Below are 288358 nucleotides of genomic sequence, written 5' to 3' on the forward strand. Positions count from 1 at the left end.
CTTTCTCGTTAAAACAATTTTGAATTTAGTCTACTGAAATAGTTTTTCTATGTGAACACATTTTTAGTGTTTTGCATGTGATAATGGGATTCAATTTGTAGAAACGATGCCCATTTTCAGAAACACAGAAGAGAATATGTGAGATTTAGAGGAGAAATACTTTGATTTCATGGGAAATGTGTGTCATTCTCTGAGGGCATCCTAAGAATCATCAGAATGTACCTAATTTTTCTTATTCACATGTCCGATGTGCTTACCACCCTTATAAATAATCATAAACTTTGCTTTCTGAGTATCTTTCTAGATAAGACATGGCATCTCTCCCAAAGAGAATGATTTTAGCACTCAACAGCTGAGAAAGGAAGTGAATTATCCCTTTGTAACTGCTTGGGCACTTTAGGTAGTCAGGCAGGAATTATCCTGGTGTGGACAGACAGACAAGAGTAAACAAGACTCTGCTTTGCTTTTTCAACAAGGCAGTTTTCTTTTTTATAGCACTAAATGCTGTGTATTAACACAGAGCTCAGAGAACACAGAACACAGAGGTCTGTGTATTTTTATAAATTAAAATAAACAAAAAAACATAACAGTGCTTGTAGAGGACTCTGTGCTTCTCACTCGGGGAAAAAGCACAAAATATCAGTGTGGAGGGATTCCAAGTGCCTCCTAGCTAATCTCTGCAGCACTGCCTTACTCCCACAGTCCTGAAGCAGGCCCAGAGCAGAGAGATACGGCCTGAAAGTGTGTCATGGGAATTTGTGACTGTTTCTCTGGCTACGCGATGAGATTTTTGCTGCCTAGAAACGTCGGAGGTTGGAACCACACAGCTAGTGTTCTGTTAACCTAATATGTAGAAAAGAAAGTCTTTCCTGGAAGTCTGAATTTTTAAAACTTATTTCAAAAAGTGAACAAGAAAGCCCAAACATAATTTCAGCACATTAAAACAACAGCAGCAGAAACTGAGCTATATGAAAGCTATATAAAGAGTGAACCTTGGGAATTCCTTGGCGATCCAGTGGTTAGGGCTCTGTGTGCTCTCAGTGCCGAGGGCCCGGGTTCAGTCCCTGGTCTGGGAACTAGGATCCCACAAGCCGCGGGGTGCAGCCAAAAAACAAACAAACAAACAAATTTTAAAATATAAATAAATAAAGAGTGAACGTTCTTTCTCTCCCAGCATCAGCCAGATTCTAGAGCATGGTTTCATGAGATGGGAAGCAGAGTATTTGGTTGTTGAATACTAGTTCCTGAGGAACTTCCCAGGAAATGAATTTGAAGGGAAATGAGATCAGTGAAGCCAGAGCAACCCCAGGGTCAGAAATTAGGATGCTCCTGTTACTTGGTCCTGGGATATAGGACAACTGATGTTTCCCTGGGCCTCGGCACCAGATGGTGGCTTTCCTAAGGGACTCTACATCATTGGGGCTGGGCTTTGGGTCTGACCCAGCAGTGTGGGCGGGACCTCTCTCTCCTGGTCCCTCTTGTGCCCTATAGAATAGATCAGTGGAATCCAGACAACTAGCGGACCAGGGTCCCAGCCACACTGCAATTTCTTGTTTATGCTTTACCCGCCTACTGCCTGCACTGGGCTGCGAGCTCCCCAGGACACGGACACATCTTGTTCACCATTGCATCCCCAGCACCTAGCACGGCCCAGCCCCGAAGGCAGCCGTCAGTGAAGGTTTTTTGCACGTTACTGTTAAATGAAGTGAAAAGGTCCAAAAAGTTAACGCAAGCCTGCACTAACCCGCTTCGCACGGTGGCACAGACTGCGCGCTTGGGTTTGAGGGAGGGTTTTCTTCCTCTATGTGGTCTTGGATGTTCAGGTAATGGGCACCAGAAGCCCATCTGGTCACCTGAAAACTCAGTTCTTTGGCGGTGCGGGTAGTGAGGACAGGGTCTGAGTCCTTGCTCACCATTGAATCTCGGGGTACAGTGCCTGGCACCCGGAGATGACCCACGAGCACTTGTTAAAACAATAAAGTGATCGCTACTGGCCCGACTCGTGCCTACTCGGCTGCTGTTATTACCGACTAAATGGACCTCTTTCAAAAGAGGCACGTTAGGAAACGGAATCGCCCTGAAGGGCAAAGATGTTGGGGTAGCAGCCCTTTCCCTACCGCTCTCTGGGAAGGTGAGGAGAAACCTGGGACGAGACTTCCCAGGGTCACGGTCCTGCACGGACCGCCGGCCTTGGGTTGCCGAGGCGAGCGGGCGTTCCCGGCCTCGCTCATCACTCCAGAAAAGCCCCAGAACCAGAGCCGGCAGGTTGGGAGGCGAGGAAGGCATTTCCTCCCCCACGTGACAAGGTCACTGCTCCGACTCCTGCCGGATCTGCGCGGCCACCAAGTGTCTCAAAGGTGAGGACTGAAGAGCTGCGGCGGCGGCAGTGGGAGGCGCGGCTCTCCGCCCCGCCGCGCTCCCTCCCCCACGCCTCCATTTGGTGAGTTCCTAGTAGGCTCCGGAGCCAGGACGGAGACCCCTGCCGGCGGGACGCGGCGCTGCGGCTCCGCCCTCCGCCGCGCAGGCTGCGCCCCGGGAGCCAGCGAGCCGGCGAGCCGGGGAGGGTCCGCGCGGCACGGGGCGTTCGTGTCCTTGGCGAGCCAGGTCTTGATTCCACCTCCAAGGGCTCAACGTGATCTCTTCTTTGGACGCCCTCCGAAAGATTTTAAAAGACATGTGTTCCCGTGTAGGGCAGCCCAAATGTCCCCCTGCCTCGGTTCCTCTCGACGTCTCCCACCACCCAGGCCCCTCGCACCGACTGTTCCCAGAGCTCCCGGGCGGAGAGAACCCGAGAGCCGCCGTCCGCAAGCAGCGGTCCTTGAAAGGCAGAGCAAGGCCTCACTCGGTTTCTTTCAAGTTCACGGAGGCTAGCCAGACGGCTCTCGGGCAAGCAGTTGCCCACGCTCTGCTTCAGGCAGAGCCCTAAACCAGTGCCTGTACCTCTGTGTGTGTGTGCGTGCGTGTGCCCGCGCGTGTATGGGAGGGTGTGCAAGGTGAAAACGGGATGTACTAGAAATCGCAATGAGAGAAGCAAACAAACTGCAGTGAGCACAGAGGAAGAACGACTTACTATGAGCTTGGGACCTAGTTGGAGAGGCAGCGATTACCTTGCGATGGTAATCGCCACTTTCCTTGCCACCGAGTCCTAAGAGAAACAACTCCACGAAGGCTGGAGAAGAAAAAAAATCTTGGGGCTGCTGGTCTGGAGCGAATCCCCTCAGAATGAGGGAGATTTGAGTCCTTGCAAGGCAAGGGGATGGATTAGGCCTTCCATGTCGGGAAAACAGTGGCTTAGGGTGAGCTGCTCCTGGCTGGGCAGGGCAGGTGGAATAGTGCGCGCCGCCGCGGGTTCCCTGCAGTCCCGGAAGTGCAAAATGAGTCTGGAATTCCTACTTGGGATGGTTTGAGCGGTGGTTCTCAAAGCGGCATCACCCTCTCCTGGGAACTCGTTAGAAATGCAGATTTGGGGGTCCCACCCTGGACACTGAATTACAGTCTCTGGGGGTGAGCCCCAGCAATCAGTTTTTAACAAGCCCTCTAGGTGATTGTGGTGTTCTCTAAAGTTTGAGAACCCCTGGATTAGGAAATGGAGAATAAAGGAGCCGGCTGGGTGGCAGTCCCGGTGCCAGACAGTGAAAGCCGGGCTTCTTGCCAATAAGTAAGTAGGAATAAGGGTGTAACGCTGACAGGCATAGGCTGGAGGGAAGGATATCCAGTTTGTGAGGGAGAGAGTGCTGAGTAAATGTTATTTTGGTCCCGTTGATGTGAGGGCAGGACACCCACATGGAAATTCCTGGAGGCAGCGGGAAGGCAGAGCCTGGAACACAGGTGGGAGAGCCGGGGTGGGCAAACCTGTGTGGAGCCGCAACGGAAGGAGTGGGTCAGCTCACAGAGGAAATAAGCCTAGTGACATATGTTCAGATAGAACATTCACGATGTTGTACACCCATCGCCACCATCTAGGACACGGGGATGGGGGTGGGACAAAACTTACGGGGAAGAGCTGGTCAGTGAGGAAGAAGGAAAACCCAGTCAGTGCGGTGCCACTGAGGCAGAGAAAGGAAAGAGATTCAAGAAAGAACCAGTGGGAGGAGGAGAAGGTCTCAGACACGAGCTGGCCTAGGGCAGTGTTTTCTGACCCATTAGACGGCTGTGAAGCAATAAGGTTGTGAAACCAGCATTTCAAACAGTAATAGAAAATGTCAGCGTGTATCTTACATAGCAAAGATAGGGTTTCGTGAAACTTCTGTTTGATATGTTTTTTTTTGGGGGGGTTACATCATTTCTGTGTCATTCTTGCCAAAAATGTATAACGTTAGGGCAACTTGAAAAAACATCAGAGAAACCAAAATTGAGAGACTTGACAAAAAAACTGATCAATATTCTGCAAAAGCGTTAAGATCATAAAAGTCAAGAGAAGGCTGAGGCGCTGTCACAGATTCAGGGGACTGAGGAGAAATAACTAAATGCAGTTCGGGATCCTGGATAGGATCCCAGAACAGAAAAGGGACATTAGTTGAAAACTGGGGCCTTTAGTTTGGATAACAGTATTGCACTGATGTTAACTTCCGGGTTTTGTTATTGGCTCTCTCACATCGGTCCCCAACAAGAGTTCTCCTGGCTGGTGTTGTTTGAGCCAATAAAACAAGACCCCGTTCAGTTCAGATGCTGTGGAAAATTTTATTCTGTGATCGAGGAACGTGGAGGTGGGAGCTCAGGCTCTAGAGGATGTGCTCCCGGGACAGGCCGTGGGCGGGGCTGCTTTATAAGGTCTCCGGCAGCAGGGAGGGGGCGGGGTTATTGCAGGACAGGCGCATGCGCAGCTGTGCTGCTCCAGCTCCGGATCCAGTGCTGGGTGCAGCCTCTCTGCGCTCGGCCCGATTCCGCCATCTTGAATCGCGGTGTCTTGTGGGTTGCTTTTGCACACGGCCTGCAGCTGAAGTGTCTGATGGGGCAGTCCTGCGCTGGGAACCCTAATGCGACTCGTTAGGTGCGACGCCTCTGCACGTGGCCCCCTACAGGCAAGTGAAACTACACTAAGCGCAAAAGAAGAGTTTAGACTTTATCACCTAGATGCCATCTTGTTTTCCCCAGGGACCCCAGTAGGCTTTGCGAGCGACGGTTTTGACAATTGCAGTATGGGTCTGTAAGATGTTAACACTCGGGGAAGCTGGATGAGGAGCTCTTAGTCTGTACTGGCTGCTATAACAAAATGCCACAGACGGGGTGGCTTATAAACAACAGACATTTCTTTCTTACCATTTTGGAGGTTGGAAATGCAAAATCATGGTGCCGACAGTCTGTGGTGACAACCCGCTTCCTGGTTCATAAATGCTGCCTTCTTGCTGTGTCTTAGGGGCGATAGGGAGCTCTCGAGCCTCTTTTATAAGGTACTAGTTTCATGCATGAGGGTCCCAGCCTCATGACCTAAGCATCTCCCCAAACCTCACCTCCTAATACCATCACATTGGGCAATAGGGTTTCAACATACGAATTTGGGGGGTCGGGGGGACACCGCATTCAGATCATAAAAAGGGATATAAGGAAATCTCTGTACCATTTTTGCAACTGTTCTGTGAGTCTAAAATTAGTTCAAAATAAAAAGTTTAAAAAGTACAAAATGTATTTTTGTAGATGTGAGCAGGGAAGGGGTTCATGATACAAACTATGATGAGTAAGTTTGAGATCCCCACTGTCTTCTGGGGTGTGGAGGGCATGTGGACCAGGCAGTGAGGGAGCGCTCCTGGAGCTGAGGTCCCAGGAGGTTTTTTGGGTGCCATGGGGGAGGATGAGAAGCTGCAGGGCATGGGTGTGGTCAGAGAGGGGGCTGGGATTATCACAGTGTCTGCAGGCAATTAGATGCAGGCCTCAGTTCTGCAGTTTGACAGAGACTGTAGATTCCAGAAGAGAGAGGAACTCCGACCCGAGGAGGTTTGAGAGCTGGGTGGGAACAGTGGATGTCTGGATGTTGCAGTGCTATCCTGTTATAACCTACAACAGTCCTTTGGGGGAGATTACATGCCAGGAAGAGATCCCCTGTAACCCGGGGGAGGGTGCATTTGATAGTCTAGGGTCGTGTATTTTCTTTAATTTTTTTTGGCAGGGGGTTACTTAATTTTAGGTCTCTGTTTCATAATCGAAGTCCTATTTCATAATTGAAGTTTCTCTGAATCCTAAAAGCAGGTAAGTGTCCCTCTTTCACAAGGAATCCTTTAAGCAATCTGGAGGAATGAAAGGTTCTGGGAATTCAGGAGCTTCTAACCTCCCTTGCTAATGTATTGAGTTAGAGCAGTGTGGTTCCCAATTGAGGGCAATTTTGCCCCCCAGGAGACATCTGGCAATGTCTGGAGACATTTTCAATTGTCACAACTCTGTGTGTGTGTGTATGTGTGTGTGTTACTGGCATTTAGTGGGTAGAGGCCAGGGTTGCTGCTAAACGCCCTACAGCGCACGAGACGCCACTCCACCCCACAACAGAAAATGATCCAGTCTCAAATGTCAACAGTGCCAAGGCTGAGAAACAGTGAGTTACAGGAGATGAAGATCTGAGTTCTGTTTATGGTCAGGAAAAGCTGCCGGGGTGCTTTTCACAAAAGAAGGGTATTAAATTTCATTTCTTGGCTTGATTTCAAGTGGATAATTATAACCTGCCTACCTAAAATTTACACTTTAATTTTCAGTGGTTATCTTTCTTCAGTTCCTGCTTAAACAGGCTTAGTGTGGCTGTATTCTTGACAACAGGGCAATATTCTGTGCCTGACTCGGTTACAGGTCAACAGGGGGTGAAACGAGGGGTCTGTGAAGTGATTTGAAACCTTTGGGAGATGAAAAGCACTAAAACAAGAAACTTGGGACATTATCATTATTAATTATTAGTAATATTACAGTACTCATTCAGCCACTCTCAGGATTCCCATGGGATTCCTGTGAGCACTGAGGTCAAAATCAGATTCCTGACCTTCGGTCTAACCAAACACTGCCCAGAATTAATCTGTTATGGTTAAAAGCAGGGAGCTCTCCCTCTGCAGGGCCCTGCTGCCTGCTCCCAGCATTTGGGAGAGGCTCTGCATTGGCAACATCCAGCTTCAAAGCAAATCTTCAATCTTCTATTTGTACTCGCTGTTCCCATATTTAGAACAGAGCAGCACATACTTGTCTATTGCTTCAAGGCAAGAGCAAATTCTGAAGGTATTAAATCGAGTCTCACTGCAAGCAAACAAGAGAGGCCAGAAAAAAAGGGCAAGGCTTTGCTTCTACTTTTCCTAACGTTTTAAAGATGATAATAATTCAGGGTGGCAAAATTTAAAATCGGAAGTCAGGCTGTCAACTCTTTGACAAACCAAATGATTACCTTTTTATAAACCACACAGATTAGTTCATGAAACCTGATTTGGCTTTTTTTTTTTTTTTTTTTTTTAAAAAACAGTACTTCAATGTTAAGCAAGCCCAGACAGCTACAGACAGGTATGAAAGGAGCTGGGTTTTCCTTTGTAAGGTGTCTTTTTCTTGTTGTTGTTGTTCATTGTCTTTAGGATTTCTGTCTTTAGAAGTATAGTGCCAATCTCATCCTTAGTAATTTGAAGTTTTGGCAAAGTGTGACTTTTGGGATTTTGAATGGTGATGTAGGTTGCTTCTCTGCTTGACATATCTTTAAGTAGGTTTGGAATGGAGACTCCTGGCATGATTCTTCCTTAAAAAATCCATATCATTTCATAGTACAAGTGTTGCTTTTTATATATGGACAAAATGCCACTGACTTTAATTTGATGTTTGGTAGCTGACTCATGCTCACCCTCTTGCCTAGGCCCTTAAAAACATGCATTTAAAGGTGTTAGCTGAGAGGAGAGGCAGAACTTTTAGCTACAGGGCAAAGTCTGTCTTTGCAAAACGAACTGATGTGTCCCAGACAAAACCTCAGACTCTGACTCCTGGTGGGAATGATCTAACCATAATAAGTGTTAATATTTATTGGCTATTTAGTATGTGCCAATCTGAGTCCTGAATTTTCCTGTGCAATGACTCATTTAACCCTTGCCACAGTTTTTTTAAGGTAGGTGCTACTTATTGCCTCTATTATATAGCTGAGGAAACTGAGGCTTAGGGAGGTCAGAAAGACTCCACTAGAATTTGAAACGAGCCATCTGTCTCTAGGGCCCTTGCCCTTTCCCCCCCCCCCCCAAAAAATGATCTAAAAAACATGAAATATATTGGCATGTGATAATTATATAGTTTGCGATAATTATATAAATGTTGCATTACCTCTTTGCTCAGGAGGCATGATGGTAACCAGAATCCTGGAAGTTGTCTGTTTACAAAGAGTAGATTTGGACACGGCTGGACACACTCCAACACAGTGTGAACAGAGGGCCTCTTGGAGCAAATGTGGTGCCCCAAGAGATCAGCTCAGTTTCTTTTCCTTCTTCCCAAGATGAATTTAGGTGGTGGGATGTTTTAGTTTTTCTTTTCAAGGGGCTTTTCTTTTTCTACACTTTTCCTGAACACGATGCAGTCGATACCCTTTTGAAGTTTGATTGCGCCTCTGGCGCTGCATTGCACAAAGCATTTTCATCATGGCCGTGTTTCTGGAAGCTAAGTGCTTGGCAGGAACGACATATTTATCTTGGAGTTGAGACTTGAGAAGCGAGTTCCACCCCTGAACAAGGCCTGAGATATATCACCTCCCCACCTGGGATTCCAACCTCAGGTACATAAGGGAGCCTACAGTAAAATTTAAGAGTAAAGGGAACAAGAAACCATTTTCCATTAATTTAGATGAAAGCTGATGAGGTAAAGTACAACCATCTATCATTTCTGCGGGGTTTTAGTACTAGTATGTCCCCCGCTGCCTCCCTATGCCCTGTAGGGGTTGCAGAAGAGTAGTTGGCAAGTCACCACTTTCAACAATGTGTATTCAGGCTTCAATATGTCCTTCCTGCATCGGGTTGAAAATGGAACACGTTGATAACATAGACAATCCTTTGCTTATAAGACATGTGGCAACTTGCTGGCATGGCCTAGGAGCCCTTTTGAAATTGGTCCCCAGCTCTCCTTTCTAGCTCTAGCACCTGCCACTCCGTCCCCTGCAGCTACACAGATGGCCTGCACCCCTTTACTCCAGATGGGGTAAAAGGCAAGTCTTGGCCACACATCAGGATTCCAAGGATTGGTTTCCTACATCCTCTGGGCTGCAACTTTGAGACTTAGAAACAAGACTAGGGTGGGTGATGTGGTCCCAGGATGACCTGCTTGGCAGACCATACCCACAAGAATTCAGTGTCATAATTTAAGGTATGTTGACTGAAAAAAAAACGCACAACATAAAAGTTGAGAATTATGTGTTGTTTTTTTTAAATTGTAGTTGATTTCCAGCATTGTGTTGAGAATTCTACTTTACTTGGTGGCCTTACTGAGGACTGTAGCCCGGGATGGCAGCCTCTCAGCCCTGAGGGACTGTTCCAGAGAAGTAAGGGAGGGGCCAGGACATTTCATGCCTCCTCCTGGTGCATCCATGTGGATGCCTCATCCTGGGATGCCTTCCTTCACTTCGTCTCTCGAATTGTACTTGTCCTTCATATCCAATCATCTTCCAGTCAGCAGCTGTCCCTGACCCAACCCTCTGATTGAGATGCCCCCTCCATGCCACTATAATACTCTGGGCTTCCCCTGGTGGCCATACACACCATGAGAGGCCTCTTTACTACCATCTACCTTTCCTACTGTATTCTTTCATTCTGGCTTATATAGTGGGGGATCAATATATTTGTTGAAAAAACGAATGACTCTTTCTTTCTGACAGCAGAGCCTGTTTGGGAAACAATTCAAGTCAGAAGGTCACTTAGTGAATATAAAAGGCCTAGGATGGGCTGAGCCAGAAATGCCCCCAATCCGTGTCTGAACACACTACCCCGTCCCATAGCCACTGCTGCTCTGCTGGGTTGTTCTAGATTCTCCGCACTCTCCATTTTTCAATGCTGTGAGCTCTGCTGGTATCAAAAGGGCCCCTGAGTAGGTGCTAATGTCTTTGACTTTAAACTTGGCCATGATTGCAGGAAGAAAGCAGGTCAAGAAGGCTCTCGTCTCTTCTTCTGAAGAAGGGATGCTGTTTCTCAGCTTGGGGTTGTGAGTCGGGCTAGACCAGCTCTGTGGGATGTTCCACCTGCAGGTTCTCCCATGGCTGCCTCTGGGCCCCAGCAGCGCTCTCTGCCTGGTTTCTGAAGGGGTGTAGGAATGCGACTGTGTTAGTGGCTGCATAGGACATGGCCATGAGGAGGAGAATTTTCCCCTTGGAGGCAGCTGTGCATGCAAGCAAAGGAGATGGCCTCCATCACCCGAGAGGAAGGAAATGGAAATGCTCTCTGCTCAAACTGTTCCCTCACTGCTCACCGCACCAAAATTCCACCATCAAACCCAAGTACCCTGCCGAGGGGCGTGTAGAACCACGAATCTATTAACCTCTCCTGACACATTAGCACTAATTAGTTGTTCAAGGATAGGTTTATTTTGACCATGTAGAAAGGCTCCTGAAAGATCTGTAAGCACAGGGAAAGTGGATCTCCCTGGGCAGTGTGAGAATCTCAGCTTGGACCATGGTCATTCTCTTGGCCGCGCTGGAGGCCTCAGCCAGGCTCCAGCTGTGTGGTCTTCTCCTCCGGTTCTGATGGATATTACTCATGACCTTCTGAGCTCTAATCAAGTGTAAATACCTTAAACTGCCATCGAAGGCCTTGGAGGCAACGGTCAGGCGTGATCAGGGACTAGTAGTGGATCAGCTCCCCCAGCTCCCTGTGTCCCCTACTCCCATCCCCCCAGGTCCCTGAGCTTCTGGGGGACACGGCCACTTCCTTTTCACTTCTCTGTTCCTCACAGCATTCAACTCAGTTATTTGGCATTTAGGTGTCCATGTGTGTTTGCAAACTGAATTGAATGCAGCAACGCGGATTGTGTTAGCTGGATAAACCATTACCCTCACCTTCCCCCAGAGATATGGGAACTTGGGTAAGTTTCATATTTAAGTTAGAGTGTCTGTCAGTGGTGGGCCCACAAGAAGGGCTACACGGCCTGGAATTTTCCAGACAGCTTTGGATTGAAATAATCTATCTTGCTCTCTGCCTGAGTAAACTATACAAATCTTATACCAGAAGTTCCTAATTTGGGACTTGGAAAATATGACTGCTGTATCTGTGGGATATCCAGAATAACAATAATAATAATGGCACCCAATATACCAAACGTTTGTTAATGATAAACACAGAGCTAAGTAAGCACTCTTGCTTGACAACCAAACGAGGCCGGTAGGTGAGACAGGTTAAGGTAGTATCTTTACTTATGGCTTCGTCATCCATACGTTTTTTCATAATGACTTTTCTGCCTACATGAGGTCTGACTTGACGAAGGAGGAAGCAGGGGCCAAGCCTGCTGGAGAGTTGCAGCAGAAGGCTTCCGTTCCCGACCCACTGGCAGGTTTATGGATGACTCACGGCGACGGTCAGCCATCAATACAGACAATTCTTGGCTATTCTAACCACCAGCTTAACTTCTTCCAAGGAGGCCTGTGGCTTTTCCACGTGAGGGCTATCCTTCTTTTCAAGCAGCTCAAAAGACCCTGTTTACTTAGAATTATTAAGTACAATCTTTATAGAAGGATAGAATATTGTTTATGGTTTCTGGTAACATGCACTATTCTACTGTATGTTAAGTCATAAAGCCAAGGCAGAGAGCACTTAAAACATGCAGTCTACAATCTCTGCTCTCATGCTTCCTGGGATCTCCTTCTCTCATGTCCTTTGAAGCCCAGCTTCTGTGCTAATACTCCATCAGGTATTTCCCAAAACTTTCCACAAAATCTGTCTATTAATAGGTGAGAGAAAATTAACAGTGTGGGCAAGAAAATTTATCTTAAATCTTTTTTTTTTTTTTTTGGCTGCGTTGGGTCTTCGTTGCTGAGCGCGGGCTTTCTCTAGTTGCGGCGAGCGGGGGCTACTCTTTGTTGCCGTGCGCAGGCTTCTCATTGTGGTGGCTTCTCTTGTTGTGGAGCACGGGCTCTAGGCACGCGGGCTCAGTAGTCGCAACACGCAGGCTCAGTAGTTGCGGCGCACGGGCTTAGTTGCTCTGCGGCATGTGGAATCTTCCTGGACCAGGGATCGAACCTGTGTCCCCTGCATTGGCAGGTGGATTCTTAACCACTGTGCCACCAGGGAAGTTGCTATCTTAAATCTATAACGTTTTCCACTGGAGGGGTTGGGCGGGTGGAGCTTAATCCTTAATCTTCCTTCTTATATGCTACCATTTCTCTTGCTAGCAAATCAGATCAATGGGCTGGAGGGGCTGCGGGAGGTGAGGATGGCCTGATGAAAGGGAGTTCTCAACCTCTAAGGACTGTAGGCAGTGTAGAACCAAGGCTAAAGGACAAGAGAGAGAGCATGACAGCCCATGTGTCCACTTTTTTACTCCATCTCCTTGGACATCAAAAGGGATGGATGTGGGTAATTCTCACAGATTCTGCTGATACGCAGGACACAACTTCCAGGACAAAGATTGTCTGAGATCACCTGAAACTCCAAAAAATGTTTAGGTGATACTCTGATACTATTTTTAAAAATTATTTCTATTGTGGTAAAGTATACATCACAGAAAATTTAACATTTTAACATTTTTAAGTGTACACCTCAGTGGCAGTGAGTACATTCACACTGTTGTAAATCACCACCATCCATCTCCAGGACTTTTTCATCTTCCTAAACTGAAACTCGGCACACATTAAACACTAACTCACCATTTTCCCCCTCCCCCCAACCCCTGGCAACTGCCATTCTACTTTCTGTTTCTATGAATTTGACTCTTAAGTAATCCCTATGAGTGGAATTGTATTTGTCCTTTTGTGACTGGCTTATTTCACTTAGCATAATGTTCTGAAGGTTCATCCATGTTTAGTATGTGACAGGATTTCCTTCTTTTTTAAGGCTGAATAATATTCCATTGTATATGTATACCACATTTTCTTCATCTATGGACATGTGGGTTGCTTCCACCTTTTAACTATTGTGAATAATGCTGCTACAAACATGGGTGTGCAAATAATGTGTTTGAGTCCTTGCTTTCAATTTTTGTGGGTGTATACCCAGAAGTGGGTTTGCTGGATCATATAGTAATTCTAGGGTTAATTTTTTGAGGAACTGCCATATTGTTTTCCACAGTGGCTGCACTGTCGTGACACGATTCGTAGTACAGGGATTTGCAAGAGGTGAGCCTGGAGAGGACATGAATTTTACTCTTTGATTTTCCAAGGACTTGCTGATGCTGGGGGTGTCACCATGTTTCTGCCTTAGGTTCCCCATCTGCAGAAGGAAGATGGCAGCTACTCTTCCTCTCAGGAAAACCAGGGCCTGTGGGAAGTGTTGTTGAGATAGACTGGGAGAAGAAATGTGGTTTAAAATACCCTGAGTTCCCAGGCCCAGAGCCTGTGTCCTCTCTTCTTCTGCTGCACAGGTCAGGGTTGGGTGGCTAAGGTCTGACATCTGTACTGCTTATCAGACATGGATATCAAGGACCTTCTCTGAGGTGATGCAGACAGTTGCACCTGCATTTCTGACTTTTGTTTAAGCTTGCCATCTTCCTTTTCCTTTGATGTGGTATACAGTCGCCCCTTCGTATTCGTGGGGGATTGGTTCCAGGACGCCAAGTATACCAAAATCTTATATAAAATAGTGCAGTATTTTCATATAACCTACACATATCATCCTGTACACTTTACATCATCTCTAGATTACTTATAATACCCAATACAATGTAAACAGTTGTGAATGCTATGTAAATAGCTGCTGGTGTGCAGCAAATTCAACTTTTGCTTTTTGGAACTTTCTGGAAAATTCTGTGTGTGTGAATATTTTGGATACACAGTTGGTTAAATCCAAGGATGCGGAACCCGCAGATATGGAGGGCTGACTGTACAGTTCTAGAGAAGAGTGTTTACTGAGTGTCCATCAGAATGCAGTCAGGATCTCATTAAGAAGGTAATAGCTCATCCTTTCCTTCAGTTTCTCACTCCTATTCTCTGGCCAGTGGTTTTTCTGGATGTCAGAGCACTTTGAGAACACACTTGCGCTCTCTGATCCACGTCCGATCTGACAAGTTGGGAGGCTCATGCCCACCCCTCACGGAGGAGCGCCAGCAGTCCTGGCATCCTGTCCTTTGGAAGCCTGCCCGAAGCCGCACCGTGGCCCCCTGGCACTCCAGACCCGCTGGCCTCTCACGCAGCTCCTGCCAGAGTTGCTCAGGTGCCCTCTGAAGGAGGGCTGTCTCTCCGGGCAATGCTTTGATTACAGCTCATGGAGCGATCACTCCCCAGAAGCTCTGCTGTATTTTTAGTCCCGCTGCCAGCAGCAGTGAGACGTCTACACAGACTCTTGACCGTGTAGGATGAGCAACGGGAGAGAAGGCTCCTCAGTGCCGACTTAGAAGGTGTCTAAGAGACAGGATCCCACCAACCTGTCAGCAAAGATGTAGCTCTTATTTCCAAAGCATCCGTTGGCGAATGAGTTAGTCCTTAACGGCCAGTAGAGAAGGGGCCCTCGTGGTCGGAGCCCCAGGGGTATAGCAGGAGGAGGTCTCACAGGCCGGCCCCCTCCCCCGCCTCCTGGCCAGAGCCGGCCTCCTGGGCTTGGCCTCTTGGAGATAACTCTGCCTTACGGGGGCCCGGCTCCGGGCAGCAGGGAGCTGTCTCCCTTGCTCGCTCCTGCTTCCTCAGCACCTGGAATTGCGCCAGGCGGAGGAGTCACTCCGTCAACATTTGTGGAGTTCGTGGATCCGTAGCTGAAACCCGGCCTGAGCTGGGAAGGGCTCGCTCGCCTCTTGTTCTAGAACAGGCGCTGGTGGGAAAGTGACTGTGGTTCTCCTTTGCAGTTCCATCCAGAGGAGGCCCTGGGCTGTACATAACCAAGGTCATTGTTCCTCCCCTATCTTTCTCCTGTAATTGAGTCATCACTGAAGCCTGTGCTAGAGACAAGAGAAAGCAGAATGAGCACAGTAAGGGCGGCACCTTCCGGGCGGGGGAGGGGGCCATTTGGAGGCAAATCTGCATATGTTTGCATACACACATCTACACCGAACCTGCAGAGGGACGCCCGGCTCTTTCCACCTACAAAAGACTAATCGTTCTGCTCTCTCCTTTGCAGGATGTGCTGAATCAAAATTGAATTGCTAAGGTTCTAGAAATCTTCGGGGGAAAACACGAGATGAACATGTCGTTTAAATTTTAAATTTTCAAATGTCATTTTTAGTTTCCATTTTTTATAAATAGAGAAGAGCACATTTTGAAGACTTTCCAGGGAGGGAGAAAGGCAAATAGTCAATCCTGAATCTTCAGCTGAGAGGGGGATTGGGTCGCCTCTTTGCTGCGTTATCTGTGTGCTATGCAGCCGTCCCATCTTATCCCAGCGAGAGGGCGAACGTGGCTTGGAGAAATTGGGTGTCATCCTTCTCCAGGATCATCATACATTTTCCGAGGGGAAAATGGACTCTCACTTTGGAAAACATAAAACCGCGTTTGTTCTGTGTTCTTTAGGAAACGCCTCCCTGCGCCGCGGCGGAGCGAGGCCGGGCGGCGAGAGCTGCGAGCCCGGCGGGGCCGCGCGTTGGGTAACCCGCCCGGGAATCACGTTGCCCACGTTGACCCGATGAGCTCCCCAGGCTTTTCGTGCAGTAATAAGCTTGATCTTTTTATTCAGCTACAAGGAACAACCACAGTCGGCTCCAAGTCACGTGTCCTGGTCACGTGGTGCCGAGACACGAGAAACCGGCTGGCAATCATTAACTAATGCTTACTTCCGGGGAGAAAAATGAAGGTTTTAATGGCACGAACTCTCTTTTTATAAAAACAACCAGGACTGCAATCGAAGGTAGACAGGGTGGGTGGGGTGACTTTCTGTTGCGAAGTGCTTTCCAAGGAAAGGAAAAGAGCCAACAAATACTCCGTTGGCTTTGCTCTGCTCCCAGGACTTTACAAACTCGCCCAGCGTAGCCCCCTTTTCCAAACAAGGAGGAGCGGCGGCTGCAGCTGCCGGGCCCCGAGCGGCGGGAGGCACAGGCGGATTGGGCGCTGGCCCCGCGCTCGGGAGGTGGAGGACCGCATTCTCCAGGAGCAGAAAGCCCCCTTTTCTCTTCCTTAGGACATTTGTGCTTCTGGGTGGGTGGAGTTCGGGGAGGGGTGAAGGGTGGGGAAAGGCACGGGGAGCCCGTGGGCGCTTCTGGAGTTGTCATTAAAATGAAAGCCAGCATCCAGAGTGTGGCTCCTTTAAATCTTCCTGTGGCGAGAACACAGACTGCAAGCACTCTGCCTACCTGAATGTTTCCTTGTTCAGTCGTTTGAATTTAGAAAGAAGTTCTTTCACTTTCTGGAACTTGTATAGTGTTACTTTGTGCTTTCAAAAACTGTAATTATCAAGCTGAGTTTCTTTGATTTTAGTGTAGAGGCGACAATAGTGGGAGTGAATAAGGAGTTTAGAATCTTGGCTGGAGGGAAAGGATAGCTAAATACAGATAAAAGGCCCGAGCAGAAACTGACAACGCTTTTTTTTTTAAAACCTACATGTGTTTCATTTCACATTATACATAAAGTACTTTCCAAAACACTGTGCAATACAGACTCAGCCGTAGAAGAAAATCTCGTGGTGTAGTCTGGAGCCTTATATTCATATTTTATTTAACTCTCTTCGGAAAGAACAAATACCCAAAGAATGTCCAACTTTCTAGGTTCACTGTATCACTGAAATATAATTATTTCAGGAAATTTAGTTAGGGAGTTTAGTTGTCTCCCTCTTCACCTTTGCCCCACTTTACTCTCTTCGAAAAGATAAAAATGTGTGCCCTAAAGGGGTGGATCCAGGTTTTGTAAGGCCTGAAGCTTTTACAATTTGGGAACCCTTTTGAAGAGAATAGAAAATTACAGAGAAAACTAGGTATCAAAGTATCACAAAATTCAGAAAAATACTTATTACTTGCTTGACACACCTCTAAAATCCTTTTAACCTGCATTTTGGGGTGCATCTTGTTTGACGGTCTCATGTTCTTGAAGGGAGAGAACTTTCTTGAGCAATTAATCAGTTTTACGTGTGCCTACAATTGTACAAGTTTGATGATCGGAATACTTTTCTCCTGACTAGCTTCGGGCTGGTCTCTTCTGGCTCTATTTCTCATCTTGTTTCTCCTCCCCGACCACAATACTGCTGTTGCCAAACCCTGCAGCACACACTCATATTGTGATACGACCTCTGGATCGGAGCCTTCCCATCTCCATGCTGGGGAGTCGGCACAGTGGGCCATAGGAACATTCCTGGAAACCTTCCCTACTCCAGAACAGCCTTCAGTAACTTAACTATAAATATAGTTTGTAAATTTATAAATCTATCTTAAGCCAAAGTAAAGGTATGTTTAGCTCAGGTTCCTCTTTGCCAGACCCAGAATGTCCGTGGCCACTCCAAAGTCACCCAAAAGGAGGAGGAGTATGGCCAAAGAGAAGTCAGAGGAGAAAGAGGCAGCAATCTTAAGAAATTAAGGTCATACTATCTTACCATTGCCAAGTTTACAGAAGCAAGTGACCATGAATGTGTGGCTGCGCCTCCTGCCTGGGCCCCCACCAGGGGCGGGGAAGTGAGAGTCCTGAAGTTTCATTTCATTAGCTTCGGGCTAAATCTGTTTCTAGGTACATAGTAAGTGTATCTCAGGGAGTCATTTTCTGGGTCCTAGATTCAAAAATACTTGTTTGAGGCAAGCTTGCTTATCTGGGTGTCTTGCATGGAATGATTCGTCAAGGTAAATTCCATTTAATAAAAAGCCTTGGGACTTCCCTGGTGGTCCAGTGGTTAAAACGCCATCTTGTAATGCAGGGGTCACCGGTTCGATCCCTGGTTGGGGAACTAAGATCCCACATGCCGTGGGGCAATTAAGCCCACGCACCTCAACGAAGAGCCCACACGCCGCAATGAAAGATCCCACATGTTGCTACTAAGACCCAACGCAGGCAAAAATAAATAAATGAATATTTAAAAAAAAAAAAAAAAGGAAGCCGCTGTTGGGCTCTGACTCAGCCCCTCGCAGGGTCCCTCCTCCCAGCCACACTCAGGGAAAACCAGTGCCCTTCGCATGTGCCAGTGCAGGGAGCAGGTGGGGTGGGCAGGGCATGGCACTTCCTCCGCCTGTGCTCTGCACCCAGCACCACCACATGCTTTGTTCCACACATCACACCTTGCTCCTCCGGGGGACCCTGCAAGGTGGCTGATAATTAGTCCTGCTTGCAGATGAGAGACCCAGGAGGCTCAGAGAGATTGTTTCCTGGCCGCAGTCACATGGCAAGAGCATTTCAATGTTGGAACTCAAAGCCAGGTCTGTCTGACTCCCCAGGCTGGTTCCTTCCTGGCAGAACTCTGACCTTAAACTTCTCAAGAAGTGAGTGTAACACACGTCTTGTTTTAGTTCCTTCAGCGGAGCTGTGTTTGCAGCGGTATCCGGTTATAGCTCCCCCTTCACCTGCCTCCCCTCTTGCAGAACGTGATCTCCTGGCCTGCTCACATAGTTAGGGACCAGGACTCCTGGCCAGGCCTCAGGGCCTCCTCTTCTCCTCTGACGGTCACGTTCTTCTCTGGCGTCGCCTGCCAAGGCCCCTGCAACCTTATCGATGCCACACCTCTCTCTCCCACGGATCCCCCTGAGATACACCGCAGCACAGCGGAGAGTCACCTGGTCGAATCATTTGCTTAGCTTATCCGGACAGTATTTTGAATTTGGAACGGCTTGCCAACATGTTGTTTATGGGGGAGAGGTAGCTGTGGGTTCAGACAGTCTGTAAATGCGCTAATTAGCTGGATGGAAGGAGCCCCAGAGTGAGTGGCACATGCCCCTCCCACCCTCCCAGTGAGCCGTTGTCTGACCCAGCTTCCTGACCGAGGTAGCAGTGACCCTTCGTCCTTGCCCAGCTGGACGACAGCTCAGGAGCATTGCTGCTCCTTTAGCGCGGGCTTCTCAACCTCAAGACCATTGTCATTTAGGGCTGGACGGGGGTGAGGGGGTGAGGGGGTGAGGGGGTGAGGGGGTGGGGACCCGCCCTGTGCTCTGTAGGATGATTACTGTCCTCCTGGCTGCACCCTGTAGTACCCACCCCCCAGCAGACACCCAGTTGTGACAATCAAAACTACCTTCCGACGTTGCCAAATGTCCCCTGGGGGCCACATCGCCCCTGATTGAGGGCCACTTCCTGAGCCCTGTCAGCAGACAGCTGCCATTGGCTTCCAGTTGTGTGGATTCTTAAGGCATGGGGTCAGGCCACGCAGGGAGGCGACCGCAGTGGGAGTGTCCTGAGGTCGGCCTGGGGCTCACAGGCCAGCCCTCCTGGATGAGAGTGTGAGGAGAAGGGTCATACCTCTGATGAGAGCAGCACACTCACTTCTCCACAGTTGTTTTGTTTGTTTTTGTTTTTTTAAATCCTGTCACCATGTCTATGATGCATGATGCATATTAGCGCTATTGGTGCACGGAAGAGACTGTGATTCTTTTTTTTTTTTTTGTGGCTGCACCTTGTGGCTCGTGGGATCTTAGTTTCCCAACCAGGGAGTGAACCTGGGGCCCCTGCAACTGAGGTGGTTACCCAAAAAGTTTAGCTTGGTGGTTAAAAGTTCTGCAGTCGGAGACCCAGGTTTGAGTCCCAGCGTTGCCCCTAATTAGCTGTGTGACTTTGGACAAGTTCCTTTACCTGTCACTGCCTCCGTTTCCTTGTTTGTGATCTGGGAACCATAACATCTATATTGTGGAGCGGCTCTCAGAATTCAGTGAGGCGATGTGTGTGCTTGACACATAGTAAGCGACTCAACAATGTAACCCTTTTTAAAATTTCTGAACCCATCTTTGATTTTTTTTAAATTATGTAGATAAGTAGATTTCTGCCCAAACCTTCCACATAATTGTGTCAACCTCCTGCTGTGTTGATTCTGGAAACAGTGTACCAAGCATCAGCTTTAGAATCTCCTTGTTCTTTGTGGGAGGTGCAGATGCCCTCTCCGTGGTTACAACAAAGCTGTGCTCTCCTGAGAAATCTCTGCTCGCCACCAGTGACCAGGGTCAGGGTCTCGGCCACAAGCACCTTGGCTTGCAATGTGCTTGCTCTGCTCTTGCTGAGCCTGAGGTATTTTACGAACATTTTTAACCCTATGTCATGTCCATGAGGGGTTTACGAATATACATTACAAACAAGAGATAATTAGAAAAAAATGGAAAACAGTGAAAAAAATCCTGAATGTTGGCCTTGTGTATGGACCGAGTCATTCAATGTTAGGAAAGGTTCTAAAAGACAAGGGTAACTGTGTAATGTCTGAAGCTGCCTCCTCTCAACAGTCAACAATAATCAGCAAGACACGGGACAAGTGATAGACAAAACCCAAAGGATCTGAAGCGTCCTGGCTTGGAGGTTCCACATCAACAGGCTCCCTCAGGAGCATGCCAGGAGTTTGTCTGAAGACTTGGAGTGATGAAGCATTGGCCCCAAGCCATGGATATTTCCTCCATACAAGACCCTTCTGAATTTGCCTGACTTCCAACTGCATGGGGTGGTGGCTGTGAAACTGCTGGGGAGATTCTTACAGTATTTGCGGATGGGGTCTCTCTCAGTGCACTTCCAGTGCAGAAAACACTGATTTGCTGGGGAAAATATGCTTGAGAGGACGTACACCAGCTCAGAGCAGGAGCATAGGCTTGGTTTTGAAACACTCCTGTTTAGTGGAAGTAAATCTGAGGGCTGCAAGCATAAACCCCTCCCAGGCAACTGGAAGGACACAGTGCTCTTAAGAAAGGTTTTCAGGACTTAACCTGCTCTCCTACATGGAGGAGCTTCTGAACATGAAGAGTCTTGCTACCGCCTGGCAAGGCTGCTTAGTTATTTCCCCACAAACGTGAAATGGAAACTCAGATCTGTAAACATAGAGACGGTTTTTAAAATTCTGAGGGCATAAACAGACGGCACAGGTCCAGCCTACCCTCTATCATTCCGTAATCTTGTGGGCATGGTGAAAGAGTAGCTTCCTTAGAGATTTGAGCGCCACAGAGCCGGAGCCGAAAGCAGCTGAAAAGAGCACAGAAGGCAGCTTCCATCCCAGAGGCTATTCGCTTCCCCTTCCTCTTCCTTTTTCTGGTCCAGCAAAGTCCAAGGCCTGGGAATTGTAGCCAAGCCTGTGGCTGACGTATAGTAGAGAAATGGGCAAGAGGGCCAGCCAGGCAGCTGGCCCGGACACCAACTCGCACGTCTGTTAGGGTTGAGCTCTGGTGTGATTTGTAAGTCTACATCATTACTGGATAAACCTCAGCAGTTAGCTGGGACAGGTCAGCTTAGGATGTAAAGTGACATTTTAACATAGTATGTACTTTAAAAAAAAAAAAACACCTTTTATTTTGCAATAATTTTAGACTTACAGAAAAGTGAAAATAGTAAGAGGATTTTCATATATCCCTCACCCAGCTTTCCTTAATGTTTACATCTTACATAATCATAGTACAATTATCAAAACTAAGACATTAACTTTGGTTTAATACTATTAACTATAGGTTTATTTGGAGTTCATCCGTTTTTCCACTGATGCCCCTTTTCTGTCCCAGGATCCAATCCAGGATCCCATGTTACATTTAGATGTCACTTCTGCTTAGTTTTTCCCAATCTGTGACAGTTCCTCAGTCTTTACCTGATCGTTTTCATGATTTTGTCACTATTGAAGAATACCAATCCGTTATTTTGTAGAACATCCCTCCGTTTGGGTTGGTTTGTCTGTTGATTTCTCATGATGAATTCTTAGCAAGGATACAACAGAAGGAATGTGCCCTTCTCAGTGTATCATGTCAAGGGATTCGTGATGTTGGTAACTCTTATTACTGGTGATGTTTACCTTCCTCATTTGCCTAAGAGACGGGGTAAAGTTACTATTTTTCCTTTTTTAGTTAATAAATATCTTGGGGGGACATACTGTTAGATTATGCAAATATCCCGTTTCTCTTCAAGCTTCTGTTCACTAATTGTAGCATTCATTGGTGACTCTTGCCTGCATCAGTTATTACTGTGGTGTTCTAATGGTGATTTTGTATTTTCCTCATTTCTTCTACATTTGTTAATTGGAATTCTTCTGTAGGGAAGAGCTGCCTCTTCTCCCCCTATGTATGTATGTATGTATATACATTAGTATGGACTCATGGGTATTTATTTTATCCTATGGGCGCTAATCTAATTATACGGTCGTTTATATTATATTTTGAATTGTTCCAGTTTTGGCCATTGGGAACACTTTCAGGTTGGTTTCTGTGTTATTTCAGTCCTGTCCCTCCATCCTTCTTTGAACACTTTCTTACTTTCTGACCTCACAAGATACCCCAGGCTCATTTATATTTCCGCTTTCCCAGCTGGATCAACCACTTCTCCAGGGACCCCTGGTTCCCTTTAATAAATCATCTTATTTAGAGACCAACATCCAGGCACTAGGTGTGCTCACTGTTACTGTGGTATCATTGCTTCTAGGTCTTCCCGGGAGACAGGGCTAGGAAATGTATGTATATCTAATGACCCATGTATATACACATATTTCTTTCCTTCTTTATCAATCTGTATACATACTTAAATCACAACTTAAATCACATGAGTTCATATGATACCTCTGATTCTAACCCAGCACCACAAAGTTCATTCCAACCTTCCCCCTTTCCCTATTTGTAACTTCTTTCTCTGATAATGAGAAACCTGGCTCTCATGATCTACACGGTATTTACTGTGTTGTTCAACCCTAGTATGCACATAAAGTAATTTGAGAAGTGCTAGCCCATCCCCTCTGAAAAACAAATTTACTGACTGGAGTAGGTATTATATTTGTATAGAGTGCTTTTTGTCTTAAACCTGACAGTATCCTGTTAAATACTGTTTTCAAAGCTCCAAAAGTTCTTTTCTTCACCCCTTTCCGTGTGGTTGTGTTATTCATTGGTGACACTTAAGTTAATTTGTTATGGCTTCAATTATTGTGGGGTCACTCCCACATCCTGGTTTTTTTTTTTTTTTTTTTTTTAAATTTACACGTAGCAAATTTCACTCTTTGTGGTGTACAGGTCTATGGATTTTGACAAATGCATAGAGTTGTGTATCTACCACTACAGTTACGATGCAGAATCATTCTATCACAAAAATGCCCTCATGCTTCCTCTTTATGGTCATTCCCTCCCTGTACCTTGTCTCCTAGTGATCTCTGATCTGTTTTCTGTCCCTGTAGTGTGGCCTTTTCCAGAATGTTAAATAAAGGGAACCATATAATAGTCTTTTGCATCTGGCTTATTTCATTTAGCAAAATGCATCTGAGTCATCCATTCTATTGCATGAGTCAATAATTTGTTCCTTTTTATTGCTGAATAATATTTCATTTTCTGGCACTCCAGGCTATTGGTGCCATGACTGTCACACTGCCTTGAGTCAAAGCTGGATATTCCAGAGGAAAAAATGATGCTCACACTGTTGGTTTAGTGGTACTTTGGATTCTAGTCTTCTTTGTCAATCTGCCTGTTACTGTTTACTTTTCAGATTCCTCTAGCAGCTGCTGTGTCATTCTGCCCAGGTTTTATAAGGGCAATCCACAGGAGAGCCTGGGCGGAGGATCCGTTTGGCATCTTACCAAGAACTGGACCCTCTGTCCATTGTCTTTTTCCTTTTAAAAGTCTGAGGTCAGTGTGTTTCCTGATCCTTGTATTTGACCTATTTTATCTTTATGGAAACCCGTAGGATCTTGTTTGATCCCAGTGGTCTCCAGTGTTTAGAAATTTCCCAGTGATGTTCCTTGGTCTAGTTTCATCCATTGTGTTGGGTACTTGGTAGACACTTTCATTCTGGAATCTCCTGTACTTCTGTTCTGGGAAAACTTCTTGAAGAGTTTTGTTAATCATTTCCTCTTTTCTGTTTCTCTTTTCTCTCTTTCTGAGACTATTCCCTTTTCTATTTTTCTTTTCTCTCTTTCTGAGACTTTTTCTATTATTTAAACATCGCACTTACAGGACTCATCCTCTAGTTTTCTTTTCTCTAGCATTTTCTGTCTTTTTGCTTTAGTTTCTGGGATACTTCCCACCAACTTTTTTTTCCAGCCTCTCTATTTAATCTGTCATCTGTGCACTCATGTTTTTAATTCCCAGAGCTCTTTCTGCTGTTGTTCTCTACATGGTTCTTTTTTAATAGCACACTGTTCCTTTTGCATATCTCCTCTGTCCAGTCTCTGAGGATATTAATTATTTGGGGGAAAGTTTTCTTCTCCCTGCATAAACTCCCAGTGGCTTTTTTTCTCTTGTTTGTTTTGTATCTGTCTTCATGATAGAGTTAGAACCAAAAAACTAACTGGAAGCTCTGAGCTCCAGGCAGGATTTGTTGAGTGTGAGCTTCCCTGTGGGGCAAGCTGGCTGGGTGGACCATTTGTTGAGCATTCCCTAACTTCAGTATCTTGGGCCTGTTTTTCTTGGGCTGGTCAGATTCTCCATAGCAGAATTTTAGCCTCCTGCCTGGAAGCTTAAGACCTGACTGCCCGTGTTCTGGGAGCTAAGCTGGGGGAGGAGGGAGGGAGGTCTCAGCACTCAGCGTTCATTGTGCGTACAGCCATTTACCCTTCTTGGTTTTCACATGATACTTTCAACTTCCCGGCCCACACACTTCTATCTTGCACTCTTAAGAGCGTGAAATCTCTACACTCTGGTCGGATGGGGAAAAGCTGTCTCCCAGTGGTGCAGGGTGGGGAAAGCAATCTAGAGATCTGTGTCTCCGGGGCTTTCACCCAGGCCTTTAGCCACCCTCTTTGTGTTCCCGTCTCCAGAGGTACCTGGTGCTGTTGGTTCCTGGGCTTCGTGAAGGTTCTGGAGTGTGAAATGAGTTCGTCCTTAGCTTTATCTACTGCCAACAGCTCCAGGCCTGTCAATCCTTCCTCACTCAACTCACCCGCCTCCCAGCTTCTGTCATTTCCTTGCTGTTGTCTCCTCGCCTGTCCTGTCTGTCCTTGTGGATATGTCTTTAAAACATCTCTTTACTATAGTTTTAGTGTGTTTTGGGAGGGAGCAAGTTAGATGTATGTATACTCTTGCATCCAAAAGTGGAAGTCTGGAATATTTTTTTTTTTTTTTTTCCTAGCCAAGATTTAAAATTTCTTTTTTTTTTACAGTCAGACGGTCCTGGGAATTCCAAAATGCTACTTTAACAGTTTACTAATTAGCAATTATTAGCAACTAGCCACAATTAATCAGAACAAGTAAAAATCATCTCTGCGGTCACAGAAACTTCTTTTCCAGTGTTTTATAGAAGAAAGAATATAGGTTGGTACCCAGCCATCAGAAGTTCAAATCCCAACCTGGTCACTTAATAACTCTTGTAGAATGTATTTTTTTTAACAACAGAAATTATAACTCAAGGCTTAAATGGGACTTGGACACCATCTGGACTTTGCCAGGCCTCAGGTGGACATAGGACTTATGCAAAGCCACACAGAGCAGTTATTGGAGAGCAGCTTTAGAACCTGGGACCCAGGTTCTGTTTGTTCTATATACCACAGTGCCCTTATTATCATTATCAAGTAACATTTAAAAAATACTTTTATTTTGAACTAGATAAAGACTCATAAAAAGTTGCAAAATAGTACAGAGATGTCCCATGTACACTTCACTCAGCTTCCCCGACAATACAATTTTATATAAGAACAGTCCATTGTCAAAACTAGGAGCCTGATGTTGGTACAATAATCAAGTCAGATACAGACCTTCAAGTCACATTTTAAAGAGACAAATTTGTGTATTCTGTTAAACAAAAGCCAGAAAAAGACCTAGTCTTTTCGTATTAAGGAGCTTACATTCTAAATAGACAAAGATAACTCACCAAATAACGCTCAAACACAATCCAAAATATATTTTAGGGCCTTTTTTCAGAAAAGTGAGAGGTGTTGGAGAAGCAAGAGGTGGGCTTTGAAATCAGACAAATCGAGGTCTGAATTCAGCTTTGCTGCTTAAGATTTGTGTGTCCCTGGGCAAGGAATTTCCTTGAACCTCCTTTTGTTGATGTAAAAATGGTGAATATTATTATCTACTTCTTGCTATGGTGAGAATTAAATTTTATAATTATAGTCTGAAGCAGTGCTTGACACATAGCAGATAATAAATGGTCACCATAATAATTATCAATAAAATCATAATCCTTAATAATCATAATTCTCTAGTTGCCCACTTGACCTTAAGTCCAGCTCAAATACCGTATTAAGGTTTTCCTGCCTCTTAATTTACTCTGTGAGGGTTTAGGTAGAAATCAAAGAATCAGCAGCAGTTCCTTGTGAAGAAAGGAGGCCTGGAGAGGGCAAAATGAATCCCCCAAATTGGCAGCACAGCTGGGTCCTCGGATCCTCCTATTTCCACCTCAGCGTTGGAATAATGTATGGGAGGGTTGTCAAACATGTAACTAAATGAAGTAATTTACCTTTTCTTTTAAAAACGTCTCTGGAAAAGGGATTATGATTCTTTTGGGTGTAGTACAAGGTAGGGGTGCATATCTGACAGCCAAAAGGATGATGCTTATCTGTCACTCACGTTATCAGTTTACAGGTAATTCAACTCCAGCCCAAGGTAAGATATTTGCTCCCCGATTCCACATACAAGTCCAAGGGTCTCACACCAAAGGGGACATTTTCATCACAGGTCCAGTAAAAATGCTTTGAAATCTAGAAACCCATGCAGATTCTAAATCGAACTTTATTAGCTCCTCTGAACAAAAACACAGTTCAGTGTGTGAACTAGTGACCCAGGGCTTTTCAAAGGCCCACGCTTGGGCCTCACTCAGCAGGTGGTTGTCCGCTGGGTATCCTGCTTCACATCACACCTGATCTTCCCACCTGCCTGAATTTCTGGCTTGAATTTCCTGCCCTTGGCATCTACAGAAAGGGGGGCTCACAAATGCAGCAGCTGCCAGTTTGGCCTCACAGCAAGGAAGGAGCTTTGCCTGGAAATGTGGCCGTTTGTTCAAGTCGTAAAGTCACGATTTTCCTTTGGAGGTTGCGGTGTCTCTCCAGTTACCTGGGACTAATAGGCCTCAGACCAGACTAGACAGAAACCTCATGTGGGTCCATCCAGGCAGACTGATGGTAAGCCAGGACCTGAGATAAAGGTGATCAACTTTGTGATCCTGTCTCTTTTCTCATTCCTACTGGATGTCATTGGAAGGAATAACTGCCAGGCCTTCCTTTATGTCTCCAACCCTGTCTCCCCCACCAACCCACCTCCCCAAAGATCACATTTCCTCCTGCCTGTTTATCTCTTGTCTGTCTGGGGTTTTTTAGAGGCTCAGGTACAGCTTTTGGTAGTTTAGTAGAATTGCTAATTCAAGAAAACCTCTCTTCTATGAATCATGCAAATCATGTAACCAGAACATCCTAAAAGAAATTAGGCCACGTCTAAATGAACTGTGCGGTAAGTGCTGTAATATAAATGGAAACACGGTTTATGGTTTATTATGGGCTGAATTGTGTCTTATTCCCCAATTCATATGTTGAAGCCCTAACCCCCAGAACCTCAGAACATGACTGTATTTGGAGACAGGGTCTTTAAAGAGGTGATTAAATTAAAATGAGGCCATTAGGGTGGGCTGTAATCACATATGACTCATGTCCTCATGAGAAGAAGTGACTAAGACACAGACATGCACATGTGCAGAGAGAAGACCATGTGAGGACAAGGAAGAAGGTGGCATCTACAAGCCAAGGGGAGAGGCCTCAGAAAAAACCAACACTGCTGACGCCTTGACCTTGGACTTCTAGCCTCCAGACTGTAAGACAATACATTTCTGCTGTTAAAGCCACCAGGTCTGTGATGCTTTGTTATGGGAGCCCTAGCAGACCAATCCATGGTTTAATCATAGATGCACCGTGATTTTTAATCAATCAGTTCACAAAGGTTATTGTGAATAACCTTTTTTTAAAAAAAAAAGTTACCATGTAAATTGAATGACTTTTTGTTTTATTTTTCCTTTTTAACAGCTTAATCGAGGGATAATTAGCATACAATAATCTATATATACTTTAAATGTACAATATGATAAAATTTGACATCTGTCTTCACTCATGAAAACATCACCATGATCAGGATAATGAATGTATCTGTCATCTTCAAAGTTTCCTCCAGCTCCTTTGTAATCTCTCTGTCCCTCCTCCTTCCCTCACTTCCAGGCTACCACTCAATCTCCTTTCTGTCACTATAGATTAATTTGCCATTTCTAGAGTTTTATAGAAATGGAATCATATAGTATGCACTCTTTTTTGTGTAACTTCTTTCACTTTGTATAGTGATTTGGAGATTCATCCAGGTCATTGTGTGTATCAATAGTTCATTCCTTTTTCATGACTAAGTAGTATTCCTTGGGATGGACACACCACAGTTTATCCATTTACGTGTGAAAGGACATGTTAAAGTTTGTTTACAGTTTCTTTCTAATAAAAAATAAGTTTTCATTTATTAATAGGAATATAAAGTGATGAAGTACCACATTGTCTTTACTTACTGTCATATCCATGTTATTTTATTTTAAAAATATGAAAATAATTGTAACTTTTCTACTGATGATAAATTTCCCTATTGTTTTCCTATAAGGGTTTAATTTCTTAATGTTGGAGTGTCCTAGAACGGGGGTTTCAAGAACATGATCTTGATTTTAGTTGATTCTTGACTATACCAAGTTATTATCTTCAACCATAATGGTTTTGTCTCCTTTTTTCACCTGTTTTAATCAATTTTTTTGTTTATAATTTTTTGAGACTCTAAATAGAGCTGCTGTAAACATTTATGCACAAGTGTTTGTATGAACACATGCTTTTCTTTCTTTTGGGAAGATACTTGGAAGTGGCATGGTTGGATTATATGGAAAGTGCGTTTAACTTTTTAAAAACTGCCAAACTTTTTCCAAAATGGCTATACCATTTTGCATTGTCACCAGCAGCATATGAGAGTTCCAGTTCCTCTCCATCTTTGCCAATACTTAGTATAGCTGGTCTTTTTTATTTTAGCCTTTCTAATAGGTATGTAGTGGTATATCATTATGATATTAATTTGCATTTCCCCAATGATGTTGAGCATCGATCGCTGCCATTCATATATCTCCTTTTTAAAATTATTTATTTACCTATTTATTTTGGCTGCTCCGGGTCTTAGTTGCAGCATGTGGGATCTTCGTTGCGGCATGCGGACTCTTAGTTGTGGCATGCATGCGGGATCTAGTTCCCTGACCAGGGATCGAACCTGGGCCCCCTGCACTGGGAGCACGGAGTCTTACCCACTGGACCACCAGTGAAGTCCCCATCATGTATCTCCTTTTAAATGATGTGTCCACTCAAATCTTTTGCCTATTTTTAAGTTGCGTTGTTTGTTTTCTTCCTATTGAGTTTTGAGAGTTCATTATGTATTCTGGATACAGGTACAGATACGTACTTTGCAAATATTTTCTGCAGTCTGTGATTTTTATTTTCATTCTCTCAGTAGTGTCATTCAAAGAGCAGAATTTAAAATTTTGATGAAATCCAATTTATCAATGTTTTCTTTTATGGATTGTGCTTTTGCTGTCATATCTAAGAAATCTTTGCCTAATCTTGTCACCAAAATTTTCTCCTATGTTTTCTTCAAAACATAGATTTAGGTTTTACGTTTAGGTTTATGCCCATGTCAAGTTAATTTTTATATATGGTATGAGGTATGAATCAAAGTGCTTTTTTTTTTTGCATATGGATGTTCAGTTGTTTCAGCATCTTTGTCATATATTAAGTTGTGTATTGGATAGCTCCAGTGGGATATCTCATGGGTACCTCAAACGTCAAAACAAAACTTATCATCTTCCCTCTGGAATTCTCTGTCCCAGCCAATGGCTCTACCAACCACACAGTAGCCCAAGCCAGAAACTGCCAGTAGAAAGACTCAGATTTTGGTTTTAAAACCCAGCTCTGCCTCTTACTAGACAGGAGACGTTTGAGCCTCAGTTTCCCAACCTGAAAAATGGAGGCAATAATTCTACTTCATAGGGTTGCTTTCAGAGCTAAATGACAATGTTATTTGCTCAATAATATTATTTATTGTCATCATCATCATCATCATCTCTGGTTACTCCCTCCTTCTTTACAGTCACTGTTGTCTACTTACATTTCCACAAATGCATCATTCACCATCTTTTAAATTTCTTTGATTCTGCTATTACTTCTGCTGGAAGGTTTTCCTACATTCTAGACCAGTGATCACTAAAAGTGTCACCCATAGGGGTGCAGGATGAAAACATTAGAATTTTTGTTTCATGTTCATTTAAAAACCTCATCTGCTAAGGTTCTGTTTGTATGTGTTTTATGATATATTAATAGAGTATTTATAAAATTTAGGAATAAGTGTAACTATTGAGGGTAGATGTTCAAAAATTTTGAGAAGGCTATATAATAAAAGAAGTTGGGAGATCACCATTTTTGACTGGGTGAAGTGAGTGTATTTTGTTCTTCTCCAGAACATCCTGCTGTTTTGTCATAATTGATTGTGATCCTTATGGACGGCATGAGAGCAGGAACTGTGGTTCAGTCAGGGTTCAGTTGCAGACAACAGACTCCACTCTAGTTGGTTTCAGCCAAAGTGGATTTATTGTAGGCTGTTGGCTTGTAGCACAGGCTCTTAAACTTTACATGCGTCAGAATCACCAGAAGGGCTTGTTAAAGCCAAGATTACTGGGCCACACTGCCAGAGCTTCTGATTCAGCAGGTCTGGGGTGGGGCCCAAGAATTTGCATTTATAACTAGTTCCCAGTTACTGATGATACCGCTGGCCCAGTACTCTCCCTCTGAGAACCGCTGGGTTACAGAATGGTGGCTGGAGAAGGAGGCTCCAGGCAGGGCATCCAGGTCCAACTCCCAGAGCCATGCTGCAAAACTGGCCTGGGCAGGTCGTTGCTGCCCAAACCACGCTGCCTCTGCTGCAGGCAGGAAAGCTGCTGAACCAGGAAGCTGTGCTGGTGCTGCTCGGTACCCATGAGGTTAGAGATTGACTAGACATTAGTGCCTTTGTCACCCCTGCTGGAGAAGCTCCAAAGCACGCCCACCTCTGTGCTTCCGGAGGGCAGTGTGGTGGCCACGAACAGTCTCACACTACATCCTGCACCTGGAGCAGGGAGTAAGCCTGGAAAAAGATGCTATTGTTCTTATAATTGACCTGGGAGGTTACTTACGGAAACCCCAGGGCAGGGGCGTTGGAAGATCTCTAGCGTAACAGACTTGAGTGCATAGGAAGTCTTGCTAGAAGGAGGTTGGAGTGGTTTTGAGTGAGGCAAGAGCAGCATCTTCCATGGACGGCATTTTTCATCTTGGTTCAGGGCCTAACCCCTAGGACTTGGCACAGTAAATGATAGCTCCCTCCTCTCTCCTCCCACCCTGGTCTGCTAGCCTCAGTCACTCCCCTACAGCGTGCTGCCGGGTCTTGGCTGGGGGTTTGCCTGACTCCTGGCTGGGGACTTCTCTGCCTTTTCCAGCAATGAGGTGGGCTCTTTGAACACGCTAGCTATCCAGGGGAGCAGAATGCTTGCTGCAACAAGCCGGCCTGAAGCTCTTCCCATCTAGGGTTCGGTCCGCTTGGCTCACAGGGGTCTAAGTTACTGCGTCTTTCCCCAGAGTGGTCTCCGCAGCTCCTCCCTCCACACCCCCATCCCCAGACCCTGGAACCCCGGTGTGCTGCCTCTGTCCTGGGAGTCTCCGGGACTGATTCCATCCCTAGAAAGCAGACCAGATATCCTGTCGTGGGTGAGTTGCAAAGGGGTTTGGAGCAAACCCTCTCTCCCAGGGGCTTGCAGATCTTACAGTTATTTCCAGGGTACCCTTTGGGCAATCGATGCCAATAGTCAGGTTGCCTGTTTACTAGGTTCGGTCAGGGTGTCTCTTCGGCAGCTTCTAAGGCTCCTGAGTATGAGCCCGGAGGTGCGGGTAGGGGTAAAGGCAGACGTGATCAGGGTTCGGGTAATACTTCCCCTAAGCATAAGTTCTCGCCTCTTCCTTTAAGGCCACACTGCAGTGTCCGCCACAGCCTTTGCCGCCCATGACAATGACATAAGCAAACTGTTTTAAACTCTTGGCAGCGCTCATCAGGTCAGAAGCCAGGCTTTAAACAGAGAGGCAGCATGACACAGCGGGAGGAGCCCGGGCCTTGGAGAGAAAATGTCCCCGGGACCGAATTTTCTCTCATTATTGATTGTGTGACTCTGGACACATTTCTTAACCTTTCCTTGCCTTAGCTTCTTCACCTGTGAAAGAGGAAACTCTGCTTTAGAGACTTGTGGGGATGTAATATGAAGTGCTTGATACATACATCAAATGGCAGCAATTATTAATATTATTAATATTTACAGCGAAGCCCTCTGAAGGTGGTCACAGACCTCATAGCTTATTTGATGTGTTCACAAACCCATGTGAACACATCAAATAAGCTAGGGGTCAGTATATTTACCGTCTGAGTGGGATGGAGATTGTATTTGTAAACTTTACTCATTTGCTATAGCTCAAATCCTGTCTGGACTAAGGCAGGGCATAAAAATTATTTTTTAGGTTATAGATTCATTTAGCAAGGGAGCCCTTCCCATGTAAGGCGCTGGTGGTCCCTATCTGAAAGAGACAGGGCCTGCCCTCAAGGATCTCGCAGTGAAGGAGGTGAGGCCGACACACGCACATCTAATCCCAGGACAGTGAGGTGTGTGTGGTCACTGGGAAGAAGAGGGGCGGCCGAGGCACAGTCCTGCAGGTCTTTGCACGCCACGCTAAGGCGCTGGGATGCTGTTTTGTGGGTGGCGAGGAGCCCGCTAGGAAGGCGAGTTGGTTGAATTTGCATTTGGAGCCCTCACTGCCGGAGCCGTGCTGGAGGGACGGGGAAGGCAGGCCTGCAGCACAGAGACCGCCAGTTCAGGGGGCAGGGGTGAGGGGACAAAGCCCACGGGTGGATTCCAGGCTGGCGAGAGGTACGCTCAGCAGCACGAGGTGACTGACTGCACGCAGGGACAAAGCCAAGAGTCGAGGACATGGGTGACTTCCGGGTTTCTGGCTCACGTGACGAGGTGGGTGGTCGTGCTTTAGTCCACATTGTCTTCGAACACAACAGCAACAAAAGTCATGGGATATTCTCGGTAACTCTGGTTTCCTGTGGGTTACTTTTTTGTTTTTTTTCCTTTTGGCTGTGCTGCCCGACCAGGGATTGAACCCCGGCCCTCTGCAGTGAAAGCACGGAGTCCTGACCACTGGACCACCAGGGAATTCCCGGACTGTGGGTTACTTTTGGGAAACAGAATTTATTTAATTGTCCCATCTTTTCTGATGAAATTCTATCCCGTAACTAGTAGAGCCTTTGAATAAGAGCAGGTAAGGGCAGGAGTCTTTGCCTTTTTTCTCCCCCCAGGAGGAAACACTTCAAGTTAAGTATCTGCTGTTGACTCACAGAGCTTTCTAGAGAACGGAGGGGCACGAGGGATTGCTTGGGCAAGGGCGGCACCACGTGAAGCTCAGACGGCTCTGGCTGAGCCACTCTGCCAGGTGCAAACCCCATAGGTTATGAAATATTTCATACTTTAACTGTATGGGAGAAATACAGCGAAGAGAAAGAAATGTGTTTTTAAGGGCGTCTGACCAGAAATTGCTCAACTGATCGGCTTAAAGACCAGGGACAATTCTGCCCAATGCATTTAAGGAAAAGAAATGAAAACAAAAACAAATTGTACTTTTCTCAGATTTGGTTAAACTTGGAGGGAAGCTGCTTTCTCAGTTTGAAAGAGAATTTCTTCCAACTAAGATGAATGTTGAGTTTAATTACAAAGAGCCCAGGTAAACTAAATATCTACTGTCTTGAATTTCAAAAGGTAAGGGGATTCATGTTAGGAGAAGTAGGCTCTGGCTGAGTCTGAGACAAATGACGCAGATGTCTTTTGTATTGTTGAGCCTGAGATTTTAAGCTGCAGAGCATATATGCTTGCTGTTTTGTGTGTGTGTGTGTTTGTATTTATCTCACACCAAGGACTGAAATCACAAAGAAGCCCCAGTTAGCAGGTGTAATGATTATGCTACAAATGCATTGGCATACTGTGGATTGTTGCCACATGGTTATTTTCTTCAAACATATCTTTCAGGCATAATGTTCTCTTCCTGAAAGCAAACAACTTCTAATAGTGGATTCTTGAGTGTATCATTAAGCCTCTCCAAACACAAATACATCTACTACATTTTAAAAGTAATGGCCCGCACAGCTCTTTATCTCCGTGACTGGTGATACGTGTAGAAATGGGAGCTCAGAAGTGTTAATGAAGTCACTATCCCTGAACACTGAACAGTCAGAACCAAGCCTTCCAGTCGACACCAAAGCGTGCAGTGAGGTGAAGGAACGTTGCCGGTCGAATCCCAGCTGAATGTCTTGTTAACTGTGCTCACGCAGAGCAGCCTGGGTGCAGGTGTGTCTCCAGGCCCCGGGGTGCCTGGAACTCCGCAGCTGGCGGGTTGAAAGTTGTGTGCTCACTCTGTTCAAAACAAGAGGTGGAACGGGACAACAATTGAAAGATGACTCGTAGTTTGTAACCGAAGGGCTGTGCTCGAGGAGCCCCATGTATTTACAATCTTTCAAGCCAAATGCACAGGCTCCCAAGCCTCATTAATCATCCAGCTGCAACACTCCTGTTTATCATGCTGTTTGTCACCACAAAACCTGAACTCAAGTCAATTTTTCCTTCCCGAGTTTTCCCTTGCACTAGAAGAGCTACTGCTTGAGCCTTTCTAAATTAGAGCAACCAATGTCCGTTTCACATGGCTGGTCCCCGGGGGCTGTAATTGCAGAAGTATAACCTGGCAGTTAGCTCACGTGGCCCCAGAAACCGCCAGGGCACCAACGTGCTTCCTGCCAGACAGCCTTCAGCAGCTGAAGGCACGGGAGCCCCACCTGCAGCCACAGTCTGTGTGCACAGGTCTCTGATGGTCCCGGGGCACCGTGGAGGTGCCTGTTGAAGACATCGAGTCAGAACTCAAAACCCTGAGCCCTTGCTCTGCCACCCCATCATTTTCCTGCTAATGGAGTGGCTTGGTCGGGTTTTAATTGGCAAGGGTTCTTGTTTATTTGCTTTGGTTTTCATAAAAAGAACTGTTTTTTAGTATGAGACATTCCCTACTTCCGAATTAGCTTAGATCATGCTTCGTACTAAAGAGATAAGCAATGTTTGTATGAGGGTGCAGAACGTCTTGCGCAGTTTAATCCTTGGGAACAGAAGCCTGGCTCCCTGGCTGAGGGGATCTGGGCCGTGTGCAGCCTGTGCCGTTGAGGATGTGGAGGCTGGGGGAGCTCGGCTCTGGCCTGGCTCGCGTCTCAGTCCTCCCTTATCTGTAAAATGAGGTCGTTGTGAGGAGTTGCTGAGATACACACATACGGTGTGTGATGGTAGCTGGTACTTGGGTAACGCTCACGACATCCCCGGCACTGTTCTTCGTTAGCTCGTTTATTCCTCAGAGCGATCCTGTGATGGAGACAGTACCGCTATCATTCCCATTTTACAGATGGGAAGCTGAGGCACAGAAAGGCACAGAGTGTAACTTGCCCAAGGTCACACAACCACTAAGTGCCAGACCTGGGATTTGAACCTGGGCCTGTCTATGGAGCCCATATTCTCACCCATGACATTAAATTGCCCTTTGTAAGATGGTTGATTAGTGCCACGCACTTGGTAAATACCCAACTAAATATCAGAAAGGGGGAGCAGAACAGATTTCCACGTCAGAAGCCATGTTTCTCCTCTCTGACACTATGCTAAGAGGCATGGGCAGCCCTTTGAAGGCCCAGCAGTACTCTCTGCTTCTCAGAGGGTCAGGTTGGGCAAGCAGAAGTCTGGCAGGGTGTCAGGCCAGTCGTCAGGTGGCTGCTGAATGGGGCCAAGCCAGTGGTGGGGCACTCAGGCCATGGGGGAAGCCAGTGGGGGGGCGCATGGGAGCAGAGCTGGGCATGGAGGAGACGCCTGACCTGTGTGTGTGTCTAGGGAGGTGACAGAGCACCTCAGATGGCTTCCGGTCCTGGAAAACAGAGCTTGGTGGGGTGTTGGGTCTTGGCTGATGTCTCTTGTACGTCCACATGTGGAGACGGAGAAGGATGATCAGGGCTGAATGAGAGAAGGCACTGTGCGTCCTCCCCTCCCACAGGCCTCTGTTTTAGAGACTAGGGGAGATGTCTTAATAGGCAAGAGACACCCACAGGATGAGACACCATGTACAGGCTTGTGGGTGGTCACGACTTTGATACTTCCTGGTGGAAGGCCGGGGAGGCCCATGCTTCTGTGCTGCAGTTTGCTTTACATTTTCACCCTCTGTGAAATTCTGCTCTATGACTGGCAATTCAGGGACAGTAGAAAACACAGTCCCTGCCCTCAAGGAGCTCACATTCACTGCAAGAGACAAACATAAACAGACAATATAAATCGATAGGGTGACCTGGGGGCAAGCACTGGGGATCATGGGGGCTTTCCCTGGGAGGGGAGAGGTGGGATCAGAGATGGCTGGTGATATCTGTTGAATGTCAGCCTTCAAGGCAAAAGGAGGTGGTAGGATGATCAGGTTTAAGTAACAGGGAGGCAACAGAGAAACAGTTTTGTCTTGATGGGGCTTAAAATACCAGGTAAGGCGAGGTAGGGGATAAAGGTGGGGAACACAGGGCTTGTGTAATATATGAAGGGGCTTGGGCTCTATTGGCTGTCCAGCAATGATGGTGTCATTGGTTATGTGAGTTGCTTTGTAAATATATAGATCCCTCTGACAGCATTACGGAGGATGGAATTCATGGGGGAAAAGGCTGAGCCCAGGAGACCTGTTGCAGTAAATCCAGACGGGATGATGAGGACTTGAGCTAGGATTGTGATCATAGGAAAGCCAGGTAAATAAAATGAGCAGGTCTCGATGTTTGATCAGTTGTGGGTGAAGGGTCGTGGGAGAGAGAATGAGAATTCAGTGGTGGCGCCCAGGTTTCTAGCTTGGGCAGCCCGGTGGATGGTGGTACTGCCCCCTGAGTTTGAAGTTACAGGAGAGGAGCTGGGTTAGAACAGGAGATGACGAGCTCAGTCTTGAGTATGTTGAGTTGGAGGTTCCTGGCGGGTGTCGAGGTAGCAGGTCCAAGGGGCAGTTCCAGAGGCCGAGGCTGCTATCATCAGCGTCTAGCAGCTGGTCGAAACCTCCGAGGAGAGACGGGCTCCGCTGGGAGCAGACGGGAGGCTCTGGCAGTACCAGTGGTGTGAGGCTGGGGTGGCATCAGCTCCAGGCTGAGTAGCCCAAGGCACTGGTGCCAACCAGGCTCCAGTGGGCAGAGATGCTCTGGTCCACACTGGCTTTGCAGGAGGATCGGTCACAGGGGCCTCTTTCAGGGCTTGGGACATCGTATCCCAATGCTGGTTGTCTTGCAGGGCAGGGGAGAAGGGGGGGCTCGGGGAGGAGATGAGAGTCACAGCCCCCTGCTGGCCAAAGGGACTGTTTAAAATGGGAACATTTAGATCATTGGTGAACCATCGTTAAAGGTCCTGATCATTGGCGTCTAGGTGGAGGTTCTCAAAGCAGGTGAAGGGGTGGAGATCTCCTGTGGGGCCCTTTCATATTGTGTGTGGCCTCCTCCTCCCATGGGCATTTGAGACTCTCACAAGCCAGAGGCTTGAGACAGGCTTGGGGGTGAGCTGTCCTCGGGGGAGCTAGTGGTTTGGGTCCGTTTTGAAAAAGCTCCTGGGGTGATTCCGATGCAGCCTCATGGGTGGAGGGTCCGTGCTGCGGGGGAAGCACAGCTAATGGGAGAGAAGGCTTGGCACCTCCTTGTATTGTAGTTGTATCCTTAAATGGAACCATTTTCCACCAACCCTTCAAAATGTCCTCCCCCAGCCTAACCGTATGTCCCACATTTAGAATTTCTACACTTCTATTATTATTATTTTCTTTAAAGAATCAATTTTATTTATTTATTTATTTATTTATTTTTGGCTGCGTTGGGTCTTTGTTGCTGCGTGCGGCTTTCTCTAGTTGCGGCGACCGGGGGCTACTCTTTGTTGTGGTGCGCGGGCTTCTCATTGCGGTGGCTCCTCTTGTTGTGGAGCACGGGCTCTAGGCGCACGGGCTTCAGTAGTTGTGGCTGTCAGGCTCCGTAGTTGTGGCGCACGGGCTTAGTTGCTTCGTGGCATGTGGGATCTTCCCGGACCAGGCATCGAACCCGTGTCCCCTGCATTCTTAACCACTGCGCCACCAGGGAAGTCCCTAGAATTTCTACACTTTTATCCACACTGCAGTAAAATAATTATATAATCATCACTCAGCCACACGGCACATTCAGAAGGCAAAGGAGAGCACCTGAAGCTGCGGTGCTCTTTGTAGAACACCATGAAATACTGATGTGTTTGTTTCTATGAAGTGATCTAAGAACAATCTTATGGGTGGAAAGGATGACTATAATATATGTATGCAATCTAAAAGTACCACCAACTATCCATGAAGAAAAATCAAGCTGTCATACCAAACCTAATTGGTTATTTCTGTGTTTTTCTGTTCATTTTTGTTAGCTCTGCTCATTTATTTGTTTTATTGTGTCACCGTTCACTGGCAGATAAGGGGTAGCAGTTGCCAAAGTTTGAAGAAAAATTTAAGAGACAAATTTCAAATGAATCTATTGAGGTCAAGATGCCTTTGGGACACCCAGATGCTTCTACCGCCCCTGAAAATTTGTAATAACTGCAATTATTTAGTTTTACCTGTAGAACTCCTGAGTCTAGCTTATGGAATAAATTCAGGAGCATAGTTTGAGAATCACTGGCTTAAATGATCACATTTATTGCTTCTTTAACTGTCACACAGCAATTGTGTTTATATATATATATATATTCCTGACCCAGGTAATGCGTGAGCTTTGTGGGGACTCCAGTCAAAATGAGAGGCATGCCTCGTGTGTTCTGACTCTGGAGATTTGGTCCCTGGGTTCTTTCCACCCCAAACACCTTCTCCCCTCAGTCCACACCAAACAAGAAGCCTTCCTTCCAGGCTCAGCTTATAGGCCACTTGCCAAAATCATCATACCAAGAGCTGAAGGACTTGCAGAGGCCTCTTCCAGGTGCTGGCGTGCACCCAGAACGTTACAGATGGCTCCAGCTTCTGCCTGAGTACCCTGGGGCCAGGGAGCCCGGTCCTTCCCAAAGAAAAGATTCTCATCTAGCACTTTTGGTTTTTATCTCATCTTCTAAAACCACCCAGCTCTTAAATTCTGTTTTGGCTTTGCCGTCAGCACTTTCCCTTCTCATATTATTGCTACTTGGTGCTTACCATGTCACACAGTGGTTAGGGCTCAGCTTTTGGAATCATTTGGGCTAGAACTCCCAGGTCATAATTACATTCACTGTTTACCAGCTGTGTGACTTCAGCAAGTTACTTAACCTCTCTGAGCCTTAGTGATCACATATGTAAAGTGAGAATATCATTAGTGTCTATTTCAAGGATTATTATGAGGCTGAAGGTAATGGAAGGAAATGTCCTGACAGAGAGAAAGCTGTCAATTTTGCTTAGGTATTATTATAAGTATCCCCTCTCCTAGATTTCAAAATCGTTGAGGGCAGGGACCTCTTCTTGGATATCTTTGAATCCCTCCATAACAGTCAGCAAAGTGCCCGTACGAGGAATTTAATGACCGTATGACATGAAAGAGGCTGGGCTGAACAGGAGAGACAGGAAGCCGAGACAATTATTTGAAATACGTTAAAGTCATCAGAAGGCTTAAAAATGTAACACAATGCTCCTGTAAAAGAACTGTACGAGCAGAATGCAAAGATCAGGGACAAGTTGGGACAGGAAGTGGAGGGGAGATTGGGAAAGGTCATGCAGAATCAGGTCAAGTTCTGGAGGAAGGCGTGAGCGCTAATTAAAGGGGTGAAGAGGCTGCGTGATTCAGCGAATGCCAGCAAAGTGGGAGCTGGGCTGCTTGGCTGACCTAACGCATGTCGATAAAAAAGGAACACAGTCTTTCCACCACACAGACTGTTTTATGAGCCTGCAAATATCCAAGAATCTTTTCTCCTACTCTCATCGCTTTATAGGTGAGGAGCGTGACGGCACGCTCCCTATGCGAATTAACCTTAGAACCGGCTTCTGGGCGCAGTTTAGGCTGCAGCGCCTTCCTGCAATCCCTTCCTCTCTGCAAGCCTGTAGATGCTCATCCGGGAGCAGGAAATGATTACATGTTTGTGCTTTTCTGCAATTAGTCTTCTAAAGGGAAGAACAAAACAAAACAAGAAGGCTGGATGTTTAGGGAGAGTCTAAAAACATTTAAAGACTAGCTAGTAATTCAGGCAAAGGAATCAAAAGTAGAGGCTGGTCACTCAGGTTCTCTGGATTGAGGATTTGTGGGAATTCATCTCGGGCTGGCTTATGTTTATTCTGCACTTCAGAATGACTTTGAAGGCTTATTTGGAAATTCCAGCCCAGGTGAGGCGTCCCTTGCAGACCCTTGACTGTACAGTATATCTTCTGGAGAGAGAAGACTGCTGTGGGAGAGCCTGGGAGAGCAGGCAGAGGGCACAGGGCCACCCACAGATCACTCACCCTGGAGATGGCTGACGTGCCTGGCGGGGCCGCCCTCCCGCCAACCCTCCTGCCACTCCCAGTTGCCTGTGCTGCCTGTTGGGGAAACGTGTGTTCAGTCAATGGAAGGTGTTATGTGCTTCAGGGGGTGCAGGAGCCTGATTACACAGCCTGTCTCCCAAACCCACCGTCAGGGCCAGGCAGAAACCGGCAAATGCTGCAAATCAGGCCTACATTTTCCCCTCGCAGAGAATCAACTGTTAAACATTGACCAGCGCGCCACTGTGTATAAACAAGATCCAAGAGGAACCAGTTAACCTGCTACGGTGAACAAAGAGTTTGGCATAAAACTGTGGACAAATAAGCAGATAAGGTTAATTGTATTATGTGTCCCTTCATTAATGCAAGCCTGATAGGAATTTGACCTAAAGTGACTCGGCAGTTAGTTCCCTTTACTGTATATCCTTGGAAGTAATCGAATGGACTTTTGTTATTTCTTTTTTCTTTCTTTCTTTTTTTTCCCCCCCTAAAACAGAGGCCTCCAGTTGCAAAACTCCCAGTTGACAGATTACACATGCCTGATGGTCATGAAAAGTCCCCGAGTCCAGTGTAAAAATTCAGAGCATTGCTTGTCACTGGTGGCCCCAGACACCTCGGTGGCAGCTCAGGGGGGTGGGGAGGTCCTGGAAGTGTGGACTGGAGACTGGTGTTTTTGATCTCGAAGCAGAATCTGACCTCTCTCTTTTAAACCTTTTCCTCAGTAACCCTCTGTACGTAGAAGTGCTTTTGAGGCCCGAGAGCAGTGAGTTGAACTTCACGGTGGACTTCGGAGGGAGGGCCTTTCTGTGGTTTTGGGATTGCACTCCCTACGTACCCCGAATTGCAGACCTCAACGTCCACTCCACCAGCTGACCTACTTTTTCAGCTGAAAGACTATGGCCTGGCTTCCTACAGTCCTCTGTCTATAGATTCCAGCCAGGTAGGTGCTGTTGAGTTCATTTCAAAGACGCGGCATGGTATAACAGAAAAAGGACGGAATGTGGAATATGGAGTTTGGTGTCAGAGGACAGGCTCAAGGCAAACTAATCTAGGTTGTAGAAGCCAGAAAGTGGTGGAGGGTTTCCTGGGAAAGGGCACAGGGCTGGGGAGGGTGGGGACGGGTGCTACAGTTCCCTGGGTGAACTCCGGAATAGCCTTCCCGATTTCCCACCCACCCAGAGTTTGTGGGTGATGGAAATGTTCTAGACCCTTTTCAGGTGGTAGGTACACAAGTATATGCATTTGTCAAAACTCGTCAAACAGCCCTGAAGATCTGCGTATTTTACGAATGTAAATTATACAGCAGTTTTTAAGAGGGTCGGTTCAACTCCTGGCCTCTCTTACTCCCTGTATAGACAAGTTCTTCACCACTTTGAGCCTTGCTTTCCTACCTGTAAAATGGAAGGACCACTCATACCTGCGCTGTGGGTGATCGTGGACGTTAAATGAGACCATGTGAGTCCAAAGTACTTGGAAATGATGAAAAGCCTTTACACCAGTGACTACTGTTGTTATTATGCTTCCCTTCTGAGAAGATTATTGAGCTGGTACAAATCCGTGGCCTCTGCTTTGCCACTTCCCTTGGAGAGCAGTGTTTATCTATCTATTTTAAGGAGACTCTGGAGATATCAAAATGCTGCAGAAAAGCAAGTGGAATATGGATTTGCCAGGGAGAGGAGAGAGGGCTGGAAGGGAACAGCTGGGGAGACAGCCATCAATCCAGCTCGGCAGCAGGGCCAGATGGATGCCGAGAGGGAGTCGCTAAATGCCTGTGAGAGAGTCGTGACCAGGAAAAGCAGCGTGAGTTAAAAAAAAAACCACATCTTGCCAAACAAACTGGGTCAAATTCGTGACGGAGTTAGTCACTGAGCAGACATGGGAAAGCACATTCAGGGGAAAAAGCAAAAGGTTCAGGGACCATGGTGACTCGGCTAGAAATGACAAAAGCCACTTTGGCCTCCTGGCCTCGTTTGGTCGTTAAGTGAAGGATTCTTCATGTGGTTCCCTGCAGTGTGTCTTGTTGGTATTTGGGGTTTGAACTCGATCTTCACTCTTAACAGCAGTCACAAACAACCTTCACATTGGAAGCAAGAGCACAGCACACATTTTAAAATGGAAAATCTTAGCAGGCAAGTGAAATGGAGACAGGGAAGCTATTCCGGAGTTCACCCTGGGAATTCAAGTGGGAGGGGACCACTGCCTGAATGCAGCCAGGCTCCTGAGGCAAAGTCTTTCAATTTAGAAACTTTAAAGTCAGAGCAAAGAGCAAATGCCGTTTGGCAACCAAATCCTATACGATGAATGGATAATGCTGAAATCAAATTTTAAATTGTTAGCCACTAAAATAAAGTTAAAATAGGGAAAGATTGAACAGGAAGAAATAGTCTACAAGAGAAATCTGATGTGTGAAATTTTGATTTTATCCTCATTATAAAAATTTTGGTGCTTTCTGCTAGAGATTTCTGCCAAGAAATGTGATATGTTGAAAAAGAAGAGGAAATGTACTGTAGATTCTGTGACTATAAAAGGCTGTTTTTTGTTTTTTGTTTTTTTAGAATTTTAAGTCATTACAACAGTCGCCTCTTTTTTTTTTTTTTAATTAATTAATTAATTAATTAATTTTTGGCTGTGTTGGGTCTTCGCTTCTGTGCGAGGGCTTTCTCTAGCTGCGGCAAGCGGGGGCCACTCTTCATCACGGTGCGCGGGCCTCTCACTATCGCGGCCTCTCTTGTTGCGGAGCACAGGCTCCAGACGCGCAGGCTCAGCAGTTGTGGCTCACGGGCCTCGTTGCTCCGCGGCATGTGGGATCTTCCCAGACCAGGGCTCGAACCCGTGTCCCCTGTATTAGCAGGCAGATTCTCAACCACTGCGCCACGAGGGAAGCCCAAAGGCTGTTTTAAAGTGATAGGAATCAGTCAGGGTTCTCCCAGTGACCAAGGTTATAGAATTAGGATCTAAAACTACCAAATCTGGGTGAGAAACAAAACAAAACAGAACTTCAGTAAAAGCAACATCTGGATCTACCTTAATATAACTTACATTTCCCCACAAAGTTTGTCTTGTCTTTGGACGTGTCGGATCTCTCCTGTTGGTAATTCCCTCGTCTGAGAGCTGTCCCTATTGCAGCAAGGCAGGGAGTAGGGGAGAGGGGATGGGGTGAGCAGGTCCTGTGAGGACGTGGGGGTGTCTTTCTTGTGACCTCCGAATCCAAAAGAGGGCGCCACGAGATGCCGCCACACGCGTGTGGGGTGCATCAGTATGTTGGTCCATTGCTCAGGATGCAGAGCAAGCTAGGTGGGAGGAGCCTTCCCACCCAGGTCTCCGTCTCACAGGAAATCTGATGCCTTAAACCTCCACCTCAACACTCAGTGACTTCAACCTCTAGCTGTACCACTCTGTTAATTAGCACATGGAATCTGAGACAGGCTTTTGCGTCCTGAAGCAGACTCCAAGGACTTCTGCCCTTTTCTTCCAGGTCTTCCGAAATCGTTGGAGATAACAGCTTCTCCCCAGGTCACTTGTGGGCTGTGAACCCTATGAGAATCCCTCATTTCTCCCTGGCTTTGGGGCGTCCAGACTTGGGTTTGAAGCTTAGGTCCATCGCTTATTGGCCAGTTAGGAAACCTCCGTGAACACTGATTTTCTCGCCTTGAAGGGAGGCACAGAGTAAGTTAGCAGACGATACACATGAGCTATAATCAGGTGCTTAACATTTTTGCCAATGACTTGAATGGATCTTGATGGTACGTTAGCAAATCAGCAGGCAGTTATCTTCTATTGGATAGACGGGAACAAACGAGAGAGACTCGTGATCCTCAAAGGCTGTGTTTTTGTCCCAAATCAACTTTCCAAGTACAGAACTGGGGGGACATGTGATTTAATGGCAGCATCTGTGTGATCCTGCAATATAATAAGAAATCTGTATTTGGTCTTTATTCCCCAGTTCCTAGCACAAGAGCTTCTAAAACCCTTGGAATTTCCCGAGTAATAGAGCTGAGAGGAGCATCTTTTGTTACTCATAATAAGCCCCTTTCAACCAAACCTGAGTTTATGCTATTGAAGTGACTTTTTTAGGGGAGGGGGCTTGAGAGCTTCAGGATGGGGGTTGGTTACCAGAGGAACCAGCTAAGTGATTAGAGCGCTGGAACTTTCAGCCCCACCTTCTGACCTCCAGGGAGGGGAGAGGGGCTGGAGACTGAGTTAATCACCAAAAGCCAAAGATTCGATCAATCATACTTATGTAATGAAAGTTCCATCAAAACCCCTAAGTGATGGGGTTTAGAGAGCTTCTGGGTTGGTGAACACACTGAGGTCCTGGGAGGGCGATGTGCCCAGAGAGGGCATGGAAGCTCCACCTACCCCCCTCCCCTATGCACCTCTTCCATTTGACTATTCATTTGTATCCTTTAGAATGTCCTTTATAATAAACTGGTACTAGCAAGTAAAGTGTTCCCCTGGGTTCTGTGAGCTATTCTAGCAAATCATTGAATCTGAAGAGGGAGCTTGGGGAACCTCCGACTTTATAGCTGGCCGGTCAGGAGTGCAGGAGGCCCTGGGACTTGCAATTGGCATCTGAAGTGGGTGCAGTTTTGTAGGACTGAGTCCTTAACCTGTGGGGTCTGTGCTAACTCTGGAGAGTTAGTGTCAGAATTGAATTAAGTCATAGAACACCCAGTTGGTGTCCAGAGAGTTGGAGAATTGGCTGGTGTGGGAAAAAAACCCATAACTCTGGTGTCAGGAGTGTGAATAGAAACAGATCATAACCTGTGAAACAGATTTAGGTGTCTGGTCCACAGTGTGCCCCTGTTGGGAGCGGGGCACGGCAAGGTAATCTGACGGTGTCAGGGTTCTTTAGTTGCAAGCGATGGAAACAGACTTGGATACTCTTAGTGGAAAAGGCCTTTGCTGGAAAGGTACGGAATAGTTGTTGGATGCTGAAGGACCAAGCCTCAGGGAGAAGAGGATCGGGCCATTAGCAGGAATGAATGGACAGACTTTGTGTCTCCTCCTACCCCATCAGAACTTCTCTGCTCTACTGTTTTCTGCTACATCATTCTCCCCAAGGCTCAAAACCCTAGGAACCAGAGTCTGAATGGCTTAAAGTGGGTTCTCTGTGCCCCCTCCCACCCCAGCAGGAGCGGGCAGGGAGAACCCTGATTGGGTTGCCCTCAAAACTTCTCAGAATAAGGGAAGAGTAATTTCCTACTGGGATGTCAGGGTGCTTTTAGCCAAAAAAGTGGAAAGGCATGTTTGACAGGCTGAAGAAGAAAGAAACCTCTGGCATGCCATTTTTAGGCTTCATTGTTTAAAAGAAAAGGACCACAGGAAAACAAGGAAATGATTCCATCTTATCCTTCCCTGGCCAGGATCAGGCCCAGTTCTGGGCAGCACACTTTCAGAGGGCTTTGACTGCTTGGGAGGTGTTCAAAAAGAGTAACCAAGATGGTGAACATCTGGAAAACACGATACCTAAGAAATGGGTAATGACTTGAGGAGACTGAACCCAAAGAAGAGAAGACTGATGGGCACCTGACGGCTGTTCTCAGGTATCTGAAGGTCTGGAATGTAGAAGAAGAAGAATTTTGTATTTAATGGCTCTAAAAGGAAGAAATAAAACCAACAAACAGACTTTAAAGGGGGACAGATTTCAGCTCAATTCAGCATATATAAGAAAGATCTTACCAAAAACAAAATCTACAGCTGGAAATTAAATGAGCTGGTGCAAGGTAGGGAGCTTTCCATCCCTGGGAAGCCTCAGTTCTTTAATTAGCACATGCAACGAGGACATTCGTTGCATCAGGTGACAGCACACCATGTCATGGCCTTGCTGCGGAGGGCCCTGACCAAAGGCTTTCACAGAAACAGCTCTCCCTGTTGGGCCACATCTACTACAGAGCACTTTTCCGTATGTGGAGTTCCAGATGTGCACAATGTGAGTGATGACAGATGGAGAGGACACGAAGGGCCTCCAATATCCTCTCAAACCACCTGCCCAGGGCCACACGGTACAAGCATACCATGTGCGAGTCCTTAATTTAGAGCATTGCTTCACCCAAGGGCCTCTTTTGGGATGGGTGGTATTAATGTGCATCCTTCATGTACTTTTCAGTGTGAATCAAGCCCACGTCTTGCTTTACCACTGAACAACATTCAGCAAAAATACGTGAAGTCTCTTGGGCTATAGCATTTATTAGAAAATTACAATATCAGAGTGGGAAGGGACTTTGTGATCAATGAGTTTACAACGCTTGAATATATCCAATAGCATTCTCGACAAGTTGATTTGTAACCTGGTCTTGATTTCCTTAAAACACACAATCTCCTAAAGTAATCCACACCACTTTGGGCAGTTTTAGTTGCTAAAATTCTTTCTTACTTTGGGGTAAAATCTACCCACTATGTGGCTATATCTATCAAAGTTTAAAATGCACAAAGCCTTTGACCAGCAATTCCACTTTTAACAATTTATCCTACAGAGGGGCTTCCCTGGTGGTGCAGTGGTTGAGAATCTGCCTGCTAATGCAGGGGACACGGGTTCAAGCCCTGGTCTGGGAAGATCCCACATGCCACGGAGCAACTAGGCCCGTGAGCCACAACTACTGAGCCTGCGCGTCTGGAGCCTGTGCTCCGCAACAAGAGAGGCCACGATAGTGAGAGGCCCGCGCACCGCGATGAAGAGTGGCCCCCACTTGCCGCAACTAGAGAAAGCCCTAGCACGGAAACGAAGACCCAACATAGCAATCAATCAATCAATAAATCTTTAAAAAAAAAACAAAAAAAACACAATTTATCCTGCAGATATAATCCCCATGGGCTCAAAGACACGTGTCAAAGATATTCACTGCAGTGAAGGGTTGGAAATCATTTATTTACTTATTTATTTAAAAATCTATCTATCTATCTATCTATCTATTTATTTATTTTTGGCTGTGTTGGGTCTTCGCTGCTGCGCGTGGGCTTTCTCTAGTTGTGGTGAGCGGGGGCTACCCTTCGTTGTGGTGCGCAGGCTACTCATTGCAGTGGCTTCTCTTGTTGTGGAGCACGGGCTCTAGGCACGCGGGCTTCAGTAGTTGTGGCGCACGGGCTTAGTTGCTCCACGGCATGTGGGATCTTCCCGGACCAGGGCTCGAACCCGTGTCCCCTGCATTGGCAGGCGGATTCTTAACCACTGCGCCACCAGGGAAGTCCCTGGAAATCATTTAAATGTTTAACCAGGGGATTGATTAAACAAGTTATGGAATGTCTATTCTGTGGAATATCAGGCAGCTGTTAAACAAACTGTTCTCGTGTACTGACGGAGAAGTCTTTACATCGGTTGCTCTGCTCCTGGTTATGTTGTTTAGTGGGAAAAAGAGATTGGCTCCATAATACAGTTGACATTTATATAATTGAAAAGAAGGATACACACGAATATATGTTTAGGTTTTATCTGGAAAGATACCGGCAACTGTGGTTGCCTCTGAGAAAGGAAACTGTGAGATTGGGTGTCAGGGGTGGAAGGGAGAATTTTATGTGTATATGTTTATGAATATATGTATAGGTAGACATATACATATGTTTATATATATATATCTTTCTTTTTTCTTTTGACATTTTTTTACCCTGCACATGTATCACTTTACTTCTTTAAAAATACGCCTTCAGGCAACAAAAGCAAAGATAGACCAGTGAGACTATATCCAACTTAAAAACTTCAGTGCATCAAAGGAAACAATCAACAGAGTGATAAGGCAACCTACAGAATGGGAGAAAATATTAGCAAGTCATGTATCTGATAATAGATTAATATCCAGAATATGTAAGGAACTTCTAGAAATCAACAAAAACAACCCAATTTTTAAAATAATTAATTAATGTATTTATTTATTTTTGGCTGTGTTGGGTCTTCGTTTCTGTGCAAGGGCTTTCTCTAGTTGCAGCAAGAGGGGGCCACTCTTCATCGTGGTGCGCGGGCCTCTCACTATCGCGGCCTCTCTTGTTGCGGAGCACAGGCTCCAGACGCGCAGGCTCAGTAGTTGTGGCTCATGGGCCTAGTTGCTCCGCAGCATGTGGGATCTTCCCAGACCAGGGCTCGAACCCGTGTCCTCTGCATTGGCAGGCAGATTCTCAACCACTGCGCCACCAGGGAAGCCCCCAACAACCCAATTTTAAAATGGGCAAAGGACTTGAATAGACCATTCTCCAAAGATGATATAAAAATGACCAACAAACGTATGAAAGGATGCTCAACATCACTAATCATCAGATAAATGCAAATCAAAACCACAATGAGGTATCACCTCACACGCCTTAGGATGGGCACTATCAAAAGACCAGAAAATAATAAGTGTTGGCGAGGATGCGGAGAAACTGGAACCCTTGTGCAGCGTTGGTGGGAATGTAAAATGGTGCAGGCATATGGAAAACAGTATGGAATTTCCTTAAAAAAATTAAAAATAGAATTACCATATAATCCAGAAATTCCACTCCTGGGCATATACCCCAAAGAATTCAAAGCAGGATTTCAAAGAGATAGTTGCACATCCATGTTTACTGCACCGTTATTCACAGTAACCAACAGGTGGAAGCAACCCAAATGCCAGTCGACAGACGAAGAGATAAAATGTGGTCTATGCGTACGATGAAATATTATATAGCCTTAAAAAAGAGGGAAAGGGGCTTCCCTGGTGGCGCAGTGGTTGAGAATCTGCCTGCTAATGCAGGGGACATGGGTTCGAGCCCTGGTCTGGGAGGATCCCACATGCTGTGGAGCAACTAGGCCCGTGAGCCACAATTGCTGAGCCTGCGCGTCTGGAGCCTGTGCTCCGCAACGAGAGGCCACGATAGTGAGAGGCCCGTGCGCCGCGATGAATAGTGGCCCCCACTTGCCGCAACTAGAGAAAGCCCTCGCACAGAAACGAAGACCCAACACAGCCAAAAATAAATAAATAAATATATATTAAAAAAAAAAAAAAGGGAAATCCTGTCACATGCTACAATATGGATGAACTTTAAGCACACTATACGAAGTGATATAAATCAGTCACAACAGGACAGATACTGTATGATTCCACTCACATGAAGTATCCAAAATAGTGAAAATCATAGAGACAGAAAGTAGAAAGGTGGTTGCCAAGGGCTTGGGTGAGTGGGAATTAGTGTTTAATGGGTATAGAGTTTCCGTTTTGCAAGATGTTGTACAATGATGTGAATATACTTAACAATACCAAATTGTACACTTTAAAATGGTTAAGATGGTTAGAAAAAAAAAATCTGACCTCTTAAATCCTAGCACTGGGCCCACTTGATTCCACCTCTCAGAGCTGTACAGAACACTTTCATCTTTTTCCTACAACGCATGCATTTGAAGACTTCTAACCATGGCTCCTTGGACCAGCTGCTCTTCTCCAGGTGAAACAAGCCGCATCTTTACATCATCTCTTCCATTCTTGCCACCTGGTTACCTGCTCTGGCTGGCCCAGAACCTGCAGTGCTGTAGCAGGACCAGGGGCATCCTTGACAGGCTGAAGCCCATGCACAGTGGCAGAGGACAGACCCTGTCTGGAGCAGCTAGTGCAAGCAGAGTGGTTACGATTTGCTGGAATAGAAGAGAAAACCAGTATCCTTAAATTGGCAATTCTACTTTACACTTTTTTTTTTTTAACATCTTTATTGGAGTATAATTGCTTTACAATGGTGTGTTAGTTTCTGCTTTATAACAAAGTGAATCAGTTATACATATACATATGTCCCCCTATCTCTTCCCTCTTGCATCTCCCTCCCTCCCACCCTCCCTTTCACACCCCTCTAGGTGGTCACAAAGCACCGAGTTGATCTCCCTGTGCTACGCGGCTGCTTCCCACTAGCTATCTATTTTACGTTTGGTAGTGTATATATGTCCATGCCACTGTCTCACTTTGTCCCAGCTTACCCTTCCCCCTCCCCGTATCCTCAAGTCCATTCTCTAGTAGGTCTGTGTCTTTATTCCCGTCTTGCCCCTAGGTTCTTCTGACCAATTTTTTTTTTTTTTTAGATTCCATATATATGTGTTAGCATACGGTATTTGTTTTCTCTTTCTGACTTCACTCTGTATGACAGTCTCTAGGTCCATCCACCTCACTACAAATCACTCAGTTTCGTTTCTTTTTATGGCTGAGTAATATTCCATTGTATATATGTGCCACATCTTCTTTATCCATTCATCTGTTGATGGACACTTAGGTTGCTTCCATGTCCTGGCTATTGTAAATAGTGCTGCAATGAACATTGGGGTGCATGTGTCTTTTTGAATTATGGTTTTCTCAGGGTATATGCCCAGTAGTGGGGTTGCTGGGTCGTATGGTAGTTCTATTTTTAGTTTTTTAAGGAACCTCCATACTGTTCTCCATAGTGGCTCTATCAATTTACATTCCCACCAACAGTGCAAGAGGGTTCCCTTTTCTCCACACCCTCTCCAGCATTTATTGTTCGTAGATTTTTTACTTTACACTTTTTAAGGCATTTTACAAACTGGATTAAATTTACTACTCACCACGACCCTTTGGGGCAGGCATTTCAGGAAGAGAAGGCCTCGGTCAGAGAGATCAGCATTTACACTGGTCTTCTAAGTCCTTACTGGGTGGGCCCTTTCCACTCTGCAGCCTGCCTTTGATTTCACATTAAAAACAAACCAAAAAACAAATAAGCAAAACAAAAACAAAACCGAAACGATCATTTGCTAAATTGTCCCAAGTCTTATAATTTTGACAGATTGAGGAAGTTTTCTATAGAGGTAAGAAACAGATTGAACTGTTCCCCATATCACAGTGCACATCCGTGAGGGCCAGAGGCCATTTGTGGGGTGTCCTTGGGTACCTAGCCCTCCCTGAGCCAGGAGAGCTGGGGGCCTTGTCTTCGGCTCTGCTGGCAAGACCTGAGCCTGCCTCCACCCAAGGGTAAGACAGCCGTTAAACCTCCACTCTGCGGAAAGAGCAGCCCCCTTCCCATGGCTGCACAAGAGGAGCCCAGAGTATCCTTAGGGAAGTCCTCAGATCTGTGACCTGGGCCCTGCACAGGGCTCAAGGGGATCCCTCTCTTTCAGGGGCTGGAAATGGAAAATGGCGGCTGAGAGAGGGGGGAAGGTGAAGGGAAAGAGGGCCCCTGGCAGCCAGGACGAAAACGTGTGGTACCCAGAGGCCTCCAGCAAGCCCGGCTGGGCTGTGCACACCCCCCGGGCCCTGGCTGTTTTCCTCCCAGTCGGCATGCGCCCCTGAGGCTGCACATAGGCCTCTACTAACTTTATCTTCCCCTTTTAGGACGCTGTCCCTGGCCACTTTAACCTAATTTCATCAGGATAAACAAGTTAGGGAAGCAGAAGGAAGAGGCACATCGGAAAATTTCCTTGCAGTCTGGAGTATCAGGGTCCCCCACGGAATGAGAAGAGGGCGTCTCTTCTTGCACGTAGAAAAAGACATTTTTACTGCAAAAGATACTCCCCGGTGTCCTAAACTGGCAAACGCTGGGCTAGGGAGAAAGGAGGCGGGGAGAGGAAGGTGGAGGGGTTTCTGCAGGAAGTCAGCGTTCTGGCCTCTCACTGATAGATCTAGTTACAGAGGGAGAGATTTAAAATATTTAACACGCCAGCCCGAGCAACCAGAGCCGCCGTCCGCGGGGGGCCTCCGCGCCAGCTCCTGGAGGCCCTCTGCTGGGCCGTGTGTTCCCCGCTGGCTGGGGGGGGTGGGGGGGCGGGAGGTGTTGGGGGAGCGGCGGCGGCTGTTTACCAGCCGGTGTGAAGTGTGTGCACACGAACGCGTGGTGCGGCCGCAGCGTCTCACAGCAGCGGAATGTCGGTCTGGGGGGCCCCGCATCAGAGCCTCTGGCCCCGAGTGCCTGTCCGCCGCCTCGAGCTCCCTGGGTGCTTATTGCAAATCACTCCCAGCATCGGTGGCCTCACCCCGTTCCCTGGCAGAGTCGGGCAGTGCCCGGACGTCCCGGGGAGCAGCTGGCCGCCCCCTGGCCTGTGGGACTCGTGTGCGCGTGGCTGACATTCGAGGAGCCGGCAGCTTTTGCTTTACCAGGAGGCATCTTTCTCCTGTTTCCTCACCCTCTCCTTCCAGGCTGACGTGCAGCTGGCACATGCTGGTGCCTCATCTCAGCAGGAATCCAGGGTTTTGTCTCTGTAAAGAGGAGGGGCCCAGGCTTCCAGAGCCACTGACAGATGTCTGCGGGAAGGGGCCTCCACACCTGCCAAGCCGCCAGCTTCCTTTCTCAGTCTCAAGGGCTCTGGGGAACGGGAGCATTTGGAAAATGTGTCGTATGCCCTGCAGTTTCCACTTTCTTGGAAGACCGGCTATCTCATCTGAGAGTGAAAAATCAGGCAGCCAGAGTTTCCTGAGATGGGAGGCGAGAGGTGGCATGTGAGACAATGTACATGTCACCCAGGAGCCTCCCTTCCTGAGACCAGCCTGGGATGGGGCCTGGGGATGGTTAGGCGCCTTGTCCTGAAAGAGGAGACCATAAAGATCCGTCTTCATTTTCACGATCTGAAAACTTCTGTTCTGGCGAGGCTTGAAATAGAGCGCTGCGTTTTATTATTATTTCTATACATATTACTTTTCCTTCTAATGTATATAGTTTTAAAATTCACATGTTTGTGAGGCTTATAGAAACATCACAGCCCAGTGCCTCCTGTGTCACCCATTCTTACCTCCAGTTAACTGTTCCCCAGAGCCAACGGCTGGCTGTGCTCTTACTGGTACTCCTGGTCTTGGCAGGAATCGTTCTAAACAATATGTTTATAAAGCTGCATCTTTACTTTCATAATTTTAGAAATGTTCTACTGACTTATTGCTGTGGAAGATGAGGGTTTAGCTTTCCTCCCCCTACTAGACACAGGTGTTCATACTTCTGCCTCACTTTCCCATAGAGTTCTCTTCCCATCTTAGATGCCATCCATTATAAGATGTACCATTATTTATGAGTCACTACAAAAGCATGAACGTGCTCCCAGTTAAACTTAGAAACAATACTTTCTTATCACATTGACTAGGAGGTGCAGTCTGACTTCCAAGATGTTAAAATGTGAGAAGTATGTGCATGTTAGAATACTATAAATTATGGGACGGCACAATTTTTGATTAAATCACTCTCAGTATTTGCATTATTTTGACTGTCTACGTCGTGCACTATAATTACATTTCGGTTCTTGTACATCTCCCCGCCCCCCCCCCCCCCGCAGTTAATGATTGCCTTATCTATTTAATTGTGTAGTTTTTTGGGTGTTTATGAGTAATTTATCCCCAGACGCTCCTCAGCGTGATGAACACATTAGTAATCTCTCAGTTGTGTTTCCCTCCCTGTGGGGATGTCTTCCTGGAGCTGTCTTCCTGCTCCAAACTCGGGGCTGCTTCCCCCTTGGCCCACTGCAGTTACCAGCTCAGAGCTTCCCTTTAGCATCATCCTGGGAATCCTCTTTCCTTCTCTCCTATGTTGGATCCTTTGTTTCCTGGGGCTTCTCTCTTCTTCCTTAGGTAATTCTTTGTTTTGTTGAAGCACATCCTTCAGTAGATTCCTGAGAAAGGGTTCATGGCAGTTAAATGTCTGGGGACCTTGTAAGTGTCTTTATTCGACTGTTGCATTTGATAGCTTGTCTGGATATAGAATTTGACTTTGCAAATAATTTTTCTTCATGTTAGAGGCTTCCCGCCAATGTCTGGTGATTTAGTGCTCACAGTAAGGGGATGTGTGCCTGGGCGAAGTTTATGAGCCAGTGGGCTCCGGGTTGGTGGTCCTGCAGCAACCTGGATGTTTCATGGGGGGACCCTGCTAGGCCAGTCTCTGTAGGTCTTTTCTCTTGGACTTGCCAACTTCCCTAGAGATGAATCATCTGATCTGCCTGTGGGGCATAAGCCTCACTGCCAGCATTCTGGGAGCCAAGAGGGGGGAAGAGACTGCAGGGTGTTATAATCCAAAATGCAGACTGTCATTTAATCCTGTTTCAGCAGCAGGTCACATGCCAGCTCCCAGTTGTGCCTGCTGCCCAGATGATCTCCGATTCAACCTCTTCTCCCAGGGCTGGGCAGGGGCATGGCCTGGCTGTGCAGGGCTGTGGGAAGAAATAGGGAGTCTCCTCGTTCCTTGCACAAATTTTCAACACATTTGTTTTCAGCGCACCTGCACCTATATTCTGCACAAAGGGAACCAATTTCTGTTTTTTTCTAAGGTTCTGTGGAAGCTGGCTTGCTTCTTCCAGGCTTCCCTCCCTATGGGCTTGGGTTTTGGCTGTATCTTCTCTGCTAAATTAATTAACTCTCATTCATCTGCTTGTCTAGTTTCCAGAATATTGTTGACATTTTTTGGTCTCCTGTGGTCTCCATTCCTGTTCTCTCTTTGTCCTTATGGGGCTAGACAAGGTGTGTTGGTAAATGTTTGACAAGTGGCTCCTGGGGGGAGGGGGAGCCCTGATTTGTAGCAGTCCAGTTTCTGTGGTGTAAATGCTCCTACTGTGGCTATTTCAGGCAACCAAGAGGGTACCACTGAACAGGCAGATGGGAAGAAATACAGAGAAGCACATCATTATATAATATTTCCACCATACAGATACAATAGACATAAACACTAGCTATAAATAATCTCAAGAGAATATATAATCATAAAATTACTGTGAAGTGATAAGTTTTGAGAAATTATGAGCTTTGTTTTCAATGTAATTTTTTAAATTGTAAGCTTATATAATTTAGCTTCAAAAATAACTGTATTTAACAACTGGTTCAAAAAATTCCTAAAAATTTAACAATCAGTTCTCACAAGTCAGTATCAGCTGGCCCCAGCATACCACTGGGTTAATGCCTTTTTAACAGTTTAATTGTCATTTCAGTACATTATGGAAAAACTGTTTTTCAGATGAAAACACTAATTCAAAAAGATACATGCACCCCAGTGTTCATAGCAGCACTATTTACAATAGCCAAGACATGGAAGCAACCAAAGTCCCATCAACAGATGATTGGATTAAGAAGATGTGGTACGTATACAGAATGGACTATTACTCAACCACAAAAAAGAATGAAATAATACCAACTGCAGCAACATGGATGGACCTAGAGAATATTATGCTTAGTGAAATAAGTCAGAGAGAGACAAATACTATATGATATCACTTGTATGTGGAATCTAAAAAATAATACAAGTGAATGTATATGCAAAACAGAAACAGACTCACAGATACAGAAAACAAACTAGTGGTTACCAAAGGGGAGAGAGAAGGGAGGATGGTCAAATTAGGGGAATGGGATTAACAAACTACTATATATAAACTATGTAAGCAACATGGATATACTGTATAGCACAGGGAGTTACACCTATTGTCTTGTAATAACCTGTAATGGAATATAATCTGCAAAAATACTGAATCACAGTGCTGTACACCTGAAACTAATGCAATATTGTAAATCAACTATACTTTAATTAAATAAACTGTTTTTCAATTTGCTGCTCTATAGCATACAATTATCTTTCCTCATATATTGGGGGTTTCCCCCCAGTTTTATTGAGATATAATTGACATATAATTCATATGATGTTAACACAATGGTAATTCATCCAAAATTCACATTATCTAACTATAAATCTCCAACTGTGGTGAGGGAAGGATGACACCTCAGTGGAATGGATGATGCTTGACTTGAGAGTAAATAGAGGAGTTACAATGAGGAGAGGGTAGGTAATCAGTACAGGTGGTACTCAGGGGAAAGGGCTGTCAACGAGATCGGGCAGGAGGTCCTACTAGGACAAGGCAGTAACTGGGCCAAACTTTCTGTTTTGATTTAATCTCCGTTTTTAAAAAGACCGTTTAGTGTATCTGTGTTTCTTAGCAGATCTCTGAAGTAGTGCTAACCAACTTCTCACTGCAGACACACCTGACCGTGTCATAGCATTGAGTGACTGCACAGAGGGTTTCATTAGCTAAGCTCAAGGTATTTTACCCAAAGTGCCTCATTAAGTCTCATCACACCCCAGTGTGGGAGTTGAAGGGGAATATCATTATCCCCATTTTACAGAAGGAAGAAGCAGAGGCCTTAAAGCAAATCAACAATAGCTGAGGCTGGCTTGTCAGCCTGCAAATCCAGTATGCTATCATTTCATGATAACAGGATCTTAGGCACTAATTTATGTTTTCTGCCTCTATAAGTAAGGGTGCAAGTTTTGTTCTCTGAAATATCAAAAAGTTCTTTTAAGTCTAAATTGTATGATTCTGGTTTTGACCTTTGTTGACCCTCTCACACCTTCCTACATGCATGATTTTATAGTATTTTATGTATATTATTCAACGTAACTCTGGTCTGGCTCTAGGAATAGGGGCGGGTTGGCAAGGGCAGAAGGCTGTGCCATTTGGGTAACAAGTAGAAGAGCAGATACTGTGGTTTGGTCTCCATACTGCGCAGATCACAGAGCATTAACAACTGCCCAAATAGACAGTAGACTGTTTGAGCATTTACTGTGTGCCGCATATGGAACTTAGTACTTTACATGTGTTATCTCATTTAAATTAATTTAATCTTCACAATAACAACTTGTGGTTGGTGTTAATATTATCCCTACTTTACACACGAGGAAAGTGAAGCTTACAGAGTTTAAGGAAACACAGCCAGCTTCTTGGCTACAGTGATTGGTGTAGAGATGGACCTGTCACCCAACAGAGTCCCAACTCAGGGTATACCGAGCTGGACCCAGAAGAAGAACCCTTCCTTCTCTGGTCAAAGGGTCATTTGACTGGGAACCCAGTGAGGTGGGCTCCCATATCCACTGCTGTGTGAAGAAAGGTCTCTGTAGGAGGAGAGAATGAAAGCCACACACAAAAAAGCAGAGACAAAACGGGGAGAAAGAATTCCTACGGAATTAAAATCCTTGCCTCTGAGTCCCTGCCTGCCTTATCTAAGCTAGTGTGAGTTCAGTTTGTCACTTGGCCCCTGCGAGAACCTGACCAACACGAGTGTTTAAGCCCCTGCTATCCCCTTGCTAGACATTACCATATTTACCCCTTTGGACTTACCCCAATCTCTGTCAAATCTGCAAGCAGGTAAACTTTCCTCACAGTACAGCCCTCCTTCTACTTCTAGACACATTCTGCGTCTCATCCATAAGATTCTTCTCTATCTCTTGTTACTTGGCTCAAGACTCCTAATGCAAATACGCTATATTGTGATAATGTGGTCAGCTTAAGAGTCCATATGCATGACTTTGTCTTCTGACCTCAAGAGGCAAGAGAAAAGCCATGGTACTAACAATACAAAGATATGATGGCCCATTGGCCAGAATTTCACAGGCCAGCTTCTTTTTTGATAGGGTGAAGGTTGGGGGAACATAATAGAGTAGTCAACTTTTCATTCTGCCAGATAGATTCAGAAGGCTGAAATTTATCCTTCTCCAACTCTTCATTCATTCATACATTTATTAACAAGTCTGGTAAATACTCTGCTGTAAGCCCTGAGGGTATAAAGCAACCTTACAGTCAAGTCACTAGATGACTATAAAGGTCACACTAACTCTTCTTCCTAAAATTCCATTCTTCACTTCACTTGATACCTCTGGTTACCTTCCAAAATTCAGGGCAGAGTATAAGCAGATTGTCAGTCATTCTTGTTGACAATAATTTAAAAAACGGGTTGGAAGCCAGGAAGGGAAAAGGAGGTGAAGAGGAAGCCCTGGCAGTAGAGACTGATGTAGTGCAGCCTTGGGCCAGGTGTGGGGAGCAGTGCAGACAAAGGGCACAGCCTGCCCTACAGAGGTGCCAGCCCAGGAGCTAAGGGAAGTGGGAGGCCTCTGTGCACTGGCTTTGGCATGAAGTAGGTAAGGGTGATGTTGAGGCTTTATAACCCTGATGTTAAGCCTTGAGGGAATGTAATCATTCTCACCTTCATGTAACTGAATAGTAAACTACATTTGGCCAAAGTTGTGCCTTTAGGATTATAGCCAAAGCAAGGCTCAGAGCAAATCAATGAGAGAGGCACTCACATTGCACAAAGGACCAGACACAGAAAAATCCTTCTTGGTGTACATAGTATCTGCATCCAACGAAGCAATATAAATTTGTAAGAATCTCCTTAAAATTGCTGGCAAGGGAATCTGAAAAAGATTCTAGTAAGCAAAGCACAGTGAAATGGAAATTAATTGTACAGTACCCATTACTTTTAATTTAATATGCCCTTGATAAGCTCTTTGCATACTATATTGTCTAGTGTTTTATTTCAATGAAAGTAAAACTTACCTATTAGAATTTTGTAGATTTTTATTTTATTTTATCTTATCTCATCTTGTTTTATTTTATTTTATTTTATGTTTTGGCCATGCCACGCAGCTTGTGGGATCTTAGTTCCCCAGCCAGGGATCGAACCCGGGACCACTGCAGTGAAAGTGCCGAGTCTTAACCACTGGACCACCAGGGAATTCCCTGTAGATTCATTTTTAACCATGGTCCCCCAACTTTACTTCTTCTAGGTGGCTTTTAGTTTCTGAGCCCCCAGTTCTCTGGCTGAGGGGGTTTCAGTGATGTAGCACTTGGGTTGGGGAGTGTGGTAGGCAGCCTCCAAGAAGACCCTTCCTGACGTTCACACTCCTGCCTGGTCCCTCCCACACTATATCAGAGTTGGTCTGTGTGACCAATAGGATACAGAAGTGACTGGAGTTTATTTCTAAGATTAGGTTTTTTTTGTTTTTTTTTTTTTATTAATTAATTAATTTATTTTTGGCTGTGTTGGGTCTTCGTTTCTGTGCGAGGGCTTTCTCTAGTTGTGGCAAGCGGGGGCCACTCTTCATCGCGGTGCGCGGGCCTCTCACTATCGCGGCCTCTCTTGTTGCGGAGCACAGGCTCCAGACGCGCAGGCTCAGTAGTTGTGGCTCACGGACCTAGTTGCTCCGCGGCATGTGGGATCTTCCCAGACCAGGGCTCGAACCCGTGTCCCCTGCATTAGCAGGCAGACTCTCAACCACTGCGCCACCAGGGAAGCCCCCAATATTAGGTTTTAAAACACACTGCAGCTTCCATGTCAAGTGCTTTCTCTCTCACTCTCTCTTGAATCCCTCGTTCAGGAAGCCAGCCGTCATGTCACGAGGACACACCGTGTACGGAGAGGTGCATGAGGCAAGGAAATGAGACTGCTAGCTAAGAGCCAGTGAGGAACTGAGGTCCCCAACTGTTACCGACCAGGGTTCTTGGCATCCTTAATCAATAGAAATTGATCAGAGGCCAGACAAGAAATTCAGGCAAGGCTTTATCGGGGCCCCTGCTGCAGCAGGGGAGAGCGAGAACAAACAACAGGTTTCCTTGCTTGCTCGCTCCCCAAGGGGACGGCGAGCTGGTTCCTTACATGGGGTGAGGATAGGGGCGGGTCCAGGGATCGGGCCGGAGGGCTGGCTTAGGTGGTCTACCCACCCTTTTGGTGGTGGTGTGTGCAGGGGGCGTGCGCAGTACCCTCCTTTTGCTCCTGGCTCCTCAGACGTGGCAGTTGGAATTTTGGTCTCTTTGTATCTTTTTGTCCATAACTTGCCCTAACCGCCTTGCACGCAGTTAGTTTTAGTCTCTTATAGTTTCTTTGTGTTTTGTTGCTCAAGGAGACCTTTGTCCAGGTGCAAGTATTGCAGCACTGCAGCAAAGGGCCCCAGGTCCCAGGTCCCAGCCTGTCTCGTAACAACTGCGTGGTGCCCTGCGGCGTGGCTCCTCCAGCCCCAGTCGATCCTCACGATGACCGCCGTCCTGGCTTGACTACAGTCTCATGAGGGGCCTGAGTCAGAGCCACTCTGTGAGCTCACTCCCAGATTCCTGACTCTCAGAAACTGTGAGCGATCATACACGTCTGTTGTTTTAAGTTCCTGAGCCTGGGGGTGATTCGTTATGCAACAATAGAAAATTAATACAGGGAGGGGAGACAGTATTTATTCCTGCTGCCCTTATTTTCTCAAGGAGTCCCTCCTTACTTCTGCAGGGAGAGATGTCCAGGTCCCTGATTGTAGGGGTCGAGGCATCCTCATTCCCTTTGCTGTCATTGTTACAGCTTTGTTATGCCCCGGTTGTTTGGACATGTGGATGAGGAAGTACACACGGAATCTACAGGATGACACACACAGCTCTTCTTGTCTGTGTCCCAGCTGGGAGGGGTATGAGAAGAATTTTTATGCACATGTAGGCTTTAGAAATGGGTATAAATAAGAAAAAATAAACTTTATTTCTTATTACAAAAGCAATAATATATGTGGTATAAAAATTTTTTAAAAGCAAAACCATTAAGCACCCATAATTCCAATATGCAGGTATATCCAATAAATGCTGTTAATCATTGAAGCATTTCTATAACTGTTTCTATCTCTATGCATTTTACACAAATAGAGAACATAATAAGTGCTAGTTTGTGACTTGTTTTTTCATTAAATATATTGTGAACCTGTGTTTATGTCATTAACCTATTAGGTCATCTACAATTATATATTTTTTTTAAAGAAAGGGAATTTATTTATTTTCACTTATTTATTTTTATGGCTGTGTCGGGTCTTAGTTGCGGCAGGCGGGATCTTCATTGAGGTGTGGAGGATCTTTTGTTGCGGCACGCGGGCGTCTCTCTAGTTGTGGCATGCGGGTTTTTCTCTCTCTAGTTGTGGCGCATGAGCTCCAGACCACGTGTGCTCTGTAGTTTGTGGCACGTGGGCTTTCTAGTTGAGGCACCCGGGCTCAGTAGTTGTGGCGTGCGGGCTTAGTTGCCCCACGGCGTGTGGGATCTTAGTTTCCTGACCAGGGATGGAAGCCGTGTCCCCTGCATTGGAAGGCGGATTCTTTACCACTGGACCGCCAGGGAAGTCCCTACAATTATAATCTAAAATGACTGCATAGCACTCCATTATACAGATACCATAATTTTTTAAGCCAATTCTTTTTGTTGGACATAAATGTGTTTCTACTTTTGCTCTTATACGAAATGCTATAAGGAATATGTTTGTAGCTAAATATTTGTACCTCTCCTTGACTTTTCCCCTGTGGGATTAAATTATTAAAGTAGAATGGTTGGCTTAAACACATATACATTTTTAGAGCTTTTCCTACATATTGCCAAATTGCCTTCCAGAGAGGTCTACCACTTTATAGTTTATTCATGTGTCTAATTCTTCATACCCTTGCCAGCACTGAGCAACTATTTTTATCTTTCTGGCCTGGTATCTGAATGGGTAACACAAGGATTTCAGGAGAAGTCTAACTTACATTCAGAAATTGTCAGCATGTATGAGTGTGAGTAGGCTCCACTCCAGCCCAATGCCTTGTCAAGTGTGAGGGAAATGAAGCAATGGATTGAATGTCTCTCCCCGATTATGCTTAGAAGATGAGGAGGGGAATGTTGGAACTCATACGTATGCATTCAGGATGTAAGAAAGACAGCCAAACATAAAATATTCAAACGCTTTGGTCCGGTAATTATACTTTTGGGAATTTAGCCTAAAGAAAAATCTCACTGAAAGGAAAAAGGGTATATACTTGAAAAACATTTATTGTAACATTACTTATAGTAGGGAAACATTATAAACAACAGAGGAGAAATGGTTTGAGAAATGGCTTAAGAAATTGGGGTCTATCAACTTGATGGAATATTATGCAGTTGTTAAATTAGCAGTTATAACAACTATGTAGAAACATGGGAATGTATTCATGATATAATGTTAAATGCAAAAGAAGGTTATACATTTTTAGTATTTAAAACGATATACTAGTTAAGTCCATGCAGGCGAAGACTGGAAGAAAGCATAGAAACTGAAAATAGTTGTGAGAGAGAGCGGTACCCCAAGTTTGGAATTTTTCTTTAAAGTCATCGTTGTGCGATTACAAGGAAAAGTAACAGTTTTGAAAGAGGTGGGAAGAGGTTCATGGAAAGAGGTAAGTGAATGTGCTAGAGGGACAGTCATGGAAAGTGCTGGGTCAATCAAAGGGACAGAGGGACAGTCATGGAAAGTGCTGGGTTACTTAGGGAGGCTTTGCCGAATATTGGAAAGAGCGAGGCGCTGCCGGCCAACAGAGCTCGGCTGGAAGCCAGGCTCCACTTCATACCAGAAATATGAGCCCAGACAAGTTAACTTCCTGCAGGTTAGTTTACGTAGCTGTAAAAATGGATGAATAATGCCTACTTGTGCAGATGTTGGAGGAGGGGAGGGGAGGCTGTATTCTGGAGGCAGGTCTGCGGTAGGTGCTTGATGAGGGGTGACGATTATCAAAAGCGATGCTGCTCTTCTTCTGTATTCATCTTTTCATAATTATTGATACTACAATAGAGAGAAGGAAGTCCAGCCAAGAGAAAATATTTGCACATCTATTTCTGGCAAATGTAAACCACACGATTCTGTCCAGGACAGAAGGGAGTGAGTGAGTGCAGACTCTTATCTCAGCTGGATGGTTATGGAGCTAACTTAGTGTCTCTACAACCTCCCTGTTAAGTGATTTATCTGGACACTTTGACTGACGATGACATAGTATAAAAAGTACCACAAAACTGCCAACCTTCTGCTGTGTACCACGGCAGCAAAATTGATCATGAAAAGGTGATGGCCAGAAAAAAATTTCGGAAAATCTTACATAGTATCTATCCCTGCGTTATTTTTAAAAAATGGATTATACAGTCTAATTTGGGGTGGGGGTGGGGGACTCAGTACTGGCTCTTGTTAATGCAGTGGTTTGAAATCAGCCCCAGAAGAGCAAGCAGCACTGCATTTTGCTCTCTGTGATGTCAAGACCGTTTGCCAATCACATCTGGATTTGCAGCATCTCTAGCACCAGGGAAAACTCAGAAGGTGGAGAGAAAATGGCCTGACTTACAGACACTCAGCAGAGAGACTCAGTAGCCACCTGATGCAGAGAAATCTGTGACCTGAAAAGGTCCATCTGTCTCTCTTCAGGGACGGGGACAATTTCTCAACTGTACCCACCCCTTTTGTAGGGAAAAAAATCAGCACCTTGTTTGTACCGAGTCCTTTCCGACAAATTCCTTGTCGTCTTGAGAAGCCTTTTTCTTCTTCCTCTTCAAAAATCTTTCAGCAGTAACAGCAGCTCAAATAACTGTAGTTATCTCAGCATTAAATACAGGCTTTGTGGGCCTCTTAACGCAGACAGATGCAATTTCAAAGGAAACTTCTTTTGCTGGGTATTCAGTGCTACACAGGGATTTGGGGAGTTAATCTTCACTGTTTCTGTTGTCGGGGGAAAAGGAAAGAAGAGCTACTCTTTCTAACCACTCTTCCCTGTGGGCATCTGTCTCCTTTTGTACCCTGGAATTATGGAGATGGAGGAAACTCGGAGCGGTTAGCCCCCCAGCCCCTTAAGGCGGGCTGGGCTCTCCTTAAACCTCCAAAACAGATGGTTGTTGATCAGAGTTTTAAAGATCCCGGGATAGACATTCTGCAGCCTCCCTTGTTAACTGGTATCAGTGCTCAACCTGTTTTCATCTGAATAACTTCTTTTTTTTTTGTTACACCAACAATAGTGGAAAATTTTAAATTGCAAAAATCTGTGCAGAAGCTCCCATAAATCACCTGCAGCCATGTTGCTACAGTTTACATTTACTGTAGAGACAGCTGGAGTTTAAGAGACGGGGTTTTTCTTTGAGAGAGAGTTACAAGTCAGTCCTATTCCTCCTGGGGCCAGGGCAGCTTCCCCAAGGGTCCTGCGTTCAGAGCCGCAGTGAGGAAGCAGGCCCTTGCCTTATGCCGCATGTGTCCTCAGCCTCCAGAGGACAAACCCCCAGCTGTGCTCTGCTCCTCTGTGGGTTGGGCGGGAAGCCCTGTGGCTCATCAGGTGTCTACTGGGGACCAGGCGCACCAGGGTCTGCAAGACTCTCTTGGATTAAGGGTTGGCAAACTACAGACCAGGGCCCACATCTGGCCCGCTGCCTGTTTTCACATAGCCTGTGAGATAAGTTTTTTTTCTGTTTGTTTGTTTTAAACTTTGAAGTGGTTGGAAAAAAATCAAAAGAAGAATACTATTTTGTGATGTGTGAAAATCATAGGAAATGGAAATTTGTGTCCATAAATAGCTTTATTAGAACACAGCCTTGCTTCTTCATGTATGTCTCATTCATTATGTCTGTGGCTGCTTTCACTAACATGGCCGTGTTAAGCAGCTGTGACAGACACCACTCTGTATGCACAGCAAATCCTACAATATTTCATCTGGCCCTTCACAGAGCAAGTTTACTGCCCTCTGTCTCGGAGCCTCCCATACCACCTGGGGATCCATCTCCTTGCTTCCCCCATGGTAACCTGTCCTCATGGACACTGCAGCTGCGGCTCCAGAGACAACGCACCCCGAATGCTGTCGCTCCTTCCCCAGGCTGCCAGGTTGACCTCGGGGCTGGGAGGGGGAGCACGGAGCAGGAAGTGGGGCGGTGTCTGCCCAGCTGTTTGCCGTCATCTTTAGGCTGAGATTATCAGGACTCGCTGCTTTTCAGCTGTAGGGTCTAATCCTCATTCTGAAGAATTAAAACCAACAGGACATGGGATGCAGGAGTCAAGGACAAGTCCTCTGTTTCGGCCGTTTGCTGCCGTGTGTGGGGAAGGGGAAGAGTGGGGAAGGAAAGGTCTGGGCAGAAGGAACCCTCGAGACTCCGCTTCCCGTGGACCGTTGAGAGGACAGTTAGACTACTGGTCACCCGCGTCTGGGACGGAGGTCTGGATTGGTGAGTCATCAGCAGGCGGATGGTGCGGAAAGCCTGGGTAGCGGACGACATTGCCAAGGGGGTGAGTGCGGAGAGAAAGAAGAGGTGTCAGGACTCATAACAGGCCCAACAACATTTAGAAGTCAGGTGGGGGAAGAAGAAGGCACGAGGGCAGAATTCTGAATGTCTTGTTCGCTGCCCCATGCCCAGCACCGGACGCAGGGCCTGCACTCACCATGTGCTCCACAAATTATGTATTCACTCGGTAAGCGAACTAGAATTCCAGTTAACTAGAATCATCCACTCCCTGTCTCTTTCTCATCCCGCCTCGCCTTCCCTTTCCTTCTGTCTTCTCCTTTCTTCTCTGTTATGTGTTAAACGCATCGGGAGGACCCAGGCGCCCCGGCCACCCTTGGGCATCCTTGCTTACCTTGCTACAGCTCGGGGTGAAACAGGTGATGATCCGGTGAATTAGTCAATAGATATCCTTCTTTTTGTCTACATAGGTTGTTTAAAAAAAAAGTTACACTTGTTCCTGTTGAACCTCACCCTCTTTATGAACTCTTTGTTCGGTTAATGCTATTTTGACTTCTGTTCCTGCCTTTTTACTAATGCCTCACAGCTTGGTGTCATCTGTGATCTTACTTAGGAAGTTCTCAGTTACATCACTGGGGTAAAGATAGAGACGTTCAGCATGAGCTCCAGCTCTGACACGAGTGAGATCACGCAGGATGCTTCCAGGTTGAGGCTGAGTCATCGATAAGCCACTTCTTGGGTGATATTATTCAGCTCTTAAGAAAGAAAGGAGTCTTATTTCTTTCTACCTCATTGATGAAAAGTCTTTGGCAATGGAATTTAAGGTCATACTTCAGCACAGAGAGATTACATCTCCTGCTCATTCCTTATCTACATGGCCTATGTATCATGGAAGAACATTAAATTGGCCTGCCGAGCTTTGATCTTCACATACCATCGAGGTGAGTGCAAATTGATTGCTTGTTGCTGCTGAACTGAATCTTGACACTGAAGAGAAGTGGACTTGTATCGTGACCTGCGTGGGCGTTGCATGGCGTGGGACCAGGGGAATCAGACCTAGCAAGGCTCGAGGTCATACTTTGCACCAGGCATTATGCCAGGCACTGTACAAAGATTTCCTTGTTTAATATTTGCAACAGCCCAGAGAGGTTGGTATGGTTGTTCCTGTTTTCCAGTTAAGGAAACTGAGGCTTGGAAGGTAGAGGATCTTGTGCAAGGCTACACAGCTGGTTGGCAGCATTGAACTTGAACTTGAACTTCGAGTCTTTCACACTGACTCCCAGCAGTTCTGCACGTGTGCTCACCTGAACAGGATCACATTGTGGGAAAGACTATCTTTAAACTCCTAAGGCTTCAAACATCGCCCAGGGAACAAATGACTTCAAAGTTTATAATCTGCCCTCTGCGACCTAGTCCCCATCTCCAACTGCCTCCTGGGCATCTCCCCTTGGATCTCATTCTAAAAACTACAGCTCCACGTGTAAACTCAAGCAATGATCTTCTCTCCAAAACCCAGGACCTCCCCACCCCTCCCATCACTGTCCTGTGCTTTTCAGTGGTAAAATAGTCTTTCAATCTTCTCAGAATCAGAGTTATTTTTAAGCCCCTCCCTGCGGATTCTTTCTCTGAAATATTTCTTGCCTCCATCTCCCGTTTCTATTTCCACCATCCTTTTTGCCGTGATCGCCGAGGGCTTAGATTACTGCAACAGCTAAATACATCTTTCACCAGCTGTTACAGTTAAACTCTGTTTAATCAAGTCAGTTCCTTCCGTGAAAGTATGGCCCTCGATTGTGTTTGCATACTGGAATTACCTGGGGAATTTTAAGAGTACTCAGAATTATATATGTTTTGGGTCTTCAGCATTACAGCACTGAGATAGCAGCATTGCAGGAGCCACATCAGGATTCTATGTATCTCTGAGACCAAGGATGTTGTCCTAAGGTTCTGGGGATCAGACACAGTCCCCAGGCACTAAGGAGTTGTGACTCTAATCACACTCTTGTCTCTTTGGACTGGATGAGGGCAAGCAGGCTTGACTGCCAATAAAAAGAGTCAAGTAGGTAAAGCTTAGCATTATTGCAGCCCCTACTTTCCAATAGTCCCTCCAAAAGGTATCTGCTGTTTTCCAGTGACTGACTCAGGTGAATGGTGCCTCTATGAGGTCTTGGACCCTCCCATTAAAGGGCCATGCTTCAGACTTGCCAGTTTCACAGTTTACATATTACATATTTTCTGACCAACTTTCACAGAATTCTCTGATAGAGGAGAGTTGGTTGGCAAATCTGATCAATTAACTCAGAATATAATGGCTTAATGCAGTGTTTTAAAATTTGTGTTCCGTATAACACTAGCACTATAAGGTGCTCAAAAAAAAAAAAAAAAAGAGAGAGAATTTCATGCCCACATAATCTTAGCAAATCTCTTGGGATGCACTTTAGCATATTAAAGGCTCTGAGAAGGTCTGCATTCAAAACTTTAGTTTGAATTAGTTTATTCATTACTAATAAGTTCTCCAAACTTATTTGACCATGGAACCTTTTTATTTTCAAGTACCATATTCCAAAATTAAGACACCAGTGCCTATAAGATGCATTATGATTTCAGAGATATTAAAGAGAAAAATGGTCAATGATGATTATATGGTACATCGATTATAACAAACATCCTGATTTCAGAGATGTTAAAATGTGAAAGATTGTACATCTTAGTCTTAAGTAAATCCAGTAATACATAGTAACTTCGCTTGAGACTAGGGTTTTGTGGAATGCCTTGTGGGGAATTACTGGGCAAGAGAGCTCTGTTTTCCCAGGGGTGTCCTGATTATGCTCGAGTGGTAGAACGTGGGCAGTGTGGTAAAGTCCAGTGGAGGAGGCATTTGAGGGGAGAAGGGATTTCCAGAAGCTGCCGTTGGTCTATTTTCAGGAAGACTGGCCTGGAAAGGAAGGGAGAGGGTCCTCATTGCCAGAAACCTAGGGTCTAACTGGCAGAAGAACACGATGGTCCAGTGCTGAAGAGAAGAATGGCAGACTCCAGGGGAAGGGAAAATGCCTTTACCACCTGGCTTTCAAACACTGAGAGAGACTCTGCCTTGCCCAGTGTATCATGGAACTGCAAAAGTTTCATTCATTGATAATCAGGTGGCAGGGGACGGGAGTCAGTGCTGGATACCAGCTACACCTTATTCTGGCTGTGCGAATTGGCTGAGTTTCTTTACCTATCCGAACGTTAGTATCTTAATACGTAAGTCAAGTTATCATAATAATAATAACTGTCAGATAGATTACATTCGGGCTGTTTGTAACAGAAGGCTGACTATGGTGGTTTAACCAAGTAAGGCTTTCTTTTTTTCCCACACTTCTCAGGAATTCCAGAGGCAGGCATTTGGGGGAGGGTTGGTGACACCAGGAAGGTTGCTTTTTTCTTCCTGCTGCGTGATCCTCAGCGTGAGGCTTTGTCTTCACGTTCGTCTCCTCACAGTCACGAGGTAGCTGCTCTACCTCCCTCTAAACTCTACATCCCGGGCAGGAAGGTGAAGGAAGGAAAGGAAGAAAGGGCAGCCCCCCGAACTGTCTCAGAAGTCCCCAGCTGACTTCCAGCTAGAACCCACTGGTCAGCATGCGTCCACGCGGTCACTCCCAGCTACGAGGGCATCTGAGTGAGCAAGTGGTAGCGGACACTTTGTGAATAAAATTGGGATTCTGTTAGAAAGAAAGACGGCGAATGCAGATACTGGGTAAGTAGCTAGTAGCATTTGCCACAGACGCTGACCTCTCAGGTATGCATTAGATACGCATAACAGAGAAAATGCTCCGTGCCCGCCCGGGAGCCTGGGAGCCGGGAGTAGACGTGCAATAGATATTCTTCTTCCTACATTCCCCGCAGCAGATGATGGTTGATGGTTGATCTCTTCTTCCCTTTCTTCACGGTTGGAAAATATGTTGTAACGGGTGGTCGTACCACAAGGTAGCATGTGACATGGAACGAAGAGGGAGTCAGAAACCTGGCCGTGAGTCCTTTGGCCCCTAAAACAGTGGAAAAGGATGGACGGGACGGTCTGCAAAGGAAGCCCGGGGAGGGGGGGGATGCCGACTTGTATCTGGGACTACAGAGCTGTCATCAGTACAATATTCTGTTTCGGTTAGAGAAGCCAGTGTCTGGGTCACAGTCGTTACCTGGTACGTGACTCCTCTGTACCCCCCAGCGGCAGCGCTGCAGGAGCTGTTTGTACCACTTTATGACACTTCTTTTATTGTTACTTTCCTGTGCTCATGACAACCACACTATAAACTCCTTTAGTACAAGGCCTGCTCCTTGTTTATCTTTGTCTGCTGCAGTCGCCACCCTAATCCTCCCGAAAGCTCAGCGCCTTTGAGAGCCAAGCCAGGTAAACTGTGAAGTGTGAAGCGGGCCTGGGGTAAAAAGGAACAGCACGCTGGCTGGTACCCACCACCTGCCCAAAGGGGCTCATGTTTAAGTACAAACCAAACATTAGCTCAAGCAGTGGCTACTAACCTGACTAAAAGAAACACAATTTATCTGGTGCCTTCCTATAGAAGCACTCACCTAGGAAGAATTCTTGTCAGAAAATCAAACCTGAATCTGATCAACCTTCTAGATATAACTACCAATTTACAGGAAAGAAAGGAGATAGGGGAACACGTGAAATGATACCACAGGAATGCAGTTAGCAAGATGCAGACTGTGGGAAGCCCTACAGGACAAAATGACTCAGTTTCTGAAACAGAAATTGCAAGGGAAGTAAAAAATTGGGAGGGCAAACCTATAGACTAAGAGAGACTTATCAACCAGTTGCAATACACTTTATATGGTTCAAACACACTGTAAAAAAATATTTGAGACAATTAGAGAAATTTGAACACTGACTTGCTTAGGGAATTATTATTTTCCAGGTAATGATATTGTGGTTATGTTTCTGAAAGAGCCCTTATCTTTTAGAGATGCATACTGAAATGTTTTAGGGATAAAATGATGCTAGAGATTTGCTTCAAAATAACACAGTGTGTGTGGAGGCGGGTGGATGGGACTGTGGATGAACTGATGCTCGCCAAGGACTGATCGTTGTAGAAGCAGGATGGCAGATGCATAAAGATCATTGTCTTCATTGCTCTAATTTTTGCTTCATTTGAAATGATCATAATAAAAAGAGGGGCAAAAAAGGCTAAAAGAGGAAAAATCACTGGGCCAGCCAGCACAAACCCATGGCAGACAGAGGTAGATTTACCATGAAGCTGATGAAACCCGTTTTCAGACCTCTCGTCACACAGGCCCTTCCAAGAGAATTTTGTGTTCATGCTTTTTCTTAAAGAGGGGTCTCCAAATTGTAAGAGCTTCAAGCCTCACAAAACTTGGATCTACCCCTGATAGCAGGCAACCACTTAACTCCTGTTGTAGGCATTCAGTAAATGTTCACTGATAAAATTTTAAAAACACTTCTTAATGAAGACTTTCAAACTTACACAAAAGTAGACATATCATATAAAGAACCTCATGTTCTTTCCCCCCAATTCGTTATCAACATTTTCCTATATTTGCTTCATATTTCTCTTTTCCTTCCCTCCTCCTCCTTCCCCTCCTCTTCCTCTTCCTTCTCTTTCACCCCTAAATACTTCTCTCTGTTTCTCCATTTTCTTTCGTAGCCAGAATATCATGATCATATTGAACAAAATTAACAATAATTCTCTAATGTTTTCTAAGACACAACCCATGTTCCAATTTCCCTAAATGTCTCAAAACGATTGGTTCTTAAGCAAAGATCTCCAATTAATGTCGGAAAGGTGAAATCAGAGCCATTAATGACTTATCTGCCTCTTTGCATTTAATGGTTTTGTTTTGACTGCACCACTCGGCATGTGGGATCTTCGTTCCCCGACCAGGGATCGAACCCGTGCCCCCTGCAGTGGAAGTGAAGAGTCTTAACCACTGGACCGCCAGGGAAGTCCCTGCATTTAATGTTAAAGTCACATATCCCCCCTCTATCATGCGTGGGACTGTGTGAAAATATCTACTGAGCTTGCCCTTTTTGTGAAACGTATTGTGCTTAGAAAGTTAGCAGTTGTATTTCTCAATGGCCACTAAAGGTGAGTAAGCAAGACATTCACGCATTCGCTAAAAGAAGGGCTTATTTAAAATATAAACAAAATGACCCATGCCTTTGCACTCTGTTCCTTGTTTCTACCGATAACAGCTAGCATTCTGCCTTCAGCGTGACCTTTACTGTTAGCTCTGCCACTCTGTAATTATCTAATGTTTCACGTATGCATTGTATCCTATTGTTATGGACAAAACTCTGTCTCCCCAAATTCATACGTTGAAGTCCTAACTCCCATGTGACTATATTTGGAAATGGGACTTTTCAGGAGGTAAGGTTAAAATAGGTCATAAGGGTGGGGCCCTAATTCGATAGGATAGGTGTCCTTGTGAAAAGGGGAAGAGGCACCAGAGGGCTCCCCCTCCCTCACAGAAGAAAGGCCATGTGAGGACACAGGGAGAAGTCAGCCGTCTGCAAGCCAGGAAGAGAGGTCTCACCAGACCCCAACCCCGCTCGCACTTTGATCTTGGTCTTCTCGTCTCTAGAACTGTGAGAAAATAAGTTTCTGTTGTTGAGAAAGTACGTCTCTGTTGAGAAAATAAGTTTCTGTTGCCCGCAGTCTGCAGTGTTTTGTTACGGCAGCCTGAGCAGAATGGTACACCATGCGGACGGCAGCGTGTAGAACAGAATGCGTATTCTCCTCAGAACCCTAAGCATACCACGCTGGAATCGTGTGCCAGGCATAAGAAGGTTAAGGACCAGTAAACTGCGCGTGTGTGCACGTGCACACACACACACACACATCCTCGAATAAAGGGCAATGAGCAGGAGGGAGGGGAAAAGCCCATCTGATCTGAAATGAGTAGGCCTTTCGGGAGCTTAGGAAGCACACTGCCTCTGTGGCATACAGACAGAAAATATACCTCGGAAACCATTCAGGAGTAAATAGACTTGTAAATCGATCACTTCAGGTGGTTGGATTAGAAGGGGAGGGGTCACTGTCAGTTTTGGGGGACGTGCATATTTTGAGGAGAATGAATAAGTGAATGGGGAACACTGAACGATAGATATCAGATCTGGAAGGAATCTCGAGAAATTATCCGGTTCAACAGTTGAAGATGAGGGTGAATGCTGCTGATGAAGGGGAACACTGATTTCAAAGTGGGGAAGGGGCTTGCCCCCCCAGATGGGTGACGTGCTGGTCCTGCATAGAAAGGGGTGAGGGAAGGTCACGATTTTTTTTTTTTTTTTAAATCTGAATCATCAATTTCTTTTATTTATTTACTTATTTATTTATTTTTGGCTGTGTTGGGTCTTCGTTCCTGGGCGAGGGCTTTCTCTAGTTGCGGCGAGCGGGGGCCACTCTTCATCGCGGTGCGCGGGCCTCTCACTATCGCGGCCTTTCTTGTTGCGGAGCACAAGCTCCAGACGCGCAGGCTCAGTAGTTGTGGCGCACGGGCCCAGCTGCTCCGCGGCATGCGGGATCTTCCCAGACCAGGGCTCGAACCCGTGTCCCCTGCATTGGCAGGCAGACCCTCAACCACCGCACCACCAGGGAAGCCCAAGGGTCACGATTTTAGAGGTGATGAAATTCACGTGAAGATGCTGGCAGGTGTGGGGAGCACTCATATGCCCTCAATGGCTTCCAAAGGTGATTCAATGAGGTGACGAACATAAGAGGAGGTGACGCGTGGGCTTGGAGGTTGGACTTAAGGGGTGAAGGGTCTCCCTGGATCCTTTGACCAGGATGACCAATTTACTGTCCACGCGGGGAACATGTGTGAACCTGGATTGTTCCTGGTGAGTTGGATGGATGGGCGCCCTGCCACTGACCCTCTGCTTTCTGGCTGGAGATTTGTATAAGGTTTCTCTGACTGTTTGCAGTGTGGACAGACACTTGTCCTCTCCCTTTCAAAAAGCATGAAGGAAATATGCCCTCCTCAGGGCCTCCTGGGGAGCAGTGACCCAGTCAGCCTCTGAAACTGGAGAGGCAGGAGAGGCCCTTGCCCTTGGGCGACACTAGTGAGCTGGCCAGCTGAGGCTGAGCTTGATTCTTTTCTTTGTGATACAGGATCTGAGAGAAGTTTTACTGTGTCGGTTCTTAGGATGAAGGGAATGTCTTTTCCCAAATGGTGCCAACAAAATAACTTTCTAAAACAGGCAGGAAAATACTTGCCCCAGGGCCCAGGTTTAGAAATTAACAGTGTATTGAGACATTTTAAATTTCTTGAACTCTGTTTTTTAAAAATCTCCTGGTTTTAGAATTAATTCCCCTTGCTCACAAATTAAACTTTGGAAAGGCGTGGAGGAAGGATTTTTGCTATTATCATTCAAGAAGTTCACACATAATTGTCAAGAAGTTTGAAGAGACTGAGCTTTTACCCCACTTGCACGCTAACAAGTTAGCGGCTACAGTTTCATGGATACGGTAAAGACAGGAGACTCCTGGGTCAGGGAAGGCTGTTTATTATTCACAGCCATAGCAGTAGAGACTATCAGCACTTTTGGGGTACCGATCTCTCAACCCTCAATTCCCAGAGGGCATTGCAAAGAGGGCTGGATTATACCTGCTCCTGCAGTGGGTTGCATTTCAGGAGAGGAATCCTGAGTTTAGGGAACCTGAATCTTTTATGAAAAGCAATAGGCATATAATGCCCTTTGCTTCAGAGGTAGACATTATCTCTATCTTACAAGGATGTTAGCAAACCTGCATTTTGCTCCAGAGGGAGACACTGTCTCTCTTTATCAAGGCTGGTCATTACATAAACATCCTTCAAAAGATAGTCCAGAACAAAAGGCAGTCAGTTCCTCTGCTCAGGATGTGCAGGAATTTGAAAGAGCCATGAAGAATTATACCCCTACAGTAATGTCTTTATAAGCTTAAATTCTTAATAAATGGAGTTGGAATGAATAAAATTATCCAGTACCTTATTTTTACTTTTACCCCAAATTGTCTACTCATTTCTCCCTTTTAGAAAAAGTGATGTTGGAGAGTTTTATTAATATCTTGTCATTATTGATGTCCCCAGAGCAGAGAAACTTCTTAAACACTGTGGGAGTCTTGGTACACCATTGTCTCTGCTTTAATCGTTTTAACTTTGGCATCTCAGCTTCCTTCTGGCTTTTTCATGCCTCCATCCACATGGCTGCCTGCTGGCACCTCTTCCCCCACTCCTTGGACTCAAGGCTGCCTTCTCTCTTCCTACTCCCAACGTTTTTAGCTCTTTCTGGTCCTTCTGGTTTCACTTCATTTGCTTTTGTCTACAAGATATACACAGAGAAGACAAAACAATTACACTTCTGATGCCTTGGCCATTTTCTCATAGTGTAAAGCTGGGAGGAATCTTAAAAGCTATCTAATCGTACCTGCTCATTTTATAGATGTGTAGGGTTCTGTTGTCAAATGAATACTAAGGAAATACTAAGTTTAAAAAGTTAAACAGGTGCAACCACTTTGGAGAACTGTTTTGGCAGTTTTTATGAAGTTAAGTATATCTACCCTATGACCCAGTCATTTCTCTCTTAAGTATTTATCCAAGAAAAATGAAAGCATATGACCACGAAAGAACTTGCACAAGAATGTTCATACCTGCCTTATTCATGATAGTCAAGGCCCGGAAACAATCCAATTTCTGTCAAAAGGAGGGTGGATAAGCAGATCATGAGATACATGTATTTATCCCTATACAATGGAATACAGCTCAGCAATTACAAAAAAGAGAATGAGCTGATATACACAATAGCTTTGATGAAAGTAAGAAATCTCACAGTGAGCAAAAGAAGCCAGACCTGCCACCCCACACACAGAGAAATAAATCCGTGCAACGTGATTCCATTTTTGTGAAGTCTAAGAAGTAGCAAAGCCAGACTATGGTAATGATGAGAAGTCAGACACTGTTTACTACTGGACCAGGAGAGGGGATGCACTGGAACGAGGAGACTTCCTGGGGTGATGGAAACGTCCTGTATCTTGTTTTGGGTGGTGGTAGGTAGATTCATTCAACTTTTAAAACTCATTGACCTGAACACTTAAGGTGTGCGCCTATGCTAATGATACCGCAATTAAATCTTTCAAAAAGTTCAACGTACTTCTTTATGGTGGGACTTTTCAGAGGAGTTAATCCAGCAAATATGTATCATAAATCTTTAAGAAGGAGACACAGGACAGAGTGTTTCCTAAACATATTTGAAGACGGGCCACACTTTGAAGGCCCATCCAGGGAACAGAAAATGCTTTAGAGGACGGTGGGGTTTGTACATTGACTTAGTACCTCCTATCCGCTGACTGTTTTCTGCTGCTTATTTCCTTCCTCCTCGACCCAGAGGGGGCAGCTCATGCCAGTGCCTGGGGCTGGATGGTGAGTCACCTGCTGTGGTCCGATTCTCCTGCCTCCCCCCGGCCAGACTAAGCCCCTCTGTTAGACCCTTGTCTCTCCTAGGCCACCGGATCACCACTGCCCATCACCTCCCATCAGTGTCAAGAGACAAGGTTGGACGGGGGAGCTCGGCAACTGATATGTTTGCAGGACTTGACCTCTATCAGCCACGCAGCCCATTTATTCCATCATGTTTATATCCATCACCAGCTTGTAGCCCACACTGATGCGAGCGCCTCTGTCTGTCACTGTGTCCATCTCTGGAGACACAAGACTGAGGAAAGCACCATTCCTGCCTTAGGAGGAGAGAGTCACATAAACACAACTTTTAAACAATGCGGTATCCGCAAGGTGCTCAAGACTTTGCTTTTATCTTACTTCTTCCCCTGCAGACGTGCAGCTTTCCTCTTCCTCAGATGGGTCTGTCAAAGGCAAAAATTGTGATACCAACCACCGAACACAAAAGGAGGATCATTACTTTGACTGAAAGGGTATGTGTCATAAGAGAAATACTCTACCCGTCGGCCAAACACCGGAGTGGTACAGTGGGGGAGGGGCTCCGGGGCCCGCAGGGTTTTGCTGCACTTCTGTGGGTGCAGCTGCCAAGAAGCAGCCCCAGAAGCCGGTGCTCCAACGATGAGGGGTCATATAGATCCATAAGCCCTGATGCTGATGAGTCCAGTGGGTTTTTTCTTGTTTGGGGGCAGGGATGGGGGGAGGTCAGCTTTACAGTTTTTGTAGAACTCTAACGCTGTCAAAATGACTCCTGACTTCTTATTCACTGCCCAGTTCAAGCATGTGATACACTCTTCCCTTGAACTGGTAGCCAGGCAGGTGGGGAGGGTAAATCCAGCTATCAGCTGCACTCAAGGGCAGCAGAAACAGCCTGGCATTGACCATGGCCATGGCCTTATTGATTGCCCTTGCAAGCAGGCGTCCAAGGGAGGTGGTGAAGCCTCAAGTATTATTCAAAGACCAGGCGGTTCTTAAGGAGCAACATCTCTGTTTGTTGACTTTTTAAAAGAAAGTAATATGGAGCAGTGGGCTTCCCTGGTGGGGCAGTGGTTGAGAGTCTGCCTGCCAATGCAGGGGACACGGGTTCCAGCCCTGGTCTGGGAAGATCCCACATGCCGCGGAGCAACTAGGCCCGTGAGCCACAATTACTGAGCCTGCGCGTCTGGAGCCTGTGCGCGTCTGGAGCCTGTGCGCATCTGGAGCCTGTGCTCCGCAGCAAGAGAGGCCGCGATAATGAGAGGCCCGCGCACCGCGATGAAGAGTGGCCCCCACTTGCCGCAATTAGAGAAAGCCCTCGCCCAGAAACGAAGACCCAACACAGCCATAAATAAATAAATAAATAACCCCCCCCCCCAAAAAAAGTTTAAGATTGCCTCCTTTAAAAAAAAAAAAAAAATATATATATATATATGGAGCAGTATTGACTTTGTATGTATGTGTCTGCAGAGTTCCATGCGTTTTACTGCATGTAGAGATCTTTATAACCACCATCACAGTCAGGATACAGACAGCCTGGTCCTTCCAAAATTCTCTCCTGCTATCCCATTTACTCACAGCCTCATCCCACCCCTGACTCCTAGCAACCACTGATCGGTTCTCCATCACCATAGCTTTATCTCTTTGAGAGCATCATATACATGAAATCATTATAGTACATAACCTTTTGAGTCTGGCTTCTTTCACACAGGGTGATTTTGTCTGAAGATCTTTCTTTAGCCCTGTAGCAATTCTTCCAGAGCAAGTCTGCTTCTGATGAATTCTCTTATTTTTCATTCACCTGAGAAGGTTTTCATTTCACCATCATTCCTGAAGGATATTTTCTTAGAATATAGGATTCCAGGATGACAGTTTTTTTTTTCCTTTCTGCACGTAAACACTGTTGTTCAACTACTTTCTCTCCTCCAGTTGTTTCAGATGAGAATTCCAGTTGTTCAACTGTTGTTCCAACATAATATGTTGTTTTTCTCTGAGTGCTATCATGATTTTATTTTTCCAGTTTTCGGCAGTTTAATTATGATGTGTCTGGGCATGGATTTCTTGGGTTTATCCTGTTTGGGGTCTGCTGAGATTCTGGAATCTATTGGTTTATGCCTTTTGATAAATTTGGGAAGTTTTCAGTCTGTATTTTTCATCTATTTTTCTACATCATACTCTTTTTCCTATCCTCTGGGACTCTAATGCCACAAATATTAGACTTTTTGGAATTGTTCCATAGGACTCTGAAGCTCAGTTCATTTTTTTTTTCGATCTTCGTGCTCTCTCTCTCTTTTCAGCTTTTTATTTTTTCCTGTCTTAAAAATTTTTTTTATTGAAAAATAGTTGATTTACAGTGTTATGTTAGTTTCAGGTAAAGTGTACAGTAAACTGATTCAGTTATACATACATATATATATATATATATATATATATTCATTCTCTCTTGTTAAGATTGGATACTTTCTATTGGTCAATCTTCAAGTAGATCAACTTTTCCCTCTGTTATCTCCATTCTGTTTTTTAACCCATTCAGTGAATTTTACATTTTTGTTAATGTATTTTCAGTTCTAAAATATCTATTTGGTTCGTCTCCTATTTTTTTTTTTTTTTGCTGAGGCTTTCTAGAGTATTTGTTTTTACTTCTTGGAGCATTTTTATAATTGTTGCTTTAAAGTTTTTGTCAGATAACTTTCGCATCTGTATCATCTTGGCACTGATATCCATTGGTTGCATTTTCCCATGTGAGTTGAGATTTTCCTGGTTCATGTGCCAAATATTTTTGGATCATATCACAGACATTTTGAGTATTATGAGATACTGGGTCCTGTTTAAATCGGGTAGAGAATGTTGTTTTGTTTTTTTTAAGCAGGCAATCCACACAGTTGGGCTCAGTCTGCAACTTCAGACCAGATTGCTGTGGGTTGCGGTTCTAATGTCAGTTCCACTTTCAAAGTCTTTGCAGTGCTATTCACATTTCTCCTGAATGCCCACCATCTGATGGTCAGGCTGGGACCTAGATGGTGACGTATCTGTTAGTTCAGGTCTGAGTCTTTGTTATGCTGTTTGTGATCAAATCCAAGCACGCATGGCGTGGCGGTGAGCCCAGGATTTCGCAGATAACGTCATGGTTTGTTTTCCCAAACTCCTTTCTCTCTATAATCTCCCTGGTATTTTCCAGTTTCCTGGGGTTTCCCTTTTTGGTTATCCATCCAGAAAGCTGGGCTTTTATTTTCCCTGCTTTTCTGTGCAATTCCTGTGACTCTGCCCATGTCCAGGGCCAAATGGTGGGGGCACTGAGAGAGGGAAAACCATACTCTTTGGACCACCCCTCCTTTAATTGAAGAGGAAGTGTCCCTTTCCCCAGCATTCTCCATGCTGCGTGCCTTCCCTGCTTGTTAGAGGAGGTGATGGAGAGGATGTGACCTCCAGTTGACCCACGAGCTGGACCGGGGCAGGCAGAGGCTCCTCACCCCCTCCCCTCCCCTGAGTGTACATTCTGCCCACCATTCCCGCAGCGGGAGCTGTTCCAAGGACACAGCCTTGGGAGTCAGGTGTTGTTGAGACCCTCTGGACGGTATACGTGACTGGACCCAGGTAGGGCTTCTTATAACCTTCTAAGATTCTGGCGGGCGGGTGCAGTGATCTGTTTGTCCTGCGGCCGCTCAAGATGAGCATCTTACGCAAGTCCCCTTGCTTATTAAGCCTGCCACCGACCCATCTGGAGGAAGCTGCTTCTTTCCTCTGTCTCTCCCTGCCCTCCCTGTACAGGGGCCAGCTTCAGATTTCACGCAGGAAGCTCCCGAGGCTGTGAACTTACACTGCTGTCTACACCGCCAGAAGACTCCTTTCTCACACCTGGAGGCTGAACTAGAAGATTTCTGCTGGAGTGTTCTCGGTCCACGCTGATGCCCGCTTCTGGGCTTCAGGCTGCCTTGCGTCCCTTCCAGGGAATTCCAGGGGGAAAATGATGGATCCGCAGCCAGCTGATGGTACTGTGAATTCATGTTTTCTCTCCCCATCAACCTGCTTGGTCCTCAGAGAGCTGCCCCCTGCATTCTGTCCCGGAATTCAGTGGGTGAGCCAGGGTAGAGAGAGGGAGCTTACTCCATCTTACCCAGATCTAGAAGCTGTTCATTGACCTTTGCTGAGCCATTTCTCCAGATCTCTTTGGTCTGAGAACTGGGGACTCTTTCCAAAGGGAGAATGGACATGTCATCATAGGAGTGTATGAGGGCAGTTGTCAGTCAAATACGTGAGTTTGTGCTACTGAAGTGCTGAGAAAAGACATTGCAGCCTCTTGTGGGCAACATGGACCCTCTAGAGAGCGGCCCAATCCTTGTCCCAGGCTGGAGGAGCAGCCACCCTCCTCTTATGCCCACACACCGCTGACTGGAGCAGAGCCTGCCCTGCCTGTTTAGCGTGACGGTACCGCAGGCAGCTCTCTTCCTAATGGCCCATGGGGTGCATATCGTATTCCAGATGCACAGCCTCAGCCCTGCATCTCTTCCCAGGTTCCTTATGAAACTTTCTTTTCTTCTCTTTGCTTTTTTCCATTTCTTCTGCCAGCCCCTTTTATGGAATAATGTGACTGTAGGAAGGAATGAGTAGAACCAACCAACACAAGGGGACGGGGTGGAGCGTTTACGCGGAGAAATGAGGTTCTTAGGTGTAGTAAACATTGTGATCTCGGCTGGGGCAGTCTTTTGTGGGGAAGGAAGCTGCAGTGCAGAAAACTCTTGATTGATAAAGATATAGTTGTTCTTGCCAATGTCACCCAAGGGATAAACAGTTTCCCCGCCATAAAATCTCATTAGTCCTGCCAGGCGAATGAAGAAATGTAAAGATTTGTGGCCCCAGTCTAACTAAAGCCATTATCTCAAGAATGTCTCAGCGATGCGATATGGGTCTACTTGAAGATTTCAGTTTACCTGTAGTAGGGTTTGCTTTCTTTTCTTCTACTGGAGGGAAACATTCAGCCTGTTTTATTGTTTTGGATTCATTTTTCAGAGAACTGAAACTATCATAGCCCTCCCTCCAAAAAAAGTTAAAAGCACCGACCACTTGCCTGTTGCCCCCCAGCAGGCACAATCATAGAGGAGATTTCTGTTTGTGCAGTGACAGGTGGGCTGTGTTTGGTGGGTGCACAAGTTGGAGAATATGATTGACGCAGTCGTGAATCCATTTGTGCTTGAAAAACAGGCTGAGAATCTAAGAAAAACTCAGAGTCTCCCTGAAAAAGAGACATCATGAGCATTGCACTATTTTCCTTTTATATATATAAAAGGAAAATAGTGAGTATAGGAAACGTTAATTCTCTCAATGAATGTTTACTAAGTGTCTCTGTACGAGGTTGTGTGTTAAGAGCTGCGGGAGACGCAAAGAATACGCTAAGATCCTTGTTCTCCTGGTGAGGACGAGATGCGCTCGTAGGTGGTGGTGGCCGAGCATGGGATCCTCCCGGACCAGGGCTCGAACCCGTGTCCCCTGCATTGGCAGGCGGATTCTTAACCACTGCGCCACCAGAGAAGCCCCTTATCAACTTTATTGAGGAATAATTTAGGTACAATAAACTACATCCATTTAAAGTACATACTCTTCTAACCTTTTAAACTACTAACTTACTAATGACTTGTTAATTAAAAATTATTCACCAATACAAATAAAAAATAATTTTAAAACCCTACACAATTGGGAAATACTATCTGACCTTCAGAGGAAGCAAGATGAATATGAGTTTATCTTACTGTCTGGAATCATGTGACACACACGTACGACAGAAGGGCAAGAGGGAGCAGATGAGAATCAGGACGAGAGGGTCCACCAGGGCATTGGAATTGTTTTCTGGGGCGCCTGGTGTGCTCAGGTAACACAGTCTAGGGAACACTTTGGCTGCAAGAATGAAGTGAGGGGGACAGTCATGCCTTTCATGACTGTCCCTTTCTGTTCCCAAGGTCCCCACCTTCGTCCAGGACCTCATCACCTCATGTTTAAATTATTATTAAAAGCCATCCAACGTTTCTCCTTGCTTCTGGTCTCTCCCCACATTAACCTGTCTTGCATGTAACTGTGTTTATGCCACTTCCCAACTAACACAATTTCAGGAACTCTTGGGGCGAAATCAAACGCTTCAGTCTGGCATTTGAAGCCCTCAACCGTGCAGCCTGTACGTGGAGTGGGTTTGTCAACCCATCTCACCTAATTCTAAACACAGGCCATCAGTTTCAGGTGGGTGGTTCCATTCACTTGCCCTCATCTTCATGGCGTCCCTCCTGTTGGAACATCCCTTCATCTTCCTTACCTGTGTTTCGTGCTCCACATGCTATTCTCTGCCAACTTTATGTACACAGTGAAGACTTTGTACCCTCCGAATTCTTTCTCTTCCATATTTTTGTAGCTGTTATGGTCTGAACTACTCACTTTATACACAATCACGAGCTGCTTTTGATTTTTTTTTTTTTTTTTTTTTTTAAGCCAGGCTTTGGTTTAGGTTTTTTATTTATTTATTTATTTTTTGGCTGTGTTGGGTCTTCGTTTCTGTGCGAGGGCTTTCTCTAGTTGCGGCAAGCGGGGGCCACTCTTCATCGCGGTGCGCGGGCCTTTCACTGTCGCGGCCTCTATTGTTGCGGAGCACAGGCTCCAGATGCGCAGGCTCAGTAGTTGTGGCTCACGGGCCCAGTTGCTCCGCGGCATGTGGGATCTTCCCAGACCAGGGCTCGAACCCGTGTCCCCTGCATTGGCAGGCGGATTCTTAAGCACTGCGCCACCAGGGAAGCCCTGCTTTTGATTTTTAATGAGCGTTTCATGAGCCTATATTCTCTTTCTTAAATAACCAGTATAAACAGGTTGAGATCAGGGACCACATTATAGAATACTTCCTGGGCTTTAGGATTATATGTAAAAAAAAAAAAAAATCCTCTAAATGTGTAATTCAGTGGTGTGTTGAGACTTTCAATGCAAGCAAATCCAAGAATCTGAAAACAATCCTTTGTTAGACCATGCATCTTTTAAAATATATATATATATATCTTAAATATTTTTTGTAAGCACTAAGGAAATGCAAAGTGTGGTGATAACAATAGTAAATATTTATTGAGTTCTGACTGTGTGTCGGACACTTTCCCAAGTGTTCTTCCATGGCATAACTGCTTTAATTCTCCTGACAACCCACTGAGGCTGTTATTGCCATTTTACAGCCAAGGAAACCAAAGCACCAAGTGGGGAAGTCATTGCCAAGGTCAGAGAGTTTGGGCCAAGCAGCTGGGCCTGGTGCCCAAGAGTTTAACCACAACACACAATGCATCTCATTCATATGAGGAGCATATGAAATGTAGACAATGTTGAGGAATAAGAAGCAGAATTGTAATTAGAGGCCAGAGGAAAAGATCTTGACCATGTCAAGATTTATGCCTGAGAGATGGTGAGATGGAACGTACGGCCTGTATGAGAAAGGTGTTGGATTCTAACGAACTCTGGAGAAAGAACAGCTCATTATCTGTAGAGTCTATTTTTAGATCCTTTCCCTTAGGTCATTGTAGAGAAAATATAAAGTCTCTGATCACTCTGTATATGATAGGTATGATCTTAATTATTATTATTATTTTTAAAGATGTCATAAAAGTCTGCAGTTTGCTGAGTTTTTCATTAAAAATCTCCTTTCCGGACTTAGCAAATGCTAATCTTTTCCACTTCAATGGTTGGAAATTCTCCCCTGGGCGTCCTAGCTCTTTAAATATTTTTAGGTTGCCTGATTTCTTCTGTTGACTCTCCAGGAAGCCAGTTTCATTCCTAAACCCCAGAGAGTAGCCCTGCTCCATCTTTCGCACCCTCACTGCATCACGATAAAGTGCTGCCTAATTACTGCTTCTGTGGGGTCACAGAGGCCTCGGTATTTGTCTCCAGGCCATTGCTCTGGACCATAAACTCTTCTCAGATGAGAGATAAATCTCTTCAGTATTTAAATCTCCAGGTTTTGTTAAGAGGCGTTTACTGCAACCAAATTGTTTCAAGTCTTGTAAGAGAAGTGATCAAATGAGACAATGTAACTCAGCCTGAGATAGTTTCTAATGGGACCAGTTTAAGGGGAGGGATGTCCCCCCCACCCTTAAAAGTATAAAAATCTGGTGCCCACATCTAAAGGGGGATCCTGAAAAATCAAATCATTTTATTTACTTTGTTTCTCCATTTCTGGTATGAGAAGGGAATTCGGAAGTGAATAGTTGAGGAAGTGTTACTTTGTCTCCTATGAAGACACAAAGGTAAAGTTCTAATTATAGTAATACCCTGGCTTTTTGCTGGATATTTTCTTCCAATAATGGAAATTTCTTTAAGAAATTTGAACCAAACAGCTAAACCTGTATTTTTACTAGAAACTAAATACTTTTAATAGATATGAAATATATGACACTTGTAATTTTATGCTTATTTGGTTAACTCTAAAATGAAACATACAGAACATGTTAATTTGCAAGTGCATTGGAATTGAGTGGAAGAAGTTAACATTAAATAACACATGATTATTTCCTTATTACCGGTGGGAAAAATTATAGGATTGGCCACTTGTAGAATATTTGCTTATTTTCTGAGATTTCTTTTTTAAAATAAATGTATTCACTTTTCCAATCCTTATGATGTAGGGAAGTTACTGTGGAAGCAGACTTAATAGAGGAGCAGTGATGAGGAAGGGTACTCTGCACTGTTCAGGCTTCTCCCGTGTGTTTAGCATCTTTCCCACCACACACATTGCCCATGCTTTCCTCCAAAGGTGCCAGTCCAGAAAGGAGGTCTGCTGCATATGTGATGGTGGGACTTTAGGATCTTTGAGGTCCGAGGTCCAACTTCTGGATCGCTTTCCCAAGTGACCTCAGACATCCTCAGGTTATGTGCTTCCATCTCTGGAACAAGTAGACAGACTTGTAGTCTCTACAGCAGTGGGTCCCAAGCTCAGCAGCAAATTAGAATCTCTTGGGGAACTCTATTTATTTTAACTTTTTATTTTATATTGGAGTATAGTTGATTAACCATATTGTGATAGTTTCAGGTGTACAGCAAAGTGATTCAGTTACACGTATACATGTATCTATTCTTTTTTCAATTCTTTTCCCATTTAGGTTGTTGCATAATATTGAGCAGAGCTCCCTGTGCTCTACAGTAGGTCCTTGTTGGTTATCCATTTTAAATATAGCGGTGTGCACATGTCAGTCCTCTTGAGGAACTTTAAAAACTCCTGATGCCCAGTTCCTGCCCACCCCCAGATTAAAATTTAATTGGCCGCAGTGTGAGGCCTAGACGCCTGTATATTTAAATTTCTCCAGGTGACACTGATCACTGCTCTAAGTTCATTCTAGAAGAAAGAAGCTTCCTCCTCCCTCATTGGCCAGCTGCTGGCATACCTGTAGAGATGGTAGCAACAGGGGTGTTGTGTTGGTAATAATATGCCGCAAAATTATCAAAAGGCTGCAATGAAAGCCCCTGTCAAAGTAAAAAGATGATGACAACTATTACTCTCCTTATTTTGTTAGAAAAGATTGCTGAGCCCTGACATCTGTGGAACACCCTCCCAGTTATAAAGCATGTTCAACATACTGCCAGCTTTGTCCTCATAAGGACCCTGTGAGGCAGCTGAGGAAGGTATTATTATGTACATTTTTTACAGGTGAGGAAATTAAGTTCAGAAAGGCTGAAATGTCCAGGACCACACAGCTAAGCAGCTAGCAGCGCTGGGGTTAGAATCCAGGTTTCTGATTGCTATTCCCTTGTAACAAGTGGTCGTATTATGACTTAGAATCCCATATAGTCCTAGTTATTCACTCACTGTGTGACTGTGCGTGGTTGTGTGACCTCTCTTTTTATTCTTCTATAAAATGGGGTTACTACGTGGACCTACCTCACGGGGCCGCTCTGGGATCGAATGGGATAAAGCTTCTCATAGACTATAAAAGTCAGTACAAATGTAAACTGCTGCTGTTATTATTACCTACAGGGAAAAAGCAGTGGTTTGAGAGAGGTCAGGTTATTTATAATGCTATTTTCCTGCACTTGGGACTTAAAATTAACTAGCAAATTATAAGTTGTTACCTGACAATACTTCATTCTTTCCAATATAGTCTGCATATGTTTTTGGTCTGCTTTGTTCACTGATTTACCAGCCGGGATCGCAGAATTGATCAGAGCAGACTGGGCTTCCCAGGGTCAAAGGAACATCTGAGTGAGACACTGAATCCACATTGGAGTCACACTTCCCTTCCTGCTGCGTTTCTGAATTTTCTGGCTCATGATGGCATCTGGAGCAGCTGCTGTATGTGCCCTTAACCAAGTTAAGATCTGTAACATGTCACATTACTTCACTGGGGCTCCCTGGGCCTGTTTTGTTTTGTTTTTTAGATTCCGCATATGAGTGCAATCACATGGTAGTTGAATTTCTCTGTCTGACTTATCTCACTTGGCACAATATCCTTGAGGTTCATCCATGCTGTCATGTGAATGGCAAGATCTCATTCCTATTTATGGCTGAGTAACATTCAATCATATACATATATTCCATCATATGTGTGTACATATATATCACATCTTCTTTATCCGTTCATCCATTGATGGACACTTAGGTTGTTTCCGTATCTTGGCTATTGTGAATAATGCTGCAATGAACATGGGGGTGCATATATCTCATCTAATCAGTGTTTTCATATTCTTTGGATAAATACCCAGAAGTGGAAGAGCTGGATCATATGATGGTTCCGTTCTGAATTTTTTGAGGCGCGTCCATACTGTTCTCCATAGTGGCTTTACCAATTTACATCCCCACTAGCAGTGCACGAGGGCTCCCTTTTCTCAGCATCCTCGCCAACACGTTTTGATAACAGCCATTCTGACAGGTGTGAGGTGATATCTCACTGTGGTTCCTGGGCCTATATGGAGGGCCCTGAATTAGTCATGTGGGTACTTGATCATTATCTCTTGAACAGCTCTGTTCTTGGCTCAACACTGGGCTTTGCTGTTGGAGAGTAGACCTGGGTTAGGAGAGCGATGTCTGAGGAATGTCTGAGGTTTCTCTCATAAGAGATAAAAATAGGGAATCAGTTAGGAGAAGGGATAAAAAAATGTGTTCCTTCAATCCCACTTTCATCATTCAATGCGCTGTCAGTGAGAAATCTGATGGCACTTCGTTGTATATAAAGACACTTCTTATTTATAAATACAGGTCATTTTATACCTATTTTAAAAAATTTATCACTGTCAAGTTCCACTATTTTTTTCCATAATTCTCTCCAGCACAATACTCTACAGTCAATAGATTTTCAATAAATGTTGGCAGGAACTTTTTTCTCTGTGACATTCATTCATTTATTTATTCATGTAAGAAACATTTATTAAGTTTTGACTTGACGTCAGGCACTATACAGGAGCTGGGGGTAAACAGCCATAAAGACATGGTTCCCATTTTTAAGGAACTGATTGTTTCGTGGGGAAGCAGAGCGTGAACAGATGACTAGAATCAGCATAAAGTGTGTGATGGTGGGAGGCACACGGAAGGGGACTGGGGGCCAGGAAATGGGTTCCAGAGGGAATGCCTCAGCCGGTTCTGGAAGAGCAAGAGGGGCTGGGAGGTGAGATGGACAGTTGGGAGGAGACGTGATTATAGGCACCTGTAGAGGAGTTATATAGGAGCCTGAGGAGGCTGGAATGCAGAGAGCAAGCAAAAGCAAGCACAACCGGGTCACCGTATACCCTGGATATCCTGTAGGCCAGTGTTTTCCCACATTCCTTAGTAGTTTATGAATTAAATATAAATGAAATAGAACAGGGACTATCAGAGACTATGATATGTAGCAAGGGTGAGTTTTGTTGCATGAAACTTATGTTGCAGTTATAGGTGTGCGTGTGTGTACATAAAAATGTATGCCTGTACTGAGTACAGGTAAAAAATGTTTGAGATGCTCTGTTGTAGGCTGGAAGTGCCCCTGAAAGGTTTTTACCCAGAGGAGCAACATGATTAGGTTTGCATCTTAGCACAACTGTGCTACAGTTATTCTGGCTACAGTATGTAGAATGGATTTGAGTGGTTGGAATGCAGCACAATGGCAAGTGCTGGAGCAGCTATCTTGTATAATGAGGTAGGAGCCACCTGTTCTGAATGGCAGATCAATGAGACAGAAGGAGCATGGTTCCCTGATGATTATGGAGCTGCCATACCAGCCCTATACTGCCTATCCAGACTTCTAAATTAGAGAGAAATAAAGCTCTAGTCTTGTTTAGCTCACTGTTGTTTGGGTCTGCAATGGTAGGCTAACCAATATCCTTAACCATTATACCTGCCTGTGGCAGATGGAGCCTAAGATGACCTGTAATGATCCCCACCTCTTGGTATCACATTTCTGGGTAATCCCTCCCCCTACAGTATGGGTGGGATCTGTGATTTGCCTCTAACCAATAGAATATGCCAAGAATGATATTTCCACGAATAGATCACTTAAGATACTGACTTCCATTTTGTTAGCAAGTCTTACTTTTGCTGGCTTTGATGAAGCAACTTGGCATGTTATGAGTTGCCCTATGAAGAGGCTCAGAGGGCAGAGAACTGAAGGCAGCTTCTGGCCAACAGCCAGCAAGTAACTAAGGCCCCCAGTCCAACTTCCTGCAAAGAGCCGAATCCTGCCAACAACCAGGTGAGCTTGGAACTGGGTCCTTCCCCAGTTAAGCTTTCAGATGAGACCTGAGCTCTGGCCAACACCTCGATTATAGTCTTGGGAGACACCCTGAAGCTGAGAACCCAGCTAAATTGTCCCTGGACTTCTGACCCACAGAAATTGTGATAATAAATGTGTGCTATCCTGAGCCCATAAGATTGTGGTAATTCGTTATGCAGCAATAGATAATACACTGTCTAATTTATATTTGACTTCCTCTGCTTCCTTGGTTTCAGCCTCATATTCCTGACCAGCAACACTCATACAGAGACACCCATTTCAAACCTAAATACACCTTCATACTTCCATGCTCATTAGACCAGCAAAATCAAAATGCTGGATAATTCCAAGATATGGTGAAGCAGGAATTCTTTTGCACTTGTGACTGTAAATGGAATAACCACTTTAGGAAATAATGGGTAAAATCTCAGAAAATTGAAGATGAACATGCTTTACCATCCATTATTCTACTTCTTGACATAAATCCTAAAAAAACTTTCATACATATGCACAAGGTAAGATCCAAGAATATTCATTGTACAATCTTTAGTATCAGTGAAGTCCCAGGAGTGGGGTGCTGCAGTAATAAACACTCAAAAATGTGGAAGTGGCTTTGGAACTGGGTGATGGGTAGAGGCTTGAAGAGTTTTGAGATGCCTGCTAGAAAAAGCCAACATTGCCATGAAAAGACCATTAGGGGCGATTCTGATGAGAGCCATGGAGAAAGCCTCAATCCTCTTAAGTAATCCTGAACAGAATGTTGTAGAAATAGAGATGGAAAAAGCCATTCTGATGAAGTCTTAGCCGGAAATGAGGAACATTTTATTGCACAATAGAGGAAAGGCTGTACTTTTTATAAAGTGGCAAAGAACTGAATTGTGTTCATGTTCTAATGTTTTGTGGAAGTTAGAACTTGCAAGCAATGAAGTTGGATATTTAGCTGAAGCAGTTTCTAAGCAAAGAGTTGCAGAAGTAGCCTGATTCTTCCTGACTATTTAGGGTAAAATGTGAAAAGAGAGAAATGACTTAAAGACGAAATTGTTACTAAAAAAAGGAAACAGAACTTAAAGATTTGTAAAATTCTCAGAGTGTCCGTATTGAAAAGAATGAGAAGGGCTCTTTGGGAGAGAACACTAAGGATGTGGCCTAGCGAGCATTCGATAAGGAGGTGGGTATGGATCCGCCATCTCCATAGAAGCCAGGAGGTCTTCTCCAAGACACCGGAAGAATAACCCTCCTTTCCCCCCAAGGTGATTCAGAGATTGTCAGGGCTGCCACTTCCATCACAGGCCTGTGTTCAGGGCGGGCGAGAGCAGGAGGGGCCGCTGGCGCTCTCAGGAGCTCAGGGATAGCCGTCAGCACTGCTTTACATCACATGTCTGCAACCTGCGCTCGGGCAGGATGGTCCTCGGCTGCCCCAGGTGCGGCTCGGGCAGCAAACTTGGGCAGCATCCATACTGCCCACAGAGTGTAGGAGCCCTGGAGGCACGGCTGCCTCCAGCTAGGTTTCAAAGGATGGGACCAACAAGCCATGGAGCCACAGGGGTGGAACCTGTCTCTGCTTTCTTCTTTCCCATTTCTCCTCTTTGGACTGGGAATATCTGTCCTGTGCCCATCCTACCACTTTGTATTTTGGAAGCACAAGGCACGTTTGCTTTCACAGGCTCACAGCTGGGGAATTTGCCTCAGGATAAATCTTACCTTGAGTCTCACCCATATCCGATTTAGACGGTATTTGGAGGAGATTTTGGACTTTACACTTTTGAGTTGACATGTGAGTACAACATAAATTTTGGAGGGCCAGGGGTGGACTGCTATAGACTGAATGTTTCTGTCCCACCTCCAGAGTTCATATGTTGAAGTCCTAACCCCCAATGTAATGGTATGTATTTAGAGGTGGGGGGTTTGGGAGGTGATTAGGTCATGAGGATGGAGCCCTCGTGAATGGGATTATTGCCCTTTTAAAAGAGACTCCAGAGGGCTCCCTCTCCCCTTCTGCCATGTGAGGACACAGCAAGAAGACAGCTGTCCATGACTAGAAATCTCACACCGAATCTGCTGGTTCCTAGCTTCCAGAACTGTGAAAAATAAATTTCTGTTGTTTATATGCCGTCCAGTCTACGGTTTTTTGTTATAGCAGCCTGAATGCCTGAAGACACCAAGGTTGAAAACGACCTAAATATCCATCAATAGAAAATGGACGAACTGTATTATATTGTTACAGCAATTAAAATGAATGAACTGGGCTTCCCTGGTGACACAGTGGTTAAGAATCCGCCTGCCAGTGCAGGGGACATGGGTTCGAGCCCTGGTCCGGGAAGATCCCACATGCCGCGGAGCAGCTAAGCCCGTGCGCCACAACTACTGAGCCTGCGCTCTAGAGCCCGCGAGCCACAACTACTGAAGCCCGTACGCCTAGAGCCCATGCTCCACAACAAGAGAAACCACTGCAATGAGACACCCGTGCACCGCAACGAAGAGTAGCCCCCGCTCGCCGCAACTAGAGAAAACCCGCGTGCAGCAACAAAGACCCAATGCAGCCAAAAATAACACACAAATAAAATAAATAAAATGAATGAACTAACTTCACGTTTATAAACATGGATCAACCTCAGAAACACAACTTTGAACAGAAAAAGGCAATCTCAAGAAAGCATAGTATAACATTTATATAAAGCTTGAAAACAGATAATATTATAGAATGCTTACAACACAGAGATAGAGTAATAGTAAAAAACATGCATCTGAAAAATAATCAAAATCCAAATCAGGATGTGGTGGGTACCAGGTGTTGTTGTTATGCAACTCTATACTTTTCATGTATGTTTTACATGTTAAACAAAACAAAACAAAACTGAAATGCTTATTGGCCATGAGGCTGTAAATCCTGGCACAGATCAAGAAGACACTTTACAAAACTTGCGTAATTGCTGTCCTACTTCATGTCATTGTAACTTCACTTTCAGAGAGCGAGAACAGGTAACCCGTGAGTTGGGGGGAAAAGGGACGGAGATGAGGTTGAGTAAGGGCTGTTAGAATTCTTTATCACAGCTCTTAGTGAGGGTTTTCTGGAAACATGAAATTTGAGGTGAGATTTGAGAAAGGAAGGCGGCAGCCTGGTGAATACAAGCAGAGAATACCAAGGAGAGATGGGATGATGAACGGTTTGCTTGAGTAGTTAACCATTTAGGAATGATTCATGCAGCCAATATTTATGATGTTGTAGCATTTATGCACATAAATCACAAAGAAGACCTAAAATGTAGCAGAAAAACAAGAGCCAGAAAAGGAAATGGAATTTGTGCCTCCCAACCCCATCATTCTCCATTCTACAGTCACAGTAGAACAGGACACAGGAAACCAGGGGGGAAAAAGAGGTATTCCAGGAACGGGAGGGTCCCTCTAGCGTGGCTTGTATTTTCTTGCAACGGGAAGGAGGAAAGGGATCCCAGCTGAACTGTTCCGTTTTTCATTCAGACCTGCAATGTTTCATGGCTGGGGTTGCTTGCCACAAGACTGCCTTCTAAGAATAGAAAACCTGATCACAAGCTGCTTTTCCTCTGTGACACGCCACCTACATCGTAACACGCTTCAGTGGCTGAATCAGAAGGTGACGTGCTTTTCAATTCGCTAGAAGATATTCTGCTTGTCACAAACGAAGTAACTCTTGCCAACATTTTCGAGTAATGCACATTTGGTTATGTATCCTTCTACTAAATATAAGGGCCTACAATACTTAGGGGAAAGAAGCATTGCGAATATATTAGCAACTTGCAGAGTATTCACGATGACTTACTGCAGTGCTCAAAGAAATACCATGACTCCAGCTGTCACAGGGGACTATGGGTTCATTCATTGAGTTATGTACCCACAACACTCCAGAGTGCTACAAATCCACTTAACAACCTTGAATCCTGAGTTTTCTGTTCATATTTCTAAATTAGCATAAAGAGATACAGAATCACAAGCAAGGAGAATCCCCATAGGCTACTGCCAAGAGGTTTTGTGTTTATTTTGGTGCACATAGGAAATATTCTGAAGCCCTAAAATGGGGAGCAGTTCTTTTCATTAGGAATATGTGATTAAGTGAGGCTGGTCTAAAATAGTTCTGGTCTTTAAAGAAAGTCTCACTTCTAATGGGAGCACTGAAGCAGAAGTACAGTTCGTGAATAAAACAGAGCAAAGCCTCATTTTGGCTGGATAAGACAGAAACACAGGTACAAGTTTCTTCATTTCCTTGTCTTATTATCTCCTCCATTACCTTTAAGAAAAGACTGCATCAGAGAGACAAAATTGCTGCCCTGAAAATCTTTTTAATCCTTCCCTTCCATTCACCAAATTCCAGTTCACTTTATGAGGCCTCTGGTACCACTTCTTGGCTTTTTGCATCATTAGCTATTTGCTTTCTCCCACTTGCCAATGAGGAATACAAGGGAAGCAAGTGAAAAAGCTGAGTTTCCACATTCTGAGAGAGGTCAGATTCCAGACGAAGCTTGGGGTTCAGGCCAAGCTCTGGGAGAACACTGCAGGCTCATTGGCAGTGAGGCTCAGGGGCCAGAGTAGGCCTGGGGTCCAACAGAGACAGCTGCTGTGGAGGAGCTGGGTCTTTGCTCTTCGCAGACCTGAAATGCAGAGCACCTCCACCTGTCAGGACTGGTCCCTCGACATGCAGGACACCTGCTTGTTTATTTAAGAACCCTGACTCCTCTAAGGTAGTGTTCTTGACTCTTTTCCACCGACATTCACATATTTTACTTCCTGATCCATATTGGTCAGGGTCCACCAGTCAGGAAAAAAGAAACCAGAGTGTGTTTCAACAGAGAGAATTTAACGTAGGGAGTTGGTTAAACAGATGTGGGAGGACTGAACAAATTAGCTGCAAGCAGCAGCTACTGCCTTGGGAGCTGGAGATCAGAGCAGAGAGGAGGCTGTGGATATCAGAACCCAGCAGCTTTTTTTTTTTTTTTGGCCGTGCTGCGCAGCTCGTGGAATTTTAGTTCCCTGACCAGGGACTGAACCCAGGCCCTTGGCAGTGAGAGCTCGGAGTCCTAACCACTGGGCCACCAGGGACCACTGGACCACCACCCAGAACCCAGCAGCTTTGAGGAGAGGCGCCATGGAGCTGGGGCCCCGACTTCTGAAGGGGGCACTGCCTGGCTGATGCTGGTAAGTTGGGGGTAGAGGGAGAAGAGGGGGGGTAAGGCTGGTTCTGGAAGAGCAGTAAGAAGCTGGAGACAGGAAACACCGCTACCAGGCTAGAGGGCCGTCGGTGGGGGCGGGGGGGGGGGTGATGCTGGCAAGGAGCAAGTCCCTTCCCTTTCCTCCAGCACATGCTCTGCCTCCAGGGCCCCCAGTAGCCAGATGACAAAGGAGAAGTGTGGTTTGTGCAGTTCTAGCACCAGCAACTCAAAGCAGTAGAGGGTAGGTTTGAAGCTGAAAGACTGTAGCTCAGTAACTGCCTCACAACGCTTTGCTGGAATATGAGATACAGTCTGCATTTAATTTTCAATCGCTTTCTATTCTATTTCGTCTTACCCGACTCTACCTTAGCCTAGCACATTTTACATATTAAAAAGCTGATGGGACCTGCTAAATTCTGCTCTAGGACACCTTCAAGGGTAATGGTGACTTTGCACATTGGACTCAGTGCCACTTATCTCCTGAACTCCTTCCATACCAAAAGTCTTAAGGGAACTGTCTCCCAAGGTACCTCTCCCCTGAATCCATATGGGCGGCCCCACCTTTCCACAGGATTCAGGCTGTATTAAGAGGCTGCAAGTGTCCTGTATAGTACCAGAAGGGGGAGGACCGCCAGAGAGAGGTTGCACTAAGGAGAAAAGCTAAGGAACCACCAATCAAAAATATTTATTGTGTCCTTTTTACAGAAAAGGTATTATAAAGATGCTTTGGGGAATACCCGGAAATGCACATCAGAGGAGCTTGAAGTCTAGTGAGGAGAAAAGACAAAAGCCGATGAGAAATCAATACATGATCTGTCACGAGGCAGTATGGTTAGTTGTCAGGTGGGTGATATAGGTGGGAAATATTGTGAGTACAGGGCAGGAGAGTAGGATTGTGAGCAGGAATGATCTGGAAAGGTTTCATGTAAAGGCCTGAGTTAGTTTTGATGGAACAGGTAGAATTTAGTGGAGGGGGGAGCATGCCAGGTGAAGAGAACATTAGGAGCAATACTACAAGCCCCTGCGTGCTTGGTGCGGCGCTGGAACCTGGGGGCCAGAACCAGTGAGGGAGATCTGAGCGTCGCCCGGGGCCGAGATGAAGCCTTGCACATGGACAGGGTCTGTGGACTGAACGCTGGGAACCATTCCCACGTTTAAAGAGCAGGCAGGAGAGCTGGTGAGGAACGGAGTGACGTTGCTTTGAAGAGAACCAAGGTCCCGGAGCACAAAGGAGGGAGGTCGGTAAAGTCAAAGGCGACCAAGGCCAGGGGACTGAGAACTGAGGGAAAACTTCTGGCTTTGAACCAGAAGCGCCAAGTCTCTTTTTTTTTTTGGCTGTCCTGTGGCTTGTGGGATCTTAGTTCCCTGACCAGGGATAGAACCCGGGCCACAGCAGTGAAAGCGATGAGTCCTCACCACTGGACCACCAGGGAATTCCCGCGAAGTCTCTTTAATGAGGGCGGTGGCTCTTGACCATATTGTCTATCTCGGGAGATTAATCTGTTATTACTTTCAGCCCTATCTTTTGAATTTGCACAGTGTGTTTAACTATCACTTGAACTGGTAGAAAGTATCCAGTGAAAACACCCAACTAAAGTTCACGGGCAGTCCCCGTAGCTTCCCAGCCGTCCAGAGCCACGCCAGGTTTTTTAAGGCTGTGCTTCAGTGGCTCGTGGTCTTCCTGTGCGTGACTGCCCTCCTTCAGCTTCCTGCAAAGCAGCTGTTTCCTTTCGCTGCTGTCATCCGCTCTCCTCAAGGGGCTTGTCCCGCTGCATGGAGGCTCTGGGATCCCAACTTCAGAAAACAAGGAGGGTTATGCGTTGGGACCTTGCGTTTGGAGACCTCTTCATGGTTGTAGGCTGCACTGCGACCCCAGCCAGCTGCTTTGCAAATGCAAGTGACTGTGAACACAGGAAACCAGGTGAAGGATCAATGGATCAGGTGAACATGTCACCCTGACTAAACATGTGTTCAGCTGGGAGCTGATCAGTATCATCTTCCCCAGGAGTAAAGGAGAGTCTATTTATAGCCTTAAAATATATGCACAGTTGTGACCAAATTGCTAGAGGTGACAGGTCCGGGTGTTGCTTCTGTGATTGCTTCATACTCAGGTTTTGTTCTGGATTTTGTTTGAATGCTGTCATTTCTTCTGCACAATATAAGCTGTGATCACGAAGACTTTGGTTTCTTTTCTTTCTCTTGGACATCAGATTCTAGCTACTATCAACTGCTTCCTCACTTATACTAAATAGTTTTCATAATTGAATCCACTCTGTAGGTAGCCTAAACACGTCATGTGCAAAAGCTGCTTACTTATTGAGTAACTATACTGTGGGCTGAATCAAATAGAATATGCAGAAATATTCTGGGGTGAAGACAATTATTTTAATAGCTGGCATTACAGTTTCTCTTGGCAAGGCACTTTTTTGTGTGTAGGAAAATACTCTGATAAACAATTTAGGAATGGAAGGTGACCCTAAGTATAGATTCGGAGACAGAGATAAGTAAAAGTGCTATATAAGGAGAGAAAAGAGGAGGGGAGGGATGGGACCACAGAGATGATGGAGAGTGGGAAGCTGCGGTTCATACTTAAAGAGGATGGGGGTCGGTGGATACCAAGGCCGCTGGGATACTGAAAGACTTTTAAGAGCAGGGAATTATAATTTTAGGTTATTTGCATCTTTCATTCAGAACCCTTTGGTTGCTCCAAACCTTCAGAAGAGTCTGCTATACGAACAACCAAAGAAAAGAGTCTGCTTTCCACATTGTGTGTCAGCAGGAGAAAAAAGCGTTGCAGGAGGTGAGATGTGAGTCAGTCTGTTTAGAGAAAACAAGAGCTCAGAGCCAGAAGTGACCCTGAAATTGTAAGCCCCCAAGGAATATGCAGTCTTGGAGAGAACACTGGCCTTCCACAAAATCTCTATGGCCAAGGTGACCCCGACTGAAAATTGATGACACACAGCAGCTTGCTATTTTCAATCATAAATTCTCGAGAGGCTTTTATTACTAGAAAATGACAGGGTCAGTAATGCCTCCTTCCTCCTCCATTTACTTAAATCTGTAGGCCTCATTTTCCTCACCTGCATATTCTGGAAATTGGACCTAGAATATGTCTGTGGTCTCAATTAGAGTCTACAGCTCTAATAATAATAGCTGCTATTTTAATGTTCTTTTTTTGAGGTAAATTTACCTACAGTGAAATGTACAAATCTCAAGTGTAGCATTTAATGAGTTTTGACAAACGCATATACCCTTGGAACCCAAATCTAAGCAAGATATAGAGCTTTTCTATCACTACAGAAAAATTCCCTCTTCAGTCAAACCACACCCTCACCTCCAGGAGCCCACCCTTCTGGCTCTTATCACGATGGATCAAAGGACTAATATTTTAAAGTTACTGTTGAATGCCAGGCTTTGTTTTAGAATGCTTCATCAGCATCAGTGCTTTTATTTCTCACGAGCACTGTGAAATGGCTCTTATCTCCATTTTGCAGATTGAAACGTTGAGCATCAGACCAATTAAGTTGCCCCTGGTTATCAGCCGCCCAGTGTAGCGGCAGGGCGTGAACGAAGAAGTGGGTTTTAGACTCACGGCATCTCTGAGACGGGTCATGGCCAGCCCACATACGATTATTTAAGAAATATTATAGATCAATGTTCAAGTGAAATCAATGCCATTTACAAATTCTCAAGCCTCCCGAATAATCCTAAAGGCCGCATGCATTACACTTTACTAAATGATTCGTTTCTATCCTACACAGAAAACGGCAGAAAGGAGGTGTGAGAGGTTGCAAATTCGGTTTTACTGGTGAAAAAACCCAAAAGAGGTGGCTTAGGTTCCAAACATGCCTCGAGGCAGAGCCCGCGGGGATGCCGGGATAGGCGGCGAGGGAAGGGCTGGACCATCGACCTTTAAGGAGCCTGGTGCCGCTCCTTCCTCTGACGCCACAGGCATCCTCTCAGAATAGAGCAGGCTCGACGCGCTCGCCGAGAGAACGGACACGCGTCCTGCCACGGGGATTGGACGCTGCCGCGCAGGGCTCATCGGCAGCACTGGAGTTCAATTCGTCACCCCTCGTACTCAATGCCACCGTCTCCCTCCGCTCCTAGGCGCACCCTAGTGCCTCCCTGCCTCGGCATCTGGGTGGGTTCCCAGGCTCCTCCCCAGAGCTGACTTCGAGCCCCACGCCCTACAGGCCCACGGCTGCCATGGCAACCGTACGCCGCCGCCGCCGCCGCCTCTACACGCACGTCGCGAACTAACGGACTCCGCGGCGGCGGCGGCGGCGGCCTATGCCCCACCCCAACCCCACCTGGACCGCAGCAAAACGGTCGGTCGACCTGCGGCACCTAGGTAATGATCCGAAGGAGACGGGCGCCAGCTACAGAGCCGGTGGTGGGGTATCCGGCTTGACAGCCCCACCCCTGCTCCCGCCGCGGGAGAGGCGGGGGCCGTGCGCGGCGGGGGCCGTGCGCGGCGGGGGCGGCAGTGCGTGCCGTGCGGGACGGGGAGAGCCGCGGGCGCGCATGGCATGATGGGGATTGTAGTTCAGCGGCTCCTTGGGCTCGCGGCCTTGGCGGGGCGGCCTGGACGGGAGAACTACAAAGCCCGGCGTCCCCGACAGCTGGGAAAGACCGATAAACTGAGCCGAGCGGGGAGAGACAATCTTTCTCTTTGTGTTGAGGGGGGCTCTGGGGTGGTCGCGGAATTGGGTTCTGAGCGCTGGGAAGGGGAAGTGGAGGTGAGACTCGGGCTTTCCGCCCCGCCATTTGGCCCGCCCCGGTTGCAGCACTGGCCCCACCCCGGCCCGGCCACCGCCCCGCGTAGTCTCTGGGAGGAGCGGCCGCCCAGGCTGCAGGGCCTCGGGCCTTCGGCGCCTCTCCCCCACAGGTTGCTGCCTCTCGGTGCAGAACCGTATGTATGGCACACGTTTGATGGGAGACCCGAAAAACTATATTTTAACAGGCGTTTCTCCTTTTCCCTGATTCCCTCCTTTATTTCTAGGTATTTGATCAGATTTGTTCTGAAGTAGTTAGGAGGCGTTTGCATTAATTAAACCCATTGATTAATAATTACTCAAAGGGCATTAATGTTTAAAGGTTAAGTGTAGAAGTAGAGAAAAGATACCATGCTGTTATATGGTAGTATCTGATATTTTTACCGTTTTGCATTTTGCATTTTATTTATTGAGGGTCAAGATCCACCCCCGCCTACTAGCCTGAACACTGCCTACACATATTTTGATTCTATTTGAAACCTTAGTTCAACTTTAAATAACTAATGTTTTTGAAATACAGACTTGTCTTTTTATTTCATTTTTTTTTAGCAGTGGGTAGTAATAATTATTTTCTTTTTTATAACATTTTTCAGAATTTCTCAGGACCATTTTTCAGAATGAAAAGCGCCATGTTCTTTCTTTCTTTTTTTTAATGCTCTGGAATACACCTTAGCACCTGAAGTTTGCTCAGGCCCTGGCGGTAAGGAAGCTGACACAGATTTAGAAAACCTGCCTTGTCTACCCTTTAACATTTTTCGACAGGTAGAATACCATCTTAGAAATTTGGCATTTTACAGTGGTATGTTGGAAAATTATTGATGTATTGTGGGCTTATTTTGTGTATGTTTTAAAACAAGAAAACAACATAAGGCCACTATAAAATTCCTTTTATTTCCATTAAATGAAGTTGGTCTCTGTAAACTATACTTAAAGTAGCAGTTTCATAGGAGGAGATAAAAAGTAGGTTTAGTAAGACCACTAGAAAAAAATCAAGACCTTATGGTATACAGTATAAGGATTTGAAATATCTTATTTATTCATTCAAGATTTGTTAAGGACCTGTTATGTGCCAGGCAATATATGCCAGGTGGTGGGAATTAAGAGATGATAGAATATAGTCTGTGTCCTGCGTGGGCACACATTCGTGTCATCACAGTAGTGTGGGAGAGAGGTGCAAGTTGCTGTGAGCCGCGAGTGGGAGTACGTGGTAATATCACAGTGACGTGTATTGAATACTTACTCTGTGGGAGGTACTCTTTGGCGTATTTTGCATGCAACCCCTTATTTAATCCTCACAGCAATCCTGTGAAGTCGCTGCTGTTATCTAGAGATGAGGAAGCAGCCTTAGAGACCTTGCCCAAAGTCATAGCTGATAAGGTGTGAACCTGGGATTTCATCCCAAGTGGGTCTAACTCATCTAAGTCAGGATCTCAACCACTGATGCCGTTTTCCACACCCTTTGGAAGAAAGAGCCTGACTCTGTCTAGGGAGATTAGGAGAAGCCTCCAGAATGATATGACATTTGACTTGTGTTAGGAAAGTTGCTTAAGCTTTTACTGGAGAGAGGCTGAGGAAAGTCATTCTAGGCAAATGGCATGACAAAAACAAAGGAAAAATTGGAGTGCTTTGTGTTTGCGGAACCCTAGGTCATTCTGATGACTAAATCCCAGAATACTTGCAATGTAGTGGGAGAGACCAGATCTCGAAGTACTTGGTACCATGACAAAGCGTTTAGAATTTTTCCTCAACATGGGATGACTGTTGAAGAACTTCTGATGGAGTAGTGCCATTTATTGGGTTTGTATTTTAGAAAGACCTCTGGCTCCAGTGTGGAGAATGGATCCAGGAGAGTGGTGATAGGAAAACCAGTTTTAGAGAAAAAAAAAAAAAAAAAAAGTCCAGTAAGGAAATGAAAAGAGCCTAAAGTAAGCAGTCGGAGTTATGGAAAGAGATGGATTGCAGGAGTATTTAAGAGGTAAAATTGATATGACTTAATAAGAGTTTGGATGTTGGGGGCTAGAAAGATTTGGAATCCTGAGACAAATGATCCTTAGTTTTCTGGCTAGGATGACTGATGGGATAGTGAAACCACTGACTGAGATGAGGGGGAACAGCTTTTTATCGGGGCAAAAGATAAAGATAAATCAGTTTACTTTTGAGTATTTGTTCAAGGTTCCTGTAGGATATTCAGGTAAGGAGGCATTTGTATCCAGAGTTCAGGACAGAGCTCAGAGGTAGAGGTTTACGTGTAGATAAGTAGTTATAGGAGAGAATGGACCAGCTCACATAGGAGCAATGTGTAGCTATGAAAAAAGAAGAGGTTTGGCTATGGAACTCTTAGGAAACAGCAGTATTTACAGGGGGGTTGAGTTTCTGGGGAGAGGGGGGTGTATTTGGAAGGAAGTGGGAGCCCACAGATGAGGCTGAGAGGTCAGGAGGCAGAGAGCAAGGAGAAGAACCGCAGAGAGCATCATAACAAATGACGAAGGAGAGGAAAGTAGGAAGCAGGGAGGGAGTGGTCCAGGTGCCTCGGAGAGGGCAAGTAAGGCAAAGATTGAAACGTGTCCAATGGATTTGGTGACTGCACATCATTTCTAAACTTTGCAAAAATGAAGAAGAGGAATCTGGGCATAGGCTACTTGAAAAAAGTTTCCGTATTAATACATATACAAAAGAAAACAGAATAATGAGCCCCATGTAGCCATCACCTAGCTTGGAGAATGAACACATGACCAATTTTGTTTCATCTATAATCTCTGCCCGCAGTTGGATTATTTTATTTATTTTTTAATTAGTTAATTTTTATTTTTGGCTGCGTTGGGTGTTCGTTGCTGCGTGCGGGCTTTCTCTAGTTGCACTGAGCAGGGGCTACTCTTCGTTGTGGTGCGTGGGCTTCTCATTGCGGTGGCTTCTCTTGTTGCGGAGCATGGGCTCTAGGTGCACGGGCTTCAGTAGTTGTGGCTCGTGGGCTCAGTAGTTGTGGCTCGCAGTCTCTAGAGCACAGACTCAGTAGTTGTGGCGCATGGGCTTAGTTGCTCTGTGGCATGTGGGATCTTCCCGGACCAGGGATCGAACGGTGTCCCCTGCATTGGTAGGCGGATTCTTAACCACTGCACCACCAGGGAAGTCCCATGGATTATTTTAAAGCTAGCCTCAGATATCATATCTTTTTATCTGTAATTATTTCAATATGTATCTTTGAAAGTTAAGGATTCTTTAAAAAAAAAAAATAGAACTGTAGTATTACCTACTTAAAAAATTCAACAGTACTTCCTTAACATAAAATTTCCAGTCACACTTCTTTTTAAAGAAGCTTGACTGTGAAGAAAAAGAGTTGAGGCAAACTAAAAGAGGTTTGTAGGTTGTTTTTTTTAAAAGATTGATGACAAGCTATTAAGGAAAGAGCCAATAAAGAGGAAATGTGTGACGATGTAGGCAACGAGGAGCGAGGAGAGAGCTGATCGAGGTCCCTGAGAAAGTAGGGAAGGATGGGGCGAGCAGGGTGGAAGAATTAGGCTAGAATGAATTTGGTACGTTTCATAAGCAGCAGCTAAGTGCTAGCTGTGTTACTAGGCAGCATGCTAGTGTTGATAGGAGGGGAGAAGCTCTAAAAAAGGAAGAGATGCGAATAGATACAGGTATTTATAGGTTGGGTGGTAAAAGGTGAGAGTTCAAAGCTTATGGCCCCTAAGAGGTGGATAGAAGTAAAGGTCAATTGATGAGAGATGAGATTGGGGTTAGGAAAGGAGAATAGTGGAGATTTGAAATAGCCACTATGGAAGGGGACCTGAGCTAGGACAAGTAAGAATTGTTTCGTTGATTAGATGACAGCAAAACACCAGACGGTGTAATTTTTTTTTTCCTTAAAATTTGATTGGTTTACTAAGGGGAAGCTTAAAATATTGAGGAAACCAATATGCTAATGTGTTCCTGAAGAGAAGAGAATTCAGGCCAAGAACTTATGATTGGACCATTCCTCAATAACTTTAGATTTATTCATTTAAACTGATAATTGCTGTCTATTTGTGTAAATATCACACTAAAACTAGAAAGGCCCTTACAGATCTTTTGGATCAATACTTTATTTTCTCAACATGTACAGTGATATTCTTTTACAGAGAACATTTCTCCAAGGATCATTTCCTGAGTGTGGTGCAGTGGGAGGGGTCAGATAGATCTGTTGTCCACTTCAGGAACTACAGCTTATTTTCCATGTGCGCATGTTTCCCAACCTGCGCCCCACTCAAAAAAGATGTTAATACTATCTATAAGATTTTTGGGAAAATTAGACAGTTTAACGGAGGTGAACCTGAAGTGCTCGATAACTGAAGGCCTTTCTCTTCCCCTTCTCCCCCTTCCTTACCAACAACATGGCAGGATTGTCAGTTCTCTTTGACAAAAGGCCACGTTCTGTGACTTTACTTGACCATATTAAGCAGGTAGATCAGGTAGTAGTTACATTACAAAATGATAATTTGATCTATATAAAAAGATTCATCGATTATTCTTTTAAATGAAGCTTCCTTAAGTGCTGTAAAATGTTATTTTATAGACTGTTAATAGTAACAATGTCTTTGCCTTAGTTTAGTCTTCAAAGAAACGGAGTTCCAATACAAGATTTGAGATCCCAATAGCTCCAAAATTCTTTGATTCTCTGACTCATCTCATTTTTGGACTGATCCATATTATGATTTCAATAATATTTGAGCATCTACTTGTAAATGAAAATATGTATATATTTTAATGTACTCAGCATTATTTTAAACATTTTCTCTCCTCGATAATCGTAATACAAATGGTAGACCTAGTGAAACTATGCCTTAAAATACCTAGTAAAAGTCAGGCATATACAGGCAGTTGCTAGATAAATTTAAGGTGTAGATTGAGAATAGTTTAAAAAAAATGCAGTAATTTTCCAAGGTGCGTTGTTTAATCTCCACTAGATGTCTAGAAAGCCATTTTTATCACATTGCTTGATGTGGAGTAAGCATTCAGTAAATGTTCTTACTATTATTTTCATGCTAAAAGAGTATTTATACACTTAAGATAAAATTTATAATTTAAGCTGCCATTTTGAGACAGTGGTGGATGATAAACATTTTCTATCTTTTTTAATGTTTTAACGATGCCAGTGGAATTTAGTACATGGGCAGAAATTATTGTAATGGTTACTTCTGAGAAACATTTAAGCTGTTCGAATTCTCTATCTAGATTCTCTCATGTTGCACAGACAGTTGTTTTTCTGTTTTTCAAGTATTTGTGAAGTGAGCTCAGGTGAGGAAACAAATGAAAAAGCTTCGTTGCTACAGTTATTTTCCTCTTATCTCTGGGAATATGATTAAGTCATACTCTCCATTGTTCATGGCAAGCTACAGTCCTTGAGAATAGAACCCCACATAAAGAGATGGGAGGTATCATGACTTTCAAAGTTAACTATTTTGGTGACTAGTATTCACATAGTAGGTTAATTTATTGCTATTAAAACACACTTCAAGTTGCAGTCATTTGAGAAGTTGTGGTTATATGTTTGATTGCTTGTATTTATAGCAGTCATTGCATGAAATAAACTGGAATTTGGTGATTTGGATAAACATTAAAAAAATATGTGGAGCCTGGACATTGGTTGAATTCAGTGTGGTACAAAATGCTGAAAATTAAACTCAATTTGTTGTTTTGCTACCACTGTTCTAACTACTGTTATTTTGTTCACATTGCTATAGTTGAGGCTGCTTCAGTGTTTCTAGAATAAATATCTACTTTCAGGAATTTACAGCTCATGGAAGGAAAAGGAGCAATGTGAGAGAAATACAGAAGTGTAAGAATAAAAATAGTTTAACGCAGACTTTTTTCTTAAGCCTCACATGTATTATAACTGAATTGGATAGATATCACTCACATTAAAAATTAGTTTGAAAACAATGTTTTCTTTCCTATTTAAAAACCATTACTGTGGAGACAAAAGAATTATAAATACCATGTTTTAATTTAAAAAAGAATTATTAGTGACATCCTAAGCAATTTTGGGTTTTGAAAATAAACTAGTTATTAGTTTTCCCAAATGTATGTCTTAGTCTTGGTATAAGATAAAAATCCAGGTATGTTGGAGGAGAAAGCTGTGTGTGCGCGTGTGTGCGTGTGTTTTGTGCAGGATGGTGGGGGGAAGGGTGTGGTTGGAGGTGCAGCTGGAGGGAGAGCTTGGAACCAGGGGTTTATTTGTTATGTTTAGATCTGAGTCATGAAGGAGACAAGTCATAATTATCTAGAACCAAGTGAAGCAATATTTTTTTCTTCTTGGTCTGAGCATGAACTTGAACTGAGCTCTTCTTTTCATTCTGAGAACAGAACTCTCCTTGAAGATATTACTTGGATCGTTCTGTATAGGGCAGCATGACTGGATCAGTTCAGTAGTAAATGTTGCAAGAAGATGCTGATTCATTTTTGAATACATGATAAAATTATACCTCAGTAAGAGAAGTATTGTCAAGTGTGCGACATTGCCAGAATATTTCATGCCTCCTTTACATGTAACCTGACCGTTTAAAAGTCCTAGAAACTCTTCTAATTTAAACTAAAGGAGATTTTTAAAAACCCTCTCATACTTCAAGATTATGGTTAAAAGTAATTAAAGTTGTGGTATAGCTTCTAGGAATTTATAATGAAAACTGGATCCGGTGATTTACTGTTATTTTTGAGGAAAAATTAGCTGCTCCAAACCTCTGTTTTAATGTTGAGTGTGGAGTAAAATAGTTTACGTTGGTTCAGTGTCATCATACGCTAGGAATGATGCTAATGTATTATCACACTTAATTTTTACCATAACCTTATGGTGAGAAATATTATTCTCCCTCTTTTACAGATGTAGAAGTGAGAAATTACATGATTTGCCTGAGGTCACAACAGAAAATTTGTGGTGCCTGGATCCCTACCCAGGTTTTTCTGTCTGAAATTTTTCTGTTGCCTTCACGCTTGAAGAGTTTAGCTTGGTATGCGATTCTAGGTTGGCAGCTCCCACCCCCAGCACACGCAAGGTACTGTTCTGCTGCCTCCAGGCTTCCAGCGTTCTTTTTGAAAAGCTAGCTGTCAATATATTATTTTTCCTTTGTTGATAATATATCATTTCTCTCTATTGCTTTTAGTTTCTTCAGTTTTACTACACTGTCTCTAGATGTGGATTTATTTTTATTTATTTTGAAGCAGAGAATTACTGTCTTCTATAGATTTTGGAAATTTTTTAGCCATTATATATTGGATATTGCTCTCTCCTTTTTTCCTTCTAAAATTCATAATAGACATATGATGGATCGTATCTTTCTGCTCTCTGCATTTCTTATCTTTGCTTACTTATTCTATCTCTATATGCTGCATTCTGGGCAGTTGCTATAGCTCTGTGTTCTGGTTTCTTGATTCCCCTTTCATCTGTGCCTAATCTGCTATTTTTTCAGTCCATTGAGTTTTTCATTTCAGTGACTATATTTTTTAATGCTAGACGTTCTTTTTGATTCTTTTTCACATGTGCCTATTCATTTTTAAATGACCCTATGTTTTTAGATGTACTTATTTTATAGTAACTATTAGATTATCAAGCGCTTTTGATAGTAGCACTGATTCAGCTATATGTTGTAGCCTTTGACTCACCCTCATGATGGATTATATTTCTTGTACCTTGAAATTTTGGATGTAACCTCAGTGGAAATACTGTGAAGCCTTGGTCAAGGATGTATCCTGTACTTTTGTGTTTATTTCTGTGAAGTGCCATATGGAGAACTGGTGAATGAATAAACAAATTTGATATATCCATATAATGAAATACTACTCAGCAATAAAAGCGTTAAATTACTGATATATGAACAGCATGGTTGAATCCCAAAAGTATTATTCTAAATGAAAGAAGTCAGACACCAGAATATATACTGTATCATTCTATTTATGTCACATTCCAGAAAAGACAAATCTTTAGTGATTAGTGAACAGAAGAATGTATGCAGTTGTATACATTTTTCAAAAGAAATCAAATTGTACTCTTAAAATTAGTGAATTTCATTGCATAAAAATTATACCTCAATAAAGGTTATTTTAAAAAAACAGGCACAACTCAATGGTAACGGAAGTCAGAATAGTAATTGCCCTAGAGGAGAAGTACTAACTGTGAGGAGACCTGGATCCGATGGGGTATGGAAATGTTCCGTATCTTGATGTGGGTGTTACCTGGGTGTAACCAATGTTAAAATTCACTGAAGACTTGTGGACCTCTACGTTATATACTTCAATAATAAAATGCAAAAGGAGGAAAATACTCTAGAGAAGGGTTAGAATATAAAGTTGAGAAAATCTCGAAAAAGTAGAGCATAAGGACAAAGAGATGGAAAATAGGAGAGAAAAGATAAGAAAATTAGAGGACCAACCTAGAAAGTCCAATAGCTAAATAAACGGTGTTTTAGAAAGAGAGAAAAAATGGAAAGAAATCATCAATGAACTAATTGAGCAGTTTTCCTAAAATTGAAAGATATTAATTTCTAGATTGAAAGAATCCCAGATAGACCCATATCAAAGCATATCATCAACAGTTTTAGAAAACTTTGTCAAAAAAAATCCTACAAATTTTCAGAAAGGGGAAAAGACAGATGATATATAAGGAATCAGGAATTTGAATGACTTCCGTTTCCTCAACTTAATCTTGAAACTTAGAAGGTAATAGAGCCATGCCTTTAAATTTTTGAAGGAAAATTATTTGCAAGTGAGGATTCAATAGCCAGCCAAACTATTACTGAAGTATAAGGGTAGAATAAAGGAGTTTTCAGACATGCATGATCTCAGAAACTTTACCCCCCATCTATGGAAAATGTCTTCCGTAAAGGTAAGGGAGTAAAACCAGAAAGAAAGGCACGTGATAGACAAAAAAAAATGATTCAAAATAGAAGAGACAAAGGGACTCCCCAAGATGAATTGAGATACCAAGTTGAACAGCCTTGGAGGGTAGATGGAGTGTCTTCCTCCAGAGCAAAGGTTAGGCTTCCTTACAGCCTTGAAAGAAAGATATCTTCATTTGGAACAAAGGGTAGGCATGCATGGTGTTCAATATAATAGATTTGGGTTCCCTAAACTTAGGATTCTTCTCCTGTAATGCAGTCTCCTGCATATGCTGATATCACTTGGCCCATTATGTGTTGCCCTGTGGGAACTGGAGTTTGGAGGACCAGTGCAAAAAACCTCAACAATCTTAGGTTGTTGGGTTGTCTTCTGGAAGTTTTGTAGTTTTAACTCTTATATTTAGGTCAGTCATTCATTTTGAGTTAATTTTTATGATGTGAGGTAAGAGTTGAGATTCAGTTTCCCCCCCCCCCCATATGGATATCTAGTTGTTTCAGCACCCTTTTTTGGAAAAAGGTTTTTTTTTCATTGACTTGCCTTGACAACTTTGTCAAAAATTAATTTGCCATATATGTATGGATCTTTCTGGACTCTGTAATTTGTTCCATTGGTCTGTGTGTCTATCTTTATGCCAATCCCACACTGTCTTGATTCCTGTAATTTTATAATAAATCTTGGAATCAATATAAGTTGTCCTACTTCACTATTTTTTGAAACTGTTTTGACTATTTTATGTCCTTTGTATTTCCATCTAAGTTTTAGAATCAGCTTGTAGATTTTTACAAGAAAGGCTGCTGGGATTTTGATTGGGATTTCATTGAGTCTGTGGATCACTTTCCACGGAATTGACATCTTACCATTACTGAGAGTTTCAATTCATAAATGCATGTGCACATACACATACACGTATGTATTTCCATTAACTTAGGTCATCTTTACTTTCTCAGTGTCCAGATCTTGCATATGAGTTGTTAAATTTATCCCTTAAATATTTAATATTTTTGAATGATTTCATTGTTTTGATTTTAGTTTTCAATTGTTTATTGTTAATATATAGAAATACAATTGATTTTTGAATATTGACCTTGTATCCTGAAGCTTTACAAAACTCACTTATTAGTTCTAGTAGTTATTATAGATTCCCTAGGATTTTCTCCATTAACAATTATGTTGTATGTGAATAAAAGCAGTTTTACTTCTTCTTTTCTAATCTTTATCCCTCTTATTTTTTTCTTGCCTAGTTGCACTGGTTAGAACCTCTAGTTCTAACGTTGAATAGAAGGGGTGAGAGGAAATATACTGGCCTTGTTCTTTCTTGATCTTGGGAGAGAGCATTCAGTTTTTTCACAGTAAATGTGACGTTAGCTGCAGGTATTTCATAGAGCCTCTTTACTAGGTTGAGGAAATTCTATTGTCAGTTTGCTGAGAGTTCTTACCATTAATGGTGTTGAATTTTGTCCAGTACTTTTTCTGCATCTATTCAGATGATCATATGTTTCATTTCTGGTCTCTTAAAATTATATTGATTGGTTTTTTAATAGAAACCACCTTGAATTTTTGGTATAAACCCCACTTGGTCATAATGTGTTATCCTTTTTATATACTGAATTTGATTAGCTAAAATTTAAATATTTTTGTATCCGTATTCCTGAGGGATACTGGTAGGTAAATTTCTTTTCTTATAATGTCTGGTTTTGGTATCAGGGTAAAGCTGGCCTTAAAATGTGAGTTGGAGGTTTTTCCACCTCTTCCTTTTTCTGAGAGAGTTTGTTTGGAATTGGTTTATTTTTTCCCTGAGTACCTGAGAGAATTCACTTGTGAAACCTTTTGGATTTGGAGTGTTTTGGGGTTTTTTTTTGTTTGTTTTGTTTTTTGGGGGTTGTTTTTGGTGGAAAGATTTTAAATTACAAATTGAATTTCATTGATTGACAGAGGACTATTCAGATTAATTACTCTGTTTCTTCTTGAGAAATAGCTTTGGTATGTTGTGACTTTCATAGAATTTGTCCATTTCATTAAGCCCTCTTTTGCCTTTTAATAGCTCTAAAGTTCGTAGTGATAACCCCTCCATCATTTCTGATTTTGGTAATTTGTGTTTTCTCTCTCCCTTTTTTGGTTAGTAATAGTAGAGGTTTAATCATTTTTAATGATCTTTCCAAAGAACCAGCTTTTGGCTACATAGAAATATCTTTTTTTTTTTTTTTTCTGTTCTATTTTACTGATTTTTGCTCTTAACCTTATTATGTTCTTCCTTCTACTTCTTTTGGGTTAATATGTGTTTATTTTCCTAGATTCTTAAGACAAGCTGAAAGCAGGAGTTGGCAAACTATAGTCTGGGGGCCAAATTCAGTCTGCTCCTTATTTTTGTATGACCCATGAACTAAGAATGTTATTTTCATTTTTTTTAATGGTTAAAGAAGTCAAAAGAAGAATAGTAAAAAAAAAAAAAAAAAAGAAGAATAGTGTTCTGTGACATGAAAATAAGTGAAATTCAGATATCAGTGTCTGTAAATAAAGTTTTATTGGAACACAACCACACTCATTTGTTTACATATTGTTTATAGCTACTTTTGTGCAGAGTTCAGTAGTTGGAGTAGAGACTTTGTGATGTTCTCATTGCTTTGCATTGCTGCTTGGTGTGCACTATAATCACAGTGTTTCAGGTGCCCTGCATATCACTGTACTGTGACATTTTACTTCATTTATTGTCAGCGGATTCCCATCATGTCAAAACAAGAAAAGATGAGAAAAATGGACTTGACATATTTATACTTTTAAAGCACAGTGGAGTGTAGAATATCGAACTAAATGACAAAGCATTGTGATTATTATGCAATGACACTATAGCTGTGCTAAAGACATACAATTTACACTGACATTACTAGACTAATCACTCGTCATGGTATTCCCAATTCATAGGAAAGCAGTGGTTAGAAAACTTAGAAAACTTAAAAAGGAATATCTTTTTAAGCAGAATTTCTTCACAAAATTAAAAAATGAAAATCAGGCTGCACCCAGAGTAAGTTTCTGAGTGTCTCATTTGTTGGCCAAACAAGGAAGTCATTTACCAATGGTAATTTAAGTAAATCTTGTTTGATTGTAGCAGCCAAAGAAATGTGTCTGGAGAAAATAAACTTGCTTGTGACTATTAGCCTTCTGGTGAGAACAGTTGCTAGAAGAGTTGAGGACATCAATAATCAATTAAAAAAAACAAGGCAAATGATTTTGAGTGGTTTTCCTTGGCTCTTGATGAATTGACAGATGTTACCAAAACAGCTTAAGTGTTTATTTGAAAAGTCAATGCTGAGTTTGAAGTTACTGAAAAATTACATTTAATGAATAGTGTTTGTGGAATAGCTACAGACAGGAATACTTATAAGAAGTTGAGAAAACACGAATTCTGTACAACCTGAAGTAGAATCTGTTAAGATGTGTTGAAACTCGGGGTGGCCAAAAATATGTGTAGAACAGAAAAAGGCTTAGGTGAACAAATTTACAAAGCTGTGAAAATGTAGCATGGCTAAAGTTGTTGGCTCTTCACTGTTTTTTAAAAATTTATTTATTTTTTATTTTATTTACTTTTGGCTGTGTTGGGTCTTCGTTGCTGCGCGTGGGCTTTCTCTAGTTGCGGTGAGCAGGGGCTACTCTTCGTTGCGGCGCACGGGCTTCTCATTGCGGTGGCTTCTCTTGTTGCGGAGCACGGGCTGTAGGTGCACGGGCTTCAGTAGTTGCAGCATGCTGGCTCAGTAGTTGTGGCTCGCGGGCTCTAGAGCGCAGGCTCACTAGTTGTGGTGCACAGGCTTAGTTGCTCTGTGCCATGTGAGATCTTCCCGGACCAGGGCTCGAACCCGTGTCCCCTGCATTGGCAGGTGGATTCTTAACCACTGTGCCACCAGGGAAGCCCTTCACTGTTTTTTTTTATCAGCAGGTGTTTTGCAGAGAATATTTGAATCTCTCATGTAGTAAGGAACCATTAGTGTCTTAAGACTCGAGTGTTGCTCTTGAGGACTTAGCCATTGTCAGTTCCATGAATTTTTGTCAGAAATAGACTTGCCCCTGCCACACAGCAGTTTGGTGGCTTGTAGTGGTAAAGTTCTATTGTAATCGTTTGAGCTAAGGGCTGATTTGAAATTTTTCTGAGTGAGAGGAACTGCTCTCACCCACTATTACTGAACACTGAATGGCTTTGGAAATCAGTTTGGCTGCAGACTTGATAATGTTTCTTTATGAATCAACTGAACATTACAGGACCAAACAGTGCTTATATGCAAAACTAAAAGTTATTTCAATGCCAACTAATGTTTGAATCACAAGTAATACCAAGCTATTTTATATAGCTTTCCTTGCTGTCAAAAGTTAAAGCAAAGAAGTGAGATCTCCATTCCCACCCAGATTTTCAGTATATTTTTTTGAACTCAAACTACTTTGATGCAAGTGCAAAGGAAATTTCCATATTATGAAATCCATTTAACTGTGTAATTGAGATACTTCCACTTACCCTTCAATTGGAAGTGATTAACATGCAATGTAATGACATGCTAAAAGACATATCAAGAGAAGAATAGAATCTTTAAATGCTTTCCAAACAGTGACTATGCTGGATGAAATCATATGCTTGTGATTTGATATCATTATGTGACAGTACCTATCTGGGTAAAAAGACACTTTTAAACATGAAATACATAAGTCTTATTAAAGAGCAGCATTAACATATGAACATTTGCAATTGATTTTGATGATGGGGAACAGTAACTTTGAATCCGAACTACAGGAAATATCCCCCCACAGAAGAGTTCCATTCTTATTAGTAGACCTGTTTTGCAAAAAGTTGTACTCAACTATTACTACTATAATATTTTGAATTTTGTCAATAAAAATTGTGGACATTTTGGTCTCATTATATAAGTACTTACATAATATCCTCGATTTTGCCCATTGCCCCTCAAAGCGAAAAATATTTACTCTCTGGCCCTTTCCAAAAAAAGTTTGCTGACCCCTGCTTTACATCGAGATATTTTCAGTCTGCATATTTGTGTGCCTGTACATATTAGCAGAATTAATGCTTTTGTCTCACAATGACTAATTTGAAGAATTGTTCTAATTTGAAGAGGAGGCTTTCCGTGGTTGTCCTATTTTCTGTGGGTAGATCTACTGAATGTTGAAATTTCTTACTGTGTAAAAGTAGTGTACTATTTGCTGCAGTGTGATTCTCAAGTAACATAGATGCTGCCTTCAAGGAACCTACGCCTGGAGAAGGGGCAAATAATATGCCAAAACACATAAAGGAAACAGTTTTATTCTCAAAAAGGTACTGGAGTCAGCTGAAATGACTAGAACTAGAGGCGGTTAATTTTGAGGAAGAGTTTTTGAGCCCCTTAAGAATAGATAAGAAGTAGAGAGGAAGAGCCAAGCTACCCACGTCAAAATTTAATTCCCTCAGGAGGGCATGGAGAAGTATTTTGATTTTTCTCTACCAAGTGTATTCATTGGTTTACTGTTCCAGGAAATAAGAGTAGGTCAATTTGGACTCTTTCCCAAGATGTCATTCTCCTGTATCTCTGGACTTCCTACTCTTTGTAGTTTTCGGTGGAAAGCAACTTTGCTTAGAAGCCTTGGATGATCTTGGGAGACTTTAGAGAAGCCTGGAAGAAAAGCCAGAATTAACTGGGCTGGAGGGCTTTGGTGGAAACCAGAGGTTCAGATGATATTTTTTCCTAGCATCTTATAGAAGGGGAAAGATTAACAATAGTTATTTGCACAGACAAAAAGCTACAAATGACATGGTCATAGAAGATTACAAGATGAGGAGCAAAAAGAGCTCAGGTAGTTTAATTCACAGGTTTTTGCTTAGATTTAAATTGTATGGAACAATTAAATGTATATAAATGATGCATGGACAACTATAGGCTGTTCTTTTAAAATGTGTTCCTTAAGTCAAAAAGTTCCTTAACTTTTTGTTCTTGGGGCCAAATAGTTTTAGTGAGAAATAGTTTCTGCAGTTTTAATTGATGTCATTGGAAAATGTGAGATATTCATATATTTATTTTTACATTGTCAAGAATAAGTTGACTAAAATAAAGCAAGTTCATCTTTACTATTATTGCAGCTTGTAGTAATTATAAATGAGCAAGGAGAACTAGTGTCTAATTTATGTACCTGTAACATAAATCGATAGTTCAGAGCTGTGTAATTTGTCTCCTTATTGTCTCTTTGTGTGTTCTTTTGTGATCTCCTTTGTATTTCCAAAATTGGGAATTTTGTTCAGTATTATAAGATGCATTCAGATAACCTCAAAGAATGAGAGAACCATTTTGACTTTCAAAATAGTTTTAAGCAGATCTTTTAAATCATAATAAGAAATGCTTTAAAGTCAGTACTGAAAACTTAATAAAAAGTCATATTTTATGTTTAGGTCTCCAAAAGATGAATTTGGCTGAGATTTGTGACAATGCAAAGAAAGGAAGAGAATATGCACTTCTTGGAAATTATGACTCATCAATGGTATATTACCAGGGGGTGATACAGCAGATTCAGAGACATTGCCAGTCAATCAGAGACCCAGCTGTCAAAGGCAAATGGCAGCAGGTAAGATCATGTTCAAGTATTCAGTGAATGAGGGCAGTGGTCTGTTATACTTGAAAGATAAGAGTTAGAAAATTAGTTTGAGATTTTGTAAATAGCTCTTATTTGTCTGAATACTGAAATATATTTAAAATGTACTCTGAATAATTTTCTTTCGCAGTTAATATTTTATATACTTTTGATAATATATTTTATGAGACATATTTTGAAGATATTTAATTCAAATTGAATCTACTTTTAATTCTTTTTCCTGATCATTTGACTAATTGTGTGATTACAAATTTTTGAAGTAAGGTATTTCTACTTGCCCTTGCCCTTTTCATTTTACATGTAATTTTGACGCATTTCATAAAACTTTTCCCTTAAGAAGATTTCCTCTTCTTTTGAAAGACTCCTTACAAATACAAAGGAGTCAGTAATCTAATAAAAAACACTAATATATTTGCTGTGTCTCTTGACTATACAACTTGGTTATATAATATTACAGTTAATAAAAACTTGAATTAGAATTTCCCCACTTACTCTTAAAACTTAAAATCCTTTTAAAATTAAAAGTACAAAGTCAGGCATTTCTTTGAAGTTTCATTTATGTGCTAATGCCTTTCAAGTGTTTCTTTTAAGTTTTCCACTGGTCAGAAATTGATGTTTTACTAAGTTTTCAGGGTAAATTTGGCTTATTTTCCAACTTAAGTGTTAACCAAATTATGTTGAGTGAGAACAATACACTCGCTTTAACTCAAGTTGAAATTTTTAGTTGTGTTCTATCCTGCATCCTAGCCCTAGGCAAGAGTTGTTTATTAATCTAGCATGGAAATATTTTTGACCTGTTCTTAATTGTGTTAAATAGTGACCATTTCTGTTCTGGTACTTCTACTATGTTTCTTTCCATTAGGTTCTGAAATTTCATTTCTCTAAGTGTAGCATATAATTGCATATATTAGTTGAATTTAGATTTTTCTTTGGTTCTGTGACTCCTTTATATGTTCCTTTCTATATATTATTTGAGATAAAGTTTAAGGGAAAGTTTCTTATGCTCTGCTTTATAGTAAAGTGTGCTTTCTGGTTAAGAAAATTAAAATTGTTAAAATTAATTTATAAATGTAATTTTCAATCTATTATCTGCTTGTCTTTGAAAATTAGTTTGGGCTCAAAGTTTGAAAACATGAGAATTTCCACATAGTTGGTGCTCAGTGAAGCTTTTTAAATATGGGAAAAATCTTGCCTTTGAGCTCAAAATAAACTTTAGCCAGGACTTGAAAGATTTTAAACAAGGCGAAAAGAATTCAGACTTTGGTGAGGCAGAATTTAAATTGGAAATGGGTAAGTCTTAGTATCAATATTACACCACTTCAGGCTTTCAGATGCTCACGACAGGCATTTCGTATTTTGTGATATTGGGGATAGGAAATGCTGATTTCCTATCAGCATTTTGGCTGACAATTTTTGAGGAAGCTATTTACAAGTATATTAAAAGTATTTAGCATAACATTATAGATTTCTGGGAATGGTTAACTTCTTACTAACTTAGTTGCTTGTTTTAAATTGTCTTAATGGTCATCACATTCTTTGGTAGAAAGATTTCTTCATGAAAGATATATAACGACTTGCACTAAGAAAAGATATATATTACACGTATGTCTTCAAACCAATTCCTGGCCTCCTATGTAACTTTAAATAGTTGTTTTTATTAACTATGTTTTAATTACTCATTTTGCATACTTTGAAAGACATTAAGAAAACTAGCATTCTATAGCAATTTGTTATTTGCAATTTATATAAATATTTTGTAGCATAAAGGCTATTTTTTTAAGGTTCGGCAGGAATTATTGGAAGAATACGAACAGGTTAAAAGTATTGTCAGCACTTTGGAAAGTTTTAAAATCGACAAGCCCCCAGATTTCCCTGTGTCCTGTCAAGATGAACCATTTAGAGATCCTGCTGTTTGGCCGCCCCCTGTACCTGCAGAACACAGGTAAATGGGACTTTATATTCTCTTTAGGTACTTCTATAGTTAATTGATATTCAGAGTGAAGAGAGTAAAGCTTAATTTGAACAAAGTATGAAAAACTGTTTTGGGGGGCATGTAAATTTAATACCTATTTATAATTTTCACACGTGTGTGTTTACAGGGTTTGTATTTGATAAAGAACAGAAGTATATCATTTGTCATATATCTTGCTTTTGGAATATTTTACTACTGTAATCGAAACAATAGAAATCTACTGCTAGTCCTAAATTTTTAGTTTAACTGATGAATTTATCAGTTAAGCGAGTTCTTTTAGATTTCATAATGTCAGCATCAGAGCTTTTTTGCTTTAAAAGACTAACAGCTTTAGATGAAATGGTGGACAAATTGGATTCATCTGGTTGGGCATACAGCCAGTTTCCTGAATCTTAGTGTTGAAGGAACCTAACCTTTCCTTAAAGGTGGAAGGGCAAATTCCCTAGTGTGGCAATAAGGCTTGAAGTTTATCTCCTTGATGCTCTGTCTGTGCATCATCTGCATTAAACCTCTCTCTTCTTCTTCTTTGCTGTCTTCCTGTCTTTGCATAGTCTGTTCTTCCTCAAGGAATAACCATAGTCCCCATCTAAGCAACTCATATTCATTCTTCGAGTCTCAGCTAAACTGTTTGTCTTCTCTGCAGCCTTTTCTGGTTTGCCCCCACATAACAGTGTTCATCCTAGTTATGTTGTGTTTCTTTGTCTCTTGACAAGATTAGGAGTTTTGCAAGGGCAAGGACCATGTTTTTATTTACTCGAAACAAATAACAAATAGCAAACTTCCACTGCTTACACAGTGTTTGGCACATAGTAGGCATTCAGCCAACATTGAATGAGTAACTTCATTAATTCCACAAGTAAAGAAACTGAGGTCTGGGAGACCTTGACCTGTAAGTTAGGCTAGACCAGGAGCTGAGCTTAGGTCTTTCTGGCTTTCAGTCCCCTTTTTTGTGAAGTTGTATATTGTGGCCAGAGTGTTGCATCATAGAAAATAAATATCCCTTTGGTTAGTAGCTGTGATCATGTATTTAGCTTGTTGATCTCTTAAAATTTCCTAAAAGCATTTAAAGAACTGTGAAAAGTAGTTAATTTATTCCTTCAGGATTTTTTCCACTGAGTTAGAGATAATTTTATGATTCCCTTTATAAAAACACTAGATGATGATTCTTTTTTAAGGTCTACAATAATATAGTGCTTTCCTCAGATGTAGCCACCCTCAGGTGTTTTGGATTAAGGTGACTGTTACCCCTCAAAAAGCACTGTTTCAAGAGTCATAGGAAGTTCCAAAGTAAATATAATGGCATTTTGATGGATCAGACTTGAAAATATTATGTATGTGTAATAAATACCTTGTTTTTTCCTGAAAGTCATTAATTTAGAAATACATTTCTAGTTTAAAGCTAAAAGCTGACACTATTTTTATTTAGATATAATTGACATAGCATTGTGTAAGTTTAAGTTGTACAGTCTGTTGATTTGATATATTTATATATTGTGATAGGATTATCACAGTAGCCTTAGCTAACACCTCTATCACGTCACATAGTTATCATTTCTTTTTCTGGTGGGAATTAAGATATAGTGTCTTAGCAACTCTGAAGTATGTGATGCAGTATTGTAGTGTTTAATCACTGTGCTGTGCATTAGATTTCTAGGACTTATTTAACTACTGGTTGCAAGTTTGTACCGTTAAACACCGTCTTCCCAACTCCCTGCCCCCACCCCCATCTCCCAGCCCCTGGTAACTACCCTTCAACTCGCTGTTTTTACAAGTTTGGCTTTTTCAGATTCCGCATATAAGTACCATGCATTAGTCCTTCTTTGTCTGACTTAACTCACTTAGGATAATGCCTTCAAGGTTTATCCATGTTGTTGCAAATGGCAGGATTTCCTTCTTTGTCATGGCTGAATAATATTCCATTGTAGTATATGTGTACCACATCATCTTTATCCATTCATCTGTTAGTGGTCACTTACATTGTTTTCATATCTTGGTTATTGTAAATAAAGCTGCAGTGAATGTGGGAATGCATATATCTCTTCAGTATCCTGTTTTTACTTCTTTCGGTTATATACCCGGGAGTGGAATTGCTGGATGGTCTGGTAGTTCTATTTTTAATTTTTTGAGGAACCTTAATACTGTTTTCCATAGTGGCTGAACCAATTTTCATTCCCACCGACAGTGCACAAGGATTCCCTTCTTTCCACATCCTTGCCAACCCTTATCCCTTGTCTTCTTGATAATAGTCATTCCAGCAGATGCGAGGTAATATCTCATTGTGGTTTTGATTTGCATTTCCCTGATGATTAGTAATGTTTAGCATCGTTTCATGTACATGTTGGTCATTTGGATGTCTTCTTTGGAAAACTGTCTGTTTAGTTCCTCTCCCCATTTTCTAATTGGGTTGTTGTTGTTGTCATTGAATTGTATGAGTTCTTTATATATATTTACTTAACATTTTGGATATTAACCCCCTATCTGACTTAACGGTTTGCAAATATTTTCTCGCATTTGGTAGGTTGCCTTTTTATTTATTTATTTTTATTGCTTCTTTTGCTATGCAGGAGCTTTTTAGTTTGATGTCGTCCCACTTGTTGATTTTTGCTTTTGTTGCTTGTGCTTTTGGTGTCATCTAAAAAGATCATTGCCAAGACCAATATCAAGGAGCTTCCTTCCTGTGTTTTCTTCTAGGGTTTTGCAGTATCGGGCCTTATGTTTAAGTCTTTTAAATCCATTTCGAGTTCATTTTTGTGAGTGGTGTAAGATAAGGGTTCAATTTCATTTTTTCACTGTGGTTATCCAGTTTTCTCAACAGGATTTGTTGAAGAGATTATCCTCTCCCCCATTGAGTGTTCTTGGCTCCCTTGTCACCTAATAGTTGACTGTAAATGCAGGGGTTTATTTCTGAGCTCTCTATTCTGTTCCACTGGTCTATGTGTCTGTTTTTATACTGTTTTAATTACTATAGTTTTGTATCAATAGTATAGTTTGAAATCAGGAAGTGTGATGCCTCTGGCTTTGTTCTTCTTTCTCATGATTGCTTTGGCTATTTTTGGTCTTTTGTGTTTCCATACAAATTTTAGGATTCTTCTTTCTAGTTCTGTGAAAAACGCCATTGGAATTTTGACATGGATTGTGTTGAATCTGTAGATGGCTTTGGGTAGTATGGATATTTTAACAGTATTAATCTTCTGATCCATAAATGTAGGATATCTTTCCATTTGTTTGTGTTTTCTTCAATTTCTTTCATTAAAGTCTGGTAGTTTTCATTGTACAGATCTTTCACTTGGTTAAATTTATTCCTAAGTGCTTTATTGTTTTTGATGCCAATGTGAATAGGATAATTTTGTTTCTTTTTCAGATGTTTTATTGTTAATGTATAGAGGCACAACTGATTTTTGTATGTTGATCTTATATCCTGCAACTTTAGTGAATTCATTGATTAGTTTCCAATAGTTTTTCGGTTGAGTCTTTAGGGTTTTCTATATTTAAGATCATACCATTTGCAAATAAAGACAATTTTGCGTATTCCTTTCCAATTTGGATGCCTTTTATTTCTTTGTTTTGCCTAATTACTCTAGCTAGGACTTCCAGTATTATGCTGAATAAAGGTGATGAGAGTGTGGGCATTCTTGTCTTGCTGCTGTTCAAGAAGAGAAGCTTTCAGTTTTTCACTGTTGAGTATAACGTTAGCTGTTGTCGTATATGGCCTTTATCATGCTGAGGTATGTTCCTTCAATTTGTTGAGGGTTCTTATCATGAAAGGATGTCGTATTTTGTCAAATGCTTATCTTCATCTATCGAGATGATCGTATGATTTTTGTCTTTTATTCTATTGATGTGGTGTATCACATTTATTGATTTGTACATGTTGAACCACCCTGGCATCCCAAGGATAAATCCCACTTGGTCATGTTGTATTTGAATTTGGTTTGCTAATATTGAATTTGGTTTGCTAATATTCTGTTGAGAATGTTTGCCTCCGTATTCATTGAGGATATTGATTTATAGTTTTCTATAGACCAATAGAATTTGCTTGAATTTGGTTTGCTGATATTCTGTTGAGAATTTTTGCCTCTGTATTCATTGAGGATATTGGTCTATAGTTTTCTTTTCTCATCGTGTCCTTATCTGGCTTTGGTATCAGAGTAATGCTGGCTTCATAAAATGAGTTTGGAAGTGTTTCCTCTTCCTCAGTTTTTTGGAAGAGTTAAGGAGGATTGGCATTAATTCTTTTTTAAATGTTTGGTAGAATTCGCCAGTGAAGCCATCTGGTCCTGGGAATAACTTTCAGTATAGGAAGTACCTGTTCGTAATTGCTAGAGCACCGTGATGTATTTCAGAAGGCAGTGGCCACAGATAATAACTCTAATATCTAATATCTGTGGCTCAGACTGAATAGAAAGTGTGGCTGGCATTTTCCCATTGATGAACACTTTCCTGAAAACTTCTCCTCATTAGAGAAACACCAGTGCAATTATTTCTTTTTCTTTGGCCTCCTTTAACTGCCCATAGCACAAATCTGACTTATTTTTATACTTGTGTTTTAATTGTTATTCTCAATGAAAGTGAGAGATGAATGGACCAGAATATGTTTCTCCAAACGTCCTTCCTCCATACTAAATTTTTAAAAAAGTTTCCCTTGTGTATAACCATTGTGTGTATTTTTTTTTTTTCTCTGTGGCTCAGAAATCCTTAATAAAAGCAAATCTAAGACTGTATATTGCCTGGGGAAAAAAGATTCCCATTTCCACATATATCATCAACAACAGTGGAAAAACACCCAACAACTCCACAAGGTTCTACTAGTGAAGGAATTCTGTTTAATACCTTGAGTAGTATCATGGGATTAGCAGTTTTAAACTTTAAGAATAAAATCTTTACATAAGCAAATCCACAGATCCTTCACCAAGTAATAACATCATAGTGATACCTATGTAAGGCAGATGTTAATGAAGTAAACTTTACACAGGTTTGTAGCACAGAATGTGTGCATGAGCTGATAGAATAAGCAAATATTAAGATTGTAAGTTTAGGGTTAAAAGTTATGGGAGGTTAAAATTGTGTAATTTTTTCCTTTTATAATTTTGTTTCTTCTACAGGTCGTATAAAAGAAAAGTAATAAAATTTCCACCTAGAGATAGTGAAAAGTGGATATAGTCCTTAGATATTCTTGGTGTAATGGGAAGACAATTGACTGGAGCCCACGAGATCTGAGTTTGAATTCTACTTCTGACACCTCTTTGCTTTATGACCTTGTGCAAGTTATTTAACCTCTAAACATTAGCTTCACTGTCTGTAAAATGGGGGTGTCTACCTCATGGAATTAATTAAGAAAATTTAATGTTTAGGACAGTACCTGGCATGTAATAAGTAAAGTGAATCATCAGCTCTGAAATAAAAGACTACTGCGTTCTTTCAGATAAATACGAAGAGACTAACAGAATTTTAAAAATGACATAGCCTCATTTGTAAAATTCCTTAAGGAATTTTTTTTCCTTCCTGTCCATTCTATATAAATCCTTAGTTTTCTGAAACATTTTGAATAACTCTGGCAGAGAGAATATGGTTTTTTAAATGTCCAAGTCTCATGAAGTGGGCAGTCATTTTTAGGAAAAGCATGATGACTAGTTATCGGTCAATTTATGTTTTACAAGCACTATCTTATTTAAACCTACAGTGATCCTCTGAAGTAGCTACTTGTATTGTGTACCCATATTACTATTGCTGATCTATTGTTATGAATAAATCATATGAAGCTGTCATTTACAGCTGAGGAAATTGAAGCTTACAAAGTTTGTTATTTTCCCAAAGTCATCTGAACAAGAAAGTGGCAGAGCCAGGATTTGAACCCAGATCTCCTCAACTTCAGGAGTCTTATTTATATCCACTCTGCCATGTTACTTTGCTGCACATACTTGGTGGTATCTATGGGTCTATTTTGATATTTATATATCCTAATATATATAGTTCTATTAACCACTTGATTAAATTCTTACTAGAGGTGGTAGGAGAATAAAGAAGCTGAAAATGCTCGATGAAATAAATAATGTAATTTTAAAAATTTCTCTTTGAGAATACCACACTGAAATTGCAGTGTAGGCCAGTCGGAAAGTATAATTTACCTTGTTTTGTACAAAATGTTTCCGGGACGCATCTGTTGGGTTTATTGTTAGCCACTAATTTGGTAGCCCTGCTTGTGGGTCTGTCCTTTTCACCTCATGGACTTTAACACAAAACTTCTCCTCTCTCCCTGTTATGGCACAGTGAGGTAATGTCCATTACCACTGGTGGTTTTCGGTGGTGGTTTGCCACATTGTTCGAAGTTATACCTTATATGTCATGTGTCCTCTGGGTTTAATCATGATCCTGTTTACCAGCAGCTGCTTGGATAAATCAGAACAACCTTTTAAAGTGAATTAGATTTATTGCCTTAAGTATGAGGAAATTGAGCTACAAAAGTAGGATTATAATGGGAGGTTCTGGCAATATGAGAATTAAACTCCAAAGAGATGAAGCCTCCAGATCATTCTTAGTGTCCTAAGTTAAAAGGAGATACCTTAATACAAGATATGTATTAATTAAATTATTTTATAATATTTTCCATGTAAGTTTATTAAGCACATTCTCTTTAATGAGGCCATTTTAAAATGATCTCTCCTGGTGAGACCTGAGGCCATGAAGCTAAGATTTTCTGTATTGGAACAGTATTTGACATAGATTATATTCAATAAAGTATTCTTTATTCAACTTAAAAAGTAAATGTGTTAGGTCTTTTAAAGTTACATCTTTTGGGAGATATGGCAGTAGCAACAGGATACACAAGCCTGAAAATAATCATTTGGCTTATTCCATACAGGTTGAAAAAGAGAACTCTGATAGGCTCTCTAACGTTATTTCATCTGGAACCAAGGGAAATGGCATAGAGTATTTCTGTATACAGATAGATAGGATGATTGATTTTTATCAAATTTGTGCTATTCTGTAGCATTTCAGCAAAGAGGAAATTCTTGTTGACTTGGTATTAAAATTGTTGCTTTATATTTTCTTTGGGTACCCTAATAGATTAAGTAACTGCTCGCATATTAAATCCTAGTTTGCACTGGAAAAAGATCAGTTAAAGCCAAGGTCAAGTACCGATAGATAGTAAACTGCCGTCTCATCCTTACTGGTATCTCACCCAGGCTCTGGGAAATTTTCCTGGGATTGGGAGGTAGGAGAGCAAGCTTTTGTATCAGTTCCACCACTAATTGAGTGGTCCTCCAAGTTAATTTCACTTCTCTGTGCCTCATTTTTCACCTCTGTAAAATGTACATCATGATGAGATTGTTTTGTAAAATTGTTTTCAAGTCTTAGGAAGAAAAGCACTATTATTGCTCTATCCAACGTATATTTTATGAGCATTCATCATATACTCAACTTTATTTTTGGCCCTGTGGAAAGTATAAAGGTAATTTAAAAAAACAGCACAGACCTTGGCCTCAAGAAACCATCAGAAAAATAATCCAGACATTCTGGAAAGCTTAACCTAGGATGCTGGCACCTATTGTATACCAAGTACTATGCTGGGTGCCAGTACTATGGTGGGGATACAGTGGGATGCAGAAACAGACACAGTCCCTGCCTTCCTGAGCTTACAGTCTTGTAAAATGGGTGTGAGAGCCATTACTGAGGTAGAATGGACTGGATTTGGTGATTAATGAGATAAGAGAATGAGAGAATTGGAGCAGGTAATTAAATATCTAGATGAAGCTGTTGAATAGGAATTGGAAATGAGAACCAGAGTTTAAGAGAGATTGGGATTAGTAGCAGTTACTTAGGAATCATCAGCAAGTATGGAATTTTAAGAAAGAAATTTTAAGGTCATTCTTCATATGGTAGAGTAGGTTATTGCTGAGTATGATTGGCAGGTTGAGATTATACTCATTTCTAAACATTCTGGAGTCATATTCTCTTCCAGAATTCTGTTTCTGGAGTGTGGGATGGACTCTATATTTAGACTATGGGAAGAATTAGGTAGCAGTGCTGATTAACCAATAATCATTGACATTTGTTGAGTTTTTAACTGTGAACCAGGTACTATGCTAATAAACTATCTACATGGTTTTTTTCTTAATCTTCACAACCACCCTCTAAAATAGGTACTATTAATATCATCCCTATTTTTTTTTTAGAAGAAATTGAAGCTTAAAGATTCTAAGCAACTTTATCAAATGCTGCATGTAGGTTAAGTAAGATAAGGATTGAGAATTGGATTGGATTTAGCAACATGGAGCTCACTGGTGACCATGATGCGTGGTTTGGGTGGAATGGTGGAGAATAATAGAGTGGGTTCAGAGAATGGGGAGAGAGGAACTGAAAACAATGAACGCGTGCAGTTCTTTCAGCGAGTCTTGTTGAAAAGGGGAGCGTAGAAATTGAGTGGTAGTTGGGGAAGTGGAATCAAAATTTGTTGTTGTTTCAGAGACTTTTGTATGCTGATGAGAATGCTGCAGTAGAAAGGGGAAGATTGATGATGCCTGGGAGAAAGAGGCACTACTGGAGCAATCCCTGAGTAGGCAAGAGGAGGCAGAATCCAGTGTACAGGTGCAGCGGGGGCAGGATAGCTGATTCAGAGTAGCTGGAGGGAAAGCAGTTAGTTAGAAAGGCTGTGGACGCAGAGAAGTGGGCAGATGTGGAGGTGAGCGCTTGTGGAAGTTCTCTCCTGATTATTTCGATGAGGGGAGAAAAGCAAGCAAGATCATCTGAGAGTGACGGCAGGGGTGCAGGTGTTTTCCAGGGTTTAAATTCTCACCTAAAGTGTCCCAAGAGGGGACATCCATTCCATTTGGCTATTTTATTTCTTTTATGTAAGTTTTCTAGGAAGCATTTGTCTTATTTTGTAGAACTCAGTAGTCTTTCATTTGAAATCTTTATTTTGGAATTCTAGGTATTTATTACAATGAGTGCCTAAAAACTTGGTATTTCTATCGTTTTTTTTTTATGTTACAGAAAAGACAACTGAAAGATAGACATTTTAATTCATTAGAGATAAACTAAGGAATGGGAACAAGATAGTGGTAAGTCAGAATGAAGTCATAACACATCAGTTTTGTTTTTCTTGAAAGAAATCTTTGCCTTGCTGCGCTTTACCACTGTTTTCTCCCTTCTTCTTTCCTCTGGCAAACTGCTGTGATGTGTACTCTCCCTGTGTTGCCTTTCACTGCTTCTCTTTCCTTAATGAGTAGAAATCCTGGATCTCTATTCATTGCAGTATGGGACTGACTTCTTGAAGACCGCTTCCTAATTTAAAATGGAATGCCAAATTCTCAAGAGTTAAGGTATTTAACTTTTGTAACAGTTGATAGTATTTACCATCTTTCTTCTTTGGAATGCTCCTCTTCTTTTGGCTTCTGTTACACTGTACTATTCTTTTTTCCTTCCTCTTTTTTTTTTTTTTCTTCCTAACTGTGGCCCCTTCTTCTCTCATCTCCTCCTCTTGTTGTTCCCTAGTGCTGCCCCTCTGCTCGTTCTATATTCACTTCAGCTCCTCATATCCAGCCCCACTCTCTCTGTGCTTTGCAGACGACATCAGTGACAGGAGGATGGTGCCTTCTGGTTTGCATGCGCAGTCTAATTGTCGTTCGTAGATAACTTCTCTTTTCTCTCTCATTGTTTTTATGATTTTATTTTTTGTCTTGGTGTTAAATAGTTTCACTACAGATTATCTGAATATGGATTTATTTTTATTTAACACTACTTAAGACTTGTGTTTCTTTTGTTTCAAATTCTTTTTTATGCTTTTAACCATTTTAAACATTCATTTTTATAGTTCATAACTGATAGTTCTATTATCAGAAGTTATTTGGAGCCTTATCTTTTTGGTTATTTCTGATGGCTCTTGTTTGTGGTAAAGTTGAGAATGTCCCTTCAAGGTTTGAGTCATTCTAATGTGTGGCTTGTTTAGGGGGATGTCACTCCTCAGAGGGTCTGTGTTGGGTTCAGCCAGGTGCCTTCAGGATGTCACCTGCCTGGACCACTTTTAGGTAAATTTCTTCACTTAAGGGAGTATAAAACTAAATCCCAAATCACACGAGTGCAGGCCCTGGTTACTGTTTCTAGGGGAGACTTGTACCTTACTCCACACATACAGAGCATAGGCTCAGATGGACAGACGGACTTGTTTCTTCCGTGTGCGTGTTTAAAGTCTGCCCTTTGAGAGTCCTGGCTTCACTTGCCCGTCTCAGTTCAGCTTTGACATTTGTAGGCCTCAGGCCTTGTCTCAGGCCTCACTTTGTGCTCATTAAATCTCAAGCCCTTAGGTGGCTGAGACCTGGAAACCCTCAAGGACTGCCATGCCGTCAGCTGTATTTTATTTATTTTTTGGCTGTTAGGTATTTCTCTTATCTTCTGGTAAGATCACCTATGTATAAACAGGATATTTGTTACATTTTATCCAGAATTTTTTTTTTAATGTTACAGAAAAGAAAACTGAAAGATAGAAAATTCAATTCATTAGAGAGAAACTGTATCTATATATTTATCATAAGTTCTTGAGGGTCTTATCCTCTAGTTTGTTGTTTTTGAGGACTTTTATTTATAGTTTAGTTGGGAACTCTTCTTCAGCGAGGCTTTAGTTGCAGGATTTATATGTGAATAGAAAGGGATGTCCAATATAATACATAAAATATGTATATATTTTTAGCTAAACTATAAGCTTCTTGAATGCATGGACTATATCATATTTTTTTATAGTCCAGTGTTTTGAAAATCAGTAGAATATTTTCAGAACTTGACTATAAACTAGATAAAGAACTATGAGATATTTAAAGTTCAAATGATAGTATTTTAATATAATCTGTAAAAGTTGTGTAGTCCCTATACTCTGAAAGAATGCCATTGTCCATCTAGTTTTAAGGTCTTTAGAGTTAGACATAAGATAAATTAAATATTTTAAGTTTTTCAAGTTCAGAGGTCTTTAGAGTTAAATGGAAAAGGCAAGGGCCTATCTTTAGAACCAAAGAAGAGCAAGGTAAAATTAAATAATCAACCTGCCTGGGAGTAGTGGCATTCTACCATTAGACGAAATAATTAGTAATGTTATCGTCCCCTTCCCCTACCTTAGAAGTGATAGAATGACTAGCTTAGCAACTTTAAATAAGGATTAATATGTCCCATCAGAGTCTCTGACAAGAATCTCACCCCTGTTCTTGCTGAAATACCTAGTTGTGGGTAACATCAAAATGCTAAGAGGGCAGCCCCTGTGATATTAAATGGGACTGTATAATATTTGGTGTGAGAAGTATGTCTGCAGCTCCAGATCTCATACCAGCTGAAATTTTTGGCTAAATATTACCTTGGTTAACTTGGATAATTGTCTTCTGTAATGGGTAAGCATCTTTCGACTCCAGTGACATTTAGAATTAAGAATAGAAATGTCTAAGAGACTCAAAACTGTAATAGTAGTATTTTTTGTTAAAGGATATGTACATATTTATTTATTATTTTTATGTACTTGTAATTTAAGACAATATGGCTAATGAGGGTGATAAACATGCAATTCCAATTTTAAGTGTATTATGGAATAATTTAGATCTGTGATTTTACATGAAAATTTATGTTAAGTACTTTTGGGGAGCATTTAGGAGAAATTAGGCTTACCTCATTTATAAGTTTAACTTACTAAGTTTATGAAAGTATTTATATGTAAGTTATGCTTTGTTAAGTAAGACAATTGAAGAACTAAGAAGGAAATAAAATATATTACATTTATAAACATATGTTAAAAATTTTAGTGGCATTTAATTAGCCAGATTTGTAAATGGCATCAAGCATTATTCAAAAGCCTCTTAAAAGTGACTTCTGAAATCTGCTACTCTTGTACATAGAAAAAGATTTGTAAGTGAATCTAAAAGCTTTAAGGACTGACTGAATTTTTGCAGTTTTAACTTTAATAAATTGAATATTTAAAAAATCAAAGTAAACCTTTGAAGAGATTTTTTGCACAAAAAGTACCCTTGAGGATATAAAACAACGCGTGTCAGCATGGCTTGTAGTACTCCATGTGTTTCAGTGTGATTGATTTGCTTGTTAGATAGTGAGGGAAGCCTTAACCCAGTATACAAAAAGCCTTTTATATTATGTAGCATAGTATCTTGCATTCATCAAAAGTTCAGATATTTGTTGAAAATTAATATTTTGAACAGACTCTGGAATATATCATACTAAAATATTTGTTTATAATTTTCTGATAGCAAATAACTAAAATTTCTAAAGTTCTTTTTAGAACTAGAACTTATTAAAGGTTAAATTCTATGGAGTCACTTGATTTATGAAGAGGCACCACTGCAATTCAGTAGGGAAAGGTGGGTCTTGTCAGTAAATGCTTCTGGGTTAATTGAATGTCCATGTGGTGAGGAAAATCTTGACCCCTTACCTCACATCGTATAGAAAAACTAATTTGAAATAGATCACCACCTAAAATGTAAAAAGGTAATAAAATAAAACTTCCAGAAGAAGACATGGAAGGGATATTATCATCTTCTTGGGGTAGCAAAGATTTATTAAACTGGACAATAAAGCATTAAAGATAAAAGATCAATAAGTCAGAATTCTAAAGTTATGAACTTCTTTTCATCCAGAGATACACCATTAAGACAAGCCATATACTGGTAGAAAGGCAGTAAAAAAAAAAAAGGCAAGCCATATACTGGTAGAAGATGTTTGCAATGCATATGTATGACAGAGGACTTGTATCCAGAATATATAAAGAACAACGATCAATAAATCAATAAGAAAAAGTCAGGCAACCCAGTTGAAAAAAAAATGGACTAAAGACTGGAACAGATACTATACAAAAGAAGATATTCACATGGCTAATAAGCACCTTGTTGAAAAGGTGTTTAACATCTGTAGCCATTCAAGAAAGGCAAGGTAGAACCACAATGAGACACCATTACACCCCCCCCCCCCCCGCCACAGAATGACTAGGGTGGGACATCTGGCACTCTCGTACATGGCTGATGGGAGTGTAGAATGGCATCACTACTCTGGAAAACCGTTGGCTATATTTACTAAAGCTAATCTTATGTACACTTTATGATGCAGCTGTTCTACTCCTGGGTACAGATCCCAAAGAAATGAATGCTTCTGTTTACCATGAGGATAATTCCCATATTCATAGAGGCTTTAATAATAAACTTCAAACAGAAAACAGCTCAGGTGTCCATTCACAGAATTGATAAGTTGTATATTTATGCAATAGAATAGTCCACAGCAGTGAAGAAAGATAAACGGCTATATTCAGGAACATGGATGAATTTCACAGGTAATGTTGAAAGAGTATGTACTATAGGATTCCATTTTATGAAACTAGAACAGGCAAACCTAATCTATGATAGTAAGGTCAAAATAGTGGTTACCTTTACCAGCTGATATTTACTAACAGGGACCATGAAAAAAACTTCCTGTGGTATTGGGAAATGCTCTTTGTTCTACTGGTGGTTATACAGTACCAAAATTTATTGAGTTGTATACCTAATATATGTACATTTTACTGAATATATGGTATACCTCAATGAAAAATAGATTTAAAAAATTCTGTTAAGTATTAATCATCCCCATTTACAGAGGAAGAATATGAGGCTTGTAGATGTTAAGTGATACGCTCATATAATCAGTAATTGGTGGACCTGGGAGTAGGAAGGCACCCAGGGTTTAGGATTCTAAATCTAATGCTAACTCCAGATCACCATGCTGTTTTTCTGTGAAGGGAGGAATAGTGTTTGCAACGTTTTTATGTCAACAGCCAGTATAGTTCCTGTGCTTATTAGATAAACATATATTTTCTGATTTGAAAAAATAGCAGTCATATATTTGATGAGAGTGGACATTAAAGTTCTTAATCATTAATTTAAAATAAGTCCTCTAATTTCTGTTTAAGCTTTGTTTTCTTGCCTCCTGATTTCTTACCAAATAATTTCTCTTGGACTCAAAGTCTCGTGTGTTGACTCCAAGTCCTTATAGTAAAAATATCAGTATGAACTACTTGGAACTCGTGTTTTTTTTCATTAGCTATGGAGAGGTATGTTTTCCTGTTTAATTCATATAGATTAATGTCATAGCAAAGTAAGATTATTTTTCTTCCTTTTCCAGAAGTTTCAGTAATTTGGTTTATGTTCTTGGGCATATATAGGACCTGTTCCAAATTTCTTATTCTTATACTAGAATTCTAACAATGTATGAACAAACAGATATAACCAAAAAATTTAGAATAATCATGAAACAGAAAGCTAGAAGAAATAGAAAGAGCTGAATAGATGGGAATTTTAAGAAGGTGCCTGTATAGCAATTGGAGAAAATTGTGATAGTACCTTTGACCCTGTTTCTAAATATGGTGTGGAATGAAGGCATCTTCAGAAGACGTCTCTTTCCCTTTGACTTCTGGAATCCTGGATGAGTGGTGCTGTCTCACAGACAGTTCTATTTCTGTTGCACAATCTTTTATGGAGATTTGCCAGGCAGTAATACAGTAGGTTCAACTGAGGATGTGTACTCTGAGCCCACATCACTACCACATGTGTGTTTCTAGAACATGCCAAAAGCTTTGTAGCAACCCTATAATTTCATTTTTTTAGGTGCTCAAATAATTTAATTAGTGGTGTTGTTATATTCATCATATTTAAAGTTTATTAACTACCAAGTAGGTAATATGAATAATAAAATTTATGTAAGGAATAAGGAGTTATAATACAGTAGGATCTATGTACCCACCATGGAGTTTAAGAAAAAGAACATTAGCGTTACCTTGAAGGCCCCCTGTGAGCTCCTCTGCATCCTGTTCCCTTCCCTCCTCTTTCAGAGTTAGTCATACATTTTAATCTCTACACAGTATCTTGTTTTGCTTCGAATCATACTGTATGTGTTCTTTGAACTTACTTTTTCACTCAACATTGTGGTCCTGAGTTTGATCTATTATTATTGCATGTGGCTGTAATTCATGTTCACGTGAATATAGTATCCCATTATGTGAATGTATAATAATTTATGCATCTATTCTGATTCTGGACCTTTGGGTTGTTTCCAGGTGTTTACTATTACAAGCAGTGCTATAAGAACATTTACATATCATATTGATATTTAATATGGTTTAGAAAGAGAGTATTGGCTTTTGGAGGAAGTCAGGCTTATTTGCATATGATAGGGTAAGGCATCTTTCTTCCCATTCCTGCGGGGAAATATCCTCCAGTAGGAGAACTGAGCTCAGTGTAGACATGCTACTCTTTTATCTGCAGATTTCCAGTTATTCTCTATATTTGAAATGCTGTAAGCTAGCAGGGTGTCAGCCTGTGTTTGACCACTGGGGCAGAGGCTGACGATGCTGTGCAACCCTACTAATAAAGTCTCTTTTTAAAAAGAGACCAGTAAAAGAAGCCCTGAGACTTACTTTTTACAACCTGGAAGCTGTCACTGAGTCCTTAAATTGAAGCATGCCATTGGGCAGTGATGCCCTAATGGAGGAAGAAGTACAGAACAGAGTCAAGGATGTCCTTTGGGAAGCTGACAGAGTCTGTTTCGAATGTAATATCAAACTGCAGTGAGACGGAACTGAAGACCTGCAAAGCACAGGCACACTTTCTGTGAGACGTGGGACTTGCCACAAATGCCACATCTGGCCTCTTGAGCAGTTTCATTCAGACCATTTATGAGCCCGTCAGAATATTGAGTGGCAGGACAAGGTCAGCAGCAGCAAACACTTGGAGTGCAGCCTATGTACGAGCGTTGACATAATTCTCACAGCACAGCTTTACTGAACTGGATGTGTGTGCAGGACTCCTCAGTGAGCGCTAAATAGCAAGCTGAGGTGGGAGAGCACAAGCTGAGGAGGCAGAAGAAGTGTTTCAAGGGTCCCTACAATTCACCCCTCCTCAGCGAGCCTACCGGGCAGCCTGGCGCGCAGCTGTAAAGGATGGGCTTGCTGTTTGTGAGCGAAAGCTTCGGGCTGGCTGTGCCTCCAGAAAGCAGGACCACAAACAATGACAGGCTATTTAAATAGCAGGCGCAGCTGCTAACAGAAGGGCAAACTTGACGTGTGTTCTGTGTGGAAGAGATTGTCAGTCGCTTTTTATTGCCTTTGGCCAGGAATCCGATTCAGGAAAGACATTATACATACATACATACATATATTTTATATATATATAAAACAGTAAAGTTCTACTCTACTACTTTACACCTCTTCATCAAAAGAAAACAGAAATTCATTCAAAAAACAATGGTTGCAATGAAATACTAGGAATAGAGCAACATAACATTTTTAGTTTTTTATTCTTTACCAGTCTCATTACATTTTTACCTTATTGACAGAATACTTAAAAGACTAATAATGCGCTAGAACCAAAAACATAATAATACCTTTAAACTTGAGAATGCCTTATAACTATTTCACTATACACGATTTTCAAGTTCCTTTCCTGTGGATTTTTTTCCTCTCAAGATTGCTTATTCATCTTTGTCTCCTCCTAGGGCCTAGCACAGTAGAGGATATATACCTCCTAACAGGTGTGGGTGTTCAGTAAATAACTGTTTAACTGGATTAGACTCCAAGGATTCAGATGTCAGTGTATGGTAACCTAGTAGAAAGACATACACTTTTCACCCGCCTCTCTCATCCTCAGCACTTTCATGTAGCGGTCTAATTCCAGTAGTCTGAAGATGCGGCAATATGTTAACTATTTTTTAATTAGGTTGAGTTTTCAACCTTCCTGGCTTTTCATCCATTTTCCTGTTTTGCTGAGTTCATTGAGTTATACACATGTGAAACCTTTTCTGATACCAGGAAGAGAAACTCCGTGATGAGTTAGATGAATTAAAAGCATGAAGCTGGAAAAGGGATAAGAATAGATTTTGGCACATGGGTGGAAAAGGAACACACATATGGGATGTGAAGGGCTGCAAATACAGGCAGAGCTGTAAAGAGAGTGAAGGTAGGAAAACAGAGGCAGAGACAGTTCAGGGAAGAAGAACTAAGAGCTTAGACACAAAGTGATGGAGTCTCCCCCAACACCCAGAGAGAGGCAAATAAATACTGTTCTGAGAAGCCCCATAATTTCACTATTTGAAGAAGACATGTTTCACATTACATGAGACAAAATATGCCACTTTGTAAGCATAGTTATATTTATGTATTTATCAAAATTCTTTTTTAAAATTGCTGTATAATTGACATATATTACATTAGTTTCAGGTGTACAACATAATGATTCAATATTTGTGTATATTGCGAAATGATCACCACCATAAATAGAATTAACATCCTTTGCCACATATAGTTATCAAAATTCTTGATTCACATTTGGGGGCCTGTATAATTCGAATGATCCTGTGATTTTTGACACCCTCAAAGCATGAGTAATATTTTTACACATAAACTTTGCACATAAATTAAGAAGATTTCATTAAGCCCTGCTGTTTGTAATTTGATGAATGAAATGGTTTTTCCAACATGGAAGCAGAGAAAATCATTTTGGTTGTAAGGGATAAACTAGTAAGCTATGCAAATAAATATATTTTGAATTCTTGTCCTTTCAGCTTTTAATAATTTTTTTTAAAGTTACTTATTTGGCTTAGGACAGTAATGAATAAAGGAATTGATTTTCTGTTACACTATTAAGATTATTAGATGGGAATAGTCTGTATTGCCCTCTATTGGTGAATGTTATTTTTGACAAAATAATTGCTGCTGTATCTGTCATTTATATGTATTTAACGTTTGTATCAACCAGTATACTTTACAGAAAAGCACTTTAAAAACTGACCTAATAGTTGTGGCCATGAATTGGCAAAAGGGGGAAAAATTGACCTTATGGGCTTATTGATTTAATAGTTTTATTGACTAAGGTAGTATTGAAATACTTTTGCCTTTGATTAATTTTAATTTTATGTATTTATTTTTTTGTCAGAGCTCCACCTCAGATAAGGCGTCCCAATCGAGAAGTAAGACCTCTGAGGAAAGAAATGCCAGGAGGAGGAGCCCGGGGACCTGTAGGCCGAGCACATCCTATATCAAAGAGTGAAAAACCCTCTACAAGTAGGGACAAGGATTGTAGAGCAAGAGGGAGAGATGACAAGGCAAGACTACCTCTTTGTAACCCACTCACTTTAAGCCTGTGACGTTTGTTGCTTATTATACTTTTAGTGGGCTTTTCAGAGGACCCTGGTTTTGACATGGAAGAGATTTAAAAAAAAACTTTGAATCAAAAACCTATGCAGTCTTTGCATTTTGAAGGCCATTCTGCAATATCAGTAACCTCAGAGGTGTATATATTTCTTAATACACACACACAGAAATCTTAAGTAAAATGGAGCTTTTTTTCTTTTTTTGAATTTCAAAATTATATTAAATATCATCACAATTCTAATAATTAAAGATAAAAAATGACAAAATTACATAGGAAATCATTTGGAATCTTAAATAGTAGTCCACGTTTACTTAGAGGAGGATGAGGAGGTAGTTTGAATTTTTTTTTTTTCCCACCCCTACCTGCGGCTTTCCCCCCTTGGTGTCCATACGTTTGTTCTCTACATCTGTGTCTCAACTTCTGCCCTGCAAACCGGTTCATCTGTACCATTTTTCTAGGTTCCACATACATGCGTTAATATACGATATTTGTTTTTCTCTTTCTGACTTACTTCACTCTGTATGACAGTCTCTAGATCCATCCACGTCTCAACAAATGACCTAATTTCCTTCCTTTTTATGGCTGAGTAATATTCCATTGTATATATGTACCACAACTTCTTTATCCATTCCTCTGTCGATGGGCATTTAGGTTGCTTCCATGACCTGGCTATTGTAAATAGTGCTGCAATGAACATTGGGGTGCATGTGTCTTTTTGAATTATGGTTTTCTCTGGGTATATGCCCAGTAGTGGGATTGCTGGATCATATGGTAATTCTATTTTTAGTTTTTTAGGGAACCTCCATACTGTTCTCCATAGTGGCTGTATCGATTTACATTCCCACCAACAGTGCAAGAGGGTTCCCTTTTCTCCACACCCTCTCCAGCATTTGCTGGTTGTAGATTTTCTGATGATGCCCATTCTAACTGGTGTGAGGTGATACCTCATTGTAGTTTTGATTTGCATTTCTCTAATAATTAGTGATGTTGAGCAGCTTTTCATGTGCTTCTTGGCCATCTGTATGTCTTCTTTGGAGAAATGTCTATTTAGGTCTTCTGCCCATTTTTGGATTGGGTTGTTTGTTTCTTTAATATTGAGCTGCATGAGCTGTTTATATATTTTGGAGATTAATCCTTTGTTCATTGATTCGTTTGCGAATATTTTCTCCCATTCTGAGGGTTGTCTTTTCGTCTTGTTTATGGTTTCCTTTGCTGTGCAAAAGCTTTTAAGTTTCATTAGGTCCCATTTGTTTATTTTTGTTTTTATTTCCATTACTCTAGGAGGTAGATCAAAAAAGATCTTGCTGTGATTTATGTCAGAGTGTTCTTCCTATGTTTTCCTCTAAGAGTTTTATAGTGTCTGGTCTTACATTTAGGTCTCGAATTCATTTTGAGTTTCTTTTTGTGTATGGTGTTTGGGAGTGTTCTAATTTCATTCTTTTACATGTAGCTGTCCAGTTTTCCCAGCACCACTTATTGAAGAGACTGTCTTTTCCCCATTGTATATCTTTGCCTCCTTTGTCATAGATTAGTTGACCATAGGTGCGTGGGTTTATCTCTGGGCTTTCCATCTTGTTCCATTGATCTATGTTTCTGTTTTTGTGCCAGCACCATATTGTCTTGATTACTGTAGCTTTGTAGTATAGTCTGAAGTCAGGGAGTCTGATTCCTCCAGCTCCATTTTTTCCCCTCAAGACTGCTTTGGCTATTCGGGGGTCTTTTGTGTCTCCATACAAATTTTGAGATGATTTGTTCTAGTTCCATAAAAAATGCCATTGGTAATTTGATAGGGAGTGCATTGAATCTGTAGATTGCTTTGGGTAGTATAGTCATTTTCACAATATTGATTCTTCCAATCCAAGAACATGGTATATCTCTCCATCTGTTGGTATCATCTTTAATTTCTTTCATCAGTGTCTTATAGTTTTCTGGATACAGGTCTTTTGTCTCCCTAGGTAGGTTTATTCCTAGGTATTTTATTCTTTTTGTTGCAATGGTAAATGGGAGTGTTTCCTTAATTTCTCTTTCAGATTTTTCATCATTAGTGTATAGGAATGCAAGAGATTTCTGTGCATTAACTTTGTATCGTGCAACTTTACCAAATTCATTGATTAGCTCTAGTAGTTTTCTGGTGGCATTTTTAGGATTCTCTATGTATAGTATCATGTCATCTGCAAACAGTGACAGTTTTACTTCTTCTTTTCTGATTTGTATTCCTTTTATTTCTTTTTCTTCTCTGATTGCTGTGGCTAGGACTTCCAAAACTATGTTGAATAATAGTGGTGAGAGTGGACATCCTTGTCTCGTTCCTGATCTTAGAGGAAATGCTTTCAGTTTTTCACCATTGAGAATGATGTTTGCTGTGGGTTTGTCATATATGGCCTTTATTATGTTGAGGTAGGTTCCCTCTATGCCCACTTTCTGGAGAGTTTTTATCATAAATTGGTGTTGAATTTTGTCAAAAGCTTTTTCTGCATCTATTGAGGTGATCATATGGTTTTTATTCTTCAATTTATTAATATGGTATATCACATTGATTGATTTGTGTGTATTGAAGAATCCTTGCATCCCTGGGATAAATCCCACTTGATCGTGGTGTATGATCCTTTTAAAGTGTTGTTGGATTCTGTTTGCTGGTATTTTGTTGAGGATTTTTGCATCTGTATTCTTCAGTGATATTGGTCTGTAATTTTCTTTTTTTGTAGTATCTTTGTCTGGTTTTGGTATCAGGGTGATGGTGGCCTCATAGAATGAGTTTGGGAGTGTTCCTTCCTCTGCAATTTTTTGGAAGAGTTTGAGAAGGATGGGTGTTAGCTCTTCTCTAAATGTTTGATGGAATTCACCTGTGAAGCCATCTGGTCCTGGACTTCTGTTTGTTGGAAGATTTTTAATCACAGTTTCAATTTCATTACTTGTGATTGGTCTGTTCATATTTTCTGTTTCTTCCTGGTTCAGTCTTGGAAGGTTATACCTTTCTAAGAATTTGTCCATTTCTTCCAGGTTGTCCATTTTATTGGCATAGAGTTGCTTGTATTAGTCTCTTAGGATGCTTTGTATTTCTGCGTTGTCTGTTGTAACTTCTCCTTTTTCATTTCTAATTTTATTGATTTGAGTCCTCTCCCTCTTTTTCTTGATAAGTCTGGCTAATGGTTTATCAATCTTGTTTATCTTCTCGTAGAACCGGCTTTTAGTTTTATTCATCTTTGCTATTGTTTTCTTTGTTTCTATTTCATTTATTTCTGCTCTGATCTTTATGATTTCTTTCCTTCTGCTAACTTTGGGTTTTGTTTGTTCTTCTTTCTCTAGTTCCTTTAGGTGAAGGTTAGATTGTTTATTTGAGATTTTTCTTGTTTCTTGAGGTAGGCTTGTATGACTATAAACTTCCCTCTTAGAACTGCTTTTGCTGCATCCCATAGGTTTTGGATCGTCATGTGTTCATTGTCATTTGTCTCTAGGTATTTTTTGATTTCCTCTTTGATTTCTTCAGTGATCTCTTGGTTATTTAGTAACATATTGTTTAGCTTCCATGTGTATGTGTTTTTTGCATTTTTTTCCCTGTAATTTATTTCTAATCTCATAGCGTTGTGGTCAGAAAAGATGCTTGATATGATTTCAATTTTCTTAAATTTACTGAGGCTTGATTTGTGGACCAGGATGTGATCTATCCTGGAGAATGTTCCATGCGCACTTGAGAAGAAAGTGTAATCTGCTGTTTTTGGATGGAATGTCCTATAAGTATCAATTAAATCTATCTGGTCTATTGTGTCATTTAAAGCTTCTGTTTCCTTATTTATTTTCATTTTGGATGATCTGTCCATTGGTGTAAGTGAGGTGTTAAAGTCCCCCACTATTATTGTGTTACTGTCGATTTCCTCTTTTATAGCTGTTAGCAGTTGCCTTATGTATTGAGGTGCTCCTACGTTGGGTGCATACATATTTATAATTGTTATATCTTCTTCTTGGAATGATCCCTTGATCATTAGGTAGTGTCCTTCCTTGTCTCTTGTAACATTCTTTATTTTAAAGTCTATTTTATCTGATACGAGTATTGCTACTCCAGCTTTCTTTAGATTTCTATTTGCATGGCATATCTTTTTCCATCCCCTCACTTTCAGTCTGTATGTGTCCCTAGGTCTGAAGTGGGTCTCTTGTAGACAGCATATATATGGATCTTGTTTTTGTATCCATTCAGCAAGCCTGTGTCCTTTGGTTGGAGCATTTAATCCATTCATGTTTAAGGTAATTATCGATATGTATGTTCCTATGACCATTTTCTTAATTGTTTTGGGTTTGTTTTTGTAGATCCTTTTCTTCTCCTGTGTTTCCCACTTAGAGAAGTTCCTTTAGCATTTGTTGTAGAGCTGGTTTGGTGGTGCTGAATTCTCTTAGCCTTTTCTTGTCTGTAAAGCTTTTGATTTCTCCATCGAATCTGAATGAGATCCTTGCCGGGTAGAGTAATCTTGGTTGTAGGTTCTTCCCTTTCATCACTTAAGTATATCATGCCACTCCCTTCTGGCTTGTAGAGTTTCTGCTGAGAAATCAGCTGTTAACCTTATGGGAGTTCCCTTGTATGTTATTTGTCGTTTTTCCCTTGCTGCTTTCAATAATTTTTCTTTGTCTTTAATTTTTGTCAATTTGATTACTATGTGTCTCGGCGTGTTTCTCCTTGGGTTTATCCTGTATGGGACCCGCTGCGCTTCCTGGACTTGGGTGGCTATTTCCTTTCCCATGTTAGAGAAGTTTTCGACTATAATCTCTTCAAATATTTTCTTGGGTCCTTTCTCTCTCTCTTCTCCTTCTGGGACCCCTATAATGTGAATGTTGTTGCATTTAATGTTGTCCCAGAGGTCTCTTAGGCTTTCTTCATTTCTTTTCATTCTTTTTTCTTTATTCTGTTCTGCAACAGTGAATTCCACCATTCTGTCTTCCAGGTCACTTATCAGTTCTTCTGCCTCAGTTATTCTGCTATTGATTCCTTCTAGTGTAGTTTTCATTTCAGTTATTGTATTGTTCATCTCTGTTTGTTTGTTCTTTAATTCTTCTAGGTTTTTGTTAAACATGTCTTGCATCTTCTTGATCTTTGCCTCCATTCTTTTTCCGAGGTCCTGGGTCATCTTCACTATCATTTTTCTGAATTCTTTTTCTGGAAGGTTGCCTATCTCCACCTCATTTAGTTGTTTTTCTGGGGTTTTATCTTGTTCCTTCATCTGGTACATAGCCCTCTGCCTTTTCATCTTGTCTATCTTTCTGTGAATGTGCTTTTTGTTCCACAGGTTGCGGGATTGTAGTTCTTCTTTTTTTTTTTTAATATTTATTTATTTATTTATTTATGGCTGTGTTGGGTCTTCATTTCTGTGCGAGGGCTTTCTCTAGTTGTGGCAAGTGGGGGCCACTCTTCATCGCGGTGCACGGGCCTCTCATTATCGCGGCCTCTCTTATTGCGGAGCACAGGCTCCAGATGCGCAGGCTCAGTAATTGTGGCTCACGGGCCTAGTTGCTCCGCGGCATGTGGGATCTTCCCAGACCAGGGCTCGAACCTGTGTCCCCTGCATTGGCCGGCAGATTCTCAACCACTGCACCACCAGGGAAGCCCCTGATAAAAATTTTTTAAACTTTGATTTATCTTTAAATTTTAGAGTAAAACAAGATTTTTTTCCTTAATGAGAAAATTTCCTTTGGTTAGGGTTCAGTATGTACATTTACTTTACCTGGAAAGTTGATTGGTGAGTAAACATAATACTGGGTAGAAATTCTGTGCTGTCCTTAAAATGGACTTTAGGAATATGTGCTGAAAATAATTTTTCAGAGTAAGGAGCCAGGATGACCTGACATTTCTCTTAGCCTTAATTTTAATGAAAAGACAAAAATAAATTTTTAGTGATAGCATTTCCTGTTTCCTTTATGATGTCATAAATGAATGAGGATGTTATTGAATTGCCACAAAGAAGTTTATTTTCCTAGCTAGGGGTTCTATATGTCATCACATTTATGCCGTGATATTTATCGTGAAAATACAGCTTATAACTAATAGCAAGTGGTTATCCTTAAAAATCACATACTATATTTGAATATTTTTACTATATATGATTTCAGTCAGTGGTAAGGACTCTACACAGACCAAATTCCTACACCTTGTGGTTTTTTAGACCATAATGGAATAAAACTGATGTTTTCTCAGTATTTCTATTCATGAGATAGAGCCAAAGACATATTCTCTCTACCTCACTAGGACACTGAAAATGAATTAGATTTTTTTATGTTTGTGATTTGTTCGAGCTATTATGGCATAAAACAGTAAGTGATTCCATTTCAGATCCTTTTGGGATTAGTGAGGGGTACTAATAAATAAATAAATTTTCCTGCTGATGAAATTGAACTGGTCCTCCCCATTATCAAAAGCCGTATAATGGATACTTAAAAATCTGTATCTTATATGTCATCTTTGTTTCTTCCTCTGTTCTTCATTTTTGTGCTGCGAACCTTGGTTTGCATTTTAGAGGATAAAGTAGTGGCTGAAGTCCACCCATCACTCTGCTAGTAGTTTTTAGGTAAACTTTTAGAACCAGGTAAGGAGCTTTCAGTTATCTTAACTTCACATAACACAAGAGAAGGATCTTGGTCATGGTTTATTGGATGCTTCCCTGCTAGGTACCATTTGGAGTGATTACACAATAATTTATGAAATAATCCCAAGTAGTAGGCAGTCATTTTATCCCCATTTTTACAAATGAAGAAACTGAGATAGAGCTAAAGTATCTTACCCAAAGTCATAGAGTAAGGAATGGAGCTGTGTGAATCAAAGATCTTTTTCCTCTTTAGTTTAGTATTTTTCATATTATGTAGTATCCCTACCAAACTAGATTAAAAGTCTGGTTGGATTTGAAAAGAGTTCCAGAAAAATTAAATAAATGTTGATTTTTAAATGTGATTCTTAAGCAAAGAACAAAACAACCAGGCAGCATTTGTTGAATGTCAGATAAATTTCTCTGGGTATTGTAAATAGTCTTTTACTTAAAAAGTTCCAAATAAGTTTCTAAATCTTAGTTGTTCTTCTTTCACATGTAAGTACTCGGAATGTCACTGGAAAATAAGCCCTTTAATAAAAGAAAAAGAACAGTTGTTTGAAGATAAAAGAGACTTTCTGAGTCACTCTGGAAACAAAAGGGATTACAGTTAAAAAAACAACAACAAACTCATAGAAACTTCATTAGAATTTGAAAGGTGTGGTTGGTTCAGTTATGATCATCGTAAGCACTCAGATATTCATTAGAATACTGGAGTCCTTAAACTCACTGGAAGCGGTGATAGGGTTTGAGGCAGTTTAGATGAAACTGACAGATATCCATTGCCATTGAAAGCTAATTTGAAATTGAGTACTGAAGGGTCCTCAGTGTTGGTTTTTTAAAATCAGTTTTGTGTGTTGCAACCAGCTTAAAAAAAAAAATGAAATAGACTAGAAAATTCAGACTGCATTGCCCATTATAAGGACAGTATTATTTTGAGAAAAAAATTTGTTATATAAGTATGTAAAAATTTAGTTATATATTTGTATACACTAGCTCATGATCTAAGATGAATTTATGACTTTGTGTCATGGTCAGAAGTTTGAAAGCTGCTTTTCTGCTCTAGCCACTTAACTTTATAGAGGTTAAAAAAAGAGAGGGCAGGAGAAATTACATGTTTTGCTTAAGACTCTCAGTATCTTTGGATTCTTAGTTTAGTCTTGTGAGCTGTATGAGGAAGCAGCTAGTAATAAAAGCAGTAGCAACAGGTCTCACTCTGCCTTGAGCATTCTTAACCTGTACCAGTCCTCCCTACAAATTCCTGTGAACTCAGTGTTATTTTCACTGTACTGTGTATGAAAAAATTGAGACACTGAAGTTACAACTGCAAGTAGGTGGTGGAACTAGGATTTGAACTCTAATACCTGAGCTTTTAACCATTATGCTATGCAGCCTCTTATTTGAAAATGCTTGCTGTCTTATTTTAATGTATCACAAATATCTATTTGTTTTAAGAGTACCAGTTCACTTTCTGAGAGTGATTAAATCTTTTTCTTCTTTTTTTTTTTAAACTGCTAACAGGCTTCAAGTTAGGTCCAATCTTAAAAATGCTATTTTTCAATAAATAACAGTCACTGTGTATAGTGATCTGTTATTCAAGCCTTACAGTTTTTTCCCCGGAGGTACAGAGTCATCATGAGGCCAGTTTGTTACGCCATTTACTTAATGTACCTTTATTAAGTGCATACTTTGTGTTAGTCATACTTCTAGGTACTAGGAAGGCAAACTTTAATATGTGACTCCTGGCCTCAAGTTGATTGTTATTGATGAGAGGGAATCAGATGAATAAATTAACCTTTACAGCCATATTTTTTAGTCTTATTTGAATGTACCTGAGAAAAATGGTTATTTTTATTTTACTATCTAAGTCTAGAGTCAGGGTAGAAATATACATAGAAATAGCAAATGCATTTTTTAATTTAAAAAGAATAGTCTAAAAGTAAACTATTAGGTAGCAGAATAGATGTTTTTGTATTATAAACCAAAAATAAATTTAATTAATAAAATTCTGATTCTCAAGTATTTATAAGACTATGGTTTATGGTTAATTAACTCTTAGTGAAATGAGCAGTGCTTCCATTATGATCTCATGATTAAAGCTGTGTGTGCTTTTAGATAGAATTCAGATTAAAGTATGGTAAATCATCTTCAGAGACTTCATTTAAAGCTATTAAACTTAAAGGACTTCATTTCATTGAATTATAACAAATGGCCATTTTTTGAATATTTTCCTTCTCTGATTAAATGTAGGGATGTCTGATATGGAGAGACATTGTAAACTGGGTTGGAGTATTCTTTTGAGAACTGTTGATCGGTGGTTATACAAGTGAACAGTGACTTAAAAAAAAATCTTTTTATTGAAGAAAAGTATATACATTATAAGGGTATATTTGATGAATGATGATCATCTCACCAGCAGTGTACTGGTAAATGTTTAATAACTAGTTTTCTGAAGAAAAAAAAAGTGTATGTGTATATAAACACGTACATATTTACACACAAATTTATTATAAATCTGACTGATATAAAGGATGTGCAGCATATAATTTACAAATAATAAAATATACAGTACTCTTTAGTGTAAACTTTATAGAGCCAATGGACCCTCACAGAATGCCTTTGCTGCTTTTTGCTTAACTCTTGCAAACCTATGGTTGCAGTTGACAGATGATTAGGAATGTAGTTCTGTTAGGATATTGGTTGATATTTTGTTTTTATTAATGAGTCAGATGAAAGTGAAACAACAGAAACATATGTGGGAACTTCACTCATTGATCAATCACTTGAGCAACTTTGATGAATCAGATCATGGTTTTCAAATACTGGAAAATTATTTCCTTCATTTTTTGTGCTATTTACATTGTAACAACTATAGAAATGACACACTTTTAAATGTAATATTTTCCCCATTACTTTAAGTCTAGACAGTTAAGAAAACTAGAAATCAAGCCCTGTTTTGTAGCATTTGCTGGTTTCTCTGGTATAAATACTTTCACTATGATGGATTTCAAGCTACCAACATGAGGTCACTGAACTCAGAGTCAAGATAAGATGGGTAGTAGCCTACCATTCTATAGTGTAGACACAGTAGACTTAAGTAACCTTAAGTGCATAGGTAATAGTTAAATAGTTAGAAGTGAGGAGTTTCGAGTAATTACCACTTTTGTTTTTAATATTATTTATTCTGTTTGTGTAATTTAATTTTTATCAATGGCTGTTTTTTTATAGAAAAATTCCTGAAAATTTAATAATTGGCTCTTACAAACCAGTAAGAGTCCGCTTCGGCTGACTGCATTTAACCTCTGTAACTACCATGTAATCCATGTAACTATCACTCAGGGGTCAAGAATAGAACATTTAGCACCTCAGAAGCCATACTCAGGATCCCTTCTGATCCCTGACACTTCTTTCTCAAAAGTAACCACTATTCTGCCACTTTTGTTTCCAAAGATAACCACTATTCCGATTTCTAATACCATAAATTAGTTATACCTTTTTTGAAACTTTACGTACAGTAAGTATTCTTTTTTCGTCTGGCTTTTTTTGCTCAACATATGTTGGTGAGATTTCGCCATCCTGTTGCATATATCTGAAGTTTGTTTATTTTCATTAATATACAGTATTATACCACAGTTGAATCTGTTTTACTATTAGTGAATTTTTGGATTGCTTTCAGTTTGAAACTATTATTAATAATGCTACCTTGGATACTTTTATACTTATCCTTTGGTATATATGTGAGAATATACCTTTCTAGTGAGCATATACCTAGGAGTGGAATTGATGGGCCATAGGATATGCATATGTTCAACTTTAGTAGGTAACACCAAATAGTTTTCCAAAGTGATTATACCAATTTCCACGTCTGCCTGCAGAGCACGAAAGTTCTAGTTGCTCCACATCCTCGCCAACACTTGATATTGTCTGTCTCTTGTGGGTGAATCTCGTTGTGATTTTACCAGCATATCTACCATGTATGGTGTACTTATCTGATAACTTCTGAGGTTAAAAGTTCTTTCATATGTTTATTGGCCATTCGTATTATCAGTGACTTGTTTTTAAGAAATATCCTGTTCTGTCCTTTGGATATTAAATCACTCCACAAATTTTTTCTCTCATGGCAGCTGATTAATGGTGTTGGTTTTTGCTTTTGTTTTTATTTTTTTTAATTTTATTGCATTAGATTATAGTAAAGTAGTTACTTGCTGTTCTGTCCCTGAATGTTTTACTGTGTTTTACTTGTTTGTATATTGTGTCCCCTAATGTGAGTGTATGCCTCTGAGGGCGGGATTTTTGTCTGCTTGGATCACTGCTATTTCCCAGTACCTAGAATAGTGCCTGGTACAGAGTAAGTATTCATAAATATTGCTGCAAGAATGCACTTATTGATAAGTAAGCAGAATGCTATTGATTCATTATTTCAACTTAAATGTATTTTGTATTAGCACTCCAAGGCAAGGCATGACACTGAAATTAGTAAGCATTTTGCATTTATCAATGTACTTTCCCTTGTAAATAATAAAGTCTTATCTCTAAAATATCAGTTTAGAGATCTTGTCTAACTTTTCCTGTGTTTGCTTCTCACACTGGGGTAGGAGTAGCCCAAAGTGTGCAGCCTTATGCCATAGTGTACAAAGGGGTTGAAAGCACTGGTTCTGGAGCCAGACTGCCTAGGATCTAGCTGTGTGTCCTTGGACAATTTACTCAAGCTCTTGGTGCCTCAGTTTTCTCATCTATGAGGTAGAAATAATACAAGTACCTAACTCATAGGACCTTTAAGATTGTTATGTCAAGTGCTTAGAACAGTGCCTGGCATATAGCAAGCTGTAAACGAGTGTTAGCTGTAAAGGTAACATGACAGTGGGGAACTAACACAGGTATGATACAGAATAAAGACCACGTAAAAAAAAAAAAAGAAACAGTGAGATTTCCAAGCAATTTTGCACTTGCCTTGGGCTGTTGAACTCAGGAAACAGATGAATAAGTGGGCAAGTGAGAGGCAGTGGCTTTACCCAAAGAACCAAAGGTCAGCTATAATTCAGCTCAGACATCCCTGTGATTGGGGGCCGGTGGTTTTTATTACTAATTAGCCAGTGATTCTAACGTCGGGTAGCTCACTACCTACAAGAGAGATGACTCCCTTGATGGATGGACTCATTGTTAGAAAATTCTTTCTTCTGTCGATCTGAAATTTACGTCTTCTGTCACTTTGTACTGGTCCTGGTTCTTTCCTTTGGAGTAATACAGAGTCCATACAGGCAAGGAGGTCAGTTGGTTATGTTGCTCCGTTAACATTTTCTTCTTCAGCTTAAATGTCTCTAGGGTCCCTGATCCTCCTCCCTATGACATGGGTTTTGAACCCTTTATCACTCTTCTCTCGGTATAATTTATTTGTCAACATTTTTCTTAAAACGTAAGACCCAGAGCTAGTAACTGAGCATGTTTCTCTTAGATGGCACACAGTGAAATATAAAAACTATTATTTGCATTTTAGGCCAATCTGTGTCATTAATTGACTCTATAATATTGAGTTGGTCACTAATTTTAGCCTCATCTTCCTCAAATAGAATACTAATGAAAGATCATAAACAAACTTTTTTTTTTAAATTTTTATTTATTTATTTATTTTATTTTTGTCTGTGTTGGGTCTTCGTTTCTGTGCGAGGGCTTTCTCTAGTTGCGGCGAGCGGGGGCCACTCTTCATCGCGGTGCGCAGGCCTCTCACTGTCGCGGCCTCTCTTGTTGCGGAGCATGGGCTCCAGACGCGCAGGCTCAGTAGTTGTGGCTCGCGGGCCTAGTTGATCCGCGGCATGTGGGATCTTCCCAGACCAGGGCTCGAACCCGTGTCCCCTGCATTGGCAGGCAGACTCTCAACCACTGCGCCACCAGGGAAGCCCCAAACTTTTTGATATGGGTAATTTAGACACTCGTAAAAAGAAGCTAAAATACTGTGCTTTAATGAGAAAAAGTATATCAGCCTTCATGCTAATAATCAAATTTTTGCTAATTAATTAATGTGAAAATTTAAGCAAAGATTTCTAAGATCATTTCAGTGATGTTGCAGCTATTATTATTATTATAAACTGTACAGGTAATAATATCTTGTGTGAGGTTAGCTTTATTGCCTGAAAACTAAACTTCTTTTAGGTGTTGTAGTTAATCTAGTTGGTTAACTGAAACCAGAGCTACTAACTTATATTTGATATCCCTATTTTAATTTATCTGAGTATTTGTTATGAAGGATAATTGTCACCCATTTTGCTGATTTCCCAATATAACCAAATAAATTATTTATTTTTAGTTTCCTTAATTTGTTGTTTAGTGACCTCACCATTTTGGTTTGAAAAAGTTCTAGAATCTTCTTTGTAGTACTTATTTTGTATTCAGGTCTCATTTCTACCATTGAGAAACTTTGGGTGCTAGGGCAAGTCCTTTGACTAGCTTCTTTTTTTTAACATCTTTATTAGCGTATAATTGCTTTACAATGGTGTGTTAGTTTCTGCTGTATAACAAAGTGAATCAGCTATACATATACATATATCCCCATATCTCCTCCCTCTTGGGTCTCCCTCCCACCCTCCCTATCCCACCCCTCTAGGTGGTCACAAAGCACCGAGCTGATCTCCCTGTGCTATGTGGCTGCTTCCCACTAGCTATCTATTTTACATTTGGTAGTGTATATAAGTCCATGCCATTCTCTCACTTCGTCACTTCGTCCCAGCTTACCCTTCCCCCTCCCCATGTCCTCAAGTCTACCCGAAGTCTGTGTCTTTACTCCTGTTCTGCCCCTAGGTTCTTCAGAACCTTTTTTTTTTTTTTTTTTTTTTTGACTAGCTTTATACACGTATCCTCTTCTGTGAATTGAGAGCCTTGACCTTGACTACCGCAATAGGCCTTTGTTTTTCTGCTTCTCCTTCTCCCTCCAGCCCATCCTTTTTCCATATCGCTGCTAGCAGGGTCATTTAAAAATGTAAATCAGATCCTGTCATTCCCCTGCTTAGCACTTTTCAAAAATTTCCCCATGTACTTAGAATAAAATCTAAATTCCTCCCCACGGCCTATAGGGGCCCAGTGAGCTGGCCTCTGATCGTCTCTCCAACCTATTCTTTTTGCTCAATACCTTTTAGCTATAGTGATCATTCAGTTTTTTCATAGCACTTAACAGTTTGTAATTATGTATGTTTTGGGTTTGTTTACTTGTTAATTGTTTCCACCACAAGACTGGATGCTCAGTGAGGGCAGATAATGTATTTTCATTCACTGATCTGAAACTGAATGTGTTGGACATAGATGGTCACATATTTATTGTTCTTAAAATCCTATGATTCCTATTACTTCCAGATAAGTGTGCAGCTTTTCCTTTCCCTTGGTAGTGTTTATCAAATCCTCCCCCACCACTTGGACATTCATATTAAAATGACTCTGCCTATATTTTTTAATACTAATTTTTTGGTAAGTCTAAAATTACCATGTCAGGACTTCCCTGGTGATGCAGTGGTTAAGATTTCGTCTGCCAATGCAGGGGACACGGGTTTGATCCCTGGGCCAGGAAGATCCCACATGCCAAGGAGCGACTAAGCCCGTGTGCCACAACTACTGAGCCCGTGAGCCACAACTACTGAGCCCGTGTGCCACAGCTGCTGAAGCCCACGTGCCTAGAGCCCGTGCTTCTCAACAAGAGAAGCCACTGCAATGAGAAGCCCGTGCATTGCAATGAAGAGTAGCCCCCGCTCGCTGCAACTAGAGAAAGCCCATGCACAGCAGTGAAGACCCAACGCAGCCAAAAATAAATAAATAAATAAAATAAAGTTACAGTCATGTCAAAGCTTGTTAAGTCCCAGATATATCAGTGTCTGTTGCATTCTTTGGTTGATTTATTTCTAGAAGAGTTTTAAAATGATTACATAGTGTTCCCAGTGATTTGTTTGAATGTGACTAGCCTTGGCTTATCATTATTATAAAATGTGATTCTAGGCCGTGCTTATTTTAAATTTGTTGATGTTATTTTTGTTGTGTAGGCATGCCAGAAATTTATTCCTTTTAAGTGTCAGTATTGGGATCTGTCATCTGAAATACAAGAATCTTTCTGAAAACTTAGCTTAATACTGTTGCCATGCTACCCAGAGACAGTAAATTATTCATTTTGGGGTCAAGTCACCAGAGTACTGTTTGGTCATTTACCTAGTGGCTTAAAGAGCTAGAGTGTTTGCCCAAAGGGAGCCATTTAGGCCTCTCTCAGCACTTATCTCAGATGGAGTTTATCTCAGATGGAGTGTGGTAGGAGAGGTTCATCCTGTTCTTTCTCTTCAGATTGAAGCTTAGGAAACGGACTCATTTTTGGACCATATTTCCTTTCATTTTTACATTAACAGTAACTGTGGAGCTGAAGCTCTGGGGAGGTGCTTGGCTCTGTCTGCTGAAGTAGTTCCAGTGGTTGAACTATCTCTGGCCGCTGAGCATGTTTCATTTAAAGCTCTTCAGAGCCGAGTAAATCTTGGCAGGACTCCATAGCATATAATTCTTTTTTAAAGCTACTATATTATTAAATAAAGAATTTGGGGTAAAGTGTATTGCTTTAATGGTCCTAATGATACTATTTTAAAAGGTCCTTTTATCGTTGTCATTACAGTGACTTTATGATGTGGTCCAAGGACCTTACTAGGAAGAAACCCTCAACCCTGAGTGGGTACTTACAGTGACAGGGAAAAGGCTTTGTAAGATGCAGTTCAGAGTCCCACCTCTTTCCTCATCTGCAGCCTCTTTCCTGGATGCGTAGGAGGATAGTTCTGCCATACATAACCTAGTCTTCTGTTTTTTTTAATGAAGTATAGTTGATTTATAATGTTGTGTTAGTTTCAGGTGTACAGCACAGTGATTCAGTTATACACATTTTATATATATATATATATATATTTTTTCCAGATTCTTTTTCCTTATAGGTTATTACAAAATGTTGAGTATAGTACTGTATAGTGCTATACAGTAGGTCCTTGTTGGTTACCTATTTTATATATAGTAGTGTGTGTATGCTAATCCCATCCTCTTAATTTATCCCTCTCCACCATAACCTGCTTTTAAGCTTTAAGCTGACTCAGCCAGGCATGAGGTGGTCTGATGCTGTGAAAAAGCATGGATCTGGGGAGTCAGGAAGATCTGAGTTAAAATCTGTACCCTGACATTTAATAATTGTGAACTTAAGTTACTTAACTTTCTGAGTCCCAGTTCCTTATCTGTAAAAATAGGGTTATAATACCTACCTTGTAGGGTAGTTGTATTGAATGAGATAATATATGTGAGATTTCTTGCCATGCAGTAGGTTTTCAATTGATTTCTTTTCTTCCTCTGTGTTAATACTCAAGTATTTTTCAGTGGTGGTAGAAATCCATTGCATCCACAAATTTAGAGGTATCTAGCTCATTTCAGTCTTACGTGCAACTGTCCCCTCAAGAATGTAAATTTGAAGTGTCTAATAAAGTTGGCCAGTTCATCTATTTCTGATGAATTAAATAGGGGAGGATGGCATTTGGGTAATTAGCAAACAGTATTTAAAAAAATAGTAAGCCATTTAAAATGGTTACAATGCAATATTTTGCAAGCTTAATGATGTTAATTAAAATTATCTTGTTATTGATCAGCATTTTTTTGTACCTGTCCCCAGGGAAGGAAAAATACGCAAGACGGTGCAAGTGATGGTGAAATTCCAAAATTTGATGGTGCTGCATATGATAAGGATCTGGTGGAAGCCCTTGAGAGAGACATCATCTCTAGGAATCCTAGCATTCATTGGTTAGTCTGTTAAGTTCTTGAATTACAGTAGTGGAGAAAACAAATTGTAGGTTGGCTTGGTGTGAGTCTTGTCTTGTTATCCATTCATCTCCTGATTATGACTTCATCCGTAATATGAGTGTGCAGAATTGGTAGGACAGTTCTTCTTCCAGAATATAACCAAGACATTTTCATACTAATTTGATGTTGACATAACTGACAAAGGTTGTTAATTGAATAACATGTCCTAATTTATAATTGCAATATGTTTTCACTGATCATTTTATACAGTAAAAATTAGAATAATGTTCTTAATGTAAGAAAAATTTCATAATTAAAAAAAATTAAAACAATTAGTATTGATCATAAATCAAAGGTGTCCCTGAATAAGCATGAAACTTTGCTCTTCTTACAAAGGGATGACATAGCAGATCTGGAAGAAGCTAAGAGGTTGCTAAGGGAAGCTGTTGTTCTTCCCATGTGGATGCCTGACTTTTTCAAAGGAATTAGAAGGCCATGGAAGGTGAGAATTTATTGAAATAATATAGGTATAAAACTGCTGCTTGCATGGTAAAGAAAGCCAGCACTGTAGTTTCTTTGTGTATTTATTAACACAGTTTGTAAAGGTTGTGGGAGGTTGGGCATACCTCAGATACCTGGATTTGGATTTGTAGTTGAGATATGCTGCCTCTGCCTGGCAGGAGAGGGGCCTGGAGTGTTGGAACTATAGTCTTTAAAGTCACTCCCCTCAGGGGCGCTGAGCTAGAGATGAGTTTTAAGAATTTTCTAGATGTCTGTTTTTGTAAATAAAAAGTTAGCAAGCAAATTAAATAGTAATAGTGCATAGTCATAGAATAAGTGTTTGATCAAATAAATTATCTTTTTAAAAACCGGCATATTTCTCAATAATTAATTAGTTTGATCACTTCATCTAGGCTTGGTGTAATTCTCATATGTAATCAGAATGTTTATATCTTTCTAGCTTGCCCAGGACTAGTTCCTCCTAAGTTCAGTGTTTTCATTTTAGCATATTAAAAACCCTTCCAACAGCTGCTGCCTGGAACTTTTTTTGGTCTTAGCCATAGGCAGAGTCTTTCTTTACTCTGACTGGTAGAGTGAAATAAAAGCATGATCTTACTTTGCCCTTCTGAATTAGCTGGGAAGGTCTTTTACCTTCGCAGTACCTCTTCCTTGTTTGATGTGCCTGAAAGTAGAGAGGAGGAGAAATTGTGTGTTTACATAAATGGTTTGGAACATCCATGGCATTTTGATTGCCTCTCACAACTTAAAAACTTTTATAGACTGTTTGTTATAGATTTACCTAATTTGGGGACCATATTACCATAAATTTCCCCTTTATTATAACTTTAAAAACAATGTTTAAAAGAAATAATAAGGCCTTGATAAAATAGGTATTTAAAGGCGTTTTAAAACAGCTGGAATGGTAGGTATAACCTATGTATCATGACGAGCCCTGTAAACTTTTAGCAAGAGGGTAATTTGCAAATGTATGAAGATCACCTTGGCAGCAGTATGCAGGCTGGATTGGAGATGGGCATAGATGGATACAGAGAGGAGTCTGGTCAGGAGGCTGTTGCAATAGTCTAGCCAAACGATGAGGACCTGGACAAAGGCATTCGTTATTTGGCCAATGAAGAATGAGTGGATTTGTGAGAGATATTTAAAAGGTATAAGTGATAACATTATGATGTGATGGTTTGTAGGGGTAGGGAGAGGAACAAGTTGTATGACTCTTAGATTCCAGGCTTGAATTGAAGGAGTATGCAGTTGCTCGGATACCAACTACCCAAAATTGGGCCAAACTTCACAGGTTGAGGTTAGTTTTCCACAAGACTGCCCTCACTTCAGATGCCAACCACAAATTTGGGGGTCCCCAGGTCACCCTCACTGTGACAGCTGGCTGTAAATTTGGGGGTTCTCACTGCACCCTCAGGTTTGATAATTCTCTAGAGTGACTCACAGAACTTAGGAAAGCATTGTACTTCCAATTATAGTTTTTGTTATAGCAAAAGGAGGCAAATCAGAACTAGCCAAAGGAAGAAATGCATAGGGTGAGATCTGGGAGGATGCTGAAAGTGTAGCTTCTGTTGTCCTTTCCCTTGCAAGCAGGATGCTTTACCCTCCTAGCTAGCACATGGATGTGTGACAGTATGTACAGTACTGCCAACAGGGAAGCTCACTCAGGCTTCAGTGTCCAGAGTTCTTACTGGGGTTTCATTGCATAGTCATAATTGATTGAATTGTTGCCCATATGTCTCAATCTCCAGTCTCCCTTGTCTCCCCAGAGGTCTGGTTGATATCACATGGCTCAAAGCCCCAGCCTGCTAATCACATGGTTGGTTTTTCGGGCAAGGCCAGCCCCCATCCTGAGTCATCTCATTAGCATAATCTATATAGGGACCCACCATGAGCCACCTCATTAGCCTAAAATTTCAGGGCCCAACATGAACAACAAAGGCACTCCTATCACTTGAGAAATTCCAAGGGTTTAGAGTCTGCCTCCCAGGAACTAGGGAAAAGGGCCAGCCAAATTCTTCATTAAACAGGGTACAGTGAACTGATACTGGAAATTGAGGAGAGGAGCAGGTTTAAATAGAAACAAAATATATTTAGGTGAAAACTCAGTGGGTAATTGGAAACAGAGGTCTGGAGCTCAGGCTAGAGTTTAAGTTTAAATTAAAATTTTGAGATATAAGTGGTGGTTGATAATTTGGGTATGGATGAAATTGTTCAAGGAGTTTTATAAAGGGTTTTCAAAAGAACAGAAGATTTAGAATTGCTTTGGGAATATAAAGGGCAAGGGGAAGAGGAGACCTGAAAACCACTGAAGATGGTCATGAGCAGGAGAAGCGTCAGGAAAGAACCGTGTCATAGAACCAACCTAGGGAGAAAGGGTTTCAGGGAGGAGGGAATGAATACCAGGTATCGGCACCATCAAAGGTCTGAGAGAGGGAAAGAAGCTGTGAGTTGAAAAGTGACCATTGGTTGGGACTTCCCTGGAGATCCAGTGGTTAAGACTCCGTGCTTCCAATCAGCAGGTGCGGGTTCGATCCCTGGTCAGGGAACTAGGATCCCGTGTACTGCGCAGTGGCGCAGCCAAAAAATAACACGTAAAACTGAAAACAGAAAAGGAAAGAAAAGTGACCATTGGATTAGTAAATTAGGTATTTTTAGTGAAGGAGTAGAGGCAGAAGTCAGACTGTAGCTTGTGAAGAACAAATAGTAAACGTAAACCATTTCTTTAAGAAGGTTGGCTGGGAAGGGGAAGGAAGAGGTAGATAGTAGCCAGAGGATTTGTAGGGTCAAGTGAAGGATTTTATTTTTAAAATAAATAGAGCCAACAGAGGAGGAGATACAGGAAATAGAGGAGATAATTGACAGGGTAATGTCATGAGGAGGGGAAATTTATAAACGCTGTACTGTATCTATGAGCTGTGTCTGCACACAGATGCTAACCCTGGAGATTATCTCCTGCTGGACGTGACCACATTAATGACATTACGGGAACTGAGAGGGCATTGAGAGGGGATGGTGGAAAGAGAAATAGGAACTTTTCTATAGCTGTGCCAATACTATTAGTTGTCTTTACAGTTTTCAAAATATCAATCTCATGTATAAAGGCTTCTTGCAAAGCAAAAATTTTTCTTGTAAAACTAGTGTTTCAAATCCTAGTGATCCCTGGTTGTCCTGGGTATCAAAATTCTATAGCTAGAAGAGCGTTTGGACAGTTTCTGAATTTAGAGTTTATGAAACTCTGATATGCACATAGTTTTCAAAGTTTAAATCCCAAAAAGCTTATTGAATTAAATTAACAAATGGCTCCAAATTCCTCTTAAGATCACGAACTATTATGCAAAAGAAATGTAGTGTTAACTATATATCTGAACTCTCATTAAAAGTGTTAGAAGAAAATAATAAGTATTTAAAAATCCGTTAGTCTTCAAGACTAGAGGATTGGTGTTCTTGGATAATTTTTACTCCTCATTGATTTATTTTTATGGAACATTTTTCTGTTCATTTCAAAGGTGAGAAGTAACTAAAATTTATATTTTAGTCTATGTTATATTTAGTGGCTTTTTCATTACTAACACTATTTTATGTAAACTCTTAACTGCCTAGCACAGTTAAACTGATAAAAGGCTAGCTAATTTGATTATGTTTGAATCACCACTAGATTTTAGCTACCTTATTTATTAACTGATGAATGGATCTTTATTTCTGATTAAAAGTGTACATTGTAAGTGTGTTGTTGAAGATAGCTTTTGTACCTGAGGAGGGCGAGGGATATATAATTCTGCTCCATGTGGTAGAAAATGTCATCTTATTTTCATTGCTTAAACAGAGCAGTCACTCTTAAGCGGTGCTCAAGACCGTACATATTTGTCTTCTGCCAGGTTCAGTAAAATGGGTGGGTTCTTTCTAAATGTACCAGGAGATTCCTTGTTGTCTAGGCCCTTTGTTAGCCCATCTCTGAGTACCTCTGATTTGAGACATTTTGTGAAATCATTCTTCATTTTTGTTTTTTTCTGTCTATGAAATGATATTCGTGCCAAATGCACCATGATTTTACTGTGACAGTTGAGCTTATCTTTTGATGGGAAGAGTTTCGTGTACATTAATAGTTGCTGATATTTTATAAGAAAGCACTTTAATCTGGTAAATCATTTCGTGTGTCCTTTGGAATTTCAGGGTGTGCTGATGGCCGGGCCCCCAGGCACTGGCAAGACCATGCTGGCTAAAGCTGTCGCTACTGAGTGTGGCACAACATTCTTCAACGTCTCCTCTTCCACGCTGACGTCGAAATACAGAGGGGAATCTGAGAAGTTAGTTCGTCTGTTGTTTGAAATGGTGAGTGATGTTATATTTGGATTTCAAAGCACTGTTTGTGTAGGCACATGGTATCCCTTTAATCTAGATCCGTTCACCCAGGGATCTTTTTAAGAAAGGGCAAGTGTACTTGTAGTTTCACAGTTCTTGACACACCAGTAAGACACGGGGCGGTGTGTTTTGTGGAGTGGTTGATGTGTCTTCCGCGTACCTTCCTCTCTGAGGTACAAGCCCTTTGGCATCCCGTCCAGTGAGGGTAGAAGAGGCTTTGGAAGTGTGTGTGGTTTGACTGACATTTCTGGATCTCTAATGAGCTGGTGAGCAGAAGTATATTTTAACATACATTTTGAAAATCAATTAGAAATTGATCTATCATTAAAGTTTGTTCCTTTTTCAAAGTAGTTTGCAGTAGTTACTTAAGATTGCATATTTGAGGATAGATTGGTGATTTATCTTTAGAAACTTTCTGTATTATGGAAATTTTCAAACACAAAAGTAGAAAGAATAGTACCGTGGATCCTCGTGTATCTGTCACCTGACTTCACCAACCATATAACTTATCTTTTATGTTTAGAAATTTTCCTGTTTCTGATATGATTGATTCATTTAACCTCTGTCTATAAGCAAGTGATGGCATTAAAGCACTGAGAAATTTCTGCGCTTTTTCACCATTGTTTTAGTCGGAGGAAATGTCTTTTAAAAACTTCAGATTATTTCAGGAGGTCACTAAATGATGTCTTTAAACTGTTTTCACAAAGGCTAGGTTTTATGCCCCCACCACCATCTTCATTGATGAGATAGATTCTATCTGCAGTCGAAGAGGGACCTCTGATGAGCATGAGGCAAGTCGCAGGGTCAAGTCTGAGCTACTCATTCAGATGGATGGTAATTGATATTTAATTACTGTCTCTAAACTGTTTCGGTTCCGTTTTGAATCTTGGGTAGAGTCATACTTGGGAAGCTCTCAGCGACTGGACTAGAGGGCAGCCTGAGTGCATTTGTAACCGTTTGTCCGTCCGCGTCCGTCCGCGCACCGGTGCATTTGCTCACGCGCTCAGAGGCGTCTCCGGTGCGTTTGCTCACGCGCTCAGAGGCGTCTGATGCTTACTTGCTCCACCTCAGGTTCTGAGGTTACAAAGAAAAGGACTGATGTGGCCTTCGAGGAGCTTACTATCTAGAGCAAAGCCTTTAGAGTCGTGGCTCAGGGTCCCAGGGGTCTCTAAGACTCTTTTAAAAGGTGTGTAAAGGCCAAACTATTTTCCTAGTAATATCAAGATGTTATTTACCTTTTTCACTTTCATTCTCTCACAAGTCTCATTTTTAATTTTTAATAATAAATGTTGATATACTACACGCACACAAAAGCTCTTTGGAGCTCAGTAGTCTTTAAGGGTATAAAAAGGATTCTGGGACCAAAATGTTTGAGAACCACTGATCTAGTTGAGAAGCAGGCACTTCACAGACAGTTACAATACATTATGAGTTCTGTGGTAGCACTAAACCCTGGGTGTAGTGAAAACACAGTACGAGAGGTACCACCCGGACTAAGGGAGTCATAGAAGGGAATAGCCGACGTGGGCTTTGAGATATTGGTAGAAGTTATTCAGACAAAGAAGAAAAGGCTTTGGGGAGCCACTGGAGGAAGAGAGTGATGGGCCCAGAGCTACTTTTTAGAGATATATCACTCTGGTAGTTGTATGGTGAATAGGAGGCTATTTAGGCAAATTGTGAGAAAACATAAAGTGTGTTAAAAAAAAAGTATATATTTATTTATATATATATATATATATATATATGTATATATATGTATATCCACAGTGCATTGTTTTAAAATAGCTGTGGTTATCCACCAACCATAGATACTAATTGAATACTTAAAACGTGTGTTGCATACATTGCCAGGCACTATAAGATACATAAAATAATGTAGTACCAGGAGTTCCTTCCCTCAGTGAGTTAACCATCTTAATTTCTGTTAAAGTATAATATGAGAGAAAGGAGTGACTGTGTTGTGTTTGTTCTATAGTTATCTGTTCATTTGTCTGGTTCTGACACCATCCAGAGGTCAGAACTGCATCATGTTCGTCATTGAGCCTACCACCAAGCCTGTGGCTGATGCTTAGAAATGATAGTTGAATGAAAGAATAAAGGACTGTAAGAAAAACACTCTTCTTTCCCCCTTACTGTATGTAGGAGTTGGAGGAGCTTTAGAGAATGACGATCCTTCCAAAATGGTTATGGTATTGGCTGCTACTAATTTCCCATGGGACATTGATGAAGCATTGCGAAGGAGACTAGAAAAAAGGATATATATACCTCTCCCAACAGGTATGATGCCTTCCTTTTACTATATTTTGATCTTTCTTTTACTCTCTGTTACATTTTTCTATTTCTGTAAGTCTTTATTCCCTTGGCATTCTGCTTAAAGAAGTTTATAGCATCACAAAACCCATTTGTTATTTATCAAAACAGAGGCCGCAGTACTCTGCTGAAGTTTCTTACATTCAGAGGAGTGGTTGTGTTAATAAGTTGATAGGACATCTCAGTTTTACTTTTATTTATTTATTTATTTTTAATTAATTTATTTTTTTGGCTGCGTTGGGTCTTCGTTGCTGCGCACAGGCTTTCTCTAGTTGTGGCAAGCGGGAGCTACTCTTCGTTGTGGTGTGCGGGCTTCTCATTGTGGTGGCTTCTCTCGTTGCGGAGCACAGGCTCTAGGTGCTTGGGCTTCAGTAGTTGCAGCACACGGGCTCAGTAGTTGTGGCACGTGGGCCCTAGAGCGCACAGGCTTTAGTAGTTGTGGTGTGTGGGCTCAGTAGTTGTGGCATGCGGGCTCAGTAGTTGTGGCTCGCGGGCTCTAGAGCGCACAGGCTTTAGTAGTTGTGGTGTGTGGGCTCAGTAGTTGTGGCATGCAGGCTCAGTAGTTGTGGCACGTGGGCCCTAGAGCGCACAGGCTTTAGTAGTTGTGGCGTGTGGGCTCAGTAGTTGTGGCATGCGGGCTCAGTAGTTGTGGCACGTGGGCCCTAGAGCGCACAGGCTTTAGTAGTTGTGGCGTGTGGGCTCAGTAGTTGTGGCATGCGGGCTCAGTAGTTGTGGCTCGCGGGCTCTAGAGCGCAGGCTCAGTAGTGTGGTGCACGGGCTTAGCTGCTCCACGGCATGTGAGATCTTCCCGGACCAGGGATCGAACCCCATGTCCCTTGCATTGGCAGGCGGATTCTCAACCACTGCGCCACCAAGGGAAGTCCCTAAGTTTTACTTTTAAACTTGAGTCTTCATTAAAACTTACGTGATACTTACGTGTCCCTGTACTACAAAAAACAATGTACGTTGATAAGAATGTGAAAATTTAAAAACATTTTATAATGAAAAAAACTTCAGTGATTAAAAATAAAGTTCTCTTGGGATCTTTTTTGAAGTATGCTGCTTTGAAAAAAATATTTCATTCTGTTGATGAATGTTGACATTTTCATAACTGAGTTTTTTCTTTTTATATTGAGATAAAATTTACATACAGTGCGAAATGTACAAACCTTAAGTGTATAGTTTGATGAGTTTTGACAAATGAATACTCTTGTTTAATCAATACCCTACTCAAGATGTGGACATTTCTTTCACCTCAGAATGTTTCTCTGTGCCCCTACCAGTTGATTCAAACCCCTAACAGTCATTCACCTTCCTGATTTTTAACACCATAGATTAGTTTTACCTATTATTAAACTTCATATAAATGGAACCATGACATACGTACTCTTGTGCGTCTGGCTACTTCCACACAACATAATGTTTCTGAAATTCATCCATGTGGTTACATGTATCAGTAGTTTATTTGTGGTGTGATTACATGACAATTTGTTTATTCTCTTTTTGATGGACATTTGAGTTATTTCTAGTTTTTGGCTATTATGAATGAAGCTATAAATATTTTTGTATAGATCTTTTTATAGATGAATGTTTTCAGTTCTTTTGGGTAATATAGATAAGAAGAGAATAGGTGGATCATAGGGTAGGTATGTGTTTAACTTCATAATGCTCAAACCATTTTCCTAAGTGGATGTACCATTTTATACTCTCAGCATCAATGAATGAGAATTCCAATACTTCCACATTTTTGCCAACATTTGGTATTGCCAGTATTTTAATTTTAGTCATTCTAGTAAGTGTGAAATGGGCCTCAGCTGCAAATGCTCTTCATGCCCTGAACTAACTTTCTGAGTTGGTTTCAGTTCTGCCTTTCACATCTCGTCCATCATGACTGATGTGGTCCCCACTAACCCAGAACTATGTGATGAAGAGAATTCTGAGAAGTGAAATTCTAGCTTCACTGAAGTTGACACAGTACAAATCCACACACCTTATTTTCTGTTTCGTCTGTATGATCTATAATAATGGCTCAATTTTCATTCCTAGAAGAGGTAATTTGTGTTTTATCCCTGTTGTTCTTGATCATTCTTGCTAGACATTTATCAGTGTTATTAATCTTTTCAAAGAACCAACTTCTTGCTTTGTTAACGTTCTGTTTTGTATTTCATTGATTTTATCTCTTCTTATTTCTCCCTTATACTCCTGAGCTTAATTTTCTCTTTTTTTATGAAGTTAGAAACTTAGACTGTTGATTTTAAACCTTTCTTCTTTTTTTTTAATATAAACATTTAAGGTTGTATTTCTCTTAAAGCACTGCTTTGGCTTCATCCCACAAATTTTGTTATATTTTCTTTACTATTCAATTAGAAATATTTAAAAATTTTTCTTTTTCTTTTTTTCTTTGACTCTTGAGTTATTTAGAAGTATGTGGTTTAGGGAATTCCCTGGCGGTCCAGTGGTTAGGACTCCGTCCTCTCACTGCTGAGGGCCCGGGTTCAATCCCTGGTCGGAGAGCTAAGATCCCACAAGCCATGAGGCAAGGCTGAAAAAAAAAAAAAAAAAGAAGTATGTGGTTTAGTATCCAAATATTTGAGGATTTTCTAGATGTCTTGTTGTTGTTGATTTCTAATTTAATTCCACTATAATTAGGAACTACTCTGTAAGATGTCAATTTTTGAATTTTGTTGAGATTTTATGATTCAGCATATAGTGTATCTTGCTGAATGTTTCAGCTGCAGTTGAATAGAATGTTTATTCTGTACTTGTTGAGACAATATTCCATAAATGTCAGTTAGATCAAGTTGTTGTGATAGTATTGTTTAAATCTTCTAGATCCTTAATGATTTTTTGCTCTGGTTTTTTCTATCAATTATTGAGAGTGGGTGGTTAAACTCTTTAAGTATGATTGTGAATTTGTTTATTTTTCACTTTAATTCTGTAAATTTTTGCTTCATGCAGTTTGAAGTTCTGTCATTAGGTACATAAACAGTTATCATTATTATATCTTCTTGATCCTTCTACCTTTATGAAACATCTTTTCATCTCTGATTAAATCCTTTGACTTGCTGTTTACTTTGATATTAATATAGCCTCACCATCTTTCTTTTGCTACTGTTTGCATGATATATCTGCTTCCTTCCTTTAATTTTCACCTTGTACGTGTTTGTATTTGCAGTGCAGTTCTTGTAGACAGCATATAATTGGGTCTTACTATTTGTATAGTTTATCTTTGCTTTTTAATTGGAATATTTTGTCCATTGAAATATAATGTAATTATTGATAACAGTTATGTTTAAGTCTGCCATTTTGCTATTTGTCCCTTTTGTTTGTTTGTTACTCTGTACCTCCTTTCTTAATTTCTTTTAATAGTTGACTATTTTTTAGTATCCATTTTAATTTCCTTATTGGCTTTTAGCTATACTTAACTGTATATTTTTTAGCAGTTACTCTAGGGATTTACAATATGCATCTGTAAGTTATTACAGTCACTGTAGAGCTAATATTGTACCACTTCATGTAAAATGTAAGAACCATTTGCCTCCCCCAGGCTTTGTGCTATTTTGTCATGTATTTTACATCTGCATACATTGTAAATCCAAACATATAATGGGGCTTAAATTGTCAGTTCAAACTTAAATTAAGAGGAGCACAAATAGTAGTCTTTTCTATTTACCTACATATTTACCATCCACTGCTCTGCTTTCCCTCTTTAAGGTTCAAGTTTCCAGCTGGGTCCGTCTCTCATTTGTCTAAAGAACTTCATTTAGTAGTTAAGGTCTGCTAGCATCAAATTCAGTTTTTGTTTTCTGAAATGTCTTTATTTCACTCATATTTCTGAAGGCTGTTTTTGACTGATAAATAATTCTGGGTTGGAAGAGGGCTTTTTGTTTGTTTTTTGTTTTGGTTTTTTTCTCTCAGTGCTTATAAAGATATCATTCTGTAATCTTCTGGCCTCCATTGTTTTTTTCATGTGAGGTCAGCTGCCATTCCTATCATTGTATGTAATATATCTTTTTCCCTCTGGTTATTTTTTTAAATTCAGCTTTATTGAGGAATAATTTATATATAATAAGCTTTATCCACATAAAATTTGATGAGTTTGACAATTGCATACAGCCATGAAACATACCACAATCAAGATGCAGAGCATATCTTTCATCCTGAAAGGATTTCTTGTGCCCCTTTGCAGTCCATTCTTCTCTCCCCAAAACACTTCCCACCTCAGGCAACCACTGATCTGATTTTTGTCACTATAGATTATTTTGAATTTCACATAAATAGGATCATACAGTATGTATTATTTTGTGACTGGCTTTTTTCACTCAGCATGATTATTTTGAGATTCATCGATGTTGTTGTTTTTTATTGGTGAGTAGTATTCTGTTACATGACCGTACACAGATTATTTATCTATTCTCTTGTTGATGGATATTTAGATAATTTCTAGTTTGGGACTGTTATAAGTAAAGTTGCTATAAACATTCATGTTCAGTTCTTTGTGTAGACATATGTTTTCATTTCTCTTGGATAAATACCTGTGAGTATATGTTTAACTATAGAAAACAAGCTGGTATTTTCTTGAGTGCTTGTCCTCTACAGTTGACTTTTTAGATATTCTATTTATCATTGTTTTTCAGCAGTTTGACTGTGATGTACCTCTGTGGGGTTTTCCTTTTATTTATCCTGCATGTGTGTTGGACTTTCTGATATTGTTGCACAGATCACCGGCACTCTGTTAAATTTTTTTTCAATCTTTTTTCTTTCTATTCCTCAGGTTGGTAGTTTCTGTTCACTTGTCTTCATGTTCACTGACACTGTTTTCGTCTGCCATCGCCAATCTGCTTTTAATCCTGTCCAGTGAATTTTTCATTTCAGATGTATTGACATTTTGCAAATCTAGCATTTCTGGGTTTTTTTTTTTTTTTTTTTTTATAGTTTCTGTTGCTTTACTGGGATTCCTCATCTGATCATTGATTTTGTGTATATTTTCCTTTAATTCTTTGAGATGTTTCTCTCCAAAAGGTGGAGCTTAATTCCCCTCCTCTTGAAAATGGACTGGACTTAGTGATTTGCTTCTAAGGAAAAGAATATGGCAGAAGTGATGCCATATGACTTCCAAGGCTAGATCATAAAAAGGATTAAACCTTTTTATCTGAAGGCCATCTGCTGACAGAATTCCCTCTTGCTCTGGGGACCTCTTTTGTTCTGTTCAGGCCTTCAGCTGATAGATTGAGGCCCACCCACATTATGGAGCACAGTCTGCTGTACTCAAGAGTCCAGCAACTTAAATATTAATCTCATCCAAAAACACCCTCACAGAAACATCTAGAATAATGTTTGAACAGATATCTGGGCACTGTGGCCCAGCCATTTTGACACATAAAATTAACCATCACAGACCCTAAACTAGAATTTTCTAGCTAAACTGCTCCCAAACTCCTGATGCACAGAAACTGTGAGGGTAATAACTTGTTGTTTTAAGCCACTAAGTTTTAGTATAATATGCTGTTCTGAAATAGGTAATTGATATACTACTTTATAGTTTTTGTCAGCTAATTCTAACATGTGGAACATCTGTTTCTATTTGCTATTTAAAAATTTTTTGTTTATGGGTCACATTTTTCTGTTTCTTTACACATTCAGTAATTTTTATTGTATGCTCTACATTTTAGAGAGTCTGGATTATGTTGTTTTCTTTTAAACGGTGTTGAGATTTGTTCTGGCAGGCACTCAAATTATGGGCAGAACTTAAAAAGTCACTTTGCAGTTCTTTACTGTCTGTTGGCTAATGCATGAAAACAGTTGCCTGTTATATTTTAATAGTTGTTTACCATAGAAGGATAAATCTGATACCATTTTTTTTTAATGATGGCCAGAAGTCATAGCCTCACCGATGACTTTTGAAACTTAATTATTGTGATATATTCCTTATTCACTTTTGCAACTAGATCTCAAGGGTGTATATAAATAATTGGTAGATTTCTAGTTCACAGATTACATCTCGTATTGTCTTTGCTGACTGCTACTACATATTCTATTAATTCTAATAATATCATTACTTAAACAGAAAAAATTTTCTTAAGATAATGCTTAACTTACTAATTGAGCTTACAAAATAATAAACTTATTTAAAGTAATAATGGAAGTGATTCAAACTGTCCTGAAATATTGCTCCTCCTAGAAGCAGCTCCTTAGTGTCTGGCTTGCTCTTATATTAGTCACATGAAGATTTGAAATTTGAGTGGTTTATTATCACTTTCGATTTAATAAATTTCTTCCCTTTCTCTTTCCCCCTTTTTTCTCTTCTTCCTTGCTTTCTAAACAAAATATGTGTATGACACCTAGTATATTTATATGAAATCTTTTAATTTTGCTATTGTGCACAATGATTATAAATAAAAAATTTAATACTGATGGGGAAAATAAAAGCTTTACTACTTGAATTGACATCATTTGAGCTTTTGTACTTTGAACTTTAATTCACTATAACAGACAGAAAAAATATAGTTAGAAAAATAATTGATGATAGGAATTTTATAAACCGCTGAGGAAAGCTTGGGTTGGGGAGAAAGATATACTTTATGGTACAAAGGTAGGAATTCAGCTTTCTTTGAAATATTGGAGAAGAACATAGACCTGGCTGACTATTGGGATTTTTTCTAAACTTGTTTTCCTTTATGAAAAGGTTATGTTGTAGGTAATGGTAAAGGTAATAGTCATTATAGGTAATGACTTTTAGGTGCTTCTCTTTGCTCGTTACTAGTCTGAATGTGTGTACCTCATGACCATAGAACTTGAGAAATTGCTTTCTGCTAAAGGGCTCCCAAACAAGTAATCATAATTAGAACCCCACCCTTTCTAACTTCTTTTATCTGTGTTAATTAATTTCACAGGTGTTTATTTAGCTCTTTGCTATCTGAAAGACATTTATTAGGTACTGTGGGAATATAAAGCGTACAATCCTTGTCCTTAGAGAACTCACCGTGTGGTTGGAAGGGGGCATACACCTACCCTAACTGCAGGGAAACAAGGGAGCATGTGATACTGGAGTTGGCCATAGTACTTTTGGGGTGGAAACGTGGAATAGTAAATTCTGACTGAGGTGCTTTTCGGGAGACTTCATGGAGGAAGTTGCGTTTTCGCTGAATTTCCATAGAGAAGCACAGAAACAAAGGCATGGTTGCTTGAAAGTGAATGGACAGCTGTTGTGGCCGGAGCATCTGGTGGGATAAAAGGGTCTGGAAGAGACAGAACTATAAAGAAAATTTGGAAAGATGAGAGAACTGAAAGAATGATTTGGAAATCTAGGGTAAAATTAATGGAAAGAAAAGTAGATTACATTAAAGTAAAAAAATTGAAGGACATTTTATGAACAAAAGCAACCATGAAAAGCAATTTTTAGTTGGAAAAGGCAAGAAGTATAAGAATGAAAATAGATAAAACAAGGAAAGCCACCCAAAAAGGCATATTGTAAGTTCTGTAATTTACATAAAGAAATATGCAGATTTCTTTAAGATTGCGAGGCAATTAGAACTTGATGGCAAGAAAAGTCAGCGTTATCAGTTACTCTTGCTGTTTAACATACCGTTCCAAACAGATTTATTTTGCTCACAGATTCTGGGATCAGGAATTCGGATAGGGCACCACAGGGATGGTTTGTGTCTGTTCCATGATGTCTGGGTCACAACTGGAAGATCAGCAGCTGAGGGTGACTCCACATCTGGAGCCTGGCAGCATCTGGAGTGTCTTCACTCACATGCCTGGTGGCTGAGGCCTGGGGCCTCAGGTGGGGCTGTCTTTCTGGAGCACCTATGTGTTACTTGGGGTTATTCCATGTGGCCTGGGCTTCCTCAGGCATGGTGGCCTCAGCTTGTCACATTTCATACGTGGTAGCTCAGGGCCCCAGGTGTGATTATTCCACTGGAAAAGGTGGAAGGTGCACTGCTTCTTATGACCTAGCCTTGGGGGTCACGTAGTGTCACCTCTGCTGTACTCTGGGTTGAAGCATTTACAAGCCCACCCATTTTCAAGAGGAGGGGAATCAGACTACCTCTGGGTGGAGGAGTGGAAGGCCGCGTTGCAGAAGCGTGTGTGGGAGGAGGGGCTCTTGCACCATCTAGGTAAATACAATCTGCCGTAGTCAACAGATGGGAGAAGTCAGATAACAGGCACAGGTGGAGCTCGGCCTTACACCAAGTCTCTTCTTACTTTATGCATCTGAATTATGGCAGCAACCACTGCTCAGCCTAATGAACTCCTTTCCCCAGCCCCCTTCATTTAGTTATGTTTTGCTTTTAGACTAACCTCCCTAAACCACCAAGGCATCACAGAGTCTCTTAGACTCTGAGTGATTCTTATTTCCTATCACATCAGGGTCAGAGTACATTTTTTTTAAACTGTAAGTTCATACCTTATCTATCCTATTTGTGTCTATTTGCGTTTCTTAATACTGTGTTGTACTTTTCTACTTACCTTTTTTTTTCATTCGTGCTTCTTCCTACTTCCATGTCATAATTTATGGTGCTCTCATTTCCCAGATTGTTCTCTCTCTTCCTTTGTATTTAAATTTTAGTGATGTTTCAAAGTCGACATGAAAGCATACCAATTCTATGAAGTCTTCTTTGCCCTGGTCTCTCTCCCTGTGTGGACTTCACTCCCCTGGGTGTTTCCTCTGTTATCTGTCCCCCAGGTGGTCCTCAATAGAAGGGATCTGGCTATTCTCTGTCTCCCTCTAATCCTGTTTGTTGATTGACTGAAGGTGGTGTGCGTGATGGGGCAACCGCCATTTACTGAGCGCTGCCTGTGGACCGGGCTTTATGTGTATTAGCTCATTTGACCCTCACATCAGGCTTGTGAGGTAGATTCTGTTCTTATCTTTACTTAGGAGAAACTGAGGCCCCGAGCAGTGAGGTATCCTGCCCGGTGCAGCAGAGCAGGGATGTGCGCCCCGGCCATCTGGCCCCAGAGCACACGTTCCTCATCTGCTGTGCTGGGCTGCCTCCGGCACTCAAGAAGAAGTTGTGTGATCCATCTAACAGTGTTTATGTAAATTTCAAATGTGTATTAACTTGGTTATGTAGCATTGGCAGTTCTTTATACTGTTGTTAACACATTAACCCCTCGTTAAATCAATCCTTTCACAAGCTTATTACATATCATTAATTCAGTTTTATAGAGATGATAAATCCTGCTTAGAATCTTCTAACAAATCATTCATACAACCAGTGTTAAAAGTTATCTTTCCCAAATCATAGTTACTAGGGAAGAGGAGAATGCTTCCTACTAAGCTTCAGTCCCACCAGGCCCTCACTTATGAGCAGGTTTATGCTCCAAAGTTCATTTAAGTTGACTGTCAGGAACTTTGTTTCTGGGGGCAAATGCGTTATATTAAACTTGATGCTTTAAGTTCTTAGGGCAGGCCACAGTAAAGCATTCTGATTTGCAAATACAGTGGTGTTCTAACATGGGAACTGAAAGAGCAAAGTGATGTTCGTTCACTACCATCCACCTGCTGTGTGTGGAGCTCTTGGGCTGAACGTGGAGCTTTCCCTGCGGCATCCGGGGCGCGAGCACCTCGCGCAGCAGCGGCCCTGCGAGCTCCCTCCCTTCCCCGTCTTTCTCCCCACACCCCTCTGGCCGACCACCTGAGCGGAGGACTTCCTGGGCCCGCACCGCCTGTGGGTACCCCTGCTCACTGCAGTGGGGGGGCCTGTGGCTGAAGATGGTCAAGGATAGGAGCTCTCGAGGTGAAGGGATTCTGGAGGTCACAATTTCCTAGTCACACACAGATCCTGCCTGCTTGCTGCTTCTCTCTTCACTCTGGCTGCTCTTTGCGTTGCTTTGCTCCGTCTTACTTCAAGTGTGTGTGTGTGTGTGTGTGTGTGTGTGAGTGAAATATAACTCAGATACAGAAAAATCTGTTAAAATGTCCAATTTGTCCAATAATTGGCAAAGCCAACAACCGTCGAGCCACCTGCTAGGACAGGAAGCGGGGCAGTACCAGACCCCCGACGCCCCGAGTGTGTTCCTTCCCAGCACCAGACCCCCGACGCCCCGGGTGTGCTCCTTCCCAGCACAGCTCCCTTCCTGCTCTGCTGGCGATCGCTGTCACTCCTTTTATGGAAACAATTTATTGTTTTTCCTTATAACTTTATCACCTAGTCATGTATCCCCCCCCCCCACAGTTTTACCTCCTCGTAAACTTTACATAAATGAATCACGTTAATTGTGTTCATTTGTATCTTACATATTTTGCTCAGTGTGTTTTTAAGATTCATCCATGTTGTGACATGTAGAGGCAGCTCGTGTTTGTGGCGGTGTGCTGTTCCGTTGTATTAGTTTGCTGGGGCTGCCGTAACACAGTACACCCACAGACTGGGTGACTTCAACAAGGGAAACTTATTTTCTCACAGTTCTGTAGGCTACAGGTCCAAGAGGAAGGTGTTGGCAGGATTGGTTTCCTTCTAGGGTCTCTTTCCTTAGCTTGTAGGTGGCCATTTTCTTTTCATGTCCTCATGTGGTCTTTCCTCACGTTGTGTGTCTCTGTGTCCTAGTCTTCTTGTAAAGGTACCAGTCATATTGGATTAGGGCCCACACATCTGACTCATTTTACCTTAATTACCTTTTTAAAGGTCCTGTCTCCAAATACAGTCACATTCTGAGGTATCAGAGATTAGAGCTTCAACATAAGAATTTAGCGGGGGACACAGTTCAGCCTGTAACATCCATTATGTGATTCTGCCACAATTATCCATCATATTTTTTGATGGACGTTATGATTATTTCCAGTTTTAGTCTATTATACTGCTATGAACATTCTTCTACATGTATAATGGTGCAAGTGCCTAAGTTTCTTTAGGCCAGGATGGAGCATTCCATCCTAGGAGTGAATTGCTAGGTCATGTTGCATAGCTGAAACATCAGTGGATACATTGTTTCATACAATGTTTCATCAGTGAAACATTTATCAGTGGATAAATCCAGTCTGTCTTCCAGAGTGGTTGCTTCAGTTTACACTCCTCCCAGCAATGTATGAGAGTTCCCGTTGTTTCACATTTTTCCATCACTTGGTATTGTCAGACTTTTAAATGCGTACCAGTCTTTTGGTGTGCAGTGCTTTTTGAGGTTTAATTTGTATTTCCTATATTATTAAAGAATTTGAACATCTTTTCCTTTATTGTTTGGCCATTTTGATTTTGTGATATATTTGTTCAACTTTTTTGTCCATTTTTCTATTAGGTGGTCTGACTTTTTCTTAATGATTTGTAGGAAGTCCTTAAATATTCTAGATATAAGTTTTTGTTAAATCTGGTGTAAATATTTTCTCAAACTCTGTAGATTGTGTGTTTTCACTGTTTTACAGTGTCTTTTGATGAATAGGCGTTCCTAATTTTAATGTGGTCAGTTTATCCGTCTTTTTCGTTGTAGTCGATTTTTTAATGTATCTTAAGAATATTTACTGTGAGGTCATTAAGATAGATTCCTGTTTTATCTTCTAAAATGCTTATAATTTTGCACCTTATGTTTAGATCAGTAATATATCTGGCACTGATTTTTATGTATGGTGAGGATGACCCAGTCCCATTTTTTCTCTGTGAGTAGTCAGTTCTGGCATCGTTTATTGAAAAGACCCTCCTTTCTCCCACTGCCCCGAACCACCTGCGTCACAAATCAGGTGTCCATAGTATATGCTTTGCTCTGCTCCTAGGCTCTCCATTCTGTGTCACGGATCTGCTTGTCTCTCTCTGCAAGAGTGTTAGACAGATTTGAATCCTATTGCTTTGTAGTAGAGCAGTTCCTCCTGCCTTGCTATTGTCCAGAGTGTCTTGGTTATTCTTGGTTCTTTCCATTAACATTTTCATATCTGCCTGTCAGGTTCCACAAACAGACCCGTTGGGGTCTTCATTGGAATGCCTTAACTCTGTAAGATCATTTGGGGGGGAATTTTCAATGTCATGAAAGACAAAACAAAGTAACACTGGGGAACTGTTTGAAGAAGACTAAAGAGAGACAATAACTTTAATGTAATGTGTAATGGTTTTTAAGAAAGTAATAAAGGCCTGGGACAAATGCGTACATTTTAATCTGGATTGTGTATTAGATGATACTAATGTACCAGTGTTAAATTTCCTGTTAAGTGTGATGATTGTATGGATACCTTTGTTCTTAGGAGATAAGAATTCAAGGTAAAGTGTTGTGTGGCCTATAGCTAGCTCTCAGTTCATAAATGAGAGTGGGGAGGAGAGGAGAGGGCAAGGGAGTGATAATGGCAAAATGTTGACAATTGGTGAATCTAGAGAAAAGGTAAATGAGTGTTCACTATTTTTTTTTTTTTTTACCTGAAGATTTAAAATTTTTCAGAATAAAAATTGGGAAAATTAAATTTCATTTTGTATATCAGGAAATCGTAGAGAGCCGGATCCGAGCTAATTTTGCATTATCTTAGTGTGCTATATTAAGCAGATTTGTCACAAAAACTGATGGTGAAACAGCAAGCAAGATTGGTTATTAAAAAATTCTGTTTGTTTCAGCGTACTCGATACACATTTCAATCATATTGGAACAGCAAATGTCTGTGGGCCGGCTCTCCAAGTAAAAAATATGTTAATAAGTGTTTTGTGCCAATTGCTGATTGCTAGGAAAAGAAAACTGGATTTTTAAAAAATACTAATTAGAGTTCTGGAAATCTTTTCCTATGTCACACTAAAAGGTGAGCAAAGTAACTCACAGGAGTTACACACCATGCAATCTAGTTTCATAAAGCTAGGTTAAATATTTTTTTTACAAAAGCATTTCTGGTGTTTGAATACTAATGTTTTTATTTTTCATAAAGGATCTCAGACCCTTTGTTCTCAGCAAGTATCTTCACAATCTATTAGGAAAACTCTGAGTTTTGTTTCAATTATTAGTTATTACAGCCAAGGCACACAGGAAGTTAAATGATTCCACTAGTCATGCAGTGAATTAGTAATATTAGTGGACTCACAGTTGTTGACTTTTCTTTGCATTAGACTCTTTCTTTTCCTGAATGTTAAATAGGTGATTTCTTATCAAAATGATTTGTAAAGTAAAACATCTAATAATAACAACAAAAAAAATCTTCTAACAGCAAAAGGAAGAACTGAGCTTCTGAAAATCAATCTTCGTGAGGTTGAATTGGATCCTGATATTCAACTGGAAGATATAGCAGAGAAGATTGAGGGCTATTCTGGTGCTGATATAACTAATGTTTGCAGGTATTTTTTTTTTTTTAATGATCCGTGACGTTAGACATTAGTTATGGATGTTATCAGGAGGACTTGTCTTAAAGTCAGTGTGCAGTTGACCCTTGAATGATGAAGGTTTGAACTGTGTGGATTTTTTTCACTAAATATATACTGTAGTACTGCAGGATCTGCGGTTGGTTGAATCTGGAATTGTGGATAAGGAGGAGTCGCTCGTTCAGAGGGCTGCCTATAAGTTATTCCCGGATTTTCAACTGCGCCAAGGGTCTGCACCCCTAACCCCCGTGTTGTTCAAGGGTCAACTGTAGTTCACCTTTTATAGCCTTTGATTTTTAAGAAATTGTTTTGCCCAACTTGGTAATAAATGACTTTGACAACCTAAAGTTAATTTAGCCCTAAATTGGAGACTAGCTGCATCAACATAAAATAATATCATTTTGTTTTGGTTGGCATTATTTTACTACACGCGGATGAACAAAGGTGATCAATTTTATAGATAGATAGATAGATAGATAGATATAGATATATATATGTAAATTTCCCTTTCAATTTAGTGACATCATAACTTTTAGACAATTCACATCACTCAGTGAAGAGGATTTGTTTTTAGTACTTAACTTCCCTAACAATACTTAAATTGACATCAGTAGCCTTTCTTTAAAACCATAACATCTGTGTTACTCATTTTTTCTACGAGTATTTGTCCTATACGCGTGTAAGTTTAGTGGCACTCAATAAGCTCACAATAGCTTCTACTATCACCATAGTAAAATGTATAAAAATTTGAAGTTTTGGTTGGCTTGGCTGTCCTTTGCATCCTGTTTTAACCTTTCCTGAGCCCTCAGGATGTCTCTGAAGTGGAAAATTCTGAGCAGCATGGTAAAAACATATAAAATGATCTTTTGAATGTTTTCCCTTAACATTATCACAATTGAATATGTTTAAAACATTTGTAACAATAAGTATTCACTGATTTTGGTATATTTTTAGGGATGCCTCTTTAATGGCAATGAGACGACGAATCAATGGCCTAAGTCCAGAAGAGATCCGTGCACTTTCTAAAGAGGAACTTCAGATGCCTGTTACCAAAGGAGACTTTGAATTGGCTCTTAAGAAAATTGCTAAGTCTGTCTCTGCTGCAGACTTGGAGAAATATGAAAAGTGGATGGTTGAATTTGGATCTGCTTGAATTTCTGTCAGCTCTTTCATTTCTGGTATTTTTGTTTATAAAATGTGAAGAAATTCCAGCAATTTTTTAAAAAAACAGGTTTGGAACTTTACATTGGAGAGGTTTTCTCTTAAAGAAAAAATTTAAAACACAAAGAACATACATATACTTGAGAAGTAAGAAAAGCTTACATAGAGAGCCTGATATCCACGTATCCATGCATTACAGTTGCACACCCTAACCAGAGTATCGGGGGCTGAAGAAAGCGAGCAGTGTGCTATTGTAGAAACTTGTTTACAGAAAATGTAGAAGGAGCTCTGTTTCTCACTAGCGTTCATTGTTTTTTAGTTTTTTCTATTCTTTGCTCTGAACATGAGGGACCTATATCTGTTGGCTTTTAACATCAGAACTGGGTTTGTGTCAGATCTATTATTTGTTGTTAAGAATTATGGTTTTGGATTAAATAAGGAATCTGCTAGTTAAACCTTTAGAATTCACCTACTACTGTTAGAGTCTATTATATAGTTTGAATTTTCCCTTCCTTTCCCTCACCATTTCCTCTACTAGATGTTTAATCACTTATTGAGCTTTATGGGGGAATAGCCTCATGCTTTGTGGTTTTTGAATCCTTTTGCCAAGTGGCTTCTCCGGTCTTCAGTGTTTTTTTTGCTGGCAATATTTCATATTGGAAGGGTGGAAAGAACATCATGTTTGTGTAAGATGCTCTTTTTCATTCTAGACTTCTGAGTTTGTTTTCACTTTTCTTTCAATATGTTCAACAGATAAACCCTTGATTTTTCTCAGCTCAAACATTGTTTTTTGCTGAATTTGCCTTTCATATTCTAAATAAATGCTTTGGTATTCTAAACAAGTCCACTCTCTTGTGGCTAATGCAAAACAAACAAAGCAAAATCTTTATCGTTTTCGAGCCTTGTTTATTAACAAAATAACATCGTGCATAATGAACAACGAACATTTAAGAATCATTCCTTGTCTAGGTTGAGTGCTTGTACGCACGCTAAGATTAGGTTAGAAATATGACATGCCCATTCTTTTCAGCAGGAATTAGACCGTAGAAGGAGGCCAGAAAAGGAGAGGCCATGTATCTAGTCACAAGTAGAGTAGCCTAGTGTTAGTTTTTAAAAATTACATTTATCCTATTTTGATTGGGCAACCTCTGCTTTAATGGTCAAGCTTTAAAAAATTTGTATTTGATGATATCCTGAATTTTCAATTTTGGACAGCAACTACTTGTTTAAAACCAAAAATAACATACAGCTTTTTTTGACAGTTAAAGATAAACTCTTAACAGCTTCCTTAAGAGATTTCTTCCCCCTACTTAGAACTATATACCACAGTATTCATCTAATGCTTTAAATTACCCCCCTTTCCTCTGAGGCATAGATTTATAAGAGTTAAAATCACGAGATATCATGATTTTATTTTAATTGATTTAGTTCATCTTAAAAGTTGAAATGAGAGAACTTTCCTTTTATTCGTGAACTTTTAAAATAAAGAAATAAATAATCCCACTAAGATAATCTTGCAGACTATTGCCATCCAGTAAGTTATTTTTTTCCTGAAGTCCTAGGGGCAGTCATTAAAACCTTAGTGTTTTGATTGCCAAAACTTGTTTGCATAGTTTAGTTGATTAGTCAGACCATTTTTCTAGATTTCGTGTTATTTGTCTTGGCTTACATTTCAATTTTTTTCTGAATTCTTCATGCATAATGACATGGTAATTTTGATTTTTTAAAAACTATCAGTTGAGCAGTATTTGGAGACTCAAGCCTCCTAGGTGCTTATCTTTACTGTGTTAAGTCAGTCCGGTGTGCTTTTTTATTTCCCTTGTTTCTCATTTTGCTCTGTCAGTGGATGGTGAATGCTTTGTATGTATTAACCCCTTAAAGGATCCTGAGGAGATCCCTAGGGCGTTCTGTCCAACCTTTCCTGCACGTGGTATGTACATCGTCTTTATTGCAAGACTGTGTTGCCTTACCCAGAATGAGAGAATTTTTGTGTTTTATTTTATTTTTTCTGTTGTATTATCAAATTAGAAAGATTTGGTTCCTTTAATTCATCTGAAAACCTGAGTGTTTGGGGTTCTTCATCACAGTGATGTCGGGACTAAGTTTTCTACACTTCTGTCTCGCAGATATCTGATCAGATAGTCCTGCACTTTAGTAGGCTCATGTTGGTTGCTTACTGTGTACCTGCCCCTTGGGTGGGCGCTCTGTGGCCACAGAGTTGGACCAGGCAGTGCAGTACTGACTGGGCACTTCCTGTAATTACACCGTGTAGCTTCTGGCTCCAACTAATGAAGCGACTTCAGTTTATAAATGGAAGGCACAGTAACCTGCATGTTGCTTTGGAAAGATAACATATAAAAGTTTTTCTCTCTTTAAATTTGCTTTAAAATTAGAAGTGGTATCCATTTGTTTGAACAACAGAACTATTATAGATCTTGGCTATTTTCATGAACAATTTTTGTCATTTCCCAAGCTACATGTTTATTGTAAACACATACACATGCAATTATGGCAAACATGTAAACATGTTACATGTTTATTCCAAACATTTTGCTTGCACAATTCCTTTATTTTTAAAAAGAAATTAATGTTAATGGAATGTGCCAGACAAATGGCTCTCTAACGTAGGCTGAAACCTTCTAGTAATCCATGTAGAAAATAGACGATGGCATCACAGACTTTATCTTCAGTCAGCAGCAGTGTGGGCATTCCAGAATGACCAAACACACTTTGGGCTTGGACCTCTACCTCCCAAAATGCCAAGACAGCTTGGAAGAGGTAACGTGTTGTGGTCTAGCTGCCTAACTGGGGGTTTCGTTTGGGCTCCAGAGACTGCAGTTTTTATGATGTGATATTTGACTGTCCAGAAATAGGCTGAAATCACTAATTACTCAAAAAGTGAGCAAGCAAGTGTCTGGTGAATCTAGCGTAAAACAACATACATCTACATCAGGAAAAAATGTGTGTATACAGCCCAGATTTTCAATATAAGTGTCACTCTTTCACTTTGCTACATGTAGCCTGACTCTTTTGAACAGAAAGTATTGATACTGTAGGTTTTGAACAGCTTGAGTTTGTTTGATTTCCCTCCTTGGAAGTTTCTGTATACACTGCCGTATCCATGATTAGAATCATAGACCAGTTGACGCAGTTCTGTTTCACTTTGCTGACCCTAACAACCTTGAGGTAAAGTGAAGGATGAGGCAGGTATTGCTTGTCATGTGGGCTTTGGCTCCTGTGTTGTCTTGATTATTGAATCTTTTGGCATAATAGTAGATTCCCACTCCTCCTTTTCTCTTGTGAATGATAAGTCACCTCAGGGTATTTCCTGTGTGACAGGCATAAAATGTTAAGGATAATTGCTGGCCTTTTCCAAGAAAGGGCCACTTTAACCATATGAAGAAACAATAGTAATCCTTCTTTTAACATTTGTTTTGTATCTTCTGTTCCATAATGGTTTTGATTGTGTAGTAGTTTTTACATACCACTTAATTTGTGATGTACATAATATTTACGTGAATCTAAGAATCTGTCACAATAGAAAAGGGTAGGAATTACATTTGGAAGGCGTGTTAGGGGAATACAAATATTTAAACCCCAAATGTTTTATTCTTATCTCCGCTAATTATTTTTTTTTCAGAAAAATCTAAAAACTGTAATAATTACTATGTTTACTTATTTATACTTTTAAATTAGGCTTTTTGTACTTATTTATTTGATTTTTTTAGGACATTTGCTTTTAATATTGTTTTCTCTTGTGAAAACTATATGAATATTTAAAAAATAAAGTCCCTAAGATAACACATATGTTTTTAAACATTCACAAATTAACAATAATTCTTTGAATTTTTATTAGGTTTTTTGGCTCCGGACAACTCTTTAACTTTAGGAATATTTCTCAATTTCCACATGACTTGTTAATAAAAACAGGAAAAATATTAAGGTAACGTCATCAAATTTATTCTTTTTATTTTACCTTTCTCCTTTGTTGATTGATTTTATTTTATATGTATAGAAATAACCTAGATTCTGCTTTGTCACCAGCAGTGTGTAGGTTTCTGTACATATGGAAATTTGGTAGGGAATTAATGTGGAGGTTTTCCTCCTAGGACTCCCATTTGATTTTATGTTCAAAATTATAAAATGCACTTTTGTTTTACAACCTCTGAAATGACTAAATATTGCCCTTTGGAAAACCTGAGTCTTTGCACGTGTTATTTCCAGAGTCTACCTCAGTCAAACAGGCTTAGTTTTAGGTGCGAATGAATTGAAACCATATTGAAATTCAGTTTGTCATCTATCATACCTATGTGTTCGTCTAAGCGCTTCCTTCTCCTCTCTCACTCACTTTTTTTAACACTGAAATTTCCCTTGAAAATATTTGTTGTTCCTCCTCTGGGAAAGCCATATATTCCAAGTGAAGCCTCTACAGAATGTCTGGGAGAGGCTTCCCCTCGTTGTTGGGACAGCTTCATCCCTCGATGTGCCTCGTGTCAAGGAGTGGTTTCAAACACAACACACGTCCTCCCGTTTTCTCATAGCTTCATAAATACAGACTCATGTGACAGCATTAAAAGTCTCGGGACCTAACTGTTCCTGTACAAGGACCTAAGTACTTCATGGAAACACACAGAGGTGGACACGTGACATGTCTGTTCACACGGCAGCAGGGCAGCAGTCGTCGCCTTCGGTTAACACTGTGCGGACACAGTGTCCAGCGAGATCACTATGTGCTGTAAGTGTTTCGTTAAGATTTTTGTTTCAGTGTCTGTCTCCCAGTATTTTGAACCTAATTTAAAGAAAAAGACGTTTCCAAATTGTATTTATTAAATGTGCTTTTCCTTACATTTTGTGCGGCTACATCACTAGCTTCATGAGCTTAGCTGTGTCTGTGCATAGGTTGTAGTTTGGTAATAAATTTCTAGAGTGTGGCTTGTCGGTGTTTTCTTTGTGGTTCATATTTGATCTACAGTCGCTGGTCCACTTATTGCCGCCAGTGGGAGTAACAAATCCCTCACTAGTAAGGGATGACTTTTTCCGGAGTTTTAGTTCTTATAAAATCACATATTGTGAACCTGACATTTTGTGTTTGCCGTGCATTATGCTAATAATTTCAAGGTTGATGCGGGTAAGATAAGAATGGCTTTTCAATTAATTCTAACTGGTTTAACAAATACACGTATTTGTGTAACACCATTGCAAAGTGGATGTTCCATAAGGTGAATTTTCCACGTGACTGTGTCTTTTTTTTTTTTTCTTTCCTGTTTCCTTTTTTTTTTTTAACATCTTTATTGGAGTATAATTGCTTTACAATGGTGTGTTAGTTTCTGCTTTATAACAAAGTGAATCAGCTATACATATACATATTTCCCCATATCTCCTCCCTCTTGTGTCTCCCTCCCACCCTCCCTATCCCACCCCTCTAGGTGGTCACAAAGCACTGAGCTGATCTCCCTGTGCTATGCGGCTGCTTCCCACTAGCTATCTATTTTACATTTGGTAGTGTGTATATGTCCATGCCACTCTCTCACTTTGTCCCAGCTTACCCTTCCCCCTCCCCATGTCCTCAAGTCCGTTCTCTACATCTGCGCCACATGACTGTGTCTTTATGTTATGAATTCTCCAAAACTATTTTTTTTTTAGTTCACAGGCTTTATTTTTTGAGCAATTTTATGTTTACAGAAAAATTAACCTGTATATGAGGAGAGTTCTCATATACTTCTCCCCTCCCCGCCCCCCCGCCATTTCCCCTTTTATCAGTATCTCGCTTTAGTGTGATCTGCTTGTTTTAGTTGGGTCAGTATTGATTATTAGTAAAGTTCATAGTTTATATTACAGTTCATTGGGTTTGGACAAAAGCATAGTGTCACATATCCACCATTACAGTGTCGTACAGAATCGTTCCACTGACCTGAAATCCTCCCTGCCCTGCCTGTTCATTTTTGCCCCTCCTCTTAACCCCTGGCACCCACTGATCTCTCTACTGCCTCCACAGTTTGCCTTTTCCAGAATGTCATATAGCTGCGATCATGCAGTATGTACCCTCTTTAGACAGGCTTCTTTCACTTAGCCATATGCATTTAAGGTTCCTCCTTGTCTTTTTGTGGCTTGATAGTTCATTTCTTTTCATCATGGAATAATACTCCATTACATGGATGTGCCAGTTTGTTTATCCATCACCTACTGAAGGGCATCCTGGTTGCTTCCAGATTTTAGCATTTATGAATAAAACTGCTATAAACATTCCTGTGCAGGGTTTTGTTTGGACATAAGTTTTCAACTCATTTGAGTAAACACCTAAGAGTACTGTTGGTGGAATGTGTGGTAAGAGTATGTCTAGCTTTGTGAGAAACTGCCAGACTGCCTTTCAGAGTGGCTGCACCGTTTGCATTCCCACCAGTGATGAGTGAGAGCCCCGTTGTTCCACATCCTCACCGGCACTTGGTGTTGTCAGGGTTCCGACTGTGCCGCGCTGATAGGTGTGTCGTGGCTTCTCATTGCTGTTTTAATTTTCAGTTCTCTAATGACATGATGTTGAACATCTTTTCATATGCTTATCTATTTTTAATTGGTTTTTATTGAAACCTTTCTAAAAGATATCATACTTGTTCTCTGACTTTGTAGAGAATTTGAACGTAACCTTTTCTTTGTGATTCAGAGTTCTCCTTGTGATGTGCTACCCTCAGCAGCTAGTGGAGGGACAGCAGGGCTCTTCTGCCTGTCACTCAGTGGTCTTTGAGTTTTGGTGTTTGCTTCTATAGCATTTTTACTCTTCTGTTATCAGGCTGTCAACCTTTATTTCTCTTCCAATTTCCAACCTGCGGTCTTCAGTGAACCTAATGAAAAGAAACAGTTGTTAGGCGTGTTAGAATTGTGGGTAAATTAGGAGTACAGCCATTTGGGGATGAGGAGTGATAGGGAGGTCTGTTCTTTGAGCGTTCGTGTTTGTGTCATTTATCTAGGCCATCTGTGCCCTTTCTAGCTTTATCTTTAGTTCCCAGAGTGTTCCAGGTAGACCAAGTGTGAAGTAGATATTTATGCATCATTATTTTGTCATGTAGTTGTATAATATTTATAGCTGGAAGGCACCTAGCAACAATTTAATTCCGTGGCTCCACTTTTTTTCTTGCTGTCACCATTGAGGTTTTGATCTCTTAAAGGATATGAAGAAAAAGAATGAGGTACAAAATTAATTAAGGACAAAAGTAGGACACATGTGTGGCTCGGACCTTCCCTTCCGTCCTTCCTACTTTCTCCAGGTGTATGGCCGGTGCCGCCTTGAGATGGCTCACGGCAGAACACACTGGAGTGCTAGGGGGCCTGCTCGGGGCCAGGAGTTCAGGTGGAAACGGCGAGGCAAGATGGAAGCGTTGCCTGGCCAGCGGCAGCAGCTGCCTTGCAAATGGATGGGTGGAAAGGCAGGGTGGGCTCAAGTCTCACCTGGCTGATTGCATCAACCCAGGCTCAGATTCAGGAGACTGGTGCACCGTGCTTTCCTCCCTGCCTGCCTGGGTATCACCGCGGTCAGCTGCTCCTGGCCCAGCAGACCCGAACCTGGGAGTAAATGACTTGGTCCAGTCCCCTCGTGTCACAGGGAGATTTTAAGATCTGTGTTCAAGATCACATTCTGAACTGGGAAATAAGACTTACATCTATTTCTGATCTTAACAAATGCTGCAGGTAAGGTATAAAGAAAGCAAGCCAGACAGGGGAACATTTATTAAGGACCTTAAAGCCTCTGCAGTATGGTGCCAATACAGACTGTTCACCTAAGTTGATGATAGTTAAGAAGTATCAGATAAATTAACATCATAGGACTGGCGCTAACATTTATAATGTTTACTGTATGCAAGATACTGTACTTTTATTGCTTTATTAAATCCACACATTAGTTCTAAGATGTATTTACTATTATTCTCTTGTTGCAGAAGAAGAAACTGAGGCTTATAGAGTGATTTGCTCTAGTCATTTGGCTCCTAAGAAGTAGAAGAAGGAATGGAACCTAAGTCAGTCTAGTTCCAGAGCCTAGTGCTTTGCCATATTCCAAGGTTACTTTCAACAACGTTAAATGCAAAAGTACTCAATTCTTGAAATAAATATGTTAACGTTCACCCATTTTTCTGAGGTTATTAATCACCGTTTTACCGTCCCTTTCCCGTAACGCTTTTTTTACCAGGAGACTTCTGGGCAGACTACAGTGATATATGCTGTTACAGTATTTATGTTTATAATAATAGGAAAAAATAATGGCTTGTGTTGTGGGATTAACATGACTTTGGGAATATTGTTGCCCTACGTTATATCAGAGTGTAAATATACAGCTATTTCTTTTTCAGGGCTGGTTTTATGAAATGAACTGATCATTCTAAGAGTTTCCATGAATCATATTTAAATCCCCAACTTAAGTGATACAGAGCTCAGTCGTTTATTTTTACTAATAAGATTCCTGACCGTGTTCTGCGCAGAGGGCGGCAGCTCCAAAGTCCTCAGCTGTACGTATGGTCGCCATCAGTTACCAGGAGAGCAGCCCCGTGTACTTGCCCTGGCTTCAGTGTCCGTATTTGAAGAACTACCCCAGAGCTGAGTTTAGCTCTGAACGTTCAAAATGCTTTCAGTCAGCACATCTTAAATAACTTCTTTCAACAAATAGCTAATCATGGTATGACTACTGTCATAAATCCTAAACTATAGTGTTAGTAATTAGTGTTGTAATTAGAGATGGGTGAATCAAGCTTCATTTGGGATTTGTAAAATACCTCCAGCTATTTTTCAAACATTCTGAAATATATTTTATAACATTTCTCAAACATACTTTACCAAGCATATTTCCTTTAAGTTTTAAACCCTTGTGTATTTCAAGGTGAATTCAATCCATAAGTTTATGATTCATTTGTGCTTAACTCATAGAAATTATTTTTTAAGAACAACTTGGTTTCTAAGGCCTTAGGAAACCCTTCTCATGAAATCTGTAAGCTTTTAAAAGCCTTTTCCCGAATCAAACTTTTTTTCCTCAAAGATAAATGTGTGTGAAATGTTTTAGTTTGGTTTACAATGCAGAGCCCATGTTTCAAAATCTAAGCTAGTTCTGAATTTAGTACAAGTTATTCTGCCTTTACTGCAAGAACTGGCTTCGTTTGTGTCTCTTCAAAGCACGTCTCTGTGAAGAGCTGGTAATAACAGTGCTCTCTTGAAAACCCAGCGCACCGACATTCCGTGCCGTCTCCCGGAGTTGTAGCACAGGGGACAGACATGCGTTGATCAAACACAGCAAACCGAATTAGCTGTTTATCAGGGATCTGTCGTGTGCTGAATGTGTATACATGTTTGTACGTATTCAGATATACATGTACACACTCATAAAAATGCTTAAGTCCTTGTAGGTTGTCTTTTTTGTTTTGACCTCTATTTAGAAATTTAATAAGATGATGTTGTATTCTGGATTAAATTAATAATTTACTGTGAAATGACCGTAATTGTTCTCATCTCTCTTCGAAGAGAACTGTTTTTCACCTGAGATTTAGTTCACAGGTTTCTGTTGCCTAGCAGTGGGTCTTTGAGAACAGCTTTTTGTATAGTTTTAAATGAACGGGTTGATGGTGTGAAATCTTCTTAGAAAAAGTAAGGTTATTGCAGTGAAGGTAAAAGGAAATATGCTGACAACTAATTGGACAAAATGTCATCCAGCACAGCGGCTCTGGAAGAGATTTGCAGAAACATAGCAACATAAGAATGGACTTTGCTCAAGGCAGCTAGAAACTGCATCCAGAAATATTCATGGTAATAGAAAAGCACCATTTTCCTAGGTTCTCATTAGGGAATGGTATGAAATACATATTTGCTTATCATAAGAAACAACCTCTTTAGTTCCTATTCTTAATGACAACTCTCATTTTCCCCCTGATTTTTTTTAGTGTGGGATTATTAAACAATGAAAACATCTTTTCTGTGCTTTTCAAAGTATACCAGTTTCTTATATATTTTATTAGTTTGTACTATAAATGAACTTTTAATATTTTAGAAAAATCTTTTATGATAGATGAATTCCTTTTGAAATTTAGCACCTGAATTTTTCTTTATTCAAACTGAAATGAAAAACCTCTTGCAGGAAGGGAGACTTTTACCTTTTGCTTTTATATGATAATTATTTTACTTTACAAAGGAAATATGCTTACAAATTTATTAAGGTGGTTTTTAAGGAGCAGTATTTATAGAAATCCAGTCAGGGCTTGCCCTTACTTCTGCCTCCTAAAAGCCCTCGGCCTGAAAGTAAGTCGTGGCTCTTGACCTCATTGCATGTGCAGGATTGTGCTGGTCATTTTGTGTGGCCTGGGACAGTGCTCTACAAACTCCTGTGACGATGCCTCTCCATCAGTAAGATGTTTGTGAGTTTTACATGATAGTTTACACTATATTACAATATATTTACTATATTGATAATCTACAGAATATTTGTAATTTATAAAAATATGCACAAAATTAGAAAATTTAAGGACTGTAAATATGAAAACATGAAAAATAATTTTATTGGCACAAAATGCCCTCCAAAAATCATGAATAATATTTTATCGAGAACCATGAGATTAAATATGGTTCATTTTTTTAAAAAAAACCTTGGGCTAGACTAACTAGGTACAGCGATTTAGTTAATTTTAGTGCTTAGTTTTAATGACTTTTGTAGATGAAAAAGTTACCTGACAAAAGTGTGTAGATCCAAGTGGAAGAAATAAATCATTGGCTGCAGTTATAAATCATGAGCTTCATTTTTTAATCACAGCCACTAATTATGCAGAACTTTTCATTTAACTTTGGCTGTTAAATTTGCATCTTCCCTGGTGTCAGTCAGTTCTTGCAAATTAATTGGAAGGTTACATTTTGTATGAATAGTTTCAAAACTCACTGAACCTCTTCATTTGGAAGATTTTTATTATTATTTTTTTATCACCATGAGTTTACATTTTATTTTATTCTAAAGAACACTTGTGTGCACATTATAATGTGAATGACTACAGTTCCACTGCTGAGGAGAATCTAACCTAAACGTGGTAATAGCTGGAACACAAAATGGGTTCCTCTTAAGGTGAATTTGCCCAAGATCTCTAAAATCTATCTTTGTGAATTAGCTTCATAATGTATTACACAGGCATATATGTGTTTCATAATTTGCATTGTGAATGATCAGTATTTTTTGAATAATTGCCATGTGGAAGATATTTAAATAGGGAAAACTGTTTCAAGTTTAAATTGCACATATTAGAGTTTCTAATAAGAAACTCACTGTTTTCGGCAACGAAATCACAGAACAATGGAAACAAATCCTCGAGATGAGGGCCTGGGAGTCTTCCCTCCGCCTGCCACCCTGACCCTCATATGCCCATAAATTCCAGTTCTCAGTCAGCCCCACTGATTGTTTTCCTGATTCTTCTCAGTCTGGAGGTGATGGTCCTTAAATGACTTAGGACAAGTTTAATTCCCGTCCTGAGTTTTCATTTCTCCTCAGACTTGGAATAATTCCTGACTTCTGGATATGATATGAATATATCACTGTCCATTTCTTCCTCTTCATTTATCAGTGATCCCTGCGCCGCGTCCACCACGGTTCCTCCACCGCGTGCGGAAAGCATGCCCCGGGCGGTGCGCTCGCTGCTTCCTGCACCGGGAACGTTGGCTTCTGTCTGGTTGGGGGGACGTGCAGGTAGCTGTCGCTCCCGAGGAGGACGGCGCTTGCCCACCTGTCCTTGTTCGCGGAGGGATAGAGCTGCTCAGCTAAATGTGAGTGGGCTTGCTGGGGGACGGAGAGCAGGACAGAGGCTCTCGTTCCTGACAGGGAAGTGCAAAGGGGTGAGAGTCAGACCGGAAGGAAGAATCAAGAAAGGAGGAGGCTGAGTTTTCAAAGGGAAGCAATCTCCGTGTGTTCTGTGACTGGGTGAGGGAGGTTGGCATGAACTGCAAATGTCTGGTCTTATTTGGGCCGTGCATACTCTGGTCATCGCACCATCCCGGCCCTTTGGCTAGAGATCTGTTGTTTTGGGAACAAGGATCTGTCCCAGGCGAGCACTGTGGGGTTGGGAGAACTTAAGCTCGGGAGTCAGAACCGGGATTCCAGCCCCAGCTCCGCCGCTTCCCAGCTGGGTGACGTGCGGCAAGTTGCTTATCCTCTCTGTGCCTCTGTTTTCTCACCTTCAGATGGAGATGATGATGATGGACCTTCCCTACAGGACTGCTGGGAAGATGAAATGAGATACTTGAAATATAAAGTGCTTATCAGTTTTGGCCCCATAATAAACCCTCAGTAAATGTGAGCCGCACCCGTGTGCTCGAGCTGTTTCCCCACAGGCTTTCTCAGAGCCAATTTTTTTTTCTTTAAGTTTTTTTTTTTTTTTTTTTCCTTTGGCTGCGTTGGGTCTTCGTTGCTGCACACGGGTTTTCTCTAGTTGCGGAGAGCGGGGGCTACTCTTTGCTGCGGGGCGCGGGCTTCTCATTGGCGTGGCTTCTCTTGCTGCAGAGCACGGGCTCTAGGCGTGCGGGCTTCAGTAGTTGTGGCACGCGGGCTCAGTAGTTGTGGCTGGTGGGCTCTAGAGCGCAGGCTCAGTAGTTGTGGCGCACGGGCTTAGTTGCTCCACAGCCTGTGGGATCTTCCCGAACCAGGGCTCGAACCCGTGTCCCCTGCATTGGCAGGTGGATTCTTAACCACTGAGCCACCATGAATGTCCCTCGGAGCCAATTGTTGAATATTTTAAAATGTTGCAAGTCTTTCAACCTGTTGATAGCCTGAAATTGGCTATGGTGAGAGTATTTACACTGTGGAAATCGGCAAACAGCGCAAGTGAGGATTCCTCCTCCACACGCCCACTTGCGGAGCCAGTTGACAGCACGTCACTGGTTAGCTCTTTTTATTTAATATGGGTTTTGTTTGTTCCTGCAAATAAAGCAGCTCTGGATGCCTAGCCTGGCTCTTTGTCAGTCCCTCTCAGATACGTAGATGCAGTGGTGAGGAAGACTCCGGACCTTGTGCTCAGAGCGCATGGGGTCTGTTTGCTTGGCAGTGCGCCATTTGGACTCAAGGGGGGAATGGCTGCTTTGGATCTGCCGTAATTAGGGACTCCTCTCTTCCCTGAGCTAGAGTTTGCTCCGACACTTTTATTGTGATATAACAGAAATCTTAGGACACCAGAAATAGACCAAAGTGTCCCACTACCCTTTCATTCCCTGACACACACAGCCTGAGCTGTATCTAGGCGGTACCCACACTGCTTTCAGCCTTTCACCAAAGGTGAGATTCTGCAGTCACCCCCGCATTGGCGTGGCTTCCCTAGTGGTCATGGTAGACCCGTGTACACAGAAGTGTTTTGCCAAATGCTTGTGAGAGCTCTTAGGCTATTTTTCCAGCAAAGGTAAGAGAGGCAGAATGAAGAGAGGGTCCTGCTCTCACTGCTTTTAGTACCTTTCGTGAACCAAAACACGGGTTGTAGTAGCGCTCAGCTCGAACTCTCTTGCCTCATTTAGCAGACTAAGGCTCAAATTTCTCCCTCTTTACAATAGGAACAAAAAAAGCAAGCATAATTTCTCAAAAAGAGGCACTTTAAATATGGAATTTACAAACTACACACTGTCTCACTGTCTTTCCTTACTGCAGATACACGCATATGTCCTAGAGAAGGTCACACAGGTAGAGCTTTGTGCACTTCGCTTAAGAATCACAGACCAGAGTTGCAGTTTGTTAGTCCCATTTGCTTTTCACAGAAAGAAAAAGCATTACATGATGTCAGAGGGTTTCAGGTTCCATAAAGGGGAGTTTTCCAAGGTTTTCTGGGTAAGGAAGTTTTCTGTGTAATCCATGGGGGATGGTGCACAAAGGGCGCCTGGAAAGGTCTAGCCAGGACTTATTTCTCCAGGTTTTCTAATTTGAATCTCATACAGATATTAATTGATTTATGTAGGTCTATTATTTAGACCTATATAAAGTCAGTTTTGCTTATTGAATGCCCAGTAGATTTGAGACACAGCCATTGCCTTAAGGAACTCGCCCTGGTAGAGAAAGCCCTGAAACAAACCATCACTGAATCCTAGACGCATGAGCCACAGTGAGCATGTGACTGAGCAGCGGTGTGGAGGAGGAGAACCGCAGAGGAGGTGATGTCCTGAATCATGGATAGGAGTTTACCACGTGGCGAGAGCGGGAATCCTAGCCCAGTAGCGGCGACGGTCACCGCCTTTCTGCTGACTTGTGTTACAGTTATTAGTTGCCTTTTACCAGAGCAGGTTCTATTACACACTAGACGGTGAGCTCTGGGAGGGCAGGGAGCGGGGGTCATCGCCATCTCCCCCGCAGGACTCCGCACACAGGAGGGGCTCCGTCCCCAGTGGGCAGTGAGAATCCTACAAGAAGCCTCTTTCTTCACTGTGACCCCGTAAGCAAAGCCCTTGTGAAGAACACTGACACGAGGAAACATTCACCGTGTGATGATGGCAAAGCTGGATGTTAGTCTGTGGACCTGGCCTTAGTAAACACAAAACTTCATTTCCGTTCATTTTTATGTAGCTTAAAGGTCCCTTATCTTGAGCGCTGGTTGTGGAGTTGTCGCGAGACTGCCTTGCCGGTCTTCTCAGGAGGGGCGGTGGCCCGGCCATAGTCCCTGCGTGTACAGGCCCCGCAGCAGCACGCCTCGGGTGCTTTGGCTGTGACTGCGGTGGATGACGGCACTGCTCCGCAGTCACAGGGTCTTCTCAGTGCTACGAAATTCCCCTCCATTTCTCCAGGTCCCCGTGCAGCCTGGGAGCCCATCTTGGAGTTGTCTATGGGATAGAATTTTTTCCACGTGTGGATCAAGCCTACTTTATAAATCAAAAGGCACTTCTTAATTTGCAGTTGTATATTAACTTCACACATTTCAAATTGAAATTCTCACAATCTATTTTGCATTACTCACACTTAATAGTAATTTATTTTGGCTATTGCCCTCAGGCTGTATAAGAATGAAAAAAAATAGATTTGAGTTCTTTATTTTGACTGTGTTCACATGTAAATCTAATTAGTTCTCTTTCTCTTTTTTTCTCTTAAAGTAACATACACATTACTCTCTGAACAAAGACCGATAAGTAGGCTCAGGTTTGCCTTATAACCATGTTCATCTCACCTAGACTATGATGTCAGTTCACTTGGAAAATTCATCTGTTGTTCTGCCCTAATTTGCTGCATAAAGTTGATGTGTGCCACTAATAGATACGATATCCGCCTGTCAAATGGTGAGGACGGTGACGTCCAGATTAGGTAATGGTTTAAGCCTGATCTGTTTCAGAGCTGAAAGGGACCTTGCATATCATTGAATCAGGCGTTCCTCATACTGAGAGAAGACATTTGTTCTATGTGAAATCTTTAAATACTGCGTTTTCATTCAGATGAACAACCGCAAAACAATAGAAGCACAGACTGGCCCCTGGAGATGACCTCTCTGAACTGAGAACCGCTGTGAGGTTTCAAAGGTGGCGTGACTTGGCTTCAGGGATAGGATCAAGGTTTTCTGCAGACATGTGGGAATTCAGTCATCAGGGAGTGGCCCGGCGCCTCTGGCTGATAAGTCCAGGGTCCCTCTTTACCCCATTGAGCCCCAGTTAGATGCATAGTGAATCGAGGGCCTCACCGTAACGGTGGCATCTTGCCAGCCCCAAATTCCTGTCTGAGGCAGCCGGTGCTGCGAATTTGGAGAGTTGCGTATTTCCTGTGTCCATGGTGCCGAGTTATAAGGCGGCCGCCGCCAGGAGCGCTCATCCAAAGAGCACACGTTAGCCAGGTCATGCTTGTCCTTCTTTGGGTGTTTACCATATGTGCCCCGTGGCGTGGTGGACCAGTCAGCTTTCTCTAGGTGAGACTGAGGGAGTGAAATGACCCCCACTTTTCAGTGGCTGCACTAGCAAAGGCGTGCTTCCTGTTCTCATGTCATCTGCAGCTCTGCTTTGGCTCTGATTCTGCTCCCTGCGAGGTGTCTTCTTGAGATCCCTGAAACCTTCAGTGGCCCCTGTCCTCGTGGCACAGGGAGGCGAGCAGGAGGTCTCAGAAGCCCTCCGAGGCTCTTCGAACTCCTCTTGAGATGTCGCATACATCGTGTCTGTTACGTTCCACTGGTCAAAACAAGTCATATGACCAAACCTTTTGTCAGTGGAACCGGGAAATATTCTCTCCAAGAGGCGTCACATGGCGGACGCTAGAGATGTATAATCCTCCTCCGGGGAGGGGGTGAGTAATTGGGCACAGGAATGCACTCCGCACAGGTGGTGCCCACCCATGTAACTGCCCTTCCCAGCCACTTGTCATCCTGGCTGACCAGGCTGTTCAATTGGCTTTCTGTTTTTAATGTTCATTTTTGGAAGTTTTAGAATTAGAAGGCCAGAAAGCTGTAGGGCTGGATGGACATTTAGAGATCTCATGCTCTTATTTTTCTAGTGGAGGAACTGAGGCCTAGGGAGGTGATTTGCCCAAGGTCACACAGCAAGACCTCACAACAGTACTCTCTTCATAACATCAACTTGTGAAAATCTCAGGGAAGAAGTGCTTTGCTAATCGGATAAGAAAATGCTTTTACCATTGCTGAAATCATACCCCTTCTGGTGACAGAAATAACACAGAACCTGAGTGGTCGGTCTTGGGATGAAAACTGGCACAATTTTCTATCAGTTTTTTTCCCAGCCACATTCATATTAGAGGCAACTTATTTAAATTTACCACGTAGCATCAACAGAGCACCCGCAGTTGTTTAGTACAATAGTAAGTCATAGTTCCTGCCAAGGCAGATTGCATCTCTATTTTATAAATAGTCTGCACCCTGTGCTGATTTGATTGAAAATAAAACCTGTATGGAGTACGTTTAGCCTTTGGGGGGACAGTAGTTGGATGACTGTCAATACTGGAGACGTTAAACTGTATGAGAGCTGTTCGCCGGGGATTCCATGGGCTTCTAATGTTCTCGAGGGGTTCAGCTGATAAAAAATAGCAAGACCCAGCACTGCCTGTGGGAAATGTGGATAACCTTTATTTAGCCACTGGCTTTCCTAGCACCCCACTTCTGCTCTTCAGAGATTTCAAGTTCTGAGGTCAGGGACCAACGAAAAAGTGATACAGTAGATGGAAGTTACTGGAAGAGCCTCGTGTAGAGGACTGTGTTTGGGACACAACAGAAAGAGGCAGAATAGGAGCTGCCTCTGCTTTGGGGAGGGGCTGGTTACCGGGGAGACCAGTGCCTATTGCATGAGAGGCTCACAAATAAGATTCAGAAGGAAAGCGAATGGGGTGACTGCCCGTGTGCCCCAGTAAGCCTTCATTGTACAGTGCAGTCCCTTTCTCTGAGGGGCAGCTCCCAGGCAAGCACTGACCGATGCACAAAGCTTGGTTGACAATCACACTTCACATTCTAAAATCTCTTAGATCTGTGACCAGCATAATTTAAATATTTGTTTGCATTTGTGAGTGTGTTAGACGAAATAGGTCACAGAAGTATGGAATTTCTTGTAGAGCTGCCAGCGTTGTCGTTGAGGTTAAGTGGCTCATATGGGCTGTGCTCTAGGCTAGAGAGAGCGCCCCTCCCTGGACACACAGTTTCCACCCTTAGCCTGCGGCAGTGAAAGGGAAAAGAGGAGGAAGGAGTTAACTGAAAATTGCTTTGGCTTCTGCAGACTAGAGGCAAGATCAGTCTGACTAAATTTTGAAAAGGCCTCTTTCTGTTTTATCACTTCCTCTCGCCTCCTAAAACATCTTCTCTCCGCAAATCAAGTGCCCAGTTCCCTCACGTAGGTTTTCTCAAGCCTCATGTTTTAACATCCCACACGGCCTGCTCGATGCTGCATCAAAACGAGCTCCCCCTCGACCGTCTCCGTCAGAGTACCTTTCCCCTGAGTGGTGGCAGGCGTTAGGAAAGCAACCTGGTTAAATTTTCTTACACACATTGGCATTGTAGCCCTTGGGGTTTTCTACTTCTTCAGCTTGCTTTCCCCAATCTTTCTTCTCTCTTTGGCTGTGATTTCTAATTACCCTTAGGTGCAGAATTTATCTGCATAAAGGTTCTAGATAATCAACTTGGGTAATTGTCAGGACCACTTAGGGAACTTTTAAAAATACACATGCCTAAACCCCCTTCCTTGAGGTCTTGATCAGTAGGCTTCGGAGTGATCTAGGTGCCTGAATTTTTAATGGGTTCCTAGATAATTTGAACTGACTCACCAAGTTCTTGAACAGGAAGGCCCGCTTTCCTCTTGTTGCTGTAATAGAGGGAAGCACTGCCTTTCACCTTTTAGCATCTTAACAATACTCCTAGAATCAGCTCTAGTTGATTTTTGATTTTTAGAACTCTTCAGTTTCTTTTCTCTTAGAAGAGCTGAACAAATATTCTTAGACTCTATTCTCCCTGCCCAAATTCCCAGCTTGTAAATTTAGTCAGGGGCAGGGATTGGAAACTCCACAGTCTTTGGAATTGCTTGGCTTAAATAAGGGCAAAACCCACCCCTAATCCTGATCTTATTAGATGGCCCTAATTTCCTCCCCCTACCCATATCTTTTCCTTTTTTTTAAGGATCTTTCTTCACCCAGTTCTCACCCCCAGGATTTTCTACTGTGTAAGAAAGTTATTTCAATTGCTGTTAATGTCTTATAATTCTATTTAATTACCATACAGCACAATCATGGCTGTGCATTTCATTAAAATATATTAGATTTACTTTGTTTTATTTAATGCTAACAATGAACTCCATTTGTGTGTGGCTCCGATACTGCTTGTCTACTCAAAAATTAATAAAACAAAGTGGGACAATTGTTTGGTAACTTTTCATATGTGTTTGACAGTCTGGCACCATTTCAGCAAAACCCAAGTGTAAACAACAGGCCTGAGTTTACTGTCATGGCTAGAGCCAGATAATTCGGTATTCTCATCTTACATTTTGAATTTTAAAGCAACTGCAATCTCCTCAACCATCTACCAAGATAGAAGTGTGTGTGTGTGTGTGTGTGTGTGTGTGTGTGTGTCTGTGGGGATGGAAGGAGGAACTTTGCCAAGGCATTTGGTAACATCTTCAATGATGTCCTTATGGACACTGTAGAGAGATGTAACCTCAGTGATAGTTATGTGGGTACTTGGCTGGTCAAATGACTACACCAAAGGGTATATTATTTAGTGGATTTCTGCTGGCCTGGAAAGAAGGCTTTAATACCTTGCTCTAGGCCTGTCCTTGACCCTGTTCTCCAAGTGTTTTAATAGAAGGTGAAGATATCAAATTTCTAGATGACCCAAAGCTGGGAAGAACAGATTATATTTAAGGTTATTGAAACAGTGTTTAAAAAGAGCTCAGGTGGAAGGAAGAGCTAGAATGAGCAAATTGAAATGTAAAGAAATGCAGTGAGTTAGGAACAGATGTAAAATCCTATACTTATCAATTGCCTGATACACAAGTGAGGGAGACCTGGTAGGATAGTCACTACAGGACAAAGGTCTGCATGAGAATGTGCCACCTGAGGGGTTCCCGTTTCTCAAGAGTTGGCCATGAAGGTCCCAGAGGACCTCCAGGCAGGTCAGTGGATCTGAGATCTCTTGAGGGCTCTAGCCATCTAAAGCTAGCAAGAAGAACCTTGGAAGACCCCATGCCCACCCAGTAGCCACCATTCCCAGAACTTCATACCCCTCTGGAGTCTAGCACTTATCTCAGTGCATTACAGTTAGGTTATCTGTGCGTCTGTCTTGGCTTCTTAATCATAAACTTCAGGGTAAGGACCATGTTTTACCACTTCTGAGTTCCCATGGCCAAGTGTCTGATGCAGACACAAACTGGGGAGTCTAAGAAGTCCCCACAGGCAGGGATTTTTGTCTGATTCGTTAGTTTTCTTCACCATTGCATCCACGGGACTTAGATCAATGCTTGGCATAAAGTAGGTCTCAATATGTATTCGCTGAAAGAATGAGTGACACATACAGATGCTCAGTAAATCTTCGCCATTTGTTCTCAATGCGGTTGTGGTTTGTTCCGTTAATAGGTCATTACTTGGCTATTCTAAAGCTTTCAGGAACTTCACATCCTTTTTCTTTTACTTCTCAGTTCTTAGTTCATAGGACTAAAAAGCTTGAGATCCTTTGAAAAGACATACTCCAGATGTAATGAATTCAACGCCCTTTGGCAGGGAGTTAAGTGCACAGGGTGAAATCAGATGGATGTGGGTTCAAGTTCCAACTTGGACAGCTATTTATGAGATTTATGACTTGGAAAAATATCCTATTTTCTTGAAGCCTTGGTTTTCTCCTCTGTAAAAATATAGATAAAACACTCACTCCAGAGGGTAGATAGAGTATGTATAACACAAAGCAGCATCTTAATAAATGCCGCTATTATTATTGCTAGTTCAACAAAGCCTTTGCTCAAATAAGCCGTGAGTAGAGAGGGAGAAAACTCTTTAGAAAGAATCAAGGAAAAGCAAATTAGAAATTGCTAAAGGCTTGCCTTCAAGGTTTACTTCTTTTGTATGTCAGAGCCCCTGTTTCTGTTAGACAAGTAAGCGCCTCCGATGGGGGACGTAGAGGCCCTGCATAGCTGAGGGAGCTCTGGTCTCCATGGTAACGGCACATAAGATTCCGATGCAGGCACACCTGGTATTCTCAGGTTGTTCCACCATATGGCACCTCATATATTTCACCGAGAAAAAAAAAACTACCTTGACCTCCCCCTACTGTGCAGGCACACACACGCACACACACACACACCCTCTCTGTGTAATCCACGGCCACTGAAGCCATAGAAGCTTCTGTCATAGAGATTGGAAACACAGTTCTGAAAGCCATTCAGTCAAACAAAGGGCCAGAACAGTTACTCTTGCTTCAAAGAGGTGCCCAGAAGCGAGGTACCTGACAAGTACACTTGCAATTTGCCTTCCTTTTCCATGGGACTGACTCAGAATATCAGGTGGCACCCCCCTCACCCCCAGCTTGCTAATAAAGCAGCCCCATTCATAAACTTGCCAAAAGCAGAATCACATCCTTTACCATGACTCATCTCATGACACCATTTGTAAAAGTGGCCTCTCAAACTCTCCCTACGTATAAATGCCCGTTAAATGCTCTGCTTTGAACTAGTTTAAAAGGAAAACGAAAGATTTCCTGGTTGGATTAAAAAAAAATACAGCCTGTAGTTGCCATGTGACACAACCAAAGAGTTATGGCTGCTTAGAGATTTCCTGCTCTGCTTCAGAAACAGATGTTTAAAAACGTCATGTTAAAAGAGATGTCAGAAATTGAGGGCAAAAGTCACTATTTCTTGCAGCATATCCAAGTCCTCCTTTTCAGTGGGCATCTTATTGACTCAGTTTCTTCACATCAAGTTCCCAGTAAAGCCCATATCAATTAACCACACGTGCTGCTCCATCGTGCTTGGATGCAGCCATGGGGCCTTGTGTATGTTATGCTGCATAAAATGCCTTTGAAGATCAAGGCTGAAAAAGCCACAGTTAAGAAATGTTAGAATTTAGGTTCTAGAAACGTTGACTCACTTATGGTGTTCATGGTGGTGTTTTAAGTGCCTTGGGTCGCCTACTGAGTAATTAATAACAACCAAATATATCCGACCAACATGGGAAAGTGAGCTGTGCTCTATAAAGTTTGTAGTTTATGTTTTGAAACTGGCTCAGTGTGCAGGGTTCCTGGATCATGACTTAGTGTTAATTTGTGGGAAAGGCATTATGTTCAAAGCAATAAGAACTTCCTATCGTGTCATGGTAACCTTTTGGCAAGCTCACTGGCTCTTTCTCTCAGCTACTTCTTCTCCCCACTTGGTCAGGAGGGAACTCTGAGATTGCCTGTAACCCCAAGGGGAACTATAGGTCTCTCGGAACATATCTGATCTCTCCTAAATATGCCAGATATGGTCAGACTTCGGTTCCAGCCAAGATGAAGTAGCTGCATTCCTCCCAGCCCCTCCCTCTCACAATTAAAAGACTGTGGACATAACACAACAGAAAAGCATAAGAAGGCTCTGAAAGGCAGAAAGAAGAAAGCAGACTTCCCAGGGTCCTCAGGACTTGAGGAACATCACAGTGGTGGGTCCCCGGGGTTTCTTTATTGCCTCCAGTATATTCCAGACAGGGTTCTACATAAACCTCCAACCTGGACTTGCCCACAGGCCCACCCAGACCGAAAACATCTTCAAGAAAAGCCTGTTCCCCATAGCCCAAAGACTGAGAAAGGGGTGACCTAACAACAGAAACCCTTTTTGGCAATACTCGCCTTGCTGTAGCCAAACACCAGTGGAAAAACTACACCTCCACCCCCGAGTTTCAGCAGGGCCAAGCAGGGAGCTGGTCTTCTGCCACAACCCCGCTGCCCTGTGGAAGCAGGCAGCAGCATCCTGATTACCCTGCTCAGTACAGCTAAGCAGAGGGCTAATCTTCCATCTCTGACTTGGTAGAAGCAGTGATGCTCTAATCCTCTGGCTGGGTGATGTCTAGGGACCAAGTTGGTACTTGATCTTCTGTGCCCTGCTCAGTGGAAGTAGGCAGAGCTCCAATTTCCCTGCCAGGGTTGTGGTGGTGGAGTCCAGTAGCTAGTTGAGCCTCACACTCCTGTCTCTGGTATCGGAGACAGAATGAGGTGGGAAGCAGAATGGGGCTAGACGGCAGGCTGATTCACCTCTTCCACTTCCCTGTGTCAGCAGGGCCCAGCAAGGAGCTGAGCTTCTGCCCCACCCCTGCAGTAGCAAAACAGCATGAGTCAGCCCTTCACCTCCCCACTGCCAGGTGTCGGTGGGACCCTGGAGGGAAGCTGAGCTCACATTGATCCTGGGAGACAAGGGGCAGTGGGAGTAGGTGCCCTACTTCTGCAGGGAGGGTTACCAGTGGGGTTGAGCCAAGAATCTATTGATTCCAGATGCTGAGTGAAATCCAAATGGGATGAACCCAAATGGTGCGAAACCCATGGCAAGACGTGTAATAAATTTTAAAAGCTAAAGACCAAAAAAAGAAAATTCTTGACAGCAGCCAGAGAGAAACAAGGCTTTACTTATATGGAGACAATAATCAAACGACAGCAGATTTCTCATCTGAAAACATGGTGGCCAGAAGGAAGTGGCACAACATTTTTCAAGTATTGAAAGCAAAGAACTGTCAACCACAAATTCTGTATCTATTGAAAATGTCTTTCAAGAATGAAGGGGAAATAAAGACATTCTCAGACAAAGAAAAACGAGGAGATTTTGTTGCTAGTAAACCTATCCTCTTAGAAAGTTCTCTAGACATAAAGGACATAACAGAAGAAGCCTTGGAGCTTTAACAAGAACCTCAGAATGGGTAAGAATAGGGGTAAGTAGACTATCCTACTTCTCATGAGTTTCTTAAAACATATTTGATGGTTGAAGCAATTATAACATCATTTGACTAGTATTCAATATATGTGGAGGAGGAAATACTTAAGAAAACGAACTTTTAAAAATGGGGAAGGTAAGAGGACTAATAAGGTTTCTATACTTCACTCAAAGTGGCACCAGTACCACTGATACCAGTAGACTGTGATAAATTATATATGTATATTGTAATGTCTACAGCAACTACTGAGAAAACTATGCCAAACAAAATACTCAAAGACGTTATAAATATATCAAGACGGAACCCTAAAAAATGCTCAAGTAACCAGAGGAAGGTAAGAAAAGAGAAGTGGTGGAATTAGAAGAAACAAACAGAAAACAAATAATAAAGTGGCAGATTTAAGCCCTGAAACATCAACAATTACCTTAAATGTGAATGGTCTAAGTACACCAATGAAAAGACAGACATTGAATGGATAAAAAAATCCAACATATGTTGTTTACAAGAAACTCACTTCAAATACAACAACATGGGTAGGTTGAATTTAAAAGAATAGAAAAAGATATACCATGCAAATAATAATAATAATAAAAAGCAGGAGTGGCTATTGACATTTGGTAAAGTAGACTTCACAGCAAAGAAAATTACTAGAGGCAAAGAGGGCCATTACATATGACAGAAGGCTCAGGCCACCAGGAAGACATAAAGCAATAAGATAAACCACTGCTCTGGCTTCCATGGCACAAGTCTCTCTTCCTCACAGGACCGTTAAGAGACTTGGAGGGCAGGAATCACACCTACTGGTCTTGCTCTCTCGCCCCACCTGCCCCAGGAGGTGCTTAAGAAACGGTTTTCATAAAATTTAGTGAAAGTCCATTGCAGTGCAGTGTGGCTCATAAGGACACCCCCTTTTCCAGGAAGGGCCTGGGAGGAACTGGGGAGACTGCGGCCGCTCGTGGTGCCATGATACACGGTACCCACTGAGATGCCCTCTGTAGCAGAGCACGTGTTCACTGGCTCACTTTAGACTTGAGGTGGGGTGGGGACCCCGCTTTCCCAAAGTGCTCTCCTTTGGGGCTTGACTAGAGTCTTCCCTTTGGTAGCTGGTCCCTAAACGTGCGGAATCTGCCCTTCAGCAGCGCCGCGGTCCTCTTTGTGGGCCCTCCCAAGAGATCTAGGGCTTCTTATGCAAATAGCGCCCCAGCTCTCCTGACAGACATATGCGGATCAGGCCTCACAGTGACCTCACAGGCGAAACCATATCCATAAATAACCGCAACCTTAAAACACACTGGGGTCAACCAGCATACCATTTGATTAAGTAATGCGCCGAAATGCAGTGAGAGGTCCCATCTCAGGATTGGAACATAAATCTGTGAGAGACTGGCCAGGAATAAATAGAAACCCGTCTTGGTTGTATCATTATGATACTTGGTGTTTGGAAAGGAAATTATTTCCTTGGGAAATCACAGTGACATTATGAGATCACTGGTACATTGCTAATGATTTCCATGCTCCTGTTTTATAGCTTAATATATGCTTAGTGCCCAGAATTTATAGGACGTGACATGGTGGCAGGTTTGCCCTGCCATTAGCACCCTCAGTGAGTGAGGCCACGGCAGGTGAGTCGGTGGCCGCAGAAGGGAGATTTTCCCTGGGGCCTTTTAGGGAGAAGCCCGAAATCGTGGCCTCCCCGCCCAGTGGGATTCAGAGGCCAGTCCAAGTGGTTCCTGACCACGTGTTCCCAAGGAGTCCATCCTGGTTCATCTCTCTAGGGTGCAGTTTTCACCGCTGGTGGTCAGACTTCAAACACCTGTGGTCATCTTACCATATGACACCCCTGACCCAGACCTCCTCCTTGTGCCCAGCCCGACCCCGTGGCCTTCAGGTGGCTGATCTTTGGACACACCAGGAGGCTCCAGCTGGGCCATCACTGCCTCTGCACATGGGTTCCCACCTCCTGGTTCCTTGTCCGTGTTGGTTTCGGCCCTTGGTGGCTTCCGCTCTTACCCTCCACTTGAGGATGCATCTTGGCTTTTGGTTGTCTTCTGGGTCTCTTGAGTTCTGACCCTTGACTGTCCCTCCGACGCGTCCACACTGGCCCTCTGGCTGCTCTTATTCATCCCAGGCGATCGCATCTTTGACCAGAGCCCCACGGACGCCCCAGCTTCTCATTCCTTTCCCTCATCCATCCTCGCCCTGGAAGAGTCACCCCCAAATCCAATTTAGCCTTTCCGTCACCCCACCGTGATGGGGTGACCATCCTCTGTGTCCTGCACACCTCCCCCCTGGCTTTCATGCTGAAGGTGGGACGGTGTGGTGGTTAAAAGTGGGCGCTCTGGAGGCCGGCCGCTGCCTGGCTCTTCACCCCAGCTGTCTCTCCCTCTAGCTGGGAGACCTGGGGCAAGTTGCTGGCACTTTTCAGCCCCAGGTTCCTTATCTGTTAAACGGAGGTCATAATGGTAGCTACCTGAGAAGGTTGTCGGGAAGATTAAATAAATAATTCACATGAAGACTTTAGAACAGGGCCCAGAACATAATAAGTGCTATGCATTTACTATTTTTCTAAGTTAATCTTTAAAAGCTAAGCCAGCTGTAAAACACTGTTTCTGTAACTCTGGGAGCCCCGCTCTTGCATCGTGCCTAGGGTGCCTGGCCGCCCAGCCTGGATGGGCAGGCTAAAATCAAAACCAGGTTTAGGGGAGGGGGAGGGAATTCCAGATGCTTTTCTGTCTGTAACTTTCGGAAAGAGTTCTCTCCCCTAAAAAAGTTGAGCTGAGTATTAACTCCTGAAGCAGATAGTTCTTGAAAAACAACCATGGAAGAAATGCCTACAAAAAGTTGGTACCATTTTCTCTAATTCTTATCCTCCTTTGTCAACTGACTCAGGATCTTAGCTCCGAAGCTCTTCTGATGGGGGGCGGGGGGGCATGTTCTCTGCTGCCTCTGGCTGTTGTCGCCCCCCGGGCTCCCATCCCTCAGCGAGGCAGGTTGAGCTCCCATCAACCCAAGGTGGCCTCTACAGCCCGCCAAGGAGGTTTGCATTCCTTGCAATGAAGGAATGCAATATATTTGGCATTCCTAATTGATTTGGCAATATATTTTTTTTAATTTGGCCACACCGCACAGCTTGCGGGATCTTAGTTCCCCATTGAACCCGCGCCCTCAGCAGTGAAAGCGCAGAGGTCTCATCACTGGACGGCCAGGGAATCCCTACTTGGCAATATATTCTTGTGCTCCAAGTTAGTTTCCTTTCTCTAGCAGAGGCAGGAAGGAAGAAGTGCTTCAAAGATGCACGTCGACATTGAGGGCAGACAAATTCCCAGGGGAGGCCTGAAGCCGCAGTGGTGCCAGCCCTCTCTGCTTGCACCAAAGCCCGGCCCTGCCCGCCTTTGATGGTCTATGCCCAGCAGGACCACACAGCCCGCCATGGCTGTACCAGCTGCTCACGCCTGCCTGCCCTGCTGCTGGGGTAGCTGTCTCAGGCCTTGGCCTGGGACTGTTTCCTGCGATGGTGGGAGAACCTGTCCCTTTGTCCCTAACTGTCCTGGCCTCCCAGCAGGGATCTCTGCAGACTCAGTCCCACAAATAACACTATCGAGTGGGAGGGGCTTGGCTAGAAGGGCCTGAAAGAAGGAGGGTCCGTGCTTCCTGGGGCCTGGGGCTGGGGGCTGGGGGATCAGAGAGGCTTCCTCAGCAAGGTGATGCCTGACCTGAGTTTTTTTTTTTTTAAGTTATTTTTAAAAATTAACTTTTATTGGAGTATAGTTGATTTACGATGTTGTGTTAGTTTCTGCTGTACAGCAAAAAAAACGAATCAGTTATACATATACATGTATCCATTCTTTTTTAGATTCTTTTCCCATATAGGTCATTACAGAGTATGGAGTAGAGTTCCCTGTGCTATACAGTAGGTCCTTATCTATCTATCTTATCTATCTATTTTATATATACTAGTGTATACATGTCAATCCCAACCTCCCAATTTATCCCTCCCTCCCTTCCCCCACTGGTACCCATAAGTTTGTCTTCCACATCTGTGAGTCTATTTCTGCTTTGTAATTAGGTTCATTTGACCTACTGCGTGAAGTAAGTCAGACAGAGAAAGACAGATATCATATGAGATCGCCTATATATGGAATCTAAAAAAATGGTACAAATGAACCTACTGACCTGAGTTTTAAAACACCAGTGAGTAGGTGTTTACCAGTAGACGGTGGGCTGGGTGGGAGTGGGCTGAGAATTCCAGGTTGAGGAAACACCTCCCCCAGAGACGAAGCAGCCCAGGGGATGTGCATGGGGGAGGGTGCAGTGAGAGACGAGACGGTAAAGGGTGCCCAGGACCCCTGTGCTCACTCTGGAGGGAGCCCCGACCCTCAAGGAAGCTCAGCTTGATACCGAAAATCATTCATTCTGGCTGGTCAGACAGCCCCGGGTCTCCTGCCTGTTAAAGAGCGTGAAGTCTCCCTCCGCAGAACAGGGTAATCTTTGGGGGTCTGGGAGATTTGAAAACCAAACCTTTAATCTCGGACATATTCCCTGCTTGACACTGGCCGGCACTGCTAGGCCGGCGGCCCCTGCGGTGGAAACCAGGGGACCCTTCGGGGGGGCCTCAGTCTAGAGGACGGCAGGTGCTCAGAGGAGGCCTAACAAGACCTGTAATTAAATGATGCTGAGCTGCCTCTAGGATCAGCCCGACTAGACTAATTTTACTTTCCCTCAAGGCAGGAATTCCAAGGAATCATCCTGGACAGATCCTCTAGTAATGTATAATTATCCATTATGATTAATTAGCTAGCTAGACATTCATATTTAATTAATAAGTCAAGCATGTATTAAATGGTCTCTATGTGACAGGCACTGCACATCCCACAGGGGATGAAGAGGGGAGTGAAACCTGGTCCCTGCCCTCCAGGCGTTCGCAGTTGGAGAGATGAATCCATAGACAACCCCCCAGCGCTGTGTGATGTGTACCTGTAATCCTAGCTGCGGCCTCGTGGAAAGGAAGGTCCTAAGGCTCCTGGTGAGGGGCTGGGGTCTAGAAGGATGAGTAGGAGTTTAATTGGTGGATAGAGTGGGAAAGAACCTTCTAGGTGAGTGCAACAGCATTTTCTAAGGCATGAAGCTATGAAAAACCAAAGCATGGCAAGCTTTCTCCACCTCGTGAGCCCCTGGCAGACACGCCGATGGACCACGGCCTTCTCTCCCACTCCTCCTCCCCAGAGGTTCCAGGCAGCGATCACAGATCTGCAGAATCAGTGCTTGGAAGGAACCTCTTTGCTTTGCCATCTGGGATGCAGACTTCCGTGTTGTTAGATCGTAAGGTGCTTAGAGGAGAATGGCAGGAGGTAGTTTGGGGCCAGGATGTAAAGAGCTTCATGTGTCATTCTGAGTTCCTTCTGCTGATGACAGAAAGCCACTAAACGTGTTTAAGCTGGAGAATAACCCAGTCAGACCCGTGGTTTAGAATTAAACTCTTTACGCAGTGCAGTGCACTGTTCTCCATGTCTGCGCTGCAACTCGCTGGTGTGTGGTGAGGGACTGATTAAAGTCTGCAGAGGACACCCTTAACATCTGAGGAAGGCTGCGGCTAATGGTATCCCCGTAACCTCTCTCACTCTCACTGGGGGGGTAGACAAGGGAGCTGGAGTTCCATCTGCTGTGCTGAGAATTCCACTGGATCTCGGAATGACCTCCTGCCCCACTTTGAGTATATCAGACACTTGCTTCCTATTCGGTAACTTCTTTTCCTGGTTCGCATTACTTTTATGCTCCCTTACCTCTTTGAGCTTATTTATTGTGTTAACTTACCCCTTGGTCCATTTATCCCAACACTTCTGCTTCAGGGATGCATGCTGTTGGCTTGATGTCTTTCTTCTAGTGGTTGTTCTCCGCAGAGGTGTGGTTTGGCCTAGGAGCTCTGTTTCCCTGACCATGTCCGCTTCCCTCTCTGCTAACATGTGTTACCAAGAAGCCACGATGGAGGCCCTCGTGTGTCTCCCGCGGTGAGTTTAAGGGGAGGGGAGGAAAGCTCCCGAGTAAAGCCCCGGGAACCACAGAAACACTGCAGTCACCCCACCACCGATGGCACTGCCCAGAGCTGTACCTGTAAACCCTCAGGGCCCCCAGGTTGCCAGGCTCCAGTCCTGGAGGGTCATCGGCACCTCAGGTCAGCTGGGTTGGGGGGAGCCGATATTACCAAGAACCTGGCTGTTGCTGCCTATTTCTGTGGGAACAGGTGGGCTTCAATAATCCCCAGACAGTGTGGTGGGGAATGGTGAGAGCTGGGCTTAAACTCTTCCAGAACATTCTCGTGCTCCTTTTTCAGTCTGTTGATGTGATGGGTTATATTAATTGATTTTTGAACATTGAACCAGCTTTGCATACTTGGAATAAATCCCACTTGGTCATGGTGTATAATTCTTTTTACACTTTTTTGGATTCAATTTGCTAATATTTTGTTGAGGATTTTTGCTTCTATATTCATGAAAGATACTGATCTTTAATTTTTTTCTTTGTAATGTCTTTGTATGATTTTGGTATCAGGATAATAGTGGCCTCATAGAATGAGCTAGAGGTATTCCCTTTGTTTCTATCCTCTGAAATAGATAGTAGGAAATTGGTATAATTTCTTTCTTCAATGTTCGGTTGAATTCACCAGTGAACCCATCTGGGCATGGTGATTTCTGGGTTGGAAGGTTTTAATTCTTGATTCAATTTCTTTAATAGGTACAGGCCTATTCATATCTTCCATTTTTTTTTGACAGATTGTGTCTTTGAAGGTATTGGTCTATTTCACCTAAGTTACCAAATACATAAGTATACATAATCAAATATGTTGTTGCTAATATTATTGAGAATAAGAAAAATAAAAGTTTTTGTTTTTTTACCTTCACTTATTCTTTTATTTATTTATTTATTTTTGGCTGCGTTGGGCCTTCGTTGCTGCGCACGGGCTTTCTCTAGTTGCGGCGAGCGGGGGCTACTGTTCGTTGCGGTGCGCGGGCTTCTCATTGCAGTGACTTCTCTTGTTGCGGAGCACGGGCTCTAGGCGCGCGGGCTTCAGTAGTTGTGGCTCGCGGGCTCTAGAGCGCAGGCTCAGTAGTTGTGCTGCGCGGGCTTAGTTGCTCCGCGGCATGTGGGATCTTCTCGGACCAGGGCTCGAACCTGTGTCCCCTGCATTGGCAGGCGGATTCTTAACCACTGTGCCACAAGGGGAGTCCCCACTTATTCTTTCTTTGATATTCTTTCCTTCTTTACATAGATCTGAGTTTCTGACCTATATTTTTTCACTCTCTTGAAAGAACTTCTTTTGACATATATTGCAGGTCTACTGGCAACAAATTTCCTGAATGTTTGTCTGAAAAAGTCTTTATTTCTCCTTCACTTTTGAAGGATAATTTTGTAGGGTACAGAATTCCAGGTGGGTGGGTTTTTTCTCAACAGTCACCAGTGAGCAGTAATATTTTGAAAGGAATCTTTTTTTCTTCTTCTTCTGTGCAGTAGGTCTCAACTGGGGGTTTAAAATATTCAGTAAACCATGTTGTAAACAGATGTGCTGTCATCCAGGTTTTCAACGTGGACTAAACAGCCTTCTAGGACTTTCATAGCTGGAAAGGAAAAGTCAATGCCTGGCTTCAAAGCTTCAAAGGACAGGCTGACTCTGGTTAAGGACTAATGTAGCTGGTGACTTTAAATTGAAGCCAATGCTCATTTTCCTTTAAGAACTTTTCCTTTTTATTCACAACTTGGCTAACTGGCTCAAGTAGCCTAGCTTTCAGCCTATCTAGTCTTTCAATATGCCTTCCTCACTAAGCTTAATCATTTCTAGCTCTTGATTTAAAGTGAGAGATATTCAGTGCTTTCTTTCACTTGAACACTTAAAAGCCATTGTAGGGTTATTAATTGGCCTAATTTCAAGATTGTTGTGTCTCAAGGAATAGGGAGGGAGAGAGACAGGGTAATGGCCCTGGTGAGCAGTCAGAACACACATTTATTGGGAATTCCCTGGCGGTCCAGTGGTTAGGACTCCGTGATTTCACTGCCAAGGGTGCGGGTTCAATCCCTGGTTGGGGAACTAAGATCCCGCAGCCATGCGGTGCAGCCAAAAAAAGGGGGGGGGAAAAAAAAAAGAACACACAGGGCTTCCCTGGTGGCGCAGTGGTTGAGAGTCTGCCTGCCAATGCAGGGGACACGGGTTCGAGCCCTGGTCTGGGAAGATCCCACATGCCGCGGAGCAACTAGGCCCGTGAGCCACAACTACTGAGCCTGCGCGTCTGGAGCCTGTGCTCCGCAACAAGAGAGGCCGCGATAGTGAGAGGCCCGCACACTGTGATGAAGAGTGGCCCCCACTTGCCGCAACTAGAGAAAGCCCTCGTAGAGAAACGAAGACCCAACACAGCCATAAATAAATTAAAAAAAACACACACACACACATTTATTAAGTTCTCCATCTTCTGTGGGTGTGGTATGAGGCATCCCAAAACAATCACAATAGGAACATCAAAGATCACTGATCACGTAGCACTCTGACCAATATAATAATAATGAAAAAGTTTGAAATATTGTGAGGATTACCAAAACGTGACACAGACACATAAAAGTGAGCAAATGTTGTTGGAAAAATAGTGCAGATAGACTTGTTCTAGGCAGGGTTGCTTCAACTGGTAAAAAAAAATGCAGTATCTGTGACTCAAAATAAAGCAAAGTACAATAAAACAAGGTCTGCCTATAAGCCCATCAAAGGCATTCTTCATTTCTGTTATAGCGCTTTTGATCTCTAGCCTTTCTTTTTGGTTCCTTCTTAGGATTTCAGTCTCGCTGCTTTCATTGCCCATCTGTCCTTGTGTGCTGTCTTCTTTCTCCATTAGAGTCCTTAGCATATTAATCAGAGTTGTTTTAAATTCCTGGTCTGATAATTCCAGCGTGCTTTCCAGGTCTGGTTCTGATGCTCGCCCTGTCTCTGTGTTTTTTGCCTTTTGGTAGACCTTGTAATTTTTCTTAATAGCCAGACATGATGTGCTGGATAAAAGGCACTGCTGTAAATAGGCCTTCAGTGATGTGGCAGTGAGGTGTGAAGGGCGGGGAAGTGTTCTAATTCTACGATTAGGTGACAGTGCTTTCGTGAGTCTGTGCCTCTGGCCTGTGAGCTTCACAAGTGTTTCTCAGGTTTTTTTTGTTTTGTTTTGTTTTTTTAAATTATTAGCGCCTTTAATTATTATTTATTTATTTATTTATTTTTTTGGCTGTGTTGGGTCTTCGTTTCTGTGTGAGGGCTTTCTCCAGTTGCAGCAAGCGGGGGCCACTGTTCATCACGGTGCGTGGGCCTCTCACTATCGCGGCCTCTCCTATTGCGGAGCACAGGCTCCAGACGCGCAGGCTCAGTAGTTGTGGCTCACGGGCCCAGCCGCTCCGCGGCATGTGGGATCTTCCCAGACCAGGGCTCGAACCCGTGTCCCCTGCATTGGCAGGCGGATTCTTAACCACTGCGCCACCAGGGAAGCCCCTCTCAGGTTTTTTTTCTCCTCTTTTAGGTAGGACAGGATGGCTGGGGTGGGCTGGAGGTGACTGTGTCCCGTCCCCGGTCAGTCTGGCTCTGCGCACACCCCAGCAGGTCTTGTTACCTAGTTTCCCCTGATGGCAGGCCTTGTTAAGAAGAATAGAGGGCTCCGGTGTATTTCCTTTTATTTTATTTTATTTTATTTTTACTGGAGTAGAGTTAACTTATAATGTTGTGTTAGTTTCAGGTGTACAGCACAGTGAATCAGTTATACATATACATATATTCACCCTTTCTTAGATTCTTTTCCCATATAGGCCATTACAGAATATTGAGTAGAGTTCCCTGGCTATACAGTAGGTCTTTATTCGTTATCTATTTTATGTATAGTAGTGTGTATGTGTCAGTCGCAAGAGAAATATGTCTGGTGTATTTCAACACAGCTCCTTTTCCCCTCCCACAACGGGGAGCAGGAGGGGCCTTTTCTCTGATATTTACTGTGGGAACCTGGCCGAGCCTGGAGGTAAATCTCATAGGATTGTGGGCCCCCTATGACTGGGTCCCCCTGGAGATTTTAGCTCTCAGACTTGTCTGCTCGGAGTCTCTAGGGGTTTGTCCATCACAGCCGAGGTTTTCCTCCCAGCACGGGTTCCCACTGAGTCTGCTCTGGGCAGCTGCCCCTCCCTCTACTTGCCTGGCTGTCTCTCCAAATCTTGGGGGCCAAGGTTTGTCCTGTGTCCCCTCCCTCTCTTACTGGATCCTAGGGTTGGTTTTCAGTCTGTTCAACTTTTACTTGTTAGGACAGAGGGGCAACTTGCAAGCTTCTTACCTGCAGAAACAGAAACAGAAGTCCCATCCTTTCCTGTAAACATGTAATTTCAACACATTTTAAAAGATTTAAAAATAGCTGTTGGACTTCCCTGGAGGCGCAGTGGTTAAGAATCCACCTGCCAATTCAGGGGACACGGGTTCGATCCCTGGTCCGGGAAGATCCCACATGCTGCGGAGCAACTAAGCCCGTGCACCACAACTACTGAGCCTGCACTCTAGATCCCGCGAGCCACTACTACTGAGCCCGCGTGCCTAGAGCCCATGCTCCGCAACAAGAGAAGCCACCGCAATGAGAAGCCCGCGCACCGCAACGAAGAGCAGCCCCCGCTCGCCGCAACTAGAGAAAGCCCGCGCACAGCAACGAAGACCCAATGCAGCCAAAAATAAATTAATTAAATAATTAATTTTAAAAATAGCTGTTAAAGCAGGTTTTATCTCACACACACACACACACACACACACACACAGGGTCACAATCTTAAAGAGCTGGTAAGGATACTGTGGGCAACATTTTAAAGAAAAACTACTTTAGCCCTGCGACATTTCTTTTAAAAAGACAATTGACATTCATTTTCCTCAAATCCCTGATCTTCATCCCCTAATTAAAAATAAGAATAAAAGTCATAGCAATCAGTACTGTGTATTGAGCATTGGCTATGTTCCACTCAACTGTGCTGGATGTTTCAGCTGTTATTCCTAATCCTCACCAACAACCCTGCCTAAAAGGAATTATTTAATCAATGTCATAGATTAAGAAACTGAGGCTCAGAAAGGTTGGGTACTTTGTCTAAGGTCACACAGTGAGTAATTGAATAACCCGGTAATAATAAGGTTTTAAATCTCTACGGTCGAACCTAATCTGTCAGAGTCCTGCCAGACCACGTGGTTAGTGAGAGTCCTGTTGGCTTTGCAGGCAAGTGACTTTTGCAAACGCCGACAGGCTTGTAGGCTGTGTGCGTGTGGAGGGGAGGGGGCGTCTGTTCACACGCACACGTGTGTCTGTGCATAAGATAACTTTGGACCACGTGGTTGTTGTCTCACGGCTCACAGTTCTGTTCCAAAATATGCTCTCCTGACCTGTCTCATCAGAACCTCTAAGGCGGCTTCCTCTCCCCTCACCCCGTAAGCCCCTCAGTACTGCACATGTCCAACGGAAGGATGCCTGGTTTTAGGTGGCATTAATGAGTTACCAGCAGATCCATAACCACCCGAATCTCTTATTAGGCTAAAAGTTGTTTGGTTTCAATGTTTCAGTAACCCTGTGTTTAACCATCCTAAAATCAAATTGTCTTTTTTCAACCCAAATAAGCTATTTCCTTCTTAGATCCAAGAGCTTTCAAGCTTTGAAGATAAAAGGACAGGCTGTTTTGCAACTCGAAACTTTCCATGACAAGTTGACGAGACAGGAAGTGAATCTGCAGTCCTTCGTTGTGTTGGATTGAGCCCATGCTAGAGAGAAGTGTGCGATTCAAAAGCAGCACCCCTTACTCCCCCGAATTGTGAGGGACACCGCGCTGCTCTGTAGTTCTCAGAGTTAGAAGTGAGCATACGATGGAACTGCTCTGGACACCAGCTCTGCCTCCTGGGAAAGCCAGATGGAGAAGGCTGTGCGGAAGCCGGACAGCACCCGGCGCCTTGAGGGGAAAGGGCAGCATCGGCTGGAAACTAGGCAACTCAACTCATATGTGTCAACGACAAGGCTAAACAGTTAAAGGCCTCATGTAGAAGAACTTGCTTAAAATACAAATTTAATATGTTAATGTTTTATCTTCTCAATGAAAACCGAAAAGTAATGATCCACACATTTGTCATGCTCAACAGAGCCTTGAGAGAGGTTAACACAGAACATGGAGCATCATCTATTAAAGAATTCCATTTCACAATAGTGAGAAAAAGGAAAAAACATTAGCCAACAAAGGATGCTATTCTTCCCGCAAGATGATTTCCATGCTCCATCTACATTAATGGTTACAAGAGGAGAAAAAAGGCAAAGTTAATAGCTCTTAAAATTTAGGATATAATAGAATTGTTTCTTCTTGTGAAATACTGTTTTAAGTCTGTTTATTCCAAAGTCGGGTCAGAATGTCACCTTAAGGTTATGACACGCAGTGGATTCTAATACTACACTCCTTCTTAGTTGTGAGGCAGGGATATTGAGAAAGTCTTTTAACCCTGAGCATATTCTAGTTTTTAAAAGTTATTGAACACGAGCAAAAATTAACCAGTTCAGAGCTGAGCCATTTAAAAAAATGGCCACTCGGACCCCACCTACTGGTTTGGTGTTAAACAGGTCCATTAAAAACCGCTTGTAGCCTGTGGGTGACAGAACTGGGGGTGACGCCAATGTCATGCTGCCTCCAGATGGAAACCTATTGAAATGATGCTTGAAAACGCGTGGACTCTGATAATTTCGCTCCAGTGACTTTCCAAGGGGCCCCAGGACTTTCAGTCAATAAGTACTTATGAATATCCGGTGAGCCTCGGGGACTGTGTCAAACGACCTGGTGCGTGTGAAAAGGATAGAGACCAATTCTGCTCTGGTAGTGCTTATAAGTGTAGCACCCGATACATGATGAACCTGATTATTGATATAATTATTATCCCTTGCTGAAAAAGCATTTATTCAGCTAATGACTACTTCAAACAGCTCGCGGGTGTTTTAAAGGCACATCAGGTGTTCCCCCCGCAGATCTGCCTGAAGGTGAAGAGTAGGGATGCTCACATCAGATTCTCAGGGGCCACGCCCCGCCTCCCCTGCCACTTCCTGGCTGTATGACCACAGCAAGTTACCTAACTGCACTGGGACTGGTTTTGAACCATCTGTGAGATAAGAACAATGCCTTCGCAGGTGGGTGTGAAGGTCGCCTGAGCTGGCACATGCAGAGCATTTGCACTTCCCCTCCCACCTGTGTCTCATTATCTCCTCCTTTCTTTTTTTTTAATATTTATTTATTTATTTTGGCTGCGCCAGGTCTTAGTGGCAGCATGTGGACTTCTTAGTTGCGGCATGCGGACTTCTTAGTTGCGGCATGTGGACTTCTTAGTTGCGGCATGCGGACTTCTTAGTTGCGGCATTCATGCGGGATCGAGTTCCCTGACCAGGGATCGAACCCAGGCCCCCTGCACTGGGAGCATGGAGTCTTACCCACTGGACCACCAGGGAAGTCCCTCTCCTCCTTTTTTTTTTTTTAAAGTCATTAGATTAGCACCTTTTTCTTTTCTTTTTTTTTTTTTTAATTTATTTATTTATTTTTGGCTGTGTTGGGTCTTCGTTTCTGTGCGAGGGCTTTCTCTAGTTGCGGCAAGTGGGGGCCACTCTTCGTCGCGGTGCGCGGGCCTCTCACTATCGCGGCCTCTCTTGTTGTGGAGCACAGGCTCCAGTTGCGCAGGCTCAGTAGTTGTGGCTCACGGGCCTAGTTGCTCCGTGGCATATGGGATCTTCCCAGACCAGGGCTCGAACCCGTGTCCCCTGCATTGGCAAGCAGATTCTCAACCACTGTGCCACCAGGGAAGCCCCCTCCTCCTTTCTTGATAGGGCCACCCTGCTTGGTGACTGGACTGCTGGGCTTCCTTCCTCAACCTCTCTAACCGCCCTACAAACCCCTGCCCGGTTAATCTTCAAAAACACCACTCGGCATGACATCACTTTCTCCTTGGCTCAAAAGTGTTCAGTGACTCCCTATTGTCGACAGGAAAAAACACTGAACTCATTGACATGATATTTAAAACCCTCCCAAGTGGACCTTATGTGCCTCATTTTTCTCCAAGACACTGTATTTGTTCTCACTTCCAAGCCTTTCCCAGTTTCTCCTGCCGGGGGCAGTTCTCACCCCCTTTTCATGATCTCCTTCAGCACTTCCTCTGTTACCTTGAGCACAGCCCTGCACCCCAGAGCTGTGACTGCTGGTCTCACTTTCCTGACTATATTTGTAGTAGCATAAATGACAAAGGAATTAAAATGATACACTAGAAAATATCTTTTTGATGGACTGACCCTTTTATCATTAAAAAATGGCCTTCTTTATATCTAGTAACAAATTTTGTTTTAAAGTCTCTTCTGTCTGATATTAATATAGCCACTCCAGCTTTCCTTTGGTTACTGTTTTTGTGTGGTATATCTTTTTTCTATCCTTTTACTTTCAACCTATTCGTGTCTTTGAATCTAAAGTGAACCTCTTGTAGACAGCATATAGTTGGATCATTTTTTTAATCTACCAATCTCTTTCTTTTAATGGGAGTGATTAATCCATTTACACTTAATTACTGATAAGGCAGCATTTATGTCTGTCATCTTGCTATTTGTTTTCTCTATATATCTCATGGCTTTTTCATTCCTCTATTCCTCCATTACTGTCTCCTTTTATGTTAGATATTTTCTAGTGTATTATTTTAATTCCTTTGCCATTTATTTTACTATGTATATTTAAATTAATTTCTTAGTGGTTGCTCTGGGGGTTACAATTAACTCTTGACTTACAACAATCTAGTTTGGATTAATACCAATCAACTTAAATAGTCAACAAAAACTTTGCTTCTAAATAGTTTCATTCACTTCCCCCTTCTATGTGCTGTTATTGCCATACAAATTATACCTTTATACAATTGTGTGCTCAACAACATGGATTTTAACTATTGTTGTAGGCAAACGTCTTTTTATTTTTTTTTAACTTTTTGTTGTCATGAACTTTTACTTCCTTTTTGTCATTTTTTAAAATTTATTTATTTTTGGCTGCGTTGGGTCTTCGTTGCTGCCCGCGGGCTTTCTCTAGTTGCAGTGAGCGGGGGCTACTCTTCGTTGCAGTGCACAAGCTTCTCATTGCAGTGGCTTCTCTTGTTGCGGAGCAAGGGCTCTAGGCACACGGGCTTCAGTAGTTGTGGCACATGGGCTCAGTAGTTGTGGCACACGGGCTTAGTTGCTCCACGGCATGTGGGATCTTCCTGGACCAGGGCTCAAACCCGTGTCTCCTGCATTGGCAGGTGGATTCTTAACCACTGCGCCACCAGGGAAGTCCCAGCAAATGTCTTTTAAAGCAGAGAGGAGAAAAAAAAGAGTTACAAACAAAAAATACATTTATACTCTTTTTTATATTTACCTAAGCAGTTACCTTTACTGATGCTCTTTATTTCTTCATGTGGATTTGAGTTGATATCCAGTGTCCTTTTATTTGTCTGAAGGACTCATTTTAGTATTTCTTGTAAGGTCAACCTGCTAGCAACAAATTCTCTCATTTTTTTTCTTTTTTTTTTTAATTTGAGAATGTCTTAACTTTGCTTTCATGTTTTGAGGGATAGTCTTTCTTGCTGGGTGTAGAGTTCTTGGGTGGTGCTCTTTTTCTTTCAGCATTTTGAGCATGTCATCCTACTGCCTTCTGCCCTCCATCGTTTTTTTTTAATGGAGGTATAGTTGATGTACAATATTATATGTTTCAGGTGTACAACATAGTGATTCACAATTTTTAAAGGTTATATTCCATTTATAGTTATAATAAAATATTGGCTATATTCACCGTGTTGTACAATATATCCTTATAGCTTATTTATTTTACACATAATAGTTTTTATCTCTTAATTCCCTACCCCTATCTTGCCCCTCCCTTCTTCCCTCTCCCCACTGGTAACCACTAGTTTGTTCTCTATATCTTTGAGTCTGTTTCCTTTTTGCTAGATTCACTAGTTTCTTTTATTTTTTAGATTCCAAATATAAGTGATATTGTATAGTATTTGTCTTTATCTGATTTATTTCACTTAGCATAATACTCTCCAAGTCCATCCATGTTGTTGAAAATGGCAAAATTTCATTCTTTTTTTATGGCTGATTAGTATTCCATTGTATATATGTAACACATCTTCTTTATCCATTCCTCTATTGATGGACACTTAGGTTGTTTCCATATCTTGGCTATTGTCAGTAATGCTGCTATGAACATTGGGGTGGCAAGTATCTTTTCAAATTAGTGTTTTCTTTTTTGGATATACACACAAGAGTGGAATTGCTGGGTCATATGATAGTTCTATTTTTAGTTTTTTTTCAGAAAACTCCATACTGTTTTCCACAGTGGCTGGACCAATTTACATTCCCACCAACAGTGTACACGGGTTGCCTTTTTACTACATCCTTGCCAACATTTGTTATTTGTGGGTTTTTTAAAAAAATAAATTTATTTATTTTTATTTTATTTTTGGCTGCGTTGGGTCTTTGTTGCTGTGCATGGGCCTTCTCTAGTTGTGGTGAGAGGGAGGTACTCTTCGTTGCGGTGCGTGGGCTTCTCATTGCAGTGGCTTCTGTTGTTGCAGAGCACAGGCTGTAGGTGCACAGGCTTCAGTAGTTGTGGCTTCCGGGCTCAGTAGTTGTGGCTCACGGGCTCTAGAGTGCAGGCTCAGTAGTTGTGGTGCATGGGCTTAGTAGCTCCGTGGCATGTGGGATCTTCCCGGACCAGGGATGGAACCTGTGTCCCCTGCATTGGCAGGCAGATTCTTAACCACTGCACCACCAGGGAAGCCCCTATGTTCTTTCTGATGATAGTCATTCTGACAGGTGTGAGGTGAAATCTTATTGTGGTTTTAATTTGCATTTCTCTGATGATTAACGATGTTGAACATGTTTTCATGTGTGTTGGCCATTGGTATGTCTTCTTTTGAAAAACATCTATTCAGGTCTTCTGCCCATTTTTTATTTCAGTTGTTTTTTTTTGTTTTGTTTTGTTTTTTTGACATTAAGTTGTATGAGCTATTCTTTTTTTGTTGTTTTTTTTTGGATATTAACCCCTTATCAGTCATATCATTTGCAAATATTTTCTCCCATTCAGTAGGTTGTCTTTTCATTTTGTCGATAGTTTCTTTTGCTGTGCAAAAACTTTTAAGTTTAATTAGGTCCCATTCCTCTATGGTTTTTTATGAGAAATCAGCTGTTAATCTTCTTGGGGATGCCTAGTATGTGATGAGTCACTTTTCTCTTGATGCTTTAAAGATTCTCTCTATTTCTTTAATTTTAGACATTTTGATTGTGATGTACAGGTGTGGATCTCTTTGAGTTTATCCTAGCCAAACCTTCTTGAATTGACCTTCTTGAATGTGCGGGTTAATGCTTTTCATCAAATTTAGAAAGTTTTTTGCCATCATTTCTTCAAATGTTCTTTCTGCCCTTTTTCCTCCTCTCATTCTGAGATGCCCATTAAGCACATAATGGAACTTTTGATGGTGCTGCAAAGGTCTTTGAGCTTTGTTCATTTTTCTTCTTCCTTTTTTCCTTCGGTTCTTCACAGTGGGTAATCTTAATCGACCCATCTTCAAGCTTCTTCCACCTGCTCAAATCTGATGTTGAGCCCCCCTAGTGAATTTTTCATTTTAATTATTGCACTTTTCAACTGCAGAATTGGTATTTGGTTCTTGTTTCCTAATTTCCTCTCTTTACTGATATTCTCTATTTGGTAAGACATTGTTATCATACTTTCCTTTAGTTCTTTTTTTTTAAATATTTTAAATTTGTATTTATTTTTGGCTGCATTGGGTCTTTGTTGCAGTGTGTGGGCTTTCTCTAATTTGGTGAGTGGGGGCTACTCTTCGTTGTGGTGCACGGGCTTCTCATTGCGGCTGCTTCTCTTGTTGCGGAGCATGGGCTCTAGGTATGTGGGCTCAGTAGTTGTGGTGCATGGGCTTAGTTGCTCCACGGTAGGTGGGATTTTCCCAGACCAGGGCTTGAACCCGTATCCCGTGCATTGGCAGGTGGATTCTTAACCACTGTGCCACCACGGAAGCCTGTTTAGTTCTTTAGATACAGTTTCCTTTATATCTTTGAACATATTTAAAATAATTGATTTCAAGTCTTTATCTAGAAAGTCCAGTGTCTGAGCTGCCTCAGGGAAAATCTCTATTAATTATTTTTTCCCCCTGTGTATGGCCCATACTTTCCTTTTTCTTTGCATGTCTCATAATTTTTTGCTGAAAAGTAGACATTTTAATATTGAGCTGCATGAGCTGCGTGTATATTTTGGAGATTAATCTTTTGTCAGTTGCTTGGTTTGCAAATAATTTCTCCCATTCTGAGGGTTGTCTTTTGGTCTTTTTTACGGTTTCCTTTGCTGTGCAAAAGCTTTTAAGTTTCATTAGGTCCCATTTGTTTATTTTTGTTTTTATTTCCATTTCTCTAGGAGGTGGGTCAAAAAGGATCTTGCTGTGATTTATGTCGTAGAGTGTTCTGCCTATGTTTTCCCCTAAGAGTTTTACAGTGTCTGGCCTTACATTTAGGTCTTTAATCCATTTGGAGTTTATTTTTGTGTATGGTGTTAGGAAGTGTTCTAATTTCATTCTTTTACATGTAGCTGTCCAGTTTTCCCAGCACCACTTATTGAAGAGGCTGTCTTTTCTCCATTGTATACTCTTGCCTCCTTTATCAAAGATAAGGTGACCATACGTGCGTGGGTTTATCTCTGGGCTTTCTATCCTGTTCCATTGATCTATATTTCTGTTTTTGTGCCAGTACCATACTGTCTTGATTACTGTAGCTTTGTAGTATAGTCTGAAGTCCAGGAGCCTGATTCCTCCAACTCCATTTTTCTTTCTCAAGATTGCTTTGGCTATTTGGGCTTTTGTGTTTCCATAAAAATTGTGAAATTTTTTGTTCTAGTTCTGTGAAAAATGCCAGTGGCAGTTTGATAGGGATTGCATTGAATCTGTAGATTGCTTTCGGTAGTATAGTCATTTTCACAATGTTGATTCTTCCAATCCAGAAACATGGTATATCTGTCCATCTGTTTGTATCATCTTTAATTTCTTTTATCAATGTCTTATACTTTTCTGCATACAGCTCTTTTGTCTCCTTAGGTAGGTTTATTCCTAGGTATTTTATTCTTTTTGTTGTAATGGTAAATGGGAGTGCTTCCTTAATTTCTCTTTCAGATTTTTCAACTTTAGTGTATAGGAATGCAAAAGACTTCTGTACATTAATTTTGTATCCTGCTACTTTACCAAATTCATTGATTAGCTCTGGTAGTTTTCTGGTAGCATCTTTAGGATTCTCTATGTATAGTATCATGTCATCTGCAAACAGTGACAGTTTTACTTCTTCTTTTCCGATTTGGATTCATTTTATTTCTTTTTCTTCTCTGATTGCTGGGGCTAAAACTTCCAAAACTATGTTGAATAATAGTGGTGAGAGTGAGTAACCTTGTCTTGTTGCTGATCTTACAGGAAATAGTTTCAGTTTTTCACCATTGAGAACGATGTTGGCTGTGGGTTTGTCATATATGGCCTTTATTATGTTGAGGTAGGTTCCCTCTATGCCTACTTTTTGGAGGGTTTTTATCATAAACGGGTGTTGAATTTTGTTGAAAGCTTTTTCTGCATCTATTGACATGATCATATTGTTTTTCTCCTTCAATTTGTTAATATGGTTTATCACATTGATTGATTTGCATATATTGAAGAATCCTTGCATTCCTGGGATAAATCCCACTTGATCATGGTGTATGACCCTTTTAATGTGCTGTTGGATTCTGTTTGCTCGTATTTTGTTGAGGATTTTTGCATCTATGTTCATCAGTGATATTGGTCTGTAGTTTTCTTTTTTTGTGACATCTTTGTCTGGTTTTGGTATCAGGGTGATGGTGGCCTCATAGAATGAGTTTGGGAGTGTTCCTCCCTCTGCTATATTTTGAAAGAGTTTGAGAAGGACAGGTGTTAGCTCTCCTCTAAATGTTTGATAGAATTCGCCTGTGAAGCCATCTGGTCCTGGGCTTTTGTTTGTTGGAAGATTTTTAATCACAGTTTCAATTTCAGTGCTTGTGATCAGTCTGTTTATATTTTCTATTTCTTCCTTGTTCAGTCTCGGAAGGTTGTGCTTTTCTAAGAATTTGTCCATTTCTTCCAGGTTGTCCATTTTATTGGCATATAGTTGCTTGTAGTAATCTCTCATGATCCTTTGTGTTTCTGCAGTGTCAGTTGTTACTTCTCCTTTTCCATTTCTAATTCTGTTGATTTGAGTCTTCTCCCTTTTTTTCTTGATGAGTCTGGCTAATGGCTTATCAATTTTGTTTATCTTCTCAAAGAACCAGCTTTTAGTTTTATTGATCTTTGCTATTGTTTCCTTCATTTCTTTTTCATTTATTTCTGATCTGATCTTTATGATTTCTTTCCTTCTGCTAACTTTGGGGTTTTTTTTTTTTTGTTCTTCTTTCTCTAATTGCTTTAGGTGTAAGGTTAGGTTGTTTATTTGAGATGTTTCTTGTTTCTTGAGGTAGGATTGTATTGCTATAAACTTCCCTCTTAGAACTGCTTTTGCTGCATCCCATAGGTTTTGGGTCGTCATGTTTTCATTGTCATTTGTTTCTAGGTATTTTTTGATTTCCTCTTCAGTGATCTCTTGGTTATTTAGTAGGGTATTGTTTAGCCTCCATGTGTTTGTACTTTTTACAGTTTTTTTCCTGTAATTGATATCTAGTCTCATAGCATTGTGGTCGGAAAAGATACTTGATACGAATTCAATTTTCTTAAATTTACCAAGGCTTGATTTGTGACCCAGGATGTGATCTATCCTGGAGAATGTTCCATGAGCACTTGAGAAGAAAGTGTATTCTGTTGCTTTTGGATGGAATGTGCTATAAATATCAATTAAGTCCATCTTGTTTAATTTATCATTTAAAGCTTGTGTTTCCTTATTTATTTTCATTTTGGATGATCTGTCCATTGGTGAAAGTGGGTGTTAAAGTCCCCTCCTATGATTGTGTTACTGTCAATTTCCCCTTTTATGGCTGTTAGCATTTGTCTTATGTATTGAGGTGCTCCTATGTTGGGTGCATAAATATTTACAATTGTTATATCTTCTCCTTGGATTGATCCCTTGATCATTATGTAGTGTCTGTCTTTGTCTCTTGTAATAGTCTTTATTTTAAAGTCTATTTTGTCTGAATGAGAATTGCTACTCCAGCTTTCTTTTGATTTCCATTTGCATGGAATATCTTTTTCCATCCCCTCACTTTCAGTCTGTATGTGTCCCTAGGTCTGAAGTGGGTCTCTTGTAGACAGCATATGTACAAGTCTTGTTTTTGTATCCATTCAGCCAGTCTGTGTCTTTTGGTTGGAGCATTTAATCCATTTATATTTAAGGTAATTATCGATATGTATGTTCCTATTGCCATTTTCTTAATTGTTTTGGGTTTGTTTTTGAAGGTCTTTTCCTTCTCTTGTGTTTCCTGCCTAGAGAAGTTCCTTTAGCATTTATTGTAAAGCTGGTTTGGTGGTGCTGAATTCTCTTAACTTTTGCTTATCTGTACAGGTTTTAATTTCTCCATCAAATCTGAATGAGATCCTTGCTGGGTAAAGTAATCTTGGTTGTAGGTTTCCCCCTTTCATCACTTTAAATATGTCCTGCCACTCCCTTCTGGCTTGCAGAGTTTCTGCTGAAAAATCAGCTGTCCACCTTATGGGGATTCCCTTGTACGTTATTTGTTGCTTTTCCCTTGCTGCTTTCAGTATTTTTTCTTTGTATTTAATTTTTGATAGTTTGATTAATATGTGTCTTGGCATGCTTCTCTTTGGGTTTATCCTGTATGGTACTCTCTGTGCTTCCTGGACTTGGGTGATTATTTCCTTTCCCATATTAGGGAAGTTTTTGACTATAATCTCTTCAAATATTTTCTCAGACTCTTTCTTTTTCTCTTCTTCTTCTGGGACCCCTGTAATTCGAATGTTGGTATGTTTAATGTTGTTCCAGAGGTCTTTGAGACTGTCCTCAATTCTTTTCATTCTTTTTTCTTTATTCGGCTCCCTGGCAGTTATTTCCACCATTTTATCTTCCAGCTCACTTATCCGTTCGTCTGCCTCCGTTATTCTGCTATTGATTCCTTCTAGAGTATTTTTAATTTCAGTATTTGTGTTGTTCATCACTGTTTGTTTGCTCTTTAGTTCTTCTAGTTCCTTGTTAAATGTTTCTTGCATTTTCTCCATTTTGTTTCTGAGATTCTGGGTCATCTTTACTATCACTACTCTGAATTCTTTTTCAGGAAGGTTGCCTATTTTGTCTTCATTTATTTGGTCTTGTAGGTTTTTACCTTGCTCCTTTGTCTGTAACATATTTTTTTGTTGTTGCTTTTTTTTTTTTTGATGGGTGGTGCTGTAGTCCTGTCTCACTGGTTCTTTGGCCTGAGACATCCAGCACTGGCATTTGCAGGCAGCTGGATAGAGCTGGGTCTTGGTGCTGAGATGAGGACCTCTGGGAGGCCTCACTCTGATTGATATTCCCTGGGGTCTGAGGTTCTCTGTTAGTCCAGCGGTTTGGACTTGGAGTTCCCACCACCTCCAGCCTGGGAACCAAGATCCTGCAAGCTTCGTGGCACAGTAAAAAAAAAAAGGAAGAAAGAAAGAAAAAAAGGAGCAGTACAATATCAAAGAATAAAAAGCAAAATAAAATTAGAAAGATAAAAATTATATTAGGAAAAATAAAACTATAATTGAAACAACTGCAACAAGGTAAAATAAAACCGCAAAAGAAAAAAAAAAAAAAAAAAAGCGGGGGGGAACAAGCCAAAAAGAGAGAACAATAACAAAGTATAAAGATTAAAATAAAATTAGAAAAATAAAAGTTTTATTAGGAAAAATAAAAATATAAAAGAATCAACAGCAATGAATCAGCAAGGTAAAACAGAACCCCAATCTAAAAGAGGAAAAAAGAAAAAAAAAAGGCTTGACTATGGGGGTGGAGTTTAGGTGGGGGGGTGTGGAACTTAGGAAGGGGCGGGGTTTTGGGTGGGGCGGGACCTAGGCGGGTGCGGGGTGGGGGGGTGACGTTTGAGCGTGGGGCGGGGCCTAGGTGGGCGATGTTCAAGCGTGGGGCGGGGCCTCTGCTTAGGACCTGCGCAAAAGGGGAGAGGCAGCATGTGGAAGGAGGGCCTCTGGAGTGTGGAGTTCCGGAGTTTGGCGGTAGGGCCCTCAGTGGGGGTGTGTGGGTGGGGTTTAGGCCCAGTGCGTTGGAGGGGGTCTCAGAGGGGGTCTCCGAGTGTAGAGGTGGGGACCAGGCTGGGGGTGCAGGGGCGGGGCTTGCGCTCTGCGCAGCAAGAGGGAGGCTCCGCGGGCAGAGGATTAGGCTCAGGAGCCCAGCAGGCTCCCCAGTGCCTGAGTGGACAGGGAAAGCACTGTTCCCGTTCCCTTATGTTCTTTCGTGCCCCCCTCCCCGCCCCCCCCGCACTGTGTCCCCCAGGTCTCCCCCGTCGCCCCTGGACCCCTAACCGTGGGTGCGTCCTGCTGGGTGTAGGAACTCTTCCCCTCCCCCAGCCACCCCCAGTGGTTCCGGTCCCGGAGGTCCCGCCTTTACTTTTGCTCCCCCTTCCTCCCTCCCACTCCCTCAGGACCCGCGCGGCTGGAGGGGGCCTCGGTGGGCAGAGGATCAGCTCCGGGATCTCAGCCAGCTCCTGGGGCCCATGCGGGCAGGGGAAACCTGGCCATGCTCCCTTTTGATCCTCTGCCCTCCTGATGGTCCCCCAATTTCCCCCTTCGGGCGTGGGATCCCTTCCCCTCCCCCAGCCGCCCCTCTGGGGCACCAGCCCCATCCCGCCTCCACTTCTCCTCCCCCCTCACTCCCCCCACTCCCCATGTCCTACCCGGTAGCTGGGGGTTCCTCCCATCCTCTTAGGTGTCCGTGGTCCCCCACCGGTGCCTGGTAGGTGCCCTCGTTGTGAGGAGACGCGAATTCCGCGTCCTCCTAGTCCGCCATCTTGACTCTGTCCGGAAAAGTAGACATTTTAAATAACGTGTTGGGTTGGCTAAAAAGTTTGTTCGGGTTTTTCATCTTATGGAAAAACCTGAATGAACTTTTTGGGCAAACCGATAATATGGTAACTCTGGAAATCAGATTCTGCCCTGTCTCCAGTGTTTGTTGTTGTTATTGTTTGGTTTTTTTAATAGCTTTTCTGAACTAATTCTGTAAAGTCTGTAATCTTTTTCATGTTTAGTCGTTATACTCTGTGCTCAGTTAGCTCAGTGGTCAGTTAATGAATGGACAGATATTTCCTTAAATTTCTATAACCAATAAATCTCCCAGTCTTTGCCAAGGGCTCTGTGTGCTTGGTGGGGCTCATCTTCAACACTCAGCCAGGAAGTCGACAACTATGCCTTAGCTTTCACTTCCTGGTTGTGCAGAGCATCAAGGTCAGCTAGAGGTGAGAACGCAGGGCCTTCTGAGGTCTTTCGTGAGCAGACGCACAGCCCTAGGCACACTCATAGCCCTGCACACGCACATGGCCCTTGAGAGTCCCATGAATATGTGGAAGCTTTTCAAAGCCCCTTTGGAGATTCATTCCTCAGCTTTTCCTCTGAAGCTTTTTGGCTAGCTAATTGTTTGTCCCAACTGTTGTTCACTGCCTCAGGCAGCCACAAAGCTCCCAGTGCAAAGTTAAACAGTTGCCTTTAATGTTTTTTTTGACAATCACCCCCGGGGAAAAGGCATTTTGGTGGAGTGAATGCCAAGTCAGGTGAAACGAGGATGACTTTGCAAGTGGAGTCTTCCAGGGAGCTACCAGAGAGGTCAAATACTGACAGTTCCCCAGGAATGAAGCTTTAGAGGAGCTCCGGCTCCATTTCCATCTGTCTGATGGCTCTCAGGCTACTGGTTTTACTAGGACTGGTTTTCAAGGCAACCATGGAGCTGGAGGTGGGTAGATTGGAACAGGGCAAGTTAAAACACCATAAGCCTCACTGTTCTTACCAAGATTTAGCCATTTAGGTTGAATAAAAGCTTCCCAGATTACTGCAAGCCTTTGGATAACTTCGTGACTTCTGGCCAAGTTGGTTTTGACAATTTATTGTCAGTTTTTTTGGAAGAGAGATATTTTGGATCTCTGTATTACCAATTAGATTTGTGTTCTGGAAGATCACTCTGGTCCTAGTGTGTAGAAGATGCTGGGGTATGGGGAAACGCTGGAGTCAAGCAGATGAGCTGGGGGTTTTGTGGTCAACAGGCGACAGACGATAGCCATCTGCACTGAGGGGTGGCCATGGGAATAATACTCATAACAAGGCATATGTATTGAATGATGAGTTTGCTAGGTTCTGTGCTCAGTGCTTTACATACTTTTTTGTACACCATCATGCCTGTTTTAAAGATGATAAAACTACATTTAGAGAAGTTCAACACCTTGCCTAAGGTCACGCAGCTAAAATGGGGTTAGAGCAGGGTTTTGAATCTTCATTAGTCTGACTTTAAAATCCTTTCTCGTAATCACTACCCTATACGTCTAGGAGCAGGCTCAATGACTACTGTAAAAAAAATCTTCACTCAGCAAATATTTATTGATGACCAGCTGTGTGCCAGGTACTGTTTTAGGAGTTAGGGATATAGTAGTGAACAAGGTATGAAAAAAAAGAATCCCTGTTCTCATGGAGCTCACATTCTAGTTGGTGGAAGCAATAAACAAGATATACAAGCAAACTCTACTTTATGTTGGGTAGTGATAAGTGTTAAAGCAGAATAAGGAGAGGAAGAGAGAGGGCGTTGCTAGATAGTAGTGTTTGAGCAGGGATCTGAAGCTGGGAGAAGAATCATGTCCACATCTAGGTGAATAGCATTGTAGACAGAAGAAAGGGCAAGTGCAGAGGCCCCGAGGCAGGCAACTGTCTGGCTTGTGCGAAGCACAGCAAGGGGGCCAGGGCGGTGGGTGAAGCTGAGTGACCCAGGAGGAAGAGTATAAGGAGGCAAGGTCAGAGGGGTCATGAGCATCCAGATGAGTGGGCCTCGCAGGCCACTGAAAGGAGTTTGACTTTGAAGAGTGACATGATTCAAAGGATGACCTCTGCTTATAAGCTGAGAATAGGAAGACAAGGCCAGTAATCTGGGAGAGAGGAGGCGGTGCCTTGGACCAAGGTGGTAGCAGAGGATGAGGTGAGGGGTGATCAGCTTCTGTCCCTATTCTGAAAGGAGAGGTTACAGGATTTGCTGATTGCCTGGGGGTGGGGAGCGAGGAAGGAGGGTTGTCAAGAATGACTCCGCGTCTGGGGGCTTCAGCAGCTGGAAGGGTGGAGTTTCCCTTGTTGAGAGGGGCAAGAGTGGGAGACAGAGGTTTGAGGAACCCGAACAGCTGCCGTGTCAGGGCGTGTGTGGCTGCGTTACCTAGTCAGTGCCCTCATGGAGTTTGCTCATAGAGAGTTTTATGAACAGATCTGTTGTTCAGGGAAGGTACTGAGCCTGCGTAAGCGAAACAGTGTAGAGCAGGAGACCAAGAAATGACCATGAATAGCCTAATGGTGAAAGGGGGGAGGGGAGAGAAACCACAGACACAAATACTCAAAAAGCATAGTCGTCTGTATCTCTCCAACTTCATCTTGCACCTTGTCCAGCTCTGCAGAGGCATCCCTCCATCAGCAATAGTCACACTGATGACCTTGCATCATAAAAAGGAATAAACAGAGCAACAGGCATAGGGCACCGCCGAGTGCGTGTTCTGTGCCACGGGCTCTGTACTTACTCATGTGCCATCTCACTAATGTTCAGTGTATGCTGAGAGATCGGGGGTGGTCTGACATTCATTTTGAAAAGATTTCTACAAAAATATGTTAAATTTGGCATAAACAAACCTATGCAATTTAAATGGGAAAGGCTCCGTTTTTGGTAAAATGAATTCAGGTGGACAAGCTCTTGCCCAGGGATGATGGGGCAGGTGAGACTTCACTGCGAAAGTCAAGTTGGGCAGAGTCGGGAAGCAGGGGCAGTACTTGGGGCAGAACTCATTCACATCCTCCTAATCCAGGGTCAGGGCCATCCATTTCTTAGAGGCCTCCCCAGGCAGAAAATGGACATGGTTTGCTAGAGAGAGTTCATGTTCTCCGCTTGCATTCATCTTCCTTTTCCAGGGAGCTTGCCTGTCTGTGGAGGAAAACACACCGCATGTCAACATCTCCACTGTAAATGAGAACTCTGTGTTCATGCTCTCCCCGGGGGCTGGCCCGCTGCTCCTTCATACCGGAATCATCTTTTCATTTGGTTGCCACATACGGTTGGCTCAACCCAAGCACTCTTTTCTCTGTAGCGTCTTGTTGCTGCAATCTGTGGTTATAGCTTTTAAAGACTTAATAAACGGATGTGTTTTCTATCCCTGAGGAATGAAATGAAGATTGTCACTTGGCGTTGTTCTCCACCATCATGTTTTTGTTGCCATTTGTAGGAATGGGACAGAAAATGGCTGCAGCTCCTTTATTGCCCAACTGCCCACGCCATTTCCAGTCCTTGGGAAGGAAATCCATTGTTTTTGCAAATGTTCTTCCAACATTTGGTTATTTTCTGTTGAAATTGTCTCCATTCTTTCCTCTGACCAGCCCTTGGTTCTGGGATGGAGAAAGAAACCACTTTTCCCCTCTCAATGAAAAATCAGCTACTATTGTATCCTTTCATTAGATTTCTGCATCTCACTTTGTCACAGGATATTAATGAAATAGAAATGTGTATGCATGTATGTCATGCAACTTTACGGTTTTTTTTTTTTTTTCCCAAAAGTTATTTCTTGACTATTCCTGAGCTTAACTAGGTACCAAACACAATGCTTACAGCACCCAGGTGAGGAAACTGTTTTAATCCCACTTTATTGATGGGACAACTGAGGCCAAAGAACGTAAATACCTTGCTTAAAGCCAGTGAGTTTTCTTCACAACAGTGTCCACTGCCCCTCGTGAGATCAATATCACCTCCCAGGAAGAATTTCTTTTTACATTTGTGCATTTTTGCATAGGAATCACAATCTGAATAAAAATATCTCATGCTTGTTTTTTGCCAAATATTCTAACACATTGTGTGTCAACTACTAGAAAAATACTGCACAGGGCTTCCCTGGTGGCGCAGTGGTTAAGAATCCGCCTGCCAATGCAGGGGACACAGGTTTGAGCCCTGGTCCGGGAAGATCCCACATGCCGCAGAGCAACTAAGCCCGTGCACCACAACTACTGAGCCTGCGTGCCACAACTCCTGAAGCCTGTGCACCTAGAGCCTGTGCTCTGCAACAAGAGAAGCCACCGCAATGAGAAGTCTGCGCACCGCAACGAAGAGTAGCCCCCACTCACTGCAACTAGAGAAAGCCCGCGTGCAGCAATGAAGACCCAACGCAGCCAAAAATAAATTAAAAAACAAAAACAAAAAACTGCACAGATGCACGTGACCAATTACACTAAGAGTAACAGGTTTAAGTAGGATGGCTAGACTTAGAACTTCTTTTAAATGGTTTATTTTCCAAACCTGTAACCCTGCTTTAGAGCAGACATTTTATACCACTTGAAAGTTTTTGACTGTGCCACAACCAGGTAATTATAAAATTTGGGTTACAGTATCATGACAAATTAACTCCAGCCAAGAGGGCTCAGGTGAAAGAAAGACATTCACACTGGCAACTAATAATTTTAATTAAATCTTAGGTTTTTTTTCAGGCTACTAGTGGATACTTATTCTAGGAGAGGGGAAGTTGGTCAAAAATGTTTTGCAGTCACTTGGCAGACATTGGGAACACATGTTTGCCAAGGTTATAGATTGAATAATTAGGGATGGATTTTGACACCATTCTTAGCCAACAACTTATTTAGTGAAATTGGGCAAGTCACTGACCCAGCAATGGCCTCAGTCCTGGTGGGGCTGGAATAAGGGTCTCCACGGCCAGGTGTATAAGGGGGGGGGGTGGGCAAGCGGAAGGCTGGGCTGGCGGTTGTGTGGGACCAGGCAGGAGAGGTATTTCCTGATATGTCTTTGCTGCTTATAAAGGACTCCACCATGAGGTACACTTAGAATAGTGAGGCCAGGAGATGGAGAACCCACAGGACTCTATACAAAGAGGGAAGGATTTGACTCAGATGGGAGAGATTTCCAATCTCCTTCCAGCAGGGGTCAGAATGAGGGCCGTTGTCTTAGTCTGCTAGAGCTACCTTCACGAAGTGCCACAGACTGGGGGTCTTAAACAACAGAAATGCATTTTCTCACAGTTCTGGAGGCTGGAAGTACAAGATGAAGATGTCAGGAGGGTTGGTTTCCTATGAGGCCTCTCTCCTTGGCTTGCAGACGGCCGTCTTCTCCCTCATGTGGTCTCCCCTCTGCCTGTTTGCATCTCTCTTCTCCCTCACATGGTCTCCTCTCTGCCTGTTTGTGTCTAAATTTCCTCTTCTTATAAGGACACTGGCCCTATTGGATTAGGACCCACCCTAGTGACTTCATTTTAACTTAATTACCACTTTAAAGACCCTCTCTTCAAATACAGTCACATTCTGAGGTAGTGAGGGTTAGGATTTCATATGAATTTGGGGGGGGGGACAGAATCCAGCCCCAAACAATGATTTTACAGTGGTCACCAGATTACTTTGATCATTACTTTTCTGCTCCACAGAAAAGATACATTTTGAGTGTGAACTCCCCAAGAACCTATTTAATTATTTACAAATCATATTCTTCTGGACTAGTATATTTTGCACATTAGAAAGCATACCCAAGAAGGGACTTCCCTGGTGATCCAGTGGCTAAGACTCCACGCTCCCAATGCAGGGGGCCTGGGTTCGATCCCTGGTCAGGGAATTAAGATCTCACATGCATGCCACAACTAAGAGTCCACATGCCACAACTAAAGATCCTGCATGCCACAACTAAAAAGATCCCACACACCACAACTAAGACCCAGTGCAGCCAAATAAATAAATATTTAAAAAAAAAAAAAAAAAGCATATCCGGGGAATTCTCTGGTGGTCCAGTGGTTAGGACCTGGCACTTTCACTGCCGTGGGCCCAGGTTCAATCCCTGGTTGGGGGAGCTAAGATCCTGCAAGCCATGTGGTGTGGCAAAAAAGACAACCCTCAGAATGGGAGAAAATATTTGCAAATGAAGCAGCTGACAAAGGATTAATCTCCAAAATATACAAGACGCTCATGCAGCTCAATATCAAAAAAACAACCCAATCCAAAAATGGGCAGAAGACCTAAATAGACATTTCTCCAAAGAAGATATACAGATGGCCACCAAACACGTGAAAGGATGCTCAGCATCACTAATCATTAGAGAAATGTAAATCAAAACCACAATGAGGTGTCACCTCACACCGGTCAGAAGGCCATCATCAAAATTATACTCCAATAAAGATGTTAAAAATAAATAAATAAAGGATATAGGAAAGCAAAAAAAAAAATCTACAAACAATACATGCTGGAGAGGGTGTGGAGAAAAGGGAACCCTCTTGCACTGTTGGTGGGAACGTAAATTGATACAGCCACTATGGAGAACAGTATGAAGGTTCCTTAAAAAACTAAAAATAGAACTACCGTATGACCCAGCAATCCCGCTACTGGGCATATACCCTGAGAAAACCATAATTCAAAAAGACACATGCACCCCAATGTTCATTGCAGCACTATTTACAATAGCCAGGTCATGAGAGCAACCTAAGTGGCCATCAATAGATGAATGGATAAAGAAGATGTGGCACGTATATACAATGGAATATTACTCAGCCATAAAAAGAAATGAAATGAGTTATTTGTAGTGCGGTGGATGGATCTAGAGTCTGTCATACAGAGTGAAGTAAGTCAGAAAGAGAAAAACAAATACCGTATGCTAACACAAATATATGGAATCTTAAAAAAATGGTTCTGATGAACCTAGGAGCAGAACAGGAATAAAGACGCAGACGTAGAGAATGGACTTGAGGACACGGGGAGGGGGAAGGGTAAGCTGGGACGAAGTGAGAGAGTGGCATGGACATATATACACTACCAAATGTAAAATAGATAGCTAGTGGGAAGCAGCCGCATAGCACAGGGAGATCAGCTCGGTGCTTTGTGACCACCTAGAGGGGTGGGATAGGGAGGGTGGGAGGGAGGGAGATGCAAGAGGGAGGAGATATGGGGACATATGTATATGTATAGCTGATTCACTTTGTTATACAGCAGAAACTATATACAGCAGAAACTAACACAACAATGTAAAGCAATTATACTCCAATAAAGATGTTTAAAAAAAAAAAGCATACCCACATATAGAGATTTTAAAGGATAAACAAGATGTAAAAAGAAGTTCTAGTTTTTGTCCCATTACCCAGTGGATCATTTTGATACCCCCTGGGATGGAGGCCCCCTGCTTTGGGGGGACCATTGCCTTTGTGGTTACCATGTCTGTCTCTCCAGATTGACACATTTATTCCTCAGCTTTGAGTACCTTCTATAAGATTACAGCCAAGGCTCCCTTCCACCCTCTCTCTTTAAGGAAACTTTCCCTACCTCCTGTGTAGATTTATAGTTGCCTCAGCAATCGGATTTCCTCCAGTTCTAAGTCCCAAGGGCACGTCAGTCTCCTATCAGGCTCACCACCTGCCTTTCCCATTTACCACCTAACCATTTTCTCTTTGATACACTTTTTATTCTTTTTATACATAATTTCCATTTCCTCACCTAGGCTGCGAATGCCAAGAGGGTACGGATTAGTCTCAAATCTGTTTTCCTAGTGCCCGGCATGCTGCTGGGGAACAGCAGGGGCTTCCTAGACTGTTGACATTGTAACTGTCCACATCATCACGTGGTGAAATAGAAAATTAACAACTCACTGTTGATTCAGAAGTGAAAAATGCAAATCTTGCAATTAAGCCTAAAGGTAGATCTGATTGTAACACAATTAAAAAATTAATAGCCATCTGAGTTGCCCTTGTAGATAGTCCTTGGGGAGTAAAAAAGACATAAAAGTCATTATATTTGGCCTTTGTTAGTGTTTCCAGTGTGCGCGGCTCAGGGCTGCAGGTAAGGGGGCATCCACTTGCAACTTCAGCCCAGAGCTGCTGCAGGTGAATTGACTCTTAGTGTTGCCTGAACTGTCACTAGAGGAAAAGCAAAGGCAAGATGGGGAGATTTGGGAGAGGGTACCCTGAGGAAGAGGCCAAAGGACCACGAGGAAAAGGAAGCCGCCACAGTCCTGCCCACAGAGGAGAGGAAGGCATAGTTAGCGAGCCAGGCACTGTTTAGTCTTCCCCACGGGAGCTCCTTTAGGCCTCCAACACCACGGAGTAGAAAATATCTGCATTTTCTAGATGCTGTTACTTAGAGAAGTTAAGTAATCTTCTGAATATCACAGAGCTAGTAGGTGAGTGGAGGAGCTGGATTGGAACCCAGGGCTGTCTGACTCGGGGGACACTGGGGCTTCACCTAGCATCTCACTGAGACCTGGTGATCCCAGGTGATGATCCCAGGTGACACCCTGTTTCTAGCATCTTTCCCTGACTCTCCTACTTCTCTCAAAGAGTGTCTGTGTCCTATTCCCCCGTAGAGCTGTCTTCTCATTGAGGTGGGCTGGCAGTACCAAGGTGGTGATTACTGATCATGGGCCAACTTCCCTCTCTGGCGACCTGCGTCCATTCTGACATGGGTCTCATGGGGACTGTGCCTGACACAGACTGGAAGAGAGATCTGAGAGTGGGCCAGCCTGTGGGGCTTTCCCAGATCATGTCATGCAAGCAGTCGTCTCTTGTGGGTCCTATCGAGGCATGTTGGGTTTTGTCTGGGTTTAGTCCTGATGACAGTGGGGGACTAATTATGGGATGTTAGACTCTCAGCAGCCCTTACCTTGGGCTATGATGTAAAGACCACCAATGCACATAAGGACAGACTCTGTTGCTTAATCGGAATGGAGAGGGAGTGAGTTCCATTTAAGAGCCTTTCTCCTCGTGCTGGGCCTCCCTTCCTGGTTAATTAGGGATATGGGGTTGGCTGTGCTCTTGCGTATGTTCTTGGTGAACTCTGCTCACTGACCAGACCAAAGACTTTTCCTTTCGGCTTATTTGCCAGCAGACTCAGCTTCTAGGGCCAGGCGACTGATGGGGCTCAATATACCTCATCAAAACTGCACACCTTGTCACAGGAGGGGGCCTTAGGCATTTGGACATCCTGTCTGAAACCTGCCCTTGGGTCTTTCTAAGTCAAAGGAAAAAGAGTCTCTCCACTCTTTCGAGCCCCATTCAGCCTTAACAAACCTGATCAAATTTTCAAGTTGTTGATCATGCCGGGCGTGCCTTTGTGTGTGCTGGTCCCACCGTGGGCTCAGTGATGGACAGTGGGAGACGCCGACGTTAACACTGAAAAATAGCAGGGCCCTAGGCTCCGAGCACTTGGACCTTAACACTGTTATTTCATGTGCTCTTCACAGCCACGAGAAAGGCATTGTTATCCCTATTTCACAGATCGGGAAGCCGAGGATGAGAGAGACCAAATTATGCCGTTGTTGGCAGAAAAGCCAGGGTCTGAACTCAGGCCTGACTCCAGAGCTCGTGCTCTTTCCTCAGCCTTTGAACTCAAGAGAATGTATGACCTTTGTGTGGTGACGGGGCAGCAGAGGCCAGCCACGCTTGCTTATTAATCCTAGATTGACAGGCCATTTCTTGGCTAAGCAGAGGACTTTATTTTAGCTTTTTATACATATCTCTGTATTGGGAGCCATTGTTTTGTTCTTTCCTCAATGGATGAAGCTTCCATCCACCTGGCCCCAAGTCAGTAAACCCCATCAGGTGTGTTTTAGGGTCTGACAGAGGTGGACTTCACCTTCCTGTACCAGATGGTACTTGGGTTCATTTTACTCCAATGAGATGGGAATTGCAGGACGCCGAAAGGCAGAGACAAGCTATGGGCTTCAAGTTCCATTTTTTCTTGCTAAATGCAATGCCAAGTACCACCTAGGTCATACCTGCCTGGCTCCAGCCCCCTGCCAAGCGTGGGATTCTTCAATGATCCAAGCAGTCCGGGACCCTAGAGCTGGCACGGATCCTTTAGTGATGAGGGCAAACAGAGGATTTGCTGGCCCATCTCAGCCCAGCCCTTGCAAGGACAGCCCGTGCCTCTTCTAGCAAAAGGATGCGTGTGAGTTGCCGTGACTTCTCCCCCAGGGCCGAAACTGTAGGTCCGTAGTCACATCTCATCATAACTTTATTTATCTTACTCATTCAGAGGGATGCATTTCTCTCCAATTTATTGACAGAGAGATTGTTAAAAGAGCAAACAGGGATGATTCCCAAAGGGGGGGGGTCGGTCATTGAGCAGGGAATTTGCCGATTGTTTTAGATTGCTAGGGCTGCCGTACAAGGTACCACGGATGGGGGCGCTTGAACAACAGGAATTTATTTGCTCACAGTTCTGGAGGCTGGAAGTCCAGGATCAAGGTGTCGGCAGATTTGGGTTTTCCTGAGGCCTCTCTCCTTGGCTTCTTATAAGGGCACCCGTCATATTGGATTGGGACCCAAACTAGTGATCTTATTACCTTAATTAACCCCTTTAAAGGCCCTTCCTCCAAATACAGTCACTTTCTGAGGTACTGGGGGTTAGGGCTTCAGTATAGGAATTTGGGGGGGGGGGCACAGGTTAGCCCAGAACTCTGAGGTTATATATCCTCCTCCCTTGAGGCAGAGATGTAGCTCCTCTCTTGGAACGGACCAATAATCTGGGTTTGTTGACATCCTTGGCTTCCCAAGAGAAGGAGGAATCACGTGCCCACGTCGGGGTGCCTCAGGCCTTCTTGGGGGATTCTCTGAAGGACCTCCCACAACAAAGTGCAAAGATCTTCAGCTTCCTGGTTTTCTAATTTTACAGAAGAGAAAACTGGGACCAGCGAGGCGGCCTGACTTATCAAGGTCACATGGTGAGTCACGAGAGCTAGGATGGCACGGTCTCCCCGGGCATCTGCTGCAAAGCACTACTGTGCTTCCAGGGAGCTTTGCTGCCTCTGGTTCCATCAGTGGAAAGACAGCAGCCTTGTTCACTCCATGTCCTCCAGGGGGAGCTCGTGAGAAGAGCCCACAAAGCTCTACAAAAAGCAAGGAACAGTGCTCTTTAAGAGAAACATTTTTCTAAAGCAAAGAACCTTTGGGAAACTGAATCTCCAAGTGACAGAGTGTGGGGTGGTGGAAAGTGCTTGAACTGGGGTCAGAACAGCTGGGTTTTGTCCTGGCGTTACCAGGAATCGTTTGTACGGCCCTAGGAAAGTCACTTATGTCCGGAGAACTCAGATTATCGATAAGATGAAACTGTTTCAAACTTGTTTGATGGAACAATTTCTCAGATTCCACATGGTGGAAACCTGGATCAGAAATCCAGTGCATAAAATGGACAAAGCGGGAGCTGCACTGGTTGAAGGTGATGTGAAGACAGAGACAGGAATGCACTCACTCCGAACACCTTCCCAAATCCCGTCTTCCCAGGACAGGGTCCCACACAGTTTGAGAATCTCTGTAAGTCTCAACATCACCATATTTCTTACCAGGAGATGGCTCTCTTACCTTGTTTCTAAGCTGTATTATTTGGAGGAAAAGTTAGCATTAATCAAACTAGTGTGTGGACTTGCTGAGGAAAAGTGCCTCCAGAATTCAGCTGCTGAGGAAACCTGCAGTCAACATGCCTTCTTTGACTTTGGTTTATGACAAGGTGCCATCTGAATCCATGACCAGACACTCTCCTCATATCCTACCTTTCTGCCTCCTGAGGAATTTGATCCTAGACTGGCATGAAAGAGATGGATTCTCACTTCCCCCAACCATCTTGGTGAGACCTTTAAATTAACAAAGCATGGGAAAACAGAACAATAAAAAACCCCAAAAAACCTAAATGAGTATTAACTCAAATAGAGACTTTCACTTCCAATATGGTGGACTACCTAATAACCACATCAACCCCACCTTGAGAACAACTAGAAAAACCAGATGAACTGTTTTTACACTCTGTTGAAGCTATCAGAGAGCTCCCAAGGCAGCCGGGACTTGAGGGGCCAAAATCAAGGAGAAGAGGGAGTTACAGAGAGGGGAGCCTTCCGTTCCCCTACCCCATGAGGCATTTGCTAATTTCTAAGTGCCAGCTGAGGGGCTGAGAAACTGAGTAGAACTTTCAGTCCCATGAGGCTGGAGGAACAAACATTTGAGCTTGGGTCCTGCCAAGGAGGAGGGGGCTTAGTAAACACTCCAGGCTTTTGAGTGGGGCAACAGAGGGGTCACCCCCAGGCATACGGGTGAATCACGAATGGACCAGCCTTCACAGACTGAAACCAGCTTTGAATCAGCTCATGTAGGATGGGTTAAGATAATCTGCCCAAGTGCCTACTCAAAATAAAAGTAAATCTTCTCCAGAGGCAGGCAGATAACATCATTTTAAAACCTCAGATTAGGACTTCCCTGGTGGCGCAGTGGTTGAGAATCCGCCTGCCAATGCAGAGGACACGGGTTTGAACCCTGGTCCCACATGCCGCGGAGCAACTAAGCCCGTGCGCCGCAACTACTGAGCCTACACTCTAGAGCCCGTGAGCCACAACTACTGAGCCCGTGTGCCACAACTACTGAAGCCTGCGCGCCTAGAGCCCGTGCTCCGCAACAAGAGAAGCCACCGCAATGAGAAGCCCGCGCACCGCAAGGAAGAGTAGCCCCTGCTTGCTGCAAATAGAGAAAGCCCACGCGCAGCAACGAAGATCCAACGCAGCCAAAAATAAGTTAATTAATTAATTTTTAAAAACCCCTCAGATTATCTCTCTAATTTTATATGCAGCATATCTAGCATTCAGAACAGGCAGACAGATAGCTCTAAGATCCAGGTTAAGAAATGGCTGGGGTGCTGTCTAGGGTTTTCTGTAGTTGTGTGTTCGCTTTGTGTGTGATGCCTCCTGGCAGCTGCTTGGAAACAGGCCCCCGTGATGTTAATAATAATGGTATCTGAGCATGCTGTGGGCTGTACACACGCTTTCTCGTTTACTCCAAACAACAACCCTAGGATGTCGATACTATTTTTCCCATTTTACAGATGAGAAAACGAGCTGGGGGATTTGACTAAATCTAGCTGCCTGCACAGCCTGGGCTGTGAACCACAAAGTGGTACCGTTCCCCTGAGGTGTTGTGTTTTTTTTTTTGACATTTAACATTTAATTGTTTTTGATCAGCATTAATTAGTCACAGCCCTGAGGCGTTCTCATTCACGGATGTCTGTGGGGTGATGGGCTCAGTGGATGTTGTCTGTGATCTAGCATCAGTGCCTGGGTTAGGACTTGCCAAAGCCGACATTCATCAGGCCCCGTGTATGGGCTGACAGCACCTTTACTGCAGCAGCACGAGCCCACGTACCTGCCGAGGCAACGCATCACACCTCTGGTTGGGACTCCCCGGCGTCCACTCGTAGACAACCCAACCGTTAATGCCTGGTGACAGCTGCCCCAGCGTGGAAGGAATTCCGTGGCCTCCCGGCTGCATGGAAAATGCCGGTGCTGCCACCACGCCCTTAGGGCCCACGGACATCTCCTGGCAGCTCTGGGGTCCAGCCCTATGTCAGGCCTCTTGCCTCCAGGGAGCGCGGGGGACACTGCAGGGACGTTCCTGGGGAGCACCTGCGTCAGGAGGCTTCAAACTGCGCTCCTTGGGGCCCTGGCAGTTCTTTGGAGCCGAGGGGTAGGGGAGTTTGGGGGGACAGTGAATAGGTGGGCCTGCCCATCCCTATTACAGCGGCGGTGTTTTACCATTATCTGCCCTTGATATTGAAGTTCCATGAAGATGTCAGTTTTCAAAATATTTGTTCAGTTTTTTTAATTTAAAAAAGTATCCAACTGTTTAAAAAAATGTTGAAAGACTGCCTTTCTAATCTAAGCCTCTTACTTGAAAGATGAAAATTTTCATGCCCAGAGAGGGTAACTGACGTGTCCAAGATCAGGGAGGTAACGGCAGACCACAGACCTGGTTTCCCGACGGCCAGGCTGGTGTGTCGCCCCTGTACTGCGCCGGGTCCCGTAAAGGTGGGATGGTGAACTGGACAGTGTGGTGACACTGAGCCCAGAGGATGGGATGGATGGTCCTCCCCAGCAGACGGGAGTGGGTGACAATGAGGCCCCTTGGTGGATAAGGACCATCTAGTTACACGTCCATTTTAACAGGGGGCCCGGATGCAAGTCTAGGCGGTTCCCTTCCTCTGCACTGGTCGGCCCCATGGCACACCGCCCACGAGCTCTGATCCGGAACGGCCCCGGCCCTCTGTGGGGAGAAGGTGGTGGGTTCGAGGCAAGCCGCCACGGCTCCAGGCAGGGCGGGCCGCGTTACTCTCAGCCTCGCCTTTGCCGTGCCCACACCCGAGGCCCCCACCGGCTGGACGGGCAGCCCTCCGGTACGACCTCTTCTAGTTCTCACTTCAGCCTTGAAGTCCCCTCCTTGGCACCTCTGACAGGTACCCCACCCTGAGTAGAGCTGGACATCGAGCTCTCTGTGCCAGCGTGGACCACGGCGAAGGGAGCGGACCTGGGCGCGTCCTCACGGGTCTCACAGACCCGGGGAAATGAACAGACCCCTCTCTCCTTGCAGTTGCGCTGTCGCTGGACCAGGCGGTCAGGGTGTCCCTTTGAGGAGGGGACGTGTAGGCGGAGGGGCAAAGGGGGAGGGTGCTGCCAGGCAGCGAGGGGGATGAAGACATGGGCAGAGGCTCAGCGTGCACCAAGGCCCCGGGGTCAGCATGGGCTCAGCCGCTTCACGAAGGCCTGGGTGCGTGGAACGTAGGGACAGAGGAGCGTGGTGAAAACTGAGACTGGTGAGGGTCTTGCAGGAGGTGGTGTAGGGTCTGGAACAATCCAGCGTGGGGCTAAGTGTATGGACTTGGGGTCAGACCGCCTGGGTCTAATTCTGGGCTCTGCCTCTCACTAGTCTGTGATTTGGGGCAAGAACCCTAACCTCTCTGGGCCTCAGGTTCCTCATCTATAAGATGGAAGTGTATGGTAATAGATGTCGCACGTTGTAGGGCTGCTCTGAGTTAACGTGCGTACAGCATTTAGAACGGTGTCTGCCGAGAGGTTAGCGTAGCCTCCCTTGGGCTTGAGAGCCGGGAGTGTGAGGAGGCTGCATTTTCGAGAAGTTTCTGTAACTTGCCCAGGGTCACACAGTGTGGGTGGCAGAGCTAGGATTCCATCCAGATCGTCCTGACAACCGAAGCCTGTTCTTTCCGTGGCACAAGCCAGTTTTCTGGGATCTCAGATCTTCTGGTCAGAGGGACTGGGGAGAGCGCCCAGGGAGGCATCTGCCTTCTGGCAGGAGGAGCTGCATCTTAGGGACAGGCCAGGGACAGGCCAGGGACTTCGGGCAGGAGGAGCTGCATCTTAGGGACAGGACAGGGACCTGGAGGCTGTTTGCCTGCGCAGCCAGAGAGAGGAGACTCGGGCCTCGCTCTCTGTTCCAGGCTGCGGAGAACTCGCTGCCCCCAGTAGCCCGCCAGGCTTTGTACAGAACTCTTACAGCTCTGCTGTGATAAACAACCTGCTTTCCCCAACGGCTCTGGGTCGGAGGAATCAAAGGGGTGCCACTCCTCTGTTTGCACAAAGGTTACCCAGGCTGAAGGCACAATGAGACCCTGATCCCCAGGGCGGGCGCCGGTGGGCAGGACCAGCCCCATGCAGGCTCCGGGCATCCTCCAGACCATGCTGGGGACCTGGAGCCTCTGCGTGGAGAAGCCCCTCACCCAGCTTTCCATTCATGAAACCGAGCGTGACCTTCAACACTCATTTTGATTTTGCGCTGCCAAGCTTCCCGCGGCCGGGCCGCCACCATCATCAAGCTCTTTCATCCCAACGCCCAGACCCTCTGTCCCTGCTCCGCCCGCCAAAGTGCCCGCGCTCAGGTTGTCATGACAATTTTCACTGAGAAGCTGTTTCTGGAGAGGGAGCGGAAAAGCAACAGGGAAAAAATGCTTATTAACGTCAGGCCTGGTGGATCTCAGGATGTCAGTGCTGTTAATACATGTCACGATGATCTCTCATGAGACCCCGGAATGTCTGTCTTCTCCCAGCGCGGAACTGGGAACTCAGCTGTTATGTTGTAGCAAAGCAGGAAGTCCAGAATCCACCAGACATTGCTAATTACCATCATAATGGTGATAATGATTGAATGTGAGCCTCAAAGTCAGGTTTCTTCTGGCACGATCCCTTAGAGAGCTGGTGTAACTGTTCAGGCCATATAGGCCACAACTCACTTCTAGGGGGTGGTCAGAGTTATCCTGACAACGAGTCCATCCTCTGCCCCTCTGTCACTGGCCATCTGGCCTCCATCAACCATGTGTCCAGGGTGCCCCACTAATCCTTGCAAACAATCTGCAAAATGAAAAGTAAAACTCAACAGCCCATTTCACAGATCGCTCACTGAGTCCTCCAGCAAACAGTGGGGACTCAGGGGAAGTGACCCTCGGGCAGACCTCAGCGTGTCCTGCGGAAGAACCAGATCCCAGGCCCTACTGGGACCAGTCGTGGTGAAAATCACAAGCAGAGTAAGGTTTATATTTTTCCCTGTTTTTTTTCCCATCATTAAACAAATGCAATTTCACTGTGGTAAATCTGAAAAAATACAGAAAAGGCAAGATCATCCACAATCCTAATGCCTGGATTGAATCCCAAAACTGAGGAAGGAAGGATCTGATTTATAATTGCTTCATCCTTGTCCCCCCAGGCTTGGCAATGGATGTGATCAGGGCAGGAGGCGTCCAGAGGTGGCTTGAGGGCCGGCCTGGGCACAGCTGCGTCTTAATGGCCCTGACTGGGTGCCGGCAGATCCCTGCAGGGTCACATCCACGCCCGCTCAGCTCCACACCTCTGCCCTGTGTTGAGCCGTGTTGGACCTTTGAGGCTCTGAATGTTCCTGGGCTTTCGCTGGTTAGAACTCGGGGACAAAGTGGAAACTGTACCAAAGTGAGACGTGAGATGACATTCATGTCTTCCGGCATTTACTGAGGCATTGTGAGCACAGGGGTACAAAGACGCTGCAGGCCCCTTTCTTAAAAAGCTCACAGACTCGCCTGGAAACAGATGCTTAAACCAACCAGGCAGACAGTGCTCAGCAATGTATGTCATCTTGCAGATGAGCAGACGAAGGTGGAAATGCAATGCAGTCGCCAGGGGCTGAATGGAGCCGCTCCCAATTTCGAGATTGACTATCAGGTGTATCCATGGGAGCCAGCCTCCAAGGTGGCCCCAGTGGCCTCACCACCTGGTACTCACACCTGTGTAGTCTCTTCCCACACGGGGCCAGGGCTCGTCTGGGAGCCCTCAGCAGACAGAGCACGATAGCGCTGATGATATGCATCTTCCAAGGCTAGACCTAAGGGGCGCTGAACTTCACCTTGTTCTCCTGGACCACTCACTCTGGTGAAAGCCACCAACATGTCTTGTGGACACTCAGGTAGCCCGATGGAGAGGCCCACGTGAAGAAGAACTGAAGCCTCTTGCCAACAAGCCAGCACGTGAGGGAGCCGCCTGGGAGCAGGGCCTCTAGTCCTGGTGGAGCCTTCAGATGAGACCACAGCCCTGGCTGACATCTGACCGCAGGCTCACGACATAGCCTGAGCCAGAACCTACAGCCAAGCTGCTCCTGAACGCCTGACACACAGAAACTGTGAGAGATGTCAATAAAGGATCATTGCTGGTCTTAAGCCACAAAGTTTAGGATGATCTGCTCTGTAGAATTAGATAATAAGTACAGTACCGCCTGCTGCTCTCTTCAGAAGGAATCCTGTACTGGCTCCCACTTACAGAGTGATGCTCATGAGATGAGTATTGTTTTTATTTCCATCTAACAGATGAAGGCGTGATGGCCCAGTCAGGGGAAGGGATTTGCCCAAGGTCAGATAGACATGAGGTGGCAGTGCCAGGGTTGGAACTCAAAGCCCCCGGCCCCAAAGCCCAAGCTCTTACCTACAACGCTACATTATATTTCCTTGTAAATGCTCAATCCGGAAAGCATTTATTGAGATCCTGCTTTGTGCCCAGCACACTGCCAGGCCTTAGAGGACAAATCCTGCCCCAGGATGCTGAGAGGTGGGCCCTGGCAGCATCGGTGTAGCACTGGCCTCCCCAGTGCTGGCTTCAGGCCCGCACGCCCACCATCCTCATAGCAGGCCAGGGAACTCACCTGTGGCCTCCCCCGGACCCTGGGCTGCCCAATCCTTGGGACTCTCTCTCCTCACCCCTTCCCCACCAGCTGCAGAAAGGCAGAGTCTCAGCCGTCCCAAAGACGCACCCCAGGCCCTGCTCCTGTGAAGGGTTTCCTGCTAAGCACTGACAGGCAACATGCTGGGAAAGTGAAAGCAACCAAGAGCGGAGTGATGACAAAGGTCACAGATGCTCATAATGTTTGTAGACTCCTGATGCTTCATGCAACAATGTTTGTTCAGCATCTCCCATGGGCCTGACACTGTTATGGGCACTTGGGACACATCTGTGGAATAAGCAAAGATCCCGGCCCTGAAGTAGCTTTTATGGGTGCGGTGGAGGGTGGGCAGGAGGAGGGACAGATAGTAAACGATACACTCAATGAAATAGTATGCTAGAAGGTGTAAGTGCTGTGGAATAAAGAGAATAAGATTCTGTGGAGAACAGAATAAGAGAGGGAACGCAGGGGAGGTTGGTGCGGGGCTGCAGCGAGCACGGATTCAGGCATGGTGAGGATGGGGCTCCCGCGGGCGAGGGGGAGGAGTCGGGAGTGAGCACCCGCCCCAGTCCGCCTGCGCCTGAGCGGATGCGGGAGTTTCAGTAGCAAAGTCCCGGCACCTTGGGGAGAGGAGGCGGAGCCTAAGAGCTGGTTGGGCGGACGCGGGGGAAGCTTGGTGCAGGGAGACAGCTAGACCTGCGGCTCTTAGCCGGGAGTGATTTTGTCCCCAGGGGACACCTGGCAGTATCTGGAGACATTTGTGGCCGCCAAAGCTGGGGGTAGGGGATGCCACTGCATCTAGCGGGCAGAGGCCAAGGACACTGCTAGACATTCCACCGTGCACAGGACACCCCCCCCCACACACACGACAGAGAATTAAGTACCTGGCCCCAAATGTGCGTCACGGCTGAGATTCCCTGGGCTAGATTCTTGGTCCTGAATCGCTTCTGAAATTTCACTTGCCTTCGGCTTCCATGTCAATTCCTGGGGGAGGAATATCCCTCTAATAACCTCTAAAGATAAACGCCTCTCTTCCTTCAGAATGTGCCCCCGCTGTCCCTGCCTCCGCGCAAGGACGGGACGTGCCAACCCGGACAGGCCAGCACGGCCTCCTTGCTGGGCCCCTCTCCCTGTGCCTCTGCCTGACCACCGCCAGACCCTCTTCCTGCCTCCCAAAGAGGACCGTGTAGGTCACGGCCATGTCAGTCTTCCCAGGAGCCGGTGGCTTTGCTGCGGCCTCGGGCAGGAGCTGGATCCCCCTTTGCGAGAGGCCTGCCTTGTCCAGCAGGAAGCGCTGAGATGGCCCGTGGGCTCTGGCTTCGGCGTCCAGCTCTTTGAGAGAGAGTATACTGTGTTTACACTTTCGCTAGGCTGGGAGTTTGAGAAGTCAGGATATCTTCCTAGTTCTCTAGGAAATACTTGGGGCCAAGTCTTCCTGGCATCAGGCCTTAGAAAACAGCCCTCCCCCCGCTCTTCCCTCCCACCAGCATCGTCCCACTACAGCGCTTAACACGCAGCCCTCCCACCTCTGGCCAACCTCGCGCTGCCGGCAGAGTAGGGAAGGAGAGGGTTCCACGTCCTAAGGGGGGCGCAGACCAAGCACTCTGCCTCATGGCTGTTGTGGGTGAGGCAGAGGCTGGGTTTCCCAGGAGCCCAGTTTCACTGGAATATTCTCAGATCAAGAAGGATTAGAAAATATTCAGGTTGCAGATTTCACATTCCCGGGGCCTTAATGTAAACTCTGAGGGCTGAGACCTTTGTAAAATTCATCAGTGAAACTCAGGCTCCCAGGCCCGTGCCCAGCCCATCACAGAGGTAGAAATGAGGAAATGAGTGTCATTAACAGGCTTGGTGACTGGGCCAGCTCCCTCCAGCCTCCCGAGGGCGCTCTAGCCAAGGCTCCTCCTGGAACACAGGGAGCCCACACCCAGGTCCTGCCCTCTCCCCTCTGAGCTTCGGGAAGCCCCCTTTCTACATCATTTCTGTGTCACCAGGGCTGAGCACAGCCCTGACACATAGTAGATGCTCAGTAAATATTGGTTGATTGATCGAAGGAATGAATGAGTGAGTGATGTAGGTTCCAGTCAAGCTCCCCTCTGCTCTGTGCCCATAGTCAAGGGTCACCCAAGATGAGCAGGGACATAGCTCTTCACTCGGGCCGGCGGGGAAGGGCTTTTGGGTTCTACGTGTCCTGTGTGAGTCCTGCTCATACATGAAACATCAGACCGACTGCCTGACTCCCCTCCCCTTGCCTCTTTCCACTGCCAGGCTGGAAACCGCCACTGGTGACAAATGCTGGACGGCACGGCTGACAGGCTGGTCCTGGGTGAGCATGGCACTGGCGCCTCCGAGTGCCAGGCCTTTGCTTCCTGTGCATTTGGGGCCGAGCATTTGGAGAGGATCCACCACTTAGCAGAGCGGAGCTGCAGGCGTGACAGGCACTTCCCTGTGCCAGGAGAGCCTTCCTGCCCAAAACGTATGGTGCGTGTCCAAGGGCTCTCAAGGCACCCAAAGCCGTGCCAATTTGCAATAATTAAGCAGTAAGACCCAAGTGAATGGGTTTGCTGTTGCCGCGTGACAACCAGATGCCTGGGGTGTGAACCAAGGCCCAGCACACAGCTCTCTGCGTTGCACTGAAAACCGTCTTGTTGAAAGTCTGAAACAGTCAGTGATGAATATTTGGAAAAATAATGAGGGTGATATGACGCTAAGGCCGCAGCTCACTCCAAGGGCTCCCGCACGTCCCCTCCCTCACCCGGACAGCATCCCGGGAGGTCAGGCACTTGGCCTGGCCTCTGCCCTCCATTATCCAGACAGACAGCCTGGCTCCCTGCTCAAGGCCCTGTCCATCGCTTGCCCCTGTGCTTTGGGAGGGCCTCTCTGAGTGCCGGGCCTGGGTACTTCTTAGACATCATCTGTTTCAAGTTCCCTGAACAGCTCTATGCATTCGGGCGTTGGTGTCCTCATTTGCCAGGTGAGAAGAGTCACACAGGTAGTCCTAGGAGGGTGCGGAACCCAAGTCTGCTCGACACAAAAGCCCACGCTCTCAGCCATCACAATCTACTGCCTTTTTTAAACAAACAGCAGTGGGCATTATAACTTGATTTCTATTCGTTTCCGGCAGCTGCTGTAACAAAGTACCAAGAGACAGGTAGCTTAAAACGACAGAAATTTTTTCTCTTATGGTTCTGGAGACCAGAAGTCCAAGATCAAGGTGTCGGCAGGGCAGTGCTTGCTCAAGGGCTCTAGGGGAGAATCTGTCCCGTGCCTTTTTCTTAGCTTCTGGGGTTGCCAGCAATCCTGGGTGTCCCTTGGCTTGAGGCCGCATCACTCCAACCCTCCATCTCCACGTGACGTTTCTCATGTGCGTGTCTGTCTTCACAAGGCCAGCTTCTTATAAGGACACAAGTCATATCAGATTACTCCTATGACCATATTGTAACTTAACAAGTTACTTTTCTAACGATCCTATTTCCAAAGAAGGTCACATTCAGAAGCGCTGGGGATTAGGACTTGAGCATATCTATTTTGGGGGGACATAATTCCCTCCATAACAGGTGCTGTAATTATTTTTAATTGACATTGAACATAAAACAAGGGGGAAGTAACTCTGATTTATAGCTGGGTGGGCGCACATGACTCTAAAGAAAAGGCATATAAGCTGCCCACTCATGAGTGGCAACTTGTTAAAAGAGCTGAGTTAGCCCCTTCCCAGAATTTACCCACTCCAGTGCCAGCCCTCCGCCCGGGACCGGGAACCTCTAGAGGTGTCTCAAAGCTCCCAGTTCTGCAAAATCTCCTTGGGTTAAATTTGATGTATTGGCTATTAGCTCTCCCCGTAACAGCATCCTCTCTCCTTCCCTGCAAAAAAGCCCTTTGGTGACCAGGATGCCTTTCAAAATATAGGGACTTATCAGAATATCAGTTTGAAGAGAAGAAAGGGCTGGCACACAGACTTGTCAGGAGTGGAATCAGGGCAGAGACAGGATGACATATCGTGGGTGACACAAATTCATCTTATTAAGGAGTAATGAACAGCTTTGCTTTGCAGTTAATCACCAAAACCTTCTCCCTGGAGCTAGAAGAAATGGGAAATGCCAAAATAAAGGCATGTTGGAGAGAGCTGTTAAGAGCAGCTATAGTGCAGGTTCCTGATGGTACAGGTTTCAAATCACCGAGGGCAGGGGCGGGTTGAGAAATACCAGTGCCCAGGGTGCACCCCAGACCAATGAAAGGTGACCCTTTTGGGGTGGGACCCAGGTGTCCGTACTTGTCTAAAGCAATCTAGCTGACTCCAACAGGTTGAGAACCCCAGGGCTATAGAATCCCATCCAAGGCCCCTCGGCTCTCACCCCTGTCCAAAGGCAGGGAAGAGGCAGAGACAGGCGGGGTAGGAAGAGCCCATCATGTCACCTCTGCTGAGCTTTCTGGGTGCTTTCTGCTCATCTGGGGTCAGCCAAGATGGTCCTTATTGGTGTGCCCCATTTCTTAGCCCTATTTCCTCTGGTGTTGGGGAGAAACAGGGAATTTTGAGAAAATCCTTTTGATGAGGCCATTTTGGGTGGCTGTTCTATACCAGAAAGACCCACGGCAACATGTAGAAACAGATCCTTATTAACAAGAAATTGACACAGCAGACCTTCCTGACCTTCAGGCCATCTCTGAGCCGTAAGCACCCCATTTCCCAGGAGGTGGGGGGCTTGGCATGGCGGGAGACATAGGTGAGGCCGAGGCGTGGGGACAGAATGTGTGTTTCATTTGCTACTTGGTAAAAAAAATAGCTGAAAGCTTGATTTCTGTCCATATCAAAATGTTCTTGGGTCAAAGCAAGAGTAAAGCAAGTATGTTGGAATGTCCCTGGTCACAAAATGACTGTGTTGAATTGTCACAAACCCTCCTGGATGAGTCTGTGCCAGCAACACGGGAAACCACGTGGCCTGTACTGAAGGGGGAGGGTTTTGAGAGCTGGGTCTTTGCCGCAGACCCACAGTCAACTAAGAGCTGCCAGCTGGTTGGCAGGAGCCTTTGTAAATGAGAAGAGGTGGAGATGCTCAGGAAGCACACAGAGGTCATGGTCAGCCTTCATTTGCTCTGAGGCTACGCCCAGGCCAGCATCTGGTAGAGGTCTCCCCATCACACCCAGCAGCCCCTTTGATGACAAATGTTTTGTAACTTTCCTTTATCCTCCTGAAATTAAATTCATAGAATTAAGGAAAAAAATCCATATATTACTCTAAAGAAAAACTAGAGGGAAAGTAACTTATAACAAAATAGTACACTTAAAAAATTGTGAATGCTCGGTCATGTCTCTTCTACAAGACCTAAGAGGGGACTCACAAGTTTGCACATATATGTAAATCCCTCTGAATTTGACACCAGAAGCAGGCTGAATTGTTCCAATGGCAAGTCAGTTACTATGAATGGAGCTGTGGCAGTTGACATATATTTCTGAAACTGGGAACAACTCTTCATAGAGTTCTGAAAAAAACCTTGACAGTTGCACGCTTGAAGATTTCAATATATATTTAAGTAGTTCAAAAAATATCACATGTACTTTTTGGTAAATTATGTCAAATGGAGTTCATTTCTAAGCTTAGATAATTATTATAGAAACCTTAATATCCCATGGGACTTGAGAAAACTCTTCATGGTGTGGGAATGTCCTTCATGTTTCAGAACATCTAGCATCACTGGTCTCTAAATGCCAGTAACATCCCCCTCCTCCATCACTGTGACCATAAAAATGCCCACCCACTCCCCGCAAATGATAGCTCTGTCCCCATCGGGGACCAGCTCACCCGGATGTCAAGTCTTTGCTTCCTAAACCTCAGCCCTGTGACAGCCCTGGTGTTTGGACTTTCCATTTCTCAGAGGGTCCCAGCAGCTCTGGGCTCCCGTGGGGCTGGCTTGTGCTTACCTGATGTCCGACCCCTCGCCTCTCTCCCATGGCCTCACCATTGAGGCCGCCCCCCTGCCTCCATTGCACGGGAGAAGGCTCTTTTACCTCCAATGATTACTGATTTTTATTTGGTGACCAGAAGATAGCAAGCCTGCCCTTGAAGATCCGGGACCAAGTCCTCGAGGCAGGGTCAGATGATTTTCGAGTGGCATCACCAGACGTCACAACTTGTAATCTCCTAAATGCCTTCTCCCCCAACTCACTAAGTGTTAGTGTTAGTTCTGGTATTCTTATGTTTAGCAGTCTCAGACATTTTCTGATTTCTCCAAGACGGACTAAATTGTGGACATGGAATTTTAGTGTGTGTCAGAATGACCTAAAAAGTGTATATAAATTGCAGATTCGTAGGGCTTACTCCAAGATTCAAATCCAATGAGCCTGGAGGACTCAGGAACCTGCAATTTTAACAAGCAGCTCAGGGGTTCTGAGGCAGGTGGATTGCAGACTGCACTTGGAGAAGCTGCTTGGTGTGTGTGTGGTGGGTGTGGAAGTGGCAAGGGTTTTCATCAACATAGGAAAGTGAGGGGCCCAGCGTGATAGTTAAGGCCTCCCAAAATGGGTGTCCATTTAGGGTCTTACACTTTCTCTGGGGCATTAATACTCACATGAACAAGGAGTGGAGTCTGTGGCAGAGACTTCTAAATTTTTAAAAATTAATTAATTAATTTAGTTATTTTGGCTGTGCTGGGTCTTCGTTGCAGCTCACGGGCTTCTCTAGTTGCGGCGCGTGGGCTTAATTGCGGTATGTGGGATCATAGTTCCCCGACCAGGGATTGAACCTAGGCCTCCTGCATTGGGAGCGTGGAGTCTTAACCACTGGACCACCAGGGAAGTCCCCTGTGGCAGAGACTTCTATCCATTGTCCCCTCCTTTTAGAACTTACTCCAAGTTTTTGCTGAGCACAGTCTACTGGGAATAAAGACTACATTTCCCAGCCTTCCTTGCAGGTCAATATGGCTAAGTGACCACATTCTGGCCAATGGCATGTCAGCAGAAGTGGTGGCTACAGCTTCCAGGAAGCGCCCTTAAAAAGAGGGGCTGTACCCTTTCTGGCTTTTCTCTTCCCTGTTTGCTGCAACAGGGATGCCAACACCCAAGGAGCCCTTGGGAACCGAAGCACATATAGCAGAGCTGCAAGATGGAAGCAGCCTAGGCCCCTCAGGCTCCCTATAACTGCCTGGGACTAACCAACTCCAGGCTTTGTGGGGATGAAAGAGAGACACAAACATCTGTCTTGTTTAAGCTACTATTGTTTGGGGTTTTTTCAGTTATTCATGGTGGAGGCTAATGTTTACTAATACGGGGTCTCAGTTTAAGATTAAGCAGCATTCCGCCTAGGATCTAGCCCTATCAGGAGAACGGCCCTGCCAGGAGAGTCTGAGTTTCCTTCCAGGCAATGAGTTCTTTTAAAGGAAGAAAGAACTGGAGTCCTCACCAACATCTTAGTGGGGAAGAGCATCTGCTGCCACAGGGTCCCCTGGCCACAGCTCTACTCTCCCCCACCCTTACACACCTTAGGGCTGAGTCAGAGCTCTGGGGGGGCAGGGTGGGTGGGGGGAGGTGGATGCCCAGGTAAGAAAACAAGCCAGAAGGAATGGGGAGGGGGAGAGCTCTTCCAGCCTTGGCTCAGGAAGTGGTGAAGCTTTGACGCATCAGCAGGGTGCGAGCTTCCTGGGCTAATGGGGGTCAGTGCCCTTCGAAGATCCAGCGGGGGCCTGTGCCCTTGACAATCGGTGGTAGCCCCCGCGTAACCAGGGCATTAGAAACCACAGGAGCAGAGCGGGGTGGAGAAGGGGCAGGGTGGACCCCAGGCCGCCCGCAGGGCTCATGGTGAGCATGTCACATGACCTTGGAGACCCCAGAAGTAACAGAGCGAAGAGGTGCCAGGTTCTGCAAAATATCGGGCGAGGGAAACACCCGCACCCCTCGCGGACGGCCTGGGGAGGGCGGGCTACACCAGAAAGCTTGCAGGGGACCTTGCGCAAGGCGGATTCGCAGCCGCGCCTCTGGGCGCCACCCGCGGAGGGTGCACCGCGCCAGGCTCTGTTCCCCCCAGCGCGCTGCGTGGCGTGGACACCCCGCGCCTCCCTGCCGACGACACAGTTAAGACACAGCAAAGAGTTCCCAGGCCGCCCTCTGGCCTGAAGAACGTGTCTGTTTATCAAAGGCTCTGCTTGCCCTGGAGGCTCAGAACAAACATCCTTTTGCTTTCCCCACTGCGAGTGTACAGACCTCGGGGCAGCAGAGGCCCGCGGTCCTCCAGCGGGAGGCTTTAACGACTCATGGAGACGCAGGCTTGGCAACTTCCTTTATTTCTTTTCCTTTGAGGAACAAGACACCCCACGTGGAAGTGGCCCAGTGTTTTATGAATGGAGGCCCTGTAAAATCATCACACCTGGTGTTCTCTATCTGGGGACTTACAGGAATCCTGAAGCTGAATTCAAGGGCAAGGTTTCAAAGGAAGCTGCACAAGAGGTGGTGGCATGGAGGAGGGGGCAGGTGGCAGCGAGCTTCGCAAGCAGGCTGGCTTGGTAGCACTTTTGTGGCTGTGTGAGGGGCAGTGGGCTGGATGATGCCCTCTGGAAGGGGGTTGGGGGGTTCTCGGAACGTTTCAGGAAACCACTGTCTACACCTCATAACTCAGGCTGAGCGATTTCAAGATGAACCTGCATTTGGGCTGATGGAGAAACTTGTGGATTCCCCTGCAGAAACACTCAGCTGGGGTTTCACACCCCAGAAATCTATTTTCATAGCTAGAAACCAAAGATCTGTTCCTACATAGCTGGTCTTCCTCTCTCGGTCCTTCCCTTCCACCCCCCAAAGCCCAAGACCTTCCCGTCCCCGGAGAGGAGTCCCTTGAAAGGTTATACAGTAGCTTTTCCAAGCGTGTGACGGTAAAACCTGGTGAGGATTGCTCTTTCTTCCCCGTGGAACTGTCTTGTTTTTTTGGGTTAAAATGTCCAGGAGCTGTTTTCAGGTTGCCTGGGATACCAAATGGTTTAACAACCCTGATGAGTATAAAATGGTAATAAAAGGAACAAGGGCCCTGGAGATGCCCTCTGAGCCAGGCAGAAGATTCATCCCTCACATGAGGCAGCCTCGTGCTGGGAGGGAGGGTGTGACAGAAATCAGGCCAGGCCAGGAGTCAGAGTCCTGAATGCAGTCAGGACGCTAGTGAGGATACGCGATGTACCTGCATATCTTTTGTAATTCCAAGGATCTCCAAAACTGGGAGATGTTCCCGGGTACGGCATGCGGGCGCCTGGAGTCCCCTCACACCCACACGCACGTTCTTTTATTCATCTACACACCTGATTTCACACGGACTAAAGGGAAACATAAATCTCAGTTCTAGCAACAATAAGCCTCAACTTCTTCAGGTGAAAATGAGGGTGTTTAACTTGGTGTTCTGTGCTTCCCTTCCAGTTCTAAATGTTTCATGACTCCAAGATTTTCTCAGATTGATTTCTTGGAACAGTCAGATATTGACAAGGTCAAGCGCAATGATGGGCACTGGGGAGATACGGGGAGTAAGATGTTGTCCTGGCCTCTCGCGAGCCCAGCGGGACACACACGTAGAAGTGAATTCTTAGAACACAGTGCACAACCGGAGGTGCTAGACTAACATCCGAGTTGCTGTGGGAGCCCTGAAAGGGATTCTGCGGTCAGTGCTGAGTCTGGCAGGACGTCAGGCGTCCTTGAAGTGGTGAGCACCGTAGACGGAGGGAAACCGGGGTAGAGCCTAGAGGTGGGAACCAGCAAGGGGCGTCTGGGTGAAATCCCGACACCAGGTCCAGCGTAGGGGGTTTCCCTGCACGACGCCAGCTGGGTATCCCACAGTTCAACCCGATTCTGAAACTCTTTACCCAGGGGTAGCATCAGATGCTAGGAGTCAGGGGCTCAGCCCTACAAGACCCTCCACTTCAGACGCCAATCACTAGCCCTGTGCTTCTGACCAACTGCCTGTAAATCAGAGATTCTCCCGACCCCCATCTGCGGTTCGATTAATTTTCTAGAGGGGCTCGCAGAACTCAGGAAACCAGCTTACCCACTAGACTGCTGCTTTATTACAAAGGATAAGAGTCAACAGCCAGATGAAGAGATACATAGGTGAGGTTTCCCTCAAAAGAGCTTTGGTCCCCGTGGAGTTTGGGGCCTAGCACGGCAGCTCGTGGATACCCTCCCCAACCTGGAAGCTCTGCAAACAAACGCCTTCCTTTAGGGTTTTTATGGAGGCTTCATTACGTGGGCAGGATTGACTACGTCATTGGCTGTGGGTGATGGATTCCACCTCCAGCCCCTCTCTCCTCCAGGGAGGTCTGGGGGTGGGACTGAAATTTCCAACCTTCTAATCCTGTGGTTGGTTCTTCTGGTGAGGAGCCCCCATCCCTCGGTGACTTAGGGGCTTTCCAAAACTCACCTCATTAGCATAACAAAAACCACCTTTATCTCTCTCAACACTTAGGAAATTCCCAGCGTTTAAGAACTCTGCCAGGAAAGTGGGGACAAGGTAACCTGACAGACTGAGACCAAATATATATTTCTTATTATAAATCACGACATCACATTGGGGTTCTGAGAATAGTCCACTATGACCAGAACGAGGGAAATACCAGAACCCGAGGCTAATTATAGTAGGGCTTCATGCTCCACAGCAAAGTGACAGGGCCAGGTTTGTATCTCAGATTGCTGTGTGGGCAGCATGGGAGCTGTTTTGGAGGAAGCAAGACTGAAAACCTGGGGAGCGATCGAACGTTCTTTCAGTTAATCCATAGGGAAACTGGTGAGATCTGCGCAAAGGCAGTGAGCATGGAAGGAAGGGGTGGATGCGAGATGTACTCAGAAGGTCGAATCTGTAGGATCTGGGTGGCTGATGGGATTCAGGGGATGGGTGAGGTGGAGAAGTCAGGAGGTTGCCTAGATTTCAGAAGAATGGAGAGAGTCACCGTTAACCCGGAAAAGATACAGAGGAGACGAGTGGGTTTGGGGTATGGGCAACGTGCCTCATTGATTTGGGGTCTGTCCGGTTTAAGGTGACTGGAGGCTGTGCACATGGAGGTGTCCAGCAGAGAGCGGAGAGCTCGTGCCTGGATACTGGGCCACCGACTGGGGAGAAAGACGCAGATTTAGGGGCAGACAGAACACAGAGGGGGGAGTGTGCAGAGTGAGGGTAAGACACCCCAGGTCTGATCCTTGGAAAATGGCAGGACTGGAGGAGCAGTTTGAAGAGCAGTGAACAAAGGAGACCGAGAAGGCGAAGCCTGGAGGAAGAAGGGAAAAGCAGAGATGTACAACTGCAGAGCCTGGTTCAGGAGAGAGAGGATCCAGCAGCGGTAGCCGAGTTGAGTGATGGGCAGAGTGAGAAAGGGAAGAGGACAGAGAAGGGGAGGGTGTTGACTCCCACTGGGATGACGTGAAGGTCTCCAGCCCCAGTGCTGTCACATCAGAAGGCTGAACGAATGCCAGGTCTTCTGCACCAGCTCCTCCTACACATCTGCCAGGCCTCACCTTTCATCTCCCCCTGGTCCTTTAGCCCAGAGAGCTCTCCTTCTGCCTCCATCTCCCTATGGACAGCTAGGAAAGATTCCCTCCGACTACTAAGATGCCGTGCTTGAGCTCTCCTGTGTTGAAATTCTTGCCTCTCTTCTTAGAGCATCAAGCTTCAAGCAGCCGGAGCTGAGCCTTGTGCTTGGGACAAAGTTGAGGAAGAGTCAAGGCCAACACAGCCCCAGATCTCACCCCATCCCAAGGGTCCCCCCCACCCCCCCATTTCCATCACATACTCACACACGCATTTTATTTTGAAAGATGTTACACCTACAGAAAATTTGAAAGAATAGTACAACAAATATATCCTTCACCGGGATTCACCAACTGACATTTTGCCACATTTGCCATCTCTCTGTTTCTCTTCCCAGAGAAACACCCTGGGAGGCTGTTTCAACGACCCTAACCCCATTACTGGTAATGCTGACTTTAATAACAAGTAATGACAGCCAAATCTTTCCACAGAAAAGGCACCTTTTACATTCTGTAGTTAATAAGAAGCTTGCGGGGTGTTACTTTAAGATCATGGGAATATTCCGTTCCCCAGCAAACTTCATTGATGGCCTCAGCATCCATTGGTCCATTGATGATCCTTGCCTGAGTTACTTACTACATTGGTGGGTTGCCAAATTCAATCCCTTCGATTTGTTTTTGGTATCACTATGGATTATAAATTTTTAATTCAATGTGTTATAATCAGTTGCCATCATTATTGATTTTGATGGCCTCATTGTCCCAAATTTGGTCAGTGGGAGCTCCTTCAAGTTGGCTCCTGTTGTACTTTTGACACATGCCCCTTAGCCAAGCCCTGATTAATGTTCTAGGCTCACCTGGGACTTTTCTTGCTCCCAACCTGGACCTGGCTATTTCTCTAAGGAGCTCTGACTTCTTTTAGTAGGAATGGTATTTAGAAAGCAAAACGTGGGTGCTAGTGTGTTTATTGCTATTGAGATGTCATTGCTTCTAGGCCTTTCAGTAATTAAAAAAATGATTATGGTGATAACGGCTAAAGCTTATTGCCGGGTTCAATGCTAAGCTGTTTGTATGCATCATTTTATTCAATCCTCACAGCAACCCTGTGAGGTAGGTACTGTTGCTATTGTCTTTCTACATTTGAGTAAACCAGGTTTAAATGTGTTAAATAACTTACTGGAAGCAGAATCCAAATGCCTTGTTCCAGAATTCACTCTCTGAGGGCCTGAGATCGGCGTGGCACTGTCTTCACGTTCAACATCACTGATGTCCCAGTAGGGCTACAAACATAGGTGTTCCCATTGTACAGATGGGGAAAGCTGAGGCTCAGAGACAGCCTGTGACCTGAATCAGGTCATCAGCTAGTACGAGACAGAGCTAGATTACGGATTCTGCTTGGAGCCCCTGCTTCCCCTCCCCTCACGTGGTCTTCACGTCATCTCCTGCCTGTGTTCCAGGAGGAATGGGTTGGGGAAACCGTGGCTGCAGCAATGCCCAGGGCCCTGCTGTCACCCTCTTGGTCTTCCACTCACTGCCTTCCCAGCTTCTCCACACCTCCTGGAGCCATGGACGGGGCTGAATGAGGGAAGCAGCCAGGACCGCCCGACCTGGGAGACAGTGTGGTCACATTGTCTGGGCACAGTGTCTTGTCACAGATTTAGGGGCAGACAGAACACAGGGGTGGAGTGTGCAGATTGAGATGAAGACACGCCAGGCCTGATCCTTGGAAGATGTCAAGATTGGGGGAGCACTTTGAGTGAGAGCAGGGAGCAAAGGAGACCAAGAAGGTCCAGCCTAGAGGAAGGAGGGAAAAGCAGCGACGTACAAATGAAGAGTCTGGTTCAGGAGAGAAAGGATCCAGCAGCGAGCGGTAGCTGGGAACCTGCACGTGGAAAACTGATTTCTCTGTGTGCTGATGGCAGTGGTGGGATTGCCTCAGCTGAGGACAGGCCGGGAACAGACGTTGAGGCAAAGGCCTGGTTCTTCCTAGGCTGTCTTCTTGGGCTGCTCCAGAGGCCCACGGGCAGGCTGGGAACACAGCATGCTAGGGTCAGCAGGCTTGGGTTTGAATATCACCTCTGTCCCTTATTATTATTATTATTACCTGTGAGATGTTGGGTTACTCACTCACTAAAATCTCCAAACCTCGCTTACCCCACCTGAAAATGGGGACAATGGTATTTACCCACCGCCCAGGGTCGTTGAAAGGATGAAACATGTGAAGTGCTTGCCTCAGGGCCTGATTCATTGCAAAGGCTCATGTTCATGTCACCTGGCTTTATTACTACTTCCTTAAGGGAGGGGCCCCAGACAAATCAGCAGGAAGAAGACCCCTTATAACGTAGCCAGCCTTTGCTGGGCTCAACGTCTCCCCTGTCGGGTCAGTTCTTCTATAACTGAGCCCATGGCTTTAAAAAATAATTACTTTTTAATTAAGCTTCCAGGAGAAAGCAGTCTGGGGTTGGCCCGCACCCTTGGATTATCTCATTGCTGTCCCAGGGGAGTGAGGGCTGAGGGTGGAAAGGCGAGTCGGGGGGGAGGGGACAGCCTTAGTCCTTAGCAATCTCTCCCTATTTCCTCCCACTGCCGACTTGACTCCACCACTTGGAGGTCGACGGACTGGTGCAAACTTAAATAAACAGAACTCTTGAATTTTCCTTGTCTCAGGAAATGGTCATCTTGTCATCATCTTGTCTGGACCAAAAACCTCAGAGGCATCCTGAAACACCTCCCCCTCCCCCCATCCCTCATCCTGCACCATCAGAATCAACCAGCAAGTCCCCTGGATGGCTCTCCCTCCAAGCTCCAAATGCGCCGATTCTGGGGAGCGTTTAGGGACCCATCAATGACAGTACCCCTAGCCCTCCAGGGGCCAGACCATCAGCTGGAGCCCGAGGCTGGGCTGGAGAAGGGCTTTGACCAGCTTCTCTCCCCAGTTCTCACCACCCCACCCACACCCGGGGCTCAGGCAGAGCCTGGAGGAGGAGAGCCGAGCAGAATGTGTCCTCTCTGAGGACAGACGGCTCCCAGAGGGCCACTGGGAAGAGGCGAGGGCGAGGGAGGAAGCTGTGAGGGCCAACGTCCCTTCTTCCCGGTGGGCTCGTCAATCTCCCCGTGGGCGGCGGGGCCAGAAGTGGTCCTTGATTCTCTCCCGGGGACTGGAGTGGAACCCCCGTCTGCGGGAGCTTGCGCGGTGGGTAGCGTCTCTTCCGATGCTCTGCCATCTGAGGGCAGGCCCCGTCCTCTCTGGCCTGGCCCACTGATGTCCACTGGACCACGGTCTCCGGTCCTCTCCTGCCTCTGCGGCCCATTCTCCAGACAGCAGCCAGAGTGGCCTCCTAAAAACACTAATCGGATCACTTTGCCCCCCCAGTTTCAAGCCTGCTTCCACCTGGGCGTCTCTGCCGGTCCCTTGGCCAGAAAGGACCTACCCCAGAAGGTAAACAGCTGATCCTTCCTGAGTGATGTTCTGAACAATGAATGCAGATTCAGCTGCAAATCACAACCCTGGAAAGCTTGTGCTGCACCCACCCCTGCCCAGGTTGCCCCCCTCCCCCAGGTTCTCTGTCACATCACCCTGTTGTCACAGCAGTTCTTACTTCCTGGATTTATCTCGCACATTCATTCACCAGCTTATTACCTGCTGCGCTCCTCCTAGAACACGAGTTCATCAGATTGAGGACCTGGTCTTGTGCGCTGCTGCTGCCCGCACAGAGTAGGTGCTCAATTAAACCTTTGTTGATGGGCGTCGCACAGTTGCAAGGGCATGTGCAGTGCAAGCCCGTCTTATCCCAGGGAGCTAAACAATGTCTTAAGGTCTGTTGTCTTCCTTCAGGAGCTGTTTAAGGTTTGAGAGCCCTCCAGATTAGGACACTGTTTCTGCTTGACCGAGCTCACATTTGTTTTTACCGAATCATGGTTTCATAGCTGAAGCAGCCGAGCATAGCAGTTCAGACCATGGCGGAAAGACGGTTAAACCTGGGTTTAAATCCAGCTTCTGCAGCTTACTAGCCATGCAAGTCTTGGGAAGTTACTTAACCTCTTAAAGCCTTTGTTTCCTTGGCTGTAAGATGGGGTACCTTACAGAGTTGTGACGATTCAATAACATGATACAAGTAAAGCACTCAGCACCGATGGCACCTAGAGGTGCCATGGAATTTTTCCCCATTTTTATAAGATCTGAAAGGGGGGAGGGGGAGGCAGTGACTGGCTTCCTGGGGTGATAACTGAAGTATCTGTGATCACTACTTCAAAATATCCTCGCTGGTTGACCTTTGTCCCACCCCTCTCTGCTGATGCTGAGCGAGCTGAGGTCCCCAGAGAAGCCCAGGATGCTGCTGCAGGCACCCTGCCCTGGCCCCCTGCTGCCGGCAGGCGCCCTGTCCTCAGGAGGCTGTGATCCTGGTTACCATGCCGCCGGTGTCCAGTGGCTCGTTACCGCCTAGATGAAGCAGGCCTGTGTTGGTCATTAGCTGCGGCTTCTTCAAGATAAAGAGAAACCACAGTTGAGTCTGCTGCTCTTCACAGAAGCTAGTTTTAGATTTCTGGCTTCCTAATAACCCTGGTACCACTTCCTATTTTCTCCCACTTTCCCTTTATTGGTTTATGTAAAAGAGGACAAGTCAACCTAAAACACTGAATAAATAACCCACCAGAGATGGAACCGTGTGATGAGATGGGCCCAGGATCTGAGGCCAAAAAAAGTCTGGGTATCATCACATCACTTACAGCCTGGTGGTCTGAGGAGTTAGTGGACCTCTTAGGTTACAATAGCTCCAGTTGTCCAGGGATATCTTCTGGACTCAGATGCCCCACTCTGCAGGCGGGGGAGCTCCCCTCGTGGCTGGGCTGTGGCCTGGGCTGGTGACAGCCATGCACGAGGGGCCGACCTGTGTCAGGAGTGGATGGCCAACACCTCCGGGTGGGACAGGAGGGCAGAGGAGGGAAAGGTACCCAAGAAACCCCACCCACTGCTCTATTAAAAAGATTCTATTAACGGTTCTGATGGCAGCGAGGACATGGGGTGAGGGTTGGTCAGGGAGAAGCAGAAATCTAGGGGAAGGGATGGGAGGGGAGGCTGCTCTGGGGACCTGGGAGGCGAGACCACGGGGGTCTTGCCCCCGCACGGCTCACCCAAGGAGGGGGGGGGTACGCGTGCCCCCCGCCTCCCCGGGGCTGTCTGGCCGGCCTCTGGGCTCCCCTTGCTCGTCCATGGACCTCGGACCCCTTCCCGAAGACTGAACTCCTTCCAAGCAGTGTGGGTCTCGTCCCGCTTTGCCGTCCTCACACCCAGCCCCACCTCCAAACCCTTATTCAGCCAGAGCTGGATGATGAATGAACACGTGTGCGTGTGGGCTGACGAAACTGCCAACCGGTTTGTTTCTTCGCCAGCCCTTTCTTGCCCTTTCAACAGAGGCAAAGGCTAAGAGGAGATGTATTTACAATTCGTGGTGGGAAGATCTCTGCTTATGCAAGCTCCTTTAAACCTGCATCCTTGGGGAAGAATAGCATCTCCAGGTGCCCAGCTTTCTGCCTTAAACAAGGAGAAGCCGCCCTCTGCTGGTCACACTTGGTAATACCACACACGGGCTGAGAGAACCAGGACCGCCCCCTCCCTGCTCCCCCGCCCCCAACTCCTCCCACCAAAGGGAGAAGCAGGCCTGGGAGATTGCAGGCAATTGTTAAAAGTTTTAAAAGCTGCGGTTTTCCCTCACCCTTTTCCTCTTTTACTCATTTTCTTTCCTAGTGCCGTTCCTCCTGCCAATTCCAGCTGTTGACGCTGAATGCCCGTTGAAAGTTGACAATGTGTGTTGGATATAATTTCATCTCAGAAGACAAGAAAAAGGTTAATAGTTATAGGAAAGGAAATAGAAAGTAATCATTAAACTCTCAAAACTCAAACTCAGCACCAGGATTGTGAATTTTTAGAACTGAATATTTATTTCAGTGTGACAGGGAAATAATTATCCCCTGGGAGGGATGGGCATATTTCTTCTTTAACACACAAGTGAATGTGTTTATTAATCACTGGTATTTGACAGGAAGGCATGGGCGTCCCTATTTGTGGGTATGTTTGGTTAAACTTTAGTCTTCTGGTAAGAGTCTGCCCTTGGTTTGGGCCCACGCGGCATAGCCCTTGGCATGGCCTGAGGGCTTCCTTGAGTTATTTTATTCCTCGTGCCCAGTTCCGGAGCTCCGATCAAGGTTTCTAATGTCTGGCTTTTATCCTGATTATATTAAGTAACTTACACCACGGAGGGCGCCCAGACATATGCCCAGCTGAGGTGAGGAACTGCAAAGTCGCTTCTGCGAACAGAGCAACCTAAGCCCGGAGGGGGTCCCGGCAATCCTGGGAGAGGATGCCTTCCACGCGGCCAGCGCAGGCGTCATCCGAGCCTTAGTGGGGAAAGAGCGTGGGGATCGGAGCTGGACAGGCCTCGGTGGGGATCTCGGCTTTGCCACTCACTAGCTGGAACTATCTGGAGGTGGTGAGAATCCGGTGTAGCTTTTGAAAAGGCAAGGGTCACCTCGGTAAGTGGTGCGCGATCTTCGAAACGCTGACCGCGATCCGCTCTGTGTGTCGGAGATGCCAGCGCACAAGAGGTGTGGGCTATTGTGGGCCAAAGAATCTAGAATAGTTTCCTAATGGCTATAGGCGGTTGGGGTCCTCAGAGAGACACTTCCACTCTTCTGGAAAGAAACTTGTGTCTCCTCTGCTTCAAGGCGGTCTGTGGCCGTTTTAGGGGGATGGGAGCCTTCCTCCAGGCCTTCCAAGCTCCCCCAGGTAAATCAAATCGGATTGGCTGCTCCCTCCCTAAATAAGTGGTCTCCAAGCTATTCTAACTCTGCTCCCCATCATTAAAAACTTCTGAGCATATATCCCCCAATATACATATGTTTATTTTAAATTATATATACGTGCACACTTAAATATTGTTGCTGTCAGTCTACATATCAAATATTTACATTATCAGCTAAGAACTCAAATTCTTATTTTTAAACAAAATGATTATATATAGAACTTTTAGTTTCCCCTTCCCACATCTGAGTAGATTTGCTTCGTCACCTGCTTAAGAGACCACATCTCTTGGAAGGGTGAAATTACCCAGACTCTTAGGCACCATTACTCCTATCATCCTACCATCAACACCGTCACCAGCATCTTATATCCCAGTGGATGCGATGTTTCCATTAGTTCCTGAGGTGGCCATGTCTTGATGACATGTATGAGGCTGCCATCCGTTCATTTACTCTTACCCAATCATTAATTCTCCTAACATGTATAGGGATGATCTAGTGAAGAAACACCATGTTGGGCTCTAGGGTAAAGGGAGGGGAAAGAGTGTTCAGACAGCCCCTCTGACTTTCTTATCCTGACAGCTTCCTCAGAAGTTATTACAAGGCTCAGCAGCTCTTGAGCATATAAAGCTCTTAGGTGGAGCTGGCAGCACGTGGCTAGGACCCTGTAAGTGTCATCACCACCTCTGCATGCCATGCCTTCATCTCTCTCCGGAACAGGATACCAATTTCAACACCTGCCTTCACTAATGACTCTAGGTCATGTCCCCAAGGACCACTGGGTGTGAGGTGCTGTGACCACACTAGCCAGTAACATTCAAGCAGCCGTGACCGCATTGGTGATGATTAAACTTTTGATATCACTATATAGTAACTATTAGTGATACTTTGGAAGAATTGTATGCATTTCTAGATTTTATTTAATGCAAGGTTTAAAAGTTTTAGGCAATTAAAAGTGGCTGACTTGTGTATAACAAGTCTAAGAGATGCAGAAATGGTAATCAAACACTGGAAGAGAGCTCAAACAGGCCACGAGAGCCAAATGACAACTTCATGAATATGGACCCACAGCCTGGAGGAAAAGGGGAATGGTTAGAAAGGAGAAAAGTGAAAACTGCAGGGTTGATCAAATTGCAGGACCAGGTGGGGAGTCACCAACAAGCCATATGGACTTAAGATTCCAAGACAGGAAATAATGACCATTCGTATAAGCAAAGTGAGATGCTGGGGAGAACCTGACACCTATTGAATAGATATGGTGATTCTTTACTGATAATCATGGCAATGTCCTACCAGATGACATGCCATACCAGGTAGAGCTAGTGCTGTTGTTACTATGACAACGGCTATGAGAAGTTTGGGGTCTGACAGAGAAGACGTACACAAATGCGTAATAAGAGTCCAGGACATTCGTTAGCATAACAGATGTTCAAATAATTGACCATGTGATACATAAGAGGAAATATCACTTGGGGATCAGGGAAGGTTCTGGAGACGATGGGACCTTTGAGCTGTGTCTTGAAGAATAAGCAGGAGTTCATTCCAGGTAGAGAGAGTGGCGTGTGCTCAGGCTCAGATCAAGGAAGACCTTGGCAGTCACGGAGTGTGGAAGCGGGGAAGGGGGAGTGTGTGTCAGATAGCAAGTGGCACTAGTAAAGGAGGTTGTAAAAGGCCGTGCGTGCTGCACGAGCTGTGAGACAGCCTTCAGACCCCGCCTGCTCCTGCTGGCAAGGAGGAGCGACGCTGGGGATCGCTAGCAGGGTAAGAATAGGCTCGCCCCGAGCCTCGGCCAGCTTTGGAATGCAGAGTCTTGCCCCCAGGCAGGTGGGGCCGCCACAGCTGCCCTGGATGGACTGGTGTCGCTCTGGGCCCCAGTCTCTGGTTATCCGTGTTCAGGACGTTTGGTCGGATTTCAGCTGGGGGCAGCCCCACCATAATTGCTAGCGCTTCAGGGGTTTGCTTGGAGGAGGCCTCCAGAAGCTTTCGTACTGGAAGCCCTTGAAGTACCTAGAGGCTCCGGAGGTTACTGGAGCCTTCCATCAGATCTCTCGTCCCACTGAAGAGAATGGCCTTTCTGACCACTGACTGGCCACTTGGTTTCTGGGGAAGGTAAAGCATTGAGAGAGGAAATGAGTTAGGTCCGCCATGTGACTTGGCGTTTCGCTCAAAAAACTGAATCCTGCAGCAACATCTGACACTCAGGCTGGGGGTGGAAGACAGCCAGACGCTGAGGATCCGGGCGCTTCCACGCCAAGGTGTCTGGGGGGGAGGGCACCTTCCCTTGGCTTCAGGGAGGGTCTGCACAGGAAGGAGGCAAATGAGGTAGGGGTTCAGAGTCTCAATTTGGAGAATCTAAGTTTGAATCCTCTCTCTGCTGTTTATTAAAAAGGACTTTTACTAATGAGCCCACCTCCCTGTGCCTCCGTTTCCTCTCTGCAAAATAGAATGACAATCACTTCCTTACTATGTTTAGTGAAGTTAATTGCAATTTAATGAGATAACATACAGAGATGTTTAGCATAGAGGCTGACATCCAGTAATTAACAAATGGTACCTCTTACTGACTTCTTTAAGATGCGGTGTACTTGATGACTTTCCTTCTCCCCGTAATTCTGTGCCCTTCCACCTGGCTTTGCTTCTCCACCACCTGACAGCTGGGTAGGACCCCTGTGTGAACTCTGGCTCCTCCACTTTCTGCCCAGAAAAGGCCAGCTAGCCTTCAGCACCTTGTAGGTTCTGAGTCAAGACCTTGACAAGGTGTTCTTGACTTGAATGCAGCACAGAAGCTCTGGGCAGGTTTTGTAGCACTTTGCTGGCTGTGATTTACGGGCTGGGTGGATTCTTAGCTGGTGGCCGCACAGGAAGAGACCCCCCAGGGAGCTCTCTTACGGGAGCACCGTCAGAGCCGCGAGCCTGACCACGACACCCGTGAAAGCAGCATTGATGCCCAGGGCAGAGGTGTCTCCTCCAGGGCTGAACCCTCTGCCCAGGTTTAGAAAAATTTCATCCGGAGCAGAAACTAGGGATAAGCTCAAGCCGTGATATTATTTTCGGTGGTCATTATCCACAGGGAAATATACAGGCATCTGGCAATGTACAGGCAAACTACATGTGTAGTTTGCATGTAGTCCAGAGCCAGGAATGGACTCAGAAACTCTAGATTCTGAATTCTCGAGTTCCAGCAGCAGGTCAATACAGGTGGGAGTCACATGAGATCACATCCTGATCAATAACAAGCGTTTTTTAACACTCAGAACTCCTTAAAGATGGACAGGCCCCCTTGAGGGCTGCCAGACTAGACAGACTCAAGCACAGAGGATGGTCAGGTTGTAAAAGAGACACAAATTTTCTGGCAGGGGAGTTGGACTCATTTGGTCCTTAAAGTCCTAACCTGAGAGGCTCTGATTAAAGACACCTAGAAACTGGGTTCCTTTTAACTCGCCAAGTGCCTTTGACCACATGGTAACGTCTCCAGGTCCCAGTTCGCTCACTACAACAGGAAGGGATTGAAGTAAATGATTTCTACAGTTCCTCACAGCTCACAAGTCTCATGATTATGTGTAAGAGCCTAGGGAAAAAAAAAAAAAGGATCACAGAAGAATCCAGTTTTTCTCCCTGAGCTTTTTAATTGAAAAAAAAGAAAAACTTCAGGTAATTAATTTTTAGAATAATCAATAAAACATTTCAGCAAAATTAGAATTTTTACATATGTATCAGGTCCTGGGAACTCCCTGGTGGTCCAGGGGTTAGGACTCCACGATTCCACTGCCGAGTGCTCGGGTTCAATCCCTGGTCGGGGAACTAAGATCCCACAAGCCATGTGCAGCCAAAAAAAAAAAAAAAATATATATATATATATATATATAGACACACACACATATAGGCTCAAGAGCAAGATGCATTTCTGCGTGCTTTCAGAAGTTGTTTTGAGTGTTCTGTCTGTAGCCTCACTTGGCTCCGACTTAATCCTTGCCACACCTATGACAATGACTCATGTCCAGCCAACACCGTGCATCTATCCCACAGAGCTTTTCCAAGCTGTGTGTGTACAGGGCACACTACAGCCTGATGCTGGCACCCGAGGTGGTAGAAGCAACTGGCAACAGAGCACTGGTAGAAGTTCAACACACACCCAATCCAGAGCCTGGAGCAACATAACCCTCCAAGGCTGCTGGCTACTGGCATTCATTTACAGAAGGCAGAAAAGCGTTTCTTTGCAGGACCAAGTTAATGCACTGCTGAAAAGTGCACGAGAAGTAAGGAATGAATATTTATGGAGTGTGTGTTCCCCACTGCCTGGCATGGCTGGTACCATCACATCAGTGAATGGAGAAGCAGGCGAGTTTCCTGCTTAGGAAGATGAGTGACAGGAGTCCTGCCATTACAGCTGACCGGCGGCGGGGCGGGGGCAGGTCACTGTAACCACGCGGTGGGCAAGGAGGCCCAGAGCTCAGGGCCTTTGCAGAGCAGCCTCAGGGACTGGGCGTTTCCCCTGCAGGACTCGGGGCGCCACTGGACAGTGCAGGGACTGGGTGAAGTCACTGGGAGTGATTCTTTTTTTTTTTTTCCCGCCCCACCGCGCGGCATGTGGAACTTCCCTGACCAGGGATCGAACCCGCGCCCCCTGCAGTGGAAGCGCGGAGTCTTAACCACTGGACCGCCAGGGAAGTCCCATTTATTGTTTTTGAAGGATGACTTACGGCTGCTCACAGAATAGACTGCCCAGGACTTATTAGTAAGCTTTGCCGCGGTAAGATACGCCCCTGCCAAATTGCCTACGCTTCCGATGGCAACATTTAGTTCCAGCTCATGTTTCCGGAGGCCGCTGCCCTGCCCCCGCGCCTTCTCACCAGGACCAGGCGGCGCGGGGACACAGGGACCGTCGCCTGCAGCTGACACCAGCAGCCAGCGGTGGAGCCCAGCCCTGCTCACATCCCATCACGCGGACAGGCGCACAGGCCGAAGCTGATGGGGCAGGAGGTGTGGCGACGGCGACAGTAGGATGGCAGTACCACCCACCAGGGAGGAGGCGGCGCCAGGAGACCAGTGAGGAGTCGCTGGGATGGCTCAAGGGCTGGTGGAGGCGACCAGGTCAGGGTGACGGGTGTGGGGTGGACGGAAAGGGACGGATTGGGGCTACGTTTGGGAGGAAGGGTCTCCGTGTTAGGTGTGGAGGTGGGTATTGGGGCAAGAGGAGAATCAAGAATAACTTCTGGGTTTGCAGAGTAACTGAGTGGAGGGGGTTCCGGTCCCGAGCCGAGGAGGCCGTGGAAGGACAGGTCGGGGACTGAAGGTCTGCTCGGCCGTGTTCTGTCCAGGTGCTGATGAAGCTTCCGTGCGGGGACGTCCAGGAGGCAGCAGGACATGAAGCTGGGGCTCCGAGGGCGTCGGCGGTGGCGATGCAGGGTTACCTGCCCTGGGCTTACCTGCTGTGTGTAGGTTCTGTGCCGATCTGTAGGCGTGCGAGCAGAGGTGGCGGATTTCTCATCATCTTATGCACAGAGGTGGGAGGAACTGTGGTTTTAAAATAGGAGGTAAAGTAAAAATACGTTGAATGTTTTTCGAGCTATTTATAGTTTTAAGGTCTCTGTTAGCTTAGAAGCAGACAACTCAATTAGGTAAATCCTCGAGGGGGAGGGGCAGCGTGCTGGCAAAGTTGGGGGGTCAGAGCCCTAGCGGGGGGAGGAGGGGGTGATGGTGGAGGCAGGAGATGGGCCACTCACAGGGGGACTGGCCAAATAAGTGAATATATTAAGGACGGTGAGGAGCAAGTTTGTCACTGTCAGGGAAAGAAGGTACGAATATGGAGAGGGAGAAAATGAGAATCCCTAGTTAGACTGGAGTTAGAGGTATTTGCCTGGACTCATTTTTCAATAGATAGATATAGAGATAAATATAGCTGTGTATGTATCCATCTACATCGACATCTACATCTGTGTCTATATCTGTATCTATACATACCTTCCCCAGCTCTGTCCGCTGGGAGAGTCTGGGAGCAGTGACACTCAAATTGCAATGAGCACACTTAACACCCAGATCTTGGTTTCTAAATAACAGAAGACAGCTTGAAGGGGCTTTCAATGGCCAAACCAGGGACAGTATGAACATCAAAATATAAAATTATAGTAAGAGATAACCTGATGAATAAAATAGGAGACCACAAGTATATACAGATATAAATAAATGAAATAATAAATAGAAAGAATATATATATGTACATAAATGAAAGGATAAATTGATAAGGAACATGATTTTTATATAGTTTAAACATACCTCCCCATGAAATAGTTATTAATAACAAAGGGGAAATGAGTGATTTTACAGAGAAGACTGGCTGGCATTCTCCTAATCAGGTGATCAAAGGGTCAGTCAGTAAAGGGACAAATCACAATTTTGTGCACCTGATAGGATACAGTGAGAAATACACAGCATCACACTTGTGACACTCCTTCTGAAGATGTGTAACCTGTGTGGAATCACCAGAAAAAAATCAGACAAACCCAATTTGAGTGAAGTTCTACAAAATTACTGGCCTGTCATCTTCAAAAGCATCCAGTTCCTGAGGGTTCAGGGAGCTGTGAGGAAGTGTCCTAGGCTGAAGGGGACTCAGGAGACAGGACAGCTAAACACAGCTCGTGATTCAGGACTGGATCTTTTCTCTAGAAAGGGACAATTGGTGAAACTTGAACGAGGTCTCTGGTACTAACACATCACTCTTGTTTTCCTGATTCTGATGGTTGCCCTGCAGTGATGTGGGTGAATATCCTTGTTCATAGGAAACACACATTCAGATATTCAGGGGGCTCTGCATCAGGTCAACTAAGGCTGCTTGTTCTCAAGAGGTTCAGGGGCAAAAACGGTTCTTCGAACCGTTTTATTCAGATTTCATAAATCATAGAGCTGAAAGACCATTCAGTCTAAATCACCTCAATTTCATAGACAAGGAATCAAGCACAGAGAACATAAGAGAGTTTCTCAGGGTCCCGCAGCTAGTTAGTGATAGAGGCAGGGCTGCTTCCTGCGGCCTGGACCACAGCATGCTCCGCAGCGACCCCTGATGCGAGGGGAGAGCAGGAGAAGGGGAGGCAGGAAGGCAGTTCTCAGGAGTGGAAGCAGGAGAAAGAGGAGGGCTCCCAACCAGACTCTGAAAGAGGGTCCTTCAAATTGACACAGAAACCCAAGAGCCCTTTCATGAAAGACTGCTAATTGATTTTACCTTCATTCTATAAATTAACACTTTATTTTTTAAATTAAAACAAAGTACACTCATTTAAAAAAAAAATTCAAGCAATACAGGAAATGTAAAGAAGAAAGTTTAAAAAAATCACCCCAAGTCTCACCCCCATGGAAAATAACCACTGTTGATTTTTGGTGACCACCTTTTTAGGTACCTCTTTTGCACATACAGTCTATACATGATTTTACATGAATGTCAGTGGGCATAGATCTTACACAGGACGGTCCTCTGGGGGTGCATCCTAGCAGAGCCTCTGGCTGTGGCTTGGTCCACTCTGCTGGGTCAGTGCCTCTGCCCTCCCAGTTAGTAAACATTGCAGACATCACCCCTGGGTCTGTGTTATCATTTTTAATGTTTATCAGTACCATGTTTAATGGCTATAGATTACTCTGTTATGTGAACATCGCATAGTTTATTTAACAAATCCCCTATTGATAGATATTTAGGTTGTTCCCCATTACCTAGTATAAATGAGGCTGAGATACTGTTGCCACCTTCTTTGTATACCTATCTTTGTATGCTTACCCAATTACTGAGTTTCCTTAAATTTTTTTTTTTTTTTGAGCAAACACTCAAAAGGCAGCGTCGATGCCCAGTGAGAGTTAAGTCTTAGCAGCCCAGGATTCTAGAGCTGGTTAACACACCTGAAGTTATGAACTAGAAGAGACATCCAAGGCTAGTCCTACTTTTCTAAATTGTCATGTGGACAGAGATTCCTCAATCAACCTCCGCTTAAACACTTCCAGGGCTGGGAGCTCCTTTCCACTTTTTTCTCTCCTTACCTCTTGAGAGAGCCGGATATATTGGCTAGATATATTGTGTGAACCCTGCCTCCTGTATCACCCATCCTTTGGGTCCAGGTGGTCTGCTTTCTGGTGATTCTCTAAATGTGTCTAATCCCTCTCTCATCACTATCCCTTTAAACATTTGAAGAGGGCTCTTATCCTTCCCCAGAGGCTTGTATTTATATCACTTTATATAATTTTATAATGATCAAATAATGATAAAAGTAAGATACAGTGTAGTAACACCATGTGTTGAGTTCCTCCTGGGTGCCAAGGCTCTGTAACAAACATTTAGTTTGTTGAATTCTTCCCTCTGAGTTACTTTGCTTTTCTCTCAAATTCACTACTAACGACGTCCAAGCAGAGAAGTTAAGTAGGCTGCCCAAGATCACAGAGCTAGTAAGTGAAGGATACATGCTCCCCCAGGAGTTCCCAGCAAAGGCAAGTGTCTGAGGTTGATTATAGATTGCATCTCCCACACTGCTTATGGTTAGAAACATCCCAAGGAAGGGCTGTGATTGGCCCAGCTTAGGTCCTACCCTTGTATCAACTTGGGGAAAAGTAGAAACACACAGACTCCTAGGCCCTAGTATAGCAGAACCCTTTGGTGATGAGGCCTGAAAATCTCTTTACAAAAGGTCCCTGTGTGATTCTGTTGGTCAGCAGTTTTGATGTACTACTTTAGCTATGGATACATATCAAGACAACCTGGGGACATTTTAAAAACCACAAATGTCACCCTTAGAGATTCCTATTCAAGTCTCAATGGTGAATATCACTGGTTACAAACTTGGTCCTTGAACTTGGTTCTTAGCCTGAGACCCATGGCTCCAAGGGCTCACGCTGCCCCCACTCCCAATATTGAACACATAATTTTGTAAACGCCTGTGTGTATTTTTCTGGGAAGAGGGGCCAACACTTTGATAAGAGTCTCGAAAACTACAAACCTGAAAACTCTTAAGAATCACAGCTCTAGACAGAAATTAAATTGATTAACCAAGCGTTATTGGATCTAGTTGCTTAACTGCAAACAACATAACCGGTACTTCTTATCCTGGCCACCTTTCTTTGCTCCTTTGACAGAGACCATGCCAACGTTTTGCGGGAAAATGCAATGTCATGTCTAAACGACATTCCTTGATCTACCAGTTTGGTTGCTCTCTACATTAAAAAATATTTTGTGTGTGTCATGACTTCAACTTTATAGCCCATCTCAGAAGTCATCTTCAGGTCTAGAATTGCACTAGTAATTTATATAATGCCTAAGAGTTCTCATTTTGCTCTCAGAAGCAGAGAGTTGGGGTAATGACGGTCCTCAGGTGATACTGCACTTTATCCCTGGTTCCCGCACAGCCCCATCTCATTCCTTCATGTATCCAGGCATGCACGCGTGCGTTTATTTTTTTGGTTTTCATTTCCCACTTCCTTTCCCCTTCCCCTCCAGGCATCCACCCTAATGTGATCGTCAAACCTGTGCTGTTTCATATGCACGTGCTATGAAATGTACGCAAATATCTGGCAGCACTCGTTGTTTCTCACTTCCTGACACACACTGTTTTCAAAGTTCTATTCATTTCCTCCGTTCCTTCCAACTCCAGCAGAGTATTTCAGAGAGAGCCTTCTCCACTTGTTCCCATCCCCCCGCCCATAGGTGGACGCCCCCCTCAGCCACAAACAGAACTGCAGTAAGCATCTTCCCGCCTGGCCCTTAGGACACAGAGGAGAATGTCCCTAGGGTACATGCATGGGGTGGTGGTGTTAGGTTACAGATCCGTATATTGAGTTTGACTTAAGGGCTGCCCTCCGGAATGGCTGCATTGTTCTACAAGCCTCCTGCAGAGCCCGGGAATTTCCCACATCCTGGCCACCACCTGGCAATATCCAGCTCCCCAATTTTGGCCAATCAAATGGGTGTAAGTGATACCCCACTGTTACTTTAATTTGTATTTTTCTAACTGCTAATGAGTTTGAGCATCTCTTCACATGCCTGTTATTCGGAAGGGTTTCCTCTTCTGTGACTTGCCTTTTCTGATCCTTTGTTCATTGAGGAGAGGGGACTTCGACACCTCTTGTGGATTCACAGGGTTCTTGCATATTCTAGATACTGGTTCCTAGTCGGTTTTGACATTGCAGGTATCTTCTCCCAATCTGTCATCTGTCTGATGACCTTGTCCTTTCTCTGATTAGAATCCTTTAATTTTGACGTATTCAAATCCATTAAGCGCTTGCTGTAGGCTTTGCACTTTGGAGGTTTTGTTTAAGAAGTGCTTTCCCACTTCGAGGCCACCAAGATCCTCTCTGGAGGCGCTGCAACCACATTCAAATTGAACGTGACAACTGAACGATGGTGTTTTGCATCTTCACAACCTTTGTCATTGTTGGCACTGCAGCTCCAAGCCCAGCCCCACTCCCCTCCTCCCCCTTTCAATGCCCACTTCCTCAAAAACCAAACCCCAAACTCGCATGGCTCTAGCCTTCTCTGATCCGTTCCATTCTACACCGTCACCCACATCACAGCAACTTCGTTACTGAACCCGATTCCCTAATTATTTCCCCTAGGCTCTCCTCCCTCCTGGGGATAAGCGTCCATCCTATATTTATTTTGCCCACGGCTCCCGGGTCAATGCTCTTAGAAGACACCTAATAAATACTCTTCTCTCTCCAAATTCAAGCTGCGGCCAAAGACTGATTACTTAAGCCTCCAAAACCTTTTAAAAAATGCATTCCTTCCTTTCCATCTCCAAAGCCACATCCGTGCCTGGGTTTAATCATTGCACCTTCAGACTTTTACAACCGTTTGTGCCTTCTTCCTGTCTGTCTCCGCTCCAGTGAGAGCAGAGAAGGGCTGTAAAATCACCACCCCACCGCCCCCCCACCGGGTTCAAAGGGAACTTATCTAGCCTTCAATCCACCTTGCCTCTGGGGCTGGAGCTTCCTTTATGATATTCACATTCCTAACAAATGCTGCTCAGTCTCTGCTTGAATACCTTCAGTCATGGGGGAGTCACTACCTTTTGAGGCTGTTGATTCCCTCTTTGCCCAGAGGGAGCCTCCTTGTGTTAAGCTGAACTTTGTCACCTTGTAGTTTACAACTGTTGATCTTAACTTTCCCTCTTGGGACCGTTCAGAACAACTCTTAATGCCACGCTTGGTAGATACATCTCCCAAGTGTGCTCAGAACCAAACACAGTCCTGCCAAGGGAAAGATGGGACGGAACTCTCTTCTCTGTCCCTGCGGCTACTGTAACAAACTACCACAAACATGGTGGCTTGAAACAACAGAAATGTATTCCCTCACAGTTCTGGAAGCCAGAATTCCAAAATCAGTATCACTGGGCCAAAATCAAGATGTCGGTAGGATGGTGCCCCGTCCAGAGACTCTAAGGGAGAATCTTTTGCCTCTTCTAGCTCCTGGTGGCTGCTGGCGTTCCTTGGTTTGTGGCTGCATTGCTCCAGTCTTCAAGGCCAGCACTTTCAAATCCCTCTGTCTGTCTTCACATCACTGTCTCTTTTGTGTTTAGTCAACTCTCCCTCTGCCTACCTCTTACAAGAATGCATCTGATTGCATTTAGGGCCCACCTGGAGAATTTCGGATCATCTCCCCATCTCAAGAACCATAACTCCCCCACACCTGTAAAGCCCCTTCTCCCCGTATAAGGTAGCATTCACAGGTTCCAGAGATAAGGATGTGGATATCTTCGGAGGGAATTTTTCCAGTCTACCACACTCCTCTTAAAAGACAAGACTTTCTTGGGAATTCCCTGGTGGTCTAGCAGTTGGGACTCTGCGTGCTCACTGCCAGGGCCCGGGTTCAATCCCCGGTTGGGGAACTAAGATCCCACAAGCCGTGTGGTGCAGCCAGAAAAAAACAAACTTCCTCTGGTGGTCACCTCACACTATTGACTTTTACACTGGGTATATTGTCTCTACAGACCCTAATTAATTTGCATCGGTGCTGTTGGCTGCTTGATCCTGACTACAGTACATTATCCCAGATAAATGACATGCTATTAGCTTTAAACCATCGTACCAATTTTGTTGCTGTCTTCCCAGACCTGTCAATGAAACACTTGGGATTTCTACGAACTTAATTAAATCTGTAAATTTTAAAGTTGGTAAGCAGCTTTATCAGTCAGTGATCAAGATGTTCGTGGGCCTGGCTGGAAGCAGAGCCCTGTGGCACGTCACTAGAAACCTCCCTCCAGGTTCCGTGAAGCCTGTTCCCCTCCCCTTTCATCTCATCTGTCTCTTCTCATAGGCTCTCTGCTGATATATGTAGTGTCTTGCACTGCGTAGGAGCTGGGAGTGATGATTTCGTATTTATCAAGCTTCATTTCCCATATTCCAAACCCTATTTTAAACCCATCACTCAGTCATGGACTCTGACTTTTAAATCAAAGTTAAATACTTGACACCACAAGGAAGACATAACGCAGAGCAGAGGTTCTCGAACTTTAGGGTGCCTCAGAATTGCCTGGAGGGCTTGTTAAAATACAGATTGCTGGGGCCACCTTCAGAGTTTCTGATTCAGTAGGTCTAGGGAGAAACCTGAGAATCTGCATTTCTCATATGTTCCAAGGTGATGCTTTTTGGGAATCACAGATGTAAAGTATGCAGAGTTCCATTACATCTTCAGATAAACAAAGATGTCAGGACTTTCCTCACGAGCATGTTTGGCCACAACAGGTGTCACATATTTGCTGAACAATAATGGAGTGATGCTGGCTCTCTTTGGTGTTACGTAGTCTCGATTAGATAGGAAAAGTTACTCTTTCACCAGTACATGGACATCAAGTTACCTTCATTCCTTACTTCTTTGTTTTCCAATTATTCCTGTCTTCTCCAGTTAAAAAGCATTTGTAAACACATGATGACTTGAGTTGAAGGCTTAACACAGAGGCTAAAGCAGAACATATACCATTTTTTATCCAAATTATGTAAATTTAAGACCACTCCTCTCCCCCACTTCTGAAAGTCTCCTCTCCCTAGATCCATTTCAACCTCCAGCGCCCTGGGCTCTTCTGTTTCTCCTAAACAGTAACGGCAGGCCTCCTCCAGGCAGGAAGTACAGTCCTATCTTGGTCAGGCCGAGTGATGGGTACAAAGCCTAGACCATCACATTGGCTTTTCTCAGTGGCCGAAGGTCTCCACGTGGCCAAGTGCTGGCCAAGAGACGTCTGCGAAGTCAGGCTGGGCCTTGGGCCGCCCAGGAGAACCTTCATCCCTCTCAGCTTCTCTGCCTCTCTGGTTTCCCTAGGGTTGAGGATGCCAGGCCCAGAGGGACACATCCCCACCTTGTCAATTTGGTCCAAAAGGCATATGGCTGCTAGTTTAGTTTGCAAAGTAAACAAGAATATATATCTCTCTCCCCTTTGACTCCTCTTCCTCCTTTTTTTTCTCTTTCCATCGCCAGCAGCTTCGTTCAGAAGTGTCAGCGTGTCACGGTTGCTGGGGCTTGTGTGAGGTCCCACTGCATGATTGACAGCTGTCCACGCACAGAACAAATGACAGAAGAGGGTCTACATCACGGGGGCTGACTGCCCAACTTAGATGGCCGAAACTCCTGGACATTTCCCACATTTATATGTTTTATTAAGGGAATAAAACACAAGGCTGGATTAGGGTTGCCGGTGAGAGTTACAAGCTTTTTCAGATGTTCATGGAAACACATTTATCATTTCTGTTTCCATCAAACCAACAAATGGAACCCCTAAAGTTTATGGTGCTTTAACTCTCTTCTTCATTGAGCCTACAGGATGCATTCCCCTTTCTGACAGAAGCCTTCCCACTCAGTGTTATACATTCAATATATATATTTTAAAAATGTTGCATTTGTAAGGAATTCATTCCTTGCCAAATATACAGTGGTTCCAGGAGAGAAATCTAACAACGCCTCTGTTTCCCGGGGCAGATAAATCCAGACGGAACACTGAGTGCTCTGTGGCCGTTTGGTACATAGCGTTCAGTTACAAAGCCTTCTCAGCACTCTTCTGGCCTAACCCACTTTTCATTTTTATTGCATTTCTGTGCTTTGACTCCTTAGCCTGTGTGAATCTTGACACCGAGATCGCTGATGCAGCCAACTTTGTGTGTGTGTGTGTGTGTGTGTTAGCTGGAAAACCACCCCCCCAGATGGCTGAAATTGAACCTCTAAAACGGCTCGAGGGAGCTGGTGTCCGCCAGGGGGAGCCGGGGGGACCGCGCGGGTGGACCCCACGGCATCCGCACCTGCAGGGCGCGGCCGCGCGGGGACGCACGGTGTGCACCGCCCGTTGCGCGGGGACTCGGGCTGCGGGGATAAGGGGGGCTGTCCCTGCCCAGCCCTGCGGCGTCCGCAGCGGAGCGGGCGGCGGGGCGGGTGGCGCTTCGGCCGGGTGGCGAGGGCGCGGCGCCGGGCAGCGCGCTGCGCGATCGGGTCCCAGAGTCACTAATGGGCCGCGCGGCCGCAGGCCCGGACCCGCCGGCGGAGGAAATGGCCCTGCCGGACGGAGATTGATCTCGCTCGGAAACGGCTGAGTCGGCGCTGCGGTTCCCGGAGTCTGGCTCCTCGCTCCGGATGCCCTTGCCTCGTGCACCCGCTGCAGCCATCGTGCTTCTGTGCCTTAAAAAATCGTGTCTCTAAATTTCCAGCCAAAGGCCCCTATCCTTATAGGAGATCATTTGAAATCAGAGGTCACTGGAAGCAATTTTCTGAAATTGGCTTTTATCCGAGAGTCCACTGGGCACTGCAGTGGGGTGGGGGTGGGGGACACGGACACGGGTTTTTAATGTCTGCACCCGCGCAGCCAGCTCCTCTCCCCGCTCGGGCGGGGTTCTGCACCCCTTCACCTTGGGAAGTCTGGCGATTCCGATTTTCACGATTTTCACGTCCTGGCTTAGGTGTGGCTGGCGGAAGTGTCCTGAGCAGGTACAGGCCAGATGCCCCGCTAAGCCTCAAACTAAATGAGCACCTTTAATTTTCCTAGCAACCTGATCGCCCTCATTTTACAGAGGACAGAATCGGGGTTGGGAGAGGTGCAGGAACTCCCAAAGCTTACACACCTAGCTGTGGTCAAAGGCAGATCTGTCACCCAACTGCCACCCCCCCCCCCACCCCAAGGGAGGGTCTTGATTCCTTTAAACCTCCATCCAGGAACCCAGTTCTGGAATAGGTTTAACCCTTATTAGCTCCCCTGCTCATAGAAGGGAGGAGTGGGCAAAGGGGGACTCCCAGAGCTACTGCTCAATATTGCAAGGTTCAGGACTCACTGGGTATGAAATGCAGGGACACAAACTTGCATTGGTCACTCATAATTCAGCGTGACCAATGTTTCCTCTGGTATCCCAACATTTGCCCAGCTTGCGGGGGAAAAAACGTTTAGGGGCTGTATTCGTTTGCTAGAGCCACCATAACAAAACACCTCAGACTTGGGGGCTTAAACAAGAGAAATTTATTGTCTCACAGCTCTGGAGGCTGGAGGTCCAAGATCAAGGTGCTGGCAGGGTTGGTTTCTCCTGAGGCCTCTCCCCTTGGCTGGTGGGTGGCCACCTTCTCACTCTGTCCTCACCTGGCTTTCCGCCTGTGCCTGCATGGTCTGTGTGTAAATTTCCTCTTCTTATAAGGAAGGACAGCGGTCACGTTGGATTAGGACCCACCTTAAAGACCTCCTTTTAACTGCCTCATCTCCAGTGTGGTTCCATTCTGAGGTACTGGGGGTAGGACTTATTTGAATTTTGGGTGTTGGGACACAATTCAGCCCAAAACAGGGGCTCAGATAAGTCTTAGCCATATGAGGCCTGACCCTGAAAACTCCATGTTCCATGTGCAAATCAGTCAGCTTTTTATGTGTCCACACAGACATTGTTCCTAAAAACAAGACAGTCATGAGAAAATTGCCCAAACTCTGTACTCTGCCTATTCGTTGTTTTTTAAGAGTCATGAGTCTTTGGTTTGGCTCAAGCAAAATCATGTGTGAAATCCAATAAATGGGAAGTCTTTATTGCTCAACCACTTTTGAAAAATGTCTGTCATAGAGGCCAATTTTTTTTTCCGCCTCTCAAGTCTCATGATTTTCTGTGAAGCCAGCTCATTAGCAGAAAAGGCATCTTTAAGAAGTGGGATGGAGAGTGTAGTACCCTCCAGAGGACACTAGATGGAGCCCCGGGCAGAGGCAAGGAGGAGACAAAATGACTGCAGCCCCAGCCCAGGCTCTGGATTGGGTTTGAATGAAGAATGCGTTCAGTCATTCTTGAAGTAGGCTTTCTTCAATCAAAAAGAAACCGACGGCTCTGACTCTAATGGAATAAAGGCAGTTGTTTGTTTGTTTGTTTTGGGGCGGTAACAAGACGCCGTAATCTAGGCATCATAACTGAGCAAAGCGGAAATGGTTATTATTATCAGGAGCTGTTGCTTCTCTGTCAGAAATGTGAGGCATCTTCAGTGGCTGTTCTAATTGGGATTGTACCAAATCTTCCAGATCTCGTTCCCATGCGGCTCCCCACCCCCCGGGCACCCTGTCTTGTCCCCCAGAGTAGCTGAGCACAGACTCTTGTTTCTGCTGAAGATCCTGGCTCACCTGAACGCAGAGGACTGAATCCTCTGGGTTTTACAGCATAATGGCAGAAAAAGAGAGGGCATCCTTACAGAAGGAGATGAGAAGGTGTTTGTGAAATAGAAAGCTTATTTTGTCCCACTCTCCGTCCAGGCCCTGTGCTGCGGAGCTGTAAATGCTGTGCAGCTGCAGAAGTGATTCCCCAAGATGCTCACATACCACCCTCCTCAGCTATTGTGGGAGGATAGGCGGGGGACTCAAGATTGCAGCCCTGTCTCCTCGGGTATCCTGGTGGGCAATGGCAAGGGCAGGAAAATAGGTGGTTTATCTGTTGAAAATGCTCTCCTGGACTGCCCGGAGGCTGCTGGTTCTGAAGTCCTGCTGGAGCTGACTTTTCCACAGCAAATGCTCTGTGTTCTCCTCTTCACCGGGAAAAGCTGGATGCTGCAGTCATTCTCAATCCTGGCTGCATGTTTTACCGTCTGTGCTGGCCGGTCTCCAACTGTCCCCCAAATCCCCATTCATTCTCCGACCTTCTCCAGCCTGCTCAGCGCCCCAGGCGCTGTGTCCCCCCAGCTCTCCTGCCCTCTCTCTTCCAGCTGGGCTTGGCCGTCAGCTGGAGGAGAGAAGAGTCAGGGTGTTTATTCCTCGCTCCTTCCCTGCTGGCAGTGGTGGGGCCCTAGGGGACCCCAGCTCTTGTTAGGGGCTAGACTAGACCCAAACTGTCCACCTCATCAGAAAGCAGCCTGGGAGGATCTGGACCCCAAGCTCAGAGTCAGCACACAGGCCAGACGGAACAGACAGACAGATGATAGGACTAGACGGCCGTCACTCCTGCTTGCTGCCTGGAAACACTATTCAGCCTGGGAAGAGGAGAGGCTGGTCCCTGAGCAGAGAGGGTTTCTGAGCAATCTCAGGCTCCTCCACTGGCTGCTTGGTGGAGATGGAAGGGTCCTCGGGTCAGAATTTTTTTTTTTTTTTTGACCACACCGTGTGGCGTGTGGGATCTTAGTTCCCCGACCAGGGATCCAACCCTCGCCCCTTGTATTGGAAGTGCAGAGTTTTAACCACTGAACCACCAGGGAAGTCCCTCAGTCAGATTTTGTCCCCCTGCCAAAATGTAAAGTCCGTTCCATTCTTTAGGTCCCTAAAATTGATGGGAATTTACTGTGGATTTTATCATCCACACTCTTGGGAAGCGCTTTCTTCACTGTGACTCCCTTTGACAGTGATGATGGCGCCTGACGTGTTGCTGGGCAAGGATGCCCAGGCTTCCCAGCATGCCTGGTGTCAAGCGGGTGCCCCATATATTCTGTAAGTGTCGCCATTGCAGAGAAAGAAGACTTGGTTCCTGGTTTTCCAGCCACCAGCCTGTCTCTGGGTTTCTGGTAGGAAGAGCGGGACAGCTTTGCAGATGAAATTCATGTTATTATTATCGCAGGGCGTTATGAACTCACTCTCCTGGGACATGGTCCAAAAAGACCTGTGTTAGATGGAATTCAGCACCACTGTGCCTAGACTTTCTGAGACCACCTAGTGCTATGAGGGTATAACCCCCTCACCTGCTTCTGTGTGGAGTGAATACTGTTGAATTCTTTACCTTCATTGGTCCAGTTTTCCATCCCTTTAGTTATTTATTTCCTCTTCACCGACCCTCTCTAATTTTCCCATGCCTTTCCAAAATTTCCGTTTTTAGCACTAGAAACATCATTTCTTTCAAATTCTTAAATTCTTTTACTCTTAAATTCTTTTGAGGTAAATACCCGTTGATTATCCTGGGACTTTTCTTTGTTTTGTTTATTTATTTTTTATTGAAGTATAGTTGATTTACAATGTTGTGTTAGTTTCTGGTGTACAACAAAGGGATTCAGTTATATATATATATATATATTCTTTTCCATTGTGGTTTATTATAAGATATTGAATATAGTTCCCTGTGCTACACAGTAGGACCTTGTTGTTTATCTATTTTATATATAGGAGTTTGTATCTGCTAATGCCAAACCCCTAATTTATTCCTCCTCCACCCCCTTTCCCCTTCGGTAACCATAAGTTTATTTTCTGTGTCTGTGAGTCTGTTTTTTGTTTCTTTTGTTTTGTTTTAAAATAGCATTTCATTACAAAAGCATGTTGGACCTGAGAGATGATCAGACCCCGTGGGTCGTTTTGTGTTTAACCCCTTATTCATATTGTGGGTCTCTAGCTCTTTCCAGATTCCCAAATGGGGCCTTGGCTTTGTCCTTGTCCCTATGGGATGTCATCTTCCTTTTGACAAGTTATTTCTCTGATCTCAGAAAGGCTTTCTGACATCTCAGCCACTGTGCAGAGAGGTTGATGGCCTGTGGTTCCCTGCAACTTTGATAGGACAGTCCCCAATTCCATGACCTGCCCGGAATGAGCCCTGTGACCTTGACCTTTCCACTGGACCCCTGGGTCTCCCGCTGGGCCCATTTTCCTTCCAAGCTGGGAGCCAGTGGCTCGGCAGAGCTCCATCTCCTGTCCTGTGCCGAGGGGAGTCTGCTTCCGCCCGGGGTTCATTACCTGATGACACCTGAGGGAGGAAGGCCAGGTATTTCCGTACGTCACGGGGCCCGGGCGCAGGTGACCTGGGCACTCAGAGTCTGCAGCAGCCGTGGTGGCAGGTGGAGCTGGCCCCTCCCAGCCAGCCTCATCGCATGCGCCGCCATGCCTGTGATTTCATCACGTGCACCTTTGTAAACAGTCCATTTAGCAGCCAGATTATACACCAGGTAATTATAGCTTCCAGCCTACGTCAGGCGATCCCAGCACAGCCACCTGCTGGCGGCGAAGGCAGGGCCTGGAGCAGGGCGTCTGGATGAGACGCGGAAGAGAGTCAGGAGGAGGAGGGTGGGTTGCCTTGACTTATGTTAATTGTCTGTGTCGGGTCTTCGGGGCTTGTTTTGACAGTCCCAAAATTGTGTTTGGACTTTTGATTAGATCAACGTGGGAAGCCGGGCTACAGCAGTTTGTCGTTGAGGGCAAAACAAGGCGGGGAAGATCAGATCCCTGGTGTGAAGGAGGGAGTCTCTTTTTATAGCCCCCTTTACCTTACTATCTCCTTGAAGCTTTCCTCTGGGCACTCAGCTCTTAAAATGGACCCAGGAAACACTGGCAGAGGGTAAGAACTATTCAGCTTGGGGGAGTAATAGTAAGAGACAAGGCCTGGGTTTAAGACCAACCCATGCATTTAAAAGGTGGATTCAGGGGTTTCTTCTGAGCCCTCCCTTGGTGGCTCAGTAGACAATGGTTTTCACAGGGCATGATGGGGAGGGAGGTGGGCACCAGGTAGGAGATGGCAGCAAGGGGCGTGGCTGGTGAAAGGAGCCATCAGTTGAAGGAAGCTCAGTTAAGACCCCGAGCTAGGGAAGGAGGGGTGTATTCTCCAGATCTATTAAAATGGCATCTGCTGGTGATGCTTGCGTTTCCGACCTTGTCGTTCACTTGATCTGATGATTCTTTACGCCTCTGGCAACAGAAAGATTTTATCACTGGAGCTGCGCCCAGGGAGCCCCCACCAGCATCCTGCTTGTTGCATCCAAGGCAACACAGGTCTCACCAAGCTGTTCATCTGTGGCTGGATATCCCTCTGCAGGTGATGGTCCCCCTGCTGCAGAGGCTCACGGTCTAACGTATAATGGAGACAGTGACGATGGGCTGAAATGAGTGAGGCATGAGTACTCCAGGCTTCCCTTCCTGCCCATCAGGAGGACTTTGCACCTGGGGAGACTCTCCTTCCCTGCCGTGTCCACCGGGAAGGGTCTGCCATTGTCAGAGGGCGGCTTTGCCTGCTCAGCCAATGGCCAGGGAGAGATTTTTTCAGGTAGACCTGAGGAAAGAGATGCGAGGGAACTGGATGGAAAAGGGAAAGAGATTTTAAGAAGTATTGCCGTGGCCCGAGTGTCTGTTACTCTGTTTAGGAAATGCATAGAAACAATGTCGATTATTTTGGGTCGCTCTGGGGTTGATGGATGGTGTTTCTTGACTCTAATGCTGGTCTGAGACTGACCACGCGGGTCACGGCTTCAACGGGATTATGGAAATACCCGTGTAAGGAAGCACGTCATAATTCCACACCCTTGGAAGCTTTAGCACACAAGCCCCTCTTGGATGCTGGGCAGATCCAGGCTCTGAATCCAGAAGTCTCAGAAGAAACTGAGGGGTGGGGGACATTCGTTTCTCTCTGAACCTCTCAATACGCGTTCACGGAAGCTCTCCCAAGAGCTGTGTCTCTAGGGCCAAGTTCACCGCGCATTTTGTCCACTGTTCCTAAATCTGTTTCTGGATCTCTTTGTCAGAAAGATTATCCCGTTTTATAATTTGCTGGAGTGCTTCCTCAAATGCAATGGATAATTTGCTTGGCTATACTATTAGCATAAATCTGCATATTTGTTTCAAAATTAAAATATGAGTAAGAAGAAAAGGCTAATTACACCAAAACTGCATGAGTTGCCATGATTAAAACAGTGTACAACAATTTTCCTTACTGGTTTCAAGTACTGCACGCTCATTCTCATGCTTTTATTACATCCTTAGTGCCGTGGTGGGAACACGGCCACCAGGTGCTGTGAAGTTGGAATTTAAAGGCATTCCCCAACCTCTGGAAGACTAGAATCTTCCTGGATGGTGGGTTTCATTAATAAGCTTCATCATCATATAATATTATTGGATTTATAATTGTGTAAATATATTGATTCTTTGGGATGTACAGAATATTACTCCATTTTTTATTAAAGAAGGAAATAGGCTTGAGCAACTCTGATGCAGATGGGCGTGACCCAAAGTCAGGAGCAGAGACCCTGGGCATAGGCTGGTGCTGTGAAATCAACCTTTCTTCTCCATGCATTTAAACTTGGGAGAGCTGTTGACCTTTCTTTGTAATGAGGAGCCCCATTTTCTTGAGAATACTGAATTCTAAAGAGTTACCTTTCAGGAATTCCCTGGCGGTCCAGTGCTTAGGACTCGGCACTTTCACTGCCAGGGCCCAGGTTCAATCCCTGGTCAGGGGAGTAAGATCCCATGAGCCGCACGGCACAGCCAATTAATTAATTAATTAACTATTTAAAAAGTTACCTTTCAGGTGTATGGAAAGCTGAAAGTCAGAATTTGGACATATTTTTTACGAGGCTCCTGGAAGAACCATCAGTTCAGGGGACTCTGTATATGTAATGAAGCCCGGGTAGAGTCCCCCTTCAGGGACCAGCTGCCCATGAAGCGACACCAACCTTGCAAGAGCTGAGGTTCTCCCCTTGGCAACAGGCTCTGGGATTTAAGCCATCGGTAGTGTCAGCCCCGTGAGCTGTGCTGGGACTCAGGATGGAGAGGGACCAGCCGGCAGCACCCTTTACCCTCTTCCCTCCGGTGCCTGACTGGCAGGGCTCCTGCACCTCCGGGGTTGCCATGCCAAAGGCTTGAAGGGGACAGAAGAGAGAAGGAGAAGGGGGCCCTGGGCCAGCTCCAGGCCTCCTTCCGCGTCATCCTCGTTGTCTGGCCGCGGTCCCGTCCCTCCTTCCCTTACTGTGCCCCCTCCTTCCTGCTGCCACTGCCCTAGTGTCAGTTCTTATCAGTTCCTGTCCTGGTTAGTGCAACAGCTCCTTTGCCTCTGGGTTCTGTGCATCAATCTGTGATACCCGGAGCTGGCAGCCAATTTCGTTTCCCTGCCTGGAACTCTCCAGGGTCTCCCCTATTCCCTGCAGGAAAGAGTCCCAAGGCAGCCTGGTATTCGAGACCTTTCCTGATGGGGCTCCACCCTCCCTGGGCACCCTTATGGAAATACAGCCCCCTATTGTGGGCCCTCCTGCCCAGCGGGTCCTGTCCCTTCCCTGATCCCAAGCACAGGCCCAGGCCCAGAGCGTAGCTTCCGCCTGGCAATTTTCTCTGTCTTTGTCTTCCTGACGCTTTTCCCTTTGACATTCTAGATGTTCTAAGAAAAAGTGTGAGACTAGAGTGGGGTTAAGAAGACCCTAGTGACAGATTCCAGGGACTGGAAAATACAGGAAGGACCAGCTGGCATGGGGAGAGCCCGTGAACTGCGTCTCCCGGCCTGTCCGTGCCCCCCTCCCCTGCTTCCTCCCCTCCAGGACAGATCAGTCACTGGGTCCCCTCAGGTCTCCCTTGGTGAAGTTTCTCGAATCCGTCCCTACTTTTCCATTTTCACTGTCCCAACCGTAGCCCAGATACTGAGCCCCTCTTATCTGAATGTTTTCCAATTTCTTCCTGACTTGGAATCCATTCCACTTACATCATCAGGCAAGTCTTCCTGAAACGCTGATTTGAGCCATGTCTGCGCCTGAACTAAATCGTCAGTGACTCCATACTGTGGACAGATTGAGACCCACAGCCTGGCATTCCAGACCCTCAACTTGCTTTTCCATTTGTATATCCTCATAGAATCCTTCGTTGTCAAATAGGCTACTCTCCCTGCCCTGTGAATGTTATCTTCAGGTTCTCACCTCTGAGCTCTCACCTCCACCCCACCTGGCGGTTCAGACCAGTGCCACCGAGCAGGTGCTACGGCTCAGGTGTTCTTTTCCCTGGGAAGAGAAAGAAGCGGTCCTCACCCTTGGCCTTTGCAGGCCCAACTCAAATCCTTTCATGTTGATTGATCAATTGACTCACTCATTAATTGACTCAATCATTCATAATATATCTAAACTAGGACCCTGTTCTAGAAGCTATGAGGGCTACAGAGTTGAGTGAAAACTAGTTCTTTCCCTCCAGAGACACCCCTGGCTAGAAATCTCTCTGTTTTTTCCCACAAAACTTTATGTTCTTCACCCCGCCCGTGGAGATCTAGCTTTTTTCCAAATCCCTACAGCCCCACATGAGTCAGGATCTTTGGGTGGCGAGAAACAGAAACTGATTCAAGTGCTTTGACTTGTTTACTTGATTGTTGAAGGTTAGACAAGACAAAGGAGGAAAGAAATCTGCTCCCCGCTGCACATCCAGAGGAAGGCAGGGCCAGCCCCCCAACAGGTACTCTGAGACCCTGTTGTGTTGAGTCGGCCCTCAGGCCTTGCTTTTACTGCCCTGCACTGTCACCCCGTCACCTCCCCCTTCACTCTGTGTGGCTGGCTTTTCTGTGCCTTCGGCTACCTTACAGGGTCTCCCATTCTCCACAACGGGGTCTGCGGGCGGGAGCCCCCAGGAGAGGACCGAGACCAAGCAGGTCTTTGGAGGCAGGTCAGATATGGCTCATTTGAAAGTTCTCAGAGCTCACTCGTTATCACTCGTGCTCTTTTCTGTGTCGACTTCTCTCTCCCAAGCGGTTGTAAACTCCCTAAGGGCAGGGGCTGTATTCTGTTCCTTATTTTTATCCTGTAAGGCAGTAACTCACAAACTTGGCAAATCACCTGGGTGGCGGGAGACATTTAAAAAATAAATTCCTCCAGAAACCATAAAGGCACAAGATTTTAAATTTTGACCACATTAGAACAGAACAAAACGAAATCTTTATAGCTAAAAAACCAAGCAAACAGACCCATGAATCAGTCAGAAGAAATCATAAACAAGGGAGAAACTATTTGGAACACAGATGAACAAGCACTACTATCTTTAATTTGCAAAGAGCTCCTGTACATAATACAAACACCCTACTAACTGCTGGGCAGAAGATCCAAACTGGCAGAGCAAGAAGAAATACCAAAGACCAATGAACATAGGAAGAGTCATTCAGCCTTACTCGGAAGTAAGGAGATGCAAATCAGAGCGATGCATGACCATTCTTCATGAATCTGATTGATAAAAATCATAAAATTTCATAATGCCCAGGCTGGTGAGAATATGGGGGAAGGATCAGCTTTTAACAGCTCAGAGGGAGTGACAACGAATGCAACTTTGGTGGCACCTGGGAAGCCTGGCGGGGCAGTGGTCCTCACAGCTGGATGAGCTCCAGAATCACATAATGGGCTTTGAACAACACAGATTCCCAGAACCCCCCACTCCAGTATCATCATATACACCCACGTGTAGTTAAGGGCAACAATTGTGAAGTTCAAATGGTAATAGAGACTGTATTCGTGAACCTCAACGTACATGAACATTTTAAAAAAAATTTATTTTACTGAAGTGTGGTTGATTTACAATGTTGTGTTAATTTTTTTTTTCTGGCCGCGCTGCGCGACATGCGGGATCTTAGTTCCCCGACCAGGGATGGAACCCGTGCCCCCTGCAGTGGAAGCATGGAGTCTTAACCACTGGATGGCCAGGGAAGTCCCAATGTTGTGTTAATTTCTATTGTAAAACAAATTGATTCAGCTATATACACTAAGTCCCCTACATACGAACGAGTTCCATTCCGAGAGTGCATTCGTAAGTCCAATTTGTTCGTAAGTCCAACAAAGTTAGCCTAGGTACCCAACCAAGACAATCGGCTCTATAGTACTGTACTGTAATAGTTTTATAATACTTTTCACACAAATAATAAATAAAAATACAAACACAAAAAATAAAGAAAACATTTTTAATCTTACAGTACAGTACCTTGAAAAGTACAGTAGTACAGTACAACAGCTGGCATCCAGGGGCTGGCATTGAGTGAACAGGCAAGAAGAGTTACTGATGGAGGAGAGAGAGGAGGTGGGAGATGGTAGAGCTGAAGGATGGTCAGCAACAGGAGACGGAGGGTGAGCTGCAATTTCACTCACGCCTGATGTGATTGGACACGCGAACAAACATTCGCATCTTTGAAAGTTCGCAACATGAAGGTTCGTGTGTAGGGGACTTAATATATATATTAAGAATATATTATATATATTATTTCCCATTATGGTTTATCATAGAATATTGAATATAGTTCCCTGTGCTATACAGTAGGATCTTGTTAACATTTTTAAAACGTGGATAACTTTTGACCAAGTGATCCCATTGCTAGGAGCTGGCTCTGTGCCATCACCCACAGAGAAGGTCAAGACAGATAAGGAAGGAAGTCTACTGCAGCGTTGTTCATGTAACAAACAACCTAAATGTCCATCAATAGAGAACCAGTTAAATAAACTGGGGTTACATTCTTACATCTTTTTAAAAGGTTGAAGAGGAACTCCATTTGCTGAGATAGCACAGACTCTGAGTAACATTGTGTAGCGAAAAAAGTAAGAAGCAGAAGAATACAAATAGTAGGATCTGTTTTCCATAAAATTTTAAAAATGATACACTATGTATTTTGGTTAATGCACACATTCTTTTTTTTAATGGAAAATATACAAGAAAGTGATAACAGCAACACCTTTGAGGGAAGGGATGGGAAGAGAAGGTTTAACACTCCATTCTGTACTGTTTGATTTTCTTACTTTGTGCCTTGGTTACTTTTATTGGAAAACTTTGTGTCTTCTGGATGGTGGAATGATGGAGCAATTTTGGTTTCTCCTTTATAGTTTTCTGTAAAAAAAAATTCAAAAATTACAGATTCTCAGGCTATCCACCAGCTATACTATGTTTGTGCGGGGAGGTACTGGGGGGGGGGTGTCAGGAATCAGCTTGTCATGTGATTCTGCTGATCTGTCAGGTTCTATAGAAGCTTCTAGAAGAAAGGCGTTCTCTTCTGTAGCTCAGGGGGTGTGGGGACGTGAGGTCTGGACAGCTGCAACCCTTTTGCTTTTATGAAATGAGAACCTAGGTGACCTTGTGCAGCCTCAGGACAAAGCCTCGGGTGGAGAGCAGGGCAGAGGCAGAGAGAAACTGGTCCTGGTGACATCATTAGGCCCCAGCATCAAGCCTCTCCCTAAGAAAGACAGACTTGTCTCTAGACTTTTCCATTATGAAGCCAATAAATCCTCTCTGTTGTTCAAGGCGGTTTGAGATGGGTCCTCTGTCACATACAATATTAAGAGTCTAACTGATAGACTTCCATTTACTGAGACAAACTGAGTATGTCTTTATCCCTCACAGCCTGAAATTGCCTAATTTATAAAGTATTTAATGATGTTTCCAAGACAATTCTTTATCTGGCACCCTGGGCCAAATCTCATTGCCTGCTACACTTCTATCTCTAGCAATAAACTGTCAGACCATGAAGTATGTCCTTGGAATACATCCTCCATGTTAGCAAAAGAATTATTATATGTTTCTGTTACTCTTCATTGTGTAACTGTTGAATAAATTTGCATTCAACAGATGAAGGACACAACCAGGAAATATTTCTTGTGACTGAACTGATGTCTGGGTTGGTTCATTGAATCATTCATTCGGTAAATCCTATGTTGAGGGCTCACCATGAACCTCGCTAGGCACCGGGTGGGTATACAATGAGAAGCAAAACAGACATGGTCTTTGCCCTCGTAGAAGTTATAAGCTAATAGGAGAGACAGACATTAAACCAATAATCGCACAGATAAACAAGAAATTTATGTATTTAGATAATTGTATGAAAGTTAAGTACTGAGTAGTAGCAGGGGTTTCTAATCCATATGAAGAGGTGAGAAAAGACCCTTTGAAGGAGATGACTTTAAGCTGAGAGCTGAAAAATGAATATCTGTTCGCTAGGCAGAGAGTGGAGAGGACATTCCAGGTGGGAAGAACAGCACGTGCAAAGGCCCCGAGGCATGAAAGAGCTTGACTCATTTGGGAGCTTGAAAGAGGGCAATGTGGTCAGTGAAGTGAGTGAGGGTCCAGCAAGGAGAAGGGCTGGAGAGGCGGGCAGAAGCTGCACGTGGGGAGACTTGCAGTCCGTGTTAAGGATTCATTATTATAGCCTAAGTGAAATGGGTGCTACTGAAGGTCACTTGAAGCAGGAGTGACATACTCTGAGTTGTGTTTTTAAAAAGATCTCTTTGGCTCCTGTGCATAGAATGGACCAAGGAGGCCAAGGGTGGAAGCCGTGAGACCAGTAGTGGGTGTTGCAGGAATCCAGGCAAGAGTTTCTGGGGCCCTGGACTCGGTGGCTGTGGGGTGGAGAGAGTGGAAGGACTTGAGACGTGGTTTTAGGTAGAATCTATCAAGTTTGGGGGTGGATCGCTTGTGTATATGTTGGGGACAGTGAGAGAGAGGGAGCTGTCAAGTCACATCAGTCAAGGGGCTTGCAAGGCCCATTGGATATTAAGAGTTCATTTTGGGTTTTATTTGCATGCACGTATTTTGTCAAAACAGGCAGAAATTTTGTCTTCCTGTCTCAACTGGTTGACCATACCAGAACTTTGTCCAAATAAGCTTTTCTAAATGTATCTAGAAGTCATCCAAATGTGGGATAACAAGTCTCACTCCTTCTAGAAAAGCACAGAGAGGAAGAGGAACAGAGCCAGTGCAGCATTTGGGAAGTTGGAGTGGAGAATCTCGCACAGAAGATGAGCAGTTCTCTCCTGTTGGATCCTCCTCACCACTCCTGTCACTTTCTTACTTCAGACCCTCACCACGTCTCCCTCGGACCTTCGCAACAGCCTCGGACTTGTCTGCCCTGGGGAGGATTGAAGAATGACCAAGATCCAGGTTCACAGTCTCTCAGCCCTGGGGACATCCCAGACTCAAAGTTCTTTTATTGTTTCTTTAAGATTTCCATTCCCTTGACATATGAGTTCTAGAGGCAGCTAGGACTCTCTTTTTTCATTTATTAACTTACTTTTCAACAGACTATAGTAACAACTGTATCAAGGAAATTTTTGGAAAACATATTCATGATTCTATTGCCCAAGTACAACAATGGTCTCTCTTGCTTTTTTGATTTTTTGATTTTGCATATAACCTGCCAGTCCTCAATGCATTCATTTAGTCCAACAAGTTCTTATGGAGCAAACAGAAGTGAACCAAATAGACTAAAGTCAACAAGCATGCATATTTCAAATAGTTCTAGTATAGCGTAGATGCCATTCTAAGTTAATCTTTGTGAATTTCAAATGGTATTTGCATCTTTCTTAATTACCATTAAATGCCTGCATGTTATGCCAACATGTTAAGAATAAAATTCATGAAAACATTCACCAGTTGGGACTGTAGGCTCTTTGCAAATAGGGACTAGAATAGTTCTTTACCACTGCATCCCCAGCCCCTAGCAGAAAGCCCTGCAGATAGAAGGTGCTCCGTAAATATTAGCTGAATAAATAATGTCTCTCTGTTTCCAGTTTGGGAATAGCAGTTATGCCACAACAATCATCTTTGTATCTAGTGGCTTCAGCTTCAGTTGGATTATTTCCTGAAGACAGATCTTTTCAGACTTTCCCATCAAAGTTCTAGCAGCAGTAGAAAATGAACCTCCGTGACTATAATATATAAGTATATTTAAGTATAATTACAATGACTTGTATCTAGAATAATTTTTGTAAGCTATTGCTTTGACTCTTTCTGTTCATCTCTGTATGGCCCTGGAAAAGCTAACACCCAGATTTGACCCGCACAGCAGGTATAAGATACATTCCTGAGCGTGAGATCTGTGGGCCAAAGGGTATTCATCTTGATAGTTACTGATGCACGTTACTTCCCTAACATTTTTTAACAATAATATCAAATGTTTATTAAGCACTTGTTTGCAGATCTCTCTGCTAAGCATTTGACAGATACGACCTCATTAGCTCTTTACATTAGTCCTACAAAGCAGCAAGCATGACCATCCCAAGTTCATAGTTGAGAGCTACGGCCCAGAGAGGGGAAGCCACTTGCCTGAGGTCACACAGCGAGAAAAGGCAATCTTATCTACGTGGCATGTGGTCCCCAGATCCATCGTTTATATATTTAACATATATCTTGAGGGCCTTCTGTGTTCCAAGGACTGGTCTAATTTAGAGGTGCCTAACATTTTATAGCTACTGTTATTGCTAGAAACATCACAGTATAAGCATACCAGTTTACCCCAACCTTGCCAGTGCTGGGTATTGTTATGGGTTGAATAAAAATAAGATAAGATAAGATAAGATAAGATAAGATAAGATAAGATAAAATAAAAAACAAAATAAAATAAAATAAAATAATGCTGAAGTCCTAACTCCCCAGGACCTGTGGATGTGACCTTATTTGGAAATAGGGTTGTTGTAGATGATCAACTTAAGATGAGGTCTTATTGGAGAAGGTGGCCCCTAATCCAATATGACTGGTGTCCTAATAAAAAGGAGAAATTTGGGCACAGAGATAGGTACACACACAGGGAGAATGTCATGTGAAGATGAAGGCAGAGATCAAGGTAAAGCGTCCAAGGAACAGCAAAGGCTTCAACCAGTCTCCAGAAGCTGGGAGAGTGGGCTGAACAGATTCTCCCTCACAATCTGTAGAAGGAGCCAACCCTGCTGACACCTTGACCTTGGCCTTCTGGCCTCCAGAATGTGGAATAATCAGTTTCTATTGTTTAAGCCGTCCAGTTTGTGGTACTTTGTTACAGCAGCTTGAGCAAACTAATATAGACGTTTCATATGAAAACTTTATTTTTTTACAACCTAGTGGGTACAAAATGAGCCCTCAGGCATGCTTTAAGTTTTTGTAATGTGAGAGAAGGAACACTTTGCCATGAGTCTGTTTGATTGTCATATTTTTACCTGTTTCCTGGGGTGGGGTATCTTTCTCACACATGGGATGGGTCTGGGTCACTATGTGCTTAATAGATGAGGAATTAAAGAATCAATAGCCTAACTGAATATCGTTCAGTGGAACATCTGTCCAATTAAGTCTGATCAAAGAAAGTGTATGCTTTGATTCCTGTATCTCCTGTCAGCACCTATGACAGCTTTGAGACAATTCCCCAGAGATAATTATTTTACTCATGCCATCTAGACAGATGTGTTCAAGAGTGCTCGTTGGCTGTGTGTCTGTCTTGCCTCAATAGACTGTACAATCCTTTAGGGAAGATGTGGGGAAGGATTTACTCAGCTCCCTAGCCCCAGGCCCACAAGTGCCTGGCCCATGGTAGGGCTCCATACAAGCTCGAGAAATGAGCATGGGATAATGAATTACACCAATGACCTACTTCTAAGAACATGAAATGGACTGAAAGTGAACGATCTACTTTGAATGAAGGTGAAGTCAGTCTGAAAACTAACCCTACATTAGTCCAAGTTACTGATGCTGACACAGTAGCCACCCCCCTCAGTCTCAGGCTTGAATCTCACTCACAGGGTGGGTCAGGCAGCCTTTCTCCATCTTGCACCTACACTATCTGCAGAAGATGAGGGAGATGGAGGCCACTGGGGCTGGAAAAGAGGAACTGGAGGGTCATACCAGTTCTTAACTACCTCAGCCTGGAATGAAAGGAGTGACTTCTGCTCACATTTCATTGGCCAGCACTGGTCACATGACACCAACCTGAATGGGGGGGCGGAGCTACAAGAGACGGAGGAATGCAAATGAGCATCGTCTCCACCATAGTTTTGCTGAAAAGCAACTGGCCAGAGGAGTGTATGTGCATGCACGCAAGGATGCTCATAATGAAAATCTGTTTAAAAGTAGCCTTGAAAAAATTCAGAGTTTTCATAGCTTGGATTTGAAAGGTCCTTTTGAAACAACTCTCTTGTTCCTTTTTTGGAGCACAGATGTGGAGATAAGTGAACTGAAACCGTTGGCCAACTAAAAACCAGAATTGAACCAGAATGCAACAAACAAACAAAAATATTCATGCATATTTGTAGGCCACGTTGAGAGGGCGTATGCCCACGTGTGGCTGTGTTGGCGTGTCCGTGAGTTTAGTATCAGGAGCTCCTAAGGCTCTGATTTTGGGGCTTCTGACAACTTTTTTTTTTTTTTTAATCCCACAGGGGCTTCATTTAGGGTCTGAGGATAGTACGTGAACATTTGTTTGGTTGCAAAGTAGCTGTCTAGGAGGAAGGAGTGAGAAGATAAAAAAGTTCTATGTCATGTCAGAGGGGCTTGGTTTCCAGAACAGAAAAGCAGAAGGATGGTTTACTATCGAGACGCTGGAAATCTTGAGAAAGCTGGTCCCAGGGTGGCTGGCTGACCAGAGCCTGGGGGTTCCCAATGCGGGGAGTCATTGGGCGTAGAGGGGCTTTACTGGTGGGGACTTGTCCTTGGTGGGGCTGGTTGGTGGGGAAGGAAGAAGGATCTTTCCCGTTCTGAGGTTGGGCTGCTATTCAACGCCCACTCAGCCCTCAGGCTGAGGACTCCAGACACATTTCCAATCCCAGACTCCTTTTGGAATTCTCTCTTCCTCTCTTTGAAATAAATGGCAGCTATTGATCAGCGAAAGCCTGCTGTTTTCATGGAAGACCCTCAGTCACTTCTACTTATGACTCTGACCTAGATGTCTTTTTTAAATTCCCGTACTCGGGAGGAAGTTGGTCTGGGCAACATTGCAGGGGCCGGGGCTTGCCGCCCTGGCTCTGTGCCGGATTCATCCCTGATTTATTCACCAGCCCCACGGGGCAAGGCCTCCTGTGATCCTTGAGTTTAAAAAGTGATAGTGTTGGCCTGGCTCACAAGTCTATCACGAGGTTAAGACTCCTAAAGCCAGAAGTGATGATGATGAGAATATCTATGTGCGTGCCTATTGTGTGGCTCGCCCTGTGTTGGGTACTTTACACGTATTATTTGTAAAGCTTACAAAATCGGGATTATTATCATGCCCTACTATGTTACAGGTAAGAAAAGTTGGAACTTTGGGAGGTCAAACATAGAACTAGCCCAAAGTTATACAATTAGCAAGTGGTGGAGTCAGTTTTCAAGTTCACAGGCTACCAGTGGCTAGCTAACGCAGGCTCCTATTGTGCAGGAAAGGGAGGGGCTTCAGTGATGTTGTGGGAACCTTCCGAAGTGCCCCAGTTTGCCAGTGACAAAATCAGAACCAAAACCTGGGGCTCGTGTTTCTGAGACCAGTTCTGTTCTCTGCCCTGTTGCCTAATGCGCATTTGTCCACGATCCCCTTATCTTTCCAAGAGTAGCTATATGTCCACCGTGCAAGGTCAGGTGCTCTGGGGTGCAAGTGGACGTTTGTCCAGTCACCTGTGGAGCACCAGGGCCTCTAGGCCAGGAGGCAGAGTCTCCACCTGGAAAGTGCCTCATGGGCTGGAGCCTCGGGGCTTTTGGCTGTGCTGTGTGGGCCACGCGGTCCTGGGCTCTGATGGCAACTGTTTTAAGGTGAGTTGGGCTTAAAAAAAGAGCATGAGAGCAG

General features: G+C 43.6%; 1 protein-coding gene across 8 annotated transcripts; it reads left to right on the forward strand.

Annotated features, from left to right (window-relative positions):
* The first annotated feature begins 2311 nt into the window (after positions 1-2311).
* On the forward strand, positions 2312-172793 carry KATNAL1 (katanin catalytic subunit A1 like 1). 8 transcript variants are annotated; one of them, XM_061170672.1, is made up of 13 exons: positions 98325-98347; positions 98977-99083; positions 105240-105411; positions 113664-113836; positions 115645-115805; positions 133772-133940; positions 150212-150339; positions 150736-150841; positions 155029-155187; positions 155925-156051; positions 157360-157494; positions 170636-170762; positions 171741-172793. In XM_061170672.1, exons 4-13 carry the CDS (start codon positions 113675-113677, stop codon positions 171937-171939), a joined length of 1473 nt encoding a protein of 490 aa, XP_061026655.1. In that variant the 5' UTR covers positions 98325-98347; positions 98977-99083; positions 105240-105411; positions 113664-113674; the 3' UTR covers positions 171940-172793. The 8 variants fall into 8 exon arrangements, with proteins under 8 accessions (XP_061026658.1, XP_061026652.1, XP_061026659.1 ...); XM_061170671.1 differs by lacking the exon at positions 98325-98347 and adding an exon at positions 98488-98520; XM_061170673.1 differs by lacking the exon at positions 98977-99083 and having other exon boundaries at positions 98292-98347.
* The last annotated feature ends 115565 nt before the right edge of the window (positions 172794-288358 follow it).

This window comes from Eubalaena glacialis, chromosome 16 (genome assembly GCF_028564815.1).
Source record: "Eubalaena glacialis isolate mEubGla1 chromosome 16, mEubGla1.1.hap2.+ XY, whole genome shotgun sequence".
Taxonomy (NCBI): Eukaryota; Metazoa; Chordata; class Mammalia; order Artiodactyla; family Balaenidae; genus Eubalaena; species Eubalaena glacialis.

What these genes read in the sequence shown, in the direction of transcription:
- KATNAL1 (XM_061170669.1), top strand. Translation starts at nt 97,899, where the DNA reads ATGCCCCACCCCAACCCCACCTGGACCGCAGCAAAACGGTCGGTCGAC. An exon ending in AGGAATCCTAGCATTCATTG is followed by an intron (nt 150,340 to 150,735) that starts GTTAGTCTGTTA and finishes CTTCTTACAAAG; the next exon opens with GGATGACATAGCAGATCTGG. An exon ending in GCTACTCATTCAGATGGATG is followed by an intron (nt 156,052 to 157,359) that starts GTAATTGATATT and finishes TACTGTATGTAG; the next exon opens with GAGTTGGAGGAGCTTTAGAG.